The 265,748-nt window shown below is 43.0% G+C and overlaps 13 protein-coding genes, 1 long non-coding RNA gene, 1 other non-coding gene and 1 pseudogene across 27 annotated transcripts; 9 read left to right on the forward strand and 7 right to left on the reverse strand.

Annotated features, from left to right (window-relative positions):
* Window positions 1-11,436: 11,436 nt before the first annotated feature.
* LOC132781492 (galactosylceramide sulfotransferase-like) lies at window positions 11,437-13,461 on the forward strand. The gene is made up of 2 exons (XM_067473026.1): window positions 11,437-11,598; window positions 12,212-13,461. Exons 1-2 carry the CDS (start codon window positions 11,492-11,494, stop codon window positions 13,389-13,391), a joined length of 1,287 nt encoding a protein of 428 aa, XP_067329127.1. The 5' UTR covers window positions 11,437-11,491; the 3' UTR covers window positions 13,392-13,461.
* An 8,706-nt stretch (window positions 13,462-22,167) lies between these two features.
* Window positions 22,168-23,343, forward strand: LOC132781491 (galactosylceramide sulfotransferase-like; annotated as a pseudogene).
* A 5,774-nt stretch (window positions 23,344-29,117) lies between these two features.
* Window positions 29,118-44,928, forward strand: LOC137094833 (uncharacterized). The gene is made up of 17 exons (XM_067460730.1): window positions 29,118-29,282; window positions 29,400-29,596; window positions 31,191-31,303; window positions 31,424-31,515; window positions 31,616-31,796; window positions 31,991-32,099; window positions 32,251-32,342; window positions 32,665-32,759; window positions 32,845-33,073; window positions 35,269-35,285; window positions 40,246-40,335; window positions 40,426-40,575; window positions 42,660-42,798; window positions 43,397-43,505; window positions 43,943-44,135; window positions 44,250-44,330; window positions 44,648-44,928. Exons 1-17 carry the CDS (start codon window positions 29,216-29,218, stop codon window positions 44,926-44,928), a joined length of 2,235 nt encoding a protein of 744 aa, XP_067316831.1. The 5' UTR covers window positions 29,118-29,215.
* A 966-nt stretch (window positions 44,929-45,894) lies between these two features.
* On the reverse strand, window positions 45,895-50,174 carry MTFP1 (mitochondrial fission process 1). The gene is made up of 4 exons (XM_060785764.2): window positions 50,065-50,174; window positions 48,713-48,846; window positions 47,554-47,783; window positions 45,895-46,158 (listed from the first exon to the last, which is right to left on the reverse strand). Exons 1-4 carry the CDS (start codon window positions 50,126-50,128, stop codon window positions 46,083-46,085), a joined length of 504 nt encoding a protein of 167 aa, XP_060641747.2. The 5' UTR covers window positions 50,129-50,174; the 3' UTR covers window positions 45,895-46,082.
* Window positions 50,175-50,253: 79 nt separating this feature from the next.
* On the forward strand, window positions 50,254-60,171 carry LOC137097906 (uncharacterized). Its single transcript, XR_010910507.1, has 2 exons — window positions 50,254-50,454; window positions 59,909-60,171. It is a non-coding gene; the product is annotated as an uncharacterized lncRNA (long non-coding RNA).
* SEC14L2 (SEC14 like lipid binding 2) lies at window positions 51,598-66,005 on the reverse strand. Its single transcript, XM_060785314.2, has 12 exons — window positions 65,857-66,005; window positions 61,803-61,878; window positions 59,351-59,394; window positions 58,781-58,840; window positions 58,506-58,694; window positions 57,624-57,719; window positions 57,475-57,535; window positions 57,309-57,392; window positions 55,166-55,272; window positions 54,935-55,074; window positions 54,677-54,846; window positions 51,598-52,900 (listed from the first exon to the last, which is right to left on the reverse strand). Exons 1-12 carry the CDS (start codon window positions 65,908-65,910, stop codon window positions 52,752-52,754), a joined length of 1,230 nt encoding a protein of 409 aa, XP_060641297.1. The 5' UTR covers window positions 65,911-66,005; the 3' UTR covers window positions 51,598-52,751.
* Window positions 66,006-77,901: 11,896 nt separating this feature from the next.
* RNF215 (ring finger protein 215) lies at window positions 77,902-85,749 on the forward strand. Its single transcript, XM_060785313.2, has 10 exons — window positions 77,902-78,231; window positions 82,102-82,233; window positions 82,338-82,409; window positions 82,505-82,590; window positions 83,734-83,788; window positions 83,875-83,979; window positions 84,271-84,387; window positions 84,581-84,721; window positions 85,172-85,274; window positions 85,354-85,749. The coding sequence occupies exons 1-10, from the start codon at window positions 77,938-77,940 to the stop codon at window positions 85,374-85,376; spliced, it is 1,128 nt and encodes a 375-aa protein (XP_060641296.2). The 5' UTR covers window positions 77,902-77,937; the 3' UTR covers window positions 85,377-85,749.
* Window positions 85,750-85,752: 3 nt separating this feature from the next.
* Window positions 85,753-95,790, reverse strand: CCDC157 (coiled-coil domain containing 157). Of its 2 annotated transcripts, none has more exons than XM_060785303.2 (11): window positions 95,635-95,790; window positions 93,297-93,569; window positions 93,045-93,219; window positions 91,756-92,380; window positions 91,014-91,091; window positions 90,737-90,915; window positions 89,528-89,704; window positions 88,458-88,626; window positions 88,273-88,379; window positions 87,758-87,837; window positions 85,753-86,730 (listed from the first exon to the last, which is right to left on the reverse strand). In XM_060785303.2, the coding sequence occupies exons 2-11, from the start codon at window positions 93,512-93,514 to the stop codon at window positions 86,505-86,507; spliced, it is 2,034 nt and encodes a 677-aa protein (XP_060641286.2). In that variant the 5' UTR covers window positions 93,515-93,569; window positions 95,635-95,790; the 3' UTR covers window positions 85,753-86,504. The 2 variants fall into 2 exon arrangements, with proteins under 2 accessions (XP_060641286.2, XP_060641285.2); XM_060785302.2 differs by having other exon boundaries at window positions 88,240-88,379.
* A 199-nt stretch (window positions 95,791-95,989) lies between these two features.
* Window positions 95,990-114,558, forward strand: SF3A1 (splicing factor 3a subunit 1). Its single transcript, XM_060785291.2, has 16 exons — window positions 95,990-96,152; window positions 98,294-98,406; window positions 99,023-99,227; window positions 100,513-100,770; window positions 101,516-101,741; window positions 102,686-102,888; window positions 106,820-106,937; window positions 107,036-107,221; window positions 107,883-108,004; window positions 108,091-108,381; window positions 109,358-109,568; window positions 110,276-110,305; window positions 110,629-110,783; window positions 111,301-111,402; window positions 112,709-112,780; window positions 114,188-114,558. Exons 1-16 carry the CDS (start codon window positions 96,090-96,092, stop codon window positions 114,287-114,289), a joined length of 2,457 nt encoding a protein of 818 aa, XP_060641274.2. The 5' UTR covers window positions 95,990-96,089; the 3' UTR covers window positions 114,290-114,558.
* Window positions 114,559-118,874: 4,316 nt separating this feature from the next.
* On the reverse strand, window positions 118,875-126,926 carry RHBDD3 (rhomboid domain containing 3). Of its 2 annotated transcripts, none has more exons than XM_060785312.2 (6): window positions 126,606-126,926; window positions 125,602-125,794; window positions 124,451-124,834; window positions 123,717-123,879; window positions 123,410-123,628; window positions 118,875-122,557 (listed from the first exon to the last, which is right to left on the reverse strand). In XM_060785312.2, the coding sequence occupies exons 2-6, from the start codon at window positions 125,753-125,755 to the stop codon at window positions 122,407-122,409; spliced, it is 1,071 nt and encodes a 356-aa protein (XP_060641295.2). In that variant the 5' UTR covers window positions 125,756-125,794; window positions 126,606-126,926; the 3' UTR covers window positions 118,875-122,406. The 2 variants fall into 2 exon arrangements, with proteins under 2 accessions (XP_060641295.2, XP_060641294.2); XM_060785311.2 differs by having other exon boundaries at window positions 125,602-125,759; window positions 126,606-126,917.
* Window positions 126,927-127,232: 306 nt separating this feature from the next.
* EWSR1 (EWS RNA binding protein 1) lies at window positions 127,233-147,616 on the forward strand. Of its 9 annotated transcripts, none has more exons than XM_060785292.2 (19): window positions 127,233-127,367; window positions 133,771-133,807; window positions 134,090-134,141; window positions 134,562-134,688; window positions 135,579-135,596; window positions 136,980-137,166; window positions 138,112-138,276; window positions 138,555-138,766; window positions 139,187-139,376; window positions 142,366-142,403; window positions 143,007-143,039; window positions 143,141-143,259; window positions 143,469-143,598; window positions 143,843-143,965; window positions 144,537-144,711; window positions 144,874-144,971; window positions 145,060-145,122; window positions 146,540-146,804; window positions 147,121-147,616. In XM_060785292.2, exons 1-19 carry the CDS (start codon window positions 127,355-127,357, stop codon window positions 147,158-147,160), a joined length of 2,085 nt encoding a protein of 694 aa, XP_060641275.2. In that variant the 5' UTR covers window positions 127,233-127,354; the 3' UTR covers window positions 147,161-147,616. The 9 variants fall into 9 exon arrangements, with proteins under 9 accessions (XP_060641275.2, XP_060641276.2, XP_060641277.2 ...); XM_060785293.2 differs by having other exon boundaries at window positions 142,369-142,403; XM_060785294.2 differs by having other exon boundaries at window positions 135,582-135,596.
* An 8,291-nt stretch (window positions 147,617-155,907) lies between these two features.
* On the forward strand, window positions 155,908-183,624 carry GAS2L1 (growth arrest specific 2 like 1). Of its 2 annotated transcripts, none has more exons than XM_060785289.2 (6): window positions 155,908-156,613; window positions 161,734-162,404; window positions 176,120-176,227; window positions 176,327-176,423; window positions 177,770-177,968; window positions 180,981-183,624. In XM_060785289.2, the coding sequence occupies exons 2-6, from the start codon at window positions 161,754-161,756 to the stop codon at window positions 182,287-182,289; spliced, it is 2,364 nt and encodes a 787-aa protein (XP_060641272.2). In that variant the 5' UTR covers window positions 155,908-156,613; window positions 161,734-161,753; the 3' UTR covers window positions 182,290-183,624. The 2 variants fall into 2 exon arrangements, with proteins under 2 accessions (XP_060641272.2, XP_060641273.2); XM_060785290.2 differs by lacking the exon at window positions 155,908-156,613 and adding an exon at window positions 157,490-157,501.
* A 1,079-nt stretch (window positions 183,625-184,703) lies between these two features.
* AP1B1 (adaptor related protein complex 1 subunit beta 1) lies at window positions 184,704-216,210 on the reverse strand. Of its 2 annotated transcripts, XM_060785287.2 has the most exons (22): window positions 216,104-216,210; window positions 209,138-209,195; window positions 206,942-207,047; window positions 205,880-206,015; window positions 205,454-205,699; window positions 204,181-204,371; window positions 202,715-202,936; window positions 202,492-202,612; window positions 201,992-202,087; window positions 201,741-201,856; window positions 200,237-200,402; window positions 195,965-196,063; window positions 194,336-194,595; window positions 194,039-194,240; window positions 193,042-193,062; window positions 191,810-191,950; window positions 191,552-191,697; window positions 190,840-190,969; window positions 190,378-190,462; window positions 187,723-187,809; window positions 186,479-186,633; window positions 184,704-185,118 (listed from the first exon to the last, which is right to left on the reverse strand). In XM_060785287.2, the coding sequence occupies exons 2-22, from the start codon at window positions 209,172-209,174 to the stop codon at window positions 185,044-185,046; spliced, it is 2,838 nt and encodes a 945-aa protein (XP_060641270.1). In that variant the 5' UTR covers window positions 209,175-209,195; window positions 216,104-216,210; the 3' UTR covers window positions 184,704-185,043. The 2 variants fall into 2 exon arrangements, with proteins under 2 accessions (XP_060641270.1, XP_060641271.1); XM_060785288.2 differs by lacking the exon at window positions 193,042-193,062.
* On the reverse strand, window positions 191,426-191,523 carry LOC132782233 (small nucleolar RNA SNORD125). Its single transcript, XR_009632066.2, has one exon. It is a non-coding gene; the product is annotated as a small nucleolar RNA SNORD125 (small nucleolar RNA).
* Window positions 216,211-233,831: 17,621 nt separating the features above from the next.
* On the forward strand, window positions 233,832-249,515 carry NEFH (neurofilament heavy chain). The gene is made up of 4 exons (XM_060785285.2): window positions 233,832-234,556; window positions 244,505-244,704; window positions 245,642-245,766; window positions 246,412-249,515. The coding sequence occupies exons 1-4, from the start codon at window positions 233,869-233,871 to the stop codon at window positions 248,228-248,230; spliced, it is 2,832 nt and encodes a 943-aa protein (XP_060641268.2). The 5' UTR covers window positions 233,832-233,868; the 3' UTR covers window positions 248,231-249,515.
* Window positions 249,516-249,616: 101 nt separating this feature from the next.
* On the reverse strand, window positions 249,617-263,465 carry THOC5 (THO complex subunit 5). Its single transcript, XM_060785286.2, has 20 exons — window positions 263,403-263,465; window positions 261,013-261,122; window positions 260,764-260,907; window positions 259,951-260,064; window positions 259,266-259,363; window positions 257,173-257,319; window positions 256,405-256,519; window positions 254,966-255,098; window positions 254,803-254,880; window positions 253,938-253,978; window positions 253,479-253,578; window positions 253,283-253,388; window positions 253,088-253,189; window positions 252,566-252,662; window positions 252,293-252,407; window positions 252,085-252,188; window positions 251,911-251,998; window positions 251,648-251,763; window positions 250,858-251,048; window positions 249,617-249,766 (listed from the first exon to the last, which is right to left on the reverse strand). The coding sequence occupies exons 2-20, from the start codon at window positions 261,112-261,114 to the stop codon at window positions 249,703-249,705; spliced, it is 2,055 nt and encodes a 684-aa protein (XP_060641269.2). The 5' UTR covers window positions 261,115-261,122; window positions 263,403-263,465; the 3' UTR covers window positions 249,617-249,702.
* Window positions 263,466-265,748: the final 2,283 nt, after the last annotated feature.

The following is a 265,748-nucleotide window of genomic DNA, read 5'->3' on the forward strand; positions in this document are numbered from 1 at the left end:
CCTTTGAGTCTGTACCAACAACCCAGTTAAATGAAACTGTACTATAGATATAGTATTAGACAAATATATGTATATATCTAGGAACAAAGATCCAAAGTCTTGCCTATTTGTGTGTGCTATACACCCCAATATCCAGTGGGTACGGTCTACCAACGAGCATAACGCAATATGGAAACCCTGTCAAATTGACATATGGGTCCCAAATTGTCTTCTTCCAAACTTGGCCTTTCCTGGCTGAAACCCGTGGTTTGAGGATCCCAGAATATCCCTCTTTGGACATGAATGATAGGATCTGGTGAGGACCAGCGTATTGGGGGGGGGGGGGGGGCACTGAAGGCATGAAAGGGGGAAAGCCATAGATAGACACCCCGACGTTTGCAGTACCATGTCAACAAGGGAAGGCTATCAGTGCCTCCGCTCCCTCATTCCTTCCCCCTTTTGACAGTGTTTGCCCCAATGTTCCATCTTCTTCATGTGTCCAAATAAAATAAAATAAAAAGTTCACTGCAATGTTGTAAAATAAGTTATACTGTATATCGGACTGGTTTTTTTTTAATACAGAAGTTTTGTTTCACTGTTTCCCAGCCTTGCCTCCATTTCTTCTTGGGGTGGAAGGGGAAAGAGCAAAGGTCAGCTTCAAAGCCTTATGATGGGTCCTGGATGCTCATTTCGGAAGCTAAAGTTGGGACTTGGATGGGAGGCCGAACAAGGAATAGCTCTGGAGATTCCTCTATGGCATTGAAGGGTGGACATTGGCACTCAGGTTAATGCGGTGGTTCCCAACCTTTTTTTGACCAGGGACCACTTTGATCAGGGACCACTCTCCAACATTAGCACCAAAAGGGTTATGAATCAGTTTTGGTCAACTTTAGATTTGATTTGGTTATTTGGGGTGTTGCTTCAGAAAATAGCATTGGATAGACCACATCAGCTCTAGTTTCTGATACAGAACATATGCTATCCAGTAATTATTATGCTGTACTCTGACACCGTATTGAAAGTTAGACTTGGACCCAGTGGAGCCCTGAGCAATGAAATCAAGACATCAACTGGGGTGAGACAAGGGTGCATTTTAGCCCCTTTTCTCTTTAACTTCTATATAAATGACATCATAAATACATTATCCTCTGACAGTCTACATGGTCCTAAAGTTTTGTCCAGAACTATTAACATTCTGCTTTACACTAATGACATGGTGATTATGGCAACATCTCCAGTGGGACTAAGAAGATCACTGGCAAAATTCAATTCGTACTGGGTTATGAATCAGTTTTTGGTCAACTTTAGATTTGATTTGGTTATTTGGGGTGTTGCTTCAGAAAATTGCATTGGATAGACCACATCAGCTCTAGTTTCTGATACAGAACATATGCTATCCAGCAGTTGCCACCTGTTCACCAACAGAAAACCATATTTAATAATCTAGAGTTGAGGTAGTAGTAGTAATCTTTCATGGTTAGTCAGTCTCTCTCCTCCCAACATCTCTGTTGCTTCAGCACTATAAGAGGGCTTCGTGAGACCATTCGCTCTCGCTGTGTGGTTTTGAGGAAGCGGTGCAATAATGGTGAGGCCGCGGCCCATATTGTCGTTCTTGTGGACCATTGGTGGTCCAGGGACCACAGGTTGGGAACCACTGGGGGACTCCTGGCTCAACAGCAGTACATGTGAAAAAGATCCTTGTGGACAACACATTAAACATGAGCCAAAAATGTGATGCTGCGGCTAAAAAGCCAATAGGATTTTGGCCTGCATCAATAGGAGTCTAGATCCAGGGAGGTCATGCTCCCCTCTATTCTGCCTTGGTTAGACCACACCTGGAATAAGTGTCCGATTTTGGGCACCATAATTGAAGAGAGATATTGACAAGCTGGAATGTGTCCAGAGGAGGGCAACTACGATGAACAAGGGTCTGGAGAATAAGCCCAATGAGGAGCAACTTAAAGAGCTGGGCATGTTTATCCTGCAGAAGAGAAGGCTGAGAGGAGACATGATAGCCATGTACAAATATGTGAGAGGGGAAATCATAGGGAGGAGGGAGCAAGCTTGTTTTCTGCTGCCCTGAGACTAGTACGCAGAGAAATGGCTTCAAACTACCGTAAAGGAGATTCCACCAGAACATTAGGAAGAACCAAGGCAAGGCAAGGCTATTGCTGGATAACACGAAACCCCTCCAAGCACAGAGCAGAAGACCTCCAGGACATTCTTCCTTCCTTAGGTGGGAACTCTTGAACAATTTCAACTGTCCCATCTGCCAATGCTGCAATTTGGTGTGCCAACCGCCCAGCTTTCGGTGCAAGCAGAACCTCAAAAGTACAGTGCCCATTTAGGCCGAATTGGGGCCCATTATCCCCTCTCCATCCAGCTTCCAAGTTCTCCCCTCTCATGCTGCTTCAGAAATGGGGGTGGGACAGGTGACCGTTCAGAGACGGTCTCTGAACGCCGGGCATTACAAGTGGGTTGTCAACAGCTCCTTTGCCCTCTGGTGAGTGGACAGACTTGTCATTCACTTTTTAAAGAAAGGTTCTTTTTATTGCCATTTCAGTGTGAAAGGGTATATCAGAACTTTTGCACTTTTACTCAAAGAACAGCATTGGACATACAGACACACAGATTCTATGTTACTACATGGAATTCACAAACAACCTACAGTTTTTCCAGCCTGAAACATGTTTACTTCCTTCTTAACAGATACTGGTTTTTGGTCAGTAAATGTTGACAGATGTAAACATTTCTCTTATCACTGTCACAGTTCTTATCACATTTTACTAGAGCAGGTAAACCATTTCACTTCTCATGAGCAGGTTTTATTTACAATCCATCAAGCAGGTAGTTAATGGTTTAGTCATTGCAGACCTTAATCTTCAGAATGGTGTCTCCAAAATTATTAGCTTTCATTCATTCATTCCATTCATTCAGTTCATCCATACCCACACATATAAAATCCACATTTATCAAATCTATACATCATTTCTCATGACAGACGTTGCTCCTTTGGAAGGTCCAACGTAAAGGACATTCCAATGAGGATCTCATTGAGGTTGGCTATAAAATCTGGAGGGGGCCAACCGGACATCGACATTGCCAAACAAATACCATTTTACATCACTTTCAAGGGTGGGTTCTCCAACTTTGGGGGATGACCTCTTCCATCGTTTCCATTCATGGTCCTCATGGCCTTGGGTACTGGGGTCCTGCATATGTTCTTCATATCTCTAATGTAGACCAACCTTGAGTAATTATGTTCCTCAGGTACACAATGTAAATCAGCTTTGGTTGTTATGGTTCCTTTAGATGTTCCTCATGGCCTTGGTCACTGTGGTCCCTATAGATTCCCCTCGTGGCCACAATGTAGACCAACCATGGATAATATAGCTTCTCATGGGCATCATGTAGACCAGTGTTTCTCAACCTGGGGGTCAGAGGGTTTCTGAGAGGGGTTTCAGAGGGGTCACCAAAGACCATCCAAAAACACACATTTCTGATGGTCTTGGGAATCTCTTTGGCAGTGAAGGCTGAAGATCTCTCCATCTGTCCGTCTCTTCCATTTAGGAAACAGACAGTGAATCCTCACACCAAAAGCCCTCCTCCTGCTCTCTGGATGTAGGTGAACTAACACGCCAAAACTCAAGGTCAATGGCCACCAAACCCTTCCAGTATTTTCTGTTGGTCATGGGAGTTCTGTGTGCCAAGTTTGTTTCAATTCCATCATTGGTCGAGTTCAGAGTGCTGTTTGATTGTAGGTTAATATAAATCCCGACAACTACAGCTCCCAAATGACAAATTCAATCCCCACCCGCACCCCACCAGTATTCCAATTTGGGCGTATCAGGTATTTGTTCCAAATTTGGTCCAGTGAAATACATGAAAACAAAAGCCCAGCAGCTCAGCGGTTTAACCCACTGCGCCACCAGGGGTTCCTTAGGGACTTAGCATGTGGTAAACAATCCCTAGAAATGCTGATATAGTCAATGGCACTCATTTTACAGTATGTCCAGAGACGAAGGGGAATTCCACTGGGTGGTCTCCTTCCAGAGCGCCTTTTAATATGTTTAGGTTTAGCCTGGCAGTTGTTTGAGCCAGTTGTAATCCTGTAAAATTCGATTTCTGATCATTTGATTGTCGCATAAGGAGAGATAGATCATAATTGGGCTCGGGAGGGAAAATCTTATGGTGTCTATAAAGACAGAGGTCAGGGCCCATCTTTACGTTGAAGCCGCCTCCCGAAATGACAAAAGCATTTGGGTTCCGCATTATGAGATCAGCAACATCCATTTCCAGATCGGACCACTGGGCCAGATCTGTGGTTTCCTCTTCAGTGGGGATATATATACATTAACTACCAGCAGCATGTGATGTTGGAATTGGATCAACACTGCCATTGCGCTCTTTTTGGATGGAGGCCGAGTGAGAAGGGAGGTGGAGAGAACTGATTTCCCTGTGAAATGAACTCTTTCTGCATCTGGGGAGATTCAGTCTGGGTTATTGTATTGCTTAGATGTGATTTAGATTGTTCCTTCATGTCTGAGATTCTGAGGATCTCCGCAAGGGCACTGTCATCCCTGTCAAAGGTACTCGTTATAGGTTTGCCTGTTGTCTTTCTGTCTAAGTATTGGAATTTGGTGTCTTGTTCATGTTATTTGAGTTGTGGATATGTAATTGGGGTTGTCTAGATGGAGGGTCATATACTCTACCAGATATAAGTTCTCGAATCCATGGGTCACAGAAGACTCTAGTAATCGCAATGTGGATTGCCTGTTCCAAAGGAAGTCCTTCAGGTGTAAGAGGCGGCTGGGGCTTGGGGAATTACCAAAGGTGAGAAAAACACGTTTCTCATTGGGACAGCTTGGTAAAAACATGAACTTGTATGATATTGGACTCACAAACTTTTATTATTAGAGAGTTGTCTATCTAAGAGTAGGTTTGTTTGTAATACATTTATTATATTCCTTTGGATTCTGCTTTAGGAATCATCTGTCTTTCCCATATCCTTTTTCCTTTTTCAGGAAAAGAGATTTAAAGATGGACTCAAAGCCAACCTTAAAAACTCTGGCATAGACACTGAGAACTGGGAAGCCCTGGCCCTTGAGCACTCCAGCTGGAGGTTAGGTGTGACCAGTAAGGCTGTAGAATTTAAAGAGGCATGAATGGAGGGCAAAAGATAGAAACGTGGAGGAAGGCGCGTCAAGCCAACCTCAAACGGGACCGCCTTCCACCTGGAAACTGATGCCCCAACTGCAGGAGAATATGCAGATCAAGAATAGGGCTCCACAGTCATCTATGTACCCATCGCCAGTACACTGATCTTGAAAGACAATCCTGCTTGTGTTATAGAGCTAAAATTTAGGGGTCTTTGCCAGGAGGCAGAGACCAATTAGACTCCTCAAAGAGTTCTTTTTTCCCTGGCGAGACAGAGAAGCATCCCATATTTTTCCCTGATTTCCCAATGAAAAGTCTCACCAGTTGAAGAAAGGCCATCGAAGTTTAATGCGATTCAGCTGAAACCGGATGCAAAGCTGCAATCATTCGCCAAGCTAAGCATGAGGAGATTACACCAATGCAGTCATATTTATAGTAAATTCAAATTTGCAGAGTTCAAACCCCCCGCCCCGGCTTCCCTGTTGTTCCCTGCCATGATTGGGCGATGGGCTCCAGTGGTCCGTAGGAACCAATGGGGAGACCTCTGCCACCTGGTGGCAACAGCCAATCAGGAGAAATGGAGGCGGGATGAGGGAGCACAGGAAAGGGGTCCTTAAACAAAGGAATGCCATGTGCTCTTGTGAGACAAAGGGACAACATGTGTCCTGATCCTTCCTAGCTGTGAGACAGGGGAAGAATGATGACATCCTGAGGTTAATGCTAAGTAAACAAAAGCAGAGGGGGAGGTTTCAGTCTTTTGTTTCTGAAGGCCAGGGGGTTCCCTTACATATAGAAATTATACACAGGGAAATCATATGCAGCTATCTTCCCATCCGGGACCCCAGAGAGAGATTAATAATACCAATTATAAAAAGCAGACGATATCAGGACACAGCATGAATTCATAAGTTGTCTTGAAGAAAGTTCATGGATAGAGAGCGAGTCCTTGAAGAGAGTGAAGTCCAGGAATGTAGCAGAATTCAAAAAGCCAGACAAAGGGAGTCTATGGAGTTCCACTGGGTCAAGACGCAAAGCCCTGCAGCGCTGGGATGGAAGCCGATCCCATGGTCCTTGGAAAACTACAGCTCTCTCTCGAGAGAGAGAGAGAGGCAGAGACCCCAAGGTCTAGCCATTCCCAAAGTTTCATGGGGTCCTCATTGTTTGTTAAGGCCTTGACAAATTGACCAAGACTTAACCCCTATTGTGCAGTCTGGTACCTTTGTCCTTTGCAGAACTATAAGTCACTATCCCTTATTTGGGGGGAGGGTGCTCGACATCACTTGGACAACGAGGGATTGCCTATGTAAGTAAGTAAGTAAGTAAGTAAGTAACTTTCCCATATAAGGAAGATTTTGGTTAAGAGACTTGTATTTTGAATCATTGTTACGTATACTTTGAACTTCGACAAACCTTGTTTGTACATTGAATGTTCTATGACCATAGCATATATATGAAAAACATTCTTATGGTTTATACTGTTGCATTATATTTTTTGTTTATAGTGGCCTTTTGCCTTTGTACTTTGGGGGATCCTTTCTCTGTATAGGCTTGAAATAGAGAAATTTGGAGCAGCCACTGATAGTGAGCAACATGCCGCAGGTAGCCAGAACCCGAGACCGAGAGCCACACCTATTAAGCAGCGAGTGGCTGTGGTGCTCAGCCAGCCTGTGGATCCATGCGCTTGGCGAGCATAAGGAAGCCCAACTCGACGAAAGAATGCTCACCAAGTTGGAGAGAAGTCACTGAAGATTTTATTAAACCCAGCTGAAGTGATGCCAGCTTGTGGCAGCCCGCTAAAGGATAGCTGAGATACATAAAACAGTAAAAGGCACTTTTTAATACATTTTTCAGGTTCAAAATTCCCATCACCCCAGCTGGACCTGGCTTCGCTGTGATTGGCTTCGCCGGAGTGACGTCAGTGGGGGCTCCCTGGAGAGGCAGGAGTTCAGTGTGCCTCAGCCAATGAGAAGGTGCTGGCCACCTCTGATGTAGATTTCCCTCTGTCCAATGATTGGAGAGGGGCTGGCAGATCTCAGAACAATAGGTGAGATGTTGATTGGTAATGGGATTAAATATCCCTTTTGTGCAGACACAATGACCCCGATGGGTCTTCTGAACCTTTACTGTCCCTTATGCATTCAGTTCCTGATCGAGCCTAGTGTCCCGAACACCGGACTCTGATGCAAGTTCCAGCAGGAAGCATTGTCCATATAAATGTTCAATGATGGGGAATAACAAAGGGGGAAAATAGCATTTCCAAGACAGTGGTATGGCAAATGTCACGTATTGTCCAAACAGCAACACAAAGGAGGGTTGGTCCACCTGGCTCCGGTTGACCTCTGTGTCACCTGGGTCTTATGGGTTATATTGAGGTAGCTGATTAGATCCCATGAAATACAAATGAAGCCTGGCAAGATGTTGGCTGATCTTCCCAGGACAGGAAAAATGCCGGCAAAGGTTATCGCAAGACTGAGTTGGCAACTTCTCCAATAATATCATAAAGTGATACAAAAGCATAAACAAGATTATAGATAAACAGATATGGGGGGCCGTGGTTACAGGGGTTTCCTCTACTGGAAGCCTGGTCCCCACAGGTTGGTGAAGTGGTTTGAATGTAGTGGCAGGAAAATAGACAAAAACATCGAAAGTAGGTAAACTTTTTTGATTTCATTAACAAAGTTTAGGAATGGGTTGTGGGGTTCTCCATGGGGTTGCTGGCTGCTGCTGGGTCTACTTGAAATCATGGAGGAATTTAAAAGGGTCTGGCCCTGAAGGAGAGACTCTGTGGACCCACCAAAAAGGACTTGTTACAGTGGTGAGCAAGAGAAGCCGCAATTTAAAATATTTTTCCCTAAGTTCCCAAAAAGAATCTCACCAAAGTTGAAGGAAGCGCCTACCAAGATGATTTTATTGTGATTCAGCTGAAGAGGATGCAAAGCAGCAATATTTTGCCAAGCTAAGCATACAGTGTACAAAAATAAAGGCCTTTTTATACATAAAACAGAGCTGCCAGGTTTGAATCTCCCATTCCCCGCCTCTCTGCCGGCTCAACAATGATTGGCTGGTGCTCTACAGCTAGGAGGAGGCTTCGCCTCTTCCTGAGCGCCTGGGCCAATTGCTGGACTTTTGCTGCCTCAGCATCCTGACAAATCAGGAGAGAGGGAGGCGGGACGAGAGGGAGACAATGGATTCTTGAGAGGATTATGGAGGTAGGAAATGTCCAAGCGGCCAATGAGTCCTGGGGCGTGTGAGCCAGCCATTCCTATTGTCATTGAGTGGCTGCAATAAATGTAATCCGGATTTTTTCCAGTGCTGAGAGACAGGAACAATGAGGGAATCTTGGCTGTGGTTTCAGTGGATAAAAGTTGAATCAGTAACAGATTAAGACAAGGTGTGGCTTTCCGAAGGCTTCCTTTGTCCTATTGAGATATGATCAAAAATTCCAAGTGACCGCTTCCTCTGGGGGGCCAACTCCGAGGCCAGAGGTCACGATCCTTTGTTATTGTCCATGCAAAAAAGTGTCTTTTGATAAGAGTCTTTTCAACTGGAGATTTTCTTCTTTCCAGGGTCACGCAGGGGTGGCTGCCTTGTATTTTTATACATTTTTCAATAAAGGGGAATTGGGCAAAAGGGTCAGGAAAAGGTCAGATACACAGGGAGGAATATAGAAATATAGAAATCATGATATAGAAAACATACCCACTTATCCCTCCCACCAGAGTCCCATAGAAGTTCAAGAGAGCACATAAGTGTAAAGGGAGGTGGTTTCTTAGTAATAAATGTGCCACCTTCTGCTGTATATGAAACATAGGGCATAAAACCTTGATTAAATGTACACACTATCTAACATGGGAAGGGTCCTTGTTGTTGTTAGTGTCTTGGCAAATTGACCAAGGCTTAACCCTTATTATCCAGTCTGGTGTCCTTGTCCTTAGCAAAACTATAAGTTACTATCTTTTATTGGGGGGGGGGGGAGGCATGTTCGACTTCATACTCAGTTGAGGGAAGCTGAAGCTGTAATAAATGGGACAGAGAAGTCTTTAGGTTCTTTTTATTTCTCCATCTGCTGTGGTTCCGGTGCTGAAATTGAAGCAGAATCTTTTATTTTCTTTCCTTTCCTTTCCTTTTCCTTCTTTTTTTTTTGTTTTTTTGTTTTTGTTTTTTGTTTTTGGAGGAGTCATCTACAGCTTGGCGTGTCTCAGCAAGGTTTTGTTAATCTCTTGTTTACCCTGAGAGGGAGGCTGCTGACGGGATTCCGGTAGGTTTTTTACTTGTTCAACAATCTCATTTACTCTTTGTAACATGAGAATCATAAATTCAGCTGAAAGCAAGCATATCTCTTTGCAGGATTGATTGATATGTTTGTGGGGGGTGCCCGGAGGATTTGCAGAAAGTTCCAAGATTCTATCTGCACTGCTTCCCTGCACAGGCGAGAATCCTAGGCTAGTCCCATGAGAGGTCAAAGGGGATAAGGGGCTTGTGCTTGTGGAATTTATAGGGTCTGATTTAGGGCCCAAAAGCGAAGGTCTGTCACTCACTGTATCAGTCGCCATCGACGTGGCTGGTAGGTAGGAGTCAATTCTCATTTGTTTCGCCCGGTGGCACAGTGGGTTAAAGCGCTGAGTTGCTGAGCTTGTTGACCGAAAGGTCGCAGGTTCGAATCCGGGGAGCGGTGTGAGCTTCCGCTGTCAGCCCCAGCTTCTGCCAATCTAGCAGTTCGAAAACATGTCAATGTGACTAGATCAATAGGTACCACTCCGGCGGGAAGGTAATGGTGCTCCATGCAGTCATGCCGGCCACATGACCTTGGAGCTGTCTATGGACAACGCCGGCTCTTCGGCTTAGAAATGGAGATGAGCACCACACCCCAGAGTCAGACACGACTGGACTTCATGTCAAGGGGAAACCTTTACCTTATGAACCCCTGTAACATCGCTGGGGCTAACTCGGTTTCTTTTCCTGCCCTTGGTTGGCATTTTGGCTTGGGAGTTGTGGAAAATGCTGGGTTTTTCCAGAACTTAGTACAAGAGCTGCTTGCAGGATGCCATGCTCCAACCCCGCCTCTTTTTTTCAGATGGATTAGGAATTGTCTGGTTTTCCCTATAAAAGGCAGTAAGAGCAACTAAAGCTTTGGAGAGCTTCTGTTCAACTATTTCAAAGCTCCCTGCCTGAGTGGTGATGTCGCGGTTGTCAGCATACATAAAACTCCCCGTCCCTTCTGGCAGTGGATGATCATTTGTATAAATGTTAAACATCGATGGAGTGAGCACACTCTCCTGAGGAAGGCGGTTCTGTTTTCACCATCTGCTTCTCTGGCCCTGCAACTCAACAAAAAAACTCCTGTTTTCTATCAAATTTCCTATGAAACGGGTGAGGTGATTATCCTTTGTGATATTATACTTTTTTTTTTCAGGAGGAGTCAATGGTTTACATATCATAAGCTCCCAAGAGTTCTATGAAGATAGCAGATTAAAGATAGCCTATAATCTGCTATCTTTCAAAACCATTTTCTATGTGCTGAATCAGGTTTAGTACTAGTGATGTGCAACTCTTCCCTTTTCTGAAACCATCTTGCTGTGGGATCATAAATGGGTCTATTTTTCCCATAATTAAAAACCTACCTTTGTATGCTTGCATATGGAGAAGAGGGGGATTAGAAACTTACATATAGTTAATATACCACTGACTGTAAATCGCTCTTATACTCTAGCTCTGTTGGTTCTGGTTCGGTAGGCTTTGTTGGCTCTGTGATTTTTTTGGTTGTATAATCATTTTTTAAACTATTTTAAATTGAATATTTAATTGTGGTTTCTATAAATTTATGTTTAATGTCTTCAATAATGTTAGGCTAGAACAGTGGTTCTCAACCTGTGGGTCCCCAGATGTTTTGGCTTTCAACTCCCAAAAACCCTAAGAGCTGGTAAACTGGTTGAGATTTCTGTGAGTTGTGGGCCAAAACATCTGGGGACCCACAGGCTGAGAACCACTGGGTTAGATTTGGTTTATGTTATGTTATTTGATAGATAATGTTATTATTTAATTTCTGGATTATTAGTTTGTCTCAAATGTTGGTTTCTGATTTCTATTTTGGGAACAGATTACTTTGTTATTTTATTTGCTAGGATTAACGGCATTACGGCACTGAATGATTGCCATTGTTTTTGAAATCCACCCTGTCTCCTGTCTCCTTGGAGACACAGGGTGGAATACAAATAAAGTTTAGGATTATATATTAAAAGCACCCCACGCAATACCTAAAGGCTCACCCTCAGCTCTCCTGCTGCCGTCCCTCATCGCTCCTTCTGCGGCTAGGCATTTTTGACTGTCTTTTTCCCCCTGACTCCGCTTGCAGGTGATGGCCATACTGCCTCGGAGGAAGAATTGGCGCTCCATGGGCAAGGGCCTGGCGCTGGCCATACTCCTGACCAGCTTCATGCTGCTGCTCTACTCCTATGCCATCTCGCCCTTGCAAGTCAGCATAACCAAGTGAGTGAGCTGGGTCTGAATTGAAACTTGGGATGGAAGAAGTGGAGATCTCTCCCTTTGGGAGGGGGGTTTATGCGCCCTTGCCTGAAAACTCCCCGCAAGTAGAACAGTGGTGCCACAAGACAGGAGAGGGGAAGGGTCTCCCTGAGGGGCTGGTTTCCTGCTTCAAGGTGTTCCTGATCTGTGTGAACTGCCTCATTGCAACCCCATCTGCAAAACGTGGGCAGCTCGTAATGGGAGACACGGTTCTTCAGACAATAAGGCCCTCTTCAATGTGGTTCCCCAAATAGTAGTGGCATTAGACTAAATGCTCCTTGCAGTCCCTGCAGTTCCCTTTCTGAAGAGTGCTGGGTTAGAGAACTCTAGGAAAATCCTAAACCTACTTTCTAGGAGATTGATGTCATTAAATTTCATCTTGTCTAGGAGGTAGCTGCTGAAACTCTGGAGGCAGGAGCTCATTTCACCTCAGTAATTGTCTAATTTAAACACGATATAGTCCTAGAGTCCCACATGTGAACATTCAATGATTCAATGCTTGGAAGGCATAGTTTGGGAAAGGAGCCGGAGCATTCTTTTGGTCTGATGCAAGGAGTCTTCACCCTTGGCTTTTCTTTTCCAGGACCCCCATCCCCTCTGCTTGCTCCTCCTTCCGTGCCCCAGCTCGCCTGCTGTCCTCATCCAGCGCGAGCCACAGCATGCCGGGCCACAGGTGCCTCCCCAAGCAGGACATCATGTTCATGAAGACTCACAAGACGGGCAGCAGCACAATCCTCAACATCTTCTTACGCTTTGGGGAGAAGCACCATCTTAAGTTTGCCTTTCCCAACGGCCGCAACAACTTCTACTACCCATCCTTCTTTGATCGCAGCCAGGTGCGGGACTACCACCCGGGCATGTGCTTCAACATCATCTGCAACCACATGCGCTTCCAGTATGAGGAGGTGCGCAACCTGCTGCCAGCTGGTGCCACCTTTGTGACTGTGATGCGGGACCCAGCATACCTCTTTGAGTCCTCCTTCCACTACTTCAGGCGCCTCATTCCCTTCACCTGGAAGCTCTCTGGGGAGGACAAGCTGTCCGAGTTCCTGCGGGACCCCTGGCGCTACTACAACCCCAAGGGCTTCAACGCTCACTACCTGCAGAACCTCCTCTTCTTTGACTTGGGGTACGATAACACCCTGAACCCTAACAGCCCTTGGGTGGAGCAGTCCATCCAAGAGATCAACAGACGCTTCAACTTGATCATGCTGCTGGAGTACTTTGACGAGTCCCTGGTGCTTCTTAAGGACTTGCTTTGCTGGGATCTGGAAGATGTCCTCTACTTCAAACTCAATGCCCGGAAGGACTCCACGGTATCACGTTTGACGGACGAGCTCTACCAGAAGGCCACCGCCTGGAACCTCATTGACACCAAGCTCTACCAGCACTTTAACACCACATTCTGGCGCAAGGTGGATGCCTACGGAAGGGAACGCATGGCCGAGGATGTGGCCCGCCTGCAGGAGGAGAACAAGAAGATGACCCGCATCTGCATTGACGGGGGCCGCCCCGTGGACGCCAACGCCATCCAGGAGTCCGCCATGCAGCCCTGGCAGCCCCTGGGTGAGAAGTCCATCCTGGGCTACAACCTCAAGAAGCACATCCACAAGAAGCACCGCAAGCTGTGCCGCAAGATGCTGACCCCCGAGATCCAGTACCTGACGGACTTAGGAGTTAACCTGTGGATCCCGAAGCTCTGGAGCCGAGTGCGGGAGTTCCTCAAGTGGTAGGTGTGGGTGGCGGCCCCTCTCCCTTACCCACCACGAGAACTGCCTGGTGCTTATCCTTCCCATTCCCCTTCCTTCCTTCCTTCCTTTCTTCCTTCCTTCCTTCCTTCCTTTTTTCCACCTCTTCTCTTTCCAATGTTTGTAGACAGAAAACGCTTTCCTTATTTCCCTATCCGTGCGATTGTTAAGCAATGGCGAGCATCCGAGGGTTGCGGAGAGGGTTATCCTTGGTCGAGAGCACGTTCCTTAATAACTGTACAATATGGGTTTAACATTCTAGGATTTGGGAGAGGGTTATCCTCAGATGAGAGCACATTTCTTAATAACTGTACAATACATACATAACTACGTCACAAACTGGAAACTATTTAGTTATGGGCTCGGCATCTTGGATTTCCCAGCCTTGCCTCCATTTTTTCTTGGGGTGGAAGGAGAAAGAGCAAAGGTCAGCTTCAAAGCCTTGTGAGGGCCCTGGATGCTCATTTAAGAAGCTAAAGTTGGGACTTGGATGGGAGGCCAAACAAGGAATAGCTCTGGAGATTCCTCTATGGCATTGAAGGGTGGACATTGGCACTCCGGTTAATGCGGTGGTTCCAAACCCTTTTTTGACCAGGGACCACTTTGACCAGGGACCACTCTCCAACATTAGCACCAAAAGGGTTAGGAATCAGTTTTTGGTCAACTTTAGATTTGATTTGGTTATTTGGGGTGTTGCTTCAGAAAATTGCATTGGATAGACCACATCACCTCTAGTTTCTGGTACAGAACATATGCTATCCAGTAGTTGCCATCTGCTCGCCAAAAGAAAACCATATTTAATAATCTAGAGTTGATGTAGTAGTAGTAATCTTTCATAGGTAGTCAGTCTCTCTCCTCCCAACGTCTCTGTTGATTTAGCACTATAAGAGGGCTTCACCAGACCAGTCGTTCTCGTTGCCGCGTGGTTTTGAAGGAGCAGTGCAAAAATGGTGAAGCTGCGGCCCATATTTTCGTTCTTGTGGACCATTGGTGGTCCAGGGTTGGGGGACTCCTGACTCGACAGCAGTCAGGCATGTAGCCGGGGGGGGGGGGGGGCTCGGGGGGCTTCAGCCCCCCCCTCCCTGAAATTTTCATGGTGGTTCGCGAAAAGGCCTTATTGGTGCATTATTTAAACTGTTATGTTTATTCATATCATATCTGATCACCATACTCAATATATCCCATATGCATGGGGGTATTGGGGTAATGATACAAAAGGTTTGCTAGGCTAGACCCTCTTTCACTCAGACTCAGCCCCCCCCCGAAACTCAGCCCCCCGAAACCCCCCCTGAAAAAAATTCAGGCCCCCCCCCCCCCCCGAAACGAAATCCTGGCTACGGGCCTGACAGCAGTACATGTGAAAAAGATCTTGGAGTTCTTGTGGACAACACATTAAACATGAGCCAATAATGTGATGCTGCAGCTAAAAAAGCCAATGGGATTTTGGACTGCATCAGTAAGAGTATAGTGTCTAGATCCAGGGAAGTCATGCTCCCCTCTATTCCGCCTTGGTTAGGCCACACCTGAAATCCTGTGTCCAATTCTGGGCACCATAATTGAAAAGAGATATTGACAAGCTGGAATGTGTCCAGAGGAGGGCAACTAAAATGATCAAGGGTCTGGAGAACAAGCCCTAAGAGGAGCGACTTAAAGAGCTGGGCATGTTTATCCTGCAGAAGAGAAGACTGAGAGGAGACATGATAGCCATGTACAAATATGTGAGAGGGAAAATCATAGGGAGGAGGGAGCAAGCTTGTTTTCTGCTGCCCTGAGACTAGTACGCGGAGCAATGGCTTCAAACTACCGTAAAGGAGATTCCACCTGAACATTAGGAAGAAATTCCTGGCGGCCAGCAACCATACCCTACAATGAACAAGAGCCATTTCCATCACCCCCTGAGTTTGACAAGGGGTGATGGGAGTTGGAGTCCTGCTGCCTCCTTCTGTTGGAAGGGAAGCTGATTGGGCAAGAACACCCAGCACCTGGGGTAACCTGGGAAGAAGCATAAAGGGCCAATACACAGCTTGGGCTGAGAGATTGACTCTTCCTGGGCTTCAAGGAGAAAGGACCAAGATGGGGTCAGGTGTGATGGGCGTTGTGGGCCTCAGCTTGGCACTTGCTGTAGCACAGAGGGGTAAGAAGGGGGCATTCAATAGCCATCTCAAAGCTCTCCCAGGCCATTACTCAAGGCTGGTGAAGGGGCTGCCTTGGACTACAGCTGCAGTCATCCTCTCGCCTACTCTCCTCCCTCCCGTAGTGCCCTCCACCTCAGTGCTGTACAAGTGCAACCAGACCAATGTCCACCTTGTGCTCCTAAAAGACCCATGGGGCACTGGGTTGGAGCTAGACCTACAGGACCTGCACCTGGGCACCTGCCCCCACCGTCCTTCACCAATGCCCAGAGTGTGGCTTTGATGGGTTGGTGAGTGAGTGGCCCAAAAACCTGGGGAGGGGAGGGGAAGGGAAGGGAGCCCACCTTGGACCCCAGAATCAGTGGCGGAATGGGGAGGGACTTGATTCGGTAGGCTATACATGGCCTGGAGGTCTCCAGATCTTCATTATGGTCATACTATAGCTAAGCCTTGGCTAATATGATCCAAGCCCTATTCTCCCGAAGGGACTCACGGCAGCTGACAACGAAATATGCAATGGCAGACATTCAGTGCCGATAGCAATATATATATATGGTCCCTGTAGGTGTTCCTCATGGTCATAAGTAGCCCAACCTTGGTCAATATGGTCCCTGTAGACCAACAGAAAACCATATTTAATAATCTAGAGTTGATGTAGTAGTAGTAATCTTTCATGGGTAGTCTCTCCCCTCCCAACATCTCTGTTGATTCAGCACTATAAGAGGGCTTCGCAAGACCAGTCGCTCTCGTTGCTGTGTGGTTTTGAGGCAGCGGTGCAATAATGGTGAGGCCGCGGCCCATGTTTTAGTTCTTGTGGACCACTGGTAGTCCACGGAGCACAGGTTGGGAACCACTGGTTTGTTTGGTTTTTTTTCTCGTGTCAGGAGCCACTTGAGAAACTGCAAGTTGCTTCTGGTGTGAAAGAATTGGCCATCTGCAAGGACATTGCCCAGGGGACACCAGGATGTTTTGATTTTTTACCTCCTTGTGGGAGGCTTCTCTCATGACCCCTCATGGGGAGCCGGAGCTGACAGAGGGAGCTCATCCACACTGTCCCCGGATTCGAACCTCCAACGTATTGGTCTTCAGTCCTGCCAGCACAGAAGTTTAATCCATTGCAGCACTGGGGGCTACATGGGTTAAAGAATACCCCAAAGGTCTTATTTAAAAGCTAAGCAGGGTAAGCCCTGGTTGGCATTTGGGTGGGAGACCACCAACAAAGACCAGGCTCTATTTCTTTTTTTTTAAAGGCACTGGCAAGCCCATTTCTGGCATCCCTTGGCTCAAAAAGCTCTCGGGAATATATAGGGTCACACGGATATAAACACATATCGCTATCAAATATGTAGAGAACTTGAAAGGGAGGTCGGCTAATACAGTTCTTTATGGGGGGGGGGAGTGTTTAATCGCACTTCCTATGAACTCCAGGCAAAGCTGAGGAATGGTGGGAGTTGTAGTCTAGCCATTCCCAGCCCTGCCTGAAGCATTTCTTTAAGCAATACCTATCTTGGTCAAAGGGAAGGCCTCCTCTCAGGCCCGTAGCCAGGATTTCGTTTCGGGGAGGGGGGGGGGCTGAATTTTTTTCAGGGGGGGTTTCGGGGGGGCTGAGTTTCGGGGGGCTGAGTCTGAGTGAAAGAGGGTCTAGCCTAGCAAACCTTTTGTATCATTACCCCAATAATACCCCCATGCATATGAGATATATTGAGTATGGTGATCGGATCATGATACGAATAAACATAACAGTTTAAATAATGCACCAGTAAGGCCTTTTCGCGAACCACCATGAGAATTTCGGGGGGGGGGGCTGAAGCCCCCCGAGCCCCCCCCCCCCCCCCCCGCTACATGCCTGCCTCCTCTGTTACCTACTCAGAAGCAAACCTAATGGGATCCAGTGCAAGGCTGCACAGGATCACCTAGCACTATGTAGCAAAATTGGCCAGGAGGGGGATCTGTTTCTGGTTTGAAAGTGTCCTTTTTGTTTTATTGTGTCGTACTTACTTTGAAAGTTGTTGTTCTACTCTAGAAACTTCATTTTGGTGGCACAAACTATGTTGCATGGGTTCAGACTCAATGAGAGAGTCACTGAAAAATGAGAGCCAAATGTGCTGCAGGATGATGTTTGCAGTTTAATACACTTTTCCCATATTTTCATGATAGAACCAGTTAGGAAATTACAATTCTAACCCAAGAATAAAACTCATAGTGTTACACAGTGGGAGTTTTCCTGAACTGGTTGCAGCTGTTGCCACTGGTTGTTTGAGGAATCATACACAGAAAGGGAAAGTGCCCCTGAGCCTGTGCAGAGTGCAGCCGAGTGAAGAGTGTTACAAGTCACAAATCGGGTAGGAATGGCTCAAGTGTGGTTGGATTGTCCCTAAGAACAAAAGTAAAACAATTATATAATTGCAATAATGTATATTATGTCTTTGCTTAATTGCTACAACATTCATTATATAGGCATCTAGTACAAATTATACTAGATACAATTCTCTAAACCCAAAACTATTTTTATGTGGTATAAACAACCAATTCTTACAGCAAAATGTTACAGAGCTGTTTTAAGGTTCTTTTGAAAATAAATTTATCAATAACAATACAAAGTTTGTAAACCTTTTTACAAGTCTCTTAATCCAGAGCTTCTTAATGTAGATACACCGCTGATTCCTACAGTTGAATAGATCCGTTTGTAGACCATATTTTGTTAAAGTTTGTTCACAGCAACACACAGTTTATCAGTCCTTTTTCAAAATCCACAGTTTGTCAACCACAACTGGTTTCGACTATATGCAGTCTTCTTCAGGTGGTAGTAGAAATCCAAAATAGTAAGTTTTGTAAAGTGGACAATTCTTCAAGTAAAGTCAATATATGAAGGTAAACAATGATGAGGACCTAAAGGCAGGGGCGGCTCAACCCATTACGTAAAGTAAGCATTTGCAGTATAGTTGATTGTGCCCAGGGGCGCTCTTGAGGCACTCTTGGGGGAAAATAGACCTTGACATATGCGAGTTGTAGTTACTGGGATGTATAATTCACCTACAACCAAAGAGCATTCTGAACTCCACCAGTGATGGAATTGAACCAAATATGGCACACAAAACTCCCACGACGAACAGAAAATATATATCAGTGATTGGTTGGGGGGGGGGGGGGGGGGGCGGAAATACTGTTTGCTTACAGTTGAAAATTACCTTGGGCCGCCTCTGCCTAAAGGGAACACATTCAGTGACTAAACATAGTAAGGAAAGCAATTATTAAAAGTAAAAAAATATATTCAAAACTAGAATCTTATAGCTGTCAGTGTGGGTGTGTTCCAGTTTGCAATAGTAAGTTACTCAAAAGAGAAACTTGTTTTAAGAGGCATGTGCCAGCTCACATGAAACACTGAAATGAAATAGAATCATTCAGACCCTTAGGTTATACAGAGTGTTACAAATCACAAATCGGGTAGGAATGGCTCAAGTGTGGTTGGATTGTCCCTCCCATCCTCCCCCAGCAGAATAGTCCACCAGGACCTGGAGGCCTACGACTATACCCCACAATGAACGAGAGCCATTTCTATCAACACCTTCTTGAGTTTGACATGGGGTGATGGGAGTTGGAGTCCTGCTGCCTCCTCCTGTTGGAAAGGAAGCCGATCGGGAAAGAACGCCCGGTACCTGGACCAACCTGGGAAAAAGCATAAAGGAAATAAAATATCAAAACACTCATGTTCAAGCTGGTTCTAGTTGTCTATGTAGAAATATCATAATGTCTAAGCAGAAATATTAATGTACATTTTATCATTCAAGCATATGTTAGAGAAACTCTCTCTTAAAGGCCCAACCGGGTGTACTCACTCGTCTATATAATAAACACATAAAGTACAAAATGCATAGATATCATGGTATAAACACAATTATTTATTATTTACTTTATTTGTATACCGCACTCTCTCAGCCCGTAGGCGACTCAGTGCGGTTTACAACCAGCTCAATATACAAAGTGCACAACACTAGCATTTAAAAACAGTAACTAAGGCAACTACATCAATATAACAGCACATCAATACATCAATATAACGTCAATACATCCATATAACTAACCCATCACGTCTCATCAGTAAAGTCATAATCCGATTTCCTCGTCCATTATTCCAAGTTCCAAGATCAATCAGTTAATTGCACTGCTTAATTAAACGCCTGTTCAAAGAGCCAGGTCTTCACTCTTCTTCTGAACGTCAGCAGAGAGGGGGCCGGCCTAATGTCTGCGGGAAGGGCGTTCCACAGCTGAGGGGCCACCACTGAGAAGGCCCTGTCTCTCGTCCCCGCCAGCCGTGCCTGTGAGGCTGGCGGGATTGAGAGCAGGGCCTCCCCGGACGATCTTAGAGACTTCCCTTTGGGCACACAGAAAACTGGGTGAGCTGGAAGGCACTGACCAGACTGCGCTCTGGCACCACAAGATGCAGAGCCAATCTTCAGAAATGGGGCTAAAAAGTGGAGTCACCAACATGCGAGTGCGGAGAAGAGCAAACCACAAACCACTGACTACAATGCGGTAGACAGCCATCAGATACTTCTGCAATATAATTGCCTGTGCTCCATTAATATGACCTCTCATATTAGCAGCAGAAATTGTCCCCAAATGAAAACATTCCTTGGGTGGGGGACAGTATGGTGTTTGGGGAGGACATTGTCAAGGGTTGGGAGACGTGTTCATGGCACCCTCTGTAACCTGTCCTTCGAGGGAGGGCTTTGGTGGTTTAACTGTGGGTTAAAGCTGTTTGTGGAGGCAGTAGCCTGTCTGTGTAAGTGGACACTTCCTCCACAAACACACATACACATTTTCACTTGTATTGTGTGTGTGTGTGTATTCACACACACACTTTAAATTGGCATATATAAAAATCAATATCAATGGCCCATACATATCAAATTTTTTAGAAACTACATCAAATACTTTTAATCTAATTATTCAAAAAATACTTGATAGTTTAGGAGATATTAAAGTACAGGGTGAGACAACATAACTTCCTTTTTTCAAAACTTAATAAAACCCATTGTATGAATCAGACTTTTTAAATATAATTTAGGAGCATACCTAAAGTTTTGTTTTATGTAGTTTTGAAGATCAAATTAGGTAGGTGACATCCCCCATTCTCCATACACTGAGTAAACCGATTTCTGGCGTTTGTCATTACTCTTGCCAGCATAGCAGGTGTTATGTTGGCAATTTCTTCCTGGACAGTTGGACAGTTCACATAAACACGGGATTTCAAAAAAACCCATAGAAAAAAATCACAAGGGGAGAGCGGGCCAGCCACTCCAAATCCGCTTGAAATTAGGCCTCAACGGCAAAAGCACGCTCCTCACTGTTTCAACGCATGATGACGGCTAAACTGTGTCAGGACAAAACTTTATACTCCCACCTCTCGAACAAGACCACTAGTGCTCTGCTACATCTTCAACCGACTGAATGGCACGCATTTTAAAAAAGGAAGTTATGCTGCCTCACCCTGTATAAACTTTTAAAGCAAGCACAAATTATCACAGTTGTTATATACCTGGAAACATCATAAAGTGTATTTTAACTTAAGTTTTCCTTACAGAGGTTTTTGGGATGACAATGCCCCAAATGGATGAGGCTTGGCATAAGAAAAAGCACAGCCCTAAAAGACACTGCCAGAATATTCACAGTAATGAATACAAGTAATGTAATGAATGTTTATGTTTAATCTGAGTGTGTGTATCTTACCCTATGGCTGAGAGAGAGTGACTGCTTAATTTCTGTGCCTTTCAGGGATCTGGACTATGAGCCTGAGCAAACAGGACCTGGCACTTCTCAAACACTGTAGAAAATGGCAGCCCCTGTGGCAGCAAAGCAAACAGCCTCTTCCAGGAAGGGCCCAACATTCGGTCTAGCATGAGGTGAAAATACAGGCCTGAAGTTTGGGGTGGGAAGCCAGGATTCCCACCCCAAACCAAGCAGTTGGCCACTTAATGAAGATTTATACTTCCAATCGCGTGTCTCTGTGTAATGAGAAATTCAATGTGCAGATTTGATAGATGTGAATTTAATATGATGTGTGGGAATGAATGGAAGAATGGAAGATGAATGTATGGATGGAGCTAATAATTTTGGAGACACCAGTATAATATTAAGGCCTGCAATGACTAACTACCTGCTTGATGGACTATAATTAAAAGTTGCTAATGAGAAATTAAAAATAAACTCTGATAAGAACTTGGACAGTGATAGCAGAAATGTTTGCAACATTCCTTATGTTAAGAAGGAAGTCAACACAAGCCTTGTGCTTGTCAACACCAATCAAGAAGAATCAACATCTGGCCAGGAAACTGAGATGGAACCAGGATGGAAGACATCTATCATTGATTTACAACTTTGGGACTACATCAGCAGAATATTAATATAAAACACTCAGTCTAATAATGCTCAAAGTGTGGCAGACCTGAGGAGATTGTTCCACCTGCTATGCTCTGCTCCATGGGAAGGAGAGAGATAGTGTACTATGGAGAGTAGCAGATGTGCACAGGAGCAATCTGATCACTTTGGGCTTTTTTCTCAAGGGAAGAGGAAGAAGTACAGTTTTGGAGTCTTGGATTTTGTGCAGATTTTGAGTCAGGTTCTGCTGTATGGAAAACAGGGATCTGGTCCTTGGCACTGTGCTTAGGAAAGAAGTTTGGGCATTTCGGCGTTTTGAACTTTTGGCGTTTTGGAACTATAAGTTGGCAGGCTGCAGGGAAGGCAGGTGCCTCCCCAAGCGGGACATCATGTTCATGAAGACACAGAAGACAGGTAGCAGCACCATCCTCAACATCTTCTTACGCTTTGGGGAGAAGCACCACCTCAAGTTTGCCTTCCCCAATGGCCGCAACGATTTCTACTACCCATCCTCCTTCGAGCGTAGCCAGGTGCGGGACTACCACCCTGGCATGTGCTTCAACATCTTCTGCAACCACATACGCTTCCAATATGAGGAGGTGCGCACACTGCTGCCACCCAGTGCCACCTTTGTGACTGTGATGCGGGAGCAGGCATACCTCTTTGAGTCCTCCTTTCACTACTTCAGGCGCCTCATTCCCTTCACCTGGAAGCTCTCTGGGGAGGACAAGCTGACCAAGTTCCTGCGGGACCCCTGGCACTACTACAACCCCAAGGGCTTCAACTCTCACTAACTGCAGAACCTCCTCTTCTTTGACCTGGGCTATGATAACACCCTGAACCCCAACAGTCCTCGGGTGGAGCAGTCCATCCAAGAGATCGACCAGCGCTTCCACTTGGTCATGCTGCTGGAGTACTTTGACGAGTTCCTGATTCTCCTCAAGTACTTGCTCTGCTGGGAGCTGGAGGATGTCCTCTACTTCAAGCTCAATGCCCAGAAGGACTCTACCGTCTCCCACTTGACAGACGAGCTCTACCAAAAGGCCACCACCTGGAACCTCATTGCCTTCAAGCTCTACCGGCACTTCAACGCTACATTCAGGTGCAAGGTGGAGGCCTAAGGAAGGGAGTGAATGGCCAAAGATGTGGCCCATCTCCAGGAGAAGAACAAGAGGATGACCCATATCTGAATTGACGGGGGCCACCCCATGGATGCTAAAGCCATCCAGGAGTCTGCCATGCAGCCCTGGCAGCCCCTGGGTGAGAAGTCCATCCTGGGCTACAACCTCAAGAAGCACATCCACAAGAAGCACCGCAAACTGTGCCGCAAGATGCTGACTCCAGAGATCCAGTACCTGACGGACTTAGGAATCAACCTGTGGATCAGCAAGCTCTGGAGCAGAGTGTGGGAGTTCCTCAAGTGGTAGGTGTGGGTGGCAGTCTGGTACTTTTCCTTCCTATTCCCCTTCCCTTCCTTCAATCCTTCCTCATATATTTTTGGGGGTCGGCCATGTTGTTATCATGCCACCCGAGAGCGTGCTGACCAGCTTCAACACCAGACCAAGTTGACAGCTGACTAGAGCGACTGAGAAATGAAAGATTTCCTCGTCGCCTTGGCAAAGGTCCCTGCGTGAGCTTGATGCCATGTGGATTCTTAGTTGTAATGTTGAACATGAATTTGGGAGGGCCTGCTTAAGCAGAGGCCGGTCAGACCCAAAAGGAGGATCCGGATCACCTGGCAAGACAGTAGCACCAAGAGAGATCTTTCCCTAGATTTTCCCAAAATAAAGTCTCACCAAGTTGAAGAAAAGTCACCAAGGTTTTATTTCATTCCAGCTGGAACGGATGATGACCGCAGTTCTCTGCCCAAGGAGCCGACATGCCCACTGGGTTGAGAAATACCACATTTATAGAACTGTCAAATTCAAATCTCCCACACCCGCCTCCTGGACCAGCTTTCTGCTGATTGGTTGGAGCATCAGCTGGCCAGGAGGAGTGGTCGGGGGAGGCTGTGCTCTGTCCAATCAGAGCACTAGCTCTGCTTTGGCCACTCAGCCAATGAGCAGGAGGGAAGCGGGCCGGGCAGGAAACAAAAAAAGAAATGAATGAATGATAAGATTACAAATGACCGGTGTTTGCCAAGAATAGAAGAGTAAGGAAACCTCAGAAAAAAATCTTGACAAAATAATAAAATGGAAAGTTGAGAAGGAGAAAGGAATCATGGGATTCATATACAAAATAATCACGGAAATACAATACAACACAAAATCTACCCTGATTGAAGTCTGGAATGAGAAATTACGGTAAGTTGCAGTGAGAGAGAAATAGACAATTGGATAAAATCAGTCAATAAAATAAAACATCTTAAGATTAAGGAAATGCAACGGAAAATACTGGCAAAATGGTATAGAACTCCCATGCAATTGGCTAACTCTGGTTAGTAATCTGGCTGCTGAGCTGTCTTCAAAGGCAGCCCCACATAGAGAGCACTGCAGTAGTCCAAATGGGATATGACCAAGACGTGGACTACCATGGCCAATTCAGGCGTCTGAAGGTACGATCGCAGCCGGCAAACAAGTTTTAACTGTGCGAAGGTGCTCCTGGCCACACCTGGGGTTCCAGGGTCAACAATGAGTTCAGGATCACCCCCAGACTGCAAACTTGTGTCTTCAGGAGAAGTACGACCCCATCCAACACAGGTTCAAATCGCACACCCTGATCCACCTTACGCCTGACCAGGAGTAGCTCTGTCTTGTCTGGATTTAGTTTTAGCTTGTTGGCCCTCATCCAGTCCCTCACAGATGACAGGCAGAATAGCATCCTTGGCTTTTGGTGGAAAGGAGTAATAGAGTTGGGTGTCGTCTGCGTAAATTTGACAATGAACTCCAAATGATATCTCCTAGCGGTTTCATGTAAATGTTAAATAGCATGAGGAACAGAATTGAGCACTGGGGGATCACACAGGCGACAGGCCAGGGAGAAAAACAGTGCCCCCAAGCCCTATCTCGGGGAGGTGGCCCAGAAGAATACCATGGTTGATGGTACTGAAAGCTGCTGAGAAGTCCAAGATAACCAGCAGGGACACACTCCCCCTGTCCCCCGGGGCTATCCAACCTCCTGACAAGAAGCAGGAAAATCGTATTCAGAACACCCCTGACAGATGGCCATCCAGCCTCTGCTTAAAAGCTTCCAAAGAAGGAGCCTCCACCATACTCCAGGGCAGAGAGTTCTACTGCTGAACAGCTCTCACAGTCAGGAAGTTCTTCCTAATGCTCAGGTGGAATCTCCTTTCCTGTAGTTTGAAGTAATTGTTCTGCGTCCTAGTCTTTAGGGCAGCAGTAAACAATCTTGCTCCCTGCCTAGCTCTCTTCGTAGATCATCCACCAAGGCGACCAATGCCGTTTTAGTTTCATAGCCAGCCCTGAAACCAGATTGAAATGGATCCAGATAATTGGTTTCATCCAAGAAGCTTTGGAGTTGTGAGGCCACCACTCTCTCTAGAACATTGCCCAGGAAGGGGAGATTTGACACTTGCCAGTAGTTGTTCATTTGAGTGGGGTCCAGTGTGGGTTTCTTTAGTGGTGGTCTTGCTATAGCTTCCTTGAATCTAATTGGCATTTTGCCTTTGGTCAAGGAAGCATTCACCAGCACCTTCACCCACTCTGCCAGCCCCCCCCCCCCCCAAGCCAATTTTATAAGCCAAGGTGGGCAAGAGTCCAGAGAGCAAATGGCTGGCCTCTTTCCTCCCAATATCTTGTCCACATCCTCAGACTGCACAAGCTGAAAAGAATCCATTAAACAAGGATAAGCAGATGCCTTGGTCACATTCACAGAGATTGCATTAACACTGGCATCTGAGTCAGATCGAATCAGAGTGACTTTATCAGCAAATAACCTAGCAAACTCTTCAAAGCAAACTGCCGATTGGTCAGGGGTTAACAGAGTTTAGAAGTCCCATGACCACTCGAAACAGTTCTCTTAGGTGGTTTTTTGCAGATGCAATGTTGGCGGCCATAAAAGATTTTTCTGCTGCCTTCATTGCTGCAGAATAGGCTCTTAAATAAGCTCTAGCCCGTGCTCAGTCTGACTCGCTATGCGTAGTGCGCCAATGCTGCTCTACTCTCAGTTTCACTTGCTTCATCGCTGCTAGCTCCTTGTTGTACCATAGACCTGATTTGGTTCTGCTTTGTGAAAGGAGACGTTCGGGATTGTGTCAACTGCCCTGGTCACCTCCGTGTTATAGAAGTTAGCCAGAGCTTTGACAGAATCACCTAACGAAGGTGCTGTTAATACCTAAGACCAAATTGATACAATATTTCACTTCAAGCTTGAAAAGTTGACCTTTTTGGGGAAAACAAACAAGGAGGTTTATCTGGGAGATGTAATCCAAAAAGAGATGCCTTTTCCCAGTTCTGATTGAGAATGAGTGCGTTACCGAGTGCGTTCTCCAATTTCCTTGGGTCCAGAATGGAAGAGGCCACCACAAGGGAACCGCATTCATTGGATGCTCTATGGAGAACCTGAAAAAGCATAGAGAACCCATCCTTTCTAGTAAAGTATGCAGCGTAGGAACGGTGAGGCTATTCTAAGGCATTTCCCTCTCATTCAAAAAAGATAAATAGATGTGTGACAGCTCTAAGCAAACCTGTTTCATTTTAATCACATTCTGGTGCTTACCAATTTCTGATCCAGAAACATCTTGTCAAACACTGGTGAAGACCACTTGTATGTGCGGCCCACTGTTTCTCCTTCCTAAGCCGCCTCTCCTTTCTCATTTCTAGACATGTGATTTGTTGTATTTACTCACTGCCTAGTTTGGAAGAAACCAGCAATGCCATTAGCCAACAAAAAAATTACAAAGCCAGCGGACCTGATGGGATTCTTGATGAAGAGGGTGGACCAGAGCTGACACAAAAATTCCACCAGCTCATTGAAAAAGTGTGGGTGACCGAGAAAATCCCAGAAGACTTTCAAAGATGCCACCATCATTACCCTTTTCAAAAAAAAAAGGGGAAAGAACAGACTGTGGAAACTATTGAGGTATCTCCCTTCTAACCTCCGCTGGGAAAATCCTTGCAAGAATCCTCACAAATCACCTTCTACCTGTCTCGGAAGACATTCAACACAGTGAATCACAGTGCTCTATGGACTATCCTCCAAAAAAAATCAGATGCCCCGACAAATTGGTGAACATCCTGCGGCTCCTCCATGATGACATGATGAAAACAGTCTTGGACAGCAATAGCTCCCAAAGTGACCCATTTAAGGTGGATTCAGGTGTCAAACTGGGATGTGTTATTGCCCCAACTTTCTTTTCCATCTTCATCGCTATGATACTTCACCTTGTTGATGGGAAGCTTCCCACCAGAGTGGAAATCATCTATCGGACAGATGGCAAGCTATTTAACCTCAGCAGACTGAAAGCCAAAACCAAGGACACAACAACATCTGTTTTAGAACTCCAATATACCGATGACAATGTGGTCTGTGCACATTCAGAAGAAGACCTACAAGCCATTCTGAACACTTTTGCAGAAGCATATGAGAAGCTCGGCTTGTAATTGAACATTGAGAAAACCAAAGTGCTCTTCCAGCAGTCACCAGCCAATCCCAAAAACGCCAGAAATACAGCTTAATACAGTTCCTCATGTTGGGCTGACCCCCAACCATAAAAGTATTTTTGTTACTACTTTCGTAACTGTAATTTTGCTACTGTTATGAAACGTAATGTAAATATCTGATATGCAGGATGTATTTTCATTCACTGGATGAAATACCCAAAACGTCCAAATTTGAATACTGGTGGGGTTGGGGGGATTGATTTTGTCATTTGGGAGTTTTAGTTGCTGGCATTTATAGTTCACCTACAATCAAAGAGCATTCTGCACTCCACCAATGATGGAACTAAACCAAATTTGGCACACAGAATTCCCATGACGAACAGAAAATACTGGAATGGTTTGGTGGGGATTGACCTTGAGTTTTGGAGTTGTAGTTCACCTATATCCAGAGAGCACTGTGGATTCTAGCAAGAACGGATCTGGACAAAACTGGGCATGAATACTCAATATGCCCAAATGTGAACACTGGTGGAGTTTGGGGAAAACAGACCTTGACATTGAGGAGTTGTAGCTGCTGAGATTTATAGTTCACCTACAATCAAAGAACATCCTGAATCCCACCAGCGAGAGAATTGGGCCAAACTTCCCACACAGAACCCCCATGTCCAACGGAAATTACTGTATTTCTCTGATGGTCTTTGGTAACCCCTTTGACACCCCCTCGTGACCCCCCAGGGGTCCCAACCCCCAGGTTGAGAAACACTGGTTTAACCCATGCTGCCAATTGCAGCCCCATCCCTAGCTGGGACTTGGGTGGGAGGCCAAACAAGGAATATCAGGGGAAGGAATACACTCTGGGGATTCCTCTATGGCATTGAAGGGTGGACAATGGCACTCAGGTTCAAGAATATCCCAAAGGCCTTATTTTGGAAGCTAAGCATGGTCACCCCTGGTTGGGATTTGAGTGGGATACCACCAACAAAGACCAGGCTCTATTTCTTTTTTCTTTAAGGAACTGGCAAGCCCATTTCTGGCATCCCTTGGCTCAGAAAACCCTCAGGAATATATAGGGTCACAGGGATATAAAGATATATCACTATCAAATATTTAGAGAACTTGAAACAAGAGGTTGACAAATACAGTTCTCTTGGGGGATGGTGTTTTTAATTGCAATTCCCACGAACGCCAGGCCAAGATGAGGAATGCTGGGAGTTGTAGTCTAGCCATTCCCAGCCCTGCCTGAAGCAAAGTGTTTGCAGTTTGATACACCTTTCCCATGTTTTCATGATAGAACCAGTTAGGAAATGACAATTCTAACCCAGGAACAAAACTCATAGTGTTACACAGTGGGAGTTTTCCTGAACTGTTTGCAGCTGTTGCAACTGTTTGTTTGAGGAGTCATACACAGAAAGGGAAAGTGCCCCTAGGCATGTGCAGAGTGCAGCTGAGTGAAGAGCATTATAAATCCCTCCCATCCTCCTCCAGCAGTGTAGTCCACCAGGACCTGGAGGCCAGCAACCAGACCCCACAATGAACGAGAGCCATTTCTATCAGCCCTTCTAGAGTCTGACAAGGGGTGATGAGAGTTAGAGTCTTGCTTCCTCCTCCTGCTGGAAGGGAAGCTGATTGGGCAAGAACACCTAGCACCTGGGACAACCTGAGAAGAAGCATAAAGGACCAAGACACAGCTGCTGCTGAGAGATTGATTCTTCCAGGACTACAAGGAGAAAGGACCAAGATGGAGTTAGATGTGATGGGCCTTGTGGCCCTCGCCTGCAACCTGGCACTTGCTGTGGCACAGAGAGGTAAGAAGAGGGCATTCAATAGCCACCTCAAAGCTCTCCCAGGCCATTGCCCCAAGGCTGCCTTGGACTTCAACTGCTATCATCCCCTTCACCTACTTTCCTCCCTTCCTCCTGTAGTGCCCTCCGCCTCAGTGGTGTACGAGTGCAACCGAACCAGCGTCCACCTTGTGCTCCCAATGGACCCATGGGGCAGCGGGATGGAGCTTGATCCACAGGACCTGCACCTGGGCACCTGCCCTCCATCCTTCGCCAACGCTCAACAGCGCCTCTTCCACTTTGAGTACCGCCTGACGGAGTGTGGCTTTGCTCGGCTGGTGAGTGAGGGGCCCAAAGATCTGGGGAGGGGAGAGGAACCCAACTTGGACTCCCAGAACCAGTGGGGGAATGGGGAGGGACTTGCTTTAGTGGGCTATACATCACCTGGAGGTCTCCAGATCTTCCTTATGGCCACACTATAGTTCAGCCTTGGTTAATATGGTCCATCTAGATCAGTGGTTCCCAACTTTTTTTTAATCAGGGACCACTACCAACATTGGTACCAAAAGGGTTAGAAGTCAGTTTTTGGTCAACTTTAGATTTGGTTTGGTTATTTGGGGTGTTGATTCAGAAAATAACATTGGATACACCACATGAGCTCTAGTTTCTGATACAGAATATATGCTATCCAGTAGTTGCCATCTGCTCGCCAAAAGAAAACCATATTTAATAATCTAGAGTTGATGTGGTAGTACTAATATTTCATAGGTAGTCAGCCTCTCCACTCCCAACATCCCTTTTGCCTTGGTACTATAAAAGGGTATCGCAAGACCACTCACTCTCGTTGTTGTGTGGTTTTGAGGCAACTGTGTAGTAATGGTGAAGCCTTGGACCATATTTTCGTTCTTGCAGACCACAGGTTGGGAACCACTAATCTAGATATTCCTCATCCTTAATGTAGCCCAACCTTGGTCAGTGTAGTCCTCCAGATGTTGCTCATGGCCATGATGTAGACCAACCTTGGTCAATGTGGTCCCTCTAGATGTTCCTCATGGCCATAATGTAGCCTGACTTTGGTCAATGCAGTCTTCCACGTCTTTCTCATGGCCATAATGTAGATCAAACTTGGACAATGTGGTCCCTGTAGATGTTTCTTATGATCATAAGTATCCCAAACTTGGTCAATATGGTCTGCGTGATGGTCCTCATGGTCATATGTAACCCAACCCTGGTCAATGTTCTGCTCCTTGTGGGCATGATGTTGACCAATCTTGATCAATATGGTCCTTTCAGATCAGTGGTTCTCAACCTGTGCATCCCCAGGTGTTTTGGCTCACAGCTCCCATAAATCCCAGCCAGTTTACCAGTTGTTAGGATTTCTGGGAGTTGAAGGCCATCACATCTGGGGATGTACAGATTGAGAACCACTGCTCTAGATCTTCAACATGACCATAATGTAGCCAAACCTTTGTCAATATAGTCCTCCAGATGTTCCTCACAGCCATGATGTAGACCTGAGGAATGTCAAGAGGGATCCTACTGACCAAACTTGGTCTACATCATAGCTGTGAGGAATATCCCCAACCTTGGGAAGAGGATGTGTTAAGTTGTGTGTAATTATGGCAATGGGTGTTGTAGGAGAACTCTGAAACCATGGAGGGTTTGCTGGGTTACTGTGAGTTTTCAGGGCTGTATAGCCATGTTCCTGAAGCATTCTCTCCTGACATTTCATCCACACCTATGGCAGGTATCCTCAGAGATTGAGGATGCCTGCCATAGATGTGCACAAATTGTCAGGAGAGAATGCTTCTGAAACATGGCAATACAGCCTGGAAAACTCACAGCAATCCAGTGATTCTGGCCATGAAAGCCTTTGAAAACACATGGAGGGTTTCTTCGGTATCTTGAGGACATTGTTTTGGGTTCTTGCAGAGATCTGTTAAGACAGAGGAGTACTCTACCTACCTGGTCCACAGCCCCCTGTACAGCCAGAGTGGACTCTATAACCGGCCGTTCACAAAGCGGATCAACTGCACCCGTTACGGGTAAGCTTTGAGTCCTTATGCCCAAAGTTGCCAGGCTCTTTCAAGGGGCTTTCATTGGGATGTTGGAGAGGAGTGTCCTTGGGTACATCTCACTGGGTCTCCCCCTTTTGTGCCTCCTAGGTCTGAGCCATGGGTTCCAGCACAGGTGACATCGGTGAAGGGCCAGCTCTTAGCATCCAGTGGACTGGCGTTCACGGCAACGTTCATGAAAGGTAAGGGAAAGCTCCTTGAAGGATAGGAGCCGCTCTCCCTCTTTGAGACCATAAGCCAGCGATGCCCATCCTAAGTCCCTGGCACCGGTTCCTTCTACAGAGGACTTCCGCACCCCCTCCGCTTCAGTGACCTTCCTCCTGGGGTCACAGATCCATCTGGAGTTTGGGGTGAAGGCCTCCTTCCACCAGCCCTTGAGGGTCTTTGTTGATGAATGTGTAGCAGCGACATCTCCAGAACTGAGCCAGTCCCTCCGGAATTATACTGTTATTGCCAACTACGGGTGAGTTGACAGTTAGGGGCATTTGACCTGGCCGGTGGAGCCCTGAATCTGCTCCAGGTTTTAGCCTGAACTTTGAAGGGAGATATCTAAGGGGCCATCTTGAGATGTCCTTTGGGTTCCTCTCCAATTCTATGACAAATTCAGCTTCCTTCCTCATTCAACCACTCGAAAGCTGCTTCTTTTTCTCATGGCAGGTGCTTTGTCGATAGCAAGGGGGCCAATTCGCAGTTTCTCCCAAGAAGAACCCCTGGAACCCTCCGTCTCTCTTTGCAAGCCTTTGAATTTCTCAACCTGCATAATGATGTAAGTACATGGAAGTAAAACACTGAAGCACCCTTAAAGCCTAGCCTTGCGTGGTCTGGGGACAACGGGAGGTGCAGTCCATATCATTGTATGGAAGAGGGCTGCCTGTGGTCTTGGAGCTGATGGGGAATGCGGACTTTCCCTTTTCCAGGTATACCTCCATTGCCGGATTTCAGCCTGGGACCCCAACATACTTGCTCATCCCAACAGGAAAGCATGTTCCTTTAGACAGGACGTCAAGCGGTAATGCTCCTCTGATCCTAAGTCCACATTTCCATAGCCTTGGCAATTGTGGGCTTTGTAGTTTGGGGTGTACATAGAATTCTCTCATACTTCCTTAACTCCAAACACCTGGAGAACGCAAGGTGGAGCACCATTGCTCTGGTTCACTGCCTTAAACCGACAGTCCTTCTCTAATGGGGGCACCAAACTACAAATCCCCAACATCTCAAAGAATAGAGCTGGACCATTAAAGGGAGACCCGAGTGTTATTGTTGGATAACATAAATGCACTCTAAGTGCAGAGAAGAAGACCTCCAGGTGGACCTTCTTTCTTCCTTCTTAGGTGGGAACTCTTGGATGATCCCAACAGTCCCATCTGCCAATGCTGCGACTCAGTGTGCCAACAGCCCAGCTTTCGGAGTAAGCGGAACCTCAAAGGTACAGTGCCCATTCGAGGCTGAATCAAGGCCCATTATCCCCTCTCCATCCAGCGTCCAAGTTCTCCCTTCTCGTCCCACTTCAGGTCCTCCAAGATTAGCAACAGAGATGGGGGTGGGTCAGGTGACAATTCAGAGACGGTCTCTGAACGCCGGACATTACGAGTGGGTTGCCAACAGCTCCTTTGCCTTCCGGAGGGGACCCAAAGCCCAGGTGAGCAGACAGACTTTGCTCCTTTGGAAAATCCAACATACAGGGTATTCTAATGGAATTCTCATTGAGGTGGCCTATAGAATCTGGAGGGGACCAAGGGGGTATCAACACTGCCAAACGAATGCTGTTTGACCCCACTTTCAAGGGAGGGTTCTCCAACTTTGGGGGATGACCTCTTCCATCGTTCCCACTCATGGCCCTCATGGTCTTGGTTATTGGGGTTCTGCATATGTTCCTCAAATCTATAATATATGATGGTCCCTCTATGTCCCTCAGGTCCACAATGTAGATCAACCATGGTTGTTATAGTTCCTTTAGATGTTCCTCATAGACTTGGTCAATATGGTCCCTCTAGATGTCCCTTGTGGCTATAATGTAGATTAACCTTGGATAATATAGTTCCTCATGACCATCATGTAGACCAGTGTTTCTCAACTTTCCTAATGCTGCGACCCCTTAATAAAGTTCCTCATGTTTTGGTGACCTCCAAACAAAAAAATATTTTCGTTGCTACTTCATAACTGTAATTTTGCTACTGTTATGAATTGTAATGTGAATATCTGATATGCAGCATGTATTTTCATTCACTGGACCAAATCTGGCACAAATGTGCCCAAAAGTGAATACTGGTGGGGTTGGGAGGTGGGGTTGATTTTGACATTTGTGAGTTGTAACTGCTGGGATTTATAGTTCACCTACAAGCAGAGTATTCAGAACTCCACCAATGATGTGATTGAACCAAATTTGGCACACAGAACTCCCACGATCAACAGAAAATACTGGAATTGTTTGGTGGGGATTGGCCTTGAGTTTTGGAGTTGTAGTTCACCTACATCCAGAGAGCACTGTGGACTCAAACAGTGATGGATCTAGAACAAACTTGGCATGAATACTCAATATGCCCAAATGTGAACACTGGTGGAGTTTGGGGAAAATAGACCTTAACATTGGGGAGTTGTAATTGCTGGGATTCATAGTTGACCTACAATCATTCCGAACCACACCACTAATAGAATCTGATGTAGACCAACCTTGGATAATGTAGTTCCTCATGGCTATCATGTAGACCAGGTATGGGCAAACCCAGGCCCGGGGGGGGGGGGGGCAGCTGTGGTCCCTTGGGCGCTTTTCTCAGCCCCTCCTCTCTCTCTCTCTCTCTCTCACACACACACACACACACCATCCTATCATTCCTTCCTTCCTCCTTCCCTCCCTTCCTTACTTTTCTCTTTCCCCCTCCCTTCTTCCTTCCCTTCCACCCTTTCAGCCTTCCTTCCTTCCCTCTTCCCTCCCACTCTCTTTCTCCTTCCTTCTCTTTTGACTTTCCTTCCATGTCTCTTTCCTCCCGCCATCCCTCCCTCCATTCCCTTCCTTCCTTCCTTCCTTCCTTCCTTCCTTCCTTCCTTCCTTCCTTCCTTCCTTCCTTCCTTCCTTCCTCTCTCACTTCTCTTTTTCCTTCCACCTGGAGGATGTTTAGCTGGGAGAAGAGAAGGTAGAGAGGGAATGTGAGTACCATGTTTCAAGATTTTAAAAGGTGTGGGGGGGGGGGGAGAGAACTGACTTTCTGCTGCTCCTAGAGATCAGGGCACAAGGGAGCAATGGGTTCAAATGGTAGGGAGATTTGACTGAAAAGATTAGGAAGAACTTCCTGAGAGTGAGAGCTGTTGGAGAGTGGCTTAGGCTACCTGGGAGTCTCCTTCTCTGGAGGCTTTTCCAGAGGCTGTCTATCAGGAGTTTGCCTTCCTGCATGGCAGGGGGTTGGACTGGATGGCCCTTGGGGATTATACGGTATATCAGGAGTAGGCAATACAGAGTCTAATGGAGACACTTTCTTCCCGTCCACCATCTCATCCTGATCAAGGCTAACCCTTTTGGGATCCAAACATTTCCCGCCTTTCCTTTGCTTTCTGCCTCTGAAAGAGAAGAGGAAGGGGGAGGAAAGGGCAGGCAGGGGACTTGGGGGGAACCCCCTCCCTCCTGGCCCGCCGACCCTGCATCAGTCCACCATGCAGCCCATACACTTTTTCTCTCCCGTCCACCATGTTATATTATAGAAAGTTTGCCCATGCCTGATGTAGACCAGCTTTTATCAATAGATGTTCCTCACTGATGTTTCTCCTGACCGTAATCTACCAAAGTGTAGAGTCAACTACATCTACACCCATCATCCACTTGAATTTTACTATCCAGGATCCATCTATTGCTCCCTATTGGAAAGCGAGCCAAGCTGGCATCGGGTTATGGCGTTATTCCTCCGTTTCTCCCACATTTCTTCCCTTCTTCCTCTTTTTTTCAGGTGTGATGCCGCCATCCGTCAGAGAGATGGCCACTTCACCCCTCCTCTTATTGGGCTCCTGTTTCTACAAAACAAGGCCTGGGCAACTGGAGAAACAACAGCCGCGGGCTATCAAAGCCAATGGAGAATATCCCAAATTATCGTCATAATAAAACACTGAAACATGACCGTTTGTGTGCATGACTTCGTTATCTGTGGATTGACTCAAAAAGTGGGTTCTAAGAGTTGTACAGTAGTCCAAAGCTGAGCCTAGTTTAAGAGAGGAAAGCTGGGTATAAATAGCAATACTGTGATTAATAACATTTCCAACGCCTTATGACACCGTTATGACTCATGTCACTGCTCACTGAACCCTGGGATTTGTAGTTTGGCTGGCACTACAAATTCCAGCACCTTCCTCTATCAGAAGGGTTTTCAATGGACATCTCTGAGGTGGGTTCTCCTCCAAAGGTTCTGAAACTGGAAAGTCCCTAAACATCCAGATCTAAGTCCCTTGCACAACTATAGATCCCGCAAGGGGGCCGTTTTAGAGTTCCGGGTAGGAAATGTCAGGTGAATAGATGAACCATATAGTTCTCCACTGAAATGTTTTTTAAAAATATTCCAATGGCCTTTATGTGGTCCCAGTGATAGCCTTTTGATGCCATTTAAATTCATGTAGTTTGGTGAGCTAGGGGCATTCTCTCCTCAAACTACAAATCCCAGGGTTCCGTGGCTTCCTTCTCTAAATGCGTTGCAAGGTCCCACTACGGAGTCTCACATTATTATTTATTATTTATTATTAAAAACCAGATATGGCACACACACATATACACACAAGTGAATTGATTTCCATATGCATTGTTCGGAAACTTTTTTATTACTAGTAGTGTTACTAATCTATATAAATAAAAATGTAATGTTCGTTTGTGGGATTAACAGAATTCAAAAACCAGTGGGCGGATTGACACCAAATTTGGACAGCATACACCTAACAACCCAATGTATGTCCTTCACTCAAAAAATTTTGATTTTGTCATTTGGGAGTTGTAGTTTCTGGGATTTATAGTTCACCTACAATCAAAGAGCATTCTGAACACCACCAATTATGGAATTGAACCAAACGTGGCATACAGGACTCCCATGACCAACAGAAAACACTGGAAGAGTTTGGTGGGCAGTATCCTTTGGTTTTGGAGTTGTACTTCACCTACATGCAGAGATGATTGTGGACTCAAACAATGATGGATCTGGACCAAACTCTACACGAATACTCAATATGCCCAAATGTGAACACTGGTGGAGTTTGGGGAAAATAGAATCTTGACATTTGGGAGTCATAGTTGCCCCAATTCTGACATTGTTTGAGTCCACAGTGCTCTCTGGATGTGGGTGAACTACAACTCCCAAATTCAATGCCCACCAAACCCTTCTAGTGTTTTCTGTTGGTCATGAGAGTCCTGTGTGCCACGTTTGGTTCAATTCCATCATTGGTGGAGTTCAGAATGCTCTTTGATTGTAGGTGAACTATAAATCCCAGCAACTATAACTCCCAAATGACAAAACCATTTTTTTTTAGTGATGGTCACTCCTTGGGTTAGGAGGTGTATTGTGGCCAAATTTGGCGACAATTCATCCAGTGGTTTTGAGATATGTTAATCCCACAAACGAACATTACATTTTTATTTATATCAATTGTTATTATTATTTGATTATCTATTAGTAGTAGTCTTTATGTATTATTGCATTGTTGGTTATTATGATTTGATTAGGAGTAGTTGTCTTCTTTGATGATAGTTACTTCCTTGTTAGTTATGATTTGATGTTGAGTATTCGTTTTCTTTGATGATTTATTACTAATTGTAGTTATTATCATTCTTATTAAAGAACCTATTCGTAGTTGTGGTACACTTTGCAAGGCTAGAAATTGAGGGGCCAAAGGGGAAACTACAATCCACTTGCAATGGTAAATTCCTATTGACTCCCAGTTGCTCCCATTCCCAGCCCAGGTGCTTCCCATTAACATTCAATTGAAAAGCTTCTTTAAAGAGGACCAAAGGCCAGTTGGGTTCAGTCATTTTCTCCTCCTTTGGAATGGCTTGCAGTCGGAGAGACGTAGTGGTACTTTGGGTCATAATCCTGGGTAAGTCTAGGTTTGAATCTGGGAAAATGCCATTTGGAGGTTACTGAACTCCCTACCACTTGACACTAGGCCAAAGTCCTTTCATTGAGGGCTTCCATTGGGGTCCTATGGGATAATCTTAACATAGTCATCTTCAGGCAGCTTTCATATTGCCTTTGACTGTTTTTCATACTGCCTTCCAAACTCTGAGGCTGAGAGAGTGTGACTCTGCATTTCCTTAGACTCAGTGTATTTTAATGGTATTTATTTTAATCTATGTTTGCTTGTTTGTTGATTTATTTCCCACTATATCTCTCCATACGGAGATTCAAAGCGGCTCACAATCAAAAACATGACTTCAAATATACAATACTAAAACAGTATTATGATATATTATTATATATTATCAATAGTAATATTTTGTATATTAGTATTACTATATTTCATTATTATTATTATATAGTATATTGTGCTATTAGTATTATATTGTATCCATTATAATATTATCACCAATATTATATGTCTATACAACATATTATTAGCATAGCACAATATTACTATTATATATTACTATCTTGTTCTATACCACTATACTTCAATATTATTAGTAATAATACATGTAATATGTAATATACAATTATCATACTATATTATTATACCACAATATATATAATACACTACCAGTATATTATACTATTAGCATCATATAAGATATTGTACTATATCATAAGTTGTATATATAATGTATAATATATTACAACATTATTATTGTACATAATAGATTAGTATTGCATTACAATGTTATTATTTCTATATATTATTATTTTGATGTTTAAATGCTTGAAGTTTGCTTGGGAATGTCTTTTAAGAGGAAAAAGTAGCATAGATGGAAGTAAATACAAGATGAATAGTTTTTAAATGGTACATGATACTGTTTTCTATTGTGCTCTTACACAATAATTTAAGGCTATCTCTATCAGGAAGGCTATCTCTTACCGAGTGGAGCGAAGTGCAGTATGACCTGATGAGATACCATTGGAATGCATATGGTTTTTAAATGTTTATTTAAAATGTATTTATATATATATATATATATATATATATATATCTAGAGTATTATCTTATTTCATTATTGTATATAATATAATAATAATTGCAAGTGGATATCTAAGGAGTGCCACAGAGAATTGTAAAATATATATTATATTTTTTTACATATTTTATATTATAAACTAGCTGTACCCACCACGCGTTGCTGTGGCCAACCTTCCTACCCTCTTTCTCTCTTTCCTTCCTTCTTTCTCTCCTTCCTTCCTTCTCTTCTTCTTCCCTTCCATCCCCCCTTTTCTTTCCCTTCCGCTTTCTCCCCTTTCTTCCTTCTTTACCTATTCTTAGACTGCACCTCCCAGCAGTCCTCCTGGCCCATCTATCTATCTACCTACCTACCTACCTACCTACCTACCTATCTCTATATAATCGAATCTGGAAGATTGCTGGGAGTTGCAGTCCAGAAATAGAAAATTGGAAATATGCAGGGATTGGGATGCTCTCAAAAAAATCCAAGGAGAAGAAAGCTTGCAGCTTGGAAGCAGTGCATTTGGATCATCCTCCTCTCATAAAAGTCCTGATCTAGGGGATGCTGGGAGCTGAAGAGAGTGTGGATATGCTATTGTGTGTCCTGTTTGCCAGGGGGAGTCATTTTTGCGCATGCACCATAGCATCTTTTTGCTGCTTCTTCTTTTTTTTTTTTTTTTTTTGCTTTTAAAGTCCCTTCTGTTGTTGTTTTTTTGGGGGGGGGGGTGTTTTTATGAGTGGTGGTCACTTCTTCACCCGATAGGTGTATTGTGTCCAAATTTGGTGTCAATTCATCCAATGGTTTTTGAGTTATGTTAATCCCACAAACAAACATTACATTTTTATTTATATAGATCATATAATTATATAGTATGTTATTACTGCAGTATAATATTATAGTATGGTTATGTTTAGTTTTATTGTTATATTTACTAATATTACTACTACTACTAATAATAATGGGTTAATAATGCCAAATGGATATCTAAGGGCTGCCACAGAAAATTGAAAAATATAATATTATAGCTTATATATGGTATCCAGACCTGTGTCATGAACACTTGTAAGCTGAACATACTGACCGAAAGGTTGGCGGTTTGAATCCAGGGAATTTTGGACTGAGCTCCCACTGTTAGGCCCAGCTTCTGCCAACCTAGCAGTTCGAAAACATGCAAATGTAAGTAGATCAATAGGTGCTGCTCCGGTGGGAAGGTAATGGCTCTCTATGCAGTCATGCCAGCCACATGACCTTGGAGGCATCTATGGACAACAGCAGCTCTTCGGCTTAGAAATGGAGATGAGCACCAACTCCCAGAGTCCTACTCAACTAGGCTTCATCTCATGGGAAACCTTTACTTTACCTTACTACTACTGCTGCTGCTACTACTAATAATAATAATGATGATGATGATGGTGCCAAGTGGGTATCTAAGGACTGTCACAGAGAACTGTGCATATATATATATATAGTGTTATATTATATATTCAGATATAAATATAGTATATTTATTTATATTATATTTAATAATAATAATAATAATGGTGCCAAGAACTGTAAATATATATTTTACATATAGTTTTATACTATATATTATGATATAGTATGAGTATATTTATTTATATTGTTTATTATTATTATTATTATTATTATTATTATTATTATTATATGGTGCCAAATGGGTTTCTAAAGGGCTGCCAAGGAGAACTATTTAGAAGTTGGAAGGGACTCCCAAAGGCCATCCAGTCTGACCTATGGACCAAAGTATTTCCAAGCCATGACCATACCTGTTGTGTCTTTCCAGTTGCCCAGGTTTTGGCCCAAGAAGATGCCTTGATGCCTTCAGTGGAAGATATCAAGGAGGAGATGGGCTTCTTCCAGAGGATGTTTCACGGTAAGATAGGCCTCTTCCTCACTTTCTGGGGGCTCATCACATTCAAGCTTTCGATTATGACCCCTCTGTTATCCTTCTGCCCCTCATCAGCTGCCAAGGGTTTCGTGTGGAGCGACTCTCAGAATGCCACCCAACCGGTGCCAACTGATGCCCTAGCGGCGTCTCCAACCCAGGCCCATTTCTATGTTGCTCGCGTCCGAACGGAGCCGAGGCTGAACTTCTCCCTCCAGGTCCTCAATGGTGAGTCTCTTGGTGGATGGGTTGTGGGCCTCGGCAAGATCTTGGGGTTCACCCACCTGCCTTCTAGTAAGACCTCTATTACTGCATCCCACTCAATTGGTAAATTATCGGCCAGTTTCAAATCACCCCTTCTTGGGCAAGGTTCTTGTCAGGTCCAGCAGCTGGTGGTGGCTGAAATGCCTAGCAGTTGTGCTGGTTGGAATGCCTAGCAATTGATGGTGGTTACAATTTATTATTTATTTTTATTTATTTATTATATTTTTACCCCACTCTTCTCACCCCCGAAGAGGGACTCAGGGCGGCCTCACAAAAGCATCATAGGATGCCGACATCATAAAAACAGTCAACAATCAGCAATACATTAAAATATTTAAAACAGTAATTAAACAATTGATTAAAAACACGCCTGTTAAAATCAGAATCCAAAATCCAGAGTCCAAGGTCCAATCTGGGTCAATTCATTGTCTTAAACTTCTTTTACTTGTTGTCATTACTGGTCAAACGTTTGGTCCCATAGCCAGGTCTTAAGTTTCCTTCTGAAAGACAGGAGGGAGGTGGCCAATCTGATGTCCCTGGGGAGGGAGCTCCACAGATGGGGAGCCACTGCAGAGAAGACCCTGTCCCTTGTCCCCAACACTCACGTTTGCAATGGCGGTGGGATCGAGAGCAGGGCCTCTCCAGATGATCTTAAATTTTGTGATGGCCTAGCAGTTGGTGGTGGTTGGAATGCCTAGCAGTCGGTGGTGGTTGGAATGCCTAGCAGTTGGTAGTGGTTAATCTACAGAAGTCTTGGCAGGATCATGACCTGTAGGGTGGTGATGCTTCAGATGGTATAGAAGGGGCTAATCTACCTCCTAGTTCTAAAGGGCAGAGTAATCTGCAGGTAGCAACTTACAGGTGGTAGCAATTAAGGTTGGAGGCTTGCAAGGGAGAGAATGCAGCTATGATCCACGCAGAGACTGCTCTTTGGGAGGAAAGCATCTGTCATACTTCTCTGTGGATACAGGTGGTGTTTCCCCCAGGTTGGTGCATTATGGTATCCGGATCTGTATTATGAGCTCTTGTAAGCCTGGTACCTTGTGGAACCTTGAACCAAGATTGTGTTGGTGAACCTTGTTGCACTTATACCCTGCTGTGAACCTTGATGGACTGCGAATCCCAGGACTGACCCTCAATGACTGTGTTTGGACTACCCTTGAACTTTGGTTTCTCTTCGGAAAAGCTATAGAAAGACGGCTACGTTTTAGACTCTTGCCCCTTGGACATTTGTAGTACGCTGCTTGTTATAAGTCTTTGCTTTATGTTCTTCGGAGGTGAGCTATCTTTATGTTTTGAACTGGGACCTTGAATGGCCTAAGTGTATAAGTCAATGCGCCAAGTAAAATAGCTTTGACACATGGCCGGTTCCAGAGAAGGTAGTTGCCTCTCGGCTCCAAAGTTTCCTGGAGGAAACAGACTATCTGGATCCATTTCAAAATAGGTTACGGAGCTGAGACAACATTGGTTGCCTTGGTGGATGATTTACACAGAGAGCTCGACAGGGGGAGTGTGTCCCTGTTAGTTCTCCTGGACCTCTCAGTGGTGTTCAATATCATCAACCAAGAAATCCTCCTGGGCCATCTCTCCAGGATGGGACTTGGGGACACTGTTCTACAGTCATTCCGTTACTTCCTGGGGGATTGGACTCAGAAAGTGGTGCTGGGCAACTCCTGTTTTATAGAATCATTGAGTTGGAAGAGACCTTGTGGGCCATCCAATCCAACCCCCTGCCAATAAACAGGAAAATAACATTCAAAGCACCCCTGACAGGGTTCTATGTTGTCTTCCATGCTGTTCAATATCTACAGGAAACCACTGAGTGAGAACATCCAGAGTTTTGGAGTTCGGTGTCACATATATGCAGATAACACCCAATTGTTTTTTATGGTTTTGTTTTATCTAGGTATTTAATGTTTGTCTTTTGTGCTGGAAACTGCCTTGAGTCCCCACAGGGAGATCAGGCGGGAAACAAATTATTATTATTATTATTATTATTCCTGCAGAAGACCTTGTTGTGTCCGCGGAACCCGGCATCTACACCCAAGGCCGTGCCATCCGGATCCAGGCCACCCTCCAGGCAGAAGCCGGGCTCTTCCCCAAACTCTTTGTTGACGAATGCTATGTACTGGACGCCCCGCACCAGAGCCAATCCAGAAGAGCCTTCATCATTGCGGGCAACCATGGGTGAGGTGGGAGGCCTGGGATGCCGCCCTCAGAGCTGGGGAGAAGGTCTGCCACAGAACTGGAGAGAGGAGAAGGCAGACCTCAGAGCTGGAGACGGAGGAAAGTCAGATCTTCCCGAAGCTGGAAAAAGTCATAGATCTTCTCAGAGCTAGAGAAGGGAGAAAGAAGGCTTTCCCAGAGTTAGGGAAGAGCAAAAATAGTTCGTCTTCTCAGAGCTGGAGAACGGAGAGAGAAAGTAGACCTCAGAGCTGGAGAACGGAGAGAGAAAGTAGACCTCAGAGCTATAGAAAAGAGAAAGTAGGCCTTTCTCAGAGCCAGAGAAGGGATAAATAAGTCTTCTTGCAGCAGAAGAAAGGAGGCCTTCTCAGAGCTGGAGAAGGGGGAAAGGAGGCAAGCAGAAGTCCCAATGACATCTAGTCCATATCTATCTGTATACATCTGACCAATCCCAAGGTCATAAATGCGTGTTCATCCTTTGGACAAAACTGGACTTGTCTAGAGGATGGCCTTCCAGTTTTGACTCTTTTCTGCTGCTCTCATTTCATTTCCACTTTTGAACCATTTCTGGGGTGAAGTGATCCCTTGTTTTGTCCTGCAGGTGCCTCTATGCTGGCGACTCGGAGGCCATCTGGTTCCGCAAAGACGACTTGGCCATTGTGTTGACACTGCAGACCCCTGCTTTCTTGCTGGACAGCGCATCAGAGGAGGTAGGAAGGCATCCACTGGGGAACACAACCCATTTGTCAGTCCATATGTACCGTTTCCTGCAACTTTCATGGACTGCAGTTTGCAAATCCATTTCGGAAAGCTAAGATTCCAAAGTCAAAGTTGTGCATATCGGGGTTTCTTCTGCCAGATCCACTTTCATTGTCTACTTGCGGCCTGGAGCCAGAAGATTCCAACCAGTTCTGGCAAGAAAACATGCTCTTTCGACCGCATATCAGCCATGTAAGTTCTGCTTTCTCTTTTCTCCATCCCTGAGAAAAAGGCCCACTTTCTCCCTTCTGCAGCTCTGAGGCCTCCTTTCTCCCTTCTCAAGCTGTCAGAAGGCCCACTTTCTCCCTTCTCCAGCTCTGAGAATACGGCCTTTCTCCAGCTCTGAGGCTTCCTTTCTCCTGCTCTGAGACTTTTCTCTCTTCTTCAGCTGTCAGAAGAAGGCCCACTTTCTCCCATCTCCAGCTCCAACAAGGCCTCCTTTCTCCCTTCTCCAGCTTGTTCTTACCAAATCGGCTTCTCTCTTAGATGGAAGAACCTTGATGAACCCTCTAAGACCTCTGCCTGCCAGTGCTGCAATGGCTTTTGCTCTTCAGAGCCCCATCCATCTGAACGTCTCCAAGGTATGCCTTAACCTCCTATTAAGCCGAACCATCCCTGGAAAGCATCTAGTCATGGCTGGGTTGCCCTCCTCTAACCCATAACACCCCCCCCCCCATTTTTCTCTTCCCTTGTAGCTTTTTCGGGTGAAGGACAGCTCCACTGGGCAGCGCTTGGTCCTCTGCAAGTTCGGAAAGAAGAGCTGCCATGGTTTGAAGGTGGGTTCTCCATTTGGAGATGGGAATCCATTTGAAGTAGCCAGGTATTCCTGGACTGCCTCTACCTATTTTGTACCGCATTTCCTCAACTACATCCTCAACCTTAGACACCAATGATGAATGGGGCTTATGGTAATGGTTGAATTGGCCAAGGAAACAGATTGGGAGGGCCTTGGGAAAGTCACACTCTCTCAGCCAAGGAGGAAGGTGGAGGGCATGCTCCAAGTGCCGGCTTACGCTAAATGTTGGAGAAATGTGGAAGATTTGTTCCTTTGGGCCCTGACGCCTGAGGAACCCGCCTTTCTCTCCCCTTCCAGGGCGCTGCCAGACCATGAAGAAGCTGCTATTGGTCAGTGTGGCCTTTGTGGGTAGCTGTGTGCTGGCAGCCCTCTTCCTGGGCACCGTTCTGGCCCTGGGCCTGGCCCTCTTCCGCCACTCACGGGCCAGCAGGGGCCATCGGCTGCTGAGCAGGGACCGGACGGAGCACACGGAGCTGCAGACGGTGGCCGAGGCCCTGGCCATCTCCGAGGAGATCGAGCGGGAGTCCACCTTGGACTATTGCAAGCTCAAGAGCGACAGCCCTGAAAAGGACGCCTGAGGAGACTCCCCCCCTCCCACGCCCATCCCAAAAGTGCAAATAAAAAGGCTTAAGGCCCTTTCCCAAAGGCTCTGGGTCATCTTTGACCAGCTGATGCTTTTCCAATAGAAAGGGGTTGGACTGGACGATCTTGAGAATCCCCTGTCATTCTAGCATGGGAAACTATTTGGCCCTTGGGTCTCCCTATCTATCTATCTATCTATCTATCTATCTATCTATCTATCTATACTAGTAGATATTCCCAACGTTATCATATGGGGCCACTGCCTTCTCACTTTCTCCAGCTCTTAGGCGGCCTACTTTCTCCCTTCCAGGGGACTGCTGCCCACCACTTTCTCCAGATTCTAGGGGTATTACTTTCTCCCTTCTCCAGCTCTGAAAAGGCATACTTTTCTCTTGTCTTCAGCTCTGAGAGGGCCCACCTCACAATGTGTCTATGGGACCTCTACCTGCCTACGTTCTCCTTCTCCAGTTCTGACAGGGTCTACTTTCTTCCCTCTCCTGCTCTGAGTCCCACTTCTGACACAGCCTACCTCGCAATGTTTCTATGGGACTGCTGCCAACCTACTTTCTCCCTCCTCCAGCTCTGAAAAAGCCTGTTTCTTCACCTCTGAGAGAGTGTATTTTCTCCCTTCCCCAGCTCTAAGAGGGCCCACTTCTGAATATCTCGATGGGACTGCTGCCTCTTTGCTTTCTCCCTTCTCCGGCTGTGAGGGAAAGAAAATGAGCAAGCAGATTGGATTGTTGTGGTGAGGTAGGCCTTCTCAGAGCTGGAGAAGAGGAAAAGACAGGCAATGCTGCACATATACATTACTTTATTTCTAAAATCAGTTTTAGTTGGAAAATAAAACAGAAGTGATTATGTTGAGTCTAAGAGCCAGCTTCGCCTCCCTTTTGGGGTGGCAAAGAGGTTTCTGGAAGCCTCCAGACTCAGGCAGAAGCTGATGGTGGTGTTTCTATTTGAAGGAAGGTTGTCATGGCCCCTAGGAAAGGGGTTTGTTTTATTTATTGCACATCGAATTTCACATTTTTTCTCTTCCCTGCCGAACACAGCGGGCAATGATCGGACCCTTGCCCCCCGATACAATAATAAATTAATGCCCTATTGAAGCCAGACAGTCCTTTGGCTCCTGCTTAATGGGTCTTGGTAATCCTTAGAAGGAAGTCGGGGGCTTCTCATCCCTTTTGTAGAGTTTCCGAAGGCTGGAGTCCATCAAGAAATCCACCGACCTACAAGATAGCAAAGGGGTGACATTTCTGTACTAAACTAATAAGTTCTAAGAAACAAGGCTTTAAAAATGACTTTGAATGCGATTTTCCTACTTCTTGGCAGAGGGTTGGACTGGATGGCCCATGAGACCTTTTCCAACTCTATGATTCTTCTCCAGTTTAATTCAAGCTTGGTCCATAATTTACTTTTTTTTCATGTCAGGAGTGACTTGAGAAACTGCAAGTCGCTTCTGGTGTGAGAGAATCGGCCATCCCCAATCCAAAGGACGCCCAAATATAGGATGTTTTACCACCCTTGTGAGAGGCTTCTCTCATGTTCCTGCGTGGGGAGCTGGAGCTGACAGAGGGAGCTCAACCTGCTCTCCCTGCTGGCACAAGCGTTTAACCCAGCGTTTCTCAACCTGGGGGTCAGGACCCCTGGGGGGGGGGGGGTTGTGAGGGGGCATCAGAGGGGTCGCCATGAGTGGTCATGGGGGTTCTGTGTGGGAAGTTTGGCCCAATTATTATCGTTGGTGAGGTTAAGAATGCTCTTTGATAGTAGGTGAACTATAATCCCAGCAACTACAACTCCCAAAATCAATCACACACACACACACCCAGCCCCACCAGTATTCAGATGTGGGCGTATTGGGTACTTGTGCCAAATTTGGTCCAGTGACTGAAAATACATCCTGCATATCAGATTTTATATTATGATTCATAACAGTAGCAAAATTACAGTTATGAAGTAGCAACAAAAATAATTTTATGGTTGGGTGTCACCTCAACAAGAGGAACTCTATTAAAGAGTCACGGTATTAGGAAGGTTGAAAAACACTGGTTTAACCCATTGTGCCACCAGTATACCACCAAAAGGTCACTGATGGTGCTGGTGAGGCGACTGCTATGACTAAAAAGAGGCCACAAGGCACCGCTAGTGGGTCACAATGAGCTGCTATAACAAGGAAGCCACTAGATTGTGCTAATGAGCTGCTATAACAAAGAGGATCCCAGAATTGTTATCGGACTGTTATATACTTATTAGCATATAAATAATGCCTGTCTTCTTTCATCAACTGTACCTCCATATCCATGGATTCTGTATGCACAGATTCATCTAAGTAGGGCTCATAAATATTTGATGACAAAAGTAAATTCCCCAAAGGCAAACCTTGAATCCTTAGCCATTTGATCTAATGTTTTTACATAGAAGGGACATTTCATGGCAAAGTCAATCAATAAGTCCTGACGGTGGTGATCAATGGGATACGGGAACATCTATTTATAGATGGCCTGGATTCCTCCGTAAACAACTTTAATGAAAAGGGGAATCGCTCGAATTGGATCTAGAGTCCTGTTCCCCCAATGTCTGGGACCTCAACTCCCATAATCCTGGGGGGATGGGGGGTGGCCTACCTGTCGATGGGCTTGATGATGAAGGGGATGGCAGAGAGGCCCAGGGCGGTGGTGGTCCACTTGCGGACGGGCAGGGGCCACCGGGTCCGGGAGCCCAAGAGGTAGAGGGAGGCAGCACAGATGCGGTTGATGGTGAAGCCGGGGATGATGACCGAGGCCAGCGCCTGCCAGATGAAGGTGTCCACCACCGCCACCGTGGCCTCCTTGGCTGCGCCGCCCCCCTGCCGGGCCTGCAGGAGAAGGGGTATCAAAAGAGCAACAGAGTCCCTGCAACATGGGCTTACAGCCAGCAGGAACATGAGGCCCACCTTGACCTTCCAAGAAACATGGAACCCATCATGACCATCTAAGGAACATGGTGACAATCCTAACCATCTAGCGAATATGGGGCCCATCTTGACCATCTAGCAAACATGGACCTTAAACCAGAAGGAACATGGAGCCCATCTTAACCATCTAAGGAACATGGTCCTTCAACCAGAAGGACTATGGGATCCATCTTGACCATCTAAGGCACATGGAGCTTCAACTAGAAGGAACATGGAGCCCATCATAACTATCTAAAGAACATGGGGCCCATCTTGACCATCTAAGGAACATGGGAGCCATCTTGACCATCTAAGGAATACGAACCTAGAACACAAGAGGAACATGGGGCCCATCTTGACCATCTAAGGAACATGGACCTTCACCCGGAAGAACTATGGGGTCCACTTTGACCATCCAAAGAACATGGAGCCTATCCTGACCATCTAAGGAGCATGGAGTCCATATTGACCATCTAAGGAACATTAACCTAGAACCAAGAAGAACATGGGGCCCGTGCTGACCATCTAAGAAACATGGACCTTCAACCAGAAGGATTATAGGGTCCATCTTGATCATCTAAAAAACAGCCAGAAGAACATGGGGCCCAATGTGACCATCCAACCAACCTCTGAGTCATGCCAACCAAAGGAATGGGCATATTTTGGGGTCAACTGAGGTCAGTGTTCTGCCAGAGGTGGAAGAGAAGATAGCCTCAAGGGGACTCCTGAATTGATAGCCAGAGTCCATGGATCAAGAACCTACAACCTGGAAGGACCATGGCCCCACCTGGACCATTCAGGGAACTCTTAGGTTGTCAGAGCCCAAGCAATGGGCATAGTTAGGCACCTACCTGCAGGGCGGCGGCCTTCTTGCCCTTGTCGAAAGCATCTGCAGTGACATACGCCGTGGCCACCCCATAACTGGCCCAGACCAAAGACACTGGGACGATGGCCCGGAAGGACTCCCCGACCTCGTTGGCATAACCTAGAAGGATAGATGCCCAATCCTTGAGGGTTCAAATCCCCAAATGGTCACACTCTCTCAGCCCCAGGCCAGGGTCACTGGAGGTCACATGGCAACAGAGGTCACGCATTTTCCTCCATGGCCCCAAGGGTTCCGACTGGGTTCGAATCCCCCTCTGGCTTGACCCCAAAGCCTTAGGCCACTAACATCCTAGCCTTGGCCAGTGCATTATATTATATTACATTATACTATTATAATTTTATATTACATGTAATTTTATTTTATACTATATTATACTATATTGTATTATGAATATATTAGGTTACATTATATTCTATTTCAGGCTACCGCTGAGTTATATTTAGCCGTGCTTCGGTAATATAAGCTCCATTCTAATGTCAACAAAGGCCAAGGTGAAAGTGGGTAAAAGTCTCCTTGCCTTGAGCCACCAATGATGGAAGTATTTATTATCACCATTATCATCATCTTTAAAGTATTATTAGCATCAATATAGTATTATTATCTTTATTATTATTATTATTATTATTATTATTATATAAATATGATGATTTTATTTTATACAATATTATACTATATTGTATTATAAGTATATTAGGTTACATTATATTCTATTTCAGGCTACTACTGAGTTATATTTAGCCGTGTTTCGGTAATATAAACTCCATCCTAATGTCAACAAAGGCCAAGGTGAAAGTGGGTAAAAGTCTCCTTGCCTTGAGCCACCAATGATGGATTTATCATCATCATCATCATCATCTTTATAGTATTATTAGCATCAATATAGTATTATTATCTTTATTATTATTATTAACTTTATTTCTATCCCACAAAGTTACCTTGCCTTGGGCACCAAACAGGGAGGAAATATTATTGTTAATAATATAAAGATAACAATAATATAAATATGATGATGATGATGATGATGATATTTCCTCCCTGTTTGGTGCCCAAGGCAAGGTAACTTTGTGGGATAGAAATTATTATCTTTATTATCTTTCTTTTTCTCTTTATCATTATGATTCTTAACTTTACATCTATCCCTCAATGTCAACTTGCATTGGGCCACCAAACAGGGAGGAAGTATTATTATTATCATCTTTATATTACTATTATTATTATCTTTATATTATTATCTTGATTATTATTATCTTGATTATTAAAGACACCTGTCAGGAGCAAAGGGCACCCCCCCCCCCCCTTTCCCCAAGCCTTCCTTACCCAGGTAGCGCACCCACGTGTCTCGGTAGAGGTCGATCCCCGCTTCCGGGCCGCCGGAGCCCATGGCAGCCTTGGCCAAACCGCGGGAAAGCTTCCTCGTAAGAGGGCGGGGCCAGGCGGAGACGGGTATGCCTTGGCCCCGCCCCCTCTCGCATCCAATAGGGAAGGCCCTCCCCTGAGCAGCAAAGCTACAATTTCTCTCATGTCCCCGACAAGTTAGGTTGCCAAGTGACACTTGACCCAAAGCTCCTGTGCCTTTAAGGGCCATCCAGCAGCGCCTCCTTTAAGAGAAATGGCTGAAAACCCAGGAAAGGAAGGCACAGGCCTTCAAAAAGGAGAAAAAATGCCAAGCAATGCCCCTCTTTCCAAGGGCTTGGCATCCCCAGAGAGGTTTGTCTCATTTATATATAATATTATACAATATATAATAGTAATAATGTTATCACATAATATATTAGATGTACTACAACTTATGCTATAGTACAATATATTGGATAATATTAATAGTATGACATACTGGTGGCATGTTATATATATATAGTATGGTATAATAATATAGTATGATATATGTATTTTATATATATTACAAATAATATTGCAGTCTAGTGGTATAGTACAATCTAATAATATATAATATTAATTGTGCTAGGCTCATAATATAGTTTTTTTTTTCATATCAGGAGTGCCTTGAGAAACTGCAAGTCGCTTCTGGTGTGAGAGAATTGGCCGTCTGCAAGGACGTTGCCCAGGGGATGCCCGGATGATTTGATGTTTTTATCATCCTTGTGGGAGGCTTCTCTCATGTCCCCGTATGAGGAGCTGGAGCTGACAGAGGGAGCTCATCCGCCTCTCCCCGGATTCGAACCTGCGACCTGTCGGTCTTCAGTCCTGCCGGCACAGGGGTTTAACCCACTGCGCCACCGGAGGCTCCTCATAATATAGTATAATGTATAAACAAATAATCACAATAATATTGTAATGTAATACCATATAATATTAATAATAATAGTATAGAATATTGTAATATAAAAATACAAATATATTAATTATAATACTACTGATAATATATAATTCTATAGAATGATCATACTGTTTTATTGGGTATGTGTATATTTGAAGTTGTATTGTAATGTTTTGAATTATGAGCCGCTTTGAATCTCAGCATGGAAAGATAAAGCGGGATATAAATAAAATACAATATACAGTAATAATATATTATAATTACTATATAACAAGTATTATAACAAACCCTCCATATTTGCCATGGAAAAAGCAAATTATTATGTCAATTACTATCTCCCCAACCCCCAAAAATGCCTTTCTATGGGCTTCCAATGGCACAAATTGGTCAAAAGCACGCCTAACTCATTCCATAGAAAGCCTTTGGATCATTTGAAAGCAAACAACATTCAGTTTTCAACATGGCTGATGACTGCCAGTAGCCCCAGATTGTGTACCCAATGATCGGGGGATGATGGGAGTTGCGATCCAAACACCTTGGTGTAAAAGGGAGACAAAGAGACCACTCCAGAGTCCGACATCAGCGTTTATTAGATCAATGGGGGGGAAAAATAAGAAGAATGGCAGGAGAACAAAAGCATTGGCTTGTTTCCAGAGAGTCCCAAACTCTACTTTCTCTAGAAGCCTCCATGTCCAAAAGAAAGAACAAAACGGCTGGGCGCCACTCGAACCCAGAGCGTGTAAACAATATGGCTTGGATGTGGGTTTGTTTTTTCTGGTGTGTGCTTTCAATCGTCAGCCCTTTCAATGTCTCAGGCACCAGCAAAAAAGTAAACAAGGCAGGGGGCGAATAGAGGGGTTAAGGCGGCCACTTCATCAGCAAGTCATCGACATAGGCGAAACTGGAAGGATGAGCAGGTGGGCCACCGTTAGAATCGCTGGGCAAACGGGTAGGGATTTGGTTGCGAGAGGCCATGAATGCCAGTCAATGTGAGTGGAAAGAAATTGCACTAAAAGTATTGGGAGGTCAACCTCTCCGGGGTTGACCTATGGAGGTTACCCTATCAGGGGTTAATCTATTTGGGATCGGCCTATCAGGGGGTCGCTCTCTCGCGGGTCGACGTATGGGAAGGGGGTTGTCCTATCAGGGGTCAATTTATTTGGCATCAACCTATTGGGGATGATGAACCGTCACAGTTAGACATAACTTTACTGGCTAAACTGGAGGCGAGCGATTGGCTTCCAGTTGGCTGGAATGGGCAAATGCTACCTCCATTCCCTCCATAGGGAAGTGGGCCAATTCCACTTTCTCAACTGGCATAGAATAGGAGCTAGAAGGTAACCACTTCTCCCATTATGCCATAAATCAGACTTGTACAACGTCCGTCCCACGTGGCACACACAGCCCTTCATGGGATTGCCAGGCAGCCCGAAGAGGCATTGAAGAGGGTTTAGGCCACAGCTCCTTATTCTATGAAGGGGGAGGTGGGGGCATGACAAAGTGGCGGTCACGGGACGGGTCACAGCCAACCAGGATGGAGCATAGAGGAGAGGTGTAGCCCTATTAAAATTGTGTCCCCTTACTACTGCCGAGTCGTGCAGGCCCTGCCCTAAAGCTTGCGGCAGACCCGTTTTGTTGGGGGGGGGGGGGGAACTTTCTCCCCCAAGGTGCCCACTTTCCTGCCCCAAGGCTGGCCCCAAGGAGCAGGCTTCCCACCCCAAGGGGCTCAGGCATCATTGAGGGTCAGCACTTCCAGTTGGTCATCCAGCTGCTTGAAGCCCGCCTCAGCCTTCTTGTCCGGCAGCAGCACCTCCACTGTGTAGCTGATCTTCTTGGCGTGGAGGTAGCTATAGGTGTTGTCGAAGCGCAGAACGTCTAAGATAAGAGAGAGGAAAAACAGTCAGAAATCAGGGCCCGGGAAGTCTAAGAACATTTCCAAACAGGCCCTATATCCCAGGACCCGATTCCAGGTTTTCTGTTTATCCCAGATTATGTGGCAGTGTGGACTTATATAATCCAGTTTAAAGCAGAAAACCTAGGATCAAATCCTGAGATATGGGCCTGTCTGGAAGGGCCCTAAGGCGTACCCCGATTATAGGAATGTTTTTACGAGGTGGAAAGGGGTGTCTTAGAACAAATAGGGAAAGGACTTTAACGCAAATAAAATCAAGGTTGGTTTCCACTTGCAATCATGCGAGTGAAGTTCATCGAGTTGATACTTGATACGTTTCTCAGTGGCCATTTCATGATATTCACAAAACTATTTTCAATCCTATGGTAAAATTGGGTTACACTTAAGTTGGTCTTCATTTGTTTTTTAAAACTGTATTCTAGTATTAATATCAGGTCTGTACAGTGTTTACAGTACAGTATAGAGGCAGTCCCCAAGTTACAAACAAGACTAGTTCTGTAGGTTTGTTCTTAAGCTGAATTTATTTAACTCTTCCAGAAGTGGATTTGCTTTCTGAGGGGTAGACGTCTCCCACTTCCTGTTGTCTCAGCCCTGTTCTAACCTAGGAGTTGTTTGTAACTTGGAGGGCTGCCTGTATACAGCGTTTGTGGAATGTGTGTGTGTATATATATGCACATGCACACATATATCACAACCCAAATACATACATACATACACACACATACATACATACCATATATATATATATGGCATATACAGAGTTTATGCTGTGTGTATACACATACACACATATAGGGTAGATATAGACACTCCCAATGTATATACATACCATATTATAACATATGTACGCCCCATCTATAGATAGATATACACATGCACCATATATATGTGTGTGTGTGTGCGCATGTGTACGGTGCGTATGTATATATATGATATATACAGAGTTTATGCCGTGTGTGTACACACACACACGTATAGGATGGATTTAGCTATATACAGAGTTCATCACATACACATACGCCAACCATATAGATCAGTGGTTCCCAACCTTTTTTTGACCAGGGATCACTCTCCAACATGAGTACCAAAAGGGTTACGAATCAGTTTTTGGTCAACTTCGGTTTGGGGTGCTGATTCAGAAAATTGCATTGGATAGACCACATCAGCTCTAGTTTCTGATACAGAACGTATGCCATGGTCAGCAACAGGGAAGGAGTGGCAGGCAGTGTGAAAGGAGCGTAAATGAAATAAATAAATAAACACACACACACATACACACACACATACACACAGATATACATATACATTATATATATATATAGAGAGAGAGAGTCAGGAGCAACTTGAGAAACTGCAAATTGTGCCTGGATGTTTTACCATCCTTGTGGGAGGCTTCTCTCATGTCCCCGTATGGGGAGCCGGAGCTGACAGAGGGAGCTCATCCGGTCTCTCCCCGGATTCGAACCTCCGACCTGTCAGTCTTCAGTCCTGCCAGCACAAGGGTTTAACCCATTTCACCACTGGGGACTCCATATATGTATGGTCTGTAGAGAAACGACATTGATCTGGCATCTACCAATCCCCATGGGCGCTATTGTATTCTCATATTAGGGAACAGGGGGCGCTCTCTCTCACCAATCTCCTCAAGTGCAAGACAGAAGCAGGTGCTGATTTGGGAGTTTGGCCCAACAGAAAGGGTCCTGAATGGGGGTTTTGCACTAAAGCAGGGGGCAACTCACAGATCCCAGCGTCGACGCAGGTCAAAGAACCATCCTCAGGCACCATGTGGGCGTTGTAGCGCTGGTTGGCAAAGACCTCACTCATCTCACCAGCGTGCTGGCGGGCCCCCACCTTGGTCTTCAGGTAGACTCCGAAGCCAATGTCAGCGCTGTCGGACATGAACTGCCACCTGGTGAGGGGAGACACCCATGAGATTCTCCTTCCTCTGTGATTCCCAAAAGATTCGGTTGCCCTTGGCTTTCCCAGCATCGGCTCACCTGAGGACGCAGCCGGGGAAGAGGATTTCGTACTCCACTTGGTGGGAGGAGCCCCGGCTCACCACCACGCTGTGCTCGTACTGGGTTTTGAGCTGGTCCCGCATGTAGTACTTCTTGGGCACCTCCCCGCCATAGTTCAACTGCACCAAAGAACGAACAACTACATTAATAAATAGAAGAGGTGGAGGGGGCTACAGCTCCTCTCTCCTGGCCCTACTAAACCCCTACTACCTTGGTCTTGCATTTGGGGTCTCCGTCAGGGTCGGTGAGGGTGCCCCCGTATTCCACTGGCAGCTCTTTGGCATCAATGTAATTGAGCAAGGCCTCCTTCCAGTTTGCTAGAGGGAAGCCATAGAGTTACTCATCTTCGGAGCATGTGCTTCAACCTACTCAACCATTTGTCCTCCAAAAGCTTATCAAAGTAATAATAATAATAATAATAATAATAATAATAATAATAATACTGTTTGAGCATCCTTTCTCTGGAAAAGGTCAATTTTAAGGGGCTGAGATGGCACCCCCTTTGATTTGCAATGGTGTTAATAAGATTCAGTGCATCAAATTATTAAACGTACTGCATATAAAATGACTCTCTGGCTATGTGTATATATGAGACATATATTATTTCGTGTTTGGGCCTGGGCTCCCATTGCCAGGAGATCTCTTTATCAATAAAGTGCAACACACTGAAAGAAAGTAAAGATGTCTTTGCCAGTAAGCTGAAGGAGAGCAGAAAGGGGGCAAAAGTAATCTTCCTGCCGGATTTAAAGATCGAACTGCAAATACTGTGGCACAAGCCAGTAAAGGTGGTCCCGGTGGTGATCGGCACAATGGGTGCAGTGCCTAAAGATCTTGGCCTGCACTTAAACACAATCGGCGCTGACAAAATTACCATCTGCCAGCTCCAAAAGGCCACCTTACTGGGATGTGCATGCATTATTTGTCGATACATCACACAGTCCTAGACACTTGGGAAGTGTCCGACGTGTGATCCAATACAACAGCCAGCTGAGTGATCTTGTTTGCTGTGGACTCATCTTGTTGTGTTTCAAATAATAATAATGTTCCATGCATTATGAAAATAAGAGAGATTCCACCTCTTATGTCCTTTAAAATATTTAATATATATATATTTGTGTATCCATGCCTGGCGTGTCTATTTATTTATTTATTATTTGCCATACATGTACCCCGCCCTTCTCTACCCCGGCAAGGGGACTCAAGGCAGCTGGCACAACATGGGCGCTAGAGCCAGCGACCATCAGTACCCGGTCTACTTTTCCCTTCTCCAGCTCGGAGAAGAAGGCCTGCTTTCCCTTTTCTCCATCCAAAGCGATGTACCCATTGATGCATACAAGATATATGAGAAAATGTACAATTTCTATTGTTGGAATAGGCCCACCCAGAAAGGTCCAGTGATGGGAGAGAAAAACGTGTCTTCTGTTTCTTTGCTTTTTTAGAAAGCGGCTTAAGGGAAGCCTTGAGCAATTTGCGGCAGGATTAAAAGAAAGGGATCAGGGGATTATCTACTGTGGTGCAAAAACCTTGGCCTGGTTTCAGAGGCCAGAGTTTGGTACATCCAAGTGCCCCCCCCCCCCATTGTTGACATGCTTTTCCAAGTAACAGGGCTGAATGCGGATTTAAACCCAGGTCCAGTCGTTCCCCATAAGAAGAACGAAGCAACCATACTCTGGCTTGCCTTTATTCTCCTTCTGCTTCTAATAAGGCCAGGAATGTCCTTTCCTAACAAAAGCTGGACAGTTTTCAGCGTTACAAATTCCTGAATGGAGCCATTCATGTGGCTCCCAGAACACAGGGAGGCCTTATGATGGGGCTAAACAAAGGCATGGAAGGAGGGCAGTTTCTGTCTGAGGAGGGAACCATTAAAGAGAAATGGCACTTTTGATTGATCCCTTAAAAACCCCTCTTCTCAGAGATGGGGAAGGGAGAAAGTGGGCCTTCCAGACTTCGAAAAGGGAGAAAATAGTCCTACTTTCAGAGCTGGAGGAGGGAGAAACTAGAACACAAAATTGGAGGAGGGAGAAAGTGGCCTTTTGCAGAACTAGAGAAGAGAGAAAGGATGCCTTCTTGGATCTGGAGAAAGTAGGCTTTCTCAAAGCTGGAGAAACAAGAAAGTAGACTTTGGACCTGGAGAATGGAGAAGGTGAGCTTTCACAGAGCTGGAGAGGGATAAAGTAGGCCTTCTCAAAGCCAAAGAAGGCGAGCTTTCACAGAGCCGTAGAAGGGAGAAAGTAGGCTATCTTAGAGCTGAGGAAGGGAGAAAGTAGGCAAGCTGTGGTCCCAAAGACCCCTGAGCTGGACCTGGAAGCCTCCACCTTCCCCTTGAGCCAGTTCAGGACCCGTTTTGACTCACCTCCCAAGATGACGATCTTCTTTCGTGTGTCTTCGCTCAGAAAGCGCTTCACCAGGTTGTAGGCCACAGGGAAGAGCTTCGGAGCTGTGGGAAAGCAAATGCAAGTTCACAGCAAGGCAAAGGAAAATGCATCTTCTAGGCCCAAGTTTCACAGGAAAAGGTTTACCTTTGATGATAAAGGCGTGTTTCAGGCACTCAGGGTAGTTCTCCTCAAACATGGAAAGCAGCTGGAAGAGGAGGAGAAGAGAAACCAAATGGACGTATGAAGCACTCTAGGTAGACAAGGCTCTTCAGCAGTGACTGTTGTATCTTTACCTCCGAATAGGCCTCCACCGCTGGCTTCCAGAGATGTTTCAAGCTCAGCCCTTCAAAATCATAAACCATGATGACGCTTTCGACCTTCCTCCCCAGCTTTAGGAAGCAAAAAAGAAAGAAAGATAAGGCAAAAGTTAGCCATTTTAATGTAAGAAACATTACAGCCCGGCAGAAAAGCAGACGCTCCTCCATCACTAATTTAAGACCGTCTTGTTTCTAGTCCGGACTACAGCTCATCACACTCCAATCATCTCTCTTCTCTACATTTATAAAAGTCAAAGGAAAAAAGTAGGCCTTCTAAGAGTTGGAGAAAGTAGTTTTTCAGTGCCGGAGAAGGGAGAAAGTAGGCCATTTTTCTCAGAGCTGGAGAAGAGGGAAAGTAGGCCACCTAAGAGTTGGAGAAATTAGGCCTTCTCAGAACTGGAGAAGGGAGAAAGTAGACCTCGGAGCTGGAGAAGGGAGAAAGTAGGTTTTCTAAGACTTGGAGAAAGTAGGCCTTTTTAGAACTGGAGAAGGGAGAAAGGAGGATCTCTTCTCAGAGCTGTTGGAAGGGATAGAGTAGGCCTTCTTCTCAGAGCTGGAAAAGGGTGAAAGTGGGCGTCCTCAGAGCAGCTTATCATTTAATAAGCAAGTTAAACATGGGCCTTGCTTTAGCAAGAATCGCTTCAATGCCTTCCGGCACGCGGAAGAAGTCTTGCGACAACCTGTTTTTCCAGATGTGTGTCAATTGCTGAATGAGTTTTCAAGTGGAGGAAGGAAGTGAAGGGCAATTGCTCTACTAGCCCCGAAGGTCTTTGCAGAGGTTGCTATGTAAACTCTAAACTGAGCTTTGCTAAGGTCTGACACCTTTGGAGTCTGGCTATTGAATGAAAAGCCCCTTACTTTCTCAGTCTGCGCATCGCACAAGCCCCGCAAGATCTCGCAGTCCTGGAACTTCTTCTTGAGCAAGTCCTGCTTGGAGGCAGAGAAGAGGATGCCCTTGGCATCCAGGGGCCCAATGATCTCAAACCAGATGGGGCAGCCCTCCAGGTCGAAGCCACACCTGCCCCCCGTCATGTACTTCTGGACCACCTTCGAGGAGGAAAACACAGAGATCTAGATGTTGAAGAAAGAAGGCCAAGGGCAAGGCCAAGAGGACAAGCAAGGAGGTGACTGACCTCTGGGGCCTGCCATTCCAAAATGTGGTCAGCATCCATGCGCTTCCGGTACTCCACATGCTGCCAGGAGAGAAACGGAAAGAGTCATGCTCAGTGATGGAAGCGTTTGCAATTAGTTCCCCTATAGCCCTGTTGAGAATGTCTGTATGTAGATCGGTTTGTTATACAAAGAATCCTACATGGCTTGGTGGGTTGGGACCAAAGGTTGCACACATATACCCTTTGTGACCCCACTTAACATCCTGGTGAGGTTTCAACTGGAACCCCCCCCCCTCCCGCTTTCAGGGCTGGGACCCCAAAAAACGAGCCTCATGTTACAGAGCTCAGGTGCAACCGCAAGAGGGACATTGTATTGATATGAAAGCTACTGCAGATGGAGAGGTGGCAAAGGGAAGAGGGCTAAAAATATCCGCAGGGAGTCCCTTTAGGAGTCTCTCAGTTGTGATGGAGACACTGGGCTTCTCGGAGTTGGAGAAGGAAGAAAGTCGTAGGCCTTATCGGAGCTAAAGCAGGTGGCTAGCAGTCCCAACAACACCTGACCAATATATCTATATATCTGTATCTCTTTACCTTTCGGAGCATGGCCTCCGACTTCTGCAAGTCGAAACACCTGGCTGCAACGAAAGAAAGGAGATTAAAGTTCAACAACATTATTCTTAATCCGAATGCAATGACTGTTTACATTTAGCAAGCCTATACCTTGTTCCAGTTGGACCAACACCTGCGAGGTTGGCTTTCCCAACACTTATGTAAGGGAACGAAAAACCAAATTAATTAATTTTGAAGCATATCTCCTTCCCTGATCCTTGAATCTCAGCCAGGAATGCTACCAAGTTGGAGAGCTGGCTGGATTGAAGGGATGCCTCCTTCTGATGCAAAGAGCAGTTTTGGGAGAGAGAAGAAAGGGATAAGGAAAGGAACAAAGAGGGATCTTTTGCTCCAATCCATCTTTTCCCAAAAGTATGCCATTGATAGGGCTGGACTTGTGCCCACAGTCCCTACATTGTGCTTATCGCGCCATCTGAGCTGCTCTTTTGGCCTGGACAGTTAATGTTGGAAATGACAACCTTCTTCAAGCCTTCTCTAGTAATGTTTATCTATGGTCCTGTTGTTTACTGTTTCCTGTAGGTATGTTCTGGTATGCAGCTTCCTTTACTCTATAGTTCCTGAGAAGTTAGAAAAGGGGCTGCAGACCACGTGATCACTATAGCAGAGGACTGACTACTTCAGACCTCAGAACACACACTTGCTCGCTGTTTTGCTGTAAGAGATGCCTTGGCCAGCTGGCACAGAGAATGATCTCAAACATATCTGAAACTGGATGGATAAGTTTTGTACCTGTATATGCTCAACACATGATGGTTGTGAGTAAACCAAATATGTTATTTTTATCCAAGTCTACTTCAGTTTTGTCTCCTGAGTGTGTGATATAAAGCAAGTTGTTTTATGGGAGAGCAGATATATGTTTGGGCACTGAAAAACACTTCTGAAGCTGCTATTTTTTATGCACAGGCAAATCTCTGTTTTCCTAGCAGATCAGAGACAACAGGTTATTCGGTCTAACAATTGAAACCATTGCCTTGCATAATTAGACCACAAGAGAAGATTCTACTCTAAAGGGTTTTTGACTCTTCTCTGAAAGGTCGTGCTTTTCTAAAAAGTTCTGATTTCCAAATGTTGTTGTTTTTTTCCCCAAAAGGTTATGAATGCCATTTTCCAAAAGTTCAGGGCTATGAATTGGTCGCCTCCTCTCACCCATTTCCTCTGTCTCTTCCCCAGACGGGCCCAGCAGAGGGGCAATTCTATAGGAACTCCCCACAGAAATTGCTTGTTGCAATAGGGTTCGTCCAGGAACAAATCCTCAATGTTGTAATACAGTGTTTGCCTCCTTTTGCAGGTTCATGGCTTATTTCTATCGGAGGAGAAAGCGCATTCTGATACTTTCTCAATTATCTTGATAAGTTCCCCGATTAGAGGCTCTGTGGGGAGGAAAGGTTGAAGCTTATCTGGCGCTGGCGTCCCTATCTTATCTCCCCGCTGCACACTGCCATCACCTTTCCATTGCAGAAAGAGTCCTTTCGCTTGCTTCTTATCTTCCCCACAAGGCAGAGTCTCCAGAGAGACCCAAAGCCACCGGTGCCAAAACATGGGAGGGTTGAATCCGAGGAAGATAGGATGGGGTCCAAGGCAGGTTGCAGATTGGGGTCCAAGAAAGACTGGGCAATTCCCGTCCTTGGAAATGGCCTCCCCAGGCACAGCAGGGGCATGTTTCTCCAGGACGACCCACCTCCACTCTCCTGCCTCCCCAGCCTTGGAATTTCGCCCCGGGAGAGCAGTGTGTTTATCAGACCAGGCTCAAGGGTCACTGATAGGCCTCTCAGGTTGACTTTTGGACTTTTGGCCAGAGGAAAACATTCAAACAGGTGGGAGGTGTCACCGAAAGGTTGCAGGGCCAATTCAAGCTGTAACAAAAGGAAGCCCCTATGATCCATCCTTTGCTGCAGCCGTCTTGGAATTCTCCAAGGTGCTGAAAAGAGGGTTCGGCACAGGTTTCCTGCCCCACTGACATGGGAAGGTCCTCTGCTGTATTTACTACTAGCTGTATTTACATCTGTAGGTTTTCCTAAAGCTAAAGTAGTGTGGTTCCTTTCCGAGAAAAGAACCCTTCAAGAGAAATGGCACTTTCGATCTATCCCTTGAAGACCCCACATCTCAGAGATGGAGAAGGGAGAAAGTAAGCCTTCCAGGCCTGGAAAAGGGAGAAAGTAGGCCTACTTTGAGAGCTAAAGGAGAGAGAAAGTGGCCTTTTGCAGAACTGGAGAAGGGAGAAAGTAGGCCTACTTTCAAAGCCGGAGAAAGGATAAAGTAGGCTTTGGAGCTAGAGAAGGGAGAAACTAGGCCTTCTTGGAGATGAAGAAGGGAGAAGGTGAGCTTTCTCAGAGCTGGAGAAAAATACCTTCCCGCTACTAGCTGTGTTTACAGCTGTAGGTTTTCCTAAAGCTTGGAGAAACTCTTTTCTTACCTCGGAGCCATTTCAGGATATAGTAGTCATCCTGGGCCGGGAGCAGAGGAAGGATGTCGTGGATGTTCTCCCGGAACTGCAAGAAACAGAGATCAAGAGGGTTATCATCCCTTGGTTGGGATTTGCATGGTCCTTTCGCTCCTAGAAACGTCCAGAAAAACAAATCAAAGCCAATTTATGGACGGAAGCTCTCTGAATACGTTCTCTCAGGAGGCCGGTTGCTCAAGGTCCTGTCCTCCTTAATGAAGCAGACAGGATTAGCGTCACCTGAAATGAGGTGTAATTACTCCTCGGGAGAAGGCTGAGAAGCGCCAATGCAAGATTGTGCACCAAGAAAGAAGAGACCTTTGTTCCTGTATGCCATTTAAGCAATAAATCATGTGTGTGTGTGTGTGTGTGTGTGTATATATACATTAAAATACTTAAATGAAAGGTTTTCATGAGCTACGAGGCATCCCCATACATTTTGTTTATTGCAGTGTATGCATCTATATATCACAGTATGTTTGTTTGTTTGTACCACAAAGGCTGTTGCTGAGTGAAGTGACCCTCTGTGGTGTCACTGCAAAAAAAAAAGGGGGGGTATTCTGAGTGTATAAGGGGAAGGGGAAAAGGAAGGAAAGAGCGACAAAGAGAACCTGCCCACCATTGTCGTAGTGTTCCTATGGAGAAAGTAGGCCTTCTCGTCAGAGCTGGAGAAGGGAGACAGTAGGCCTTCTCAGAGCTGGAGAAGGGAAAAAGGAGGTCTTTTCCTCAAAGCTGGAGAAGGGAGAAAGCAGGTCTTCTCAGAGCTGGAGAAGGGAAAAAGGAGGTCTTTTCCTCAAAACTGGAGAAGGGAGAAAGTGGGCCTACTTCTCAAAGCTAGAAAAGGGAGAAAGCAGGCCTTCTTCTCAGAGCTGGAGAAGGGAGAAAGTGGGCCTACTTCTCAAAGCTAGAAAAGGGAGAAAGCAGGCCTTCTTCTCAGAGCTGGAGAAGGGAGAAAGTGGGCCTACTTCTCAAAGCTAGAAAAGGGAGAAAGCAGGCCTTCTTCTCAGAGCTGGAGAAGGGAGAAAGTAGGCCTCCTCAGAGCTAGAGGAGGGAGAAAGCAGGTCTTCTCCTCAGAGCTGGGGAAGGGAAATAGTAGGCCTTTTTCTCAGAGCTGGAGCAAATAGACCTTTTCAGAACCGGAGAAATTAGAAAGTAGGCGGCCAGCAACCCCAAGGCCACTTAGGCAATGCAATTGGATATACACGCTAATAAGCAATAAATAATATATTTTTAGAAATGTGTAAATGAAAGGTTTTCATGAGATAAGTTGTGTCCCTATGATAATTCATGCATGTGCCGTATCTCTTCTAAGGGGCTGGTTTAACCTAGTAAAAGGGAATGAACGAATCTTGTCTCAAAACGGTGTGTCCTGGGCTGATTTCCCACCCTGCAACCCACTGCTTTGTATGCCTTCCCATTTGCCAGTCTCTAAGCAACTGCCACATTCCTGGGTGGCGGACACAGAAACAGGTCTCACAACATCCCTGCAATCCCAATTCTACAGAGAAAGGGTTAAAAGAAAGGAACAGGCTGGGCCTCTCAGTCTCTTTCCCAACCATCCTAGGAAGGAAAAAAAAGAAATCCTAATTAATCTGATGGTTAATTGAGGCATTGTTGCCCTGGAGCCAGAGCTGCAAAGTTTGCATCAACTGGTTTTTACTTAAGATTTTTTCATCCTGGAGAGGCCCAGATAAGAAACATAATTCAAGAAATACTTGTACATAAAATGCATATTATGCATATTATTGCTTGTTATGTCCAAGTGGGAAGCTTATTAAACTCGATGGAAATTTTCTCCGGCTACAGTCCGAAATACACATTTCCCAAAAAGTCTGCATTCTCATCCTTTTGAAATATAATAGTATGTTGAAACCACTGATATCTGAATCATTTCAGACCACAAAACAGAATATTCGAACGACAACAAAGATAGCTCTTCCTTCTATAATATATATCCTTATGAAACTTTGGCACAGTCCTGGGCTCCTTAAATACACAAAGCTGGATTAGAAACCATTGAGCCGACCCTATCAGGTAATCCTTATGTAAGAGGCTGGCTAGGAGTATCTACATTGTGGATTTAATGCAGTTCGACACAACTTTGACTCAATGCTACAAGATCCTGGGATCTGTCATTTGGTGAGGCAACCAGACTCGATTTGAACGGATGTTAATAATAACAATACATATAATATAGTAATAATAAATGTTCATCTGCCTACCCACTCAAAGGCAAAAAGAAAGCCTGAAGCTGCACAATACACATTAGAAGATAATGAGTGTTTATTGCTTGGAAATGAAGACTGAAGAAGAAAATAGGAGGCAATTATAATGGATGGAAATGTAACAAACTCAGTCAAAGGATGCCAAGTCTGCCCGTATCCTTGAGATTCATGGAAATCCATCAATTTAACCAATATATTTAACCAAAGGCATTTTATTTTCTTTATCTTTATTATATATATTTATTATATATGTTTATGTTTATGATTAGTATAATTAGATTCATTATATTTATATGTGATAAATACATGTATCTATTACGAATATAGTTCTTATATTTTATAATTATTACATATTTATTTATAGTTATTGTACCATATTATATTTATATTTTATAGATACATGTACCAATATGCTGTAAATATTTATACATTGATTTTTTAAAAATATTTGTACTTTATCTATTTATTAAAATATATTACTTATAGAGTATTGATTTTATATTTATATTCTATATTTATACTTTACAAAGACTTTGATCCATTTCTTGCAAATATATTACCCATATATTAATTATTAAACATTTATATTTCATATTTATTTTTTCTTCATACTTTATAATTATGTGGATCTATTTATTATAAATACATTGCTTATAGATTCACAATGTAACACAATTTTTGTCCCTGGGTTATCAGTCTCATTTTCTAATTGGTTTTATTATAAAAACATGGGAAAAGTTATTTTGCTAGTTATGTTTTATTATTTTATTTTATTTTATTTATTTTATTTTTTTGTTGTGTCAGGAGTGACTCCTGGTGTGAGAGATTTGGCCGTCTACAAGGATGTTGCCCAGGGGACGCCTGGGTGATTTGATGTTTTTATCATCCTTGTGGGAGGCTTCTCTCATGTCCCCACATGAGGAGCTGGAGCTGATAGAGGGAGCTCATCCACCTCTCCCCGGATTCGAACCTGCAACCTGTCGGTCTTCAGTCCTGCCAGCACAGGGGTTTAACCCACTGTGCCACCGGGGGCTCCTATTATTTTATTATATTTATAGAATGTTATGTTATTATTTTATTAATATTTATTTTATTATTTTACTTTTATTTATTATTTTATTTTATTATTCTTATTTATTATATTTATCTATTCTACATTGATCATTTATTTTATATTTCTGTGTAGAGGCATTCTATTTGATCTAGATTTATTATAATATATTACAAATATATATATTTATTTATCTATTTATTATTTTACATATTATTACTATCCCGCTTTTCTCCCATGGGTGAAATTCAAAGCGGCGTACAAAACTAAAAAAAACAGCAAAAATAACATAACATAAAATTGAACAAAAAACATAATCAACCAATAAAAAACCAATAAAAAACACACAATACATACCATATTTAAACAAATTAATTACAATATATATCATTAATAGATGCGTATATCTGTATGTGTGTGTGTACTTTTTAATTAATGATATTTATATTTTTTATAAGTATTGTTGTATTTATTGATTGCAAGGACATTGTTTAGCACCCATCAGGCAGACACATCATCAATTTGACACAGCTTTATAAACAACCAATGTTGTGGGAGGACGTGAATTGTAGTTCTTTTGCGAGGTTTTTCCCCTTTGTCTAGGGGAGCACAGGGGTCCAAACGGACTACAATTCCCAGCATGCAATGGGATGGGATCCTGGCAGCTCAAGCGGTGTGAAAGAAGGGTTTAGCTTTGAAACGTGGATGGGATCTGCTTCCAAATCCAAAGTGGAGAAGGGATGCCACTCACCTTGGCCAGAGCCTCCTCCTGCTTGGGACTCAGATCCCCGACGTGGCCGCTCATGGCTACTGCTCTACCGCTATCAACCCGCTTCTACCTGCCAGGTACCAGTCTCCCCGGCTTTCATTGGCAGATGGGCCCCGCCCATTGCGCTGCCAAAAAAAGAGGGAGGGCGGAAAGGAGAAGAGCGCGAGTCCCATTGGCTGAGAGGCGGAGCGAAGGCGGGCCCTTCGGTTCTTTCCCGAGGGGAGGAGGGAAACGGCTCCTCATTGGCTGCGAGGAGGAGGTGCGGCGGGGGGAGCGTCCGAGAGGGGAAGAGCCGGCTTTGCGCGCACTTTTCTGAAGAGACCATTGAGGTCTTCGGGACTCCAACTCCCAGAAGCCTCGGCCAGCTTGTCCAATAGCCAGGGATTCTGGGAGCTGAAGTCCAAAGCGCCTGAACGGCCTAGGATTGCAAACCAAACGCTTAGGGCACATAGAACAGTTGAAGCTTGTGCGCCAGCTGCACTTGAAAAGCCCGATGTGGTAGTACAGGCCTTAGTCACATCCAATCTAGACTACTGCAACACACACTATATGGGGCTGCCCCACAAAGGTCAGCAGCTACCAGTGGTTCTCAGCCTGTGGGTTCCCAGATGTTTTGGCCTTCAACTCCCAGATATCCTGACAGCTAGTAAACTGGCTGGGATTTCTGGGAGTTGTAGGCCAAAACACCTGGGGACCCGCAGGTTGAGAATCACTGAGCTAGACTGTTTACAGAAGTAGGACAACAGGGAAAAGACTGCCCCGCTCCTGAAGCAGCTAGGCTGGCTCCCAGTTTTGTTTCCGGGCATAAGTCAAGGTGCTGACTTTAGCCTATAAAGCCCTAAATGGTTCAGCGTTATCCCTCTCCCACCTGACCAATGTCCTTGTTAAGGGTTTGTATCTTTTGAGAGCCACTCTAATATCTATATCTTTTATTTTATATCTCATGTTTAAATAGTATTTGTTGTTCATTCATTCAGTCGCTTCCGACTCGTGACCTTATGGACCAGCCCACGGCAGAGCTCCCTGTTGGCCGTCACCACCCCCAGCTCCTTCAAGGTCAAGCCAGTCACTTCAAGGATACCATCCATCCATCTTGCCCTTGGTCGGTCCCTTTTTTTTCCCTTCCATTTTCAAATAGTATTTACTGCTTATGTATTTTATGAGGCCCGATTGCCCATCTTCCCTGCTGCAGGGTTTATTATATTCATGTTTTTACTTGACTGTTGTTTATTCGTTCAGTCGCTCCCAACTCTTTGTAACCTCATCTTGCCCTTGGTCGGTCCCTTTTTTTTCCTTCCATTTTCAAATAGTATTTACTGCTTATGTATTTTATGAGGCTCGATTGCCCATCTTCCCTGCTGCAGGGTTTATTTTATTCATTTTTTACTTGACTGTTGTTTATTCATTCAGTCGCTCCCGACTCTTTGTAACCTCATGGACCAGCCCACGCCAGAGCTCCCTATTGACTGTCACCACCCCCAGCTTCTTCAGAGTCAAGCCAGTCATTTCAAGGATGCCATCCATCCATCTTGCCCTTGGTTGGCCCCACTTCTTTTTTCCTTCCATTTCCCCCAGCATCATTGTCTTCTCTAAGCTTTCCTGTCTTCTCATGATGTGGCCAAAGGACTTCATCTTGGCCTCTACTGTCCTTCCCTCCAATGAGCAATCAGGCTTTCTTTCCTGAAGTATGGACTGGTTGGATCTTCTCGCAGTCCAAGGCACTCTCAGAACTTTCCTCCAACACCACAGTTCAAAAGCATCTATCTTCTTTCACTCAGCCTTCCTTACGGTCCAGCTCTCACATCCATAGGTTACTACGGGGAATACCATTGCTTTGACTATGCAGATCTTCATTACCAGTGTGATGTCTCTACTCTTAACTATTTTAATTTACATTTATTTGTTATTATTTCTATACCTGAACAGGGTATAGGGTCACAGCCTGTGCTGGATGGGGTTACACTCCCCTTGAAGGCACAGGTTCACAGCTTGGGAGTCCTGGACCCATCACTAAACCTGGAATCTCAGGTTGCAATGGTGGCCAGGGAGGATTTCGCACAATTAAAACCTGTGCGCCGGTTGCACCCATACCTGGGGAAGTCAGACTTGGCCATGGTGGTCCACGCTCTCGTCACATCTAGCTTAGATTACTGCAATGCGCTCTACATGGGGCTGCCTTTGAAAATGGCTCAGACGTTTCAAATAGTCCAGCGAGAGGCAGCCAGGTTAATAACTGGAGTGGCATACATGGAGCACACAACTCCCATGTTACGCCATCTCCACTGACTGCCAGTTTGCTACCGAGTACAATTCAAAGTGCTGGCTTTGGCCTATAAAGCCCTAAATGGCCCCGGGTCTTGGAGATACTGTTCTGCAATGGCTCTAGTCCTTCCCAGAGGATCATACCCAGAAGGTATTGTTGGGGGACTCCTGCTTGGCCCCACAGCCATTGTCCTGTGGGGTCCCACAGGGCTCTGTTTTGTCACCCATGTTGTTTAACATCTACATGAAGCTGTTGGATGAGATCATCTGGAGTTTTGGAGTTCGATGCCATCTGTATGCAGATGATGTCCAACTCTATTACTCCTTTCCACCTGCTGTTAAGGATGCTATCCAGGTCATGAACCGGTGCCTGGCTGCTGTGACGGTCTGGATGAGGGTGAACAAATTGAAGTTGAATCCAGACAAGACAGAGGTCCTCCTGGTCAGTCACAAGGCCGAACAGGGTATAGGGTTACACTCCCCTGAGCTGGATGGGGTTAGACTCCCCTTGAATGTGCAGATTCACCGCTTGGGATTCCTCCTGGTTTCATCACTGAGCCTGGAACCTCAGGTTGCAGTGGTGGCTAGGCAGGCTTTCGCAGAATTAAAACTTGTGTGCCAGTTGTGCCCTTACCTTGGGAAGTCAGACTTGGCCACAATGGTCCACGTTCTTGTTACATCCAGGATAGACTACTGCAACACGCTCTACGTGGGGTTGCCTTTGAAAACTGTCCAGAAGCTTCAAATAGTCCAACAAGAGGCAGCCAGATTAATAACTGGGGCGGCATACAGGGAGCACACAGCTCTCATGTTACGCCAGCTCCACTGGCTGCCAGTTTGCTACCAGGCACAATTCAAAGTGCTGGCTTTGGCCTATAAAACACTAAACAGCCCCAGGCCAATTTACCTGTCTGAACGTATCTCCCTTTATGAACTACTGTGGAGATTAAGATCTTCCGTGGAGGCCCTGCTCTCCGTCCCGACACTTTCTCAAGTACAATTGGCAGGGACGAGAGAGATTGCCCCTCAGCTATGAAACACACTTCCTAATGAGATTAGATCAGCCCCTTCCCTCCTGTCCTTTAGAAGGATGATAAAACTTGGCTTTGGGACCGAGCCTTTGGGACTGCAATGAGGCAGCGATAGGAATTCTTATTATGCCAACCAGATTCGATATAGAAGTTTGAGACAGTTTTAAACAGAGGATTTTAACGACAAGATTTTAATGTTTATGTATGTGTATAGTCTAGTTACGTCCTGGCATTGAATGTTTGCCATTTATATGTTGAGTCCCCTTCGGGGTGAGAAAGGCAGAATACAAATACTTTAAATAAATAAATAAATTTCTAGAGTGTTAGTGGTTTTATGATGATATGTGTGTGTCATTGAATATACTTAATTGACAGATTTGTGAGCATCCTGCGATTCCTCCACAATGACATGATGGCAACAGTCTTGGACAGCAATGCCTCCCAAAGTGACCCATTTAAAGTGGAATCAGGTGTCAGTCAGGAATGTGTTATTGCCCCAACCTTATTTTCCATTTTCATTGCTATGATACTTCATCTTGTTGATGGGAGACTTCCCACCGGAATGGAAATCACCTATTGGACAGATAGCAAGTTACTTCAGTCCTCAGGAGACTGAAAGCCAAAACCAAGGTCACAACAACATCTGTTATAGAACTCCACTTGCCCAGTTTCCAACACACATCACAACGTCTGAGGATACCTGCCATAGATGTGAGCGAAACGTCAGGAGAAAATGCTTCTGAAACATGGCCAGACAGCCCGGAAAACTCACAGCAACCCATGTTGTATTTATTAACTTTGTCGTCTTCGGTTTATGTAATTGTATTATCTGTTTATCAGTTTTATCTTGCTTTTGTGTCATGTAATTTCTGACGTTTTAATCATTGTTTGTCGCTTTGAGTCCCACTCATGGGAGAAAAGTAGGATATAAATAAATAAATAACAGAACCTGAAGTATACTTCAAACTAGGACCCAGAGGTAAATATGCTTAAGGTGCTTAAAACTCATTTGTTATATGCTGATGACAAGATTTTTATTGTCATGTTTGCAAGTTGGGCTACATAGGCTGCTGAGATTTAATTCTTATTGGATTATCAACTCTCTAATTATTGATAAATTGAAGTAAAAAATCATGGTATTTGGCAAATGACATCCTAGGCATAGATGGTTTCTGGACGGTGAACCAATAGAGCAAGTTTTCACTTTTACATGCCTAGGAGCAGGCATGTAGCCGGGGGGGAGGGGGCCTTGAGGGGCTTCACACCCCACCCCCACCCCGCAAATTCTCAGGGTGATCTGTGAGAAGGCCTTATTGGTACATTATTTAAACTGTTATGTTTATTCATATCATGATATGATCACCATGCACAATATATCCCATATGAATGGGGGTATTGGGATAACAATACAAAAGGTTTGTTACACATTTTTCCTGGCTCCCACGCCATCAAAGGAGCTCAGCCAGAGAGTGAGATTATGTGCAAATCTATGGCTTAAATTAAAAAATCATAGCCAACCAGGATCTTTAGACCCACTTCTTAAAGTATATAAGGCTAAGGCTACCCCCATGCTCTTATATGGAGCTGAAGGCTTTTCATACTAGATTGGTATGTATGTATGTATATATATATACACACACATATAATATATATATATATATATATATATATATATATATATATATATATTTATATATTTCCTAGCTGTACCTGCCACGTGTTGCTGTGGCCAACCTTCCCTCCCTCTTTCTCTCCTCCTTTCTTTCTCTCCTTCCTTCCCTCCCTCTTTCCTTCTTTCCCCTTTTTCTTTCTTTCCCCCTTACTCTCCTTTCTTCTTCCTCTACCTTTCTTTCCTTCCTTCCTTTGCTCTTTGGTTCCATCCTTCCTTCTCTCTCTCCTTCCTTCCCTCTTTCCTTCCTTCTTTCCCTCCCTCCTTCTCTCCTTCATTCCTTCCTTTCCCCTTTCCCTCCTTCATTCCTTCCCTCTCGACATAGGCTAGAAAAGAGTTGTGTTTGAGTGAGGTGCGTCCCCACTCTCTGCAGAGCAAGGGCTCCACGGTTAGTGCCCTCACATTGCCCTCAGGTCTCCTCGTTGCTTCTCCCAACTGCCACCGCCGTTGAGAGCCGCAGCCTTCTGATGTGACTGTAGCACAGGAATGGGCAAAGGAGAGCTGGGGTGGCTCTTTGTTTTCTTTTCCCTTGCACAGGGGGAGGTGAGACATTTTCACTCATGCACTGTATTGTCATTTAGCTTTTTTGTGTTTTAAAGTCCTTTCCACTTCTTTTTGCGGGGTTTTATGACTGATTATCACACCTTAGTCTGTTAGGGATGTAGTGTTCAAATTTGGTGTCAATTCATTCAGTTGTTTTTGAGTTATGTTAATCCCACAAACGAGTATGTCGGTGGTCACCACTCCCAGCTCCTTCAAGGTCAAACCGGTCACTTCAAGGATGCCATCCAACCATCTTGCCCTTGGTTGGCCCCTCTTCCCTTTTCCTTGTGTGTGTATGTGTTTAATTCTGTTAACTGTAAATTGTTAGGCACTGAATTGCTGCCTGGTTGTAAGCCACCTGGAGTCACCTTCGGGTTCGAAAAAAGCGGGATAGAAATATCGTGTGTGTGTGTGTGTATAAAGTTCCAGGAAAAACAGGTACAAAATATGGTTGAAATATATTTTCATTTTAATCAGAAAATCAGAGGGGGAAACAGGAGCGAAATATACTTGAAATATCTTGGCATAAAATCAGATTAAAAACAGATGAGGAATGCTGGGAGTTGCCACCCAATGACGTGGTATTTCCTTCCATTGAGAAGCCACTTTTGAGTCCTGGTTTTAGGCAAAAGGAAGGCAGGCTGTTGGTCATCATGAAGATAAGAAATAAAAGACAGAATGATATAAGCATCATCCAGATGAAAGGAGGCCTGGGGAGATGGCGCTTTTGCCAGGCAGTGTCTCCCTGCACATTGTGGCCTTGGACTCTTGACTTTCAGACCCGGTGGAAAGCTGCCTGTTTGTTTTTTTAAAGGAGGAAAGTCAATACAGCTCTGGAAACACATTAATTGATTGATCAGTCTCTCCCCCCCCCCTTCTCGTTATTTGGGGCAAGGATATGAACAACAGCCTGGCCTTCGAATTCCTGGTTTGCAATGGGAAACCGATGTGAGATCAATGGCCCTTGAGCCCAAGCCAAGTGAGCAATGGGTCGGCCAACCTCTCTCAAGATGGAGCCACCTTTAGTGTGTCAGACTCTGATTCATTTTGAACATTGGCTGTGTTCATGGCGGGCGATTGGAGTTGTAGTCCCAAGGCTTTTGATCATGAAGGGGAGTGTCTGGTTGACCCCATGCTTCCACCTCTTTCCTATGGCAGGTGATGGGAGTTGTAGTCCCTACACTGTTTATAGTGGGAGAGAGGAGCCTGGTTGACCCCATGTGCCCCCCTCTATTCCATGATGGAGGATGATGGGAGTTGTAGTCCCAACACCTCTTCTCATGGGCAACAGGCCTTTCACCTCTATCTCATGGAGGGTGATGGGAGTTGTAGTCTCAACACTTCTTACAGTGGGAGAAGAGGCTGGGTGACCCCATGGTTCTACCTCTGGCCTATGGAAGATGATGGGAGTTGTAGTCCTAACACCTCTTCTCGTGGGCAAGAGAGGCCTTCCACCTCTGTCCTATGGAGGATGATGGGAATTGTCATCCCAAGACCCTTGATAATGAAAGGGAGAGTCTGGTTGACCCCATCTTCCACCTGTAGTCCATGGAGGAGGGTGGGAGTTGTCGTCCCAAGACTTCTTATAGTAGATGAGGGAAGACCCTCTGTTTCACCTCCTTCGTTTATGTATCCTCTCCAATATTGTCAAACCCCACCAGGCTGCCATTGATTTCCCACCAAAGAGACTGAAACCCATTTGGGCAGAGAGTCGGTGTCTTAGGCTCCTTCTATACTGCTCTGTATCCCACAATCCGATCCCGGATTATCAGTAATTGAAAACTGATATAATCCAGTTCAAAGCAAATATTCTGGGATCTGATCCTGGGATAGAGGGCAATGTCATTTCAGCCTTCAGTTTCCATCCCAAATTGATCCTCCACCTCCAGATTTGGAGGCAGTGAAATCAGACTTGAGGCTCCCTGATTAGAAACCACCCCTTAAAGCTTAAGACCTGGATCAATTGACAGTTGCACATTTGCCTCCCACAGCACACAACAACAACAACAACAAGGACGTGGCTACACCTTTTCGCAAGTTTCAAAGAGAGAGAAGTGGGCGAATGGATTGCATGAGGAATAAAGGCACCTCCCTTGTAAATTGTGAAAGTCGGACACCTTGCCATTGTGGCTTGACCTTACCTCATCCCAAAGGAGATTGCAAGCAATATGTCTGTGTTATGGATTGTAAACAGGCTTGGATGGCCATCTGTCGAGAGGGCTTGGGTTGTATCTACCACAAAGACAGAAGGGGACTGGACAGAATGACCTTTAGGGGCTCCTTTCAACTCTAGGATTGTAAGAAGCTTATCAAGGGAGGTGCCTTAGGATTTAATCCATAATAAAGGGTTAGGCAAGCGATTGCATTATTATCAGCCATGTCTTTAGTGAGCTTTGGGCTTCTCTCTCGGTGCCCTCTCTGCCTAACAAGGATCAGATCCTTATCCAGGTCTTTCGAAAGCAAGATCAAAGATTGCAGAGCCTTTGGATCAGGAGCGAAAGGAAACTTTGCTCTTGGACTTACCCTTACCTCTTTTCTTTAGCTATACATTTATTCACCTTTTGGGGAAATGGTTTCAAAGAAACTGGAGATTTCATTGGAGAAGAGGAGACGTTTCTTATCAGTTGTTTACTCAACCCTAATGCGTGTCAATGGGACTTCCTATCCCATTAAGACCTGCAAGCCTGTGCATATTGACACAGGGCCATAAAACTGGCTCCTGAACACACATTGGCTTGGATGGAAAAGCGAGAGTGTGATGGAATTGCCTTCCTTTTCTGGAGGTCTTTAGGCACAGGCTGGATGGGCATCTGTCAGGAGGGATTAGGTGGTACCTTTCTACCTGGCAGAATGGGGTCGGATGGCTTTTGAGGGTCCTTTCCAATTCTAGGAATCTTTGATTGTATGGTTATTATAATTATCCTTATTAAGGAGAGGCTGTATGGCCATCCGTCAGGAGGGATTAGATGATGTCTTTCTGCCTGGCAGGAATGAAGTCAGAGTGGATGGCCTTTAGGTTCCCTTCTAACACTATGATTCTGTGATCCATTCATTTGTTCGGTCATTGTACCTTCCTTTATAGCAGGAATGGGTTTGGTCTAGATGACCTTCATGAGTCCCTTCCAACTCTAGGATCCCTTTATTTATCTATGTGTATGTATGTATTTATTTAAAACATTTATATTCTGCCCTTCTCACCCAGCAGGGGAAAAGGGCGGAGGAATATATATATATATATATATATATATAGCAAACATTCAGTGCCAGGACATAAAACTATAAATATACACAAACATTAAAATCACTCATATCTACTTTAAAATCAGCTGTTTATAACCATCTCAAGACACCATGCTGGCTCCGATCAGCAGAGTAGGTTTGTATTATTGGCTTATTGCACTGCCCCAAAGGCTTGGTCCCACAGCCAAGTTTTTACTATCTTTCTGAAGGACAGGAGGGAGGGAGGGGGCTGATCTAATCTCACAAGGAAGGGAGTTCCATAACAGGGGGGCAATCACTGAGAAGGCCCTCTCTCTCTCTCTCTCTCTTGTCCCTGCCAAACGCACCTGTGATGGTGGCGGGACCAAGAGCAGGGCCTCCCTAGAAGATCTTAGTCTTTGCAATGGTTTGTAAAGGGAAATGTGTTTGGACCAGTAAATTGGCCCGGGGCTGTTTAGCATTTTGAATTGTGCCCAGTAGCAAACAGGCAGCCAGTGGAGCTGATGTAACTTGGGAGTTGTATGCTCCCTGTATGCCGCCCCAATTATTAACTTGGCTGCTTCTCACTGGACTATTTGAAGCTTCTGAACAGTCTTCAAAGGCAACCCCGCATAAAGTGCACTGCAGTAGTCTAACCTGGATATAACAAGAGCATGGACCACCATCGCCAAGTCTGACTTCCCAAGGTATGACTTGGGAAGCAACTGACTTGGGAAGCAAACTTGTGTGCAACTGGCACACAAGTTTTAATTGGGTTGTTGAAGGTTTTTCGGGCTATACGCCCATGTTCTAAAAGCATGACATTTCGCCTGCATCTATGGCAGGCATCCTCAGAGGTTGTGAAATTTTAATTGTTTGAAAGCCCGCCGAACCACCACCGCAACCTGAGGTTCCAAGCTCACCAATGAATCCAGGAGGACCCCCAAGCTGCGAATCTGCGCCTTCAAGGGGAGTGTAACCCTATCCAGCTCAGGCTGTAACCCTATATACCCTGTTCAGCCTTGTGACTGACCAGGAGGACCTCTGTCTTGTCAGGATTCAACTTCAGTTTGTTCACCCTCATCCAGACCATCACAGCCGGCAAGCACCGGTTCACGACCTGAACAGCCTCCTTAGCAGCAGGTGGAAAGGAGTAATAGAGTTGGACGTCATCTGTGTACAGATGGCATCAAACTCCAAAACTCTGGATGATCTCACCCAATGGCTTCATGTAGATGTTAAACAACATCAGGGACAAAACTAAGCCCTGTGGGACCCCACAGGACAATGGCCGAGCAGGAGTCCCCCAACACCACCTTCTGGGTACAATCCTCCAGAAAGGACTGGAGCCACTGCAGAACAGTCCCTCCAAGACCCATCCTTGTGAGGCGATCCAGAAGGATACCATGGTCTATGGTATCAAAGGTATTGACCTTTGGGAGTGCCTTCCAACTCTATTAGTCTATTAGTCTATGATGAATGAACTGAATCGTTCAGTTATTTATTGTGTGTTTCTGTATAGCACTGGGTTGGAGTGGATGGTCTTTGGGGTGCCCTTCTAACTCTATGATTCAACAACAACAACAACAACAATTGATGACAACGACAATGGACGTCTCCTCTGGAAATCTTTAGGGAGAGACTGTCTGGCCATCTATCATGTGGGATTAGATGGTGCCTTCCTGCTTGTTGGAATGAGGTCAGACCGGGTGGCCTTTGGTCCGAACTGTAGAATATAATCATCATAATCATCATCTTTGATGATGATGGACGACTCCTTCCCTCTCTGGACATCTTTAAGGAAGGACTGGGTGGCCATGTGTCAGGAAGGAATTAGAAAGTGCCTTCATTCCTGGCAGAACGGGGTCAGGCTGGATGGCTTTTTGAGGTCCCTTTCCAACTATGGGAATCTATTATAGTGAAGGAGAGGCTGGGGGGCCATATGTCGGGAGGGATTTGATGGTGCCTTCCTTCCTGGTGGAATGGGGTCAGACTGGATGGCCTTGTGGGGTCCCAACTCTAGAATATTATCATCATCATCTTTCATGGTGATGATGGGAGACTCCCCTCTCTGGACGTCTTTAAAGAAGGACGGCCATCTGTCGGGAGGGATTCGATGGTGCCTTCCTTCCTGGTGGAATGGGGTCAGACTGGATGGCCTTGTGGGGTCCCAACTCTAGAATATTATCATCATCATCTTTGATGGTGATGATGGGAGACTCCCCTCTCTGGACATCTTTAAAGAAGGAAAGGACGGCCATCTGTTGGGAGGGATTCGATGGTGCCTTCCTGGCGGAATGGGGTCAGACTGGATGACCTTTGAGGGTCCCAACTCTAGAATATTATTATCATCATCATCATCATCATCATCTTTGATGGTGATGATGGGAGACTCCCCTCTCTGGACGTCTTTAAAGAAGGAAAGGACGGCCATCTGTCGGGAGGGATTCGATGGTGCCTTCCTTCCTGGCGGAATGGGGTCAGACTGGATGGCCTTGTGGGGTCCCAAAGCTAGAATATTATCATCATCATCTTTGATGGTGATAAAGGGAGACTCCTCTCTCTGGACATCTTTAAAGAAGGAAAGGACGGCCATCTGTCGGGAGGGATTCGATGGTGCCTTCCTTCCTGGCGGAATGGGGTCAGACTGGATGGCCTTGTGGGGTCCCAAAGCTAGAATATTATCATCATCATCTTTGATGGTGATGATGGGAGACTCCCCTCTCTGGACATCTTTAAAGAAGGAAAGGACAGCCATCTGTCGGGAGGGATTCGATGGTGCCTTCCTGGCGGAATGGGGTCAGACTGGATGGCTTTTGAGGGTTCCAACTGTAGAATATAATTATAATAATAATTATCATTATCATCATCATCATTTTTATGGTGATGATGGGAGACTCCCCTCTCTGGACGTCTTTAAAGAAGGAAAGGACGGCCATCTGTCGGGAGGGATTCGATGGTGCCTTCCTTCCTGGCGGAATGGGGTCAGACTGGATGGCCTTGTGGGGTCCCAAAGCTAGAATATTATCATCATCATCATCATCATCTTTGATGGTGATTACGAGAGACTCCCTTCTCTGGAAGTTTTTAAAGAAGGACGGCCATCTGTCGGGAGGGATTCGATGTCGGGAGGGATTCGATGGTGCCCTCCTTCCTGGCAGAACGGGGTCAGATAGGGTGGCTTTTGAGGTCCCTTTCCAACTCTGGGACGGATTGATTCCTTCCTTGATTGTGTGGGCCTTGCTGGCCTTGACCGGGAGGGCTCTCTTCCAACTCGATGGTTGGTCTTGGTTCCGGGGGCGGGCCTTCCTGTGTGCTTGTTTGGTTGCCTGCCTGGCTTCCTTCTTGGCTTCCGCTGTGATGGCGGCCCTGAGAGCGGCGGTACCGGCCTCGCTGCTGTGCTGCTGGGCCCCGTTCCGGGCTCCGGTGCTGCTCTCCTGCCTGCTGGGTCACTTGGGCGGCCTTCTGGCCTCCGCCGGCGCCGGGGGTGGAGAGGCCCGCGTGGAGGCCGTGCTCCTGGGCCAGGCGGGAGGCGCGCAGGGCGAGCCGGCCTCCTCCTCCGCCTTGGCTTTGCGCGGCGCCTGGCTCTCGACCGAGCAGCAGCAGGAGGAAGGAGCCCAGGAGGAAGCCTCTATCCGGGGGAGCCTGGTCCTGGTGAGAGCCCTTTCCGACTTCCAGAGCGACAGCCAGGCCTCCTCGCTGGTTTGCTGCTCTGCCTGTTTTGTTTGTTGTTATTGTTGTTGCCGTCTTTGCCCAGCTGGAGAAGGGAGAAAGCCCTCGAGCTTCTCAGAGCTAGAGAAGGGAGAAAGAAGGCAAAAATAGTAGGTCTTCTTAGAGCTGGAGAAAGGGAGAAAGAAATTAGACCCCAGAACTATAGGAAGGAGAAAGTAGGCCTTTCTCAAGAGCTGGAGAAAAGAAAAAGTAACAAGTCTTCTTATCGTAGATCTTCTCAGAGCTGGAGAAGGGAGAACGTCATAGATCTTCTCAGAGTTAGGGAAGAGCAAAAATACTGTAGTAGGTCTTCTTAAAGCTGGAGAAGGGAGAGAGAAAGTAGACCTCCGAGCTATAAGGAGAAAGTAGGCCTTTCTCAGAGCTGGAGAAAGGAAAAAGTAAACATGAGCCAACAATGTGATGTGGCGGCAAAAAAAGCCAATGGGATTTTGGCCTGCATCAATAGGAGCATAGTGTCTAGATCTGAGAAAGGCCTACTTTCTCCTTATAGCTCAGAGGTCTACTTTCTCTCTCCCTTCTCCAGCTTTAAGAAGACCTACTAGGGAAGTCATGCTACCCCTCTATTCCACCTTGGTTAGACCACACCTGGAATATTGTGTCCAATTCTGGGCACCACAATTCAAGAGAGATATTGACAAGCTGGAATGTGTCCAGAGGAGGGCGACTAAAATGATCAAGGGTCTGGAGAAGAAGCCCTATGAGGAGTGGCTTAAGGAGCTGGGCATGTTTAGCCTGAAGAAGAGAAGGCTGAGAGGATCTATGATATCCATGTATAAATACGCAAGAGGAAGTCACAGGGAGGAGGGAGCTAGCTTGTTTTCTGCTTCCTTGGAGACTAGGACGCGGAACAATGGCTTCAAACTACAAGAAAGGAGATTCCATCTGAACATTAGGAAGAACTTCCTGACTGTGAGAGCTGTTCAGCAGTGGAACTCTCTGCCTCGGAGTGTGGTGGAGGCTCCCTCTTTGGAAGCTTTTAAACAGAAGCTGGATAACCTGTGAAGCCCTTTACAGCCTTGGGCCAGGATACTTGAAACAGCGTATCTCCTACTATGTACCTGGAAGGCAACTTCGATCAAGTGGGGAGGGACTGCTGACACCTCTACACCCATCCCAAATGCAGCTTAAAACTACTTAAGAAGGGACCTTTTCTGGAAAGGCCGCACTAGAGCAGGGATCCTCAAACTTTTTAAACAGAGGGCCAGGTCACAGCCCCTCAAACTGTTGGAGGGCCGAATTATAATTTGAAAAAAACATGATTTCCTATGTACACTGCACATATCTTATTTGTAATGCAAAAACACTTTTAAAACAGTACAATAATTAAAATGAAGAACAATATTAACAAATGTAAGTTTATTAGTATTTCAGTGGGAAGTGTGGGCCTGCTTTTGGCTGATGAGATAGGATTGTTGTTGTTGTGTGCTTTCAAGTCATTTCAGACCCTGAGCGAGGGCTGGGTAAATGACCTTGGAGGGCCGTATCTGGCCCTTGGGCCGTAGTTTGAGGACCCCTGCACTAGAGAAATCAGGGCCGCCCCCACTCTTTTATCATTTAGGAAACTAGTGAAAACTTTCATGCTTGAACAGGCCTTTGGGGGAAATTAAAATTGTAGCTGGACCACGGGTCTCTCTAGATCAGTGGTTCTAAACCAGGGGTCCACAAACTTTTTAAACAGAGGGCCAGCCCACAGTCCCTCAAACTGTTGGAGGGCCGGATTATAATTTGAAAAAAACATGAATTAATTTCTATACACACTGCACATATCTCATTTGTAATGCAAAAGACACTTAAAAACAATACAATAATTAAAATGAAGAACAATTTTAACAAATATAAACTTATTAGTATTTCAGTGGGAGGTGTGGCCCTGCTTTTGGCTGATGAGATAGGGTTGTTGTTGTTGTTGTGTGCTTTCAAGTCATTTCAGACTTAGGTTGACCCTGAGCGAGGGCCGGGTAAATGACCTTGGAGGGCCGTATCCGGCCCCCGGGCCTTAGTTTGGGGACCCCTGTTCTAAACCCTTGGGTCCCCAGGTGTTTTGACCTACAACTCCCCAAAATCCTAGCCAGTTTACCAGTTGTTAGGACTTCTGGGATCTGAAGGCCAAAACATCTGGTGACCCACAGGTTGAGAACCACTGCTCTAGATCCAAGAAGATGGGATATTGGCTCCCAATGGGGTTAATTAATGGTTGTAAATATGTATATTTGTAAATAGGGAATCTGCTTTAATTTTTACTTTGTATTTTCTTTATGTATTGTTAGCCACTTTGAGTCTTGCCGTGGTGCAGCAGGAAAGCAGGGTAAAAATCGACTCCAATAAATAAAAGCATTGACTAAAAGCAGATAAGAAGGTTCTAAGAATGCTCCTTAGCAACTTCCATATTATAAACGTGAAAAGTTAAAATCCATCTAAAATTCCCCAAACGACCGTAAAGTGCCATTAATTTAATTGCTTTGAATGCAGTTTTCCTGCTTTTTGGCAGGGGGTTAGACTGGATGGCCCATGAGGTCTCTTCCAACTCTATGATTCTATGAAAAGCTGCTTCAACAAGAAAAGTCTTCACACCTTTCCTAAATAACATGAGGGCGGGAGCCAATCTAATATCCTCCAGCAGCGAGTTCCATAGCTTTGGAGCCGCCCCCAGGAATGTGCCTTCTCTAGTGGTTTTTAAATGCATGTTGGCCTTGGGCTGTGTGGAAATGAGGGTCTCCTTACTAAACCTTCAAGGTTTACCTGGTCGGTGTCGGGGGACATGGTGTCTCAAGTAACCTGGACCAAAGCCATGGAGGGCTTTATAGGTCAAAACCAACAACTTGAAAATAAGAGGGGGGAAATGTATAGTCATAAGAATTGTGAACGTATATTTTACTCATCCCCCATGGCTACTTCTACTTCTAGGTCAACCCCTCCTCCATCTATTATTATTATTATTATTATTATTAGTAGTAGTAGTAGTAGTAGTAGTAATTATCGCTCCTTTGGGTGTGTGGTCTGCTTTTGCTTCCCATACATGATATTATTACAGTATTATGAGCTCCTTTAGAGCCAACATCTTCCTCCATGTTGACCTCCTGTTGTTATTAATATTACTAATCATGCCCCATGGCTACTTCTAAGTCAACCCCTTCCTCCATCTAGTATTATTATTGTTATTATTATTAATATAAATATTATGGCTCCATAGAATCATGGAGTTGGAAGAGACCACATGGACCATCTAGTCCAACCCCCTGCCATGCAGGAAAAGCACAGAATTAACCCCAGCTCCATTTTTTAAATTATTATATTACTATTATTTACTATTACGTATAATCTCTTTTTCAGGTATGGGGTCTGCTTTTCTCCCCTCAATGATGACATTATTATTATTATTATTATTATGTCTTGTTCAGAGCTAACCCCTTGCTCCATATCTACTTCCTATTGTTATCATAATTAATAGTATCATCATAAGGGTCTGCTTCAGCTTCACCCCCATGATGATGATATTATTTTCTTCTTCATCATCAGTGTCAATTCCTTGCTACATATCCACTTCCTGTTGTTGTTGTTGTTGTTACCCCCATGTGTACTTCAGGGTCACCCCCTATTTTGGGGTATGTAGACCCCATTTCCCCACACATATTGACTCCTAAAGCAGCTCTGAAACCATTATGACCCTATGATAAAGCTGCAGCATACAAAGAATGGCCTGGAGTGGCTTTTTGAGACCTTTTGATGGAGAAAGGTTGGTCAGAAAGGGCTCCTGGTCACTTGATCTGATGGCAGCGACCATCTTTTCCCCAGGTGGGGGATGCCGACCCCAAAGTGGAGGAGGAAGACAGCTGGATCGGGGTGGTCCCTGTTGGTGAGGATCAGGCAGAGGCCCCTCGATGTGTTGCCAAGGAGGAGTCCTTCACCTCAGCTGTGGTCAGCAAGGTGAGGACCCAGCCCTTCCCTCCTCCCTTCCTTCCTTCAGAGGCCATGTCTTTGGGAGAGGGCTGCCCTTCTGACGTCTTTCCCCTCCGGCTTCTTTCCCACAGATGAAGCGTGCCCTGGTCCTGGGCGCCTCGGCCCTCCTTATCCTGGCCCTGAACCAGAACGCCCTCCGGGAGGTAGGCCTGGCCCTGGACTTGGCCCTATGGGACACAGGACACATTTGGGGTTCTCCTGGATGGCATTGACCAGCCCTCTCTTTTGTACCCGTCAGTTGGATGTGTCTCAAGTCCTGTCCAAACCCGTGGTCCTGGTCCAGACTTCGGAGAACGTGACCAAGCTCTTTGGAGCCCTACTGCGGTATGTCCGGATGGGCTGCTCTCTCTAGGTCCTCCAGGAAAACCCTGTGGTCAGCTTCCATAGAGTCATGCTGGATGACCTAGAGAACATTCTCCTAGGTCCTCCAGGGCAACTTTATGATCAGTATCTATAGATTCTTCCTGAAGGACTTAGAAGCCCCTACAGAGAACCCTCTTAGGATTGTCTTGGTCTTCCTGGTTGACTCCATGGTCAGCTTCCAACAGAGGTCCAATAAAGTTGTGCTGGAGAATCTTGACATTCCTATAGAAAAGCCTCTGGTGGAAGTCCAGTAGAGTCACAATGGAAGAGATTCTTAGAGAGAAGACTTTTCTGGGAATCTCTAGGTCCTCCAGGACAACACTGTGGTCAGCATCCAGTCATGACAGAGGAACTAGAGATTCCTAGAAAGAACCCGCCTACGATTATCTGAGTCCTCTAGGTGACTCTGTGTTCAACTTCTGGTGGAAGGCTGATGGAGTCATGCTGGAGGATGAAGAGATTCCTAGAGAGGGCTTCTCTGAGTATCTCTAGGTCCTCCAGGACAACTCTGTGGTCAACTTCAATCAAATCATGCTAGAAGACCAAGAGATTCCTAGAGTATCTTGAGGTCTTCCAGGAAAATTGTATAGTTAACTTCCATAGACTCATGCAGGAGGATCTAAAGATTCTTAGAGAACACTTCTCTGAGATTTTTAGGTCCTCTAGTGTGATTATATGATCAAGCTTTCGTGGAAGTCTAGTAGAGCCATGTTGGAGGACTAATAGATTCCTTGAGATAACCCTCCTAGGATGGACTGGTCATCCAGGACAACTTTATAGTCAACCTTGATAGAATCGTGCTGGAGGACCTACAGAGAACACACCTCTAGGATTTTCTAGGTCCTCCAGAGTGACTCTATGGTTGAGACTTTTGGTGGAAGTCCAAAAGAATCATGCTGGAAGACCTAGAGATTCCTAAAGAGGACATTGCTGTGTTCAACCTCAGGTGGAAGTTGGAAGAGTCTTGCTACCTCATTCTCTAGGTTCTCCAGGGCAACTCTGTGGTAACTTCTGTTGGAAAACTGAGGAATTCTGTGTACTTGTCTCCCTCCTGGAGAAAGGATTGATGGAAGCCAAACTCTCTTCCTTTTTTTCTACCTTCAGAGGACTTCGGGCCACAGCGAAGATTACTTACCAGGCAGTATTGTTGGATAATGTGGTATGTGATCATTGTGGGGAGAGGGATGTGGTGGGGCGCTGGGTCCAAAAAGTAATTCTTCCTATTTTTTTCTTACATATGTTTAGGGGGTGACACTGACTCTCTGGTCCACATGTGGGCTCTCCCGGGGGGGCCTCTATGGTGAGTGGCAGGGAGTCATCTGCACAGGAGAGAACAGCTCCAGAGTCCAGGTTTGTGGAGTTATTTTTCTAAAGGAATTACTTGCTTAATTCTGCTTGTTACTGTGGCGGCATCAGTATTACCTGTATTATTATTGGGAACATTCTCTCTAGCTCCTCCAAGTGACCAGTTCAGATATTGCAAGTTATTGAGAACATTCTCTGTTTTCCTCAAGCTGCCAGTTCAGATGTTGCAACCCCTGACACTCAGCAAAAATTAAATTATTCTTATTCATCATAACACTATCTACTTCTACGGGTGTTGTAGGACCATGGCACCCCTTTTTCTAACTCTTGTTGCAGAAGTACCTCCAGCAGCTGTGGAACGCCATCTTGCTCATCGCCTTGATCCTGTGCACAGGGCTGGTCCTGCAGGCTCAGCGGCAGTCCCGGCACGACCATAGGGAGCAAGACCCAGAGGTGGGCCTGAGCTCAAGTTATTTACCATATTGTTAATTTGAAAGTTCAGGAATGCTCTAGTTCCCCCAAGTGGCCAGTTCAGACATTGTATTATACAGGAAGACTCTCTAGCTCCCCTCGGTGTCCAGTTCAGATACTGCACCTTAAGACAGTTAATGCAGTTCTTCCCCCCCCCCCCCCCCCCCACCCACAGCCGGATCTCAAACAGCACGTGGCACGAAGGCTGTCGGCGCTAAAAACGCGCCGCTACCATCCACCAGGGAAGCTGCCTCGTAGCTGGGCTCACGAGATTGACTGCTGCGCCGTCTGCTTGGACCAGTTTCATAAGAATCAGGTAACACAGGAGGGAAATCGTAGAATCGCATTGGCCTTTTTTGTCACCACATCGCACAGTTGGCTCATGCCACTGGTTGTTGTCCACTAAGGCTGGATCTACACTGCCCTATATCCCAGGATCTGATCCCTAATTATCTTATCCTGGATTTTCTGGCAGTATAGACTCATATAATCTAGTTCAAAGCAGATCAGATCCTGGGATATAGTATAGATCCAGCCTAAGACTCCTATATCTTTTTCACTTGGATTGTTTTCAAGCCATATATCTCTGTATCTGTGTATTTGTTTGTTTGTATATTTGTTTGTAATTGGGAAGTTCTCTAGTTCCTCCAAGCGGGCAGCTCAGATATTGTACTTTATTCAGGAACACTCTCTCTAATTCCTCCCAGTGGCCCATTCAGATATGGCAGTACCTTATATTTCTCTCAATTGATACTCATTTTGTTAGTGTCTCCGGGTGCTGCCGTGTTTGCATGAATTTCACCGCGACTGCGTAGATCCGTGGCTCCTTTTGCACCAAACCTGCCCTCTTTGCAAACACAACATTTTAGGTAAGTAGAGGAGACTTTTGTTCCTTTCCTGGCCCCTCAATCTCCTCACAAAATGACTGCCATCTCCTTCCCCTTCCAGGAAATCGCTTCCAGGAGAGCTAGCAAGATGGCTGCCTGTCCTTAAGGGCTTCCCATGAGGCTTTGGCCAACATGGTTGAAGCCGCTGCCTTGCCACAGAAGGACAGGCAATGTGTGGATGTGTCTCCAATGTGTTTTGTCTCTTCTTGGGTTCGCTCGCTCATATCTCCGCCTTGGACAAACCCCTTGGTGCTGTTATCCCCCTTGGACTATGTCTCCCTATGACGGGAAAAGGACCTGAGTTGCCATGGCTTCGGCATCTTGGAGTTGTGGGTGGGTTCGGTGGTTTATTTATACTAATTTATTATTACTATTATTACTATTATTATTAGAGAGAAGGAGGGGCCACAAACCCCACCTCCAGCTATACTAATAAAACAAATCTGGCACAAAAGGATACATAGTCTGGTTTCGTCCTTCCTTCTGCCATCTTGCTCAGTGGTTACAAGAGTTGGAACAAGGAAGAAGAAAACAGGAAGTTGAAAGACGACTTAGGAAGACCAGTTCTGCCTTACTCCATAATATGTTCTTTTTAGGAATCTCTAGGTCCTTCAAGCAACTCTATGGACAACTTCTGGTGGAAGTCCAGTAGAGTTATGCTGGAGGACACTCCTCTAGCATACTCTTGTTCCTCCATGGCAACTCTACAGTCAACTTCCTGTGGAGTCATACTGGAGGATCTGTGGTCCAACCTCTATGGTCAACTTCCAGCAGAGGTCCAATAGAGTCATACTGGAGGACCTACAATTCCCAGAGAACACTCTTTTAGGGTTTTCTAAGTCCTCCAGCCCTATGGTCAGTTTTCAGTAGAGTCAAGCTGGAGGATCTATAGATTCTTGGAGAACACTCCTGTAGGATTCTCTAGATCCTGCATTGTGACTTTATGGTCAACTTCTGGAGAAGTCTAGTACCTTTGTGCTGGAGGACCTACAGATCCTTGAGAACATCCCTCTAGTATTCTTTAGGCCCTCCTGTGCCACTCTATGGCCAGCTTCCAGTACAGTCATGCTGGAGGGTCTATCAATTCCTAGAGATTCTCAGGTTCCCTAGGTCCTGAGGCCAATGTCCTCCTCTTTAGCAAATGGGGAGGGCCTCTCTTGGAGCGGCGGACAAACCACTTGATCCAAATGTTTCTTTGGGTGACCTCTGGCCTTATTTCTGGTGACCCCGGGTGCCCCTTCCTCTCCCCTTGACATGAGGCAAATCCTTGTATGCAAAGGCAAACGACTCTCCTGAGGACGGCTTCGATGGAGAGTTACCCAGAGTCCTTTGGGAGGAGGAGGTGGCGTTGCCGCTTGCATTGCATCTGCTCCAAACTGTGTCATGACGGGAAGGGTGCCGGATCGCCGCTCCCTGGATAGCAACTGCTGTGGGACCCCTGCGAATGGAGCAAACAAGGAAGAAAATTATATGTTGGATCCCATCTATCACCCTTCACCTAGCAACAGTCAATCCAGTGACAGAGAGGGCCACTTCACCTAGCAACAGCCTATATGGTAGAGACAGACAGACATACTTTGACATAAAAATACATATACGTGAATTATAATTTGATTTTAATGTTCACCTTGTGTATGTTTTTAACTGTTTGCAGCTGAGAGAAAGACTGTGATAGAATGAGACGAGATATATGGAATGAAGTTAGAAATGGATCTTTATGAGCAAGCTGTACACGTGAATAGCCATAAAAATGCAAAATAAAGGTCACTTGGAGAGAAAGGCAGGAGGGGAGAAATTTGCCTAAAGCCAAGATGAGTAGACAAACCATTTGAACGGTGGAGGGAGTTATTGGGATGTAGGGCAAACCCTAAAGGAGATATAATACAGTTATTTATCTGAGATGCAGCCATAGACAGGATTATATCAAAACCCAACACAAGGAATGGAATTAAAAGGAAAGGAGTCTGAAGGGAGGGAATTGGGGTGCTCATATGGCACAGGGAAGGGAAGTCAAACAGAGGAGGGAGCAACACAGAATCATAGAGTTGGAAGAGACCTCATGGGCCATCCAGTCCAACCCCCTGCCAAGAAGCAGGAATATTGCATTCAAAGCACCCCTGACAGATGGCCATCCAGCCTCTGTTTAAAAGCTTCCAAAGAAGGAGCCTCCACCACACTCCGCCATGCTATAATTAAAAGACTAGGCAATAATGCACTTATTTTAAAGTTTGTAATCTCTTGACCCTTAGACCTGATGTGTTTGTGCGGAACTGTGTCCCTCTTCTCTTGAGCTGGTCATTGCCTGTAATAAAGTGAACTCGAACGTAGTGTGCTACCAAAACATTGTCGCTGTTCATCCCACTGTTGAGGCTTACACAGAGAGAGAAGATCCTTCAGGCATTCTAGACCTGAGCTCCCTTCCATTCTCACATCCCCAAATCTGTCCTACAAAACAATCCACTGACCCTATAGGAGTGTGAACACCGCCATCTTCATAAAGTGTATCTGCCGAAGACTGATTCCACAGCTGGGTCGGTGGTAAAATCTAAGAAGAGACAGAATATCAGTTATATCCTTACTAAGGTATATACCCAGTGTTACCCGGTTGTCATTGGGACCACTGTCTGCCTCCTTTCTCCCTTCCCCAGCTCTAAGAAGCAGGCCTTCTGAATCTCCCATTTCCAGCTCTGAAAAGGCCAACTTTCCCTTTCTCCAGCTGAGAAGGCCTACTTTCTCCTTTCTCCAGCTCCAATAAGGAGGCCTACTTTCTCCCTTCTCCAGCTCTGAGAAGATCTATTTTCTCCTTTCTCCAGTTCTGAGAACAAGGCGTACTTTTTCCAATCTCCAGCTTTAAGACGAAGGCCTACTTTCTCCCTTCTCCAGCTCCGAGAAGAAGACCTACTTTCTCCCTTCTTCATCAGACAGCAATACCACTGTCTCTATGTACCTTTGGCCCTTCCTGCTGGGCCACCTCCTTCACCTTGGCCACAGCGGCGCGGAGCCTTGTGTTTTCCTCCTCCAAGACGCTGATCCGGATGTTGTTGGCCTGCAGCTGCTTTGCCATGTCCTCCAGGACGTCCCCGGTGCCTGTAGAGGAGAAGCCAGGCATGAAACCCAGGCCTCAAGAGAGGAGGATGGGGGATTGGGGGCCTGCCGGGGCCTTACCTTCAAATTGTGCTTCAACGGGAATGTGAAGCTCTGGGAAGAGCACCAGCAACCTCTCCTTCTCCTTCATCTCCTGCACCAATTCTCCCAGTTGGGAGACACTCCTTTGCAGCTCCGAGGCGGAGTGCTCTGCGCTTGCCTTCTCACGCTCTGCTTTCTCTGTCAGCTTCTGCACAAAGACAGGGGAGACATGAAGTCTCCACAGGTCAGAATAATGAGGGAGATGTTTCCTAAGGCCGTCAACCCAAACCCTAAAGCCTGTAATCTGAAATTTAAGGCATCTAACTCTAATCCTGATTCTAATTCTAACCTTTAACCCTAAAACCTCTAACCCTAACTCTAATCCTCATGCCGGTAACTCTAATCCTGAACCCTAATACTATCCCTTCTCTTAACTCTTATGACCCTAATTCTATGGGGCTCTAACCCTAAAGACTCTAGTTCTAACCCTAACCTTAAGGCTTCTAATCTTTACTCCAACTCTTAAGGCATCTAATACTGATTTTAAGGCTTCTAATTCTGACTCTAAGGCTCTAATCTTAACCCTTACTTTCACCCTATACCTTCTAACCCTAACCTTTCAGCCTTCTAACCCTAACTGTAGCCCTAAGACCTGTATTTCTAACCCTTTAACCACAAAGACTCTAATTATAACCATACCCTTAAGCTTTCTAACCCTTACTCTAACCCAAAAGGCTCTAATCCTGATTTTAAGGCTTCTAATTCTAAGCTTAAGGCCTCTAATCCTAACCTTGGCTCTATCCTTGAGGTTTCTAATCCTTACCTTAACCTGAAATCTTCCAGTCCTAACACCAACCCTAAGGCTTCTACCTCTTAGGCCTCTGTTCCTAACCCCTACTCTAACCCTAAAGACTTTAATTAAAGTAGGCTTCTAATGCTAACCTTACAGCCTCTAATCCCATTCTTGACTTTAAGGCTTCTGACTAACCCTAAAACCTCTAACTCTAACTGTAAAAACTCTAATTAGGGTTAAAGTAGGCTTCTAACTCAGCCTTTGAGGCTTCTAATCCTAACCTCTCATGCTTCTCACCCAAAGGCCTCCCACAGACCTGCTGGGCCTCCAGTTGGTGCTGTGCCTCCCTCCTCTTCTCTCGCGTCTCCTTCAGCTTCTCCTTCATCAGGAAGCGCTCCTCTTCCTCTTTGGCCAGGCTGGCCTTCAGCCCCTCACACTCCTGGTCCAGACGGTCTAGCTGCTGCATCAGAGCTCTCTGCTTGGCCTGGAGGGACTGCGGAGGAAAGGGAGAGAGAGATGTTCTTTGCAGGAAATGGGAAGAAGGCCAATGTCTACACCTGTTTTCTCCTTGAGTGCCTCGGCCGGAGCCAGAAGCTGACATCTGGATCATATTGCAGTAATTCCAGGGCCTGGAGTTGGAACCCCAAAGCCTGGTTCTCATATAGGTTGAACGCCCCATGCCTCCATCCCTCTATCCCTCCCTCCATACACATTCACCCATCTATCAATCCATCCTTTTCCGTTTATTTAATTCACATTCACACAGATAAAACAATATCTAAGAGGCAACGATGTGTGGTCACGAGGGGAAACCATATAATATGTATCCATCCATCTGTCCACCCAACCATCCATCTCTTCCTTCATCCATACATCTATCTACCCATCCACCCAGCCACCCCTTGTTCATTCTGTCCATCCAGCCATCCACCTATCTATATATCCATCTATCCATCCCTTCATCCATCTACCTACCTGTTTACACATCCATCCAGCCTTCCCTTGTTCATTCTTTCTGCCCATCCATCCATTCACCTATCTATATATCCATCTATCTGTCCCTCATCCATCTATTTACCTACCTGTTTACACATCCATCCAGCCACCCACCCATCCCTTGTTGGTTCTGTTTGTCTGTCCATCCATCCGCCTATCTATATATCTATCTATCCATCCATCTTCCCATCCCTTCCTCTCTCACATTCACCCATCCACATACCCATCCCTTCCTCTATCCATAGATCCATCTCAGAGTCGGAGAAAGTCATTAAGAAAGGGAAAGCTATTAAAAGATGAATGACCACTCCTTGAAAATTCCAATAAAAGCAATTCACTTTTTTTGGTTTTTTGCCTTTAAAAACACACATCCCACATAATTGAGGGCCACAAACACATCTTTGGTAGGTTACATATGGCCTATCCCAGTCTCCTTTTCTGTCTAATTTGGAGGCTGGAATCCAAAGGCAGGGCATCAATGGAGTTGTCGTGACCAAGGAAAACAACATTCTGTGAAGGAGGGCCCTACCTCTTTGTGCCGGAGCATGCTCTCCGCTTTGGCCTTTTCCTTGTCCAGCTCAGTCGTGGCCCGGCCCAGCTGCTCCTTGGCAGCCTGCAGTTGGCCAGACAGGGCTTCCAGACGCTCCTCCAGGATATGGACTTCTGCCTTATCCACCATGTTCTGGAGAAGATCCATTTGGGCCTGCTCTGTGGAAGGAACAACAGTCCAGAAGATGAAAAGACTGGCCCACCAGACAATTTGCTGGCTATATCATCATCCATATGGCGCCTCTCACCCATCTTACCCAGCTCCTGGACGGTGACTTCCTGAAATCGGAGTTTCTTCTTCAAAGTGGAGATGTTCTTCTCCAAGGTAATGGTCTCTGAAAGAAGCCAAGAAATATACACCACGAGATGAAAGACTCAATTGTGAGAAGTTGGAAGCCCTGGAATATATTGGAGATGGGACCTGAGAGCAGGAGATATGGGATAAATCTTGGAGATGGGACCTAAGGATGGAGGGCAAGAGATTAGGGATATAGCTTGGAGATAGGACCCAAGATGAACAGCAGGAGATATAATAACAACAACAACAACAATAAATCTTGATTAATATCCTGCTTTTCTCCCACAAAGGGACCCAAAACGGCTTCCAACATGTTAAAAATACAACACAAAATCAACAATGATCAAAGACACAGATATAAAACAAAATAAGCAATCAGTAAAACAAATAAGCATTTAAAAACAATATACATATGGGATATATCTTGGAGATGAGACCTAAGATGAAGAGCAGGAGATATGGGATATATCTTTCTAAGTTTGTTATTTTGAGTTGTTCTATAAGTACACCTGATGTTGTTTATTTTATTGCTTATGATTTGATCTGTTACATCAGTATTGAAAGTTTGCCAATTTTCTGTTGTAAACAGCCCTGAGTCCCCTCAGGGAGATAGGGCAGTATAGAAATAAAGTTTATTATCATTATTCTCTTGGAGATAGGACCCAAGGATGGTGATCACACAATCCTTGGTGTCTACTCACTGTTCTGGAGATCTTCCTTTTCCTTCTCCAACCGTCCCACTCGTCGTAAGCTCTCCTTGTGCTTCTTCTCGAATGACTGCTCAGCCTCCTTCCTCTGTTGCTCTTGGGCTTCCTTCTCCTCCTGAAGGCGGACCTCCAAGTCCTCCACCTGCTTCTGGGCAGCTTCCAGCTCTCCCTTCAAAGGGCCCACCAACTCTGTCAGTGTCCGGAGGTGCTTGCCAATCCGGGAAATGTCCTTGCTCTGCTCGGCGGCCCAATAGTCAATGTCCACAACGGACAGGGCTCTGCCCCCAAGGGTCTCCTCTGCGGTCTTGAGGAACTTGCCCAGAGATGATGGGAGGTTTTGGCCTTCGCAGAGGCCGACAATGGCACGGCCCACTTCCTGGAGGCTGGTCTGGGCCTTCTCGCAGGCTTCACAAGGCACTACGGGCGGCTCAGTAGTTAGAGAAGGGATACAGTTGGGGAAGTGTCCATACATTTGCCCACTGGCAATTGACGAGGTCAATGAAGAATCCTGCATGCCCAGTATGGTAACATCTGACTCCGATTGTTGGGAGCAAGAGCTTCTGGTCCGTTTGCTCTCTGCTTGTTCTCTGCTAGAAACATCCTCTTTGTTGCCTTTTTTCTTGGTTAAGAGATAAAAGCAAGATATAAATAAGTAGGAGGAAGAGAAGGAGAGGAGGGGGGAGAGAAATAAAAGAAGGAGGAGGAGGAGATTGAAGAGAGGAGGAGGACAAGAAGAAAAGGAGAAGCAAACGAAGGGAAAGGAGAAGGGAAAAGAACGAAAGTAAGTAGAAGGAGGACAAGATGGTGGAGGAGGAGGAGTAGAAAGAACAGGAGAAGGAGACAAAAAAGGAAGAGAAGGAGGAGAGGGAAGAGGAGGAGGAAAAAGAAGAAGAAGGAGAAGGAGGACAAGGTGGTGGAGGAGGAGGAGTAGAAAGAAAAGGAGAAGGAGACAAAAAAGGAAGAGAAGGAGGAGAGGGAAGAGGAGGAGGAAAAAGAAGAAGAAGGAGAAGGAGGACAAGGTGGAGAAGGAGTAGATGGAAAAGGAAGAGAGGGAAGAGGAGATAGAGGAAAAAGAAGAAGGAAAAGGAGTAGAAGGAGGACTAGGTGGAGAAGAGGAGTAGACAGAAAAGGAAGTGAAGAAGGAGAGGGAAGAGGAGATGGAGGGGGAAAAGCAGGAGGAGGAAAGGGAGAGAGAAAAGGAAAGGGAGGAAGAGAAGGAAAAGATGAAGAGGGAGAAGAGGTATAATTGGCTTCTGAGGTCTGTATGCAAAGCATGTCCCTACCTCCATCACCAGCTGCTGGTAGAGATTCCCCAGTTTCACCATGCTGTCCCAGTATGTCCTCACCGCCAATCCAACAGACATGGAAGGCCCCATTGCTCCGGATGGGGAGGAAGGAGCTCCTTCGCTGATCAGGTTCTCCGCATATTCCGTGAAGCTTTGGAAGAGCAGCAGCAGCCTCAAGGGAGCAGAAAACAAATCCTAGTTATCCTCCTTGGCTTCCAGGTGAGTTCTATCCTTCGGACTGTTCCTCACCTGTCAATGATGAGCTCCAAAAGGAGGACATGGGAGCGCTGGGTGAGTTCAGGATTGTTCTCCGCAAAGCCGTAACGCTCCAGCAAGGAAACCAGGTCCAAGTCGCAGGAGGCCTTATCCGGAAACTTCCACGAAGGACACCGGATGGGTCTGGATCGGGAGAAGACATCAATGACTGTTCCCTGAAGCTCAACGATGTCCCTCTGCAGGCTCTCCATGTTCTTTCAATTGACCAGGAAGGCCACCATCACAAACAATGAGGCATTGATGTTCCTGGAGCAAAAGAAAAGCTTCAAAATGAATTATTATTATTATTATTATTATTATTATCCTATATTTCTCTTTTGATCAAGGCACTAAAGTGACCACCATTATTGTTGTTGTTGTTATTAACTAATACCTTAATTTCTCTCTTCTAATCTTTGGATTGACTCAAAGCAAACACAATAATAATAATTATATTTATATTTATATTTATATTTTATCATGTCATCCGCTACCAGAACATTGTATTACATTCCTAACAGAACAAAACAAACAAACAGATAAAAAAAAACCCCACAAATTTTGCAAACTTGGCAGCTGATTAAATGTCCTTTGACCAGTATCTGGCCACCTGGAGTGCCTGTGGTGTTGCTGCAAGAAGTAACCAATCTTATACACCAATCTTCTCTCTCAATTGAGTCCCAAAGCAGCTAGTCATCATGTTGTCGAAGAGTTTAATGGTCGGAATCACTGGGTTGCTGTGAGCTTTCTGGGCTGTCTGGCCATGTTCCAGAAGCATTATCTCCTGACGTTTTACACCCACATCAATGGCAGGTATAATTAGAGGTTGTGAGGTCTGTTGGAAACTAGGCAAGTGGGGTTTATAGATATACCTGTGGAATAATGTCCAGGGTGGGAGAAAGAACTTTTGTCTGTTTGAGGTAAGTGTAAATGTTGCCATTGGCCAGCTTGATTAGCATTGAATAGCCTTGGAGCTTCAAAGCCTGGCTGCTTCCTGCTTGGGGAATCCTTTTTTGGGAGGTGTTAGCTGGCCCTGATTGATTCCTGTTTGGAATTCCCTAATTTTCTGACGGTTGTTCTTTATTTGTTGTTATGATTTTAGAGTTTTTTTAATACTGGTAGCCAGATTTTGTTCATTTTCATAGTTTCCTCCTTTCTTTTGAAATTGTCCACGTGCTTGCAGATTTCAATGGCTTCTCTATGTAATCTGTCATGGTGGTTGTCTGAGTGGCCCAGCATTGCTGTGTTCTCAAATAATATGCTGTGTCCAGATTGGTTCATCAGGTGCTCTGCTATGGCTGACTTCTCTAGTTGGATTAGTTTGCAGTACCTTTCATCTTCCTTGATTCGTGTCTGGGCAATGCTGTATTTGGTGACCCCTATGTAGACTTGTCCACAGCTGATTGGTATACGGTAGACTCTGGCAGAGGTGAGAGGATCCTTCTTGTTCTTTGCTGAACCTAGCATTTGTTGGATTTTCTTAGTGGGTCTGTAGATTGTTTGTAGATTGTGTTTCTTCATCGGGGCCAGCTAACACCTCCCAACAAAGAATTCCCTCAGGCAGGAAACAGCCAGGCTTTGAAGCTGCAAAGCCATTCAATGCTAATCAAGCTGGCCAATGGCGACATTCACACGTGCTGACAGACAAGAGTTATTTCTCTCACCCCGGACATAATTCCACAGGTATATATATAAACCCTGACAACCTCTGAGCATGCCTGCCATAGATGTGGGCAAAATGTCAGGAGAGAATGCTTCTGGCACATGGCCAGACAGCTCGGAAAACTTACAGCAACCCAGTGATTCCAGCCACAAAAGCCTTCAAACAACACAATAATACAATACTATAATATATAATAGGAATATTGTAATATAGTAATACTAATATATTAACTATAATTGCTACTGATAATATATAATTATAAGATACACTGATTTATTGTATTTTTGTATATTTTAAGTTTTATGTTTTTGAATCTCCATATGGAGAGATATAGAGGGATATAAATCAATAAAATATATAATAACACATTACATTATAAAATATATAATAGAGATATAATTAATCATCATCATCATGTTAACATTCCTGTTTTGTCCAATAGAATAATAACAGTGGGTATTCTGGACTCAGACCCAGCTGCTTTGTCCAATGAAGAGGCCTTCTGAGGGAAGAAGTCCAAAAAGCCTGGAGCCCAAGATTGGGAAAACACAACTCTAGGACTATGTATAGAAATAATATATTCAAGAAATGCTTCGTATTCATGTTTCATCCTTAATTGGCTGAATGGCTCATTTAGAAAACGGCACGCCGTTAACTGTGTGTAGTTACCTACGGAATGCCCGCCTCTTACTGCTAGCAGGCTTCTTCTCGCGTTCTAGGCCTCGGCTGCTGCCATGGCAACGAAGAACGCTTCCCTCGCTCCGCCCCTTTTATTATAGAGAGCATAACATACAATTGATAAAAACTTCCGGAAAGGGGAGTGCATGTACCTAAAGGGGGCGTGGCTATGGTTACCAGGAGGAGGGGGCGTTGAAAGGGGCGTGACTTCCCCGTGCAGCTGGGATTGCAAGGGGAAGGGGAGCGCATGCGCTTAAAGGGGGCGTGACTACGGGTTTCCAGGAGGAGGACGTTTAAAGGGGCGTGGCTATCCCCGCACAGCCCCCTCCTCTTGTGGGCGGGGCTGTTACTGGCTGCGCGCGCACCCGTCGCCATTTTTCTCGGTCCTATCGCAGCTGTTGGCGTCTTTCTTCTCCGCGGTTGTACTCCGGAGCGAAGTGAGAGTCATGCCGGCGGGGCCCGTCCAGGTGATGGCTCCGGCCCAAGCCACGCCGCCCGAGGCCAAACAGGTATTTCTTGCTCGGGAAGAAAACGACTCTTTTCCCCCTTTAACCCACCTCAAGGCAGAGCCGCCATTCCCATGATGCATTGCGGGGCGAGGGGGGCTTTTCCCAGGGCGCTTTGCGCGAGGGACTTGAGGGCCCCCGTGGGATCATATACACACCTGTATTATATATTATACTAGCTTGAAAGGGGCATTGTTTGTCTTTGGATGTTCGGTGGGGTTCAAAGAGATCTCTGAATATGGGTGAACTACAACTCCCAGATTTCAAGGTTAATCACTCCAGAGTCCACCAGTGTACAAAGTTGGCCACGTTGGATCTGTATGCCGAGCCTGGTCCAGATCCGTACTCGGCTGGGTGCAGTGCTCTCTGGATAAAGGTGAACTACAACTCCAAAATATCCAGGTCAAATCCCCCAAAATTATTATTATTAAGTTATTATTAAACTTTATTTGTACCCCGCTAGCATCTCCCGCAGGACTCGATGCGGCTTACAAAGGCCAAGGCCTCAACACAACAAGAACAAAACAATAACAATACCATTTAGAGTAAATTAAAACATAAGCAATAACAAGACAATACATCAATTACAGAATAAAAAACCAGGGCCAGGCCAGTGATGGGTACAGGTTAAAAAGTGCTGGGTGTGGCAGGTGGTATGTTGGATTTCCGGGCAAGTGCAATGCACAGAGAGCCTTAAACTCGAATAAAGTGCTTCTGGGACATAGTGCTGGAGATTATCCTATTCCAGAAAGGCACATCGGAATAGCCAGGTCTTCAGATTCTTCCTGAAGACTGCCAACATGGGTGCTAGTCTAATATCTTTGGGGAGGGTGTTCCAGAGTTGGGGGCAACCACAGAGAAGGCCCTGTCCCTCGTCTCCAGCAAACACGCCTGTGACACAGGTGGGATCGTAAGCAGGGCCTCTCCGGATGAACAAAGGGATCACGTGGGTTCATACACGGAGATGCGGTCACGCAGGTAGGCAGGTCCCAAACCGTTTAGGGCTTTGTAGGTAAGCACCTGCACCTTGAATTGGGTTTGCTAGGTAAACGGCAGCCCAATAGAGCTCCTTAAACAGGAGGGTTGATCTCTCTCTGTAAGGAGCGCCAGTTAACATCCTGGCCGCCGCCCGTTGAACCAGTTGGAATTTCCGAGCCATTTTCAAGGGCAGCTCCACGTAGAGCGCATTACAGTAACTTCTCCAGAAGTACACTGGCAGCAACAACGTGTGTCAACCAGTGTAACAGCAAGGCAAAACATTCACATGGAACAATCAGAAAGAAAGATCAGCGTTTAAATGGCAGAAGTACAAAGATGTGGCAAGGAAGCACCAAGCGAAGAGCCAGAAGCCTCCTTTTCTTCTTCCTACTTCCCTCATTCCAGCCCCCCTCCCTCTCTCCATGAAGCCAAACAAACCAGGAATAAAAACCACACAAAACCAACTAACCACAAATTCCTCAAAGTGGACATGAGCACAAGGCATGAAGGCTGCTCTCTTGAAGCCCTGGCACTTGTTCTTAACTGGAAACATTGCTTGTGTGTCAAAGCAAAACCAGGGCCGAGCAACAATTCTTAATTCTAAATGCTCCTAAATACTCCTAAGTTGGGGCACTCTTAAGTAGAGATTCCACTGTATATATTTTTGGCTGGAGTTAAAAATGTGTGTGTTCTGACTTACAAACAAATTCAGCTTCAGAACAAACATACGGAACTGTTTTGTGTGTAACTTGGCGGCTGCCTGTTATAGCATTGTTGATGTTCACAATGTGGATGGTATTGATATAACTTATTATTGTCATTATTATTATCTAGTTCAGGAAATGCAGGTTCTTGTCCACTGGAGGGCCATGTCCTTGGCTGTTTGTTATCATTGTGATTAATCTTGCTGTTATTAATTCTTCACATTGCTGGAACTGGAGGCTGCTTCACCCGCAGTTAAATGTGTTTAGAATAACAGAAGAAGATACACAGGCTTAGAGACAAATCCTTAAAAAGAGTCTTGGCCTGGGATTGAGGAAAATGCATGTGCCCACTCACCCACCCCCTGCCATGAATTTCATGGATGGCTAGAAGTTATTATGTTGTTGATGATTATGATGATTCAGTTCTGTCCCACCATTTTGTTATGTTAATTCTCATTGCAGCCAGAAGATGAGCCAAAAGAGGAGGCAGTGCCCGCCAAGCCGGTGGTGGGCATCATCTACCCTCCGCCAGAGGTCAGGAACATTGTGGACAAGACAGCCAGCTTTGTGGCCAGGTGAGTGTTAGTCTTCTGTTTCATAGGAATCAATAAAGAGGACAGTTGTGGCTATGTCTGGCTATATGAAATTATATATATATGATATTAAAATATTCTATTTAAATGCACCATATTTAAATATATGACCTATAAGTGACAAGTATGTAGGTATGAAGGGGCAGTTTTAATCTCAGTGGGGAGGGAGTTCCAAAGTTTTATACAAATAAATAGAAAATATTTTATATTGTATGTTTTGATGCTATTGCAAACCGCCTTGAGTCCGTTGGAGAAAGACAATCTGGAAATTTCCTAAATAATAAGTTAATAAATGTTATTTAAATACAATAACAATAAATGACACATTTCTAGTATATATAGAGTTTAAGTACGTGTTTTTATAGTCATTTATGTAATTTTTTATTTTCAATGTTGTGCTTACAGGAGAAGTGGTATGAAGGGAGTGGTCTCAAATGTTGTGTATATTTTTGAAAACCAAGTGAAAACATTAATAGAAAAATAGATATATTGGGAGAAAAATTAAGTGAATAATAATAATCATAATAATGGGTGGGGAAAAGGGGGTTACTTGCTCTGCATTTGGGTGAGATGTCTGACTTTGGCTCGCTCCACCCAGGAATGGCCCAGAGTTCGAGGCCCGCATCCGCCAGAACGAGATCAACAATCCCAAGTTCAACTTCCTGAACCCCAACGACCCCTACCATGCCTACTACCGCCACAAAGTCAACGAGTTCAAGGAAGGGAAGGCCCAGGAGCCCTCGGCCGCCATCCCCAAGGTCATGCAGGCCCAGCAGAGTGCCCAGCAGCAGCTGCCCCAGAAGGTCAGCCCCTTGCTCTTGTTGGAAATGATAACCTTCTTCAAGCCTTTTCTAGTAATATGGTTCTTCATCATGGTCTCTGTGAAATCGCACATAGGGTAGTTATTGTTCCTGTGCAGCAACTATCATATGTACGGATTTCACAGGTGACCACTCAAAGAAACACGGTTACATGTAAGCAACCATTCTTTACCTATGATCCTGTTGCTTACTGATTCCTGTATGTATGTTTTGGTATGCAGCTTCCTTTACTCTATGGTTCCTGAAACTTTAGAAAAGGGGCTGCAGACCACATTCTGTCTTTTTCTCTCTCCTTTTGACTATGTGGCCTGTTTATAGTTGTTTTGTTATAAAAGAGATCTTCTGCCCAGATGGCACAGAGAATGATCTCAAACATATCTGAAATAGGACTGATAAGTTTTGTACCTGTGCATGCTCAACACATGAAGGTTGTGAATAAACCAAATATGTTATTTTTATATAAGTCTGCTTCATTTTGTCCCTTGAGTTCATGATATAAAACAATTTGTTGTTGAAGGCTTTCATAACCGGGATCACTGGGTTGCTGTGAGTTTTCCAGGCTGTCTGGCCATGTTCCAGAAGTATTCTCTCCTGACGTTTTGCCAGCTTGATTAGCATTGAATGTAGAAGCGACTTGCAGCATTCAATGCTAATCAAACCGGCTAATGGCAACATTCACACTTGCCTCCAATAGATAAATTTATTTCTCCCACCCTGGAAATCATTCCACAGGTGTATGTGTGTGTGTATATATATAAACAAACCCCACTTGTCTCATTTCCAACAGACCTCACAACCTCTGAGGATGCCTGTCATAGATGTAGGCGAAACGTCTATAGAGAATGCTTCTGGAACATGGCCAAACAGCCCAGAAAACTTACAACAACCCAATACAATAGTTTGTTTTATGTGAGCTTATAGATGTTTTTGGGCACTGAAAACCACTTCTAAAGTTCTGCTGTTTTTATCCATTGGCAAATCTCTGTTTGCCTAACAGATCTGAGATAACAGGTTATTTAGTCTAACAACTGAAACCATTGCCTTGCATAATTCTATCTGGTTGTATACCACAAGAGAAGATTCTACTCTAAAAAGGTTTTTGGCTCTTCTCTGAAAGGTCATGCTTTTCTAAAATGTGATGACCTCCAAAAAGTGTTTTCCAAAAGGTTATGAATGCCATTTTCCAAAAGCCCTTGCCCTTCCTTTTGACCCCCAACCCAGAAGTGATTGAGGAGATGTCAGCCTCTCCCTCTGATTCCTCCTGCAGCTCCAGGTCCAAGTCATCCAGGAGACAGTGGTGCCCAAGGAGCCTCCACCGGAGTTCGAGTTCATCGCCGACCCACCCTCCATCTCGGCCTTCGACCTGGACGTGGTCAAGCTGACCGCTCAGTTTGTGGCCCGCAACGGCAGGCAGTTCCTCACCCAGTTGATGCAGAAGGAGCAGAGGAACTACCAGTTTGACTTCCTCCGGCCCCAGCACAGCCTCTTCAACTACTTCACCAAACTGGTGGAGCAGTACACCAAGGTGAGCAAAGGAAGGTAGGGAATAATATCTTCAAGTGTGGGTGAGCGTCCAGAGAGCCCTGTGAATCCCAATTAATCATACTTAGGTTTTAAATTATATAATAGAACAACATTAAAATAGAACTTAACAAAATAAACATCTAGGGTGTTCTTTGGTCCATTAATTACATTATTATTATTTCATTATATTGTTATCTTTTATTATATTATATAATAATATTATATAATATAGGCTGGATGGCCATCTGTCAGGGGTGATTTGAATGCAATATTCCTGCTTCTTGGCAGGGGGTTGGACTGGATGGCCCATGAGGTCTCTTCCAACTCTTTGATTCTATGATTCTATGATTCTATATGTATATAATTTTAGATATTAGTAGTAGTATCCTTTATATCTCTCTAAAAGAAGAGACTTGTGGTGGCTCACAATCAAAACAATACTATATGTATTTTTATTTATTTTCAATTTCATTTTTGTATAGGTTTTTGGTTACTAAATTGGGCCAGCCTCAGTTTGGATTTTGATGGGAGGCTGCCATTGAATACAAAGAAAATGTTACAGAAGAAGGCATGGGCAAAATTGCTTAAGAAAGCTTACCCAAAAAAAAATTGGGGTCCCCATATAGGGGCCTAAATACCCCAAAGGTGACTTTTTTAGTGCTAGGTAGAGCCAGTCCTGGTTGAGATTTGGAGAGGATATCCCCCCAATAGGCTTGCTCTTATTTTGAATATACTCTTTCCTTCAGATCCTGATCCCGCCCAAGGGCCTGATCATCAAGCTGAAGAAGGAGGCGGAGAACCCCAAAGAGGTGCTGGACCAGGCCTGCTACCGAGTGGAGTGGGCCAAGTTCCAGGAGCGAGAGCGGAAGAAGGAGGAGGAGGAGAAGGAGCGCGAGAGAGTGGCCTATGCCCAGATTGACTGGCACGACTTTGTCGTTGTGGAGACCGTGGACTTCCAGCCCTCGGAGCAAGGTGGGTTGGGAGAGGACCCCATCTGCAAAGGAACATCCAGGGTGTTCCTTGGTCCATGAATGGTTACATTTCATTCATATTACTCCATTTTATATGGTGCTGTTTTTATTTTATTATATATATTAAAGTGTATTATATTGTGATCTTCTATTTTTTATTATATATTTTTCATTATATCATCATATTCTATTCTCATTCTTGTGTTTTATTTTATTATATATGATTATATTACATCTTTATTCTTATATTCTTTGGTTTCATTATATTTTAATTATATTCTATTCTTTTTTCATTTTGTAATTCTGTTCTTATTGTGTTATATTTTATTAGGTTTGTATATGTTATATGTTATTTTATTATAGTACATTTTAATATTTATTATTTTGTTATATTTTATTACATTATTATATTACATTTTAATCTTATTTTATTCTTTCATTCTTATATTTTATTATGTTATACTACAGTTTAAATCTTATTTTATTCTTTTATTTTATTCTTTTATTGTATTTATATCATGTTATTTTATTACATTATCATGTTGCGTTTTATTCTTATAACTATGTTATTTTAACAAAGAAGTCTACTTTTATTTTTGGTCTCTAGAGAGTATGAGTTAAACCATGATGTTTTGAGGGAGAGTAGATTTTTGTTGGGCAAGTGAAAGAACACTTCTGAAACTCATATATATATATATATATATATATATATATATATATATAGTGTATTGGCATATCTTTGTCCCTAACAGTTCAAAGAGATATTTAGGTGTATCAGTTTAACAGCTTATAAAGTCTATCAGGAAGTGTAGGTTTGAGACATTAATTTATATGATATTATTATATTAATATATTATAATATATTACTATTATTTTTATTCCACTTTATGTCCGTCTCTACAAAAAAAAAGAGATTCATAGTGGCTCTCCCTTTCTTTGCTGCAGGGAACTTCCCACCTCCGACGACCCCGGAGGAGCTAGGGGCCCGGATCCTGATCCAGGAGCGGTACGAGAAGTTTGGGGAGAGTGAGGAGGTGGAGATGGAGGTGGAGTCGGATGAGGAGGAAGGGGGCGAGAAGCCAGAGAAGGGCCCCCAGGAGGCCCCCGCTCCCCCTGATCAGGACACTCAGGTCCAGGACATGGACGAGGTCAGAGAGAGAGGATGGTTGGATGGATGGATTAATGAATGGATAGATAGATAAACAGAAAGATGAATAGATAGATGTTACTATTACCGTATATCAGGGGTCCTCAAACTAAGGCCCGGGGGCCAGATGCGGCCCTCCAAGGTCATTTACCCGGCCCTTGCTCAGGGTCAACCTAAGTATGAAACTACTTGAATGCACACAATAACAACAACAATCATAACTCATCAGCCAAAAGTAGGTCCACATTTTCCATTGAAATACTAATATGTTTATATTTGTTAAAATTGTTCTTAATTTTAATTATTGTATAGTTTTTAAATGTTTTGCACTATAAATAAGATATGTGCAGTGTGCATAGGAATTCATTCATGTTTTTTTTAAATTACAATCCGGCCCGCCAACTGTTTGAGGGACTATGACCTGGCCCTCTGTTTAAAAAGTTTGTTGACCCCTGCCATATATACTGGAGTATAAGCTGAGTTTGTCAACCCTTTTTTAGGCAAAAGCCCCCCTCGGCTTAGACCCATGTCAAAATTATTATTTTACTCTGTTATTATTTGTATTACATTTATTTTTTTATTCTTTGTTATTATTTTGACATTATTTTACTCTATTATTGTTATTATTACATTTTTTATTATTGTGTTTAGTTTATTTTATTCCAATGTTTATAGCCGGCCATGATGCCAGTAATTTACCGCCACAGTTAGAGGCTTGCAGCTTGATTGAGTCTGAACTGATGTTTTCATATGTGCATGTGTTTTATTTTATTGTATTTTAGGGTAAAATATGTAAATATTCAAAAACATTTGGCCAACCGATGACTCCATTAATGTAATTTTATTGGGATCTATTTTTATTTTGAAATTTACCAGTAGCTGCTGCACTTCCCACCCTCGGCTTATACTTAAGTCAATGTGTTTTCCCAGTTTTTGTGGTAAAATTAGGTGGCTCGGTTTATATTTGGGTCGGCTTATTCTCAAGTATATACATTATTATATTTATTTCTACCCTGCTTTATCTCCCCCGCAGGGGACTCAAAGCGGCCCAACATAAAAGCATCAGCATAACCATCTAAATTATACAAATACTAGCTGTGCCCTGCCACGCGTTGCTGTGGCTTTTAGTAAGAGTTTTGAAGTCTGTGCCTGGCCTCTCTTCCTTCCTTCACTCGCCCTCTTTCTCTCTCTCACACTCCTTCCTTTCCCCTCTTTCTCTCTCTCTCTCTCTCTCCCTCTCTCTCTCTCTCTGGCATCCCTCCGTCCTCCCCCTTCTTTATGCTTGTGTGTAAACTTGAGTATCTTCTGTTGGTCATGGGGGTTCAGTGTGGCATGTTTGCCCCAATTCTGTCGTTGGTGGGGTTCAGGATGCTCTTTGAGTCTTGGTAAACTCTGAATCCCAGTGACTACAACTCCCAAATGTCAAGGTCTATTTCCCTCAAACTCCATCTGTGTGGATATTAGGGCGTATTGAATGCTTTGGTCCGGATCCATCATTGTTGTCTTCCAAGTCGCCCCCTCCCTTCTCCCCACCCCTTCCCTCCCTGAGTCACTCCTTCCCTCCTCCCCCCCCTCCGGAAAGACACGCCCCCTCCCTTCGCCCCACCTCTTCTCTTCCTGATTGACTCCTGGAAGGAAAGGGGTGGGGCGAAGGGAGGGGGCGTGTCTTTCCGGAGGGGATGGGAGGAGGGAAGGAGTGACTCAGGGAGGGAAGGGGTGGGGCGAAGGGAGGGGGCGTGTCTTTCCGGAGGGGGGGAGGAGGGAAGGAGTGACTCAGGGAGGGAAGGGGTGGGGAGAAGGGAGGGGGCGAATTTGAAGACACGCCTCCTCCCTTCTCCCCACCCCTTCCCTCCCTGAGTCACTCCTTCCCTCCTCCCACCCCCTCCGGAAAGACACGCCCCCTCCCTTCGCCCCACCCCTTTCCTTCCAGGAGTCAATCAGGGAGGGAAGGGGTGGGGCGAAGGGAGGGGGCGTGTCTTTCCGGAGGGGGGGGGAGGAGGGAAGGAGTGACTCAGGGAGGGAAGGGGTGGGGAGAAGGGAGGGGGCGAATTTGAAGACACGCCTCCTCCCTTCGCCCCACCCCTTTCCTCCGTGACTCACTCCTTCCCTCCTCCCTCCCTCTCCGGTTAGACACGCCCCCTCCCTTCACCCCACCCCTTTGTGTGTGCCACGCGGGGGGGGTGAGGGGCGGCGCGTGCGCGCGTGGCGGGGAGTTTGCACCGCGCACGTGTGTGTGTGCCGCGCGGGGGGAGGGGGGGAGGGGCCGTGCGTGCGCGCGTGCGTGCCGGGGAGTTTGCGCCAGTGCGCATGTTCAGTTGTTTTGCGGTGTTTTTGTCGTTGTTGTGGTGGTTTTTTTTTAATTTGGAGTACATTAGTTTGTACCGAGTGGGTTGTCCTAGGGGCATGGCAATTCTGGTTCAGGTTCGTTGGGGAGTTGTGGAGTTATACGGCTCCGTACGACGCCCCTTACAGATTTATATTATAGATAAAGACATTATTATTATTATTATTATTATTATTATAACTTTATTTGTATCCCATCCTTATCTCCCCAGAGGGGCTCAGGGTGGCTTACAAGACAATAACAATACAAACAAGAGCAGCATAAAATATACAACAAAAACCAAAACACTACAAATGTGCACCAAAAGAAATAAAAGTAAAACATAACCATTGGCATGTAACATAAAACACGTCAAATCAAAATAAAATAAGCAATAAACATAGCAAAAGATTAAAAGTTTAAAACTGAAGTATACAAACCAGTCGGGACATACCTGCCACGAATCAAATTAAAATACCAGACTAAAGTATCAACGACAGGGTAAAAAACTTCAACCCATGTCGGTATTGGAAGATGTATTAACCATTATCAAACATTAAAACAGGATTTAAATATAAACAGTATTTAAAAAATTATCAGTTAAAATAAAATAATCCTCAGTCTGTCCATATCAGATGTAACATTATCCAAATTAATTAAACAGTCTAAAATACCAAGGGAAGTAAAATGTAATTATTAAGTGCAGATCCTAGATTTCTGTCACCATTCTGCTACCTGCCGTTCCTTGTGGTTCTGAGTGGAGCTCAACACAGTTAAAACACATCCTAAAGTACGTTCAATAGATTAAACATATTGACAAAAGGCAGTCAATAAATAAAATACGTAATCATTCAATACATTTGAGAGCATTTGCCTGTCATCGTGCTTGTATTATTACAATTATTTGTATTTATACCCTGCTTTTTATCTGCCAAAGGAGATTTGAAGCGACACACACTATTTAATATTTATCGTGTTTAAAGCAAATTGAGGGTACAGTTGTAATGTATCTAAAAACAAAGGGTTTTTTAAAATACTGTAAATAAATAAATAAAAGTTAAAAACTTGACATTATGCTAAACGTCCCTTGATCAGAAGTTGGCCATTTAGAGTGCCTTAGGTGTCGCTGTAAGAAGATCCTCCATTATTTTATTTTAATTTTCATGTTAGGAGCATCTTGAGAAACTGGTGTGTGAGAACTGGCCGTCTGCAAGGACGTTGCCCAGGGGATGCCCGGATGTGTTACCATCCTGTGATAGGCTTCTCTCATGTTTCCGCATGAGAAGCTGAAGCTGACAGACGGGAGCACACCCTGCTCCCTGGATTTGAACCGCCAACCTTTTGTTCAGCAGTCCTGCTGGCACAAGGGTTTAACCCATTGCACCACTGGGGGGCTCCTAGGTCCTCCATTGTGCATGTGACAGGGCTCAAGCTGCATTGTAGTAAGTGGTCTGTGGTTTGCTCTTCTCTCGCATGTCATGGACTCCACTTTGTAACCCCATTTCTTAAGATTAGCTCTGCATCACACTAAAAACCCATGTCAATTTAAAACAACACAGACAGATAAAAATTTAAATTGCCTGTTATTAATTACTTTTGGATTTTGAAGGGCTCTGACGATGAAGATGAGGGCCAGAAGGTGCCTCTCCCTCCGGAAGCTCCAATGCCGCCTCCTCTGCCTCCGACCCCCGATCAGGTCATTGTCAGGAAGGATTATGACCCGAAAGGTAAGGCCTGGGTCTGGACTGGAAGGAGGGAGGGAGGTTGTGGCCCCGGAGGTGGTGGTGGCGCTAACTGGTAGCCTTCCTTTCTCCCTGCCTTGCAGCCTCCAAGCCTCTGCCCCCAGCACCGGCTGCAGATGAGTACCTTGTGTCCCCCATCACTGGGGAGAAGATCCCTGCCAGCAAGATGCAGGAGCATATGCGGATCGGGCTGCTGGACCCCCGCTGGCTGGAGCAGAGGGACCGCTCCCTCCGAGAGAAGCAGACCGACGACGAGGTCTATGCCCCAGGTTGGTCTGGGAAGCTGGAGCGGGGAGAAAGTAGAACTGGGGAGGTGAGAAAGTGGGTCGTCTCAGCTGGAGAAGGCAGAAAGTAATGTTGGATAAAGGAGTAAGTAGAGCTCAGGAAGGGAGAAAGTAGGCCTCAGTGCTGGAGAAGGAAGAAAGTTGACCTTCTTTTCCGAGTTGGAGAAGGGAGAAAGTAGAGCTCAGGAAGGGAGAAAGTAGGCCTCTCAGACCTGGAGAAGGGAGGAAGTAATGCTGAAGAAGGGAGAAGGAGCTGGGGAAAGAACAAAGTATTATTATTATTATTATCATCAATTATTTCTATCTCGCTTTTTTCCTGAAACAGGACTCAAAGCGGCAAACAATACAGACAAAAAATTTACATAACCACAAAAAATTAACATAATTAACAAACCACAACATATCTAATGGAAATTATAAAAAAAATTAAAACCCATGGTAACGCAGACTGAATACACTATAAAACACAATTTAAACTTTCAGTAGATTAAAGGCCCGTCTGGTATGCCTTTTCAGAGCTGGAGAAGGGAGAAAGTAAAGGCGGAGAAGGTTGAAAGTAGAGTTGGCAAAGGGAGAAAGTGGGCCTCAGATTTGGAGGGAGAGTGAAAGTATGTTGATATGAATTAATATATTTAAATGTATCTAGGCCTGGACATTGAGAGCAGCTTGAAGCAGCTGGCTGAGCGCCGTACTGACATTTTTGGTGTGGAGGAGACCGCCATTGGGAAGAAGATCGGGGAAGAGGAGATCCAGAAGCCGGAGGAGAAGGTACGTCCCAAGACAAGAGTGTCATTGCTGCTGTTGCTGCTGTTGTGACGCCTAAATGTTTTGTTTATAATGGCTGTTATGTGCAGGTGACGTGGGACGGCCACTCGGGGAGCATGGCACGGACACAGCAGGCAGCCCAGGCGAACATCACCCTCCAGGAGCAGATCGAGGCCATCCACAAGGCCAAGGGGCTGGTGCCTGAGGATGACAGCAAGGAGAAGATCGGGCCCAGCAAGCCCAGCGAGATGGCCCCTCCGACCCAGCCCCCCCTGCCCCAGGCCCAGCCCCACCCCCACCCGCTGGGGCCCCCCACCTCCGCCCCCAGCCTCCTCGCCACTGGCGGGCCCCCCATCTCAGCTGTGCCACGGCCCCCTGCGGTGAGTGAGTGGAAGGGAAGCTGCAGGCCAAGAGAAGGCTGGGAGGGAAGGGGCAGGGGCAGCCTGGACAGAGGAAGGGGTTCATCCCCAAAGAATGAAATAGATATACTTAATAAATGTCTATATTTATCTATTGTGAGTCCCCTTCGAGGTGAGAAGGGCGGCATATAAATGTAGTAAATAAATAAATATTATTATATATGTTATATTTTGTAATGTGTTATTATAATATATATTCTAATTTAATGTGTTAAATTATTGGTAAAGTACTGGACAGTGAACACGGATCACTTCATATTATATAGTCTTAGAAGGTTTTCATACTTACTTTAGTTTTTACCCTTATCATCTAAAGTATTTAAATGTTTAATATTTATCTATCATATGCAATACTAGCTTTTAACTCTGCTTTTGATAATGTTTCCTAATACCTAAATACTATGTTGACGTTTCTTCTTTTTTTTTGGTATTGATTGACCATGATAGATAGATAGATAGATAGACTATCATACTAGATGTATGAGTGTGTTAATGTATATATAATTGTTTTGAGCAAACAATATTCACTCATTCATATATATATGAATGAATAGTGGGTTGCTGTGAGTTTTCAGGGCTGTCTGGCCATGTTCCAGAGGCATTCTCTCCTGACGTTCCACCCACATCTATGGCAGGCATCCTCAGAGATTGTGAGATCTGATATATGAATATTGTTTGCTCAAACGTGGAAACTGACCGACCCAAAGAGGCAGCAACGTAAGAAATGAATGGCTAAAAATCCCAAATTGATATGGTTCTAAACGAGAACCCCACTGAAAACTTTCTGATCAATCAGACATCTGACAACGTAATCATCTGTGGTTACTGTTGTTCGTAATTGGTCAAATGAATACAATGGTGGCATACTGTTTTCCTTCTAGCTAGTATTGCATTGACTGAGTCCTGCTTTCTGGTGTTTGTGTGTGCCTTCCCACAGATGCCACCCCCCATGCGGACGACAGTGGTGAGCGCAGTGCCGGTGATGCCCCGGCCCCCAATGGCCTCGGTGGTACGCCTACCCCCAGGCTCCGTGATCGCAGCCTCCATGCCCCCCATCCTCCACGCCCCCCGGATCAACGTGGTGCCCATGCCTCCCTCTGCACCCCCCATCATGGCCCCACGGCCTCCGCCCATGATTGTGCCCACAGGTCAGTTCCCCACGCCACCTTCAGAGGGTCATAATTTCACATATGCTCACAGTGGGGAGAAACCCAGTCTGGTCAGGCCCTTATGGACTCCATCCGTCAACTCCTGAAAGAAGAAACATCAATGAAACGAATCAATCAGTTGCTGAATAAATGAACAAATCAATCTATCATAGACTTACAAAATTTTCAAATATTGTTTTACTACTTTTATATTTTGATATTTTATTATATTTTGATATCCTAATGTTTTTGCCCCCCTTGTGGCGCAATGGGTTAAACCACAGAGCTGCTGAACTTGCTGACCGAAAGGTTGGCAGTTCGAATCCGGGGAGCAGGGTGAGCTCCTGCTGATAGCCCAAGCGTCTGCCAACCTAGCAGTTAAAAAAACATCCAGATGTGAGCAGATCAATAGGTACCGCTTCTGCAGGAAGGTAAAGGTGCTCCAAGCAGTCTACGGACAATGCTCTTCAGCTTAGAAATGCAGATGAGCACGACCCTCCAGAGTCAGACACAACTAGACTTCATGTCAGGGGAAACCTTTACCTTTAATATATTTTGGTATTTTAATCTAGTCTGATATTTTCCGCTCTCTCCCCAAATTCCCTTAAAAGCCTTCTTCCTTTGGAACTTATTGGGTTTCTGAAGCTTTCTTCTTCAGATTTTCTTTCTCCTCAGTTGACTAATTCTATCTAATTTTTGCAATCTAGGATACAGACAGGGACCGGTCAGCAGCCCAGGTAAGTGCGCCTGGAGTGTCCTTGTGTGCCTTTTCCCCTCTCCTTCAAGAGGTTATCTGCTAACCAAGACCTAATGTGCATGTCTTCTCTTCCTCTTCTTTTGTGTATCTGTGTTTCGATAGCATTTATCGTGGTTGACCTCCTTGGCTGCATGCTATCTCTCTGCTTCATCTGTGACCCTTTCTAACTTTCCAAGATGAGTCAGGAACCGTGTCTCTTTCCCTTAAAATCCCCCTAATTTTGTGTCTTTTCAATATAATTCCAAACCAAGGACCCATGTTGAGAGGGGGGATATTCAATGATGTTTTTAATGCCTTTTCCAGCATTTGTCCCAGCTCCCCCTGTGGCCCCAGTCAGTGCTCCAGCCCCGATGCCCCCGGTTCATCCTCCTCCGCCCATGGAAGACGAACCGGCCTCCAAGAAGCTCAAGTCGGAGGACAACCTGATGCCCGAGGAGGAGTTCCTGCGCAGGAACAAGGTGCGCCAAGCCCCAGAATGCCACAGAACTGGAGAGGGAATCTCTGGGTTTACCACTCTCTTAACTATGTCTCTTATTGGGCAAGTGGGCTTAATAAAAAAGACCCTCCCCATAAATGTACAGCAGAGCAATTCTGCTGCAGCAGCGTGACCCTGCGCCAGTAGCCCAAAGTGATAAAAGAACAAAAAGACACAGACCAATGTTATATCTTCCAAAGGAGGCTTTTTGTAGTAAAATAATATAGTTGCACTATTTACAATAACAAGGTTTCTACAACACAAACAAATACATAGTAGCTTTATACACTGTCTCCTTACACAGACTGATGCGTTCCCTCACTGAGACAAAACTAACTCTTAACAGGCTTCGGCCTACTCACTCTTCTCAGGACGACGCCAGCTCTGGCCCAATAACTCTAACAGGCTTCGGCCTAACACTTTCAGTGCTTGATTCACACTTTTGTAATAAAAAATACCCAGTTAATATTTCATATTTCTGACATCCCTTCATTTCTTAGGGCCCTGTCACAGTCAAGGTCCAGGTCCCCAACATGCAGGACAAGACAGAATGGAAGCTGAATGGCCAGGTGCTGGTCTTCACCCTCCCGCTCTCAGACCAGGTAAGGGACCTTGAGTTACCTAGAACGCTCCCAGAAATGTATCCCGGAGGACCAAAACCAGTATAATAGAGGACCTAGAACATTGCTATAACCTTCGCATGGGTGACCTAGAACATTCCTAGAATGGTACCCTGGAGGACCTAGCACATCACTAGAAAGGTCTCTTGGGTGACCTAGTATTGGAGAATCTTTTAGAGAAGAGCCAGAAAAACCCTTTAGTGCAGAATCTCCTCTCGTAGTACATAACCAAATGTAATTATGCTAGGTAATGGTTTCAGTTGTTTGATAGAATAACCTGCATTCTCCGATCTGTCAGAAAAACAGATTTGCCAGTGCATAAAAACAGCAGAGCTTTAGAAGTGTTGTCTTTTTCAGTGCCTAAAAAGGTACTCTCCCATGAAACAATTTGTTTCATATCACACGCTCAAGAGACAAACATGAAGTAGACTTTGATGGAAATAGCGTATTTCATTTACTCACAACTGTCGTGTGATCAGCATGCACAGGTATAAAAACTTGTTAGTCCAGTTTCAAATATCTTTGAGGTGGTTCCCTGTGCCAGTCAGCCAGGGCATCTCTCTTGTAACAAAACAGCTGTCAACAGGGCACATACTCAAAAGGAGAGAGAAAGAAAAAGCATGTGGTCTGCAGCCTCTTTTATAACTTCTCATAAACCATAGTGTAAAGGAAGCTGCACACCAGAACATACATACAGTAAACAAGAAGATCACAGACAAACAGATTGCTAGAGAAGGCTTGATTAAGATTGCTATTTCCAACACCTAGAACATTTTTCAAAAAGGTATCCTGGAGGACCAAAATACTTCCTAGAGCAATGTCCTAGAAGGCCTAGGCAATTCCTAGAGACCAAAACCGTTCCTAGAGATATGCCTTAAAGGATATAGTAAATTGTTAGAGATCCTTGCAGGAGCTAGAACATTCCTAGGACCAGAACAGCTCCCAGAGAGAGATCCTCAGTGACCTAGACAATCTCCAGAGAGGTATATTGGAGAACCTAGAACATCTCTAGAAAGATACCCTGGAAGACCAAAACAATTCAGAGAGAGAGAGTGATATCCTAGAAGACCTAGAATATTCTTAGAGAGGTATGGTGGAGCACGAAATCTTGGCAGATGTTGGTAATTCTTAGAAAGGTATTTTGGAAGAGCCTAGATGATTCCTAGAAAGGAATCCTGGGACCTAGAACTTCCCCAGACCTAGAACATTAATAGACAATTCGCTTTGATCACCTAGAGCATCCATAAAAATGCTGATTGGATGATCTATACCATTCTCTGTCTCTTAGGTCTCTGTCATTAAAGTCAAGATTCATGAAGCCACTGGGATGCCGGCTGGGAAGCAGAAGCTCCAGTTTGAGGTGAGGCCCTTGTAACAAGTGAATAATAAAAGGAAATAAAATGTGAAAGATAACCATGGGATTTATTTATTTATCATGTCAGAAGCAAATTGAGGGTAGAGTTATAATGTATAAAAAACCACAGACAGAGTTAAAAACTAGGCATTATGCTAAATTTCCTTTGACCACTTCAAGTGCCTCTAATGTCGCTGTAAGAAGGTCCTCCATTGTGCAGGTGGCAGGGCTCAGATCACATTGTAATCAGGGGTCTATGGTTTGCTCTTCTCCACACTCGCATGTCGTGGACTCCACTTTGTGACCCCATTTCTTAAGACTAGCTCTGCATCTTGTGATGCCAGAGCGCAGCCTATTCAGCACCTCCAGGTTGCCTGATCTGTGTGCCCAGGGTCTCATCTGGTCTCAGCCACTGGTTGAGGTTCCGGATTTTAACCTGCCACCTTTGGACTCTAGCTTGCTGAGAAGCTCCTGCGACTATCTCTGTAGGTCTTGATTTAAGGCGTTGGCATGCTGGCTGATAACCGAACAGAGGATGAGCCGGAGATGTCACTGCCTTGGTCCTTTCATTGCTGGCCACTACTTCCCGGCAGATATCAGGTTGTGCAATACCGGCTAAACAATATAATTTCTCCAGTGGTATAGGGCGTAGACATCTTGTAATAATGTGGCATGTCTCATTAAGGGCCACATCCACTGTTTTAACATGGTGAGATATATTCCATACTGGGCATGCGTATTCAGCAGCAGAGTAGCCAAGTGTCTTCACTGTATCTGGTTGTGATCCCCAGGTTGTGCCAGTCAGCTTTCGTATGAAATTGTTTCTAGCACCCACTTTTTGCTTGATACTCAAGCAGTTCTTCTTGTAAAGGTCAATTTTAATGTTTTATGCTGTTTCATCGAGGGCATTGAATTGTTTCCAACACTGAGTCCCCTTCGGGGTTGAGAAGGGTGGTATATAAATATTGCAAATAACTAAATAATAAATGTCAGAGCACGGTTCAGAGTGACGCCCAGGTATTTGGGTGTGCTGCAATGCTCCAGTGGGATTCCTTCCCTGAGATGCTTGTATGTTATTAAGGTGAAAAGCACACATATGTGTTTTAGATGGATTTGGAATCAGCTGGTTTTCCCTGTAATAGGCAGTAAAAATGCCTAAAGCTTTAGAGAGCTTCTGTTCAACCATTTTCAAAGCTCCTTGCTTGAGTGGTGATGGCACGATCATCAGCATAGATGAAACTCTCTGTCCCTTCTGGTAGTGGCTGATCATTTGTGTATATGTTGAACATTGATGGAGCAAGCATGCTCCCCTGAGGCAGGCCATTCTTCTGTTTTCTCTATCTGCTTCTCTGGCCCTCGAACTCAACCACAGGATATGATAATAACCCTTTTTTGTGTGTGGTGTCTTCGCAGGGCATTTTCATCAAGGATTCAAACTCACTGGCTTATTACAACATGAGCAGCGGATCGGTGATCCACTTGGCCCTCAAGGAAAGAGGCGGCAGGAAGAAATAAATAAAGCAATGAGGGAAAGCCATCCAGATAGCCAGTGAGGAATAGGACCCCATTTCTCAACTGAAACGTGTCCCACTATATTCCCATCGCAATCTCAGTGTGTTGGCTTCTTTCCTATTTTTCCCCTGTAGCTTGTTTCCTAGCTCTCCTCCATGTTTTTCCTCAGTTTAGATAGAAATACTATTATTATCATACAAATTGAAACATTTCAGTGAATGTCACATGTAGAATTTGACTCTTATAATAAAAATAGCTTTTCGGTGTTGAAATATGCGTGCGAAAATGTTTTGTATTTCAGTGAACTGTTATGATTGCATAATATTCAGATTAAAATCTAAATCTTTCAAGGAAGAAAATGGGATAGAACTGTTATGAAATATATTTAGATAACAAGATGAGTTATGTATTTGATCATTTAGTGTATATAAAAATTATTTGAAATGGCTGGAAAACTGTCACTCAGAGTGGTTAAACATGGCTATAGTTTATTTTCCTTTCTATTTGAGCCAAAATTATTACTAGTAATATGATTTGATTGAAAATTACTATTTGCTTTTTTCTAACAAATAGCATTACACATTACCAAATGGGTATTATTAAAAAACAAACAATGCTTTTCTCAAATAACCGCTGGGTCCACAAGCTATTAATGATAATAAACTTTATTTCTATCCCGTCACAATTATTATTTGTTGATTTACAGTATTTATATTCCGCCATTCTCACCCCACAGGGGACTCAGGGCAGATTACAATGCACATATACATGGCAAACATTTAATGCCATACACATACAATATATATATACAGACACAGAAGTAATTTAACATTATAGCTTTCCAGCTTCATGAGGATATGCTCGATTCCAGCCACAGGGGGGGCTGTTACTTCACCATCCACTTGTGACACCGAGTCCTTGAAGTACTTCCTCATTCTTACGCATGCTGCTGGAAGGTTTTAGTTAAATTAGCCTCCCCGCATAAAGCGTTAGCTAAATTTCCTACTTGACATATGCAACTGTCTTTTAGGCTGCATAGGTCAACAGCAAGCTAGACTATTCATGGTTGGGAGCTTACTCTGACCTGAGCTGGCTTCGAACTCCCGACCTCTCAGTCAGTAGTGATTTAATGCTGCTGGCTACTAACTAGCTGCACCACAGCCTGGACCATCTCCCCAGAGGGACTACCAGTGCCGAACATAAAATAAACAATACATAAACATATAGACTAAATTTTACAACAGCAAGCATTAAATAACAAATTAAAAAATCATAAATTGCAGTGATGCCTGCAAATAAAACTGACAGTTTTAGATTAGCAATCTAAGTGCCAAAGTGAAGCAATCACTAAGCCCTCATATCTAACCATTAGAATCTACTCAAGGTCAAAGGCCTGTCTAAAAAGCCATGTTTTTCGACTAGACTGAAAAACTTGGAGAGAGGAGGCTAACCTAATCTCCCTTGGGAGGGCATTCCAGAGTCGGAGGGCCACCACTGAAAAGGTCCTCTCGTCCCCAACTGCACTTGGGATGGTGGTGGGACCAAAAGAAGGGCCTCCCCAGCAGATCTCACAGACAGCACTGGTTCATAGAAGGAGACGCGGTCTCAAAGATAGGTTGGACCCGAAGCGTATAGGGCTTTATAGGTAATCACCTGCACTTTGAATTGGGCCTGGAAACTTATTGGCAGCCAGTGGACCTGCTTTAAAAGAGGCATGGTATGTTCTATAGCTAGTCCCAGTTAGTAATCTGGCTGCCAATCTTTGCACTAACTGCAGCTTCCAAGCCTTCTTCAAAGGCAGCCCCATGTAAAGTGCATTGCAGTAATCCATTTTGGATGTAACTAAGGCGTGGACCACTGTGGCCAAGTCTGGCTTTTCAAGGTACGGTCACAGCTGGCACACAAGCTTCAATTGTGCAAAGGCCCTCCCAGCCACCGGCAACACATGAGCCTCAAGTGTTAGCGCTGAATCCAGGAGCCCCAGATTGCAGACCTGTGTTCTCAGGGGGAGCGTAACCCCGTGGAGCACAAGTTGCCACCCTATACCCTGATTGGCCTCACGACTGACCAGAAGGACCTCTGTCTTGTCTGGATTAATCCTCAGTTTAATCCAGTCCATCATAGCTGCCAGGCACCCGTCCAGGATACGGGGAGCTTCCTTGGAATGAGGTGGAAAAGAGTAGTAGAGTTTTGTGTCATCTGTGTAGAGATGGCAGCCAAGTCCAAAACTCCGGATGACCTTGCCCAGCGGTTTCATGTACTATGCCTGTTCTCGCAGCCTATTGTTTTGTTATTGTTATTTTTTAAAGCTAATTGTATTGTTTTAATCTGCTTCTGTAAACCGCTCCAAGCGAAATTGGGAGTAGTGGTATACAAGTTAAATAAATAAAATAAATGTTGAAAAGCATGGGGGAAGGAATAGACCCTTGCGGGTCCCCACAGGTCAATGGCCAGGGGTCCAAGCAGGTGTCCCCCAGCACCACCACCTGAGTATGATCCTCCAGGAAGGAGTGGAGCCACTGCAATGCAATGCCCCCAAAACCCATTCCAGAGAGCCAATCCAGAAGGATACCATGGCCAATGTTTTCAATAGCTACTGAGATATCCAAGAGAGACAACAAGGACACACTCCCCGTCTAGCTCTCTGTGAAGGTCATCCCCCAAGGCAACCAAAGCCATCCCCGTTCCGTGACGAGGCCTAAACCCAGACTGAGCAAGAGCTAGATAATCCCTGGAGTTTTTATTTATGGATGGAACAGCCTTCAGGTAATTAAACTCTTGTTAAAGGGGATTTTTTGGGAGCCAAATGGCCGGAGGCCCCAAAACAAACCTGTGTTATATTCATATTCTTCTCTGTCTGGATTAGAAGGCATTTTTCTTCCTGTTCTCCACCCTCAACTTGGGCCTCTATGGACCACTAAATGGCGCTGTTTGTTTCTTTCCCCATTCATACAATCCTGCCTTTAATTGGGTTTAGCTCCAGGCCAGAGGAAAGGATAAGGATTGGTCTAGATGACCTTTAGGGATCCCATTAATTCATTCATTGTGCCTTCCTTTATGGCAGGAATGGAGTCAGACTGGTCCCTTTCCAACTCTAGGAGTCGGCTTATATTATTATTATTTATTAAGCAGCGGCTAGATGTCCCTCTGTTGGGAGGGATCGGGTGGTGCCTTCCTTTGTGGCAGAATGAATGGGGTCAGACTGGATGGCCTTTGGGAGTCCCTTTCCAACTCCTATGAAATGCCTATCACATATTGCTGTCTCAATCATATCTATCAATGGCTGGATGGCCCTCTGCTAGGAAGAATTGGGTGGTGCCTTTGCCTGCCTTGGCCAGACTGGATGACTCCTATAGGATTCTAAAAGGGGAAAACGCCTTTATTTTGGAGTTCTTATAAAAAGAGGCGAAATGGGAGCCTGGGGGATTATTATTATAATTGCCTATTCCTTCCTCTGAAATCTATGAGCAATAGAGTCCAAGAAAGGAAGTAATAGCAAGGGCCACCGGATTATATGACTGTTCCCATTATTGCAAAGGATTACATGACTTTAATGCACGTGGATGAGACTCTGCTGCCATCATATCGCAATAGGGAAGGATGCAAACATCACTAGACCGAACCCCCCCCCCCTATTTTCCACAATGGGCTGACCTATTGTAGAATTTAAAAAACTCGAACATTGCAAAAATTCAACAAATATACATATTTCTATCAAAGATCCACATTAAAACTGCTTTTCTATAAAATACATGTTAAGTACACGAAACAGACATCAAAGGACAAGAGTTTAAGATTCATCGTTAAAAACTGTCTGGGTTATTTATTAACAATGCTATTAACAATACATTGTTAATAATAATATCAATAATATATTATTAAAATAATATAAATTAATACTATTAATTTATATTAAATATAATATTAATATCAATGTTAATGGTATTAATATATTAATAATATTAACAATACAGTATTAATGATATCAATAAAATATTAATAATGATATCAATACTATATTAATGATATCATAATATTCTTAATTTATATCAACTGTTATAGCATGATTAATAGAGTATTTCCAATAAGATATACAATAAATTATTTAAATGATGTATTGTCGAAGGCTTTCATGGCCGGAATCACTGGATTGTTGTAGGTTTTTTCGGGCTATATGGCCATGGTCTAGAGGCATTCTCTCCTGACGTTTCGCCTGCATCTGTGGCAAGCATCCTCAGAGGTAGTGAGGCCTGTTGGAACTAGGAAAAAGGGTTTATATATATGTGGAATGACCTGGGTGGGACAAAGGACTCTTGTCTGCTGGAGCTAGGTATGAATATTTCAACTGACCACCTTGATTAGCATATAATGGCCTGACAGTGCCTGCAGCAAACTTTAGTTGAGAGGTGATTAGATGTCCTTGTTTGTTTCCTCTCTGTTGTTGTTAAATGATAATAATTTTAATATATTAAACTTATCAAGAATGTATATATTATTAAAATAATAATTTTATATATCACATTATTTTATTTTTTTTATAATAATTTTTATTAGGTTATATGCTAAATACAACGAAATATCACATTATTATTAATGTAAATAATATATTATTAAAATAATATATTAAATTATTATTATTATTATTTGAAACACAACAAGATGAGTCCACAGCAGACAAGATCACTCTACTGGCTGTTATATTGGATCACACGTCAGACACTTCCCAAGTGTCTAGGACTGTGTGATGTATCAGCTAATAATGCGTGCAGATCCCAGTAAGGTGACCTTCTGCAGCTGGGAGATGATTGTGTTTAAGTGCAGGCCAAAGTCTTTAGGCACTGCACCCAGTGTGCTGATCACCACTGGGACCACCTTGACTGGCTTGTGCCACAGTCTTTGCAGTTCGATCTTTAAATCCTTATATCATGTCAGCTTTTCCAGTTGTTTCTCTTCAATCCTGCTGTCACCTGGGATTGCAACATCGACAATCCATACTTTGTTTTTTAACACAATCGTGAGGTCAGGAGTATTGTGCTCCAAAACTCTGTCTGTCTGAATTCGGAAGTCCGAATAATAATAATAATCTATTATTATTATTATTATTATTATTATTATTGGGTGGGGTTCTGGGAATTCTATTCCAATAAAAGCAATGTTTTCAAGCTCTGCTGATTAGAATAGAATGACATTGAGGTAAGAACGGAATACAAAAGGATCGTGCTGCTTCTTTCATTTTGTGAATTAACTGATACTTGTTAATTAACTTTCTCATCTGCAGGGGGAGGGTTTGCACCCACTCCGAGAGGCTTTGAAAATTTCAGTAGAGAGTGTTTTAAACTTGGAGGCTATGATGGGGCTCCATAATGAGTAAGATAGACCAAAACGGTGGTCTAGATGACCTTTGGGGGTCCCCTTCCAATGCTAGTGGGTGGCAGGCTTCCTTGGCTGGATGATGGGCATCTTTCGCAAAGCAGAGCCTGGAAAAATTGCATTTTAAAAGAAACTACCCCTATTAATAATATTATTACAATTAGAGTTGCTCTTGGTAGAAACCAATAAGCAATCAGGGGCCTTTAGCTTAACAATAATAAGAAGACAGCAATAATAATAATAATAATAATAATAATAATAATAATAAGGTAATAACAATAATAATAATAATAATAATAGGCTTTATATAAGAACTTCTGTTGGTAGAAATCGAGAGCCATTAGCATAATCATCATGGTAAAAACCAATTGGCAATCAGGAAGCATTATTATTATGACGATTATTATGATTGCTCTTGGTAAAAAACAGGCCTGAGGGGGCAATCAGGAATAGTAATAATATACACAACACCTACTCTTGGTAGAAACCAAGAGCTATAAGAATAATAACAACAACAATATACACAAGGTCTACACTTCATAGAAACCATTAGCAAGTAGTATAATAATAGACTTTACACAAGACCTGCAAATGGTAGAAATGGAGCCTGATTGGACTATAAGCCATTAGATGATAGTGATGATGATGATGATGATGATGATTATTGGTAGTAACCGAGCTTGAAGGTCAATCAGGAGCTGCAATTATTATTATTATTATTATTATTATTATTATTATTGACACAAAAGCACAGTATGTCACAGCAAACGAGATCTATATGCTGGATTTCGTATAACAAAATCACAAGTCAAACACTTCCCAAGCGTCTAGGACTGTGTGATGTATTTTCGAATGATGCGCACAGATCCAAGTAAGGTGGCCTTTTGCAGTTGACAGATCATGATTTTGTCTATGTTTATTGTTTCCAAATGCCGGCTGAGATCTTTTGGCACGGCACCCAGTGCGCCAATGACCACTGGGATCACCTGTACTGGTTTATGCCAGAGCCTTTGCAGTTCGATTTTGAGGTCTTGATAGCGGCTGAGTTTTTCCTGTTGTTTTTCCTCAATGCGGCTGTCACCTGATATGGCGACATCAATAATCCAGATTTTTTTCTTTTCCACAATCGTGATGTCTGGTGTATTGTGTTCCAAAACTTTGTCAGTCTGGATTCAAAAGTCCCACAGTATTTTTGCATGTTCATTTTCCATGACCTTTGCAGGTTTATGATCCCACCATTTTTTTACTGCTGGCAGGTGGTACTTGTGACATAAGTTCCAGTGAACCATCTGGGTCACAGTTGTGTCTTTGTTTGTAGTCCGTCTGTGTGATTTTCTTGCAACAGCTGAGGATATGATCCATCATTATCATCATCATTATGCTTTAGGCCAGCCCTGCTCTTGGTAGAAACTGAGCCTGAAGAGTCAATTAGGAGCTGCTATTATTATTACCATTACTAGCCGTCCCTGCCACGCGTTGCTGTGGCCCACCTGGGGATTCTGTGTGGGAGGTTTGGCCCAATTCTATCGTTGGTGGGATTCAGAATGCTGTGATTGTAGGTGAACTACAAATCCCAGCAACTACAACTCCCAAATGTCAAGATTCTATTTTCCCCAAACTCCACCAGTGTTCACATTTGGGCATATTGAGTATTTGTGTAAAGTTTGGTCCAGATCCATCATTGTTAGAGTCCACAGTGATCTCTGGATGTAGGTGAACTACAACTCCAAAACCAAAGGACACTGCCCAGCAAACCCTTCCAGTATTTTCTGTTGGTCATGGGAGAACTGTGTGCCAAGTATGGTTCAATTCCATCGTTGGTGGGGTTCAGAATGGCCTGTGATTGTAGGTGAACTGTAAATCCCAGCAACTACAACTCCCAAATGACAAAATCATTTTTTTTAGTGAAAGACATACAATGGGTTGTTAGGCATATTGTGTCCAAATTTGGTGTCAATTTGTCCAGTGGTTTTTGAGTTCTGTTAATCCCACAAACGAACATTACATTTTTATTTATATAGATTATTATTATTGCTACTATTTTGCTTTAGACCAAAGGTGCTAGGCGAGAAGGGTAGACTTCCCAGTTGTTTGCCTGTCTTGCCTTCTTGATGTCCAATTCTGCATTAAAAACTTCCAAATAGAGATTTCTTTCTCGTACATGCACAGATGGACCTGGCTCCACAAGAGTTACATGTGAAGGAGATCTTGAAGTCTTCATGCAGAACAAGTTGAATATGAGCCAAGAGTGTGATGCAGCAGCTCAAAAAGCCGATGGGATTTTGGGATGCATTCAAAGGAGTCTAGTGTCTAGATCGAGGGAAGTCATGGTGCTTTTGTATTCTGCTTTGGTTAGACCTCTTCACATGGAATACTGTGTCCAATTCTGGTCACCACAGTTCAAAAGAGATGCTGACTCTAAGATGGAAGGTGTCCAGAGGAAGGGGGCGACTAAAATGATCAAAGGTCTGGAGACCACGAATTCCTATGAGGATTGTCTTAAAGAGCGGTGTCTGTTTAGCCTGCAGAAGAGAAGGTTGAGAGGAGACATGAAAGCCATGTGAAAGGATGCCATAAGGCTTGTTGGCCCATGTGACCTCTTGAACTCTATGATTCTACAATCAAGGGGTCAGAAACACAGGTGGCTTCTGACTTCAAGACCCATTATCCCCTAAGATGGCAAGGAGGCAATTTGACTGCACAGATCATCCGTGATCCTAGACCATCCGGTCAACACTGCGAAGAATGTCCTACTTCCGGTCAGGAGGGACCACCACCACGGCATCGTTTCCAACATGGCCGCCAATCAGCAGTGAGACGGCACCCTCGACGTGGCCCACTGCAGCCAAAGCAACCACTGCCTCTTCAGTGGCGAAGCCCATTTTTTGGAGCTGCTGAAGCCTGCAAAAGAGAATGGATGCCTTCAGAGTCTACCCATCCTCATCCAACCCCAACCAAGCCCGAACCTGAACCCACTCTATATTTCGGAGTCGATTCATTGTAACCCTAACCCACTTGGTATTTCGGAGCCTACCCATCCTCAATCTAATCCTAACCCACTCCATATTTCAGGCTCTACTCATCTCCACCCTAACTCTAACCTACTCTGTATTTTGGAATCTACCCATTCTAAGACTAATGCACTTCATATTTTGGAGTCTACTCATCCCAACTCTGATATGCCCATCCCAAGCTAGATATGAGATAATGACTCAGCATTCCATATTTTGGGGCCTACCAATCCTAACTGTAACATACTCTATATTTCAGGGTCTACCCAAACCTAACCCACTACATATTCTGGAGGCTAGTCTTCCCTAGCATTACCCTAACCTAACCCTATCTTGGGTTTACTTCATATTTTGGCACCTACCCAATCTAACCCTAACTCTAACCCATCCACTACCTGACTCTAACATCTCTAACCCTAACTCCATCCCCACTCTAATCTTAATCCAACCCCACCCTAACCCATCCTAACCATAACCCACTTCACAGTTCAGAGTCCACCCATCCCCAAACTAATCCTAATCCAACTCTGATACATTCCATATTTCCGAGTCCATTTATCATCTATCTATCATTGCCGTAATCCAATGTGTATTTGGGAATCTACCAAACCTTAACTAACCCAGCCTAACCCCAATTTTTCAGAGTCTACTCATCCCCAGCATGACCACAACCCTAACCTGACCCCAACCTAATCCTAACCCACTCCGTATTTTGGAGTCTGCTCATGGTCCACCATTTTACCGGAGGGACGAGACGGATGATTTGGAAAGTGTGACCTCTTCCTTGACCATGTCTTCCAGGGAGGCCTGGATGCCGGCTTGGAGCAACTCCTCCTCTATTAGGGCTTCCTGGAAGGCAGAGAAAGGTACAGCAGGGGACAAGGAAGGACTTCCTCTTGTCTGTGATGGGGATTCACTTGGGAAAAGCTCTGGGAATTGAATACTGGATGCTGCGTAAATCCTGGGAAGGAAAATGAATGTGAGGTCTGGTCTAGGGGTAAGTCAATGTTCATACTGAAAAGGAATCAAAGTGGGTAACATAGGCTTACTCTTGTGTTTTAGCAGCTGCCATGGGGTTCGTAACCGGAAGGCTTCTGGCTTCTGGGGGCCGGACGAAGTGAAGGAACGGAGGGATTTGGATTTGAATCCTGCTATGTATCCTTTCTAAGAACCTGTCCGATGGTTCAAGGAGAAAGAAAATCCCAGCACGGTCTGAGATATGTCAAGGATTAAAACCAGATTTGTTGCTATTTTTGACTTCTGACCTTTGACTAATGTTTCCCAACGACAGTATTTTTTTTGAGAGAGAGACTCCCTTTGGTTTTGAGCTACTGGACGTGGACTACATTGTGGCTACTTTGGACAAAAGGCCTGTACCTTCCTTACGCTCCCTGTAGGTCATTTGGGGTAATTGGTGGCCAATTTTGACCCCTGGCCTTTGGCTAAACATGACCCAAGGATATCTTTTTGGAAGGACTCTTTCACTATTGGACTGCTAGTCATTGGAGCCAGAAAGAAACCAGAAGGGCTACACTTGGGTTACTTTGGGCTAGAGGTCACTTTTGAATGTTGACCTTTGGCTAAATTTGATCTAAGGCGAGAGTGAGGTTTTGAAGGGGGGAGAAGACACCACTATTGGCTCAGCAGACCAGTCATTTGGAGGTCTTCCTCTCCCATGCTCCCGAGAAGTCATTTGAAGGTATCTATACTCATTTTTGACCTGTACCTTTGGACTAAACATCACCCAAATCTATATTTTGGCCAGTTTAGGATTCAAGGATACACGCCAAACCAGTCAAGAGGCCACAGATATGGAGGAGGAAGGATGACTGGGGTGAAAGGGCCTGGGTCAGCCCCACCAGTGCTCCGGCCAGCAAGGCGGTGGACATCCAGCCAGAGAGCCCCTTCCGCCACTGCTGAGAACCCAGGAAGACCAAGTGGACCGGAGTGTAGCCACTGACTACAGCATTTGAGTGACCGCCCCAAAGTCCGGCCAGAAGGAGGTACATCAAGGCTGAGATGACCGCCCCAAGGACAGCGGTGTAGAGGAAGTGTATGGTGCCCATGCGCAATTCTGGCCGCCATCCAAAGAGCGGGAAGAAGAGAAGGCTGACTGACAGGAGAGAGATGTCTGAATGGCAGAGGCAGTATGTTACGAGGCGGAAAGCTGCAGGGAAGAAATTGACACAGGTTATTGCGCACTCAAATCCGTCAAAATATGGGCAGAAGGTGACAACTAACAAAAAGGGAGTCCTTCCCAAAAAAACACGGTGCATAACAGGATCCTCTGTGGGATACAATTCTCACGCAATCACGGACCTGGGTATTTTTCACAATAGTGGAATTCTGTTCTCCCGCAATAAAGGGATACTGTGTGTGAGCAACAGTGTAATAGCAGGACAGGAGTATTGCTATTGCTCAGAAGCATAATACAGTTTTTGCGAATTACAAATGGGCACAGTATTTGATGCACAATAGCAGGATATAGGTATTGTGGTACAGAATAATAAGGTTATTTGTGGAATAGCCCAATAGTTACAGTGCAAATGAGAAATAGTTAGGGTCCAATGGCATAATATAGCTGTTGCGCGATAGCACAATATTCCTGCACAAAATGGCATATTGGCTATTGCTCAATGTTGTAATATCATTATTTTACATGTAAACAATATGTTGCTTTTCCAATTTCATAATATGCAATTGCATATTAGCTTGATATAGGTAAGTGTCCAATCGCACAATATAGTTGCCGCGCATGGTAGTGTAAAATAGCAGAAATGTGAATGGGCAATAGCAGAAACTGTGGTGGGCGATAGCATGATACCCTTTTTTGCGCAATCATGGGGAATGCTTTCCTTATTTTCTGGCTGAAGCATGCCATAGGGTCGCTCAGAAGGGCCAACAAAAGCCAGTGCGATTCTATGGCTAGCCTACCTTGCAAGGGATTTGTGAGCAGGCCGGGCACTAAGGCCAAACCCTCCTCAATGTCCATCCACCAAACAAGGAAGAGAAGTCCCATGAGGCTGGAGGAAGCAACAGGGGGCCACTGCAAGTCCCATTGTCCACGCCAAAGCCGTCGTATCCGCATTCCCCTGCAAAGCAACAAGTCCTGTGATTGAAAGAGTCCCTTTGGGGAGAAAGGACAGGTGAAAAATAAAGTATTGTTCTTATTATTACAACTTATGATATAGTACAATCAGAGGCGGCCCTAGATAATTTTCAATGGTAAGCAAACTGTATTTTGCCCCCCCCCCCCCCAACCAATCACTGATATATATTTTCTGTTTGTCGTGGGAGTTCTGTGTGCCATATTTGGTTCAATTCCATTATTGGTGGAGTTCAGAATGCTCTTTGATTATAGGTGAACTATACATCCCAGTAACTACAACTCACATATGTCAAGGTCTATTTTCCTCCAAGAGCGCCCCTGAGCAACATCAACTATACTGCAAATGCTTACTTTGCGTAATGGGTTGAGCCGCCCCTGAGTACAATGTATTATATAATTGTATAATATATATAATATATAATATATATAATAGTATAATATACTGCTAGTGTATTATATACATTGTGGCATAATACTATAGTACAAGATAATAATATATAATAATATAATTGTTTATTATATATTACTAATAATATTGCAGTCTAGTGGTATAATAATTTATAATGCTAATATTGTGCTATACTCATAATATAATATATACATATAATATTATTAATAATATTATAATGAGTCCCCTTGGGGAGATAGGGCAGTATGTTTTATTATTATATAACAATAATATTGTAATTTACCAATACTAATAATAAAAATAAGTAATACTGATAATATACAATAATATATCATGGTATACTGTTTTATTGTTGTATATTTGAAGTTGTAATGTTTTTGATTGTGAGCTATCATGCCCAGTCCTGCTTTTCAAACTCACCTGGACAGAACCATTTCCTCCCCTCTATGCAAGCCTTTGCTGTCTTCGCACCCCTATTTCCCTTCATTGGAAGAGTCCAAGACTCATCGTTGAATAAGAAGAGCAGGGGATACCAAGGAGAATAAGGGGGCGGGAAGAACGTGGCGTTCTTCTACATTGGCCTTCATTTGCTCCCTCCCGCCCCCTTTTCCCTTTCATTGGAAGAGTCCCGTGCCATAGCTTCCTAACAGAAGGTCGGAAGAGTCGAAGTCGGAAAAGGGGGTGAATAAAGCTGCACAGTGGGAGGGGCTTAGGCTTAGACTCCTCCCATCACTCAAGCTCTAGCCTCATTTCCCCCTCACTTCACTGTACCCTTTCGTTGGAAGTGCAAAAGCTTATACAAGGGCGGGAGATACCAAAGCGGATAAGGGGCGGGGGAAGTGATTCAATTTCCTCTCTGGAACGAATCCCTCTTCCATTGCATTGGAAGACTCTGAGAACGAAAAGCTTCGACAAGAAGGACGGGGGATGCCAAAGTGGTACAAAGGAGGGAAAAGCGATTAACACCCCTTTCCTTTCCATTGGAACAGTCCCAGATTGGGTTTCTATATAAGGAAGGCGGGCGAGGCCAAAGAGAGAAAAAGCGGGTGAAGAAAGAGGCGGCGGAGGAAGAAGCGAGTGGGGCTCCTTTGCGCATGCGCGGCATAGAGCCCGTTGGAAAGGGGCAGGGCTCAAGCGGCTGAGAAGAAGAAGAAGGAGGAGGAGGGAAGATGGCGTCGACGGGTGAGGCTGGCTCGAATGAGGGCCGCGTGAAGTGGGAAAAGGAGGGAAATGGGCCCCTCTTGAGGGGAATTTAAGGGAAACTGGTGTGGGAATATTGGCGGAGGCGGACAAACGAAGAGAGGGGTCGCTTTTGAGGGAAAAGAAAACGGTTTTGGGAGGAAAATGGAGGACAAAATGGTTCCTCAGGGAAGGCCCAGGAAGAGGTGGTAAAAAATCACCTTCTAGTTGATGTACTGCCATCTATTTCCTATTTATCTCTCTCTGAAACGCGTTTTTTATTATTTTAAATAACACTTAAAATTTTTTATTTGATTTGATCGATTTATATCCCGCTTTATCACTATTACTCTCAATATTTGTCTATATAATCTACTATTAGCATAGGGCAATATTAGTTTGTTGTTTATTCGTTCAGTCTATATTATATTATGATTAATATTATAGTATTACATTATAATATACTAATAATAATTATTAATCATAATATAATATATTATATTTGAAGTTGTCATGTTTTTGATTGTGAGCCACTTTGAGTCTCCATAGTGAGAGATACAGCAAAATATAAATCAATCAATTTTTATTTTATGCTAATAATGTAGTCTATGTATAATACAAATATTATATATAGACCATATTATTAGCATAAAATAAAAATTGATTTATATTTTGCTGTATCTCTCACTATGGAGACTCAAAGTGGCTCTCAATCAAAAACATGACAACTTCAAATATGCTACAATTAAACAGTATTATAATTATCAAAACTAGTATAATATTATCAAAACTACAGTTAGGTGGATCTGTAATTGGTTAAGTGAACGCGCCCAGGCGGTGATTCTCCCTAATGCTTCCTCTTCATTCTGGAAAGGAGTGAGGAGTAGAATGCCACAAGCAGGGTTCCGTCCTGGGCTCGGTTCTGTTCAACATCCTTATTAATGACTTAAATGAAGGGTTAGAAGGCACAATTATCAAGTTTGCAGACGACACCAAATTGAGAGGGAGAGCCAGTACTCCAGAAGACAGGAGCAGAATTCAAAACAATCTTCACAGACTAGAGCAGTGGTTCTCAACATGGGGTCCCCAGATGTTTTTTTTGCCTTCAACTCTCAGAAATCCTAACAGCTGGTAAACTGGCTGTGATTTCTGAGAGTTGTAGGCCAAAAACATCTGGGGACCCCAGGTTGAGAACCACTGGACTAGAGAGATGATTGGCCAGAACGAACAAAATGAAGTTCAACAGGGACAAATGCAAGATACTCCAGTTAAGTAGAAAAAATGAAGTGCAAAGATACAGAATGGGAGACGCATGGCTCGAGAGCAGCACGTGTGTGGGGAGGAAAGGGAACATGAGCCAACAATGTGATGCAGTGGCTTAAGTCAATGGGATTTTGGCCTGCATAAATAAGAGTATAGTGTCTATATCCATGGAAGTCATGCCAACCTTCTATTCTTCCTTGGGCAGACCACACCTGGAATCACACCTTGTCCAATACTGGGCACCACAATTTAAGAGATATGTTGACAAGCTGGAATGTGTCCATAGGAGGGCAACTAAAATGATCAAGGGTCTGGAGAACAAGCCCTGTGAGGAGCGACTTTAAGAGCTGGGCATGTTTAGCCTGGAGAAGAGAAGCATGAGGGAGACATGATGGGGGCTATGAAAAAAGATGTGAAGGGAAGTAATAGTGAAGTAGGAGCAAGCTTGTTTTTTGCTGCCCTGGGGACTAGGATGAAGAACAATGGCTTCAAACTACAGGAAAGAAAGGAGATTACACCTGAATATTAGGAAGAACTTCGTAACTGAGAGCAGCAGTGGAACTCTCTGCCCCGTTGTGGAGGCTGAATGGCCTTCTCTAGGGGGTGGGCTGTGAATGTGATTTTCCTGCTTCTTGGCATGGGGTTGGACTGGATGGCCCACGAGGTCTCTTCCACTTCTCTGATTCTGTGATACATTATTATATATAATCAGTAGTAATTTTATTTAATATATTGGTGTTACCATATTACATTCTTCTTATTATGTAATAATAAAACTTGATATACCATACTTGATCTCCCCAAGGGGACTCATAATATTATATAACAACAACTTCTTTTTAACGTGCCCTCTCTCCCTGGAAGGGACTCAAGGCAACTTCCAAAAACGAAAAATGGTAAACATTCAATGCCATGTGCAAATAACAAATTAAAACAATTAAAGCAAACAGTTAAAAATAAAACAATTGAACAACATTGGCTAAAAGATACAACATATAACTCAGTCAGGCCTCATAAATAACCCCATTAAGCATTAAAGCTGTTACAATCTATATAAAATATAAACATATAAAAAAACATAAAATATATAAATACGTAGCTCTTCAATAAGTTAAGGAATTAGTTATAAGTATAGTTCTATATATTATTAGCATAGCACAATATTAATATTATATATTATATTGTGCTATACTATTAGACTAATATTTTAATAATATATAATAGAAAATTATATTATTATACTATATTATTCCACCACAATATATTTAATGCACTACCAGTATATTATACTGTTAGCATTCTATAACATATTGTACTATATCATAAATTGTAGTATATATAACATATCACATTAATATATATAATATGCTAGTATTATTACATTACAATGTTATTATTTCTATATATTATTATATTGTATATATAGAGAGAGAATCAGGAATCTTTTTTTTCCTCAGTAGAAATTCCATTTTAAACAATTTTTCGTTATTATTGGTCATTTTATTTTTGGAATCTTTTAAAAGCATTATTTATTGTGATTAATGGTAATTTTATTTCTTTAACCTTTCAAAAATATCTTTTGGATAATTATTCCTTTTTTCCATTGATGATGATTATTATTGGTAATTTTATTTATTCTTTAAAACTATATTCTTGAGAATAACTCCTTTTTATTCTATTTATTATTATTGGCAATTTGATTGTTTAATCTTTTTAAAATATGGTCTTGAGAGTTTCACACCCTTCACTATTTTAAATACCTTGGGAATTTTTATGAGATATGATTTCATTTTTTAATAATAATATAATAATACATTTTGTTTGTATACTGCGAAAGGGACTCAGGGCAGTTTTCAACATATAAGGGAAACGTTCAATTGCCAAGAAGAAAATCATACAAACATATTAAAATAAAAAGCATCATAAAACACAAAAATCCTACTAAAAACCATAAAAATTTAAACCAATTGCAATTATAACTTCATCAGACAAGGTTCAATAAAACCAATGACAAGGTCAACTATAAAAGAGCTGGGCAATGGATAGTGCAAACAGTGTATCATAGGGCTGGGGAAGTGGAGAAAGTGCAAAACAGAGTACTAACTGATGACCTAGGGACTGGGCCCAGAGACTAAACATTCTCGAAAACCTGCTGGTTTTCTGGTCCCTACGGAAGGAGGACAGTATGGGGGCTTGCCTAATATCCCTGGGGAGGGTGTTCCAAAAATAGTTGAAAAAAAATCAATTCATTTCATTTAAAATATATTGGAAATTATTGTTACTGAGAACATCATTCATTTCATTTTAAATTTATTATTGTTGGAAATTAATTTTAAAAATAGTTTCTGAGAATTCAGATTAATATCGAGAATTTCTTTCATTTAATTTTAAATGTATTGGAAATTATTTTTATTCTTACATGAGAATTTCACTTCATTTAAAATCTAGGGAATTATTGTTACTATTAGTGGAAATTCTTTTTTTAATTTTGTGACAATTTCATTTCATTTAATCTATTGAGAATAATTCCTTTTTTAATGGATGAGAATTCATTGGTTGTAAACATAATTGAGAATTTCAATTGTTATAGAGAATTTCATATTTTTTTACAAAAATGGGACTATAATGTCAGTGGAAATTTATATTTCATTTTAAAAATTACTATTGAAAGATAATAATTATTATGGAAAGATTATTTTTGAAAAAAACTATTGAGGATATCAATTATTATTTATTGAGAATTTCTTTCATGCTTTCAAAGGAATCATTAAGCATTTTCAAAATAGTAACCAAAGACTAAATAAAAAGAGAGGGAGAAGGAAAAAAGATGAGATTATAGGGGGGAATACATAGGAAAGTGGCTTCGGACTCTCCTTTCCGCTTCTATGGATTCAACCATTTGACTAATAATAAATAGATTATAAATAATTTATTAATGTTATAATATAATTACTATTATAAATAAATAGTTATACCATATAAATATAATATTATAATTTAATAGTTAAGGTTTATAATTATAATAAAATTCTAAGTAATGATATTATAAATAATAAATAGATACATTAATAACAAAAAAGGAAACCTTGATTATGTATGTAGTGGGACTTGGAACATCCACAAATTTTGGTATCCTGGAGCAAAATCCCAGTGGATACAGTGGGCTTATTGGGTTTTGATGTTTACTTCTGTCCCCTCTCAAAATGGCAGCCATTGCATCACTTCCTGCCACCATTTTTGATAGGAATTCCAACCAAAAAATATGTATTGGAGAACAGTGTAATGCGGCAGCCCCAAAAGCCAATGCAATTTTAGGCCTTATTAGATGAGATCAAGGGAAGTAACTTCCACTGTATCTTGCTCTGTGCAATATCTGAGATTACTGTGTAGAACAGGGGTCCTCAAACTAAGGCCGGATGCGGCCCTCCAAGGTCATTTACCCGGCCCTCACTCAGGGTCAACCTAAATCTGAAACAACTTGAAAGCACACAACAACAATCCTATCTCATCCGCCAAAAGCAAGCCCACACTTCCCATTGAAATACTAATAAGTTTATATTTGTTAAAATTGTTCATTTTAATTATTGTATTGTTTTTAAGTGTTTTTTGCATGACGAATAAGATATGTGCAGTGTGCATATGAATTCATTCATGTTTTGTTTCAAATTATAATCCGGCCCTCCAACAGTTTGCGGAACCGTGACCTGACCCTCTGTTTAAAAAGTTTGAGGACCCCTGGTGTAGAATATATGATGGCTGAATCATATGGATATTGAAGCATCTTTGGTTGGGACTGTCTTGCCTTTTAGTGTCAGTCTTTATTCTACAGAAATTTTCCTCAGCCTGTCTTTTGTCATAGATTTCAGTTCTTGTATAGTTGATGCACTTAGAAACGCAGTCCAAGTTGCATAGGACCTCTCTGAATTAAGCAGGAGACGGAGGAGGAAGGCAAAGGATGACTCAACCATTTTGGAAGTAGGGAGATTGGAAGAGATTACAATGGAAGCAGACTAGACTTTCCTTTGACCTTAACACTGCCTTCTAATAAGTAAAACTTTATTTATACCCCACCACCATCTCCCATTGGGACTCGAGGTGACTTACAAAATAGCACATAAAGATGCCATACATAAAATAAAATACAAAACATGAACACAGTAACATTACATAAGCCAGGTATGTACATTGGATAAAACAACCTCTATTAAAATAGAATCAGTTAAAAGATCCATGTAGTAATACATCCATCCATCTTTCACAAACAATGACCACCCATTTAGGTGTAACATGAAGAAGTAGGCCTCTCTGTTTGTTATCTGAAGAGAATTGGCCTACTTTCTATAGATTTAGAATGACCTCATGATCTGGGATTCAGGTTATGCATTCTTGCCTCGAAACCTCATTTTTATATCGGTCAAGGTTATACATATTGGATATGTAATCAACTTTAAGTTTCCTTTATATTTGTTGAAGGCTCGGTGCAACTCCTCTTTTACTCTATTGAACTGGCTTTGAAAGAGCTGTATTTGTTTGTGCTCCATCATGGGAATGTTCTGGTGCCTTTGGAAAACAACGCGGAGCATGAGCTTTTGAATAATAATATTTGGAATCACAAGGCAGAGATTAAATGAGGAAAAAAGGCAGTCCATGGAATCCAGTTGTGCCCAAATGTTGGAAATTAACTTCTGAATATGTTTCTGCAGCCCAGTTTTGTGGAGTCTCTTACAGCTATGCAATCAAATAATAATAAAAATAGTAATAATGTATTTATTTATTTATTTATTTAGGGTATTTATATCCCATCCTTTCTCAACCACCACAGAGGGACTCAGGGCAGCTAACAACCGGCATATTATTTTAATCATATTTATTATTAATAGTGATATTTATTATTATTATTTTAAATGCCTGCCTTTAGCTATGAATAGGTTATTTTAATCCATTTTAAGAATTTTCAACTGGTTGTATTTTTTGTTACCGTTCATATTTTATTGTATTTTAATGTTTATATATTTTAGGGCTTTAAATTGCATTGTGTTGGTTTTACTGAAAGCTACTTTGAGTCTGCCTTTATTTTATTTTATTTTTTGGAGAGGAAAAGCGGGTTGCAAATACTAATAATAATTTCCCTTGTTGCTTGCAGATTACAGCACTTACAGCCAGGCGGCAGCCCAGCAGAGGTAAGTTTTTTCCCATTGTCCTCTGGCAAATCAAATGGGCCAAGGGTCGGGTTGACTTTCAATGGAGCTAAATCAACACCAGCAGAATGAGTTAAGCTGCTTTCCACAATGGTTTTGCAATGGGTTTGGTAGCCTAGAGCTTACTTGTTACACAATCGTCAATTAGCCTGCCCTTTGTTAAGTCAGAAGAGGGGGGTCCGTTAGCGGGTCAGTGCCCAGCTTCGATCTATGGATCCCGCCATGGATTACAGCATTCATTCTTTGTCTTTCTTCCTTTCCCAGCTATGCTGCTTACGCAGCTCAGCCCGCTCAAGGATATGCCCAGACCACCCAGGTAAGACATCATGGCATTCACCCTGAACATAAAATGGAGCGATCTGCTGGTAAATAAACATGAGTAATACACTTCAGTTTAATCTGATATTCTCAGGATTAAAACCAAGCCTCAAGTATGTAGGTTAAAGGGCATAATTAATAACTCAGGTTTGGGGAAAGTTTTCAAAAGTGGTGTTATTATTATCATTATTGAGAAAATATTTCTCAAGGCCAGTCCTGTAGCTGGGGTGCTAAGCAGTCCATCAGAGATTGAATTGCCTTTTGTGTGCAATATAACATATCATTCCTCCTGTCCTTTGATGTTCTTATCCGTATGTCCTTCTTCTAAGTTTGAAACAGGAAGTGGGCCTTCAAGGCTGCTACTGCAATCGTAAGCCTTTGAGTACTATCTGAACCTTATCTCTCTTTCTCTGTATAGCAGGCCTATGGGCAGCAGAGCTATGGGACCTATGGGCAGCCCACCGATGCCAGCTACAGCCAAGCCCAGACGACTGCTACGTATGGGCAGACGGCCTATGCCAGCTCCTATGGGCAGCCCCCGACCGGTGAGCCTCCCTTGTTGCTTATGAGGGGCCAATATGAAAGAGGACTAAGTCAGGAAGATCCACTAGGATTGGTGTCCTTGTGGGCCTTCCAATCATTTCAGACTCTTGCAGATTTTTCTGGTTGAGATTTATTCTAAGAATCTTCCTTCCTCTGAGGCTGAGAGAGTGGGACTTCTTTCCTAAAGGCACTCAGTGGGGTCAGAACCACAGTCCCAGGTTCAGAACCACTATGAGATGCTTTCAGGATTCTGAATTCTTCCCCTTTCCTTCCTACCTGCCTTTCTTTCTCCTCTCCTCCCTCTTTTCTTCCTTCCTTTCTATTTTTTCTCTCTACTTCCATCTCTTTTACCTTTCTTTCTTTCTTTCTTTCTTTCTGTCTTTCTCCTTTCCTTCCTTCACTCTGTTTCCTATCTGTCTTTCTTCCTTTTCTCTCTCCTTCCTTCCCTCTTTATTTCTCTCTCCATCCCTCCTTCCCTTTTTTCTTTCCTCCCTCCTTTCCTTCCCTCTCTTTTCCTTTCTCCTCTCCTCCCTCCCTTGCACCCTTCCCTCTCTTTCCTATCTTTTTTCCTTTTTCTTTCTTTCTCTCTCCCATCCTTCCTCCCTCCCTTTCATCCTTTTCTCTTGGAAAAAAATGTGACGGGGACTTCAAGCTATACCAAGATTTTCTCTTGAATATTATGAACCACTGTAGTTGGTGCAGTTTTGAGGCCTTACAAGATGGCAGAAGAGGAATTGGGGGGGGGGTTCCACATTTTGCGTATAAGACTTGAGTTCACCCAAATATGGTGGTGTTGATGGTGATGATGATGACCATGATGGGTAAACTTCACATTCTGATTCTGTGCCTCTCCTCCTCCTATTCCCCCTTCTCTTCCTGGTGCTTCCCACAGTAGAAGGGACCAGTACAGGTTTGGACCCCCTCCATTTTTGCATGGAGAATCACCTTGGTCCCGTTCTGTTCGCATTGATGGTGTTGACCCTTTATTGTAATGGAGATTATGATGATATAAAGCCAAAGAAGTAGGCAAAAGTGTGGCCCTGGGGGTTCACAGGGCTCTTTAGATGTGCCAAATGGGCGCAAAAATTGTGATTCCAGGCCACTTAATGTATTCTCTCTTGACACCTAAAACACTCTATTTTGGGGACAGCAGATTGGGCCCTAGATCTGTCCCAGTTGCCCACTTGTGATATAAAGGGTGCTGTTGTTTTGCATATTTAATTGACATATTAAAATGGGCCAAACCAGCTGCCATTACCAACCCCAAAGGGTGAACAGCATGAATGGGACATATTCGGTGGTCATTTCTGCATGGTTCCGCATCAACCTCCATAATTTTTGGCTTGTGCCTTGCTTTGAGGAGTATCTCAGGAATTTAGCAATCAGTTGAATTAAAATGCATGGGAGCATTTTGCTGAAAGTATCTCGGTGATTAAAAACCATGTTTCCTCCTTGTGTAAATAGTATAATAATATATGATTATTCATGTTAATATTATATTACATTATTGTGTTATTAGTAGTATTAGTATATTTTATTATCTTATTGTTAGATTATTATATGATTTATACAGCAAGGATTGATATAGCAAGGACAAGTACATAGCTGATTCCTTTGTTGCTAGTGTGACAGATTATGGGCTTCATGGCACCCATTGATAACATATATGTTGCATGTGTGTTCTGGACATGACCTAACATTGATTTATATGATCTTTTGGATGCAGACGCTTTTGGATGTTGGTATTGTTTTGTTGCCATTGTTTGTCCTCTTTGGATATTGATTCTGTTTGGTTGTTTGTCTTTGATAGACATTGTCTTGTTACACTTTGGATCGTTGTCTGGAGCAGGGAAGAAAGATTAGGAGATAATTAACTACTATAAGATGTAAAAATAGGAAGGAAGATTGGAAGGGGGGAAAATTGATAGGAAGGAAGGTAGATAGATAAATTGAAGGATAAGTAGAGAAATTGAAAAATATATATGAAGCTAGATAGATAGGAAGATAGGGAAATGGATGGTTAGATAGGGAAAGAGAGAGATGAGATAGAACAATAAAGCATAAGATCCTCATTGCTTCCTTTAAATCTCTTCAACCAATTCAGGAAGTCGAGTTAAAATGTAGTGTCTCAGCTTGCTGCTCTTAGTTTTTCAACCTTTGTCCGATGCCAGTTTCAAGAACCTAGATTGGAGAGTCTTGATGAGGCAGGGTGATGGGCCTTATAGCCTCCTGTCTGCTTTGTAATAGTGCCTGCCATTGGCTTTTTTCCTCACTGGGTTCTCTTTTGCCGCAGGCTATACTGCCCCGGCTGCCCCTCAGGCCTATAGCCAGCCCACCCAGGGCTATGGCACAGCTACCTACGACACCACCGCAGCCACGGCCACCACCACCCAGGCCTCCTACGCTGCCCCTTCGGCCTATGGCACCCAGCCAGCCTACCCCTCCTATGGGCAGCAACCGGCTGCCACTGCCACCGCCAGGTAATTAATCATCTGTCCATCTGTGTGTGTGTATGATCCACTAAAGGTCTGTACCGGTCTTGGCAGACCCATCATGATACAACTTCAAATATTGGCAGGATTTGGGGGAGGCATTGACCCAGGATGATGGGAGTTGGAGTCCAGCCACACCTAGAGAACCAGATGCACAGCCCTGGCGGAAACACTTACTTACAAATATTTCGGTCCTCCAGCATGATTCTCAGGCCAATTTATCATAGAATTGTGCTGGAGGACCTAGCAATTCCTGCAGAAGTGATCTCTCAGATCCCAAAACAGTGGATTGTTGTTGTTGTTATCCCTCCCGAGTGAAATTAGATCCACTGCATCGCTCTTGACCTTCTGGAAACAAGTAAAATCCTGGCTATGGGATCAGGCCTTTGTAGATTAGGCTGAGTTGCTGACATGATGTCTTATATAGAACTGATGGACTTCCCTTGCATGGTGATTTAAACCGGTGACTGCTGACTGCTTGATTGTTTTTATACTGTTTTATATTGTTATTATTATATTGCCATTAAATTGTATATTTATGTTTTTGATGTGGGCGCCATGAGGTGCCGATTTGTTAGCCGTCCTGAGTCCCTCTGCAGAGGTTGAGATAAGACGGGATATAAAAGCCCGATATAAATTCACTAGTTTTCCACTTTCAAGAGAAGTGTTCTTTCAGGTCAAAAAATTAGCAATTGTTGTAAGGCTTACTGCACTTTTCTCTCACTGCTTTACTTTACAAGAGAGTTAGATAACACTGATGAGGTATGTTTCACTCAAGCCCCCCATGAGGCTTGTTTGTTTACCATGTTATAGATTTTGAAGCAAAAATTACATTGGGTTAAATTATTCAGAATGTCTGCTTGCAGCAAAGTGGATGCAGGGGCTTGCTCAAATAGCTTACTTCTGTCCCTGGATTTCCTCTTTTCTCAAAAGGCCCCAGGATGGGACCAAGCCTGCTGAGAGCAGCCAGCCGCAGTCCAGCACTGCCAGCTACAGCCAGCCCAGCCTGGGATACGGGCAAAGTAACTACAGTTACCAGGTCCCTGGAAGTTACCCCATGCAGCCGGTGTCTGCTCCTCCATCCTACCCTCCCACCAGGTATGTCTCATTTCCTTTCGTGTGAAATGCAAAAAGGCAATGTTCAAATAAACATCACAATAACAATTTCATTATTAAGGATCATTGTTTGGACAGCCCACACTATTAATACTATTGTTATTATTATTATTATTATTATTATTATTATTATTATTATTATTATACAATTCAGCCATGGCCACAAGGCAGTGGTATTTGGGTGGCCCAGATGATGATGATGTGCAGAGGCCTGTCTTGGTAATTTTCTGCATCTTTTTCCTCCTCCCCTCTTTCCCTAGCTACTCTTCCTCCCAGCCAAGCAGCTACGACCAGGGTACTTACTCCCAGCAGAGCAGCTATGGCCAGCAGAGTGGCTACGGCCAGCAAGGGGCCTATGGGCAGCAGAGCGGCTATGGTCAGCAGCCCCCCACCAGCTACCCGCCGCCCACCGGCTCCTACAGCCAGACCCCCAGCCAGTACGGCCAGCAGGGCAGCGGCTATGGGCAGCCCAGTGAGTCCTCTTTACCCACACACTATCAGGCCTTGGGCTGAAGCATTTTGTTTTTAAGTGGGAGGAAGCTTCGAATAGGTGGGATCTTAAACATTAGAATGGATGGCAGTCTGCCAGGAGGGCTTTGATTGTGTTTTCCTTCTTGGGAAAAGGGGGATGACCCTGGGGGGGGTCCCTTTCAACTGAGATTCTGTAATATAATAACCAACCATTTCAAGAAGGATGGTGATGGGAGTCTCCTTCTCTGGAGTCTTTTAAGCAGAGGCATGATGACCATCTGTCGGGAGGGTTTTGATTCCATTTTCAAGGCAGAATGGGGCTGGGCTGGGTGGCCTGTGGAGGTCTCCCAACTTGTGTGACTGGTTGCTTGCAGATCCTCAGGGTATGGGAGCACTTACTTTCCTTCCTTCCATTGCCTAGGCTCCTTCCGCCAGGACCACCCCAGCAGCATGGGCCTCTACGGCCAGGATTCGGGGGGCTTCTCGGGAGAGAGCCGCAGCCTGAGCGGCCCTGACAGCCGGGGCAGGGGCCGAGGAGGGTTTGACCGTGGAGGAGGAAGTGGCAGCATGGGCCGAGGAGGCCGAGGGGGAGGCCGCGGAGGCGGAATGGGGTAAGAGCAAACCCTTTTCTCCTCTCACCTAATATGACTTTGCCTCTCCAATAGGGTGAGCAGTGGAAAGATGGGCTGAAAGAGGGAGGCGCAGGCCACTCTTGTTTTCTTCATTGCTAAGGGGGATAGGAGCATTTTGCTTGGGTCGGGAGGAGAGCAGGGGTTTTGGGGGGAACTTTCAGCTCCTTTCCACAGTGGGGTTTTTTATAAACAATTTTTTGGGGTCGAACACACACAACGCCCTTCTGTGGGGCCCTTCCATTGCACATTCTGTTCCAGTTGCTGCAGGTACGTACAAAAGGTGTCTCAGGTTTATGGGAAAAGGCTTCTGTTCACCCCAGGCCTCCATAGCGGTGCCCCAAATACTCTCCAATAGGTAGCCACTGTTTCTCCATGTTGAAGGTTGGTTTTGGGGGCAAAGAGAGCCAGCCCTTTGGCCCAGTTCCCCCAACGGAGTATTCAGACATCCCAAATCCACTCCCACTTTGGTTTCGGGCCTTATTCTCAAACACAAGAGATGACAACAAGGGGGCTGTTGTGTGTGTTCCATCCATGTGTGTAATCAACACTATGCAGAGTTTTTTTGGTATTATTATCATTATTAAATGTATTATATTGTATTTATTATTATTAAGGAAGGTGGGGAAAACATGGCCGTTGTTGTGCCAAATCGTTTTGACACATCCAAGAGAAACAATACCCACTCTGCATAGTTTGATACAAATGAAATCAGATGGGTTTTTCAATCTTTAAATTGTAACAATGTGTTAACGTCAACCAAGCCTTTTTAAAATATATATATTATAAATAAAATGTCGGAGAGTTTTAAACCCTTCCAGACTTGGCTTGAATGGAAAAGGGCTCCATTAGTGCTGTAAATATGTATGTTGCGTAGATGGTGGACGCTTGAAACGGCTATCACCGCATCGCTTTCCAATATGGGATGGTTTCCGATATCATCCTTTCAATATAGATTGGTTTCTGATATCGTCCTTTCAATAGAATTGATTATCGATATCGTCCTTTCCGTATAGATTGGTTTCTGATATCCTTTTGATATAGGCCGGTTTCCAATATTGTCCTTTGATTTCCAATATTGTCCTGTCAATACAGATTGATTTCTGATCTCATCCTTTCAGTGTAATTGATTTCGGATTTCGTCCTTTCAGTATAATTGGTTTCCAATATTATCCTTTCAATATAGATTGATTTCCGATATTCTCCTTTAAATATATTGTTCTTTCAATATACATTGATTTACAATATTGTCCTTTCCATATAGATATTGTCCTTTCAATACAGATTACCCTATCAATATAGATATCATCCTTTCAGTATAGATTGATTTCTGATACCATCCTTTCCAATATAGAGTGATTTGTGGAAATTAATGGGGAGGATTTATGAGTTTGTTCAGAGCTGAAAAGCAGCTTCTTAACGCCGTGAATTGGCTGCTAAAAGGGGATTTTTTTGCCCACTTTCCATGATGCGGTGATGCGTTTCGCTGTCTCTCTGGCAGGTAAGGAGCCCAATGTTCTTAACATGCCCTTTTTCATTGCCTGGATTATCTATTTATCTTTTTAAATATAATTTTCACTGGCTGTTAATTAAACATGGAACCTTTTTAACATGCTTTGTCGCATTTATATGCTACAGGTTTACAAAGTGAGAGCCTTGTATACACCTCAGTGCTTTAAAAAAAGTACTCAGTACTCAGCCGGCAGCCATTGTGAAAAGTGGGACTAGACACGGTGTCCATATGGAGAGGAAAAAAACAAAACACACACACATATATATAGAAATATATATTATTTTTACCCGATGTGTTCATTGTTGTGTAAATGGAAAACAAACAAAAAAAGAAACCTTCTGTGTAAACTTTTGGTAACTTCATGTTTGGTTAATAGAAGCAAAGAGGGGAAGTGTGATTAACTTTTAGCATTGTGTAACATTAAGAAAAGTGTAAACATCTGTTAATAAAAAAGAGATACATATATATATGTGGTATTTGGGGGTGGGGGAGAAGCAAAGCTGCATGCCACAGCTTGGGAATTGTGTATATGAACTATATATATTTTGGATTAAAAGTGCAATACTTGCTATAACTGGTGGTCCTACCCCCTCCTTCCTTACAGCTATTCAATCATTCCTTCCAAAAAATATAATTCACCCTATTGATTGGCCACAATTTTGCCCATAAATTAGATAAGATATTCAAAGCAAAACCTATTGATTGGCCCTATTATTTTTCCACATATTTTATTGTGCTTATTTCCTTGCCTCCGCAAAGTTGTGCCTTCAGGCCTTCGAAAACCTCAGTCTATTAATATTCTTGTAAAGCGCTCCTTCAGCAGAAGATTGTTTCTTTTTTTAAAAAAAATCCAGTTGAATGTATGGTTTAGGATTTGTTGTTGTTCTTTTTTGTTTATTTCTTCCACTTTCTCCCATTGAATTCATTGATTGTTAATGCTTAATGGGTTCTCCAGACAGGAAGCGTCATCAGCGCCCAACAATAGCCTTGTTAAAATCTCCCCAATTTCCAAAAGAGGATGAAGGCGCAAGTTTGCGTACGCGGGAGGAAGGGAGGGAGCCCTCGGACCCATTCTTTAGTGCTTTAAATTCATGTTTTAATAATACATATATATATAAAATTACATAGGGAACACACTTGTTTTTGATTTTCTTCTTTGGCCAAGTATTGCAGTTTTAATTCCATTCCGTTCCTCTCCCCAAAAAATGGGGCAAAAAAAACCTCCGTCAAAAAAAAACCACAAAAAGGTTGGCGATTATGAACCCGAGGAGCCCTGAAGAAAGGCCTAGTGACGAAAGAAAGAAAGGAGAGAGACAGAGAGAGAGACAGAGAGATGCCTTGTTTGGAATATATGTTTAGCCAGACCCCATCTTCTTCTTCCTCCTCCCTGGAGCCCCCTGAGGCTCCTTATATATTTAAAGGGAAAAAAGGCCTTCATGTCTTCGTTTATCCCCCCAGCAGCGCTGGAGAGCGAGTTGGCTTCAGTAAGCCTGGTGGTAAGTTTTTGAGCATTACGACGGGGGATACTAGTGGTTTTAAAAGCGAAAAAAATGCAGCCAAAAAATAATGTATTATTTCTTAAGCGGTTTTTTAAAAAAATGCCATAGAAGTCATTTAATGGGTCCTGCCGGTATTGCCGAAAAGGTTTTAAAGCTTACGGTTGCAAAACAACAAAGAGACGGGTATAAAAACAAAGGGTACTAAAAGGGTTGATGAAAGTATGGAGAGGAATGGCTCCTTTTTTGTAATTTGGGGAAGGAACCACTTTGTAAGAGGCTTTGGTGTTTTGTTTTGTTTTTAAAAATAATCTTGGTAAACAAGAGCCCCGATTGGCCCCCTAAGAGAGAGAATCCCCTCTAGAACCCAGGTGATGGTATAGAAGGCTGCTAAAATGGCAAGCCGCAAATGCATCTATATTTTTTAAAAGGGTGTGCATTGCAATTGCTTTGATTTGCAGTGCGGTCAATTTGAGTTTTTAAAAACATGCCATCCAATAAAATGGTTGGAAATAGGTAGCGGTGTGTTTTTGTCCAAACGTCGCTAAAGTGCATACTAATGGGGCCTTCTGTGGTTTCTTTCTCCTCCTCCTCGGGCGGCAGGACACCTGGACGACGGGCCAGACCTCGACCTTGGTAAGGGGGCCAGGGCATCACTGTGGAAACCATTGGGGTACATGGACCCATAAAGCTGTGGGGAAATGGGCTCATTCTAACTTGTTTCCATCTGTTCGCAGGCCCACCTCTAGACCTAGATGACGATGCCGACAACAGTGCAGTGTATGTTCAAGGGTTGACAGACAATGTCACCCTCGAGGAACTGACGGACTTCTTCAAGCAGTGTGGCGTGGTCAAGGTGTGTGTTTTCTTACTATAGCCTTGCTCATCCTGCTTTGAAATCTGTGTCAGGGATTGGGAAGGCATGGGTGGCCAGTGCCATCCTGAAATTTGGTGTTGATCGCAACCAGAGTCCCTTTGCTGAAACATCTTCCTAACGAAGGGGATGATGTGGGGATGCGGGGAGCATTTTCAAGATATGGACACAATCTTTTTCTCACTTTTTAGATGAATAAAAGAACGGGACAACCCATGATAACCATATACCTTGATAAAGACACAGGGAAACCCAAGGGAGATGCTACTGTGTGTTATGATGATCCGCCGACGGCCAAAGCAGCTGTGGAATGGCTCGATGGTGAGTGAATTAAAATATTATTATATGTATTGTTTTACTTACTATATATTAAATTTATATTTACCATTATTATATTGTTATATAATCAAATATTGGAAGGCAAGGGTCCAGATCTCTGCTTGGACATGGAAATCTACTGGGGAGCCTCGATCAAGTGACACTCAGCTCCAGAAAGCTCTGTGATAGGGCTTGAGGGCACACAACAGCAACAGTGGAGCGTAACTGTTTTCTTCCTGTCTTCCAGGCAAAGACTTTCAGGGGAGCAAGCTGAAGGTCTCCCTCCCTCGGAAGAAGCTGCCCCTGAACAGCATGCGAGGAGGAATGCCTCCCCGTGAGCCCCGTGGGATGCCGCCCCCTCTTCGTGGAGGTAATCCCACTCCAAAGTATTTTGCAAAGTTTCTCTGATCCAAAATGGGAAACAAGGCCAAGAATGAAGCAAATATTTTATTGAACTTTATCTCCATATACCATTAGCAAAAGACCCAGATAGAAAGGGATTCATACATTACCATACATAAATGACACTTTAGTGAAAGGATCAGAAGGAGTTGTACCTCCATATACGTATGGCAGAAGGGAAGGGATTTATATGTAGACAATATTTTAGTAAATGGATCCGAAGGAAGCATCTCTCCATATATGGCAAATGAGAAGGGGTTCCTATATTTCCATACATAGATGATATTTTAGTAAATAGATCTGAGGAAAGAGTTTCCCCATATATACCTGTAGCAAAAGAGAAGGGATTCATATATTCCCATATGTAGATGACCTCTTAGTCAAAGTATTAGAGGGAAACACACCTCCATGTACTATTGGTGAAAAAAGCACAAGAAATACCTTGCGTCTTCTGCACTAACATCTGTGATACAATTAGGGAGGTTTCCATACATCCGTTGAATGGACTGATAAGCTTCACCTTATCCATTTTATTTTAGGTCCTGGAGGCCCCGGGGGTCCAGGAGGTCCTGGTGGCCCTATGGGTCGTATGGGGGGCCGAGGAGGTGACCGAGGCGGTGGCTTTGCCCCAAGAGGGTTGCGAGGGTCAAGGGGAAACCCTTCTGGCGGAGGAAATGTCCAGCACAGAGCAGGAGACTGGCAGTGCCCCAACCCGTAAGTCATTGCATTTTCCCATGATCCCCTCAGGCTCTTGCTTTGACTCCATAATGCCCCAGAATCAATTTTCTAGGTCTTCCAATGCGATTCTATAGTAATGACCAATGGCAGCATGCCATAGAATCGCCTGGAGAAGACAAACTGCTTCCTTCTTCCCAGGGGATGTGGCAACCAGAACTTTGCCTGGAGGACTGAATGCAACCAGTGCAAGGCCCCGAAACCAGAAGGCTTTCTCCCACCTCCCTTCCCACCTCCAGGTACGTTTCTTGTCATTACGTCTGACCTCTGGGGCGGGGCTCCAAGCCTGACGTTGACACTGACCTCTGCTTATGTGATGTCCACAAGGTCCTGGATTCTTGCTTGGGAAGCCGATGCCACTTAGAGGGCTCATTTACGGGACAAATAGTGGTAAGGGAGTTCGCTCGCACAGGTGGTATTACCCTTTTTCCTTCGTTTGTGTACTCCAGAATAGCGTCATGGGCCCTCAGCGGCACACAGTTGCACTGCAAGTGTTAGCTGGTGATGCTTACACTAATTGGGGGCGGGGGGATGCTGGGTATTACTGTCACTGCTTCAGATTTGTAAGAAAGGCACCCAGGGAGGGGGGAAATGCCCAAAAGGGAAGCCATACTGGAACAACTTGCTGAACTTTAGGCCTTGAATGCACCCCACATCAATTGGTCTGTTGGGAAACTTCGCAAAACGGACAAGCTTGGCATTTGTGATGCAAGGTCACTTATCGCACTAGTCTTTTGTTTGTGAAATGCATGTGGGGGTCTGCCCTTGGGGTTGAAGGGTCTTTTTAAAGCTCTTTTACCACCATCTTGGTCTCCTTTTCCTTCCCATGCTTCACTCACCCATCAAACCCACGTTGAAAACGCAACAAGGTTGCATGGCTTGCTAAAAAACAAAACTGACTTTGATTTGAAGATGCAAATGTTTTTCCCATCTCTAAAGATGGAGTGCTTTTCTTATTGTTAAATACAGCTTTTTTGTTGGTGGTGGCACTGAAATTAACATGTGTCTTGGAATCAAAGAAATATGGTGCTCGGCTCAAAAAGTGGCCAATGTAGGATTCAATCAATAACAAAAAAACACAACTAAAAGTATTTGAATGCGAATGTATGATCTTTGTATAGATTTGAAGGAGGCCTAGCTCCATATAGCTATGGCAAAAAAAAGGGCAAGACAGAAAGGGATTTCTATGATACTGTACGTAGATGAAATTTTGTAAACGGGAAGCATATCTCCATTTACCTGTGGCAAATGACAGCTATGGCTCTCTGGTTTAATTCTGCTAGAAACCTGACAATTTAACCGCACTGGAGGATCAAAAACTTCTTTGAGATGTGTTCTCTCTAGAAATCTCTGTGATCTTCAGCATAAATGGCGAAAGTTGACTACACAATTGCCCTGGAGGACCTAGTGATTCCTAGAGAAGTGTTGTCTCTAGAAATGTGAAAGTCCTCCAGTCTGTGTGTGGAAGATGATTTTAAAGTTTCCCTAGATGATCTAGAAAGGTGTTCTCTAGAAACTTTAGAGCCTCCAACACAACTGGAGGAAGTTGACCATGAAATCTCAATGGAGGACCCAGTGATTCCTACAAAGGTTCCCTAGAAATCTCCAGATGCTATAGATTGACTGGAGGAAGTTGATGATAGGGCCAATTGAGGGTCCAGATCCTAGGCGCCTGGGTGTGTCTTGTTCTCCTTGCCGCTTCCGTCGTGTGATGGGAGTCCCCTATTCCGAAGCTGTGGGGATTGGCTTCTGCTGTCCTTTGTGTAATGCCATTGTCCAAACGCCTGGTGCTGTCTCTCTGCTTCAGGTGGCGACCGTGGTGGAAGGGGCAGTCCTGGAGGCGGCATGCGAGGCGGCCGTGGAGGAGGCCTCATGGACCGTGGAGGCCCCGGAGGGATGTTCCGAGGGGGGCGTGGAGACCGAGGAGGGGGCTTCCGAGGACGGGGCATGGACCGAGGTGGCGGCTTCGGAGGGGGACGCCGCGGGGGGCCCGGGGGACCCCCTGGACCACTGATGGAGCAGATGGGAGGCCGAGGAGGACGCCGCGGAGGAGGACCTGGGAAGATGGACAAGTAGGGATGGCAAGGGGGGGGGGGGCTCAAGGGAGAGGGATTAAGTGGCACCATGATGAAGTCTTATATATAGATCGAGATAAGAAGTATTTACTGTCAGACTAGATCTGTATGTATGCAGTGCTCCGATGCAATCATAAGAGGGCAGTGTAGAGCCAAACGATTGTCAACAACAGTCAGTATATCTGCCCCATAAGGGAAAAAACAATTTAGCGAAGATTTATATTTATGAGGTGGTTTATGTGTCTGCTCCTTGCTCTGAGGGAGTGTGAAAACCTGATCCCAACCCCCTTTTTTCTTGTTTCCCTTTTTTTAGGGGAGAGCACCGCCAGGACCGCAGAGACCGGCCCTACTAACAAGAAGTCCCTCTCTCCCCACCGCTGGACTGCATTTACTACCAGATTTATTTTTTAAACCAGAAAAAAATGTTTTAAATTTATAATTCCATATTTATAATGTCGGCCTCGGGCGACATTATGACGACGACGATGATTCCTTGTCTGTACTTTAGTATTTTTCACCGTTTTGTGGGAGAAACATTAAAACACAAAGCTTAACGGTCGTGTGCCGAGTTCTTCTTCTTTGTTTCTGTTTGTTTTGGTTTTTTTAAATAATAAAAATGGTTGTTTTAAGTGCAAAGAAATAAAACCGTTTTGTTGTACGCATGCCCAGTATCAGTCTGTTGTGGGAAAGACACCCCCCCCCCCCGGAGGAAGGAAGGAGGAGGAGTTTGAAACTGTTAACAATGTTTCATGGTTTGTGATGTTTTCTTTTAAAAAAAATAATAAACTTCAGAATGTTTATAAACGCAACATTTGGTTAGCTTGTCTTCACAACAGCAGCAAGAATCCCATGTCCCTTTGTGGTTGCCAAAACTTTACCTTTGAGTTTGTTCCCAAAAAATCCAGAGAAATTGGCTATGAATTGAGTTACATTTATGGAAATAGGACCATACAATCATAGTGATTTTAATTTCTATATATACTAGAAATTAAGTTCTTCAGTGACAATAATTTGACACCAGAATATTGGTATTGGACAGGATTTTGACACTTTTTAAAACAAGCATCTAAGCATATAAACTAATTAATATAAACTTTATTACTATTATCCCTCTTTCATATGAGACACACTGTATTTCCAAAAAATTGGGATAAATACTCAGTCTCTGTCTCCTGGAAGTAGTGCTTCAATGAAGGATAGCTCGAGAGAGACGTTAATGGCACCAGACATGGATGTTTCCAGGAAAAGGATGAGAAGCGACAGATCTGTGACGCTAAGAGGAAATCCTCTCGTTTTTCAAGGCAATTCAATGCATTCAGATGTCAAGGGGGAAAAGGGCCAAAGACAATTGAAAGGAAGGACAGAGCAGGTCAGCCAGAGAGAAAGTGCAATGGCAGTGTCGGACTCATTTAGTGTAAATGCCTCCAAGGAAGACATCCTAAGGATTATTATTATACTGTAGGTACTTTTATCCCAATGTTGAGTTTAGAATTATAATAATTTATTATCCCAAGGTTGAGCTAATAATAATAATGCATTTTCCCAATGGTGAGCCTATAATAATAATAATGATGTATTATTGGAAAAACTTAAAACGATATGAGGATTTAAAGATTGAATTACACAGACTCGCACAAGCCAGTCAAGGTGGTCCCAGTGGGGATCAGCACACTGCAGTACTTAAAGACCTTGGCCAGTACTTGGAAAACAATTGGCGCTGACAAAATCACCTGTCAGCAGCAAAAGGTCACCATATTTGGATCTGCACACATTATTCACCAATACATCACACAGTCCTGTGGGTCTGACGTGATCAAATACAAAAGCCAACACAGTGATCTTGTTTGCTGTGTACCAATCTTGTGTGTCAAATAATAATGTATTATTCCAATGTTGAGTTTAATAATAAATCGTAATGTATTTTACCCATAGTGAGCATAGAATAATAATAATCTGGCACAACAAAGCCTTACATGGGCAGTTCCTTGAGAAGATTGAAGGAAAAGTTGTCAAGAAGACCTAGTTATGGCTCATGAATGGAACCCTGAAGAAGGAGACAGAAGGCCTGATTCTTGCAGCCCAGGAGCAAGCCATTAGAACCAATGCAATGAAGGCCAGGATTGAAAAATCAGCAGATGACCCAAAATGCAGACTGTGCAAGGAAGCTGATGAAACCATGGATCATCTCAGCTGTTGCAAGAAAATTGCACAGACAGACTACAAACAAAGGAAAAACTCTGTGACCCAAATGATTCATTGGAACTTATATCACAAGTACCATCTCCCAGCAGTAAAGAATTGGTGGGATCATAAACTGCAAAGGTCGTGGAAAATGAACATGCAAAAATACTGTGGGACTTTCGAATCCAGACTGACAAAGTTTTGGAACACAATACACGATTGTGGAAAAGAAAAAAGTCTGGATTATTGATATTGTCATACCAGGTGACAGTCACATTGAGGAAAAACAACAGGAAAAACTCAGCCGCTATCCAGACCTCTAAATTGAACTGCCAAGGCTCTGGCATAAACCAGCACAGGTGGTCCCAGTGGTCATTGGCGCACTGGGTGCTGTGCCAAAAGATCTCAGCTGGCATTTGGAAACAACAAACATTGGCAAAATCACAATCTGTCAACTGCAAAAGGCCACCTTACTTGGATTTGCACACATCATTTGAAAGTACATCACAAAGTCCTAGACGCTTGGGAAGTGTTTGACTTGTGATTTTGTGAGACGAAATCCAGCATGTAGATCTTGTTTGCTGTGACATACTGTGCTTTTGTGTCAATAATAATAACAACAACAATAATAATAGTAACTTGTGCCACAAATACATCTGCCTGTGACAACAACAACAATAACAACAATAATAATAATAATAATAATAATAATAATAATAATAATAATAAACTATAACCCGCTACCATCTCCCCAAGGGGACTTGGGGCAGCTAACATGAGGCCAAGCCCAAGAATTACAATCAAGCAAAATAAAATACAAACAAGCAAATAATATCAAAGTAACATGCATACAATAGCAAAATATACAGTAAAACAAACGCAAAATAAAATGGTAAAGGAATTAAAACACTGGTGGGATCACAAGCCTGAAAAAGTTACGGAAAATTAACACATCAAACTACTTTGAGACTTCTGAATTCAGACTGACAAGTGTTAGAGCACAAGACTCCTGACCTCACAATCGTGTTAAAAAACCCAAGTATGGATCATCGATGCTGCAAGAGAAACAACTGGAAAAGCTGACACAATACGAGGATTTAAAGATCCAACTGCAAAGACTCTGGCACAAGCCAGTCAAGGTGGTCCCAGTGGTAATTGGCACACTAGGTGCAGTGCCTAAAGACCTTGGCCTGTACTTAAACACAATCAGCTCTGACAACATTACCATCTGCCAGCTACAGAAGGCCACCTTACTGGGATCTGCATGCATTATTCGCTGATACATCACAGAGTCCTAGACACTTGGGAAATGTCCAATATGTGATCCAATACAACAGCCAGCAGAGTGTCTGCTGTGGACTCATCCTGTTGTGTTTCTAATAATAATAATAATAATAATAATAATAATAATAATATCCTAATATTGAGCTTAGAATAATAAAGTATTTTTTATCCCAGGCTTGAGCTAATAACAATAATAATATGTTTTCCCCAATGGTGAGCTTAGAATAATAATAAAGTATTTGTCTCCCAATGTTGAGCTTAGAATAAGAATAACGACGATTATGTATTTTTTTCCCAATGGTGAGCTTAGAATAATAATAATAATAATAATAATAATAATAATAATTCAATAATAATAATAATGTGTCAATAATAATAATAATAATAATAATAATAATCTGCACTGACAAAATTAACATCTGCCAGCTGCAAAAGGCCACCTTACTGGGATCTGCACGCATTATTTGTCGATACATCACACAGTCCTAGACACCTGGGAAGTGTCCGACGTGTGATCCAATTCAACAACCAGCAGAGTGATCTTGTTTGCTGTGGACTCATCTTGTTGTGTTTCAAATAATAATAATAATAATGCATCACACAGTCCTAGACACTTGGGAAGTGTTTGACTTGTGGTTTTCTGATACGAAATCCAGCATATAGATCTTCTTCACTGTGACATATTGTGTTTTTGTGTAAGTAAAATAATAATAATAATAATAATAATAATAATAATAATAATAATAATGTATTTTATCCAAATGTTCAGCTGGGAATAATAATAATAATAATAATAATAATAATAATGTATTTTTATCCCAGTGTCAATCTTATAATAATTATTATAATGATGATGATGATGAATTTTTATCCCAGTGTAGACCTAAACATTATTATAATAATAAAGGAATTTTTATCTCAATTTTAAGCTTAGAATAATGAGAGTAATAATAATAATTTTTATTTAAATGCTGAGTTTATTATTAGCATCATCATGATGGTAAATGGTAAAATATAACAGTAATATAAATGTAGTAGTAGTAGTAATAATAATAATAATAATAATAATAATAATAATAATTTTGGAGCATCTGGGATTTCCAGATTAAAAATAATAGAATATATTAAAATATAAATATAATAATGTAAAATATAATAATTGATAATTTTGGAGCATTTCAAATTTCCAGATTATTATTATTGTATATATATATAAATACATATAATATTTATACCATTATCATGATTATAAATGGTATAATAATATAAATGTTGTAGTAGTAGTAGTAGTAATAATAATAATAATAATAATAGTAATAATAATAATAATAATAATAATAATAATAGGTAAAGGTAAAGGTTTTCCCCTGGCATTAAGTCCAGTCGTGTCTGACTCTGGGGGTTAGTGTTTATCTCCATTACTAAGCCGATGAGTAGGCATTGTCCGTAGACACCTCCGAGGTCATGTGGCTGACATGACTACATGGAGCGCCATTACTTTCCCACAAGAGTGATACCTACTGATCTACTCACATTTGCGTGTTTTCGAACTGCTAGGTTGGCAGAAGCTGGGGCTAACAGTGGGAGCTAATCCCGCTCCCCGGATTTGGATTGGCGACCTTTTAGTCATCAAGTTCAGCAGCTCAGCCATTTAACCAACTGGGACAGCAACAATAATCGGCTTAGTAATGGAGATAATATTTATAACATCATGATTATAAATGGTATAATAATATAATAATGCTTTCGGGGGTGCTTTGAATGCGATTTTCCTGCTTCTTGGCAGGGGGTTGGACTGGATGGCCCACGAGGTCTCTTCCAACTGTTATGATTCTATGATCATAAAATATATTAAATTAATATAAATATATATATAATAATAGACAATTTTGGAGCATTTAAAATTTTCCAGATTATTATTAATAAGAATGTATATATAAATAAATACATATAATATGTATTGATACCCTGCTTGATCTCAGTTGAGATGTGGGGGTTCTCTAAGGCAATATCTTTCCACTGGTATTGCCTTACCTTTTGTGCGCATTGCATTGCAGATGACACTGAATTATTCAAAGGCCAGCCTTCCATTATTTAGTATTTGTTAAAGTGCATTTCACCGGACCACAAGAAGAGGATATATATATATTCATTTCTTCTTATTAGACATAAGCCTATGGGTTTCTCAGAAAAAAGGAGGAACAAGAAAAGAGTCAAGGGGAGTTTCCTAACACAAAACTTCCCAAAGGGGAACTTAGCATATTGTTATATAAAGGGCTGAGAATGGCGGTTAATAAATGCATCAAATAAATAAATATATAATATAATATATTTCTTGCCTATCTTATTCTTCACTGCATATATATATATATATATATATATAAACATTTTTCCAGATTGCTATTGATGTATGTTATAATATTATTTTATATTAATTATATAATATATTAATATATTATACAATATTCTTATATAGTATTTCTATGATACCCAAAAACCACAATACATAATAGGTGTATTGGACACAATACACCTATTAGGCCAACGAATGACCATCACTCATAAAAATTATATATCATTATATAATATATTGACATAATTATATAATATATACAACTCTCTCTCTCTCTCTCTCTCTCTCTCTCTCTCTCTCTATACTAGCCGTCCCCTGTCATACGTTGCTGTGGCCCAGTCTGTGAATATGTCTTATGTGTGCGTGTATATATATGTGTGTATATATTTGTGTATACGTGTATATAAGTGGGTTTGTACATGTTTGTTTGTTTTTTTGCTTTTTAAGTCTCTTCTATTGTGTTTTTCAGTGTTTTTATGAGTGATGGTCACTTGTTGGCCTAATAGGTGTATTGTGTCCAACTTTGGTGTCCATTCATCCAGTGGTTTTTGAGTTATGTTAATCCCACAAACGAACATTACATTTGTATTTATATACATATAATATACAAATACTATATAAGAATATTGTATAATATATTGATATATTATGTAATTAATATAAAATAATATTATAACATACATCAATAGCAATCTGGAAAAAATGGTTTATGTATATATGGTTTATATATATAAATGCAGTGAAGAATAAGATAGGCAATAAATATATATCTATAAATAATATAATGCATAATATGATATAATATTGAATGTGCAATATGTAAATAATATAATGTATATAGTATATAAATGTAATTAATATAAGAATATTAATATTAAATATAGTATTAGATATACATGTTAGATATAATATACAAAATATATTAATATATAAATAATATATAGAAGCCCCCGGTGGCTGTTCTCAAGAAAATAAACAGCTGGACATTACTTTGCAGCATTTTGAACTTTATGTATTACAATACCGAATTTTCAGGGCCCCTGATGGCACAGCGGGTTAAACCACTGAGGTGCTGAACTTGCTGACCGAAAGGTTGGGGGTTTGAATCTGGGCAGCAGGGTAAGCTCCCGCTGTCAGCCCCAGCTTCTGCCAACCTAGCAGTTCAAAAACATGCAAATGTGAGTAGATCAATAGGTACTGCTCCGGCAGGAAGGTAATGGAGCTCCATGCAGTCATGCCGGCCACATGACCTTGGAGCTGTCTACGGACAACGCCGGCTCTTCAGCTTAGAAATGGAGATGAGCACCAACTTTGGGCTTGTCTTCCCATAGGGATGCATTGGAGGAGCCAGTGAGTGGCATAGATATAATAATATTGGATATCTTATTATTATAGTAGGCCAATTTACTAATTTATTTTTATATATTATTTTATAAACAATATTACTAGTCTATATATATCTTAAATATTATATATATTAATAAACAAGTAACAAGAAAAGTAAATATCTTTTCATATTATTATATTATATTAAAAATTCTGGTTGGTTTTTATATATTATTATTATTATTATTATTATTATTATATACAAATATTACTTATATATACATACATATCATACAAATATTTCTCCTTTGTTTATATATTATTATATACAAATATTTCTCATTGGTTTATATATATATATATATATATATATATATATATCTATACACATACAAATATTACTTGTTTTTAATATATACAATTATATACAAATATTTCTTATTTGTTTATATATATTATATACAAATATTACTTGTTTATTAATATATATATAATTATTATATACAAATATTTCTCATTGGTTTATATATATTATATACAAATATTACTTGTTTTTTAATATATAATTATTATATACAAATATTTCTTATTTGTATAATATACAAATATTACATGTTTTTATATATAATTATTATATACAAATATTTCTCATTAGTTTATGCATATATTATATACAAATATTACTTGTTTTTTAATATATAATTATTATATACAAATATTTCTTATTTGTTTCTATATATTATATACAAATATTACTTGTTTTTAATATATAATTATATACAATTATTTCTAATTGGTATATATATGTATATATATTATATACAAATATTACTTGTTTTTTAATATATATAATTCTTATATAAAATATTTCTCATTGGTTTATATATATTATATACAAATATTAGTTTATATATATATATGTAATTATTATATACAATTATTTCCTATTTGTTTATATATTTATATATTATATACAAATATTACTTGTTTTTATATATTATTATAAACAAATATTTGTCATTTGTTTATATATTGTTATTATATACAAATATTATTTGTTTTTTAATATAATTATTGTATACAAATATTTCTCATTGGTTTATATATTATTATAGACAGATATTTCTCATTGGAATATATATATATATATATATATATATATATATATATATATATATATATACACATATACATACAAATATTACTTTTTAAAATATATATAATTATTATTTGCAAATATTTTTCATTGGTTTATATATATATATATATATATATATAATGCAAATATTAATTGTTTTTATATATTATTATGATATACAAATATTTCCCATTGGTTTATATATATTATTATATACAAATATTACTTGTCTATTTTTATATATTATTTTTATTTCTCATAAATTTTTTCATATATATATTAAAATCCAACTAATTTATTTTGATATATTATTATATAAAATATTGCTTTTTAATATATTCTTAGCAGTATTCAGATACAAATATTTCTTTTTTGTTTTACTAGAGTATGACTATTATTATTCTATAAAAAATATGGCCCATCCGTATTCATATTATTATGATATAAAAAGATTGCTCGTTCATATTTATATATTAATAATATGAATGAGCAATATTTTGTATCATAATAATATGAATGTGCTCCTTCATGTCATATGATATAAAAATATTGCTTGTCCATATTGTTATGATACAAAAATATGTCTCATTCATATTATGATATAAAACTATGACTTGTGTATATTGGCATCGTTGTTTTTTTACCTATTTATATGATTTTGCAGATGGGTACATATAGGACTAATGAATAAAATGTATTTATTAGGAATAATAATAATACTAATAGTAATCCTAATAGTCCCTGCGTTTGTTTCTCTTGAGCAGCTGGAGGCTCCTCCTCCACCTCCTCTTTTTCAGAGGCCAAAAGGGAAGGGAAAGCAAGTCCAGCTATTGAGCTCTCTCTCTCTCTCTCCCTCTTTTTCTTTCTCTCTTTCTCCCTCCCTCTCTCCCTCCTTCCTTCCCTCCATCCAGAGCTCCTCCTCTTCCTCCTCCTCCTCTTCTCTTCCCAGCAAAAGAAGCCAGAGCAGCCGGGAGGAAGAAGGGAAGGAGGAAGGGAAGGAAGGAAGGAAGAGGAAGGGCAGAACACCCCCTCCCTTTGCACTCTTTCATTCTCTCTTTTTCATTCCTTCTCTCCCTTCCCTCCTCCTTTTTCTCCCTTGATCCCTTCCTTCCTTTTCTCAGCTTGATTTCTCTCTCTCTCCTTTCCCTTGATCCTTTCCTTCTTTTTCTCCAATTTATCTTTCTCCCTTTTCCTTGGATCCCTTCTTTCCTTTCTTCCTTTTTTCTGATTTATCTCTTTCTCCCCCTTCCCTTGATCCCTTCTTTCCTTCTTTTTCTCTGATTTGTCTCTCTTTCCCGTGATCCCTTCCTCCCTCCCTTCTCTTCCTCCCCTTCCCTTCTCTCTCTCTCATCTTTCCTTCCCTCCTTCCTTTCCATTCATTCTTTTCCTTCTCATCCCTTCTCTCATTCTTTCTTCATGCCATGACCCTTCTCTGTTGCTGCAACCTCTGGCCTTTGCAGGATGAGGACAACCAAGAAGCTGGGTGACCCCTGACCTTTCACCCTCCAAAACATGGCTGCCCAGGTAAGTCCAGATTGCAAGGGAGATAGACATATATCTATAAATATTATATGAATATTTATATTCATATTAATACAATATCAATGCAATATAATATTAATATTAATATTATATTTATATTAATATTATATTTATATAATATTAATATTATATTTATATAATATTAATATTACATTGCATTAATATTGTATTATATTTATATTACATACTAGCCGTCCCCTGCCACACGTTGCTGTGGCCCACATGGGGGGTTCTGTGTGGGAGGTTTGGCCCAATTCTATCATTGGTGGGGTTCAGAATGCTCTTTGATTGTAGGTGAACTATAAATCCTAGCAACTTCAATTCCCAAATGTCAACATTCTATTTTCCCCAAATTCCACCAGTGTTCACATTTGGGAATATTGAGTATTCTTGTAGAGTTTGGACCAGATCCATCATTGCTTGAGTCCACAGTGATCTCTGGATGTAGGTGAACTACAACTCCAAATCCAAAGGACACTGCCCACCAAACCCTTCCAGTATTTTCTTTTGGTCATGGGAGAACTGTGTGCCAAGTTTGGTTCAATTCCATCGTTGGTGGGGTTCAGAATGCTCTTTGATTGTAGGTGAACTATAAATCCCAGCAACTACAACTCCCAAATGACAAAATCAATTTTTTGAGTGAAGGACATACATTGGGTTGTTAGGTGCCTTGTGTTTAAATTTGGTGTCAATTCGTCCAGTGGTTTTTGAGTTCTGTTCATCCCACAAACGAACATTACATTTTTATATATAGAGATAGATGTGTGTGTGTATATATATATCTATATATCTATATCTTATTGATTTGTATATAATTGTTTCCTCATCTATTTTTATACCCCCCCCCCACCTCAAAACATGGCTGCCCAGGTGAGTCCAGACAGCAAGATAGAGATATATATTAATATTGTATTAATACTAATATATTTATATTATATAATATTATATATATATAATATTGTTGATTCGTATATAATTATTTCATATATTTATATACAAATATTCCTTATCTATTATATATATACACACACACACATACACACACACACAACTGTTACTCATATAAATTGAATCTATACATAAAACATTTCTATATATATCCTTATTGAATATTACTCATTTATTTTTTGATCTTATTACTATGAGGATGATGATGATATAAAATATTGCTTGTTTAGTTACATATATTATTATGATTATGATTGTTCGAACTAGGATCCCAAGCTCTTACCAAGAAGGATAATGTTATGGCATTATTATTATTGTGTGTGTGTGTGTATATATAGTTATAGTTATAATGTTATTATTTTATGTATCAGTATTCTATATTATATTATTGTTATAGTATATAAATATTCCACATCAGTATTCTATATTATTATTATAAAATAGTTATGTTACATGTGTGTATGTATATATATATAATCATTATTAATTACTATTATATTATATCATGATTATGATATTATCCTTCATTCCATATTTATATATATATATATATATATATATATATATATATATATATATATATATATAATTATTCTACTAATATATATATACACATACACACACACACTGTATATATGATGCTATATTATTATATAGATTGGTATTATATATTATTGTATGATTATTCTAAAATATTATATTTGTATATATATTAGTATATATATGTATGTATATATAATCATGATATAATATATAATGATAATATTGTATCATGATTATATGGTACTATCCTTTATTACATATTATTATATAATTTATATTATTATTATATTTATAGATCAGTATGTTACTGTATGATTATTCAAAAATATTATTATATACATATTTACTAATTATTATTGTTGTTGTTATTATTATTATTAGTAGTAGTGCTAGTGCTGCAAGTCACACTCTCTCAGACTTGGAGGAAGGTAAACCATTAGTATTATTATCATTACTCTTATTTTTACTCTTATTGCTGCTGCAAGTCACACTCACTGCTGGCCAGCATCATATTGGGCCCAGCTTCCAGGTGGAGAAACAGCCTGCCTTTTGGCCGGGATCCCAGCCTGGAATGACTCACGCTGTCAGCCACGTCTGCCTTCCGCTCCCAAAAAAGACCTTTTGCTTTATCCCACCCATGAGTCACACTCTCTCAGCCTCTGAGCTCCAACACAGGCTGCCTTGGGACCCCCATTACATATTACTAGCTGTCCCCTGCCACGCATTGCTGTGGCCCAGTCTGTTGATCTGGAAAATAAAGTAATTAGCAAGTGCTGGTTTCTAATATATGTAATTTCTTTATGCTTGTGGGTAAACAGTATTTCTTGATGTTTCTTTGACAGTGTTGACGTAGAGATTGTCTGGTTTGCCCACCCTGGAACATGCAACATAGAATTGTCCTTCTTCAGGGATCCCTTTCAAATCTATGATACTATATCTGTGTGTGTGTGAATCATATCTATATATCTATGGCTGGATGGCTCTCTGTCAGGAGGGCTTTGATTACATTTTCTTGCCCTGCTGAAGGGAGTTGGACTGGATGGCCTTAAGTATTTTCTCTTGGTCATGGGGGTTCTGTGTGGGAAGTTTGCCCCAGTTCTGTCATTTGTGGAGTTTATTTATTTGGTAGTTTTGTATACCGGTCTTCTCACCTCCGTTCGAGGGACTCAGGCCGGTTTCCAACATCAATATTACAGACCGTCATTAAAACATCATATTTCTAAATCAACTAAAACATTTAAACATTGAAACAATTAAAATGGCAAAAATGCAATCATATGATTACAGTGGTCAGTCGTCATCAAAGTCATTATTCGTCGTCATCCATCCATATCACAGGATCATGGCTCATTCGTTGAATGCCAATCCCCAAAGCCAGGTTTTCACCTGTTTCCTGAACATTAAGATCGAAGGGGCAGTTCTGATCTCCAGTGGAAGGGAGTTCCAGAGTCGAGGGGCCACCACCGAGAAGGCCCTGTCTCTCATCCCCACCAGCCGCGCCTGTGAGGCCGGTGGGATCGAGAGCAGGGCCCCTCCAGACAATCTTAGTAATCTTGATGGCTCATAGGGGAGGATACGTTCGGACAGGTAAATTGGGCCGGAGTCGTTTAGGGCTTTATAGGTTAAGATCAGCACTTTGAATTGTGCTTGGAAGCTGACTGGCAGCCAGTGGAGCTGGCGCAACAGAGGAGTAGTATGCTCCCTGTACCCCGCTCCCGTTAGTAACCTGGCTGCCGCGCGTTGGACTAATTGAAGCTTCCGTGCAGTCTTCAGAGGCAACCCCACGTAGAGAGCGTTGCAGTAATCTAAACGGGATGTAACCAAAGCGTGGACCCCCGTGGCCAAGTCAGACTTCCCAAGGTATGGGCGCAGCTGGCGCACGAGTTTTAATTGTGCAAAAGCTCCCCTGACCACCGCTGAAACCTGGGGCTCCAGGTTCAGGCTCATTCAGAATGCTCTTTGATTGTAGATGAACTATAAATCCCAGTAACTACAACTCCCAAATGTCAAGGTCTATTTCCCCCAAACTCCATCTGTGTTCCTATTTGGGCATATGGAATATTCATGCCAAGTTTGGTCCAGATCCATCATTGTTTGACCCCAAAGTGCGCTCTGGATGTAGGTGAACTACAAGCCCCAAACTCAAGGTCAATGCCCACCAAACGCTGCTAGTGTTTTCTGTTGGTCAGGGGAGTCCTGTGTGCCAAGTTTGGTTCAATTCCATTGTTCGTGGAGTTCAGAATGCGCTTTGATTATAGGTGAACTATAACTCCCAGCAACTACAACTCCCAAATGACAAAATCATAATTTTTGAGTGATGGTCACTCCTTGTATAGTGATGTTTCGTTGCCAAATTTGGTGTGATTTCGTTCATTGGTGCTTTTGTTTTTAAGGTACTCATTATGCACAGAGCATTTATATATATATAGATACATTTTGTATGATTATTCTAAAATATTATTATATCCTTATATATCAATATAATATCATTATATATTATATTATATCATGATTACATTATATGATACTTTATTATTATATAATATAATACTAATATTATAAGTTTGCCTTCCTCCAAAGGCTGAGAGAGTGTGACTTGCAGCAGCAGCAACAACAACAACAATAATAATGGTTTGCCTTCCTCCAAGGCTGAGAGAGTGTTACTTGAAGCAGTAGTAGTAATAATAATAATAGAAATATGTTTGCCTTCCTTCAAAGGCTGAGAGAGTTACTTGCAGCCGTAGTAGTAGTAATAATAATGGTTTGCCTTTCTCCGAGTCTGAGAGAGTGTGATTTGCAGCACTAATAATAATAGGTTAGTCTTCCTCTGAGGTGTAGTGTCACTACCATTACACAACAAGCAATATTGATAATAAAAATAATAGGGCTGAGTGTGATTTACACATTATTATTATTATTATTATTATTATTATTATTATTATTATGTCAACTGAGGCTGAGTGTGACCTGCAGGACTAGTAATAATAATAATAACAACAACACTGTGTGACACGATTTTCGTGCCTGGGTTATCAGTACCATCTCCTAATTGGTTCCATAAGAAAAACATGGGAAAAGTTTATTAAACTGCAAACACGTTGTTTTTACGGAAGGCACATCCTGCAGCACATGTTGCTCTAGTTTTTTAATGAATATCTGATAGAGTCTCAACTCATTCAACCTAGTTTGTTGCAGTAGAACAACAACTTCCAAAGTAAGTCCAGCACAATTAAAGATCACTTTCAAGCCAGGAAAGTGGTTACATGGTGTAATGGGTTGCCTTCCTCTGAGGCCACGAGAGAGTGATTAGCACCACATTTTAAGAAAATAAAAAATATTATAATATATTCCTTTTAGGGGACACCCCTTAGGTAACCCAATGCTAGTGGATTATGGGCATCTCCAAGAGTTGAGGTCTCCTCTGTGGACATCTCCTGGGGTCCCTTTGGTTGGTTGTCCCTCTCTGGCCCAATGGGGACAGGTCTAGATGACCCTTCCATCTTCTGGGGTCCTTTCCACCTCTAGTTTCTTTGGGACCTCTCCTGGGGCTCCTTGGGTTGGGTGTCCCAATGATGGATGGTCAAGATGACCCTTTCCCTCTCCCCTTGCAGTGACCCTCTGCCAGCCCGCCATGTCCGACCCATCGGCCGTCATCGAGTGGTCAGCCTGCCGCAGCATCCGCCCCTTCCGCTCAAGCGAGGCCTATCTGGAGGCCATGAAGGAGGATCTGGCTGAGTGGCTCAATGCCCTCTACGATCTGGAGGTGCGGCCCGAGGGTTTCCTGGAGGCCCTGGAGACTGGCCACGGCCTCTGCCGACATGCCAACCACCTCAACAGGGTGGCTGCCGAGTTCGAGGCACTCCACCCTGAGGTGGCCGCCTCGCTCCGGGTCCCCAGGGCAGAGGTAGTCTTCCAGGCGAGGAATGTGGCCCCGGGGTCCTTCCTGGCCCGCGACAACATCTCCAACTTCATCCGTTGGTGCCGCAAGGAGCTGGGCATTCCGGATGTCCTCATGTTCGAGACTGAGGACCTGGTGCTCAAGAAGAACGAGAAGAACGTGGTGCTCTGTCTCCTGGAGGTTGCGCGGCGGGGCTCCAAGTTTGGGATGCTAGCCCCAACCCTGGTCCAGATGGAGGAAGAGATCGAGAAGGAACAGGAGGAGGCAGAGGAAGAGGAGGAGGCAGAGGATGAGCGCCACCAACGGCAGGAGGAGCCCCTCCCCAGGAGACCCCCGAGGCCCCAACAAATGGCCCTCGTTCACCTCCGCAACCTCGACGAGCTGGTGAGTCCATCACACATACAAAAGGATGTGTGAATGTACAATAGTAACAGAAATTGAATAGCTAAGCTACTTCAGTACAATTATTATGTCCGATAGCCAATATATATGATGCATAACCATGCAATAGTTTCTGTATGCAGTAGTTTGTATACAAAGGTGAAATACTTAACTTCAATAGTTTTGATAACTAGAATAGCTTAGGTGCTTAAGTACAGTCGTTATCTCCAATAGCCAATATATATGATGCATAAATGTGAAATAGTTTGGGTATACAAATGTGAAATAGATACACTCAATAAATTTGATACATGGTTCTCAACCTGGGGTCCCCAGATGTTTTTGGCCTACAACTTCCAGAAATCCCAGCCAGTTTACCAGCTGTTAGGATTTCTGGGAGTTGAAGGCCAAAAACATCTGGGGATCCCAGGTTGAGAACCACTGGTTAGGTACTTAAGTACAATCGTTATCTCTAATAACCAATATGTATAATGCATAAAAGTGAAATGGTTTGGATATAAAAAGTAAAATAGTTACCCTCAATAGTTTCAATGCATATATTGAATAGCTTAGGTGCTTAAGTATAGTTATTACCTCCAATAGCCAATATGTATGAAAAGATTAGTTCAGGAGGATTTGGGTATACAAAGTCACAGTAATTTATATATAAAAATAAATAATTTAGGCATGTGAAATAGTTTAGATGTATACATGGAATATTGTAGATGTGTAAGTGAAATATTTAAGTGATATAATTTAGATGTGTCAATGGAATAATTTTGGAGAAGTGTTATAGTCAAGTGCAATCAAAACTTGATGCATAAGTGAAATAATTATTTGGAGTATTTTAGACATATATATGGGATACTTTCGGTGCAGAAATGAAATAGTTGATTGCATGTAACTATGGCACTTGTTATGTACAAGAGTTTTGATGCATGAGTATACAAGTTATGTGAAAGTCTACTAGATGCATAAATTGAATACTTTAGGTGGAGAAATTGTTTTCTATAGTTTTGGCTCCTTTATGCCATAAATAAATGCAGTAGTTTTGATGCCTACATTGAATACTTTAGTGAAAAATATACAGTTTAGATTTGTAAATGGCATATTTTGGGTGCATATGGTGCAATAGTTTAGATGTGTAAATGGAATACTTTAGGTGCAGCAGTGCAATAGTTCAGTGTGATACTTTAGATGTGTAATGGAATAATTTTGGTGCACAAATGAAATACTTTAGATGTGTAAATGAAATACTTTCAGTGTATATGTACAATAGTTTTTGATACGTAAATGGCATACTTGTGATGGATAAGTGAAATAAAGTGAAAGAGTTGAGATGCAGAGATGGAATAGTTAGATGAAAAGCAATCCTTTTGCCTTGTGTTTCTGCCCACAATCCTTCGCGGAGTGCTGTGTTTTGCGGACAGTAATTTCTGGGTTTGGAGACCGTCTGAGTGAAACGCCTTTAGGGCAAAGGGATGAGGGCCATATAATTATGTATACATTCACCTTGTTTGTGTTACGTTGTCAAATGGATGGGGCTCTGTTTGCTCTGGATGCAATGAGCAACAAATCGCGACTTGGGACGGCCAGTGAATCCAGCCGCTTCTGCTGCCCTTTTGGCACAAAAATGGAGGGAGATTTTTCATGCAAAAGGGCTTTGACAGATTATGAAGTCAAAGCAGGTCAGGGGCTTTGGGGAGCTCTCCCGCTCCCTCCCTAAAGGATCTTATTTGAAAGGGAAAAAATGCTCCGTAATCCTGATGCAAACGACCATTTATCCAGCATCCACACCTTGCACCACAAGTCCCAACTTGCCAACAAGGCAAATTATACAGCCAAACTGAATAATCTAGGCCTTTCTCCCAGACGGTCTCCAAACCCAGACATTACAATTGGCAACCACACAGTCCACCACCGCAAGAAACACACTTGTACACAAAGGCAAAAGGATTGCTTTCATGCACCCAAACTATTCCATTTACGCATCTAAACAATTGCACTTATGCATCTAAAGTGCTCCATTTACATATATAAACTATTTCACTTATGCACTCAAAGTATGCCATTTACAACAACAACAAAACTTTATTTATATACTGCTCTATCTCCCCAAGGGGACTCAGGGAGGTTTCCAAGTAACATAATCAATACATACAAAGAAAACAGCATAAACATAAAATTAAACATTTACGCATCTAAACTATTTCACATAACTATTGCTCTTATGCATTGAAATTATTCCATCTGGGCATCTAAACTATTTCACTTATCTATTTTACTTATGCACCGGAATGTTTCCATTTACACATCTAAACTGTTACACGTGACTATTTCACCTATGCACCCAAAGTATGCCATTGACACTTCTAAACTATTGCAAATAAGTATTTCAACTACATACTGAAATTATTCAATTTGAGCATCTAAACTATTTCACGTATTTTACTTATACACTGAAATTATTCCATCTAGGCATCTAAACTATTGAACATAACTATTTCACTTATATACTGAAATTACTCCATTTATGCATCTAAACCATTGGACATAACTATTTCACTTATACCCTGAAATTATACCAACTGAACTATTTCACTTTACTATTTCACATATGTATCCAAAGTATGCCATTTACGCATTTAAACTATTGTACTAAACTATTTAACTTTTGTTCCGAAATTATTCCATTGATCCGTCTAAACTATTGCAATATTGCATATAACTGTTGCACTTCTGCGCTGAAATTATTCCATTGACAGGTCTAAACCTTTTGCAAGTGTTTCACACAACCATTGCACTTCTGCGCCAAAATTATTCCATCGACACATCTAAACTATTGCACAAGCTATTTTGCATATGCACCCAGAATATGCCATTTATTCCTCTAAACTATTGCAACTATTAAATGTAAAAGGGCTTTGACAGATTATAGAGTCAAAGCAGGTCAGGGGCTTTGGGGATCTCTTTTTTCTCTTTTTCTCTCTCAAAAGGCTCTTATTTAAAAAGAAAAGAAATGCTCTGTAATCCATATACAAAGGAAGGAAAGCGGGAGGGAAACACATGCATCTTGTATATTATCTGTCTGTCTGTCTGTCTGTCTATTTATCCATCTATATAATCTTTTTGGGATCCAGATGCTCAAAAGAGACCTAAAAATATCCACGTGTTTTGGGTGGAAAATCAGTTCTAATGCGCTGTCCCATGTTAGAGCATGACAAGGGGATTTCGTGCCTTAATTCCCCATATATATTTATTTTTCTATCAATGAGGTTTTATAAATAGAAAGGATAAAATTCAGCATCTGTTTGCCTCCAGAAGATTATATGTCATTATGGAAACGGAAGAGCTATTATTATTATTATTATTATTATTATTATTTGTAATATAACGTGGGATGTATAGTTTTGACTTGTGTTATCTTTATTTTATTATTTAAAATAATTTTATTGATATTATTTATAAGACAAAATGTATAATTTTGACTTGTCTTATTTTTATTTTTTATTTTACCAATGTTATTATTATTTTTAATAGAACATAGGATGTCAACTTTATATATATATCATTTCTAATTATTTTATTATTATTTCTAATAAGTTGGGATATTTTGTTTTGACTTGTATTGTTTTTAGTTATTATTATTTCTCATACAGTGGGATGCATTGTCTTGATTTGTATTATTATTTCTTAAGCCACTCCTCATAGGGCTTGTTCTCCAGACCCTTGATCATTCTAGTCGCTCTCCTCTGGACACATTCCCGCTTGTCAATATCTCTCTTCAATTGTGGTGCCCTGGAATATTTGTGTCCAATTCTGGGCACCACAATTCAAGAGAGATATTGACAAACTGGAATGTGTCCAGAGGAGGTTGACTAAAATGATCAAGGGTCTGGAGAACAAGCCCTATGAGGAGCGGCTTAAGGAGCTAGGCATGTTTAGCCTGAAGAAGAGAAGGCTGAGAGGAGATATGATAGCCATGTATGAATACGTGAGAGGAAGCCACAGGGAGGAGGGAGCAAGCTTGTTTTCTGCTTCCTTGGAGACTAGGACGCGGAACAATGGCTTCAAACTACAAGAGAGGAGATTCCATCTGAACATGAGGAAGAACTTCCTGACTGTGAGAGCCGTTCAGCAGTGGAACTCTCTGCCCCGGAGTGTGGTGGAGGCTCCTTCTTTGGAAGCTTTTAAACAGAGGCTGGATGGCTATCTGTCAGGGGTGATTTGAATTCAATATTCCTGCTTCTTGGCAGGGGGTTGGACTGGATGGCCCATGAGGTCTCTTCCAGCTCTTTGATTCTATGATTCTGTGATTCTATTTATTATTTATTTATTATTATTCATAGAACATGGGATGTCTAATTTTGATATACATAATTTCTATTTATTTTATTGTTATTTCTAATAAGTTAGGATATCTAGTTTTGACTTGTATTTTATATATATATATATATATATATATATATATATTCTAATACAGTGGGATTAAAAGTTTTGACTTGTATTTATTATTATTATTTCTAATACCGTGGAATACATAGTTTAGACTTGTATTATTTATTTATTTATTTATACTATTACAGTGGGGTGTATAGTTTGTATTATTATTTCTAATACAGTGGTATGCATAGTTTGGACATATTATTTCTACTCAAAGCCTGTTTGAGTCTTCCCTTGGGGGGAGATAAAGCGGGGTATAAATAAATATAAAAATAATACTGATTTTTTATTTATTTATTTATTTTTATGTTGTTTACAAAAAATAAAGTCAAGAAAGATACATTATCACATAGTCATTTTGCATTCGACGTTTACTATTTTTAACAACACGGGATGTACAATTTTTATATGTATCATTTCTATTTTTCTATATTTAATAGTGATTGCAATGTTTTATATGTTTTTAATGTGCATTTAATTTTAATTTTAAATCTTTGGCCTAATATATTTTAACTGGGTTTTTTTTCAAAGGCATTGAATAGTTGCCATGTGTAAAGCCACCTTGAGTCTCCTTTGGGGTAGAGAAAGGCGGGATTTATTTATTTATTTATCGTGTCGTCCGCAACCAGAACATTGTATTGCATTTCTAACAGAACAAAACAAACAAACAGATGAAAAAACACACAAATTTTGCAAACTTGGTAGCTGATTAAATGTCCTTTGACCAGTATCTGACCACTTGGATTGCCTCTGGTGTTGCCGCAAGAAGGTCCTCCATCGTGCATGTGGCAGGGCTCAGGTTGCATTGCAGCAGGTGGTCAGTGGTTTGCTCCTCTCCACACTCGCATGTCATGGATTCCACTTTGTAGCCCCATTTATGAAGTTTGGCTCTTCATCTCGTGGTGCCAGAGCGCAGTCTGTTCAGCGCAAGTTGCCCAGTCTTCTGTGTGCCCAGGAGGGAGTCTCTCATCTGGTATCACCCACGGATTGAGGTGCTGGGTTTGAGCCTGCCACTTTTGAACTCTCGCTTGCTGAGGTGTTCCAGCGAGTGTCTCTGTAGATCTAAGAAAACTATTTCTTGATTTAAGTTGTTGACGTGCTGGCTGATACCCAAACAAGGGATGAGCTGGAGATGTCTCTGCCTTGATCCTTTCACTATTGGCTGCCAGTTCCCGGCGGATGTCAGGTGGTGCAATACCGGCTAAGCAGTGTAATTTCTCCAGTGGTGTAGGTCGCAGACACCCTGTGATAATGCGGCATGTCTCATTAAGAGCCACATCCACTGTTTTAGTGTGGTGAGATGTGTTCCACACTGGGCATGCATACTTAGCAGCAGAGTAGCATAGCGCAAGGGCAGATGTCTTCACTGTATCTGGTTGTGATCCCCAGGTTGTGCCAGTCAGCTTTCATATGATATTGTTTCTAGCACCCACTTTTTGTTTGATGTTCAGGCAGTGCTTCTTGTAGGTCAGAGAACGGTCCAGAGTGACTCCCAGGTATTTGGGTGCGCTGCAATGCTCCAGTGGGATTCCTTCCCAGGTAATCCTCAGAGCTCGGGATGCTTGTCTGTTCTTAAGGTGAAAGGCACATGTCTGTGTTTTAGATGGATTAGGGATCAGTTGGTTTTCCCTATAATAGGCAGTTAGAGCACCTAGAGCTTCGGAGAGCTTCTGTTCAACCATCTCAAATCTCCCTGCTTGAGCGGTAATGCCACGATCATCAGCATAGATGAAACTCTCTGTCCCTTCTGGCGGGATACAAATGGAGCAAATAAATAAATAAATAAAATTATTATTATTATTTCTTAATATAAGGTTGGATTTCTCCCGTTGACTTTTGTATTATTTTTATTTTATTCAGAATAATTTTTATATTATGATGTCTCATGCAAGGTGGAGTGTAGTTTGGACTGTAATCATTATTATTATGTTCTTCTTATTATTATTTCTAATATATATGGTGGAATGTAGAGTGCGAACTCAATTTTGAGGATTTTTGTCAACGATCAAAGGCCTTTGATGGAAACGGGTCAGTCTAGATGACCTCTAGGGGACCCAGCACCCAAAAGTTTATCAGTTTCATATTTTGAATTTAAAAAGGGGTAATAAGTGATGAAATGCAGGAAAGGAAACGTATGCCAAAAGCCGAGGAGACAGTGAGGCGCTGGGCCGACAAAGGCCCAGCAAATGGACACTGTGTTCCAAGGAAGAATGAATAGAGACAGATAGCCTTTGTTTCCTTTAAAAAGGACCTTGGCAAGACCCAATTTGGAAGTTTTCATTCACAAACTCCCCCTGGATTTGCGCAAATGGTACAGTCCACTGCAAGAGTGATACAGAAATAGAACTGTACCATTCCTCGTTGTGGGGGTTTGCCTCCATTGGCATCTTAGGCTCCCCCAGTGTTTCCAAATGGTACGGTCTACTACAATACAATGACACAGAAAAAAGATTGAACCATTCCTCAATTCGGGGGGGGGGGGGGATGATGTAGCACAATGCTATCCCTATAGACTCTCAAATTAAAACTACAATAGGAAAACACAGGAAGAGGCCCAAACTATGACTCATTTGGAAGGGAATTTTGCACAATTCTCCTAAATGTTTCCAAATGGTACAGTCCACTGTCACAGAGTAACATACAAAATGGGCTGTACCATTCCTCATCTGGGGTGTATGTGTTTTTTTTTTTTTCAGTTTATACTATTTATAAAGCAGGCTTTTTTATTTTTCGTCGTGTTTCCATAGAAAGGAAATGGTGCCGTTGTCAAGGCGGGTCTCCCAAACAAACAGTTCCTTAATGTGGAAAAAAAGGTTTATTTCTTACTCATTTCCTTGGTTTGAAAAGGGAAAATTCCACTTTTTCCCCACACCTTTCCTTCCACACCTTTTATTTATTTATAATTTTTAATCTTTTTTTCTTTTTTCTTTTCTTACACTTAAAGTTGATGTTATTTTATTTTTATTTCTTTGATTTTTTTTATTCTTTGATTTTACATATTTTTGCTATGGTGAATTTTATTTTATTTGTTTCTATTTTGTTTTTTGTTGTTTTATTTGTTTCTAATTTCTTTTTAACTTTGTTTTTAATTTTGTCCATGGTGTTTGTTTATTTTTTTTAAAATCTTTTTTATTTTTGTCTTACTTTATCATTTATTTTATTTTATTATTTTTATCCCATTTTATATTTTCTTTTACTTTATCTTTTTTTGGAACTTCATTTATTTCTTTATTTATTTTACTCTTTATTTAATTTAATTTATTTTTATTTTAACCCTGTTTTAGTTTATTTATTTAATTTATATTTCATCTTTTAATTTTTTTTATTCCTTAGAGAAGACAGCAAACTACTACTGATATATATATTTATTACTACTACTACTACTACTACTACTACTAATAATAATAATAATAATAATAATATATGTGGTACTCAGCCTCAGAGGCAGGCATTATTATTATTATTATTATTAGTAGTAGTAGTAGTAGTAGTAGTGCTGCAAGTCACACTCTCGGCCCCAGAAGAAGGCAAGCCTATATTATTATTATTGTTATTATTATTATTATTATTATTATTATTGGTAGTGGTGGTGGTGGTGGTGGTGGTGGAAGTCTCCCACCCTCAGAGGAAGACATAATAATTGTTAAAATAATAGATAATAGAATTGTAATAATACTAGATCATCATCTGATCAGTTTTAGACTTGCTGTGACCTCTAACCTTCGCAGGGGTGGAGGACCAACTAAGATGGTCCGCCCCAGGAGACTGATGGATCCGGATGGATTTCTGAAGAATCTTGGGGCTCTTCCTGTCATGGAACCTGGTGATCCTGTCGACGCCCTGGTTGATCGCTATAACAGCGAGATGGCCAGGGTAATAGACACGATCACTCCCGAACGTCCCCTCTCGTTGTGCAGAGACACACCATCTCCTTGATTTACTGGGGAGTTGGCTGTGATGAAGCACATGAGAAGGAGACTAGAGTGCATCTGGAGGAAATCTCGGGGTGTCCCTGACCGAACATGGGCTAGAGCCTCACTTAGGGCCTATACTGCGGCTATACGGGTAGCCAGGGAAACCTTCCTGACTGCCCGTGTAGCGTCTGCATCTAACAGATCTTCGGAGTTGTTTTGGGTCGTTGGGGAGCTCCTTCACCCCCCTGGGGTGGAGGAAGCCATTGACGACCTGACAACTCGGGGCTGCGAGTTTATGCATCTTTTTCCAGATAAAGTCGCTCAGATACGCCTCGAGTTGGACACCAGTTTAAATACAGCGCCAGGGGAGGTGACCGAGGCATCTGCTTGTCTGGTTTTGTGGGATTCTTTCCGGCTTGTTCTTCCTGAGGACGTGGAGGGGGTCCTTGGGGCTGTGAGGGTGACCACGTCGGCTCTGGACCCTTGCCCTTCCTGGCTAATTAAATCGGCCAGAGGTGGCTTGATTTATTTGTTTGTATTGATCATTAATACATCTTTGGAGCAAGGGGTTTTTCCATCTGAACTGAAACAGACTGTGGTTAGACCACTCCTGAAAAAAGCCTCCCTTGACTCCACGGTCTTGAGAAATTACAGACTAATCTCCAGCCTCCCGTTTTTGGGCAAGGTGCTGGAGCAGGTGGTTGCCTCTCAGCTCCAGGATTTCCTGGATGACATCAACTATCTGGATCAGTCATAGTCTGGCTTCAGGCCTGGTCATGGTACTGAGACGGCTTTGGTCGCCTTGGTGGATGACTTCCGCAGGGAACTGGACAGGGGGAGTGTGACCCTGTTGGTTCTCTTGGACATCTCAATGGCTTTCGATACCATCAATCATGGTTTCCTTCTGGGACGACTCTCCGGGATGGGTCTTGGGGGCGCGGCTCTGTTGTGGCTCCGGTCCTTCCTGGAGGGTCGTTCCCAGATGGTGAAGCTGGGTGACACCTGCTAGGACTCATGGACTTTGACCTGTGGGGTCCCACAAGGTTTCATTCTGTCCCCCATGCTTTTTAACATCTACATGAAACTGCTGGGAGGGGTCATCCGGAGTTTTGGAGTTCGGTGCCATCTCTATGCAGATGACATGCAACTCTACTACTCTTTTCCACCTAACTCCAAGGAAGCCCCTCGGGTGCTGGACAAGTGCCTGGCCGCTGTGGCTGTCTTGATGAGGAGGAACAAGCTGAGGATCAATCCCGACAAGACAGAGGTCCTCCTGGTTTATCGTAAACCAGATCGGGGTATAGAGTGGCAACCTGCGCTGGACGGGGTTGCACTCCCCCTGAAGTCACAGGTCCGCAGTCTGGGTGTCCTCCTGGACTCATCACTTACGCTTGAAGCTCAGGCGTCGGCAGTGGCTGGGAGGGCCTTTGCACAATTAAGACTTGTGCGCCAGCTGCGACCGCACCTTATGAAGTCAGATCTGGCCAGAGTGGTCCATGCCTTAGTCATCTCCAGATTGGATTACTGTAATGCACTCTACATGGGGCTGCCCTTGAAAACAGTTTGGAACCTGCCTACCTGCATGATCACATTTCTGTATACGAACCCACACAATCTCTTCAATCATCTGGAGAGGCCCTGCTCGTGCTCCCACCTCCTTTGCAGGTGCGATTGGTGGGGACGAGGGAGAGACCCTTTTCGGTGGTGGCCCCTCGACTCTGGAATTCACTCCCCAAGGACATCAGACATACCCCAATGCTAGCAGTCTTTAGGAGGAGCCTGAAAACGTGGTTGTTCCAGTGTGCCTTCCCAGAATAAGGAAAACTCTTAGCAATATGTCCTCAAATGCACTTTAATATTGATTTAGGATTGTCTGCGCACCCTCATCTTTCTTTGAAAACCCTGTCCTAGTTATACCCTACCTTGTTCATGCCCAGCATTATTTTTAAATTTTAATTATTACATTTGGCCCTGCCATAGGCTTTTAAATGCTTTTATCTTATTGTTATTGTTTATTGTGTATTTTTGTTTATGAGATTTATTTTAACGGTTTTGTTTTGATTATTTGTGATTGCCTTCGTTTATTGATATACTGTGGCCTTGGCCTCATGTAAGCCGCACCGAGTCCCTTGGGGAGATGGTAGCAGGGTACAAATAAAGTTGTTGTTATTATTATTATTATTATTATTATTATTATTATTATTAATCATGTCAGAAGCTATTTGCGAATACAGTTATAGTGTATAGAAAAACCACAAACAGAGTTCAAAACTTGGCAGTATACTAAATGTCCTTTGACCAGAAGCTGGCCACTTGGACTGCCTCTGGTGTTGCTGTATGAAGATCTTCCATTGTGCATGTAGCAGGGCTCAGGCTGCATTGTAGTAAGTGGTCTGTGGTTTGCTCTTCTCCACACTCGCATGTTCTGGACTCCACTTTGTGGCTCCATTTCTTAAGGTTGGATCTACATCTTGTGATGCCATAGCGCAGCCTGTTCAGTACCTTCTAGGTTGCCCAGCCTTCTGCGTGTCTAGGAGGGAAATTCTCATCCAGTCTCAGTCATAGATTGAGGTTTCTGGTTTTAGCCTGCCACTTTTGGACTCTTGCTTGCTCAGGTGTTCCAGCGAGTATCTCTGTGGATCTTAGGAAGCTGTTTCTTGATTTAAGGCACTGGCATGCTGGCTGACATCCGAACAGAGGATGGGCCGGAGATGTCACTGCCTTGGTCCTTTCATTGCTAGCTGCTACTTCCCGGCAGATGTCAGGTGGTGCAATACCGGCTAAACAGTACAATTTCTCCAGCAGTGTAGGGTGTAGACACCCTGTGATAATGCGGCATGCCTCATTAAGAGCCACATCCACACTGTTTTAATGTGGTGAGATGTATTCCACACTAGGCATGTGTACTCAGCAGCAGAGTAGCAAAGTGCAAGGGCAGATGTCTTCACTGTGTCTGGTTGTGATCCCCAGGTTGTGCCAATCAGCTTTTGTTCGATATTATTTCTAGCACCCACTTTTTGCTTGATAGGCAAGCAGTGTTTCTTGTAAGTTAGAAGCACTGTCGCATATATTTTGGGGTGCTGCAGTGCTCCAGTGAGATTCCTTCTCAGGTCATCCTCAGAGCTCGAGATGCTTGTCTGTTCTTAAGATGAAAAGCACACATCTGTATTTTAAATGGATTAGGAATCAGCTGGTTTTCCCTGTAATAGGCAGTAAGAGCACCTAGAGCTTTGGAGGGCTTCTGTTCAACCATTTAATATTGATATGGTGGAGGTTTTAAACTGTGTTGTTGTTTACAATAATAATACATCCCTACAAGAGAAGCTAGGGATGGAAAGATTGTTGGAAGATCTTTGCAGTTCATGCTTGTTGGTTGAAACACCAAAACCAATGCCATTTTATTTATTATTATCATCATCGTTACCATCACCATTATTATTCATTATTATTACCATTATTATTGTTTCTGGCACCCACTTTTTGCTTGATATTCCAGCAGTGCTTCTTGTAGGTCAGAGCACGGTCCAGGGTAACTCCCAGGTAATGTGATGGTGTGCGGCAATGCTCCAGTGGGATTCCTTCCAAGGTAATCCGTAGAGCTCGAGATGCTTGTCTGTTCTTAAGGTGAAAAGCACACATCTGCATTTTAGATGGATTAGGGATCAGCTGGTTTTTCCTATAATAGGCAGTAAGAGCACTTAAAGCTTCGGAGAGCTTCTGTTCAACCATTTCAAAGCTCCCTGCTTGAGCGGTGATGGCACGATCGTCAGCATAGATAAAACTCTCTGTCCCTTCTGGCAGTGGCTGGTCATTTGTTGAACATTGATGGAGCAAGTACACTCCCCTGAAACATGCCATCTGCTTCTCTGGCCCTGGAACTCAACAAAAAGCTCCTGTTTTGTAGCAGATTTCATATAGATATAGATATAGATATAGATATATTACTTACTAGATAATAAAATTGTAATAATACTAGCTTATATGATATAATAATAAATGATAATATGTAATATAACAATGATAATATCTATCGCGTATTTGTATATTTTAAATGCTTATGCTGATATTTTTATCTTAAGCTGCTTTGAGTCCCTTCTGGGGGGTATAAATAAATATAATAGTAATAATATAATATATAATGAAAGGAGCCCCCGGTGGTGCAGTGGATAAAACCCCTGTGCTGGCAGGACTGAAGACAGGTTGCAAGTTCGAATCCGGGGAGAGGCGGATGAGCTCCCTCTATCAGCTCCAGCTCCTCATGCGGGGACATGAGAGAAGCCTCCCACAAGGATGATAAAAACATCAAAATCATCCGGGCGTCCCCTGGGCAATCTCCTTGCAGACGGCCAATTCTCTCACACCAGGAGTCACTCCTGACACGACAAAAAAAGATGATTATTAAAGCTAAGATGGTATAATCTAATAGACGAAGGTATATATATGACTGGATGGCTCTTTGTCAGGATGGCTTTGATTAGATTTTCTTGCCCTGGTGAAGAGAGTTGGACTGGATGGCCTTCAGTATTTTCTGTTGGTCATGGGGGGTTCTGTGAGGAAAATTTGCCCCAATTCCGTCGTTTGTGGGGTTCAGAATGCTCTTTAATTGTAGGTGAACGATAAATCCCAGTAACTACAACTCCCAAATGTCAAGGTCTATTTTCCCCAAACTCCACCTGTGTTCATATTTGGGCATATAGAATATTTGTGCCAAGTTTGGTCCAGTTCCATCATTGTTTGAGTCTGCAGTGCTCTCTTGATGTAGGTGAACTACAACTCCAAAACTCAAGGTCAATGCCACCAAACCCTTCTAGTATTTTCTGTTGGTCAGGGGAGTCCTGTGTGCCAAGGTTAGTTCAATTCCATCATTGGTGGAGTTCAGAATGCTTTTTGATTATAGGTGAACTATAAATCCCAGTAACTACCACTCCCAAATGACAAAATCATAATTTTTGAGTGATGGTCACTCCTTGTGTTGTGAGACAGTTTGTTGCCAAATTTGGTGCGATTTCGTTCATTGGTTCTTTTGTTTTTATGGTACTCATTATGCACAGAGCATTTTTATATATATAGATATATAGATATCACATATATAATCATAATATATGTAATATAGTATGTTTATTTAATTTCTTACTTTTTGGTTATTATTGGCTAGTTATTATAAGTTTATATTGATGTTTTATTTATTGTGTGGATTGATTTGTTGTTTGTTTTATTATGTCATTGAATGTTTGCCGCTTTTGATGGAAACCGCCCTGAGTCCCCTCAGGGAGATAGGGCGGGTTGTAAATAAAGTATTATTATTATTATTATTATTATATAATATTATATCGCAATAATAGACTGTTGCTTGCTTTGCAGGTGCGGGAGATCCTGGGCCATTGCAGCTGCCCGTCTCAATTCCCGATGGTCAAGGTCTCGGAAGGGAAGTACAAAGTGGGCGACTCCAACGCTCTCATCTTCGTCCGGGTATTTTGTTTAGTCCGATTGTACCTCTTTTCTCTTGGATTTCCTTCTCAATCTCCTTGCATTCTGATGGTTTCTTTGCCTCCCTTCCTGCTGACGCAGGTGCTGCGGAGCCACGTGATGGTGCGCGTCGGGGGAGGATGGGATACCCTGGAGCACTACCTGGACAAACACGACCCCTGCCGCTGCAATGCCTTCGGTGAGTATGTATAAGTGTAGTAGAGTAAAAATAGAGAGGTAGGTGGGTAGATAGATACATAGAGATAGGTAAATAGGTAACTAGAAATAGATAGAGATAGCGATAGATAAACAGAAAGATAGAGATAGGTGGATAGATAGATAGAGATGTTGTTCAGTCGTTTCCAACTCTTCGTAACCTCATGGACCAGCCCACGCCAGAGCTTCCTGTTGGCCATCACCACCCCCAGCTCCTTCAAGGTCAATCCAGTCACTTCAAGGATGCCATCCATCCATCTTGCCCTTGGTCAGCCCCTCTTCCTTTTTCCTTCCATTTTCCCCAGCATCATTGTCTTCTCTAAGCTTTCCCTTCTTCTCATGATGTGGCCAAAGTACTTCATCTTTGCTTCTACTATCTTTCCCTCCAATGAGCAGTCGGGCTTTATTTCCTGAAGTATGGACTGGTTGGATCTTCTCGCTATCCAAGGCACTCTCAGTTCAAAAGCATCTCTCTTCCTTCGCTCAGCCTTCCCTATGGTCCAGCTCTCACATCTGTAGGTGACTATGGGGAATACCATTGCTTTAACTATGCAGATAGAGATATAGATTGAGATAAATAGATAGAAATAGATAAATTGATAGATAAATAGATAAGATAGATAAATAGAGATAGATAGATAGATAGATAGATAGATAGATAGATAGAGGTAGATAAATAGATAGAGATACATTTATTTATTTATTTACTTGCTTACTTACTATATTTATATACTGCCTTTCTCACCCCAAGGGGGGACTAATTATTACAGTAGGATTATATCATATAATATGAGCCTATGACTTAACCATTATTATCATTATTTATTATTATTTATCATCATCATTATCATTGTTATAACCCTGGTGTATTGCACTATTAGTATTATTATATAATACTAATATTGTAATAATAATACGATTCTATAACTACGTGACTTTACTAGTATTATTACAGTATTAGTATTATAGCATTATTAATATCATTTTTATTATTACTATTATTATCCTGATATTAAGTCCCTCTGTATTAGGATAACAATTAAAACAAATGAAGTATAAATTCGGCTGGACTTGCTGTTGAACCTGCCTCGTCACATGACGTCATAATGCACTAACGAAGCGGAGGCCCTAACGAGCGGCTGGGCCTCATTAAGGAGAACGCAAGGAGAGACAGGCTTTTGTCTGTCTCTTCTTGACGCACTCCATCCATTATGCAAATTGCTTTGAGCCTGATTGGAGGAGCGGTTGCCCCGGGAACGGGCCCGCCTCTGCTCTTAAAGGGACAGAAGCCTCCTTCTGGATTTCGACTGGCTTTCCCTTGCGTTGCAGCGCACCGTCTGAACCCGTCGCGGGGCCTCGCTTTCTCCCCACAAAAGATGGCCACTGCGCCAGGAAGTCCCCAGTCCGGGAGCCCCGTTACGCCGCGAAGGGCCATCAGAACAACAGGGAACGATGGGCCTTGCAGTAAGTCCAGCCCTTTGAAAGGAGCTGCAGCCAATGGTCAGCAGCGGGACAACAGCAGCCTCAGGTACAATGGACTCTTATTTAATATATTTTTATATTATTTTTTTTAATTGTATATTGTTTATTTATTTATTTGGATTACTTTTACCCCGCCCTTCTCACCCCGAAGGGGACTCAGGGCGGCTTACACATCCAAGGCACAATTCGATGCCCGTAACAAACAACAGCAATAAAACAGAATAACGCAAGTTAGCAAACAACAACAATACATTACATCTATACCCGCTAAAACCAATAAAACCAATAAAATTTCATACAAACCGATACAAACCATTACTCCTTATTGCCGGTCAATGTTCGCTATCTCATAGTTCAGTTTCCTTCCACATTTATCAGTCCTGCCGGTCCTATTTGTCTGGTTGTCCTTCCTAGTTAGCAGATTGCCCGAAGGTCTGGTCCCACAACCACGTCTTTACCTTCCTCCTGAAGGACAGGAGTGATGTTGATGCCCTGATATCCACTGGGAGTGAGTTCCACAGGTGAGGGGCCACCACTGAGAAGGCCCTGCTCCTCGTCCCCACCAGCCTTGCTTGGGAAAGCGGTGGAGTCGAGAGCAGGGCCCCCTCAGATGATCTTAAATTCCGTGGTGGGACGTAGAGGGAGATACGTTCAGACAGATACGCTGGACCGGAACCGTACAGGGTTTTGTAGGTCAAAACCAGCACCTTGAATTGGGCTCGGAACTGAACCGGCAGCCAGTGGAGCTGACACAGCAGAGGGGTGGTGTGCTCTCTGTATGTCGCCCTGGTGAGCAGCCTGGCTACCGCTCGCTGGACCAGTTGAAGTTTCCGAACAGTCTTCAAGGGCAACCCCACATAGAGTGCGTTGCAGTAGTCTATTCGGGATGTAACAAGAGCGTGGACCACTGTGACCAGATCAGACTTCCTAAGGAACGGGCGCAACTGGTGCACAAGTTTTAATTGTGCAAAAGCTCTCCCGGCCACCGCTGAGACCTGGGGTTCCAGGCTTAGCGATGAGTCCAGGATCACTCCCAAGCTGCGAACCTGCGTTTTCAGGGGGAGTGTAACCCCGTCTAACACAGGCTGTAACCCTATTCCCTGTTCGGCCTTGCGACTGACCAGTAGGACCTCTGTCTTGTCTGGATTCAGTTTCAATTTGTTATTTTATACTTCATTTTTCTTATTTTATATTTTATATTTTATACGTAATTTGTATGAATTTTATTATATATTATTTTTATTTTATATTTCTATTATATTTTGTTTCTATTATATTTCTATATGTTTCATTTATATTATTTTATATTTATTTTCATATTTATTTAATATTTCATTTCACAATACTTTGATATATTTACGTAATTTCAAGGTAGTTATGTTATGTTGTATATTCTTTTTATTCGTTTTTATTTTATATTATATATTATATAATTGTATAATTTAAATTTTTACATATTGTTCTATTATACTATTTCATATTTTATTTTATATATGTAATATTATATATATTGCTTTATATTTTAAAATTATTTAATTATTTTATATTATCATGTTTTATTTTATATTCTGTTCCAGTTTTTATATTATTTTATAGTGTCTTATATTTCACCTTATACCCGTATTTAGTCGAGTAATGCGCCATCGAAATGAATGCGCGCCTCAATTTTCAAAACTTGGAAACCCAAAAAAGTATTTACCATATTATGTGAATCTAATGCATGGCCTAATTTTGGAAAGGCCATTCAGCCAAAAAAGGTACACTTTAGAATCGGATAAATGCAGTATTTCATTTCAATTTTGATATTTAATGTTGTTATATGATTTCTGATTCATCATGCATTATAAATAATTTGATGTTGTATTGAATATTGTTGAAAAAACACTCCCTTAATCCAACCATGCTTGAGAACTATAGACGGGTGTCCAATTTGCCATACAACTGCAAAATCCTGGAACGAGTGGTGGCCAGGAATTCTTGGATGAAGCGGATTTTCTAGACCCATTTCAGTTTGGCTTCAGGCCAGGATATGGAACAGAGATGGCTTTGGTCACTTTGGTGGATGATCTTTGCGGAGAACTAGATAAGGGGAGTTTGACCTATCTGGTTTTCCTGGACCTCTCAGCAGTTTCAATACCATCAACCATGGTATCCTTCTGGAATGACTGATGGGAATGGCGCTGAGAGGCACTGTTTTGCAATGGTTCCCGTCCTTCCCCACGGGCTGTTCTGAGAAGATGGTCTTGGAGGAGTCCTACTCGACCTCATGGCCTTTGTCCTGTGGAGTCCTGCAGGACTCATCACTTTCCCCAATATTATTTAACATCTACATATAAAACTGTTGGGAGAGATCATCCAGAATTTTGGAGTTCGGTATCACCTGTATGCAGACGATGCCCACCTCTATTACTCCTTCCAACGAATGCCAAAGAAGCCGTCTCGCACCTGAACCGTCTGAGGGCGGTAATGGACTGGAGGAGGACAAACAAATTGAAGCTTAATTCAGACAAGATGGAGGTGCTGCTAGTCTCATGTAAGATTGATCCAGGAGTAGGGCCACAACTTGAGCTGGACGGGGTCCCACTCCCCCAAAGGTGCAGGTTCACAGTTTGGGGGTGATTCTAGATTCCACCTTAAACCTGGAAGCCCAAGTGGCAGACGTTACAAGGATCGCCTCTGCACAACTTAACTGGTGTGCCAACAGTGATCACCCTTGGAAACATCTTACCTGACCATGGTGGTACATACCTTGGTTACATCCCGCCTGGACTACTGTAATGTGCTCTACGTGGTCCAAAGTTTGGCAGCAAGGCTGTTAACAGGAGCGGATATAAGGGAGCATACTACCCTACTCCTGAAACAAGATGCACTGGCCCTTCACGGCATCGGTCCAGATTACCTGAGACATCAGGTTCCTGTATATACATGCTTTTATTAGCTGTCACCTTAGGCACTTGGATGGGAAAAAGCGGGGTACAAATTTCATAAATAAATAAATGTTGATGCAGAAGTTGTTAATAGAGATTTTTATGAAATTGTATTGCTCCTTTCCTTCCAGATCCTTAAGAGCACGGCGTCTCTCTGGTGACAGTGATTCCTCAGCTTCCTCCCTCCAGAGTGGGGCCCTTGGGCGCAGGCGCAGCGACGAGGCGAAAATGGCCGCCAGACGGGTCTCGGAAGGGGCCGTTCTGCAAGTTCGGCCCGGTCCCAAGAGGCAGCCGCTGGACAGCCGAAGCCACTCCAGAGAACGGGGGGCTGTTGTTGCATCCCGGAAGCCAGATGCTGAAGAACGTGGCCGGTCTCGGTTGCCCAACGGAGCCCAAAGCCCTCGTCCTCGAGCCCGAAGCCAGGGTCGGTCCGGTGGTGGCCCCGTTTTGCTCATAAGTCGAGGTAAGGATGGTCAACACTCATTGGTCCGAGCCGATGAGCCAAAAGGAGCATCTGGACGAGCCACTCCTGGGACCAAGAGTCCGGCTGGTTGCAGGAGTCCAGTGCTGACCCATCGACGGGGCTCTCTCCCAGCGAATAAAATGGCTGACTCTGCAACCCGGAGGCAGCGTCAAGGTCCGAAACAGTGCGACAACATAGGACAAGAATTGGAGCAACTCACTCGCACTTTCCGGAGTCCGCTCCGGCTTGATCCGAGCCAGGAGCAACAACTATATCGCCGTTTGGAGGAGGAGTTCTTAGCCAACTCGCAAATGATGGAGGAGGAAGAGGAAGACGAGCCAGTTGAGTCCCTGAATCGTCCACGCTTGTTGCAAACAAACACCGCAGACTCCGGCACGGCGGCAGATTCGGCGTATTGCTCTTCCAGTTCCTCCTCATCGTCCCTGAATTTCTTCTCCAAGTACGGCCTGCAGCCTGATTCCAAAGACGAGCCCAAGCGGAGGTTGCAGGTGCCGGATGCTGCAGATCCCTCAGACGCCTGGGAGAGGAGGAAGCCGGCCTTGTCCAGCTCCTCTGATGAAAGCAACTCCTACTTGGGCCTCAATGAACTGGCCGAAGTGGGGGATGGTTTCTGGCGGGGCAAAGAGATGGCGACAATGGCTCTGGATGGAGATTTGGGGCCGTCTTCTTCACCACCTCGTACAATTGAGGAGGATGAGGAGGTTGTCATTCTCCGTCCAAAGTCATCCCTGAAGAAACCCGAACGCGTGCCTTCCATCTACAAGCTCAAGCTGCATCCCATAATCAGGCCCCGCACCGACTCGCAGCCGGACAAGACACCCTCGAAGATCCCGACACCCCTCAGCTACAAGGCTGCAAAACCGGCAACAGAGAACACCCCAAAACCATGGGCTGCCTTCCATGACATCTTTTCAGCAGAGCCCGGAGTGGCTGATGACGAAGGGTCTTGGGCTTGAGGACCATACAGGCCGCCATTGTGTCCCAATGATGGGGTGAAAGAGACTGCCATTTTGTCCCAACAAAAAGGGTCCTGAGCTTGAAGACAAAATGGACGGACATCTTGTCCCAATGATGGGACAACCGTCACGTCCCAACGAAGGGGTCCCGGGATTAAGGAGGACAATGGGCCGCCATCTTGTCCCAATGAAGGGACAGAACGGGCGGCCGTCTTGTCCCAACAAAGGGTCCTAGGCCTGAGGGCAGAATGGACTACCATCTTGTCCCAAATTCCGCACCTTGAACTATCTTTTTCCTGCTGCTATCGCTGCCTTGTTTGCGCAAAAACCCGCTGCTGCTCCGATACGGAGCTCTTGGGGGGAGGGGGGAGATGGAATTAGGGGGTGCCTTCCTTTAATATTATTATTATTGTTATTATTAATTTTTGGGGCTGGAGGATATGCATGGCTTCGGCGGTGGCATGCTTTCAGGGGTAGAGTCCTCAAGCACTGGAGTTTTAAACTGTTTTTTAAGGGTAGTCCGGCACCGCTCCGTTGTGTTGGTTTCATACTGATATAATGCTGCGGTGCGGATTTTGGGGTCGACAATCCACTGTAACCCCTTTTGTTTTGTTATTTGATTTGGGTTGACATGGCTGTCTGTCATCTGATCGTGGTTCTGCGCTTCCCATCCCGTCGATATCACAAGCTTTTCGTTGCTCCCATTAATATCAAATCCCCATTAGTCCAGAGCGTTTTGGAGAAGTTCAGATGGTGACTCTTAATGGTGACTCTTAAGTCTTCCGTAAAGAGAGCTTCAGGGAAGTATTTTCTCGGGTTTTTTTAGCTAATAATTTGGATGAGACACTCAGTTTTCAGCTATTTTTTAAGCAAACCATTCCGAGGAGAGGCTCGCATTTGTCTTATTTTTTAGTGGATCATTCAAAGGAAAGTCTCGTGTTTCTCGTATTTTTTAGCGGATCATTCGAATGAGAGGCTCACTTTTCTGCTATTTTTAAAGAAAATCATTCAGAGGAGAGGCTCGCGTTGGCCTTATTTTTTAGTGGATCATTCAGAGGAAAGTTGTTTCTCGTATTCTTAACGGATCATGCGGAAGAGAGGCTCGTATTTCTTGGCATATTCTTGCCGAAGTCTTGCACATGAATCTTTTTTCTTCGGCAAGAAACTTCTTCAGGGACCAGGACTGTTTTGCGCCTCCCTTCTCATCCTAACGTACTGTAGCTTTGTCTTAATTAATCTATGCATATTTATAATGAGCTCCGCCTCCCGTCCTGACCCTGACGAATGTAGCGAAAACTGAACCGAATCCCGGACAGTAAACATAGAGCAAACGCATTGGTTTCTTGTGCCTTATATTGTGTGGATGTGTTGGGTGAATGAATGAGTGGGGCAACAGATCTGTGCCAGATTGTAGCCTGAACCTTTGAGGTTATGTTGCACACATGAATAATCTCCAGAACTAAAGTCTCTCCATCTAGGCGGGCAAAGAATTCCAAATTTTCAGAGAGGATAGCTATTTATTCCTTAGCTTTCCTTTGATGCCGAGAGTGTGTGACTTATACCAAGGACAATATGTGGCTTTCCAGATATATATGAATTTTCAGTCCCCAATTTTTTGGAGAGGGATAGATTTATCTCACTTCCTGTTGTCTTAGCCCTGTTCTTAACTAGGAATTGTTTGTAAGTTGGATGTTTGTAACTCGGGATGGCCTGTATATGTATTTATACACACATCTCTCTAAGAAACACGCATGTGTGTGTGTATACACACACACACACATAGGTGAAATACATTGACAATTTTCAGAATTATATATATATATATATATATATATATATATATGCCTGAATGATGTCTATGTATTCTCACACACACACTTCTTAGTAAAGTAAAGGTTCAAGGTTTCCCCTTGACATTAAGTCTCGTTGTGTCCGACTCTGGGGGTTGGTGCTCATTTCCATTTCTAAGTCGAAGAGCCGGTGTTGTCCATTGACACCTTCAAGGTCATGTGGCCGTCATGACTGCATGGAGCACTGTTACCTTCCTGCCGGAGCGGTTCCTATTTATGTACTCACATTTGCATGTTTTTGGATTACTAGGTTGGCAGAAGCTGGGGCTAACAGCGGGAGCTCGCCCTGTCCTGCAGCTTCGACCTGCCAACCTTCCAGTCAGCAAGTTCTGCAGCTTAGCGGTTCAACCCACTGCAGCCCCATTTCTTAGTACATATATTTGAGATATATATATACACACACACACACACACTGAGAAACTGGGATATTGTGTGCGTATGTGTACACATTAGTTATGTATACACAGATATATATACACTATAAATAGAGATATAAATCTCCCCTCCCTTAAAAGAGACATGAATATTGCTAGGTTTTGGGCAATTAAACACAAGCAACGGGAATTGAGTTGTTCGTTTATTCAGTCAGGAAAAGAGCAAAATGGTGCTGACGGGGGAGGACGGGACCCCCTTCCACGATTTAAAGGGGGTCACATGGATTGTATAAAGCAGAACTGGCAGATGGGATACACTACACAGCGGGACCATTTCCAAGATAGCCGCTGACTGACCTCTGACCCTAACCCTCCAAAATGGCCGCCAGTTGGATACCTTTCACGGAGGAAAAACGACGGTCTGCATCCCACCCCCCTTCGCCACTGTTTTGGGGGGGGATGGGGAAAAGGGATGGGGCAACAGAAAGGACAGGAAGTTGGGGGGTCCTTGCAACCGTGGCTCGTGGCCTTCAGTTCTTGAGGATGGTTTCATAGGCCTGGAAAACGTGCTGCGCAACTTCGGGGGCCCGGCATTTGAGGGAAAGCTGGAGAAGAGCAAGACAAGAGCAGAAAAGGCCTTTATTAATGTGGCGGCCTTGTTTCATAGGATCTCTGAAACACCCTTGTCCTAACAGATGCCTAATTTTGGAATTACGGGAAACCTTTACACAATCATATCCATTTATGGAATCTTACTGTTTTTAGCACTGGAAGCCCTAAATAGTCCTTCTCTCCTCCTCCCGCCCAAAACCTGCATTCAAGAAACTCACCTTTCTCCACTCGGAAATGTCCCTTCGTGGTTGCTTCCCTGAACAGTTCCTCATTTCAAAATCCCAATTAAACACTTATTTCCCCAAAGGAATTTCAGTCTAAGACTCTTCCCTATCATATATTTATTGCTTTATATCACATTGAGTAGAACATATATAATATACAATCTGGATGATGGCCCTTGGGGTCCCTAGCAACTCTTATCGTTCTAGTCCGAAGCTAAACCTAACTGGGGTGCATGTGTGTGTACTTGCTTGAAGTACCATATGATCATATAACTTCCTTTGGTGACTATTGTACAGTTGGAAGGGGACCCCAAAGGTCATCCAGACCATCTCCAGAATTGGGTGGAAGGCTTTCTGCTCATCCAAAGACATTGTCCTCATTGATCTATGGGGCGTGGGCCTCCAATTCAGCCCAAAGTGTCCTGTGACCTCCATAGCCCCTCATTCTTCCAAAATTGATCTAATGAATTTGGGAGGGGGCTTAAATCTTACCCAAAGCACAATGTCAGGGGTCCTCAAACTAAGGCCTGGGGGCCGGATACGGTCTTTTACCCGGCCCTCACTCAGGGTCAACCTAAGTCTGAAACGACTTGAAAGCACACAACAACAACAACAACAATCCTATCTCATCAGCCAAAAGAAGGCCCACACTTCCAACTGAAATACTAATAAGTTTATATTTGTTAAAGTTGTTCTTCATTTTAATTATTGTATTGTTTTTAAGTGGTTTTGCACCACAAATAAGATATGTGCAATGTGCATAGGAATTCATTCATATTTTTTTTCAAATTATAATCTGGCCCTCCAACAATTTGAGGGACTGTGACCTGGCCCTCTGTTTAAAACGTTTGAGGACCCCTGCACAATGTGATCCTGTAACATCCTTTGGTGACTGTTGTACAGTTGGAAGGGGACCCCCAGAGGCCATCCAGACCATCTTCTGGTTGGGTTGAAGGCCCCTGGCTCCTCCAAAGTCCCACTGATCTAGTGAATTGGGGGGGGGGGGCTTTAATCTTGCCCAAGGTACCTTGTGATCCCATATAACTCCCTTTGGCAACTATTCTACAGTTGGAATGGGCCCCCCAGAAGCCATCCAGACCATCTCCTGTGGGTACGCCCTCCCTCCTACCGTGAGGCTAGGGTTCCCTGGCTGGATCCGGAGCTCGGCCAGGACCCAGATGCCGTTGGTGAGCTTGAGCGACTGGTAGAGCATGTCCTGGCCCTCCACGTTCCTCTTGGCGATCGTGAAGATGTTGCTGCCCTGGAGCTTGGTGCTCACCGCGTCTACAGAGGGAGAGAGAAAGGGAGCCACAATTGGAGGACCTGGAAACGCCACAGCCTCTCTAGGCATCTTTGGCCTTTTGGTGTGATTCTATGGCAGTTTTTCACCAAAGCTGCACCGGATGACCTTGGGATGTTGGAGAAGACAGGCTTCTCAAGCACTTCTAGGACCTCCAGCCAATTCTATGGTATCCTTCCACTGATGGTTATCATACTGGAAAACCTACAAATGCTACTGTGTCCTGTCTTGGCATCAACCATGTCCAGGGTCATTCTAAAAGTTGCAGCAGAGGACCTAGAAATGTTAAGGTATTTTCAGCGTGATTCTATGGGATCCTTCTGCTGGATCTTGACCAGAATGTTGTATCAGAAGGCCATGGAATGCCAGCGTCCTCTCTAGGCATTTTCCTCTAGTGTGACTTTATAGTATGCTTCCGCTGGAACCTGATCATAGCCATGCATTGGAAGGCCTAGAAATGCTAGAGAAGCATTGTGAGTCTCAGCAGGATTCTGTGGACAGACTTTGACCACCTAGAAATACCAGTGTCCCCTCTAGGCATTTCCTAGGTCCTCCAGTGTGACCCTATGGAACATTTCCACCAGACACTGCAGTCAAGGGTCTAGAAATGCTTCTCTAGCACAACTGGATGATAGACTTTACTTTATCATAAAGTTGGCAGTAAAGTCATGTAGGGCAACCTCTCTAGGCATTTCCTAGGTCCTCCACTGTGGTATGCTTCCACTGGATCTTGACCATAAAGTTGCACTGGAGGATTTAAGGAGGCAGTGCTAGGTCCTCCAGTAGGAATCGGTGGTGGGCTCCCATCAGACGTTGGCCATAGAGTTCAATTGAAGGAACTAGAAATGTCATGGTGTCCTCTCTAGGCACTTTCTAGGTCCTCAAATGTGACTCTATGATACATCTCATCCAGAAGTTGCAATAGAGGATCTAGAAATGTTAGATCGTTCTAGATCCTTCACTGTGAGTTGATGGTCATTCATCACAGCATCACATGGAGAACTGAGAAGCGTTCTAGGTCCTCCCAGCACCATGACAATAGAGTTTATCTCAAAATAAGTTTGCTTACTCACCTGCGCTGAGGGAGCAGTCCTTGATCTGGAATTGTGCCTCGTTCTCGTTGGGGATGTCCTTCCAGGTGGCCAGAAACATCTGCCGCTCTGCAGTGGGGAGAAAAGGAAGATGGGAGTTCAACTGAGGAATTCTGGGAGTTGAAGTTCCCAAAGCTAGCTATTACAAGGGTTAGAAGGACGTCATCTACCTGTCCTCTTATTTGCATTATATTTTATATATAGAATAATATTTTTATTTATATTACTCTACAGTATATAATATATTCTTCTATTTATATAATTCAAATATATAGTTATATTATTGTATTGTATTATTCTATTTTAATTTATTATATATTATTATATATTATATAATATCAAATAATATAATACAATAATATAACTTTGTATAAAATATATAAATAAAAATATATATAAAGTATTATTTTATATTTATTATATTATATGTATATCATATATAATTATATAATTTATATAATTTACATAAAATAATGTAATTCAATAGAATAATATAACTATAAAATATTAGATAAAAATATATACAATATACTTATATATATAGATATATAATATATAATAAATATAAAATAATAGAATAGAATATTAGAGTATATTACAATAGAATAATATAATAATGTATAAAATATTATTTTTATATATATATATATATATATATATATCAATAATATAGAATAATAGACCAATATAAAAATATTATATATATTTTCTGTCTCATATACAGTGAAAAATGTGCATGTGTGTATGTATGTGGCGGAGGTGTCCACTTATACAAACAATCCCCGGCCTCCACAAACAGGCTATAGTGCCAAGTGCTGAGAAGCCTCCAAAGGCAGTCCATCTACTAACATTGCAGGTTACAGCGAGTGCCATGAACATGTAGTTCATACTTTGCCAATGTCCTCCCCAAACACCACTCAAGGAATGCTTTCATTCAGGGACTAAACTTTAGGTGTTTCCGCCAACATAGGCAGGCACCCCAGGGTTCCTTTCTCTCTCCATTGCTGTGGAATTTGCATGACCCCCACCCACTCTTCTCCCTTAACTCTTTCCTATGGCACACAAAACAAAGAGAGGAATTGATCAGCAACCGAACAAACTGGAGGGGTTTGGGGGACTGACCCAATAGGATGGAAGTTGTAGTTCACCCTACATCAAGGCAGAGCACTGTGACCCCCTTTGATTATGGACCTGGACCATATTTGCCACGCAGAACCCCCATGACCAGGACTGGAGGAAGTTGACCTTGATTTATAGACATTGTCATTCACCTACATCCAGCGAGCACTGTGAACCCAACCAACGATGGATCTGGACCAAACTTGCCACGGATGATGGGACTTGCAGTACCTTCACTCACTTCCAGAGACCACTGTGACCCTCCCGTATGACGGACCTGAGGTGTTTGTCGGGGGGGGGGGGATTGGGACAACCCATCCAAGTGGGAGTTGTAGTTCACCCTGCAACCAGAGCACTTTGAACCCCACTAATGATGGATCTGGACCAAACATAGCACACAGAACCCTGGTGACCAACAGAACATACTGGAAGTCTTTGGGGGAAGACTAACCCACCCATGTGTGAGTTGCCGTTCACCCTGCACCCAGAGAGCATTCTGAATCCCCCAATGGTGGATCTGGAACACACATAGCACACAGAACCCTAATGGCCAACAGAACATATTGGAGGGGTTGCGAGGGTGAGGGCGGTAATGACCCATCCATGTGGGAGTTGTAATTCACTCTGCATTCAGAGCACTCTGAACCCCATCATAAACTGATCTGGACCAAACTTGGCTCACAGATCCAACTGTGAATACAGACGGAGTTTGGGGGTGATTGCCCTGGGATTCTGTGAGTTGTAGTTCACCTGCATCCAGAGAAACCGTGACCCCCACCAACAATGAACCAGGACCAAACTTGCCATAGAGATAACTTGCCTCATGACAACTGAACAAACAGCAGGGGTTTGTGGGAATTGACCTTAATTTTGAGGGTTCACCTGCATCCAGAGAGCACTGAACCCAGCCAACGTCAGATCTGGACCAAACTTAGCATGCAGACCCAACATGACCAACTGTAAATACTGGCAGGGTTTAGAGGTGACTGCCTTTGGCATATAGGAGTTGTAGTTCACCCTTATCCAGAGAGCACTGAACCCAGCCAACTACAGATCTGGACCATACTTGACACACAGATCCAACATGGACAGCTGATCATACAGGCCTAGTTTGGGGAGGATTGACCCACAATTCTGAAAATTGTAGTTCACCCACATTGTTATGTATTTTCTAATGGGAGCACTCATAAAAAACAAAATCAAAGACTGGCTTTTTCTATTAAATGGTGTTACTAATTAACTAAATGATATTACCTAACACCCCGAAACAAATAATGCCTTTTTCAAATAACCTGGGCACTGCCGGGTACCCAAGCTAGTAGAATATAACATAATACATAATAGTAAGATAGGTAGATGATGTCCTTCTATCTACGAAAGTCTTAAGTCTGTATGTCTGTATGCTCCAACATGGAGACCAAACTGGGCCCACAGGACCCTTAATGACCCACCTTACCATAATGAACAATTCACTATATCTTAATTTGTGAAACAAAGCATTTTTCAGAGCTCGCCTACCCATTTTCCCATCTTCCACGAAGAGGATGTGCAAGGGGTAGAGGGTGCTGAAGTAGAAGACGTCAATGTTGTTCTTCACCGCCACCTGAAAGGGGAAATAACCACAATCCATGGAGGGTTGGAGGCAGACTCAACTCCACATAGGACCATTTCCCTTGTAACTGAAGGAATCCAAGATTAATTTACTGATCTTGGAAGACAATCCTACTTGGACAACGAGGGATCACCTAAATAAAGTAAGTGACTGAAGGAATTTTCAGATACAGCTTAGAAACACTCAATTTTTGGATGACTACACTTCCCATGATCCTTCCATTACAGGAGTCTAATCCATGGAGGTGGACTCATGACATATGGGAACTTGTCTCATTTCCTTTGCAACTCCATGGGTCTTTGGATCGCCATAATAGGGGGGGCTTAGAAATGCTCATTTTCAAGGACTACACATCCCATCATCCTCACCTGGAGATTGTTCAAGGGGTCCATCTTCATGACGGAGCCGACAGTGTTGAGAGGGAGGGAGAGCTCCACGCTCTGGTTGGGTGCCAGCGGAGCATGGACCTGGAGCGGGGCAGCAGGGGCCAGGCCAAAACTGCAGGGGGTAGAGAGGAAGGGGGATCAGAGCCGGAGAAAAGAGAAAACAGGCCTTTTCACAGATGTGTTAAAGAAGGCTTTATTCTCAGAACTGTGTGAAAGTAATCATCCTTCTCAGAGCTGACGAAAGAAAGCCTCCTTCTCAGAGCTGGAGAAGGGAGAAAGGCCTCCTTAGAGCTGGAGAAGAGAGAAAGTATGCCTTGTTAGAGCTGGAGAAAAGAAAATGTGAGACCTTCTTAGAGCTGGAGAAAGTAGGCCTCCTTCTTAGAACTGGAAAGGGAGAAAGTAGGCCTTCTCAGAGCTGAAGAGGGGGGAAAGTAGGCCTTAGAGCTGGAGAAGAGAGAAAGTAGGTCTTTTCACAGATATGTTAAAGTAGGCCTTCTCAGAGCTGGAGAAGAGAGAAAGAAGGCCTCCTTAGAGTTGGAGAAGAGAAAAAGAAGCCTTTCTCAGAAATAGCCAACAAGCCTCTTCAGTCAACTTCTTAGAGGGTTCAATCATCATTAAACCATCTTATTCAGGAGACTAAAGTCATCACAAGAGGCCATCTTGTTACAAAACCATATATCTCCATAGAATGTACCTGTTGCGGTTGAACTGGATGGCAAAGTCGGACATGACTTGCAGGGCCTTGTTGGAGAGCACCAGGTCCATGGAGAGGGCCCCCACTTGACGGCTGAAGGTCCCCGAAATTTCCAGCCCCTTGGCCTTCACTGCCGGGAGCCAGACCTACGGTGAAATATTGGGGGGAGGGGGGGGTCAGTCCTAAAAAGGGAAGGAAGAGGCCCTCCAATACCCATCTAGAGGGATGCACACCTCTACGGTTCTGCAACTTACTCACCGTTTTGGGGGCCACGTAAGACCCGGACAGGGTCCCCACGCCACCAGCCAGGTCAAAGAGGTCCCCCAGCCCACCTCCGAGGGGGGCCCCCAGGTTGGAGGGCATGACAGCGCTGGGGGCGGTGAAGCTGGGCCCCCCCATCTGTGGACGAGGCGAGAAAGATGATATTATTACAAGACCAAATAGGAAAGCAAGGCAAGGAGGGGCATCTACGGGACGGGACGGTTTCCGGGTCACGGCACACACTGACTGCCCCACAGACTGAGAGAAAAGGCAATGAGAGCAGCAACAAGGACACACACTGAGGGTGTGACACAGAACAAGACATAGGCCTCGGGTACTTTCAGACTGGCCCTCAACCAATTCTGTAAGGAAGACTATTGCGAGAGAAGGACAGAAGTCCTACTTTCTCCCTTCTGCACCTCTGAAAAGTTCTACTTTTTCCCCCCTTCAGATTTAGGAAGCCATTCTTTCCCCCTTCTCCACCTCCGAGAAGTCCTACTTCAACACAGCTCTTAAAAGTCCTACTTTTCCCCTTTTCCAGCTCTGAGAAATCCTGCTTTCTCCCTTCTCCAGCTCTGAGGTCTACTTTAAACCAACTCTTGAGAATGAGGCCTTCTTTCTCCTTGCTCCAGCTGTAAGAGGGGGGGGGGTACTTTATCACAGCTCCATGAAGTCCTATTTTCTCTCTTCTCCAGCTCTGATAAGTTCTACTTTTTTCCCTTCTACAGCTTCAAGAAGGCCTTTTTTTCTACCCTCTCCAGCTCTGAGAAGGACTACTTTAACACAAATCTGAGAAGAATATCTAATTTCTCCCTTCCCCAGCTCTGAGAGGGCCTATTTTAACACAACCCTGAGAAGGAGGCCTACTTTCTCCCATCTCCAGCTCTGAGAAACCCTACTTTCTCCCTTCTACAGCTCTGAGAAGGCCTTTTTCCCCACTTCTCCATCTCTGAGAGGGATTCCTTTAACACAACCCTGAGAAGGAGACCTACTTTCTCCCTTCTCCAGCTCTGAGAAACCCTACTTTCTCACTTCTCCAGCTCTAAGGCCACCTTTCACACAGCTCTGAGAAGAAAGCTTGCTCACAAAACCAAACAGAGAGGAAGATGGATGACTGTCGCATTCCCCCAAACTGAAGGGAGGGCCCTAAGGGAGTGGGGGATTGTGGGAGGGGGCTCTGCGAAGGGCAAGGGACAACACCGAAAGCAAGAAAGAGGGCCAAACCGTACCCCTTCGGCTTCGTCCCCCATCTCCAAGCAGAAAGCAGGCAGCAGAGGGAGGAGGAGAAGAGCCAGCCACATGCAGCAAAAGAAAGAAGAGAGAGGAGCAGGAAAGGGATCAAAAGAAAAAGGGGGAGACGAACAGGAAAGGAGGGATGGAAAAGAGAGAGAGAGAGTTAGTGACACAGATAAGATGCTGCAGAGGTACAATTACAGAGGTCTCCCACCTCTGGAAGAAAGTATGAAAGAATTAAGTATAAATAAAAATTGACATCAGCTATGATAGTTATTATTACAACAACAACAAGAGGCAGGCAATACATTACATATTAATTGTTATTATTATTATATTGCAACAAGGAGAGGTGGGTATTATTATTGTTAAAACACAAACGGGTGGACAATACATTTATTGTGATTACTACGACTACAATAAGGGAGAGGTGAGTAATAAAATGTTATGATTAATAATATGACAAATGAATTATTGATCTTGTTCTTATTGTACTTTTTATTATCATTGCAAAGTGATATGGGTAATAAATTTAAAAAATTAGTATTATTATTATCATTGCAATAAGGAGAGGTGGCTAATAAATAAAATAGCATTATTATTATTGCAAAAAGGAGAGGTGGAAATGAATACATTATTATTATTACTATTATTATTAGAACAAGGAGAGGTGGGAAATAAATAATAATAATAATAACAATTTATTTAATAATAATTATTATTATTATTATTATTGCAACAATGAGAGATGGGAAATGAATAAATAAATTATTATTTACATTAATAATAATAATTTATTTACTTATTTCCTATCTCTCCTTGTTGCAATAATAATAATAATAATAATAATAATAATAATAATTTATTTCCCACCTCTTCTTGTGATGATGATGATGTAGTATTTATTACCTGCCCCTCCTTGTTCAAATAATAGTAATAATAGTAATACAACTTGAACAAAACCAAACCCGGAATGGTTGAAGCAAGGCCTACCAGGCTATCCAGGCCCCCGCCCAGGAGGTCCACGCCCCCCATGGGCACTGAGGAAGTGGCCCCGGGGGCCCCGCTCACTGGGGGCCCCAGGTCAAGGTTCAGGAGGTCACCCAGGAGATCGCCTTGGGTGGGGATGACGGCCGGCTGCTCGGCCGGAGCTCCCCCGGATGGGGCCAGGTCGGGGCTCTCCGCACTTTCACTCCTGGAAGAGAGAGAGAGAGAGAGAGATGAGGCAGGTGGGAGGGGAAGGAACAGTGAGGGCGGTCATGTTGGGTTGGAGAGGAAGGGGCGACTCACGAGCCAGTGCGTGGGGGGAGGCTCCTGTGGAGGGCACCGCGGCTGCCTTCCACGAAGGCGCTGGGGGGCTTGTGGTAGACGGAGGCCAGGGTCCCAATGTAGCAGATGAGTTCATCCAGCAGCGTGGGCTCGATCAGATCTGTCTCCTCCGAAATAAGCGGCTTCTCTGCCAGCACCACCTCCTTGGCTGCCACCGGGTCCGTGGACAGCAGCCGCCAGTAGATGTAACCCCGGTCCCGCAGGTCTGGGTTGTCAGAGTCCTGGGGGGGCAGCAGGAAGTCACGTGTCCAGGGCGACAGGAGGAACGGGTCACATGACCAAACAAGGGTCACAGGACCAGGGTCTCATGACAAACAGGGGTCATGGGAACAGAGTGATGGTAGGAACAGGGATCATGTGACCAAGGTTATGGGAGAAATGGGGGTCACAGGACCAAGGTGACAGGAGGAACGGGGGTCACAGGACCAGGGTCTTGTGAGAAACAGCGGTCACAGGACCAAGGTTACGGGAGGAATGTTGATCATGTGACCAAAGTTGTGGGGTCACATGTCTGTAGGGTCACATGACCATCGAAAGGGCAGGAGGGAGGGGAAGCACACTATCTTCGTGAGGGATACCACCATTGAATGGCTTCCTCTCACTCGCTAGGCCCTCCAGTGAAACTATATGGACAGAACACCATATAAGAGACCATTTTCCCTCATTAGCATATACCTGGAAATTATGGATAACAGGCCCCATATCACAGGACTCGTACTGATATGGGTCCCACAGAAATGAGGTCTTATTGAATATGGGAGAACTGTGGAAATTGGTCTTAGCTCATCATCTTTATTATATTACAAAATAATAATAATGATAATAATAAATGGGGAAATAATAATAATAATAATAATAATAATAATAATAATGTGGGGAAAATGTGGATAGGGGTCTATTATTATTATTATTATTATTATTATTATTATTATTATTGCGTAATATATGGGAAAAATGTCTAGGAGCCCCACACCATCATCATTATAATAATGATAATGATTATGATAATAACAATAACAACAACAATAATATATGAGGAACCTGTGGATCAGAGTCCCATGTCTCCAAGTCTTAATATTTAGGGGGAAACTGCAGATATAGAGGTTCCTCATTTCGAAGGTCTTACTAAATACAGGTAAACTGAGCTCATGGGTTCCACATTCAAGGGATCTTATTGAATATATGGGGGACCAGAAAGCCATGTTTGTTCATATAATACCATGATGGCGAACCTATGACACCTGTGTCAGCACTGACATGCGTAGCCATTTTCAATGACACGCGACCGCATACACAAAAGAATGGGGCCACATCCTGAGAAGGACATTTCATCCTCAGCTCCTGCACCAGCATTTTTCTATAACGCTGAGATATATGACATTATAGAAAAAAGCAGGTAAGTTAAATAATTAGCTTTTCTGGCTAATACAATTATATATTACAATAATATATTTTTGTTATACTGTTTTTTTTCTCGAAGTGACACCCCACTTGAGTTATGCTCAGTTTTCTGGCATGTTTTGACACACCAAGATCAAAAGGTTGCCCATAACTGATATAATACATTACATTCATAAAGGGGGACCATACCTGCGTGGCCAGGCTGAGGACCTGCTGGACCAACTCCTGGGTCTCAGTGGGCTTCTTCAGGAAGAGCTTGACGATGGCGGTCAGCAGCTGCAGCTGGACCTGTGATGGGGAGAGAAGGACAGACAGGATGATCCCCCTCCAAAGGATGAGAGGGAGCCTGGTCTCGTGAAAAATGGGGGTCAACCATGGTAACAGGAGGGAAGGGGGTCATAGGACCAGGGCTACAGAAGGAGCGGGGGGGGGGGGTGTCAAGTGACCACGGTTATGGGAGGTACGGGGGGGGGGGTCACATGACCATGGTAACAAGAGGAACTTGGGTCGTGGGACCTGGGTTACGGCAGGAATAAATAATAATGTAAAAAAAAAAATCTACCCTGCCACCATCTCCCCGAAGAGACTCAGGGCAGCTAACAAAATACAGTGAAGTGCCGCATACAGACAGACAATACATAAATCTAACACAATAAAATCAAAGAGTTACAATCACACACATACATAATTACAATGTAAAAATTTAAATTCATAAATTGCAGTCGTAGCTGCAGTCGTAGCTGCCCAGTGCTAACGTGACGCCAACAGTAAGTCCTTGGACCAATCCTAAAAAACCTACGTAAGATCAAAGGCTTGTTTTAAAAGCCATGTTTTTGAACTGGAATTGAAGGCTTGAAGGGAGGGGGGTAGCCTCATCTCTCTAGGGAGGGCATTCCACAGCCGGGGCACCACCACCAAGAAGGCCCTCTCTTTCATCCCCACCAAACATATTTGAGACAGTGGTGGGACTGAGAGAAGGGTCTCCCCAGCAGATCTCAATGCTTGCGCCGGTTCATAGAAGGTCTCGAAGATAGGTTAGATATGAAGTGTATAGGGGTTTATAGGTAATCACCTGCACGTTGAATTGGACCCAGAAACTCGTTGGGAGCCAGTGGAGCTACTTTAGTAGGGGGATGGTATGCTCTCTAAAGCTCACCCCGGTTAGTAATCTGGCTGCCAACCTTCACACTAACTACAGTTTCCGAGTCATCTTCAAAGGCAGCCCCACGTAGCTACACTAATAATCTGGGAAGCCACTCTCCTCATCACATTAGTTTGACTTCAAGTGTAGGATAGAGCATTCTTTGCGTATTTTAAGCATGGGAACCAGCATTCTTTTAAAACGTTAGATGAGGCACGAGAACTCTATTTTTTGAAATCATCTGGATGTTTGGTCATTTCTGTAATGTGATGACATTAGTTGCTCCCAGGTTGACAATGAAACGTTTCACCAATTTGTGGGAGGAGCCAAAAGTACCCTTGTTAGGGAAAGGATTACCTTTTGCTCACCGAGTTTTTACTTTGCCAGAATAATTTCTTTCTAAAAAATAGCCTTCCATATTCTTCCCTTCCTTCCTTGATATGTCTCTTTGCCTTGTGTTGCATGGGAAAGCTGGGAGGGAAGGAGGAGGATGATGATGATGATGCCATGTCTCCATGCTGTTTAGTCCTGGGAGTCATAGTTTCCAAGGTCCATACATTGGTGCATTTATAGTATGGAATGAATGCTCTTGCAGTCCACTATAAATGCCATGGCTCCATGCGATGGAGTCCTCCTGGAAGTTAGTTTCCCAAGGTTCATACCCTTCTCTTGGTGCATTTACAGTATGGAATGATTGCCCTTTCACCCCACTTTAAATGCCATCGCTCCATGCAATGGAGTCCTCCTGAAAGTTATCATTTCCCAAGGACCATAACCTTCTGGGTGCATCCACAATGGAAAATAAATCCAGTTGAGATCAATTTTTCATAACCTTCTGTTCTCCGTAACCGTCTCTTGGTGCATCTACACTGTGGAATGCAGGTGGGCCTTACTTTAAACGCCATGTCTCCATTAGATGTTCTTGGGAATTGCAGTTTCCAAAGGGAAATGAACCCTCTTGGTTAGACCACACCTGGAATATTGTGTCCAATTCTGGGCACAATTGAAGAGAGATATTGACAAGCTGGAATGTGTCCAGAGGAGGGCGACTAAAGTGATCAAGGGTCTGGAGAACAAGCCCTATGAGGAGCAGCTTAAAGAGCTGGGCATGTTTAGCCTGAAGAAGAGAAGGCTGAGAGGAGACATGATAGCCATGTATAAATATGTGAGAGGAAGTCATAGAGAGGAGGGAGCAAGCTTGTTTTCTGCTGCCCTGGGGACTAGGACACAATGGAGCAATTGTTTCAAACTATAAGAAAGGAGATTCCATCTGAACATTATGAAGAACTTCCTGACTGTGAGAGCTGTTCAGCAATGGAATTCTCTGCCCCAGAGTGTGGTGAAGGCTCCTTAATTGGAAGCTTTTAAACAGAGGCTGGATGGCCATCTGTCAGGGGTGCTTTGAATGCAATTTTCCTGCTTCTTGGCAGGCAGTTGAACTGGATGGCCCATGAGGTCTCTTCCAACTCTACGATTCTATGGGTGGCATCTACACTGTGCATGAATGCAGCTGGACCTTATCATAGCTCCATACTATGCAGTCCTGGGAGTTAGCTATCCAAGGTCTCCACCCTTCTCTGTGGGGCAGGAGAGAGAGAAAGAGAGCATAGCTGCTTTCCTTCCTTCCCTGTTTTCTTGCTTCCAGAAATGAAGACTTGTAACCGCTGACATGTGATCTTGCGTTAGTAGGGAAGCTGGGATTTCAAAGAGAGGAGGTTGTTTTTTTTTCAACAAAGAATACGAGGGAGGGATGGTGGGTGGGGCCAAATCTCTATAACATGAAAACTCAAAGAAAGGCGGAGTACTACTGAGTTGCATGGAGACATTTAACAGTGTGATGATGGTAAGGAAATCATCTGTTTCATTGAAAAGCAGAGATCTACTCAGCTCTACTCAACCAATCATTTCATAGCTTCAATGTGATGAAGTGGTAAGGCGTGGACCACCGTGGCCAAGTCAGGCTTTTCGAGGTACGGTTGTAGCTGGCGCAAAAGTTTTGATTGTGCGAAGGCCCTCCTGGCCAACAAGTGTCAACAATGAATCCAAAAGGACCCCCAGACTGTGGACCTGTGTCCTCAGGGGGAGAGTGACCCCATCGAGCACAGGTTGCCACCCAATATCCTGATCAGCCTCACGACTGACCAGGAGGACCACTGTCTTGTCTGGATTAAGTCTCAGCTTGTTGGCCCTCATCCAGTCCGTCACAGCTGCCAGGCGCTGACTTAGATCCAGGGAGCTTCCCTGGAATTAGGTGGAAAAGAGTAGTAGAGTTGAGTGTCATCTGTGTAGAGATGGCACCCAACTCCAAAACTCCAGATGATCTCACTCAGCAGTTTCAGTAGATGTTGAAAAGCATGGGGGAAAGAATGGAACCTTGTGGGACCTCACAGGTCAATGGCCAGGGGTCCGAGCAGGTGTCCCCCAGCTTCACCATCTAGGTACTATCCTCCAGAAAAGAGAGGAGCCACCGCAAAGCAGTGCTCCCAAGACCGATTACAGAGAGCCGACCCAGAAGGAGCCGACCCAGCCACTGAGATGTCCAAGAGAAGTAGCAGGCTGCAGATGTCATCCACCATGGTAACCAAAGCTATCTCCGTTCTGTGACCAGGCCTAAAACCAGACTGTGAGGGATGAATCAGTGTCATTTAAGAACCCCTGGAGCTGAGAGGCCACCACCCACTCCAGAACCTTGCCCAGAAAAGGAAGGTTTGAAATAGGCTGGTAGATGTTTAATATAGTTGAATCCACGGATGATTTCTTCAGAATAGGTTTTACAATTTGTTTTTTAAAAATTAGTTGGAAAATATCCCTGGTCCAATGAGGCATTAATAATCCTCGAGAACCATTCAGCCAGCCCCTCACTGGCAAGTTTGATAAGCCAGGAAGGGCAAGGATCTAGAGCACAGTGGTTGTTCTCACAGCTCCAAGAATCTTGTCCACATCATCAGGCCGGAATGGGTCATGTGACCATGATCACAGGAGGAACGGGGTCACGGGACCAGGGTTACAGGAGGAATGGGGGTCATGTGACCATACTAACAGGAGGAACAGGTGTCACATGACCAGGGTTACGGGAGGAACGGGGGGGTGGGGGGACGGGACCACAGTCATGGGAGGAATGGGGAGTCACAGGTCCAGGGTTATAGGAGGAATGAGGGTCACGGGACCAGGGTTATAGGAGGAACGGAGGCCACATGACCCTAGATAGGGATAAGGCCATTGAATGGCTTCCTCCATCCTTTGGGGGAATAACCCTGCAAAGGATAAGGGGGAGACCCTCTCAGCTGACCTCCCTCTCCCACCAGTCTGCCCCCGCCTACCTGTGTGCTTTCGTCATGGAAGCCCTCCAGGAAGCTCTCCAGCAGCTCATCCGCGTTGTCGATGCGCTCAGCGTACTCCCCCACAATCCAGATCATGGCCGCCCGGGCCTCTGGTTCGTCCAGCGAGTCCAGGTTCTCACACAGAGTGGCGATCACACTTTCATACCTGAATCATACCATATAATATGAATAACACAAAACTTATATATCTTATAATAAAATAACATATATAATTACAATATAAACTTATATGTGTGTATATATATAATATAATATAGTATAATAAACAATATAAACTTTATTATACATACAATATAATATAAACAGATATAATGTAAATAATATAAACATATAGTATACTACATAACAATGAATATAAAAAATATGATATATAGAAAATAAATAATATCTGGTGATATTACATATATATTATAATATATAGCAAATAATAAGCACATCTTATAAATCTATCTATTCTATCTATACACATAATAAAAGTGAAAATGTGTATGTGTGTATGTGGCGGTGGTGTCCACTTACACACACAGGCTCCTGCCTCCACAAACAGCTTTAACCCACAGTGCTGAGGTACCACCCAAAGCATTCCTTCCAAGGACATTACAGGTTATAGCGGGCGTCATGAACATGTCTCCTAACGCCTGCCTGTGTCCACCCCTGCCCACCACTTAAGTTAAGGCTTTCATTCGGGAACAATTTCCTTCTACATTTTCTGTTTTTCCTCCATATCGGGACCAAACTAGACACACAGACCCAACCTGGTCAGTTGTGCATACAGCCTGGGTTTGGGGGGGAGATTGACCTTGATTCTGGGAGTTGTAGTTCACCCTTATCCAGAGAGCACTGAACACAGCTGACAATGGATCTAAACCAAATTTAGAACACAGAACCTTGGTGACAAACATAACATACTGGAGGGTTTGGGGGGAGGGGGGGTGAGCCATCTGCAAGGGAATTGTAGTTCACTCCGCATCCAGAGATATTGCCAAACTTCCCAAAATAAACAATGCCTTTTTCAACTAATCCGGGTACCGCCAGGTCCCCAAGCTAGTAATACAATATATAATATTGTATAATTAAAATATAAACGTATTATATATATATATATATATATATATATATATATATATATATAATATTATATTATAGAAAATAAATAATATAAACTTATAATGGACTCTTTGTTTACGAGTCTAATTCATCCAATATGTGTATGAAAAGTTCTGCCATTTCAGATCAGATCCAATTAATAATCTTGCCAGAATTACTAGTGGCTCAAAACGTTTGAATGGCAGCATTTCACCCTTTGCAGACTGAAGTCTATTTCATACCTATACATACATACATACATACATACATACATACATACATATTCTATCATCCAACAGGGTATTTTTAGCCTGTTGTAGTCTATTTCCTTCAAATATACATATACATACATACATACATATTTATATGATATGATATAATATGAAAAGTCACTCACTTGTTGGGGTACTTGCGGAAGATGTCCTTGATGACCACAATGGCCTCCTGCACCACGTAGTTGACCTTGGTCTGGATGAGGTCCAGCAGGGTGCTCACACAGCGCTCTGCCGATTGCTGGGTAGGTAGGTAGGTAGGTAGGTAGGAAGGAAGGAAGGAAGGAAGGAAGGAAGGACAGCAGAAACAATAGATTATAACAACAACCACCACCACAACCATTCTGGGGTCGGGCTGCATGTCCTTTGAACTCACCTCGACCTTGATGGCACACCGACCGATGGCCCGCACGGCTTTTCTCACAAAGTCCACATCCACCTCTGTGGCATATTCCTTGAGTTCAGCCAGCACCTGTCATGGGGTGGAGGCCCAATAAGCTCTGAGAAGACCTACTTTCCCCCTACTCCAGCCCCCATAAGACCTACTTACCCACTTCTCCAGCTCCAAGGTCTACGGTTTCCCTTCTATGAGACCAACTTTCCCCCTTTTCCAGCTCTGAGGCCTATTTTCTCTGAGAAGATCTACTTTCTCCCTCTCCAGCTCCCATAAGGCCTACTGTCTCCCTCCTCCAGCACTGAAGCCTACTTTCTCCCTACTCTGAGAAGACCTACTTCTCCAGCTCTAAGGCCTACTTTTCCATCTCCTCCAGCTCCAAGGCCTACTTTCTCCCTTCTTCAGGAAGATCTACTTTTCCCTTCTCCAGCTCCCATAAGGCCTACTTTCTCCCTCCTCCAGCTCCGAGGAAGAGGACCTACCTGCGCGATGTTGGCCTGGGAAGCCAAGCGGATCATAACATCTAGCTTTTCCAGTTTGACATAGATGGGGTCGTTGTACTTGACAAAGAAGACCTTCATCTCATGCTTCAGAATCTCTGGTCTGTAAGGAGAAAGACATGTCAGCCCCCAAAGGCGTGAAGTCCAGCGTGGCTCACCTTCGCACCCTCAGGGGGGCATGCATCCTCAGGGTCCCAGGACTCACCTCTTCTGGACAATGAGGTTGATGTTGCGGAGGGCCACGTACTGGAGCTCGGGCTCTGCGGACAGCAAGGTGACTAGCGGTGGGGCCAGCTTCTTCAGCAGGGTCCCATAATAGTCCAGGTCCTTGGAGAGCATCTCCATGAACTTCATCAGGACCTTGACAGCTGAAAGGACCACCGCTGAATTGGCATGGGAGAGTCGGGGGGTCACCCGCTCACAGACACTGTGGGATCAAAAGGGAGAGAGGGTTGGGACCAGAAGGAAGAACCGAAATGGAGGAGAAGGAGGGGGAGGAAGCAGAATCTCTATCCCGCCGGCTTCACAAGTGCGGCTGGCGGGAACGAGAGACAGGGCCTTTTCTGTGGTGACCCCTCGGCTTTGGAACACCCTCCCCATAGAGGTACGATCAGCCTCCTCACTGATGGTGTTTCGGAATAGATTGAAGACATGGATGTTTAAACAAGCATTCGGTTAATCCGTTGCAACGAATTTTGATGACTAAAGGATTGGTAATCATGGACGATGAATTTTGGATTGCGATTCCAGTTACGAGATGCATGGGATTATTATTGGTGGCCCAATAATTTGTATTGTATATGTGTTTTATGCTTTTAAACTGAATACTGTTTTTTAAGTGTTGTAAACCGCAATGAGTCGCCGACTTAGGCTGAGATATTAGCGGTATACAAGCGCATAAATAAATAAATAAATACATACATACATACATATACTCTTTGTGTGTCTATGATGGTCTACAGGACTTAGATGGATCAGGACCATAGCTGGAACGCATATACCTTTCATGATCCAAATGAAGATATTAATAAGAGGAAGGTGGGAGTTATAGTCCAACCACTATTTGAAGAGCCCTGTGAATCCTACCCACAATGGATCTGGATGCATTTCATTACCCCAATGATCCAAATTAAAATACACATGCATTCATATGTAATATATATATACACACACACACACACACACACAAGTATTATATATATGTGTATGTGTATATATATATATATACAGTATATTCTGGCGTATAAGACTACTTTTTTACCCAATAAAATCTTCTCAAAAGTCAAGGGTCGTCTTATACGCAGGTGTAGTCTTATGCATGGGAGTCGTCTTAACTCTATATTTTAACTGGAAAAGTTGGGGGTCGTCTTATACGCCCAGTCGTCTTATATGCCGGAATATACGGTATATATACGTAATATATACGTAATATATGCGTGTATGTATGATGTAATATATATGTAATATATACGTGCATGTATCCCTTGGTCCTCCAATGCATTGAATAACAATAATAGTAATAATAATAATAGGAATGAGGCTAGAGAGGGGGGCTCCAGAGGTCCTCTTGACCAACTCTATTGGAAGAGGTGGGTCATAAGAGTGATCCGGTGGTGACCTACAGCTCCCGTAACCCCTGGGTCTCGGGGTCAGAGATCAAGGGCTCCTGACCTCTGGGCCTCACGGTCATCCTTGGGCATGTAGTTGGCCAGGCAGTCCAGGATGAAGATCTGACCCCACTCGGTGCACTCATTGAGGGCCGTCAGGAGCTTGTTGATGGACTGCGGATTCAGGTCCAGCAGGTTGCTGCTCGGGTGGGACTCCGCAATCTCCGACAAAGCTGCCACTGCGTTCGCCACCACCTGGAGGGCAGGGAAGGAAGAGAGGGTCAAATGTCATGGGGAGGAGCCCTCGGAGAGTGGGAGGAAGGAAGAGCAAGAGAAGAGGTTCCTTGAGGATCCCCTAAGTCCTCCAAGGTCAACTTGCACCAGAAGAGCAGTGTTCCTTCTAGGAATGTCCCGACCCTCCAGGGTGACTTTATGGGCAACTTATACTGGGTGAGGGCCAAAAAAAAATCACATTGGAGGACCGTTTTCCTCTATGATTCTCTAGGTCTTCCAGGATGACTTTATGGACAGCTTCTGCTGGATGTTAAACCCAGAATCATACTGGAAGACCTAGAGATTCCTAAACAGGTGCTCACTATTATCCTACAGGTCCTCTAAGGTCAGCTTGCACTAGAGGATCTAGATTCTTAGAGAAGTGTTCCCTCTAGGAATCTCTGCATCTTCCAGTATGACTCTAAAGTCAACTTGCACCAGAGGGCCTGGATTCCTAAATAAGTGTTCTCCCTAGGAATCTCTTGGTCCTCCAGTGTGATTTGATGATCACGTTAGCCATAGAATCATCCTGGAGGACCTAGAAATTCCTTGAAGGGTCCTCTGGCTGGTTCTGTGATCAACTTGCACTTGAAGACCTCGATTCATAGAGAAATGTTCTCTCTAGGAGTCTTTTGATCCTCCAGTATGATTCTATGATCCCACTGACCAAAGAATCATACTGGAGGATCTAGAGATTTCTAGAGAGATATTCTCTAGTCCTCTAGCTGAATTTATGGTCTACTCACACTGGAGGACCTGGATTCCTAGAGAAGTCTACTCTAAGCATCTTTGGGTCCCACAGAGTGACTCTACAATCAAGATGGCCATAGAATAACCCTGGAGGACCAGTATTCTCTCTGGCTCTCTAGGTCTTCCATGGCCAACTTGCACAGAGGAACTAGAGAAGTGTTCCCTCTTGAACCTCCAGAGTGGTAATATGGCCAACTATGGTGAATGTCTGGTGGAAGATTACCATAGAGTTGACCCGGAGGGCCACAGTTGTCCCTGAGGAAGATTCCTAGAGAAACATGAACCTTCCCCTCCCCCATATTCCTGGTGCCCACCATGGGGTTGGAGTCTGAGATGAGGTCCTTGAGGGTGTCCAGGAAGCCCTGGTCCTCCACCAGCTGGGCGTTGATGTCATGCAGTTTGGCCACGCAGACAGCAGCCGTCTTGCGCACATAGGGATCCTCGTCCTTCAGACACTTGCGCAGGGGCTCACACAAGTACTCTGTGATCTTGTCCACCCGGATGCAACCCATCGTCCGCACTGCCAGCGCCCGGATCAGTGGGTTGGGGTCCTCGCAGTCCTAGAGTGGGAGGGGAGGAAGTTGTCAGGCGGCCTTCCGGGAGGAGCCAGAGAGTCCCGGAGAAGGGTCCTCTCTAGGGATCAAGAGCTCCTCCAGCAAGACTTATGCGACCGGACTTCTAACTTCCAGGAAGCTTGGCCAAGAATGGCAAGGGATGCTTTGAGATGCCCCCTTTCTCACCTTGACGAAGGTGTTGACGGCCATGATGGCCATGTCTGGCTGACTCTTGGCATAGTTCATCAAGTACAAGTAGACCAGCTTCTTCAGCTCCAGGTTGTCCGTCTGCATGCAATTGACCACGTCTGGGAAGAGGGCACTGGAAGGCAATGTGAGGAAGTGGCACAATCAAGGTGGCACTCCATTTGGCATTCTCCATTGGATTCAAGATGATGCCCCAACTGGCATTCCCCACTGCATTCAAGATGGTGCCCCAACTGGTGTTCCCCATTATATTCAAGATGGTGCCCCAATTGTGTTGAAGATGGTGCTCCACTTGGCATTCCCCACTGCATTCAAAATGGCGGCCCAACTGGTATTCCCCAATTGGATTCAAGGCGGTGCCCCATTGTAAGATGGCACCCCAATTGGCATTCCTCACTGTGTTTAAGATGGCACCCCAACTGCATTCCCCATTGGATTCAAGATGGCACCCCAATTGGTGTTCTCCATTGGATTCCAGATGGCACCACAATTTAAGTGCCCCAAATGTAATCAAAATGGTGCCCCAATTGGTATTCCCAACTGTATTCACGATGGCACGCCAATTGGCATTCCGCATTGTATTTAATATTGTGCCCCAACTAGTGTTCCCCACTGCATTAAAGATGGTGCCACAATTGGTGTTCTCCATTGGATTCAGGATGGCGCCCCAATTGTAATCAAGATGGCGCCTCAATTGGCATTCCTCTTTATATTCAAGATGGTGCCCTAATTGTATTCTCCATTGGATTTCAGATGGCACCCCAACTGGCATTCCTTATTTATTTTGAAATGGCACCCCAACTGGAGTCAAGATAGCACCCCACCAGTGATACCCACTTTATTCAAGGTGGTGCCCCAATTGTATTCCCCATTGGATTCTCTATCTTGAATCTGGAGGGGGGTTGTGCTTCCAAGCGGATGTGCTAAACGAAGGCTCTCCTGAATCCCCAGTAATAACCCCTCCCCTTTGCTTGGGATTCCTGGGAAGGAAACCCAAGCGCCAGAACTTTCTCTGCCATCTGATAATAGCCACCAACCCACCTGACGTCTTTGCCCACCGTCATGGAGGCAATCACCTTCTTGACCGCCTCCTTCTTCTTCTCCTTTTTGTCGCTGTTCAGCTCAGCCTTCAGTTCAAAAATCTCTCCTGAAGAAACATAGAGACAGGGTGGGCACTTAAACACAGGCAACCCATGTTCCTATTATTATTATTATTATTATTATTATTATTATTATTATATACAGCGCCCACCCCCCAGCCTACACACATATAGTCGAAAGCCAGACAGCTCATATAAACCTTTATACCTCTATAGACAGACAGATATAGAAATATATCATATCCTTTAATCTACAGATTGGGCCACAATGATTAAAATTGTTGTTATTATGATTTTGTGCCCTCTTAATGTTGCAAAGCAAGTGACTGGCATAAGAGAAATACAGCCGTTTTGCATCTGTCAAGGGGTATAGATAACGATGATAATAATACCATTAATAAAAAGAACAAAATACAATAATAATACAAAAATAATATAATAGAATAATAGAATATCTTATCAAATAATAATCTTCTTCTTTCTAAGCTATTTTCCCAATGGAGGGCATACACTTTGAAATGGTAATACAATAATAATACAATATTCTAATATATAATAATATAATAATTGTAAGACATTATTATATTATACAATAATAATAATAATAAGAAAGCTTCCATAAAAGGAAACAAATGCTAACTGCCTGCTTACTATGGAGAAATCAAGAATTAAATACCGTATTTTCCGGCATACAAGACGACTGGGCATATAAGGCGACCCCCAACTTTTCAATTTAAAATATAGGGTTTAGAATATACTTGGCATATAAGACTACCCCTCTTGCCAGCCCCTGTACTTTCTTTAGATCTACATCTAAATCAGGGTGCGGAAAGGCAGAGATGCTTGGTCGGGAAGCAGAGTAAGCGTGGCCCCTTTAAATATTGTTTGTGGGCAAAGACAGGAGGTGGTTTTGTTGTTTGAGTATTCTTCCGGCGCTTGTGCGACCCGGCATTGAGAAGAGTAGCTTGCCAAAGAGGGGATGTCACTTCCTTTAGGAAAGTTTCAGAGAGGACACCCTGGTGCCATCAACACTGTCAGACAATGCGGTGTAAAACCGCATTATATGGTCAGCGTAGACTCATATAATGTAGCTGCTATTGCTGTGCCCCTCCGGCGCCGCTTGCCTCCCCAGGCTCCTGCTGCCGGCTTCAGCCTCCCCTCCATGCTCGTCTCGGTTGTCAATGCAGCAGCGGAGGAGGCGGTGACACAAGGTTGGAAGCCACTGGGCAAAGGAGAGGAGGAGGAGAAGCCACCTGGAAGACTTGAGTATATCCCAACTTTTATACCCAGAATATAAAATGACCCCTGACTTCTGTGAAGATTTTCCAGGGTTAAAAAGTCACCTTATTGGCCGGAAAATGCAGTAATAATAATAATAAGAATTATTATTATTATTATTATTATTATTATTATTATTATTATTATGTTTATTTATACCCTGCTTTTCTCTCCACAAGGAGACTCAAACCTGGTAAACTATTATTTTCTATTATGATTATTCTATTATTTTATATTACTAGCCGTCCCCTGCCACGTGTTGCTGTGGCCCACATGGGGGTTCTGTGTGGGAGGTTTGGCCCAATTCTATCATTGGTGGTGTTCAAAATGCTCTGTGATTGTAGGTGAACTATAAATCCCAGCAACTACAGCTCCCAAATGTCAAGATTCTATTTTCCCCAAACTCCACCAGTGTTCACATTTGGGTATATTGAGTATTCATGCCAAGTTTGTTACAGATCCACAATGCTCTCTGGATGTAGGTGAACTACAACTCCAAAACCAAAGGACACTGCCCACCAAAGCCTTCCAGTATTTTCTGTTGGTCATGGGAGAACTGTGTGCCACGTGGGGGTTCTGTGTGGGAGGTTTGGCCCAATTCCATCGTTGATGGGGTTCAGAATGTTCTCTGATTGTAGGTGAACTATAAATCCCAGCAACTACAACTCCCAAATGACAAAATCAATTTTTTGAGTGAAGGACATACATTGGGTTGTTAGGGGTCTTGTGTCCAAATTTGGTGTCAATTCGTCCAGTGGTTTTTGAGTTCTGTTAATCCCACAAACGAACATTACATTTTTATTTATATAGATTATTAAAAACCGTTAGAAATGTGAAGGGAAATGAAGGAAAGTATTACCTTTCTTGGTGGTGGTGAAGTACTTTGAATCTGACATTTTGGCTTATCTTTGCTGGATCTAGAAGGGGAAAAAAGGGGTTTTTTAATGTCTGAAAGCCCCAAAAGGGAAGAGGAAAAACAGATAGAAGTGGAAAGAAAAAGAGAAGCTGCTGAAGACAGAGAAGAAGCCCTTAGCGGAAGGGCCTCCACAGGTTCTTCTTGCATTAATCTGCTTTTGAAAGAGGATCAAGAGAGGATGAAGGGCTGCTCCGTTGGAAGACTGAACTAAAAGAACAAAGGAAAGCTATATTTAAAACACTGGGATATATATATATATATATATAATACAGAAAGAGCCACAGAATCAATAACAGTAGGCCTTTTAGGATTATTATAGTATGTCAGTAATAAGAGTTCCTTTACATTATGCATTATTATATTACACAAATGTATTATGATATACTAGCTAAACGCTTCGCTGTGGCTCAGTCTGATATGAAATGAATGAGACAGTAAATTAAAGTATTGTTGCGAACATAGATTCACTGAGAAATCGCATCATTCAATTCAATACCCTGCCTTGTGTTGCTATGTCTATATGGAATGAAAGGAAAGGAAAGAAAAAGATTTTTTTTACAGAAATCATTATTGTAAAGCTAGTGGATTGACTATATTTTTGGTTTAGTTATTTATTTATTTCAAGTATTTGTATCCTGTCTTCTTATTCTGCTGAGGCAAAAGGAAAGCTGCACTGTGATTGGTTGTTTTTTTTTACTGCTATAGTAAAAGGAAAGTCGCACAGCAATTGGTTGCTCATGCTCAGTTTTCATGTCTTATACTGCTGAGGTAAAATGAAAGCTAGGCTGTGAGTGGTTGCTTTGGGCATCACAGATTCCATTTTGTCTATTCCCGGACAGCTAGTTCTACTCTAAATACACACTTGTATTCAATTTCATTTTACTATAAAACACACACACATATTGGAATGCAACATTGTGTCAAAATGTCAAGTTTGAATTTTGCGAGCACAAACTTACGCAGACTGAGATTTTATATAGAGAGATATTTGGACTATATTATTATTATTATCTACAGATTGCATTATGGTAATATTTGGATTACATTATTATTATTATTATTATTATTATTATTATAATTATTATTATTGGATTACATCATCATTATTATTATATTCAGATTATATTATTATTATTAAATTTGGATAATAGTATTATTAAATGTCAGTTATAGTACATGCAAAAATGTATTATACAAGCTAGCGGAATCCTATGGTTTGCTCCAGATTACAATGATGATAGTAATAATAACAACAATAATATAATACAATACAGTACAATATAATACAATACAGGAATGCATCCTTCTCAGCCAAAATAGCAACAATCCCAATAATGTTGCTAACAATACCAATATAATAATCTATAATACAATATAATATAATATAGAAATGGACCTTAAGCCATAATAATAATAATAATAATAATAATACAAATATCAAATATAGGAATGCATCATTCTGAACCATAATAATAATAATAAAATATAATATAATATAGGAATTGATCCTTCTAAGCCATAATAATAATAATAATAAAACATAATAAATATAATATAGATCTAACCCATAATAATAACAATAATATAACATAATAAATATAATAAAGGAATGGATCCTTCCGAGCCAAAATACCAACAATACTAATAACGTATTATATTATTTATTTATTTACCATATTTATACCCTGCCCATCTCACCCTGTAGGGGACTCAGGGCGGCTCACATATATAGGCAGCGATTCGATGCCATAATAACATACATCAATTAAATAAACATATATATTAAAACAATCATTAAAAGCATATCAAACATTAAAAACCACTTATTTTAAATCAAGCAGTCCAATCTCGAAATCCGTGTCCATACCAGATTATCATCGCACTATTCTATATTCTCTTATTGCACTGGTAGATTACTAACCGAACATCTGGCCCCACATCTAAATTTTTAGCTTTTTCCTAAAGGTCAGGAGGGAGGGGGCTGATCTAATTTCACTAGGGAGGTAGTTCCATAGCCAAGGGGCCACCACTGAGAAGGCCCCATCTCTTGTCCCCATCAGTTGCGCCTGTGATGGAGGCAGGACCAAGAGCAGGGCCTCCCCAGAAGATCTTAATCTCTGAGATGCTTCATAGGGGGAGAGACGTTCGGACAGATAAGCTGGGCTGGAACCGTTTAGTGCTTTAAAGCCAGCACTCTGAATTGTGCTCGGTAGCAGACTGGCAGCCAGTGGAGCTGACGTAACAGGGGAATTGTATGCTCCCTGTACCCTGCTCTGGTGAGAAATCTGGTTGCCACCCGTTGGACTACATGAAGTTTTCAAAGGCAAACTCACACAGAGGGTGTTGCAGTAGTCTATTTGTGATATACCAAGAGTGTGAACTACCATGGCCAAGTCTGACTTCCCAGGGTATGGGTGCAACTGGAGTACAATTTTTGCAAAAGCTCCCCTGGCCACTGCCGAGACCTGGGGTTCCAGGCTCAGTGAGGAATCCAGGATCACGCTCAAGCTGCGAACCTGCACCTTCAGGGGGAGTGTGACCCTGTCCAGCGCAGGCTGTAACACTATACCTTCTTCAGTCTTTCGACTGACCAGGAGGACCTCTGTCTTGTCTAGATTCAATTTAAATTTGTTCACCCTCATCCAGACTGTCTCAGCCTCCAAGCACTGGTTCAGGACCTGAACATCCTCCTTAGCAGCAGGTGGAAAGTTGTAGTAGAGTTGAACATCATCTGAGTACAGATGACTTTGTATTCCAAAACTCCAGGTGATATCTCCTAGCAGCTTCATGTAGATGGTAAACAACATGGGGGAGAATACTGAGCCCTGCGGGACCCCACAGGACAAAGACTGTGGGGCCGAGCAGATGTCCCCCAACAACACCTTCTAAGAGTGATCATCTAGGAAGGACCGGAACCACTCTAAAACAATGCCCCCAAGCCCCATATCTGTGAGGCATCCCAGAAGAGAACCAACAGGGGCACACTCTCCCTGTCTAGTTCCTTACGTAGATCATCCACTAAGGCGACCAAGGCTGTTTCAGTTCCATGACCTGGCCTAAAGCCAGACTGCTCTGGATCCAGATCATCAGTTTTCACCAAGAACACTCGGATTTATGAGGCCACCACACGTGCATGACTTTACCCAAAAAGGGGAGTTTGGAAACTGGCTGAAAGTTGTTCACTGATGGTTTTTCAACAGCGGTTTTAAGCCCACTGGAATTTTGCTTTCTTGCAAGGAGGCATTAACCAACACCTTCACCCACTTGCCAAACCCCCACTCTGGCCTCCTTTACCAGCCAGGATGGGCAAGGGTCTAGGATGCATGTGGTTGGCCTTGCTTCTCCAAGGATCTTGTCCACATCCCCGGGCTACATGAGTTGAAATGAATCCATCAAAACCGGACAAGCAGGTGCTCGAGTGACATCTTCAGAGACTGCCATTAACACAGTGTCTGCAAAGAACCAAGCAAATGTTTCACAGTGAGTTGCAGAATGGTCAGGGATCCCATCTTGCGAGATGAGATTTAACAAATCACTGACCATTCAAAACAATTCAGCTGGACGGTTCTTAGCGGACGCAATGTTGGCCGCAATGAGAGATTTGCTTGCGGCCTTCACTGCCACGGCATATGCCCTTAGATAGGCACATAACCTATAATATAATATAACACAACACAATATAGGAATGGATCCTAAGCCATCATAATATTATTATTATTAGTAGTAGTAGTAGTAGTAGTAATATAATACAGTAATGCATCCTTCTAAGCCATAATAATAATAATATGGCCTAGTTTTTACAGCACTGAATGTTTGCCGATATTAGTTGTTAACCACCCTGAGTCCCTTCGGGGAGATAGGATGGGATATAAATAAATAATTATTATTATATTAATATAACATAATAAATATAATACAGGACTGGATCCTAAGCCGCCATAATAATAATAATAATAATAATAATAATAATAATAATAATAATAATAGAATGCATCCTTCTGAACAATAATCATCATCATCATCATAAATATAATATAGGAATGGATCCAAAGCCATAATAATAATAATAATAATAATAATAATAACAATAACAATATAGAAACTGATCCTTCTAAGCCAAAATAATAACAATAACAATAATAACAGTGCCTATATCTCTAGAGTGAGACAATGCACAACAAAATCCAGTTCTCTGCCCCAAAGAGTTTACAAAAGAAATGCAACGTAAGCAGAAGAGAAGGGAAGTGGTGGGTTCATGCCTATTTCCTCCCTTCTGTTTATCTGTGTTTGAACAAATGGTTCACACAAAAAACAGCCTTCTTTGTCCATTCCTGTTCTCTGTGTCCCTTCCTCCTGATAAAAGACCGAAAGGGGACTCTGAATGAATGATTAATGGGGAAAGTTGGCCTGATCCCCAGTCACGAACAGGAGACACAGGGCAACATGGATGGGCCTTATAGAAAATATTAGCAGTATTCTTTAATCCCGAGGTACAGTGGATCGAGAAGGCTGAAGAGAAGGAGAAGAAATATTATTATTAATATTCTATTAATAATATTTTATTACAATATTAATTTTAGTCCATGGGAAATAATAATAATAATAATAATAATAATAATAATAACAATAATAATAATATCCAGCGTCCTTTTCCTTTTTCCTGCTGTTTTCATGTTTCTTTAATTCGGTTTAACCAAATTTCCCATGGAACAGTCCAATTGTGCTTAGAAGAAGTCCCATTCTGCACAATCCCTTATTAATTAATGAATTAAATAATAATAATGATAATGGTATTCATAGAATATCATATAATAATATCATATCAAAAATATAATAATAAATAAGATAAAATAATAAAAATAATATAATGTACAATGATGATAATAATAATAATAATAATAATAATACATTTTTATTTATGTCCTGCTTTTCTCCCACAAAGGGATCCAAAGCTTCCTACATATTACAGTACAAAACAATGGCAATTAAAACAAATATATAAACATATAAAACAATCAATAAACATTCATATGCATTTTAAATAATATATACATTAATGTGGAGTCTTGTCAGATCATATTGCAGATCACTATATAAATCGTAATGATAATATATCATATATACTGTAATACTATAATAATCATAATATTGGTAGTCACAGAGCCATATTATATAATAATATATAATATCGATAATCATCATAAATAAATAAATAATATATTTTCTAATATAATAATATATTATAAGAAAATAAAATACAATAATGCAATGCACTATAAATTGTAATAATGGCCTATCATAATAATATAGAATAAGAATAATACACCATAATAACATACAATATCGTAATTTTTAAAATGTACTGTGCCAATCCTTGAGGTTTGTGTTAAAACAGATGAAAACACATTATTATCATTAATATTATTATGATTATTATTTATACCCTACTTTTCTCTCCAAATATTACTATATTATTATATTTGTTTAATGGTTCACCCTCTAGTTCACCTTGAAACTAGATTCTTTTTCTTATTTTCCCATATCTGAAAGTAATATTGTTATATTTGCTTAATGTTTTCCCTTCCAATAACAACAACAATAATAATCTTGTGCTTTGAGCCTCTTCAATGGAGAGAAAAAGCAGGGTATAAAAATAATAGTAATAAAAATGAAAAAATGGCAATAATAATTTCTGAATATAACAATAATCTGAATAACAGTAATATGAATTAAAAATTGGAAAGTAAGAACAATAATATAATTTCAAGGTAAACTGTAGGCTAAAACAACAATAATACTCTCATTGATTTCAAGGTAAACTAGAGGCTAAAACAATAAATATAATAATAATCATCATCATAGAATAAGAACCTCATTTATTTCAAGACAACTGGAGACTAAAGCATTAAACATAACAATAATAATATAACAATAATAATAATCTCACTTATTTCAAGGCAAACTGGAGGCTAAAATAGCAATAATAATAATAATAATAATCTCACTAATTTCAAGGCAAACTGGAGGCTAAAGCATTCAATATAATAATAATAATAACAATAATGTCATTTATTTCAAGACAAACCAAAGGCTAAAACTATTATTATTATTATCTAATTTATTTTAAGGCAAACTGGAGGCTAAAACATTAAACATAATAATAATAATAATAATAATAATAATAATAATAATGTCATTTATTTCAAGACAAACCAAAGGCTAAAACTATTATTATTATCTAATTTATTTTAAGGCAAACTTGAGGCTAAAGCATTAAACATAGTAATAATAATAATGTCATTTATTTCAAGACAAATCAAAGGCTAAAACTATTATTATTACCTCATTTATTTTACGGCAAACTGGAGGCTAAAGCATTAAACATAATAATAATAATAATAATAATAATAATAATGTCATTTATTTCAAGACAAAACCAAAGGTTAAAACTATTATTATTATCTCATTTATTTTAAGGAAAACTGGAGGCTAAAGCATTAAACATAATAATAATAATAATAATAATAATAATAATGTCATTTATTTCAAGACAAACCAAAGGCTAAAACTATTATTATTATCTCATTTATTTTAAGGGAAACTAGAGGCTAAAGCATTAAAAATAACAATAATAATAATAATGTCATTTATTTCAAGACAAATCAAAGGCTAAAACTATTATTATTACCTCATTTATTTTACGGCAAACTGGAGGCTAAAGCATTAAACATAATAATAATAATAATAATAATAATAATAATATCGCATTTATTTCAAGGCAAAACGGAGGCGAAAGGATTAACATCATCACAATAATATAACAATCTCATTTATTTTAATCTCACTCAGACAATAATAAATATGCCCATGGATTACAGTTTGACATTCCCATTAAAGGGCGCTTCTTACCGCCTTCAGCTTCGGCTTCTCCTTCCGCGTCTCTGCAGCTCAGGCCGAAGCGTCCTCTCTCAGCTGCAGCCCGGGCGGAAATGAAGCGAGCATGCGCACACGGACCCGTGCGACGCGAGCATGCGCACACGGATGATAAGCGTGGCGAGCGTGCGCAGAGGGGGGAAAGACCTTAGGGGAGAACGCCACGCATGCGTAAAGGGGCCGGGACAGGGCTGCGGAAGAACGTGAGCGAGCCCCCGCTGAGCAGTTGCCTGGGGCGACCGTTGCCCCTGGCAACAGCATTGGGCCTACTCCTTCAAAAGGCCCTTCACTTGGTTTATTTACGGACAATATTTAATTTTAAGAAAACAGTGATAGGGGAGATATGCCCAATTAAATGCACAATTGCAGAAGTTAGCCAGAAGAGATAAGGAACTATTTTTTAAACAAGCAATGCATGGAAGTGGAAGAAGACAACAGAATAGGAAGGACAAGAGACCTCTTCCAGAAAATTAGAAACATTGGAGGTAAATTTCAGGCAAAAATGGGCATGATAAGAAACAAAGATGGCAGGGACCTAACAGAAGCTGAAGAGATCAAGAGAAGGTGGCGGGACTATACAGAAGATCTGTATAGGAAGGGTAATAATATCGAGGATAGTTTTGACAGTGTGGTTGAAATCGAGCAGGAATTTAGAAGGGTCTGGCCCTGAAGGAGAAACCCTGCGGACCCACCAAGAAGGGCTCGCTACAGTGGTGAGCAAGAGAAGCCGCAATTTAAAACATTTTCCCCTAAGTTCCCAAAAAGAATCTCAACAAAGTTGAAGGAGGCGCCACCGAGATGATTTTATTGCGATCCAGCTGGAAAGGATGCAAATCAGCAATATTTCACCAAGCTAAGCATAACATGTACACAAATAAAAGCCTTTTTTATACAGTAACAGAGTTGCCAAGTTTGAATTTCCCACTCTCCGCCCGGCTTGATGGTGATTGGCTGGCGCCTCTACAGCTGGGAGGAGGCTCAGCCGCCTACCGAGCGCCTGGGCCAATCACTGAGCTTCTGCCGCCTCGGCGCCTCGATGAATCAGGAGAGAGGGAGGCGGGACAAGGGGAAACAATGCATTCTTGGGTGGATTATGAAGATTAGGAAATGTCCAAGTGACCAGCGAGTCCTAAGGGCCTGCAAGCCAGTCTGGCTATTGTCACTGAGTGGTTGCAATAAACATTAATGTTTGGTGATCCTGCCATAATCTGGATTTTCCCAGGGCTGAGACATAGGAACAATGGGGGAACTTTGGTGGAAGTTTCAGTGAGAGAAAAGTTGAATGGATGACAGATTAGGACGGTGTGCGGCTTTCCGAAGGCCTCCTCCGTCCTAATGAGATATGATCAAAATTGCCAATGGACCATTTCCTCTGGGGGACTAACTCTGAGCCCAGAGGTCATGACCCTCTTCTATTGTCCATGCAATTGAGTCTTCTGATAAGGGTCTTTTCAACTGGTGATTTTCCTTCCATCCTGGATCACAGAGGGGTGGCTGCCTTGCATTTTTATACATTTTTCAATAAAGGGGAATTGGGCAAAAGGGTCAGGAAAAGGTCAGATACATTGGGGAAAATATAGAAATATAGAAATCATAATTTTATTTATTTATTTATTTAGAACTTTTATATACCAGTCTTCTCACCTCCAACGAGGGACTCAGGCTGGTTTACAACAAGGGGGTTCATACACAATAGTTTAAAAACATCACATCAATAATACACTAATATAAACACATTAAAGTACTATCATATAATTATATAAAGCCAAGTCGTTACAGAAAATACACCCACCTATCCCTCCCCCCTGCATCCCATTGGGAAATTGATAAGAGCCTTGATCATGGCTCAATATATGTCCATAGTCCATTATAGGAAAATCCATAGATGAAAGTATGTCCTTAAAGGGAGAAAAGTCTTGATGTGGGGCAAAAAAGGTTCAAGAATCATAAGGAGAGGCTTGGTGATTCCACTGAGCCAAGATATGGAGCTCTGCCTCGTTGAGGCTGAAGCTCGTCCTTGGAGAACTATAACTCCTTCCAAGGGCTGGAGCCAGGTGACAGACCCACTCCCCGATGGCCTCATGGGGCGACCGCATCAAGTCCCCGGGTCCTGGGGCTCCAGAAGGACGAAGAAACAGCAATGGCGGGAGCAATGCAGCAGCAAGAAAGCTTGGATTGACAATCAGCTGTTTTTCTTTTAAAATATATTCTCAAAAATAAAAAAAGGTTATTCCCCGAGAGCAGGGGCCCGAGATGCAAAAAGCGAGATAGCAGATAGTGTTAGAATTCAGCTAGGAAAAATATGGCACCAAAATGGAGTTGTTTTGTCAACTCGCGGATACAGGGTCCCGAGGGGTTTCCGTATCTGCGGTTTGAAGAAACGCAGATTCAGCCTCCCCGGGACGCCTAGGAGGCATCCTGGGCAGGCCAGCGGCTGCCCGCAGCCTGGAAAAGGGTAAATTCATGCATTGCATACTGGTGAGCCAAGAAAAGGACACAATGTATCACTATGAAGAGGTGAAGGTTACAATTCAGTTAGTCTTTATTAGGGGTTTCGTTACAATGTTAGGGCGGGGGAGAGAAGCAAAAGGAGAGAGCTCAAGGTTGCAGAGTCCTTGGTTGAGGCTGCTGCTGAGGCACATTTCATCAGTGCTGGCCCAACGGGGCATCCAGGAACTGTGGAACTCCCTGCAGCTGGTCAGATCAGCTCACTCATGGTGAGTGAATTAGAACCATACATCCTGAGGAGTGACGTTGAATGGGCCTTAAGAAGCATTGCTAACAACAATGTTTTAATTGCACTGACACTGTTTGATAATTGTACCATGTAAACCGCATTGAGTCGCCTGTTAAGGGCTGAAAAATGCGGTATAGAAATAAAGCAAATAAATAAATAAATAAACAAGACAGCAGGAGATGACAGGATCCCATCTAAACTGATTAAAATCTTGAAAGATGATGCTGTCAAGGTGATGCATGCCATATGCCAGCAAATATGGAAAACACAAGAATGGCCATCAGACTGAAAAAATCAACTTATATCCTCATATCAAAAAAGGGAAATGCTAAAGACTGCTCAAACTTTCATACAGTGGCCCTTATTTCTCATGCCAGTAAGATAATGCTCAAGATCCTGCAAGGAAGACTCCAGCAAGACATGGAGCGAGAGTTGCCAGTTGTACAAGCTGGGCTTAGAAAAGGCAGAGGAACGAGAGACCAAATTGCCAATATCCGTTGGATAATGGAGAAAGGGAGGGAATTTCAGAAAAACATCTATTTCTGTTTTATTGACTATTCTAAAGGCTTTGACTGTGTGGATCATAATAAATTGTGGCAAGTTCTTGGTGGTCTGGGCATACCAAGTCACCTTGTCTCTCTCCTGAGGAATCTGTATAAGGACCAAGTAGCAACAGTAAGAACTGACCATGGAACAACTGACTGGTTCAAGATTGGGAAAGGCGTACGGCAGGGTTGTATACTCTCACCCAACCTATTCAACTTGTATGCAGAACACACCATGCGATGTGCGCTGCTTGATGAATGCAAGGCTGGGGTAAAAATTGCTGGAAGAAACATTAACAACCTTAGATATGCAGATGATACCACTTTGATGGTCGAAAGCGAGGAGGAGCTGAGGAGCCTTCTAATCAAGGTGAAAGCGCAAAAGCTGGGTTGCAGTTAAACATAAAAAAAAAGATTATGGCAACAAGAATGATTGATAACTGGGAAATATGGGGAGAAAGCATGGAGGCAGTGTATGTATATGTATATTGCCACTGCAACGCAACCTCACATCATTATATTGTCACCATTTTTATTTTGTTATTACTTTTGATTTTATTCTTATTAAAGAATAAATATTATATGCTTTATTTTATATTTATTTCATTCTTATTTTTCATTCTATATAAATAATACATATAATATTATTCTTTAGATAGAGCTTATGTCTCCTGCAATAAGCTATTTTTATTTCCTTTTATTTTATATTTTATTTTATTCTTATTTTTCATTCTATATACATAATAATTATAATTTTAAAAATATTGTTTTTATTCTATACTAGCTGTCCCCTATCACACATTGCTGTGGCCCAGTCTGTGTATACGTGTTTTGTGTGTCTATATATGTGTGTAGGGTAAAGGTAAAGGTTTTCCTCTGACATTAAGTCCAGCCGTGTCCAGCTCTGGAACTCTGGTGCTCATCTCCATTTCTAAGCCGAAGAGCCAGAGTTGTCCATCAACACCTCCAAGGTCATGTGGTCAGCATGACTGCATGGAGCAGTATCTATTGATCTACTCACATTTGCGTGTTTTCGAACTGCTGGGTTGGCAAAAGCTGGGCCTAACAGAAGAAGCTCATGCCATGCCCTGGATTTGAGCCTGCAAATCTGGGGAGCGGTATGAACTCCTGTGTTTGCGTATATATATGTAGTTTTGTGCATGCTTTGTAAGGTATTTTTTTGTTTTTTGGCTTTTAAGTCCCTTTTTTTGTATTTTTCAGTGTTTTTATGAGTGATGGTCACTCATTGGCTCCAAGTTTGGTGTCAATTCGTCCAGTGGTTTTTGAGTTATGTTAATCCCACAAACGAACATTACATTTCTATTTATATAGATAAATAACGTTTCCCATTATTTTGTAAAGTTCTCAGGGGAGCATGCTTACTTGACCCATGTTTAACACTTGCACAAATTATCAGCCACTGCCAGAAGGGGCAGAGAGTTTCATCTATGCTGATGATCCTGCCAGCACCACTCAAGCAAGGATCTTTGAAATGGTTGAACTGAAGCTTTCCGAAAACTTCGGTGCTCTTACTGCCTATTACAGGGAAAGCCAGCTGATTCTTAATCCATCTAAAACACATAAGTGTGCTTTTCACCTTCAGAACAGACAAGCATCTGGAGCTCTGAGGATTACCTGGGAAGGATCCCACTGGAGCATTGTAGTACACCAAAATACCTGGGAGTCACTCTGGACCATGCTCTGACTTACAAGAAGCACTGCCTGACTATCAAGCAAAAAGTGGCTGCTAGAAATAATATCATACGAAAGCTGACTGGCACAACCTGGGGATCACAACCAGACACAGTGAAGACATCTCCCCTTGCGCTTTGCCACTCTGCTGCTGAATACGCATGCCCAGTATGGAATGCTTCCCACCACGTTAAAACAGTGGATGTGGCTCTTAATGAGACATGCTGCATTATCACAGGATGTCTATGCCCTATACCACTGGAGAAACTATACTGTTTAGCCGGTATTGCACCACCTGACATCCATCAGGAAGTAGCAGCCAGCAATGAAAGGACCAAAGCATGGACATATCTGGCCCATCCTCTGTTTGGATATCAGCCAGCAAGACAACGCCTTACATCATGAAACAGTTTCCTAATATCTACGGAGAAACTCACAGGAACACCTCAGCAAGCGAGAGTCCAAAAGTGGCAGACTGAAACCTGGAACCTCAATCTGTGGCTGAAACTGGATGAGAAACTCCCCCCGGGCACACAGAAGGCTGGGCGACTTGGAAGGTGCTGAACAGACTGCGCTCTGGCACCACGAGATGCAGAGCCAACCTTAAGAAATGGGGCCACATAGTGGAGTCCACGACATGCGAGTGCGGAGAAGAGCTTACCACAGACCACCTAATACAATGCAGCCTCAGCCCTGCCACCTGCACAATGGAGGACCTTCTTATAGCAACACCACAGGCACTCCAAGTGGAAAGCTACTGGTCAAAAGGAAATCTAGCATAATGTTAAGTTTTTTACTTTGTGTCCTTTTAAATACATTATAACGGTGCCCTCAATTTGCTTCTGACACAATAAATAAGCTCTTAAAAGTATCGAGTATGTTTGCTCACACACTCAAAACCTAGTCATGGAACCACAAGATTGCTTGTATGGTATTTTGATAATGCATTATTTACTTATTTATCAATTGTACCATTTCTTAGCTCTATTGTAAAGGTAAGCAATGTTGTGAAGACCTTACACCCTACCACAAAGCATGTTAAGAATAAATTAACTGGGGATTTCTGGAGCTAGAATGTTTAGATTAGATCTGATTTTTAAAAGAAGACTCAGTATAGTGAGGAAGACAGGAAGACATTGGCAGATTCTTAAGCAGTCATCATTCCTAGTGCAGTAAAATGCACCAAATGACATGTCTTAGAATGTTGTGATGCTTAAAAACCATTCCAAAAAGCAGACATAAATGCAAAGCCTAGTAGAAAATGTATTCATTCATACATATTTTTTCAATAAAATGTGTTTTAAAATCTTGAAAAATCTTAGTATCATTGTATGTTAATTATAAAAGGCGACAGTTTCCTTGTAATTATTACTTCTAATATATTTTTATTGATTTTCTTATAATACATCGATACATCAATACCTTCAATACTCTTATATTCCATCCTCAATTGATTACATCAACTATAAGTGTATATATCTTGTATACCTTTTTTCCACTTCTGTGCCCCCCCCCCTTCCGAGCCACTTCAGTTTACATTCTCTTTCCAAAATATCATTTCTTCTTGTGGAGGTAATTTCCCATCTACTTCTTTTAAGCCATTCTCGATAAATTTTCCCCAAACTCTATCAAAGTCTTTTTCTTTCCATACCCCTTTCCTGACTCCTAACCTACATGTCAATGTATCATCTATTGCTATTTTCCATAGTTCTTTATACCATTCTTCAATTGATATATTTATTTTACCTTTCCAATTCTTCGCTATCAGTAATCTTGGTGCAGTTAACATGTTATCTATTGCATCTTTCTCTGTCCCCCCCCCCCCATTTTTTAACATTATATAGTGACAACAGTGCAATGCTTGCACTTTTCCCTATCTTTATATCCATTATAGTTTCTATCTCTCCAAATACCTTCCCCCAAAATTCAATTACACATTTACATTGCCACCACATATGTGGCAATGTAATTTTTTGTAACATTCCTATTAATATTTGCAATCTTTACTGGTGTTAAGTACCATTTCCAAACCAATTTATAATAATTTTCTTTAACATATATCGATAAATTATTTAAATATCTTTGATCCCATAATTGTATCCAATCCGTTTCTTTTATTCTAATCCCTAGGTCTTCCTCCCATATCTCTCTTAAAGTTGCATCCTTTATTTCCCCCCCCCCCTTAATATCAATTATTATCTTATACAATTTGCTTGTAATTATTAGAAAGAAAGAAAAACAGCCTTAACTCTTGGTCCTAGTAAAAACTCCATTGTAATTCATGCAAGAACTTCACAGTGGTCTTCAAATTAGTGGATTTTTCAACATTAATGGAATAATTGTACATTCATTGTTATACCTTTCCTGCTACCATGTCCAGAATGGTGAATTGTATAGTTTGATTTGTCATTAAAAAAAACTATCTGGGTAGGCATGTATAAAGAGTGGGATGTATTTATCTTTTACAAATCTTGCTGCTTGCCACCAATTATAAAGATTTAAATATAATATCCCACCAGCTGACACCACTATAAAGATTTTCTTGTAATATCACAGCGCAAGCCGCCAGTATAAAGGAATCAAGCCCCAGCTGATCTATATTATGGTAGCGATATGGTGTTATATATTATATGTAATGGTAGAGTGTAAAGTACATGTCTTATATTTATTTATATGCTGCCACCAACCCAAGCTGTCTTAGGATTTTTTTAAATGCAGCTCTGATGTAAACTTTTCCCTCTTCTGCCACCACTGCCCTTCCTTTTACTCCAAACAAAGGATTGTCATGGTTAGAGTTCTTTTTGTGATATCAGGATGTTGAACTGCTTGGAATTTCTACTCAAAGGTTACTGGTAAAATGAGTAATGATAGAGGCTTCTTAAAAGTCAAACAGAGAAAAGATTTATTTATAAAATACAAACAGACAACTGATTTCTTCTTTTGAGAGGCACAAACGCTTGACTTGTTATTATAGCACAGTATCTTAATGGTTGCTTAAAAAAGAGTTTCTAGACTCGGATACAAACAGAGCTAATCTCACAGATATAGCTACTGGTTACAAACAAAATCCCTCAGTCTACTTCAGCGAAATAGCAATGAGTTCTTGACTAACCTATCCCAGGCTGTCTTCTGACTAATTAGCTAACTCTCCCCAGAGTCCTTACAGCTAACTTACTCAAACTAGAGAGCAAATCCCTTGTGTTGTCTCCCACAAGTAATCAGGATGCTGCCTGACCTTTCTTGTCAGCTATTCAGCCCTGCCCTGACACAAAATACTCTCTCTCTCAGAAATACCCAGCCTCCAAACCACTTCTTCTCCCTCCAGTTCCCAAATCTCTTCTCTCTCAGAAGCTGAAATCTTTTTCCTTCCCAAGACTTGGCTCCTCCTCCTCTGCTCTAGCCAATCCCAGGAGACCTCTAACTCCTCCCATCTTCTATCTATCCTCCCTCAAGATGGCTGCTTTTCTGGCAGACATTCTCAAAATGGAGGTTTGTCCTACTGTCTTCCCAGGCTTCTATTCTGGCCTGTTAGGTAAGAATCATTACAGCGTGCCAGAAGAAAAAAGGCAACAAGAAAAGAAAAGAAGGTTATTGAATTAGATAGGAAATCATGAGGAATAGATACAATCAATTAAAGGGTTAGCTATGATAGCTGTTTCAACTTTGGTCTCGACCTCCTGATGTTTTGAGCCTGCACAAGTCTAGGGAGGGTCATTTTGAAAAGGAAAAAGAAAATCATATATTTATTTCTGAGCTAGAAATCTTGGGGGTGGGGGGGGGGGGAGTATTGTGCTTAGACAAGATTTCCGTCCTTTTCTCCTTCCTTCCCCTTTTCTCTTTTTCCATTCTTTCCTCTATCTCTTCTCCCTTCCTTCTTTCCTCCTTCACTTCCTCCCTTATACTTATTTATGAACAAGTGTATTTAGTTATCCTATCTATCCTTTCTTCCCTTCATTGCATCCCATCCCTTCCTTTTTTGCTTCCCTTCGTTCCTTCTTTCCCCCTCGCTATCTATCTATCTATCTATCTATCTATCTATCTATCTATCTACCTATCTACAAGACTAACCTTTATTTCCTTTCATTCTATTCCTTTCCTTCCTCACTCTTTCCCCTTCCTTCTCTCCCTCCCCCACTTATCTATTTATCTATCTACAAGTCTATCTACAAATCCTGTTTATGCTATCGCTTTCTTTCCTTCCTCTCTATTTATTTTCTTCATTCTTTCCTCTTCCTTTTCTTCTTTCCTCCCCCTTTCCCCCCTCGTCTACATAGTTATCTATATACTAATCCTATCTATCTATCTTTCCGTCCCTTCCTTCCCTCCCTCCCTCTCTTTCTTCTTTCTTTCTCTCCCCCTCTGTAAGAGATTTTAGCTAGGACCACAGATGGAAAGGTCAATGCCTGGTGAGGTTCCACTAAACCAGATCGGCACAGATTGAGAACAAGTGCTCCAGGTTGAAGGCAAAGCTATAGAGGTTTATTATGATTTGGCCAGATAAGATGCAAGTACAAGCAATTCACCTCAAAAGGCACAGACACAAAAAATAACATTTTATACAGTTCTGACAGTTATTTAGACTTTCTGCTCTCTCCCGTTTGGTCGGAAAAGAGCCCGGCTAGGATCTGTGCCAGGATTGGCAGAGGCTTCCTTTGACATAACTGCCTGCAGGAGGAGATTACCATGGCAGGAGGAACAACAGGTGGTGGTTGATCAGTTCAAAGAACCAATCCATTGCAGAGGGCCCTGTCCATGAGGAAACAATGGCACATATATACTGATGAGTCTCCGATTAATTCAAGTGTCTGGTTCCATGTGAGAAGGCGACAGATGCAGACAATCAAGGGCTTGGTTTGCTGAGTCTCCTCTTCCATGAGAGCAGCAGACTCTCAACCTCAAGCAAAATTAATAAACAACCTGAGCTCATCCTGGTGACAAAGAGGCTCGCCTGTCTGCAGACACACAAAGGTTTTGATATTGATCTGGCTTGGGAAAGAGCTGGAGGGATCCTGGCCATGAGCTCCATTCCCAAGGGATTCTGCAAACCGAGGTTGCAGAGAAGTCGCTGCCTTCTAGATACACTTTGATGCAGACATTTGATACAGTTTGTACATTTAAGAATTGACACACTACATAAATGATTTGAGCGACAAATAAATCATCAAGTCTATACACACATTGAAAAGTTCGCTCCAATAAGAGTTTTTAGGGAACAGCTGCTGTTAGTGGCTTTGGCATTTTGCAATTTTGGAGCTGTGAAAAATGTTTTAAAAATAAATAAAATCATATCTATTACTTGGAGTCTCTTTATGATCTATAAATAATTGGGGGGGGGGGGAGCTGTGGCTCGACAACACCTCTTCTGTCTATTTGTCTATTCATCTAGTTATCTATCTCTATCTACTAACTCTATTCTCTCTTTCCTTCCTTCCTATTTCTTGCTTTCCCTTCCTTCTTTCCTTACTTTAGTTGTCCTTCCTTCCTTCCTTCCTTCCTTCCTTCCTTCCTTCCTTCCTTCCTTCCTTCCTTCCCTCCCCTCCCCTTCTATCTATCACTATTCCTCACTCCCTCCTTTTTGTTTGTTCTTTCTTTTTTTCCTGCATGCCTATGAATTAAGCATCAACCCTGCGGCAGATGAGCCCTTTCAGGGTGATTTCAGGTAAAGAGGGTACATCCAGGCCACAGACACACACAAAGAAGGAGCGTATGAAGGGGGCAAAGGAAAAGAGAGAGACTGCAAGGCATGCGATGCTGCATCTCTAGGCCAAGAAATAGCACATTGGCTGAGGAACGGGGAGAGAGAGGAAAGGAAAGGCAAACCTCCCTCCCTCTGCCTATATATCCATCCATTTATCTAATCCAGCTACAATTCTATATATCTACAGATCTATCTACAGTTCTCTATAGTATCTATCTCCATCTCTATCTACAGATCTATCTTAGTATCTGTCTATCTCCATCTATAGATCTATCTGTTTCTCTATCTCCATCTCCATCTATATATCTAAAGTTCTCTCTCTCCACTATCTATCTATCTCCATGTCTATCTACAGATCTCTCCCTATATATATAGTATCTGTCTATATCTATCTATCTATACAGTTCTATCCACAGATCTGTCTATTTATCTATCTCCATCTATCTGTCTACAGTTCTCTCTCTGGCCCCTTCCATACAGTTGAGTAAAATCCCACATTATCTGCTTTGAACTGGGATATGTGGAAATTCAAAGCAGATATTGTGCTATTTTGACTTTATATTCTGGGATATATGGCTGTGTGGAAGGGCCCTCTCTCTTTTTCCACTATCTATCTATCTATCTATCTATCTATCTATCTCCATCTCTCTATCTGCAGTTCTCTCTCCAGTCTTTCTTTCTTTCTTTCTTTCTTTCTTTCTTTCTTTCTTCAGTTCTCTCTCTCCAGTATCTATCTCCATCTCTATCTACAGATCTATCTATCATCTATCTATAGTATCTGTCTATCTAGCTCCATCTACAGTTCTCTCTCTCTCTCTCCCCAGTATCTATCTATCTATCTATCTATCTATCTATCTATCTATCTATCTCCATCTCCAGATCTATCTCAATCTCTATCTATTGTATCTATCTCCAGTTCTCTCTCTCAAGTGTCTATCTCCATCGCTCTGTCTTCATTTCTCTCTCCCTCTCTCTTCTCTGACTTGCCCTTACATTGGCAATCCTTCTTGACCCCTAAAGTCCTCAAGGCCCGAGCCGCTTCTGGCCTTGGCTTCTTCTGGCAAAAACAGCTCCATTTGGAAGCCAGCAGAAGGCTCCTTCCAGAAAAAGAGCAATGCTGGGCAGAGAAGGCTCTGCTGCCACCAAATCTGCCGACTTGTCAGGCTGGCTGACTGCAGCCAGGATCGGGTCTTGTGTCATGCCGCAGTGGCACACTGGGGCCACTGAGAGGCTGGCAATGCTCACGCAGCAAAACCCAGAAGCATCCTCCCCACCCCCAATAGGATCCTAAAGCCCATGGTTAGGTACACACTATATTTGGATCCACATCTCAGTTGGCTCAAGCTATGTATTACTACTACTGCTATTATTATTATTATTATTATTATTATTATTATTATTATTATTATATTTCTTTGGATCCAGAGCAAAAGTGGCTCAGGCTATGTATTATTATTTAGATCCAGACCCAAAGTGGCTCAGGCTCTCTTCTTATTATTATTATTTGGATCTAGACACAAAGTGGCTCAGGATATGTCTAATTATTATTAGTAGTAGTAGTATTGTTTTAAAGTGTTGTGAGCCACTTTGGGACTTGTTTAGGGAGAAAAGCAGAATAATGATGATGATGATGATGATGATGATCCAGACCCAAAGTGGCTCAGGCGATATCTTATTACATAAAGGTGTCTCTCCCCCCCCCCCCCCTTTTGCCTTCAAATGGTCCCTTCCTTCCCATATTAGAGCCATGGCCCCCTCCCTTCTTTTTGGGCTCTGAATGGTCCCTCGCCCTCCAAAGAAAAGCCCTGCCAGTTTCCGCCCTCCTTTTCCCTCCACTCTTTTTGCACTCTGAATGGTCCCCCCCCCCCCCCGTCCATCCCCCCTATTCTGCGGCTCAGAATTGTCCCTCCCTTTACCTAGAAAAACCAGAAAAGCCTTGCAGGTGCCCCCTCTATTTGCCTTTGAATATGTATTGTCGAAGGCTTTCATGGTCAGAATCACTGGGTTTCTGTAAGTTTTTTGAGCTGTGTGGCCATGTTCCAGAAGCATTCCCTCCTGATGTTTCACCTGCATCTATGGCAGGCATCCTCAGGGGTTGTGAGGTCTGACATTTTTTAAATGTGGCACCTTTGAAGGAAGGGGTGGGTGGGTGCGTGTGCATGTGGGCAAACTCACTGAAAGTGGGCATGCATGGGTGGTCCTTACTAATGAGCAAAGACAGATCATGATTTCCATTCCAAAGGGTTTCCTCCAGGGCTGTAGCCAGAAAATATTTTGGGAGGGGTTGAAATTTTTTTGGGGGGGGGGTTGAAATTTTCGCAGGGGGGGGTTGAAACCTGCCTCCTAGCTCACGCTGAAGCAAAGAACACAGCAGAGAGCAGAGCAGCCTTCCATAGCCTGCAGCTCTGTCCCTGTCAACCACCTCCACCAAGTCTGGCCTCCTTAATGAGAACATTGAACACACACACACACAACTTGGTTGCTTCACTACATCGGCTATTGCTGCAAGTAATGACAGTGTGAATAAATTGTCAATATTTGCCTGAGATAGTGCTTGCAGTTCTGGAGGGACTCTTTTAATTTTTTGCATCTCATAGACATAGCATGGGGATTTGGTTAACCAGTTAAAATTCATGAGTAAACCAGGTTTTTTTTTAAAATCTGTAACATTTGGGGGGGGGGGGTTGGACCCCTAAACCCCACCCCCTTGCTACAGGCCTGATTTCCTCAGTATCCAAGCCCTTTCCCCTGAGAGAATGTGGGGGGTTTCCTCCCTCTGTTCAATGCTGACACACATCGTTTATTCAATGCTTAGACCACAGGTCTTTCACATATAGGACCGAGAAATATATGCATAAAAATCAGATTGTTAAATACAATACGAAATACACCATTAAAATACTATGCAAAATACTCTACATCCAATGCAGTATCCTCCTTGACAGACATGTGGTGAGGAAAAGAATCCAGGGCAGGGGACAAAGAGCAAAAGCAATATGGTGGGAGAAAACGACCTTCGAGGTTGTCTGTCAAATCTTGAAGGCAAAGCAGGGCCAGCTCTGGTTGGGACTTGGGTGGGAGACAGCCAAGGCATCCCAAGTGCTGTGGGCACAATTTCAGAGAAAGAGGCAAAAGCCCCTCTGATTCCTGAGGATGCTTTTGGGCAGGAGAAGGGATGTGGAGAAAGGAGGCTGAGAAACGGGAAGCTGTCTCCCCCTCTTCTGCAGTTCCGAATGGTCCCTCCCTACGTGGTACAACAGGCAGCAGCCAGGCTCCTTACTGGAGAAAACTATAGGGAGCACACGACACCCCTATTAAAACAGATTCATTGGCTGCTGCTAAGTTGCCAAGCCAAATTCAAGGTGCAGGTCATGACCTATAAAGCCCTAAACCAGCGGTTCTCAACCTGGGGGTCGCGACCCCCCGGGGATCGCTTGGCCATTTTGGAGGGGTCACGAGGCAGTCCCCATTGGCCCTGCCCCCTCATCAAAATGGCTCCCCGCAGGCCCCAGGGCCTGCCTGGGAGCATGGCTTGGTCGGCTTGCGCTTCCCGCCGGGCTCGGGGGAGACGCAAGCCTGCCAAAAGGCCCCCTGCAGGCCCCAGGGCCTGCCTGGGAACACGGTTTGGCCTGCTTGCGCTTCCTGTCAGGCTCGTGGGAGACGCAAGGCAGCCAAAAGCCCCCCCCCCCCCAGGCTCCAGGGACCTGCCTGGGAGCACGGCTTGGCCGGCTCACGCTTCCCGCTGGGCTCGGGGGAGACGCGAGGCGGCCAAAAGGCCCCCACAGGGCCCAGGGCCTGCCTGGGAGAATGGCTAGGCCGGCTCGTGCTTCCCGCCAGACATGCGGAGCTGCAAGCTGGAACAAAGGCTCCCCTCAGGGCAAAGGATCCTCACCGAATCCAGGACTGGTCTGCCTGCCAGGTAGGTGCCAATTTTCCCCAAAGCGCTCCATTATTTTCTGTTGTTCATGGGAGTTCTCTATGCAAAGTTTGGTTCAATTCCATTTTTGGTGGAGTCCAGAATGCTCTTTTATTGCAGGTGCAATTAACTCCAAGCAACTGCAACTCTCAAATGTCATAGTCTATTTTCCCCACCAGTGTTCAAATTTGGGCATATTGAGTATCCGTGCCAAAATTGGTCCAGATCCATAGTTCTTTGGGTTCACAGTGCTCTCTGGATGTAGGAGAACCCCTAAATCACTGTCAATTCCTCCCAAATTCCTTCAGTATTTTCTGTTGGTCATGGGGATTCACTGTGACAAGTTTGATTCAGCTGTATAATTTTTGGGGATCTCAATGACTTCCACAGTGACTGTGGAAGTCAGAGCTGAATCATTTGAAGGTACTGCAGGTCCCATCATCCATTGTCCATACTCCCCAAAACATATTGTTTTTGTGATTAATCACTATGCTTTGATTATGTTCAATTTGTAACAATAAAAATACATCCTGCATATCAGAGATTTACATTATGATTTATAATAGTAACAAAATTACAGTTACAAAGTAGCAATGAAAATAATTTCATGGTTGGGGGTCACCACAACACGAGGATCTGTATTTAGGGGTCACAGCATTAGAGAGGTTGAGAACCACTGCCCTAAACGGTTTGGGCCCTGCCTATCTTTGTGATCGGCTCTCCGTCTATGAACTGGCATGAACTCTTAAGATCTTCCAGAGAGGCCCTCTTTTTGCTCCCACCACAATCACAAGTCCGGTTGGTGGGGACGAGAGAGGGCCTTCTCGGTGGTGTCCCCCTGCCTCTGGAACACCCTTCCAAGAGAAACAAGACAGACCCCATCCCTCCCCTCCTTTTGTAAGAGCTTGAAGACCTGGTGGTTTCAACAAGCCTTTGAGAATGACTAGTTCTAATCCAGCCCCAAACATTGTTGATTATGGCCTTGCATTTCTTATCTATTACCCCGGTCATCCCTCTAATAGGCCCTGGAAATGAGCAGCCACAGACCCGTACCTGCTCTTGCCGTTAGCCTGTTATAGCACTGTACTTAATTCCTGGCCCCCTCATATTTTGAGTTTGCACTAGCCTTGGTCCAGCTTTTTAATTGCTCTGAACAGACAGGATTACTTTTAATATACATGTGTTATTATGATAATTTTATGCTTATGTTGTTTTGTTAATTTTATGTTATGCTGTTTACTTTGTATATTTCGGTGATGTTACTTGGAAAATACCCTGAGTCCCCCTCGGGGAGATAGAGCAGTATATAAATAAAGTTTTTTTATTATTATTATTTGAAACACAAGATGAGTCCACAGCAGATAGTCTGCTGGCTGTTGTATTGCATCACACGTCAGACACTTCCCAAGTGTCTAGGACTGTGTGATGTATCGGCGAATAATGCGTGCAGATCCCAGTAATAATAATAATAATAATAATAATAATAATTATTATTATTATTATTATTTTAAACACAACAAGATTAGTACATAGCAAACAAGGTCACTCTGCTGGCTGTATTGGATCACATATCGGACACTTCCCAAGTGTCTAGGACTGTGTGATGTATCGGCAAATAATGCGTGCAGATCCCATTATGGTGGCCTTCTGCAGTTGGCAGATGGTCATTTTGTCAGCGCCAATTGTGTTTAAGTGCAGGCCAAGGTCTTTAGGCACTGCACCCAGTGTGCCAATTATCACTGGGACCACCTTGACCGGCTTGTGCCAGAGTCTTTGCAGTTCGATCTTTAAATCCTCATATCGTGTCAGCTTTTCCAGTTGTTTCTCTGCAATCCTGCTGTCACCTGGGATTGCAACATCAACGATCCATACTTTGTTTTTTAACACGATTGTGAGGTCAGGAGTATTGATGTTGTTGTTATTATTATTATTATAGAAAAGCCCTGTCTGTTTCCCCACTCTTTTTGCCTCTGAATGGTCCTTCCCTCTCCGTATTAGAGCCTTGGTTCCCCCGTTTTTGGGCTCCGAATGGTCAACCAGCCCTCTCCATATATTTATTTATCGTGTCAGGGGCAGACCAAACAGTTGCATTGCATTTTTTAACAAACAAACAAACAAAACACAAAGTCTGCAAGCTTGGTAGTTGATTAAATGTCTTTTGACCAGCATCTGGCCACTTGGAGTGCCTCTGGTGTTGCTGCAAGGAGGTCCTCCATTGTGCATGTAGCAGGGCTCAGGCTGCATTGCAGCAGGTAGTCTGTAGTTTGCTCTTCTCCACACTCGCAAGTTGTGGATTCCACTTTGTGGCCCCATTTCTTGAGGTTGGCTCTGCATCTCGTGGTGCCAGAACGCAGTCTGTTCAGCGCCTTCCAAGTCTTGTGTGCCCAGGGGGGAGTCTCTCATTTGGTATCAGCCATTGATTGAGGTTCTGGGTTTGAGCCTGCCACTTTTGGACTCTCGCTTGCTGAGGTGTTCCAGCAAGTGTCTCTGTAGATCTTAGAAAACTATTTCTTGATTTAAGTCGTTGATGTGCTGGCTGATACCCAAACAAGGGATGAGCTGGAGATGTCTCTGCCTTGGTCCTTTCACTATTGGCTGCTCCTTCCCGGAGGATGTCAGGTAGTGCAATACCGGCTAGACAGTGTAACTTCTCCAGTGGTGTAGGGCATAGACATCCTGTGATAATGCAGCATGTCTCATTAAGAGCCACATCCACTGTTTTAACGTGGTGGGAAGCATTCCATACTGGGCATGCGTATTCAGCAGCAGAGTGGCAAAGCGCAAGGGGAGATGTCTTCACTGTGTCTGGTTGTGATCCCCAGGTTGTGCCAGTCAGTTTTTGTATGACATTATTTCTAGCAGCCACTTTTTGCTTGATAGCCAGGCAGTGCTTCTTGTAAGTCAGACACCCGTGATAATGCGGCATGTCTCACTGAGAGCCACATCCACTGTTTTAGTGTGGTGAGATGTGTTCTACATCCATAGAAAAGGCCTGTCTGTGAGTGTTCCTCCCCCTATTCTGCGGCTCCGAATGGTCCCTCCCTCGGTTTCCCCACCCCCTTTTTTTGAGCTGGGATGGCCCCGCCCCCTCCCCTCCTTCGGCCTCTAAAAGCGCGTCCCTGGCGACGGTGCCGCAGTCTGTGAGTCGCCGGCATGATGTTGGGTTGGGTTTGGCCGGGCTCCCCGGCGAGCGGGCTCTGGGCCTCTTCTCCTCCCGCGTCCTCCTCCTCCTCGTCGGGGATCTCTATGTCGGAGGAGGAGGCGCTGGGCTCGCTGAACGGGCGACTGGCGGGCTTCCTGGCGCGGGTGCGTGCGGAGGAGGAGCGGGGCCGGGCGCTGGAGGCGGAGGCGGCCGAGCTGAGGTCCCGCGGGGCCGGGCGGCGGGCCTTGGCCGAGCTCTTTGCCAGGGAGGCCTGCGACATGCGACAGGCTCTGGCCGACCAGCAAGCCGAGGCCCGCCGCCTGGTTCTGGAGCGCGCCCGCCTCCACGACGAGGCCGCCCAGCTCCGCGCCCGCCTGGACGAAGAGGCCAGCGCCAAGCGGGAGGCCCAAGCTCGCACCAATGCCCTCGCCGCCGCTGCCCAGCAGAGCCGCACCGCCGCCCAGCAGCTCCTCCTCCACCACCGCGCTCTCGAGGAGGAGCGGCAGGCCCGGCAAAGCCAGCACGAAGAGGCCCGGCGCCTCCTCCTCCAAGAGGCCAGGCTCCTCCTCCCGCAGGGCGGGGCCAAGCCGGACCACGCCCGCCCCGGAACAGGAACCGGCCTCAGCGCCGCCCTCCATGAGCTCCGCGCCCACGTGCTCAACGGCCACGCCCCCCAGGCCCAGCAGGAGCGACTCCGTGGTGAGCAGAAACACCCACAGCCCTACATAGAATCTGCATTTAGGTTATGTTAGAATATAACTATATATACATTGTATACATAATTATATATACTAGCCGTCCCCTGCCACGCGTTGCTGTGGCCCAGTCTAGTGATCTGAAAAATAAAGTAATGAGAAAGTATTGTCGAAGGCTTTCATGGCTGGAATCACTCGGTTCTTGTGGGTTTTTTTGGGCTATATGGCCATGTTCTAGAGGCATTTCTCCTGACATTTCGCCTGCATCTATGGCAAGCATCCTCAGAGATGAGGTCACCTCTGAGCTCACCTCTGAGGATGCTTGCCATAGATGCAGGCGAAATGTCAGGAGAAATGCCTCTAGAACATGGCCATATAGCCCGAAAAAAACCCACAAGAACTAATGAGAAAGTGTTGGTTTCTAATATATGTAATGTCTTTAAACTTCTGGGTAAGCAGTATTTCTTGCGGTATCTTTGTCAGTGTTGATGTGGAGATTGTCTGGTTTGCCTACTCAGGGACATGCAACATATTGTCCTTTTGGGGTCCCTTTCAAATCTATGATACTATGTGTGTGTGTGGATCATATCTACCTATCTATGGCTGGATGGCTCTTTGTCGGGAGGGTTTTGATTACGTTTTCTTGCCCTGGTGAAGGGAGTTGGACTGGATACCCTTAAGTATTTTCTGTTGGTCATGGGGGTTCTGTGTGGGAAGTTTGCCCCAATTCTGTCGTTGGTGGGGTTCAGAATGCTCTTTATTATTTATTTATTATTTATTTCGGTTGCTTCTACCCTGCCCTTCTCACCCCGGAGGGGACTCAGGGCGGCTTACAAAAGCAAGGCACAATTCAATGCCCGCATCACATAACAGTAATAAGACAAATAACATCACTTAACAGAAAACAGCAATTCTGGCAATAACACAATTAACAGAAACAATAATTATTATAGGCAAAAACAACCATAAAACCAATAAGAGCAATAAAACCAATACAAACCTCATTGACAGTCAGCATTTCACAGTCTCATAGTTCAAATTCCAATTCCACAATTGTCAGTCCTTTCAGTCTTATGCATCTGGTTGCCATGTCTAATTGTCAGATTGCCCAAAGGCCTGGTCCCACAACCACATCTTTACCTTCCTCCTGAAGGAGAGAAGGGATGTTGATGCCCTAATTTCCCCTGGGAGTGAGTTCCACAGGTGAGGGGCCACCACTGAGAAGGCCTTGCTCCTTGTCCCCACCAGCCTCACTTGTGATAGCGGTGGGGTCGAGAGCAGGTCTCCCCAAATGATCTCAAATTCCGGGACAGGACGTAGAGGGAGATACGTTCGGACAGATACACTGGACCGGAACCGTAAAGGGTTTTGTAGGTCAAAACCAGCACCTTGAATTGTGCTTGGAATTGAACCGGCAGCCAGTAGAGCTGACACAGCAGGGGGGTGGTGTGCTCCCTGTATGTCGCTCCAGTAAGCAATCTGGCTGCCGCTCGCTGGACCAGTTGAAGTTTCCTAACAGTCTTCAAGGGCAACCCCACGTAGAGTGCGTTGCAGTAGTCTATACGGGATGTAATAAGATTGTAGGTGAACTATAAATCCCAGTAAATACTCCTCCCAAATGTCAAGGTCTGTTTTCCCCAAACCCCATCTGTGTATATATTTGGGCGTATTGAGTGCTTGTGCCAAGTTTGGTCCAGATCCATTATTGTTTGAGTCCACAGTGCTCTCTGGATGTAGGTGAACTATGACTCCCAAACTCAAGGTCAGTGCCCACCAACACCTTCCAGTGTTTTCTGTTGGTCATGGGAGTCCTGTGTGCCACATTTGGTTCTATTCCATCATTGGTGGAGCTCAGAATGCTATGTGATTGTAGGTGAAATATAAATCCCAGCAACTACAACGCCCAAATGACAAAATCAATTTTTTTGCGTGATGATCACTCGTTGGCCTGACAGGCATATTGTGTCCAAACTTGGTGTCAATTCATTCAGTGGTTTTTGAGTTATGTTAATCTCAAAAATGAACATTAAAGTATAAAATATATAAGCATATAAACAATATACACAAAACATAAAAAAAAGTAAACCAAACATAATGACAGTGAGCGGGCCACATATAGATAAAATGATTTAAAAACTCAGGGAGAGATAAAGGGGCAGAACTATTTGTAAGGGAGAACTCGTAGAGAGATGGGGAAATAAACAAACCTTCGTACAAGGGGGGGGGGGTGTACTCCTAGGACAAGAACGTTGAGAGAGCAATAGTATAAGATTATGTGACTACTCTCCAAAAGCGCAACAGCAGATCCAGGTCTTCTTCTTTTTTCTTTTCTTTTTTAGTTTTATAAACTTTACAGCGAAAGTGGAGGAAAACAAAAATGTGCACTCAAGGTAGCACTATAGAAAAGTAGGAAAGTTACCGAAGAGCTAAAAGATGTAATATATATATTAGTGATAAGAGAGGAAAAGAAAGGAGAAGAGAGAGAGAGAAGAAAAAAAACAAACAACTGTGCCCAACCACCCAGTCCATTCGTGCTCGTGGTGCGACTTCCCAAAGTCTTCTGAGAATATTAGAGAAAGGAAAGAATTCTTCATCATGTGGTGTCTTCAGTTCTTTGTACCAGTGTCGCTTCTTATATGTCTTACTCATATGCTGGACAGGTCTATCATTAAGGGGATTCCCCTTGTTGAAATAAAGTCTTTGAATCCTGACCAGGCAGAGCCAGGTCTTGAGATTCCTTTTAAAGGTTTCTAAAGTAGGGGCTTTCCTAATCTCTCCGGGCAATGAGTTCCAGAGTCGGGCGCCACAGAGGAAAAGGCGCTCTCCCTTGTACCCACAAGGCGAGCCTGAGAAAAGGAGGGCCTCTCCCGAATATCGAAAAGTTCGGGCTGGTTCATGGAGAGAGAGACGATCACGAAGGTATTGATCTGGTGGGAAGGTAACAGCGCACCATGCAGTCATGCCGGCCACATGACCTTGGAGGTGCCTACGGACAACACCGGCTCTTCAGCTTAGAAATGGAGATGAGAACCGGACATGACTGGACTTAATGTCAGGGGAAAGCTTGACCTTTAATTGTATATAGTACACTGTATGTAAGTTTTTAAATTATACGCGGGGGAGGGGTCAATTTTTTTGCCTTAAGTGTGATTAAAAACGTTATGAATGAACCTATAACAGAAGAAGTGGCTCCAGATCATAGCCTGAACTGTCCTGTATGCAAAAACACTATTTAATAGAGTCACCATCCATTTGGACACATTTGTGCCATTGTTTAACCCATTCTGGAGAAATTCAGGGTTTTGCTTCGTGACCCATGGTTTTAAAGCTGTTTTAAAGCCATTCAAATCATTCAATCTGGAACCATGTAGGTTGTATTGACAAAGGCTTTTTTATGGCCGGAATCACTGGGTTGTTGTAGGCTTTTTGGGCTGTATGGCCATGTTCTAGCATTCTCTCCTGAAGTTTTGCCTGCATCTATGGAGGGAATGCTTCTAGAACATGGCCATACAGCCCAAAAAGCCTACAACAACAAATGTAGGTTGTCTTTCAGAGGTTGCACATTGCTGATGTCCATTACAACGTCCTCATAACCATTATTTAAGCGATTTTCTTAGGTGAACAACCTCCTTTGGCTGGAAATTCAATAATGGCTCTTTCTTTTAGGTTCAGATTCATGGTTCTAACTGATCAATTGGAACAAGAAAAGACTATCAGTAGAGTAAGGTTCCCTCTATCATATCATGAATAGTCTAGAGCTGGGAAAGAAATAGAAGTTAGAGCCATGGAGGCATTACTTTTTGACCCACCCCTGGGTGCATGAGTGTATATGGGTGTGTGTGTGTATATATATTGTTAATATTACTTATTCGTTTTTATCCTACTTTTCTCCCATGGGTAGGATTCAAAATGGTTAAAAATGACAAAATTGCATAACATAGAAATACAACAAAAAACCATCATATAAGCAAAATAAACAGAAATCCACAGTATGTAAGCCAAAATTAATAAATTAAAACATTATACCATAAAATTTCCTGAACCTCATTATATATGTATATATATAATATATTTAATTATAATGAGTCAGGGAATTTTCAATGGTATAAAAAATTTCCCAACCCTCCCCCCCTTTAATATAATACTATATTTATTTATTTATAGGAACCCCTGGTGCCACAATGGATTAAACCAGTGGTTCTCAACCTTCCTAATGCTGCGACCCATTAATACAGTTCCACATGCTGTGGTGACCCCCAACCATGAAATTATGTTTGTTGCTACTTCATAACTGTAATTTTGCTACTGTTGTGAAATGTAATGTAAATATCTGATATGCAGGATGGATTTCATTCACTGAATCAAATTTGGAACAAATACCCGATAACACCCAAATTTGAAGACTGGGGATTGGTTTTTGTCATTTGGGAGATGTAGTTGCTGGGATTTATAGTTCACCTACAGTCAAAGAGAATTCTGAACTCCACCAATGATGGAATTGGGCCAAATTGGCACACAGAACTCCCATGACCAACAGAAAGTATTGGAAGGGTTTGGTGGGCATTGGCCTTGAGTTTGGGAGTTGTAGTTCACCTATATCCAGAGAGCACTGTGGACTCAAACAATGATGGATCTGGACCAAACTTGGCACGAATACTCAATATGCCCAAATGTGAACACTGGTGGAGTTTGGGGGAAATAGACCTTGACATTTGGGAGTTGTCGTTGCTGGGATTTATAGTTCACCTACAATCAAAGAGTATTTTGAATCCCACCAGTGATAGAATTGGGCCAAACTTCCCACACAGAACCCCCATGACTAAGAGAAGATCCTGTTTTCTGGTGGTCTTTGGTGACCCCTCTGACACCCCCTCGCAACCCCCCCCCCCAGGGGTCCTGAACCCCAGGTTGAGAAACACTGGGTTAAACCCTTGTGCCAGCAGGACTTTTTACCAAAAAGTCAGTGGTTTGAATTCGGGGAAGCAGGGTGATCTCTTGTCTATCAGCTCCAGCTTCTCATTTTGGGACATGGGAGAAGGCTCCCAAAGAATGTTAACACATCTAGGTGTTCACTGGGCAACGTCCTTGCAGACGGCCAATTATCTCACACCAGAAACGACTTGCAGTTTCTCAAGTCGCTCCTGACACGGAAAAAATAAATTATATATATAATGTATAATTATAATATAATAGGTATGATACACACACACACACACACACATATATATATATTTGTCGTATCAGGAGCAACTTGAGAAACCTCAAGTAACTTCTGGTGTGAGAGAATTGGCTGTCTGCAAGGACGTTGCCCAGGGGACGCCCGTATGTTTTGATGTTTATCATCCTAGGTATGATATTATATTCATACATATAATCACAGGGATACATATCATCATAGTAATATTCATACATATCATGGGGATACATATAATAGTCATACTAATATTCATAATATAATCATAGTGATATTGATACATATAGTACTCGAGGGGATACCTATAATCATCATAGTGATATTAATACATAAACAAATAAAAAAATTACAGTCATATCCCAACATAAGGAGAGTGGGGTAGAGTCTCATAAAAGCATTGCATGTTAAAATCTAAAAGGCTAGAAAACAGGGTTATATTGAAAGCAAAAAAACTGTTTAGAAAAGGGAAGGAACTAGAAGGTGGTGGAGGGGTAGGAGCATACATATTATTTATTTATTTATTTATTTGTCATGTCAGGACAACCAGTCAAATTATATTACATTTCTAACAGAACAAATCAAACAAACATATAATACAATAATATAATAATATTATAATACATATAATTATATTATATATAATAATACATATAATAACAGGGATATATACAATCATCATAGTAATATTCATACATAGAAATAGGATCTGTGGGGATACACATCATTTATAATCATTTATGTGGATAAGTATAATAATAAAAGTAATATATGATAACCACAATAATTGTGTGATTTGTGGCAATACACATAGTAATATAAATATGATAGCAATAATTGTGTGGTTTGTGGGGTTACACATAATAGTAATAATATAAATATGATAGGTTTGTGTGAATATACATAATAGTATAGGGTGATTTGTGGGGATACACAAAATAATAAGATAAAATATGATAATATGCTATAATAGGGTGATTTGTGGGGATACACATAATGTATATGTTAATATAATAATAGTGCGATTAATGTGGATAGATAATAGCAATAATAGTGTGATTTGTGGGGCTGATTTATGGGGCAGTAGTAATAGTGTACTTAATGGGGATAAATAGAACTATGGATAAATTTATATTATTATATCTATCTAGTTCTCTCTATCTACAGATCTATTTATTTACAGATCTGTTTATCTATCGATCTATCTTTCTGTATCTACAGATCTGTTTATCTAGTATAGATCTATCTATACAGATCTATTGTTGTGCATCTATAGATCTATCATTCTATATACAGATCTATCTATTTACAGTTCTATTAAAGGGGCGTCCCCAGTCCATAGAGAGGGGTGCCATTCTTTAGGGAAGGGTTCTCTGTCCTACTCTATAAAGGGGGATGTCCTATGCACGATGGGGGGGGGGGGGGTCCTCTGCATCCTTGCCTTTGGCTTTGCTGCATCAGTGGGATCCTCTGCAGTCTTTCCTTTGCTGCTGAGTCAGGATCCGCATCCTGCACCAAAAAGGGGAGGAGGAGGCTGGAGGAGGAAAGATTCCTTTTGGGGTTGGGGAAAAGAATATAATGATGATAAGATATGATAATATAATACTAATGGTAATATACAATAATACATTACTATTACAATGACGATGGGAAGAATCACATACAATACCACAGAGTAAAATATAATGATGTGTATGTAAAAATAGAACAACCATCTAGCATAATAACAGGATAATAATATAAAATAGAATGATATAGTTCAATAAAATAATAAAAATAAAATAATAAAATAATAATAGTAGCATTATAGTAGAATGATGATAGTGATTGTATAGAATAATAAAATTATGATAATAACACAATGTAATATTATAACAAGGAGTATCTTAAAAAGCTGGGGATGTTTACCCTATGGAAGAGAAGGTTGAGAGGAGACACGAGAGCCATGTATCTCCAAATGCAGTGCTGTTTGGGCTACTGATGTTGATTTTCTTCTCATGATGTGGCCGCACCACTGTCACCTTGCTTCCTGCATTTTCTTGTTGGTTGCTTTTATTCCTAGTCTTTGATGGATGTCATTGTTTGGCACATGGTCAAGAAATCACATCATGCCTACAGCTGTTGTTGGAGGGGTGCGCGTTTTGGGGGGCTGGAGTGTCTAGGGATGCATAGTCTGCACATCTGCTGTCGTAGTGTCCATGCAGAGTGTTATTATATTTACTTACACCCCCTTTCTCTCTCCCGAAGGAGACTCAAAGTGGCTTAACACAAAAGCATTAACATACAATTTAAAATATCTATCTATCTATGTATATAATAAAAGTCAGTGTTTGTATGCGGAGGGAGGTGTATGTGGCAGCTTTCAGATTGGCTACCACTTTCACAAGCCACTGTGACCGCTACAAATGGCGAACTTGGACCAAACTTGGCACACATAACTCCCATGACCAACTTTACATCCTCGTGCGGTTTGGGGAGGTGGACCACAGATTATGGGATTTGTAGTACTTTCAAACGCTTTGGTTTCCACAGACCACTATGGCCCCCAACAAAGACCGATTAAGACCAAACTTGGCACACAGAGCCCCCATGATCCACTCTACATCCTACTTCAGTTTGGAGGAGGGTGGATCATGGATGATGGGACTTGAAGTACCTCCACTCACTTCCCGAGACCGCTGCGATCCTCATCCATTGACTGATCAAGACCAAACATGGCACGCATAACCCCCATGACTGCCTTTACGGACTGGTGAGGTTTGGGGGAGGACAGACAATGGAGGATGGGATTTGTAGTACTTTCAAACTCTTCAGATCCCACAAACCACTGTGGCCCCCAACAAAGACTGATAAAGACCAAACTTGGCACACACAGTCCCCATGACCCACTCTACATCCTTGTGCAGTTTGGAGGAGGATGGACCACTGATGATGGGACTTGAAGTACCTCCACTCACTTCATGAGACTACTGCGACCCTCATCCAATGACTGATGAAGACCAAACTTGGCACACAGAGCCCTCATGACCCACTTTACATCCTGGTGCTGTTTGAAGGATGTTGGACAATGGACGATGGGACTCGCAATACCTTCACTAACTTCCCGAGAGCACTGTGAGCCACATAAATAACTGATAAAAACCAACCTCGACACACAATACCTTTCTCAGAAAAACCCGGGCACCGCCGGGTCCCCAAGCTGGTATATAATAAAAGTCAATGTTTGTATGTGGAGGGTGGACGTAGGGTGGCAGCATTCTGATTGGCTGCAACGTTCACAGGCCACTGTGACTAACACGGGTGAAGCACCTGCATCAAACTTGGCACACATAACCCCCATGACCCCCTTTATGTCCTGGTGCAGTTTGGGGGAGGTGGACAATGGATTACGGGATTTGTAGTACTTTCAAACGGTTTGGTTCCCACGGACCACTGTGGCCCCCAACAAAGATCGATAAAGACCAAACTTGGCACACAGAACCCCCATGACCCACTCTCCATCCTGGTGCAGTTTGGAGGAGGATGGAGCACAGATGATGGGACTCGCAGTACCTTCACAAACTTCCTGAGACTACTGCGAGCCATATAAATAACTGATAAAGGCCAACCTTGATACACAATTCCTTTCTCAAATAACTCGGGCAGCGCCAGGTCCCCAAGCTAGTATACAAATATGCAAACATTAAAGCAGAATTCAATATAAACCGTATTTCAGAAAATCACAGTTAAAATCCATTAAAGCATATTCTCTGCAATAGTGTTGCTCGTCCTTAATGCCATAGAAGAGGGCAAGAGAAACTTGCTGTTGGAACAGGACTTTTCTCCTCACATTTCCAGGGAAATTGTCCCAAAACCACCCACCTTGGATGATAGGTAAAGCTAAACTGAGTATTAATAGCAAGGGCGATAGTGCTGATCCCTGATGTGCACCAAGAGTGATGTTGAAGAGGGGTGAAAACCCTGCAGGACAGCGGATCATACTTGTTATCTAGTAGTTTTATTCATGTTACCCAGTCATCTGGGATTTCATGTGAGAGCCATATATAAATATATGAAAGACTGTTCTAAGGAGGAGGGAATAGGCTTGTTTTTTGCTGCTCTGGAAACTAGGACTCCATGGAGCCATGGGTTTAAATCTGGCATCCTCAAACTGCTGCCCTCCAACTGTTTGGGCCCCCAACTCCCAGAAGCCCTAACAAGCTTGTTCAATTGTCAAGAATTCTGGGAGTTGAAGGCCCAAACAGGTGGAGGGCCACAGTTTGGGAATGCCTGGTTTAAATGATAGGGAAGGAACATTAGAAAGAACTTCCTGACTGTAAGAAGAGCTGTTTAGCAGTGAAACGCTCTGCCTTGTGGTGTAGAGACTGGGTGGGTGGCATATGTCAGGAGGTTGGACTAAATGGCCCATGCCGTCTCTTCCAACTCTATGATACTAATTGAGGGATACATTTGGGATTAGAAGGTGATTCTGCTGAATCATCTTGCAGGTGAATGGCCCTCCCAAGTGGGTTTCCATATAGCCCACAAGCACCAGATTTGGGGTGCTATGCAGGATTTGCACTTGGATGGGAGACGAGCAATGACTCTAGGGATATTTCTGTAACACACCCCACACTGTCCCCAGGAGGCTCACAGATAGGGTCTTCAATGTCCCCTTTGGGATACTAAGGAGGGCCAGCTCTGGTTCGGACTGGGGTGGGAGCCATCCGCGCGGTGCCTTGGGCTGTGTTTCACCCTCACTCTCTTCCCTTTGGTGCCCAGAGCGGCTGGACCAGCTGTCGGAGGTGTCCAAGGTCAGCATGGAGGCAGTCTGCCGGGCCCAGGAGGAGGTGGCCAAGTCCCGCCGTGAGCTTCAAGCCCGAAGTACAGAGCTGGAAACCCTGCGTGGGAAGAAGGAGTCCCTGGAGAGGCAGCGCTTCCACCTGGAAGACCAGCAGCAAGGGGACATCCAGGCCTACCAGGCGAGTACCTCCTAACGCCCAGCCTCCTTTGGCCCACTGTCCCTGGCACAACATCCCCGACACAATGCCCTGACGCCCCACCCTCTGGCACGATGACCCACCCCTGACATGACACCCTTGACAGCCCACCGCCCCCGGCACAATGCCTCTGATGACCCATCCCTGGCACAAAAACCCTGATGGCATGACGTCCCTGACAAACCACCCTCTTCTTTACAAGCTCAAGGAGCCACTTAGCGCCATCTTAATATAATTAGTATTAATAATAATAAGATTATAAATAAAAATGCTATTTTATTAGTATTATTTGTAATCATACTAGTTATTATTAATCCACTTATTGACATCTAGTGTTTAGTATTATTATTATAATACTCCTACACACTAAATGGCAATAAGTGGATTTCTCTAGCTTGTAAATATAAGACGAAACACCTTTTTGTTACTATTTGTCTTAAATTTACAAGCTGGAGAAATCCATTTATTGCCATCTAGTGTTTAATATTATTCTTAAGTTTTTAGCCTTACGTTTACAAACTAGAAAAAGCCACTTTTGTGTTATTAATAATACATTATTAATTAATTAATTAATTAATTAATGTTTTTGGCTTATATTTACAAGCTAGAGAAGTCCAACTATTGCCATCTAGTGTACAGTATTACTATTAATGATAAATTATAAATAAATAATAAGATAGTGTTTAGTCTAATATTTACAATCGAAAAATCTGCTCATCACCACCTAGTGTTTATTATTATTATAAATGATAAATAAGCATTATAAAAGAGAGTTGGGTCTTCTTTTTACAAACTAGAAAAATCCACTTATTGCCATCCTAGTGTTCAGTATTATATTTACAAACTAATAAAATCCTTTTGTGGTTATCTGGTGTTCAATCTTATATCTGCAAGCTAGAAAATCTCTTTTCTCCGACAGGAAACCATTGCTCAGTTGGATGACGAGCTCCAGAGTGCCAAATGGGAAATGGCGGCCCAGCTCCGCGAATACCAGGAGCTGCTGAACGTCAAGATGGCGCTGGATATCGAGATTGCCGCTTACAGGTGCCTCCAATATATATGTCATAATATGTACACTTGTTTGTACCACGAAGGCTCCCATATGGTTTGATGGGATCTGGACCAAAACATGGCACACATATCGTTTATTCTCCAACTTCAAATTGTTTGGGGCTTTCAAGTGAAACATCAACTTCCTTTTAGGGTGAGGGACCCAAAAAGTGAAAAAATGACATTAGAAATGATTAGCTGCTGGACTATAGTATGCATGTGGCACTCAGATGCCACCACAAGAGGGCAGAATAGAGATAGAAAGGATTGGCTGCTAGGTATTAATATTTATGGATGCAGTGCTCACCTATAATCACAAGAGGGTGGTGTATAGATAGAAAGGATTAGCTCTAGCTGTATATGAGTATGATTATGTGAGTGTGCTGCCATATAATCCAGTCCAATGCAGTTATTTACATGCTGACATTGCATTATATAGCAGTGTAAACCTCTCAGAGTGTGGCTCGTTCTCTACAGATTGGAGGAAAAAAGCCGAGCGGACCAGGTCTGACCTGCAGGCCTTGCCCATACCCGCCAGACTCATGGAAGCCTTAATATGAACTGATTGTGCTGTATATGGAGTATTCTGTACCATGCTTTCAACTAAATTCCATTCTTACAACTTCCTTTCTCCTCCAGGAAGCTTCTAGAAGGAGAAGAGTGCCGTCTGGGATCTGGAGTGGGTTACTTCCCATTTCCGGAAGGCCTCCCAAAGGGTCTCATCAAGGTCAAGAGCGAAGAGAAGATCAAGCTGGTGGAGAAGTTGGAGAAGGAGACGGTGATTGTGGAAGAGCAGACTGATGAGATCCAGGTGACAGAGGAAGTGACAGAGGTAGGAGGAGAAGAAGAAGCTGCTGCTGAGATGCCACCAAAGAGGATGGAGTCTCCGTCTATGGAGGAAGCCGAACCGCCTTCAACAAAGACGGAGATTAAGTCTCCGGAGAAACCAAAGGATGAAGCCAAATCCCCTCCCAAAGTGAAGTCCCCAACCAAAGAACCGGTGACCACCAAATCTCCCAAGAAGGTGGCCTCTCCAACCAAAGAAGAAACCAAGTCTCCAACCAAGGAAGGAGAGAAGCCACCAACCAAGGCCCGGTCTCCATCCAAGGAGGCCCCGAAGCCAATGTCAGAGACGTCTCCATCCAGAGAGGAGAAGGCCAAGACACCACCGAAGGAGACCAAGGAGGAGAAAGTGCCTACAAAACCAGAGAGCAAAAAGGGAGTAGCACCGGGACCCGATGGTCTGATCAAAGAGGTTGAGGAGCAGAAAGAGGAGGAGAAGGGTCAGAAGCCGCAAGCCAAGGCTGAGGAGAAGAAAGAGAAAAGTGAGGAGAACCAGAAGAAGGAACCCTTTGTTAAGGGTGAGGAGAAGAAAGAGAAGAATGAGGAGAATCAGAAGAAGGCCTCCAAACCAACAGAGGAGAAGAAAGAGAAAATAGAGGAGATCCAGAAGAAGGGCACCAAAGCAGAAGAGAAGAAGGAGCTCTCTATCAAAGTTGAGGAGAAGAAAGAGAAGAATGAGGAGAACCAGAAGGCCACCAAACCAATTCAGGAGAAAAAGGGGCCTTTAGCCAAGGTTGAAGGGAAAAAAGAGAAGAGTGAGGACAACCAGAGGGCCACCAAATCAGAACCATCAATGGAGAAGAAGGAGCCTTCAGCCAAGGTTGAAAAGAAAAAGAAGGGTGAGGAAAAGAAAGAGAAAAGTGAGGAGAACCAGAAGAAGGCCTCCAAAGCAATGGAGGAGAAGAAAGAGAAGAGTGAGAACAACCAGAAGATCTCCAAACCAACAGAGAAGAAAGAGAAGAGCGAGGACAATCAGAAGAAAACCTCCAAACCAACAGAGGAAAAGAAAGAGAAGAGTGAGGAGAATCAGAAGAAGACCTCCAAACCAACGGAGGTGGAGCAAGAGAAGAGTGAGGACAACCAGAAGGCCTCCAAAGCAGAAGAGAAGAAGAAAGATCCCTCTGTCAAGGTCAAGGAAAAGAAAGAGGACGACCAGAAAACCAGCAAACAAATGGAGGAGAAAAAGGAACGTTCAGCCAAAGTTGAGGAGAAGAAAGATAAGAGTGGGGATGAGAAGGTCATGGAACCAGAACCATCAATGAAGAAGAGCGAAGACAACCAGAAGGCCTCCAAGCCAACAGAGGAGTCTTCAACCAAAGTTGAGAAGAAAGAAGACAACCAGAAGGCCTCCAAACCAAAAGAGGAGTCTTCCACCAAAGTTGAGAAGAAAGACGACAACCATAAGGCCTCCAAGCCCACGAAAGAAATGGAGAAACCAACCAAAAAGTCACCAGAGTCCAAAGAGGCAAAGGCCAAGGAGGAGAAGAAAGATGAGTCAAAGAAGTCACCAGAAAAACCCAGAAAGGAGACAAGCTCCAAGAAAGTGGAGAAGTCCTCTAATACGGAGCGCAAAGGCCCCGAAAAGGCTAATGGGAAAAACAAGAATGAGAAGTGAGGGTCTCCTCAACATGGAGGCATCTGTTCGGAGACTCGGGGTAAATGTCCTATTAGCAATACGTTTAATTAGAATGAAAATCCGATGTTTATGATTGCTTCTGTAGCCGAATGACGATTATATGCAGAATGCCACATTTAATTACGCACTTGAATTATAATTACACAGGAGTTGGGAAAATTAGGGTGATACTTGACTTGAATTAAGTGCATTTAATTCCCATTGATGGGTTGAAACGCAATAAAATGAATGTTAGAAAAAAGATAAAGAGGATAGGTAGACTTTAGAGAATCCCAAAATGCCTTGTCTTCCATGTTTTGCACACAATTTCATCCACATTTTACGAGAAAAGCGAATGAGTCGGTTCTGGATATTATTATTATTTGTATGCTGCTTTTTCCTGTAAAAAGACTTCTAATTTTATGGGAAAAGCTAAACAAGTCAGTTCTGGGTATTATGTTGATTTATATTTTTGTATTCTATTTATTTACATGATTATTGTCTGTTTATTAACATGTTGCTTTTTCTTTTTATGAGAGACTTATGTTACGGGAAAAGCTAAACAAGCCAGTTCTGGGTATTATCATTATATTACAGTAATTTATTGATATTATATTTATTTATGTATTGTTATTGTATTATGTTTATTTATATGTTGCTTCTTTGAAGAGACTCATAATTTTACTGGGGAAAAGAAACAAACAAACCGGTTCTGCATATTAATATTATATATTTTTTATATATATTATATTTATTTATATGCTGCTTTTACGAGAGACTCGGAAGTTTATGGGAAAAGGCAGAACAAGTCAGTTCTGGCATTAATATATTTATATGCTGCTTTTTGATGTTTGAAAAACTTGTCATTATATGGGAAAAAGCTAAATGAGCCAAATCTGGGTAGTATTTTATTTATTTATTATTGTATTGTTTTTTTATATGTTGCTTTTTTCTCTTGTAAGAGACTCAAAAAATGGCTTTTAGACCCAATTTGAATGGAGCCACCCCCACTCAGCACTTTAGAAAAAGCTCCATTTAAGTTTGGACTAAAATTCGAAGTGGGTTTTGATCCCCGGTTTTAAAAAAAAGCCCTCAGGGAAAATGAAATATTTGGGAAGGGGGAACAGATACCGGATTGTTTGGAACATCATGGCCACTGCCATTTTGTCACCTGCATTTACACATGAAACAGATTTAAGAAATGCACTATTTGCCATCCCGACTGTTTCACACACTCACCCGGTTTGCTTCTGTGCAATAATAAAATAAAAATGCTGAACGAGAACTTGCCTCGCCTCTGTGTTGTTTCGGATTCAATGGAAAGATGAACGAGGAGGTCCCCATCCCTCCTTTTCCCCAAACCCAAATAACTTAGACAAAACGACATATGATTCCGCTTTTAATGATGAGAGTGTTCTAAAACAATACAGTCAAGAGACCTGAATAAAGATGGCGTCGAGGAGAATCTGGCTTCAGCGGTGGCTGAAGAATCCCTGTGGATGGTTGTATTTGAAGGGCTTCATCCGACTGGGGCCCCTGTGAGAGGGAGAAAGAAGAGTGCGTCCCCTTGATGCTGATGAGGTTGGGTGGGATGGCCCTTCCATGGAAGCCCCAGACAAAATGGGGGCCGTTGGGGGTTTCCCATAATGGTGGTCATTTTGTTGCTATATGAACCCCAAGGGTGGCCATTTTGTTTCTGGGTGACTGCGCGAACGGCTGCTCCCACATGAAGGATTCCTCTCAATTCAAGGTCCCCTCCGACCGTATTAATACTATGGGTTTCTCCCTAATTAAAGGCTATTTCCGATTCTGATTAATATTAGGGTTTCCTCCCAATTCAAAGTCCCTTAATACGTATTCCTCCTGACCCCGTGAATATTAGGGTTTCCTCTCAATTCAAAGACCATTCCACCTCTATGAATATTATGGATTCCTCCAATTCCAGGTTTCTTAATACTATAGATTTCAACTCATTCAAGGTCCATTGCTGAACCCTGAGGTTAATTCCTTTCCCTGTATTGCAGTGGCAGGATAGGGTTGGACCAGGTGTCCCTTGGACACCTCTTCCAGCATGAATGACCCTAAAGAAACCCTAAAAGACCAAGGGGTCCCCATCGGAGCCTAAATTGAGCTACAGTGTTCCCTCACTTATTGCAGATGTTGCGTTCCAGGACCATCCGCAATAAGTGAAAATCTGCAAAGTAGGGACGCTCTACCCACTCCTCTCCTCCCCCCCCCCCTCATTCAATCCCTTTGCCTTCTCTTTCCGCTCCTCCTTCCCCCCTCCCTTGCACACCAGACTTCCCGCTGACTCCTCCTTGTGCCTGGCTCCACCTCCCCTCCTCCTTCCCCACTCCGCGCCTTTGCCTTCCTCTCCTCTTCCTCCCCGTCAGTGCGGTGGCTGTCAGGGAAGGAAGGAAAGGAAGCATGCCTTCCTCGCCTTTCCCTTTGCCAGGTGAAGTGAGAGAGCGAAGGAAAGCCCCTTCAAGGCTGGAGGGAGGAGCGAGGAGGGAAAAACCCGTGAAACAGCGAGTCAGCGAAAAACAAACTGCAAAGTAGCAAGGGAACACTGTACTTGCGAGGACCAGTCTTTGGGGCTGTGGAGAGGGGTGGCACGAGAGCCCTACCTTGCCAGGCGGAGGCACATCTTCTCGCGGGGGAACTCCTTGGGCCCTTCCACGCTGCTGTCATGGGCCTCTGTCTCCAGGTAAACATCCATCAAGAGGCACAGGCGCTGCAGCTGGTTGGTCAGCAGCTGGAAACCCCGATGGGGGCCCAGCAGCTCCCCCTGGTGGACATTCACCTCCCGTTCCATGGCCTGCACAGGGGAGGAAAGGGGGAGGGGCTAGTTACTACTATGGCAGCCATCTTGTTTCCTAGTGAGCAAGCTCCAAAGGGCACTCTTTTGTTTACAGGTAAACCCCAAATAAAATGGTAGCCAGTAGGGGTATGCATGACTCCAAACACCTTCCTTCTGTCGTGACTAAATTAGAGCGACAGTTTTGATTTGAAAAAGTGTTTTTTTTTTTAAGTCGTACGGGGACTGCCAGATCTATTCCAAAGTTCCGAAAAAGCTGTTAGTTTTTCATGAAGTTATTCGCCCATTTGCACCAATGGGGACACTTAACGGGGCTCCTCCCTCCATTTATTGGGACAAAACTTGCTACACTGGTAGCAGGCATTGGTTACTCTTAAGCTTCACAAGTTTCAGAATGCTATTAGGATGTTTTGACGTTTTATGAGCTTTTACTTTAAACTACAAGAGTTATCCCCTCAAATTTCTCTACAATGACACATCGCAAACATCACTGATTTTTAGGGAAATTTTGAAGTTTTACCCCTAGTTGAGATCATTACATACAATTAAACTATACAACTATACATACACACTTATGTATGCATAATTATTTGACCTACCCGGATGTTGTCGTCATTGCAATTGTTGCGCTCGCCGTTCCAGTTCAAGAAGAGGCTGAAGACAGGAGGGATGGCGCTGTAACCCGGGTTCAAGGCCACGGCTGCCTGGAGTTTGGCTGCGGCGACCCCAAAGGGATAAAGAAACATTAACAATGGCTTCCCCACAAGGCCTCCCCAAGGTCATCTAACCAACCTAAACAGAGAATTGGTGGCCAAAAGGCCCCCCCCAAAGGTCATTGAGACCCCTCCCAAATCCTACGCACCTGTCCCTCTTTCTATGAATGCCATGTAGTACAGGTGAGTGTCCTCCGCCAGGCCAGCCTCCACCACGTCCTTTGTGTAAGAGAGGTCCTAGGAGGAGGAGGAGGTTACCAAGATGGCTGCCATTTGGCGCAGACTTCCTGTCCCCCAAAATCTCCATCTTTGGGGCCCCTTACCAGATAATCCTCGTAAGTGATGGTCACCCATTTGACCAAACGTGAAACTATCTTGGCCGGGAAGAGGTGCTGGCACTCGCTGGAAACTGGGAGGATGCCATGTTCTGTGGACAGGAAATAGAGTCAAAGGAGGGCAGGATCTAGAGAGGAGGCTTTCCCAAGGCCCTCCAGTACCAACACTACAGGGCACGATCTGGAAGTGACGTACCAAGAGAGGCAAACTGCCTGTGGAGGGCGAGGCGGGACTCCAGCCGCGTCTTGAGCAGCTTCATGGTCTGCTCCATGTGGCTGGCACTGAGCGTGTTGTCGGCCATGATGGAACCCTGCAGGATGAGACCTGGGAGTTAAGGCTGTCCTCTCCAGGGATCTCTCAAGGTCCTCCAGTGTGGCACTGACCATAGAGTCATGCTGGAGGATGGAGAGATTCCCAGAGAGATCCCCCCATCCAATACCAAAATGGATGCCATTCCTCCAGACGCACCTGAGGCTGGTCCTTGGGGAAGTGCAGGCCCCCCAGCTTCTGGGCCCAGATGTAAGGGTGTCCCAGCTCCGTCACATAGTCATTCAGAGACAGGATACTGGGGAGAGAGTCAGGGGGGCATCTGACCACCTAGGCCACTACTCATCTAGCCTCTATGGGTCTCCAACCCATTGGCTCCCCTTCTTTTGACCATTATTGGCTCCCAACCGATCCGCCACCCCTCTTCTGACTGCTATGGGTCTCCAGACTCTGGCCCACCTTTCTTCTAACCAGGACCAATCCTTAACCCATCATCCACCCTTTCTTCTGACCATTGGTCACTCCTTTGTAATCACTACTGGTTCCCAATCCATTGGGAACCCCTCTCCTAACCATTAGTGGTCCAAAACCATGGGCCATTCTTCTACTGACCATTATAGATCTAATCATTACATGTCTCCAGACCATCCTCCACCCTTCTAACCACTATGTATCTCCAGACCATCCTCCACCCTCCTTCTGACCATTGCTCACCCGACTTACCCCACTTTATCAAACTGGAACTGGTTGGCTGGGTTGGGAGTCTTCTTTCCATGATCCCCAGGGTACAAACAGTTCAGAAGGGAGTCTGGGGAGAGGAGGTCACTGGGGGCACAGGGACAAAAGGTTGAAGTCCAATGTTCCCCACCATCTCCCCCCCCCTTTTTTTTGACCCTAACAATTCCCCAAGGAACTCACCCGCCGCTGATGGGGGTAGTCACTTTGGCGGCAGTCACCTTGGCCTTGACTGTCACCACGTTGAGGCTCATCAGGAAGTAGAAGGTCAGGTGGAGGAGGCTCCCGTCTGCAACAAAATGGTAGCACCTCCAGTGAAACTCTATGGCAACGTCAAAAGGGCATCAGACTGTTTAGATTTGTTACTCAAGCCCCTGACCTTTGCACTTCAGATCAACGCTGACAGACAGCGGGTGGCGCTTCAGCATTTCCTTGCGCTTGTCGTCTAGCTGGACCCCCAGCGTTGGGCGCCGACGCTTCTAAGAACATCAATAATAATACATTCTTACCCATCTCTCCCCAAGGCTTGAGAAGGGTTAATACATAATAATTATAATTATTTTATTATAATTATTTCTTCCCCAAGACTTCCATTTATTATTATTATTTCTTAACCATCTCTCCACAACACTTGAGGGTTACTATAGAATTAAATAATAATAATAATAATAATAATAATAATAATAATAATAATAATAATGTGTTTCTTACCCATCTCTCCCCAAGGTTTAAGGAGAGTGAATACATTGTTGTTGTTATTATTATTATTGCCATCTTACGCATCTCTTCCCAAGAGTTGAGAAGGGTTACAACATAATAATAATAGGCCCACGCTTACCGTTGTCTGCTCCTCCTCAGCGTCCGAGTCACTCTCGTCATCTGCAAACCCAAATAAAATGCAATTTATATATAATTATAAGGAGAATCAAATAAATAATAATACATTTTGAAACAATTAACTCCAATTATCAATACAAAGTGGATTTCTATACAGTCTAATACACCAGATGCCATGGACTACCACCACAATGCTGTCTGGGAAGGATGGGAGGTGTAGTCCAGCTTATCTCAATGATTATATATAGATTATACAGACACACACACACACATATATATAAGTGTATATGTGTATGTGTGTGTGTGTGTGTGTGTGTGTGTGTGTGTATATATATATATATATATATATATATATATATAAGATTTGTGTTAAACCCTTATGCTGGCAGGACTAAAGAGCGACAGGTTGGAGGTTTGAATCTAGAGAGAGCGCAGATGAGGGACATGAGAGAAGCCTCCCACATGGATGGTAAAACATCAAAACATCCAGCGTCCCCTAGGCAACATCCCTGCAGATGGCTAATTCTCTCACACCAGAAGTGACTTGCAGTTTCTCAAGTTCCTTCTGACACACACACACACAAATCCGCTTTATAGTTCTGTAAAAGAAGACACTCACAATAAAACCAATACACTATACAAATACACAAATATGAACATTACAATTGAATATTACCAGATCAGCAATTTAAAACTCTAAAAATATACAACCATGAAAATAGAATCATGTAGTTTCTGTAGTTTCATATATATATTGCATGGAAACCAGTTTTCATGTGTGCATTTTACGGTGTGTTTTTTAAATGGAGAGGCGGGTAAAAAATATAATAATAATAATAATAATAATAATAATAATTTTTTATTACCTTGAGAGTCTTCTGGTGGTTTGCAGAGGGCCTTGGCCTCCTCCACGTTCCCTTCAATGGCCACCACCAGCTTCTTGTCTGTGCAAAATATAGAAAAATAATATTTTAAAAAGTATTTTCCTAGGACTACAATTCCCAGAATCCCCTTGAGTTCCCGACTTACCGCAGGCTTGTCCATAGGCGCTGGCCTGGACAAAGAGAACATAAAGGGGAGGAGGGAGGTGCCGGGCCGTTTCATGTTGCTTGTGGACCTGGTCAAAGGGCATCGAGAGGTACTCCTGTACAGGCAGAGAAGCCTGTAAGGAAAAGAATTATTATTATTATTATTATTATTATTATTATTATTATTAAGTGAGGTATAAATAAATATTTATTATTATTGTTATGGTTGTTATTATTATTATTATTATTATTGGTTCATCTTTGGTATTTTAGCAATTACATTAAATTAACTTTAAATTTAAATATTTAAACCATGGGATGAACCAATAGTTAAGCTATTTGGTCAGAAATGGAAAAGAAAAGCACAGGATCATATATTTTGGCAAATGGTAGATTTGGGTGAAGCCCAAAGGAGTGGATCAATGATAAATCGATTATTATTATTACTATTGTTTAGTGGAGTATAAATAAATATATTTATTATTATTATTATTATTATTATTATTTAGTGGGGTATAAATAAATACATTATTATCATCATTGCTTTTATTATGATTTAGAGGGGTATAAATAAATATAATACATTATTATTATTATTATTATTATTATTAAGTGGAGTATAAATAAAAGTAAAACATTCTTCTTATTATTGAGTGGGATATAAATAAATATATTATTCTTATTACAGTATTAGTTGTTTTGGGTGTCGACCTATTTGACCTGTTCGAAAGGCCATTGAGAGGTGAGGTGGACAGGAAGTGAGGCCTAGGAGAAAAAAATAATTTAATAATAATAACAATGGTAATAATGATGGCAATATCAATAATAATGATACTATTTCTAATTAGAAAAACTAATAATGATGATAATAATAATGACAATCATAATAAAATATGGTGATAATAGCAATAATGATAATAACGCTAATAACAATAACATGATGGTAATAATAATAATAAAAGAATGATATGATAATAATGTATCATCAATCAATGGCTGAAACCAAATGAGAAACTCTCTCCTGGGCACATAGAAGACTGGGCGACTTGGAAGGCGCTGAACAGACTGCGCTCTGGCACCACGAGATGCAGAGCCAACCTTAAGAAATGGGGCCACAAAGTGGAATCCGCGACATGCGAGTGTGGAGAGGAGCAAACCACAGACTACCTACTGCAATACACCCTGAGCCCTGCCATATGCACAATGGAGGACCTTCTTATAGCAACACCAGAGGCACTCCAAGTGGCCAGCTACTGGCCAAAGGACATTTAATAGAATACCAAGTCTGCAAATTTTGTGTTTTGTTTGTTTGTTTGTTATAATTGTTATTGTTATTATCATTATTGTTATTATGATCAGTATTTATAACAATAGGATGCTGATGACCATGATGATAGTCTTGATCATGATCATGTTGATGGTGACACAAAGCTGGCCGACCTGCATGATGCTGTGGAGCCTGGGCTGGAGGTTGGTGAGGTACTCCTTCTTGACCTCGATCTCCTTCAGGATGGTCTCCTTCTGGGACAGGCCTTCTTTGTACTTCTCCGCCAGGCTACACACAAGAAGGACAGAGAGAAGGAAGACACAGAAAGCTTGTTAAGACTCTTGGGTTCCATGGCCTTGAGGCAAAGGGTTGACTGGGTGGCCCTCTGATGGGAGGGATCGGACGGTGTCCTTCTGCTAGGCCCCCTCCAGTCCAATCCTATTTGTGCTAAGCAGGAAGGCACCAGGCAATCCCTTTCTCACATCTCACTCTTGATCTAGATCTACTAGGCTTGTGGAATCTGGGTAGATTGCGATCCGTTTCTGTGTCCTGGATTTCGGTGGGGGTCTGGCCCCGGAACTCAACAAAAAAGCTCCTGCTTTGTAGTAGTTTTCCTATGAAGTAGTGGTAATCCTTTGTGATATTATGAATTTTTCTCAAGAGATGTTGATGATTTACAGTATCACACGCTACGGACAGCTCCTGTGATCTACTCCCTTTCAAAACCATCTTCCATGTGCTGAGTCAGGTTCAATACTTGTGATGGGCACTGAAGTCTGGCAATTAAATGGGAGATTGACTAGAGCTGATGCTCCTTGAAGCGGCTTCCCCTTTTGGCTGTGGCTAAGCGCAAAGGGGAGTGTGCAATGCGGATCTGATGCACAGCTACATTTTGGCCAGGTCATTAATAACAACAAGAACAATTATTCCTTCCTTCCTACCGCTTGCGCTGCTCTAGCTCCCAGTCCAGGCGGGCCAGGGTCTGCTGATGCGGGTCTTCCCGAGTGACCTCCGGCCGGCTGATCTCTCTGGGTGCCTCCAAGTAGAAGGACTCAAGCCCCACCAGCTCAATCTCCTCGTGCTTCGACCTGCAAGGAAGGAAGGAAATAAGTCAACAAACACACACACAGGGAGGGAGGGAGGGGGGAGAGCTGGGACATCCGGTCTCTTTTTCAGTCACAGAGGCAACAGGAAGGCATCTCTCTCCTGCTCTTCTTCTCTAGCTCTCTTTCTCTAGCAAGCTTTCTATCTCTTATCTATTTCTATCTATCAATCTCTCCCTTGGTCATCTATATATCACTATCTTTATCTCTCTTTCTCTCCCTTGGTCATCTATATATCTCTAACTCTATTTATCTATTTATCTATCTCTTTCTATTTCTCTCAATATCTCCCTTGATTATTTATATATCTCTATAGATTTCTTTTTATTTCTCTCAATCTCTCCCTTGGTCACCTCTATCTATCTATCTATCTATCTATCTATCTATCTATCTATCTATCTATCCCTATTTCTCTTTCTCTTTCTCTCAATCTCTCTCTTGGACCACTTCCACACAGCTGAATAAAATCCCACATTTTCTGCTTTGACCTGGTCATTTGTCTAAGTTAGTGGTTCGGAACCTGTGGTTCCCCAGATGTTTTGGCTTTCAACTCCCAGAAATCCTAACAGCTGGTAAACTGTTGGGAGTTGGGAGGCCAAAACACCTGGGAACCCACAGGTCAAGAACCACTGATATATCTCCATCTTTATCTCTCTCTCTCTCTGTTTCTCTCAATCTCTCCTTTGGTAATCTCTATCTATCTATCTTGATCTATCCCTTTCTATTTCACTCAGTCTCTCCCTTTGTCATATATAAATCTCTATCTATCTACCTCTTTCTATTTTTCTCAACCTCTCCCTTGGTCTTCTATATATCTATCTCTGTCAATTTATCTCTATCGATCTAATATATATATCTTTCCATTTCTCTCTCTCTCTCTCTCTCTCTATATCAGGCATGGGGAACCTTCGGCTCTCCAGGTGTGGTGGACTTCAACTCCCACAATTCCTTGAGGCCAAGGTAAGCCTTTGGGGTGAATGCCGAGCCTCAAAGAATTGTGGGAGTTGAAGTCCACCACACCTGGAGAGCCGAAGGTTCCTGACCCCTGCTCTATATATATATATATATATAACTCTCTCCCTTGATCTCTCCCTCTATCTGTATACCTTTATCTTTGTCTCTCCATCCGTCTCTTTCTATATATAAATCTATCTCAATAAATCAATATGATAAATTCTCTCTCTATTTCTATCTATCCATCTCTCTTTATAAGTTTATTTGAATACATCTATCTTTCACTATAAATCCATCTATCTGTCTATTCATCTCTCTAATATCTATCCATCTCTTTATCTAAGTTTATTTCTATCTATCTATCTATCTATCTATCACTATAAATCCATCTATCCATCTATCTATCTAGATAGACTTATTGAAATAAACTTACAGAGGGAGAGAAATGGATTTCAATAAGTCTATCTATCACTATAAATCCATCTCTCTCTATCCCCCCTCTCTCTATATATCTATCCATCTCTCTCTCTCTATTTAGAGAAAGATGTGGTCTAAATATCTTTTTTAAAACCCTACATAATTATTCGGGTTAGATAGATAGATAGATAGATAGATAGACAGACAGACACATCTCTTGGGCCACTTCCACACAGCTGAATAAAACCCCACATTTTCTGCTTTGACCTGGGATAAATGGCAGTGTAGACTCAGATATCCCAGATAGATATCTGATAGACTTATACATATATAAGATAGATAGACTTATACATATATTGTAAGGTCTCAATATAGTTTAGAAAAACCCTACAAAATGCATGGTTTTGCCAAAAATCAACAGGTAATATGAAGGGGGAGATAGATATATCTATCTCTCTCACCCCCTATACACCCACATACATACATATGTAAATACACACACAAACAATACAGGGTCTAAATAGCCTTGAAAGGCCCTCTAGCATCCATAGGGTTCGTACTTGAATTCAAGGCATTTGGTGATCTCCTTCTGGAGGTGCATGACTTCGTAGAGAAGGTTCTGGAGCTGCAAGTGATAGGCATCCACCTTCTGCTTGGCCTAGAAATAATAATAATAATAATAACAACAACAGCAACAACAAACAACACAACGGGATATACTTTTAGATTCAGGACAACAGAAGTAAGGGAATATTGGCTCATCCATAACAGAATTGTTTAAATAATTGAGTAACATTTAATTCTATTTTTATATTTACATTAATATATTATATAATATTATATAATGTTAGAATGTATTATTAAATAATTGAGCAACATTTAATTCTATTTCATATTTATATTAATATATAGTATAATATTATTATATCATATTATAGTGTATTATTACACATAATATTAAAATTTATATAATATATAATACTACATTAAGGCTATTATGTTTATATTAATATACATATATAGTAAGGCTACGATCATCAGCACTACTAAATAATACTACTAAATAATACTGCTATAAACTACTACTGAATACTACCACTTAATGATACCACCAAATTATATTACTAAATAAAAATCAACATTAACGATAAATAATAATAATAATAATAATAATAATAATAATAATGTGATTTTTCCCCTCACCTAAAACTGTCCAAAGCTGATGAAAAGTCACCACAAACTCACCTCATGGGTCTGGTCTCGTCCGCTCTTCAGCCGAATGTGAGCCAAACGGTTGAGCTTCTTCAGGGTCATAAAATGGACGCAGCTCTGGATCCGGCGCTCTTCAATCTCCGCTGCCTGGGGAACACATTGCCGCAAATGGACCTCAACATTATATCAATATTTGTGCGTATATATATATATATACACACACACACACACACACAAAAAACAGATATTATGTGATTATATACACACACACACACACACAAAATATTTCCTGCCACCATCTCCTGAAAAGGACTTGGGGCAGCTTACACACCAACAAAAGTGCAATACAGAAGACATAAAATACAAGAAAGGTTTGCCCAACTCGATTGGTAACGTGTCATTTCCCAGTTGGTGTATCAGAAAAGCTGAGAAGTTCATGAAACTGCACTAAAGATGAAAAATGGCCTACTTTCACCTTTCTCCAGTTTTGAGAAGAAAGCCTACTTTCCCCCTTCTCGAGTTTCAAGACCAATTTTCCGCCTTCTCCAGCTCTGAAAGTGAGCCTACTTCTCCCCTTCTCCAGTTTTTAGAAGACCTGTTTTCCCCGTTCTTCAGCTCTGAAAGGCCTACTTTCCCCTGTCTCCAGTTTCGAGAAAGTGGCCTACTTTCCACCTTCTCCAGCTCTGAAAGTGGGCCTATTTTTTCCCTTCTTGCAAGGAGGAATTATAATTTTGCACAGCCCTAACACACGTGAAATTAATCCCTCAGTGGGTAGGCTTGGAGGAGAGGCCTCCTGCATTTGGGAGAGGGTTAGGTCAGATTTCCTCTGGGGCTCCTCAAACGTACACTGTCCCGGCCGCCTCGGCTCTTCAGCTCCTGGATCTCGAGCATCAGGCGCTGGAGGTCCTGGCAGGTGCGCTGGTAGAGGGCAAAATCCTTGCTGGGATCCCGCAGCTCCACCTCCGCCTCCTCACTCAAAGGCCGTCCCTCCTGTCAAAACAGAGAGGATGAGAGAGAGATCTAGTTCCCCAAACCCCCCCCCCCCCCCCCCGGTTCAGCTTTCCCAGGCATAGCCTGCCCTCACCCCATACCCACCTGGCTATGCTCGGCCTCTGCCCGGCTGCGCTTCCCTTCCGAAGCAACACCCTCTGTCCGGATGACCTTTGGCTTGCGCTTCTTCCCGGACTCCGAAGACATGCTCTTGCCTTTAAGAAAGACCAGACTATGCATTAAGGGTAAAGCATACAATATTATATATATTAGATCCTATCCAGTTTGTAAACGATCTGCTCTTTTTGGGCTTCACGCAAATCTACCCTTTGCCAATAATATATATATTGTATGCACACATATACACACACACATCTCTCCGTATATACATTTATATTAAATATAATGTATATATAATATCAGATGGATATGGATGGACAGAATAGAAGAAATTGTGGATAGATTGGTAGATGGATAGCTAGCTAGTAGGAAATGTGGATAGATTTGTGGATGGATGGATTGGTGGATGGATGAATACATAGACAGATAGAACAGATTGAATTGTGGAGAGATTGGTGGATGGATGGACAGCTAGAAGGAAATGTGGACAGATTAGTAGATGGATAGATTGGTGGATGGATGGATGGTTGGATAATACAGAATAATAGGAGGAAAATATGCATTAATAAAGAAAAATTCATAGGAATAAGAAGAAAATCTAGGAGCAAAATAATATATATATATATATATATATATAATCATTCTATATCATTATATTACAATATTATTATCATTATATAGTCTTATATATAAGGTAAAGGTTTGCCCTTGACATTAAGTCCAGTCGAGTCTGACTCTGGGGAGTAGTGCTCATCTCCATTTCAAAGCCAAAGAGCCAATGTTGTCCGTAGACACCACCTAGGTCATGTGGCCGGCGTGACTGCATGGAGTGCCATTACCTTCCTGCAGAAGTGGTACCTATTGATCTACTCAAATTTGCATATTTTTAAACTGCTAGGTTGGCAGAAGCTGGGGCTAACACTGAGAGTTCACCCTGCTCCCAGGATTTGAACCGCCAACCTTTCGGTCATCAAGTTCAGCAGCTCAGCAGTTTAACCTGCTGTGCCATCTGGGGCTCCTAATCTTATATATTTATTTCTTTGGATTTTTTTTTTTTTGGAGTGCTTCTACCCCGCCCTTCTCAACCCCCTAGGAGGGACTCAGGGCGGCTTACAAAAAAGCACAATTCGATGCCTAACAATTCACAAAATACAGTACAATATACAATATACAATACACAAATTTACCATATAATGTCAACAATTATAACTAATTAAGACAGTCAAACAATATACTAGCAGCAATAAAATCATCTTGTGGTCAATGTTCACCAATTCATAGTCCGTAATCCATCTAGCATCGTCATTATCCTTTCCTACTCTGTGTATAGATATATATATTCTAACATGTATGCATGTTATATATTAATATCTTCTCATTCTAACACAGAGGTCGAGATGATATCTGAACAATAATTATATTAGGTTCTTGTAGGTTTTTTCGGGCTACAGGGCCATGTTCTAGAGGCATTTCTCCTGACGTTTCGCCTGCATCTATGGCAAGCATCCTCACTACCTCTGAGGATGCTTGCCATAGATGCAGGCGAAACGTCAGAAGAAATGCCTCTAGAACATGGCCATATAGACCAAAAAAACCTACAAGAACCTAGTGATTCCAGCCATGAAAGCCTTTGACAATAATTATATTTATTTACTATATTTCTATACTGCCATTCTCAGCCCAAGGGCAACTCGTGGCAGTTTACAAAACGGCACAATTCGATGCCCACAACAGTACAAAGATAATTAAACATTAAAAACATTTAACATAGATAAAAAATTCATTACAAATAACATCAATAAAACATAATAAAAACAATATATTCTCTTGCATATATATATTTAAATAATATTAGACTATATATATATATAGAAAACAACACAAGTAGAAATCGGGTTTTTTTTAATGTGTTAAAAAGATAAACAATGCTATAGCAAAAAAGAGGGGGGAAATACCTGTGTTTTGTGAAGGAAAATATACAATAATAAGAAAATACAGAAAAGAATAAGAAACAATTAAAAGTATTATGTATTTTATATAAGCAGAGAAAAAATATATGTCTTTTATGAAGAGAAAATCTATAGAAATAAATGAGGCCTAAATAACAGGAAAATATGTATATAATCGAGGAAAAATACAACTAATCAGAAGGAAAAATGCAAGGAAATAAAAGACTAATAATCCTAATAAATGCAGTTTATTAAACCGCATGGAATTTAATTAAGAAAAACACATAAAAGATATACAGCAATAGATAGTGATAGCAGGGGAAAACACATGAGTTTTATGAAGGAACATACAGATAGAGAAAAAAGAGCAGGCATTTATTTCGAAGGAAAAAGGTCCAACAACGGGGAAATGAGAGAGAAACTCACCGCAACAGGCCTTCACTAGGACTCTCGACGCCGAGCGGAAGTGACGTCAGACGAGGGAGAAAGCAAGCTCGGCGAATGCACGGGCCGCCCCTCTACCGCCCCCGGTGGCGCCCAGGCGTCATTGCAGGCAAGGGTTGCTTTCAAGCCAGAAGGGTTTGGGAGAGATGATGATTTTTTCGTGTCAGGAGCGAACCAAAACAGTTGTATTGCATTAAAAACAAACAAAAAAACCCACAAAGTTTGCAGAGTTGGTATTCTACTAAATGTTCTTTGACCAGAAACTGGCCACTCGGAGTGCCTCTGGTGTTGCTGCAAGAAGGTCCTCCATTGTGCATGGGCTCAGGTTGCATTGGTGTAGTGGTCTGTGGTTTGCGCTTCTCCACACCTGCATGTTGTGGACTCCACTTTGTGGCCCCATTTCTTAAGGTTGGCTGCATCTCGTGGTGCCTGTTCAGCGCCTTCCAAGTCCTCTGTGTGCCCAGGGGGGAGTCTCTCATTTGGTATCAGCCATTGATTGAGGTTCTGGGTTTGAGCCTGCCACTTTTGGACTCTCGCTTGCTGAGGTGTTCCAGCGAATGTCTCTGTAGATCTTAGAAAAAAAAAATCTTGATTTAAGTCATTGATGTGCTGGCTGATGCCCAAACAAGGGATGAGCTGGAGATGTCACTGCCTTGGTCCTTCACTATTGGTTGCTACTTCTCCGTGGATGTCAGGTGGTGCAATGCTGGCTAAACAATGTAATTTCTCCAGTGGTGTAGGGCGCAGACACCCCGTGATAATGAGGCATGTCTCATTAAGAGCCACATCCACTGTTTTAATGTGGTGAGATGTGTTCCACACTGGGCATGCATACTCAGCAACAGAGTAGCAAAGCGCAAGGGCAGATGTCTTCACTGTATCTGGTTGTGATCCCCAGATTGTGCCAGTCAGCTTTCATATGATATTGTTTCTAGCGCCCACTTTTTGCTTGAAATTCAGGCAGTGCTTCTTGTAAGTCAAGCACGGTCCAGGGTAACTCCCAGGTATTTGGGTGTGCTGCAATGCTTCAGTGGGGTTCCTTCCCAGGTCATCCTCAGAGCTCGGGATGCTTGTCTGTTCTTAAGATTAAAAGTACATGTCTGTGTTTTAGATGGATTAGGAATCAGCTGGTTTTCCCTGTAATGGGCAGTAAGAGCACCTAGATCTTCGGAAAGTTTCTGTTCAACCATCTCAGAGCTCCCTGCTTGGGCAGTAATGGCACGATCATCAGCACAGATTAAACTCTCTGTCTTTTCTGGCAGTGGTTGATCATTTGTGTAAATGTTCAACATTGATGGAGCAAGCACGCTCCCCTGAGGAGGTGATGATCATGATCATCGAAAATTACTCACATCGAGGGCACAGAGATGCTAAATGGACAAACCATAATGTGCAATCAGCCTGTAGCCTATAAATATCTGGGCATACTTTATTGTTTATTCATTCAGTCACTTCCAACTCTTTGTGACCTCCTGGTCCAACCCAGGCCAGAGCTCCCTATTGGCTGTGGCCAGCCCCAGCTTCCAGGAAGGACTGGAGCCATTGTAAAACAATGCCCCCAAGCCCCATCCCAGCCAAGTGACCCAGAAGAATACCATTGTCAATAGTATTGAAGGCTGCTGAGAAGTCCAAGAGAACTAACAGGGACACACTCCCACTATCAAGCTCTCTACATAGATCATCCACCAAGGCAACCAAAGCCATCTCAATCCCATAGCCGGGCCTGAAACCAGACTGGAATGGATCTGGATCAGGGGTCCTCAAACGTTTTAAACAGAGGGCCAGATCACAGTCCCTCAAACTGTTGGAGGGCCGGATTATAATTTGAAGAAAACATGTCCTATGCACACTGCACATATCTTATTTGTAGTGCAAAAACAATACAATAATTAAAATGAAGAACAATTTTAACAAATATAAACTTATTGGTATTGCAATGGGAAGTGTGGATCTGCTTTTGGCTGATGAGATAGGATTGTTGTTGTTGTTGTTGTTGTTGTTGTTGTGTGCTTTCAGGTAATTTCAGACTTAGGTTGACCCTGAGCGAGGGTTGGGTAAATGACCTTGGAGGGCCGTATCCGGCCCTCAGGCCTTACTTTTAGGACCCCTGATCTAGATAATCCTCTTCACCTAATCAACTAACTCCCCACCGCAGCCTGTTTAGTTAGCCAAGAAGAGCAAGGGTCTAGAGTGCATATGGTGTGTCTTGCTTCCCCAAGGATCTTGTCCACATCCTCAGATTGCACCAATTTAAATTAATCAATTGAAACAGGACAAGCAGGTTCCTGGGTTACATCCACAGAGACTGTATCATTAGTGGTGTCCAAA

Source organism: Anolis sagrei, chromosome X, assembly GCF_037176765.1.
Source record: "Anolis sagrei isolate rAnoSag1 chromosome X, rAnoSag1.mat, whole genome shotgun sequence".
NCBI classification, from domain to species: domain Eukaryota; kingdom Metazoa; phylum Chordata; class Lepidosauria; order Squamata; family Dactyloidae; genus Anolis; species Anolis sagrei.

Bases quoted from the DNA above. Each gene is read 5' to 3' on its own strand.
- LOC132781492 (XM_067473026.1), top strand. From the start codon at position 11,492: ATGGCCATACTGCCTCGGAGGAAGAATTGGCGCTCCATGGGCAAGGGC. The intron at 11,599-12,211 runs GCCCTTGCAAGT...GTCTGATGCAAG, and splicing joins CTCTACTCCTATGCCATCTC to GAGTCTTCACCCTTGGCTTT.
- LOC137094833 (XM_067460730.1), top strand. From the start codon at position 29,216: ATGGAGTTAGATGTGATGGGCCTTGTGGCCCTCGCCTGCAACCTGGCA. The intron at 43,506-43,942 runs GTAGGAAGGCAT...TCTCTTCTTCAG, and splicing joins TGGACAGCGCATCAGAGGAG to CTGTCAGAAGAAGGCCCACT. The intron at 44,331-44,647 runs GTGGGTTCTCCA...CTCCCCTTCCAG, and splicing joins AGAGCTGCCATGGTTTGAAG to GGCGCTGCCAGACCATGAAG.
- MTFP1 (XM_060785764.2), bottom strand. From the start codon at position 50,128: ATGGGCTCCGGCGGCCCGGAAGCGGGGATCGACCTCTACCGAGACACG. The intron at 47,784-48,712 runs GTAGGTGCCTAA...CTTCTCCTGCAG, and splicing joins AGAAGGCCGCCGCCCTGCAG to GCCCGGCAGGGGGGCGGCGC. The intron at 46,159-47,553 runs GTAGGCCACCCC...GCTATCTTGTAG, and splicing joins ATCATCAAGCCCATCGACAG to GTCGGTGGATTTCTTGATGG.
- SEC14L2 (XM_060785314.2), bottom strand. From the start codon at position 65,910: ATGAGCGGCCACGTCGGGGATCTGAGTCCCAAGCAGGAGGAGGCTCTG. The intron at 58,695-58,780 runs GTCAGTCACCTC...TCCTCCTCGAAG, and splicing joins TGGAATGGCAGGCCCCAGAG to GTGGTCCAGAAGTACATGAC. The intron at 57,536-57,623 runs GTAAAGATACAA...CTCCTCTTCCAG, and splicing joins CGGTGGAGGCCTATTCGGAG to CTGCTTTCCATGTTTGAGGA.
- RNF215 (XM_060785313.2), top strand. From the start codon at position 77,938: ATGGCGGCCCTGAGAGCGGCGGTACCGGCCTCGCTGCTGTGCTGCTGG. The intron at 82,234-82,337 runs GTGAGGACCCAG...TCTTTCCCACAG, and splicing joins CCTCAGCTGTGGTCAGCAAG to ATGAAGCGTGCCCTGGTCCT. The intron at 82,591-83,733 runs GTATGTCCGGAT...TTCTACCTTCAG, and splicing joins CTCTTTGGAGCCCTACTGCG to AGGACTTCGGGCCACAGCGA.
- CCDC157 (XM_060785302.2), bottom strand. From the start codon at position 93,514: ATGGAGAGCCTGCAGAGGGACATCGTTGAGCTTCAGGGAACAGTCATT. The intron at 92,381-93,044 runs GTAGGGACATGC...CTCTTAACCAAG, and splicing joins ACCAGCAGCTGGTGATGGAG to AAAAAAGGCAACAAAGAGGA. The intron at 86,731-87,757 runs GTCAGTGGATTG...CTCCATTCGCAG, and splicing joins GGTGTTCACACTCCTATAGG to GGGTCCCACAGCAGTTGCTA.
- SF3A1 (XM_060785291.2), top strand. From the start codon at position 96,090: ATGCCGGCGGGGCCCGTCCAGGTGATGGCTCCGGCCCAAGCCACGCCG. The intron at 99,228-100,512 runs GTCAGCCCCTTG...TTCCTCCTGCAG, and splicing joins AGCAGCAGCTGCCCCAGAAG to CTCCAGGTCCAAGTCATCCA. The intron at 110,784-111,300 runs GTGCGCCAAGCC...TTCATTTCTTAG, and splicing joins AGTTCCTGCGCAGGAACAAG to GGCCCTGTCACAGTCAAGGT.
- RHBDD3 (XM_060785311.2), bottom strand. The intron at 123,880-124,450 runs GTATCCTTGAAT...GACATATCTCAG, and splicing joins CCTCTTGACTGGTTTGGCGT to ACCGTGCTGGGATTTTCTTT. The intron at 122,558-123,409 runs GTAAAATGGTGG...TCTCTTTTGCAG, and splicing joins TCATCCGTCTCGTCCCTCCG to GCTTCAGCAGCTCCAAAAAA.
- EWSR1 (XM_060785292.2), top strand. The intron at 138,277-138,554 runs GTATGTCTCATT...CTCTTTCCCTAG, and splicing joins CCATCCTACCCTCCCACCAG to CTACTCTTCCTCCCAGCCAA. The intron at 145,123-146,539 runs GTAAGGGAGTTC...TCTCTGCTTCAG, and splicing joins CATTTACGGGACAAATAGTG to GTGGCGACCGTGGTGGAAGG.
- GAS2L1 (XM_060785289.2), top strand. From the start codon at position 161,754: ATGTCCGACCCATCGGCCGTCATCGAGTGGTCAGCCTGCCGCAGCATC. The intron at 162,405-176,119 runs GTGAGTCCATCA...CTTGCTTTGCAG, and splicing joins TCCGCAACCTCGACGAGCTG to GTGCGGGAGATCCTGGGCCA. The intron at 176,228-176,326 runs GTATTTTGTTTA...CTGCTGACGCAG, and splicing joins ACGCTCTCATCTTCGTCCGG to GTGCTGCGGAGCCACGTGAT.
- AP1B1 (XM_060785287.2), bottom strand. From the start codon at position 209,174: ATGTCAGATTCAAAGTACTTCACCACCACCAAGAAAG. The intron at 196,064-200,236 runs GTAGGCGGGGGC...TCCCCATCACAG, and splicing joins TCCATGACGAAAGCACACAG to GTCCAGCTGCAGCTGCTGAC. The intron at 185,119-186,478 runs GTAGGAGGGAGG...GCTCTTCTCCAG, and splicing joins CAGGGAACCCTAGCCTCACG to CTTTCCCTCAAATGCCGGGC.
- NEFH (XM_060785285.2), top strand. From the start codon at position 233,869: ATGATGTTGGGTTGGGTTTGGCCGGGCTCCCCGGCGAGCGGGCTCTGG. The intron at 244,705-245,641 runs GCGAGTACCTCC...TTTCTCCGACAG, and splicing joins GGGACATCCAGGCCTACCAG to GAAACCATTGCTCAGTTGGA. The intron at 245,767-246,411 runs GTGCCTCCAATA...TTTCTCCTCCAG, and splicing joins ATCGAGATTGCCGCTTACAG to GAAGCTTCTAGAAGGAGAAG.
- THOC5 (XM_060785286.2), bottom strand. From the start codon at position 261,114: ATGTCTTCGGAGTCCGGGAAGAAGCGCAAGCCAAAGGTCATCCGGACA. The intron at 254,881-254,965 runs GTAAGTCGGGAA...TATTTTGCACAG, and splicing joins CGCCTATGGACAAGCCTGCG to ACAAGAAGCTGGTGGTGGCC. The intron at 251,049-251,647 runs GTAGGTCAAATA...TCCCCTGTGCAG, and splicing joins GCAATGACGACAACATCCGG to GCCATGGAACGGGAGGTGAA.